Source organism: Balaenoptera physalus (assembly GCF_965194825.1).
Source record: "Balaenoptera physalus genome assembly, chromosome: 2".
Taxonomy (NCBI): Eukaryota; Metazoa; Chordata; class Mammalia; order Artiodactyla; family Balaenopteridae; genus Balaenoptera; species Balaenoptera physalus.
In genome coordinates this window covers 88,280,776-88,561,075 of record NC_138883.1, presented here as the reverse complement: position 1 = coordinate 88,561,075, position 280,300 = coordinate 88,280,776, and the positions used below count along the sequence as shown (strand labels likewise).

The 280,300-nt window shown below is 41.0% G+C and overlaps 4 protein-coding genes, 4 long non-coding RNA genes and 1 pseudogene across 15 annotated transcripts; 4 read left to right on the top strand and 5 right to left on the bottom strand.

The window, feature by feature from the left end:
- Positions 1-20,231: 20,231 nt before the first annotated feature.
- Positions 20,232-35,708, bottom strand: LOC309655214. Its single transcript, XR_014260656.1, has 3 exons — positions 35,264-35,708; positions 34,826-35,013; positions 20,232-30,711 (listed from the first exon to the last, which is right to left on the bottom strand). It is a non-coding gene; the product is annotated as an uncharacterized lncRNA (long non-coding RNA).
- Positions 35,709-36,971: 1,263 nt separating this feature from the next.
- Positions 36,972-46,763, top strand: LOC309655192 (large ribosomal subunit protein uL22 pseudogene; annotated as a pseudogene). The gene has a single exon. The product of its transcript is annotated as a large ribosomal subunit protein uL22 pseudogene (transcript).
- A 75-nt stretch (positions 46,764-46,838) lies between these two features.
- On the bottom strand, positions 46,839-54,834 carry LOC309655201 (normal mucosa of esophagus-specific gene 1 protein). 2 transcript variants are annotated; one of them, XM_082450178.1, is made up of 5 exons: positions 53,281-54,834; positions 49,738-49,799; positions 49,208-49,293; positions 48,223-48,283; positions 46,839-47,232 (listed from the first exon to the last, which is right to left on the bottom strand). In XM_082450178.1, exons 2-5 carry the CDS (start codon positions 49,771-49,773, stop codon positions 47,164-47,166), a joined length of 252 nt encoding a protein of 83 aa, XP_082306304.1. In that variant the 5' UTR covers positions 49,774-49,799; positions 53,281-54,834; the 3' UTR covers positions 46,839-47,163. The 2 variants fall into 2 exon arrangements, with proteins under 2 accessions (XP_082306304.1, XP_082306303.1); XM_082450177.1 differs by lacking the exon at positions 53,281-54,834 and adding an exon at positions 49,940-50,065.
- LOC309655216 lies at positions 50,303-52,152 on the top strand. Its single transcript, XR_014260658.1, has 2 exons — positions 50,303-50,384; positions 50,478-52,152. It is a non-coding gene; the product is annotated as an uncharacterized lncRNA (long non-coding RNA).
- Positions 54,835-54,961: 127 nt separating the features above from the next.
- On the bottom strand, positions 54,962-72,520 carry AFG2B (AFG2 AAA ATPase homolog B). Of its 4 annotated transcripts, XM_082450087.1 has the most exons (8): positions 69,757-72,513; positions 68,569-68,754; positions 63,143-63,301; positions 59,942-60,151; positions 59,197-59,421; positions 57,714-57,848; positions 56,704-56,829; positions 54,962-55,245 (listed from the first exon to the last, which is right to left on the bottom strand). In XM_082450087.1, the coding sequence occupies exons 1-8, from the start codon at positions 70,849-70,851 to the stop codon at positions 55,078-55,080; spliced, it is 2,304 nt and encodes a 767-aa protein (XP_082306213.1). In that variant the 5' UTR covers positions 70,852-72,513; the 3' UTR covers positions 54,962-55,077. The 4 variants fall into 4 exon arrangements, 2 of the variants coding, with proteins under 2 accessions (XP_082306213.1, XP_082306214.1); XM_082450088.1 differs by lacking the exon at positions 57,714-57,848 and having other exon boundaries at positions 69,757-72,516; XR_014260639.1 differs by lacking the exon at positions 57,714-57,848 and having other exon boundaries at positions 55,110-55,245; positions 59,229-59,421; positions 69,757-72,519.
- A 4,510-nt stretch (positions 72,521-77,030) lies between these two features.
- LOC309655212 lies at positions 77,031-91,579 on the bottom strand. Its single transcript, XR_014260654.1, has 4 exons — positions 91,332-91,579; positions 89,284-89,335; positions 85,749-85,893; positions 77,031-81,237 (listed from the first exon to the last, which is right to left on the bottom strand). It is a non-coding gene; the product is annotated as an uncharacterized lncRNA (long non-coding RNA).
- Positions 91,580-91,636: 57 nt separating this feature from the next.
- GATM (glycine amidinotransferase) lies at positions 91,637-106,601 on the top strand. The gene is made up of 9 exons (XM_082450148.1): positions 91,637-91,806; positions 93,296-93,514; positions 99,301-99,496; positions 100,363-100,553; positions 101,532-101,669; positions 101,808-101,972; positions 103,259-103,322; positions 103,784-103,900; positions 105,864-106,601. Exons 1-9 carry the CDS (start codon positions 91,738-91,740, stop codon positions 105,974-105,976), a joined length of 1,272 nt encoding a protein of 423 aa, XP_082306274.1. The 5' UTR covers positions 91,637-91,737; the 3' UTR covers positions 105,977-106,601.
- Positions 106,602-127,618: 21,017 nt separating this feature from the next.
- On the top strand, positions 127,619-166,716 carry LOC309655218. The gene is made up of 4 exons (XR_014260660.1): positions 127,619-127,650; positions 157,917-161,014; positions 161,344-163,483; positions 163,807-166,716. It is a non-coding gene; the product is annotated as an uncharacterized lncRNA (long non-coding RNA).
- Positions 128,837-249,640, bottom strand: SLC28A2 (solute carrier family 28 member 2). 3 transcript variants are annotated; one of them, XM_082450089.1, is made up of 22 exons: positions 233,255-233,504; positions 230,843-230,928; positions 229,785-229,876; positions 229,562-229,650; positions 213,445-213,536; positions 212,176-212,359; positions 209,842-209,983; positions 209,098-209,211; positions 208,667-208,744; positions 208,156-208,236; positions 207,635-207,715; positions 205,821-205,946; positions 205,608-205,738; positions 205,008-205,176; positions 204,632-204,829; positions 203,962-204,043; positions 202,172-202,270; positions 201,894-202,005; positions 186,251-191,989; positions 156,438-156,522; positions 131,688-131,752; positions 128,837-129,429 (listed from the first exon to the last, which is right to left on the bottom strand). In XM_082450089.1, exons 1-19 carry the CDS (start codon positions 233,314-233,316, stop codon positions 191,872-191,874), a joined length of 2,136 nt encoding a protein of 711 aa, XP_082306215.1. In that variant the 5' UTR covers positions 233,317-233,504; the 3' UTR covers positions 128,837-129,429; positions 131,688-131,752; positions 156,438-156,522; positions 186,251-191,871. The 3 variants fall into 3 exon arrangements, with proteins under 3 accessions (XP_082306215.1, XP_082306216.1, XP_082306217.1); XM_082450090.1 differs by lacking the exons at positions 230,843-230,928; positions 233,255-233,504 and adding an exon at positions 249,565-249,640 and having other exon boundaries at positions 229,556-229,650; XM_082450091.1 differs by lacking the exon at positions 230,843-230,928 and having other exon boundaries at positions 229,556-229,650.
- Between the last annotated feature and the right edge of the window lie 30,660 nt (positions 249,641-280,300).

Below are 280,300 nucleotides of genomic sequence, written 5' to 3'. Positions count from 1 at the left end.
TAAACTTCTAGGTTTTTAAAATTGAATAAATAATCATAATAGGCCTTAAAAGATAATCTTCTTAGAAAGAAAAGCATTGGAAAATAGATTTTAAGCTATCTAGTTTTATTTATTTATTTTTAATTAATTAATTTAATTTATTTATTTTTTGGCTGCGTTGGGTCTTCATTGCTGCGTGTGGGCTTTCTCTAGTTGCGGCGAGTGGGGGCTACTCTTTGTTGCGGTGCGTGGGCTTCTCATTGCGGTGGCTTCTCTTGTTGCAGAGTATGGGCTCTAGGCACGTGGGCTTTAGTAGTTGTGGCATACGGGCTCAGTAGTTGTGGCTTACAGGCTCTAGAGTGCAGGCTCAGCAGTTGTGGCACACGAGCTTAGTTGCTCCACGGCATGTGGGATCTTCCCGGACCAGGGCTCGAACCCATGTCCCCTGCCTTGGCAGGTGGATTCTTAACCACTGCGCCACCAGGGAAGTCCCCCTATCTAGTTGCAGAATCTCTGATTGTAATGCCTTTTAGATGTTTAAGAAATAAACCTGAAAAAAAATCTTCCAGATAGGATAAAAGAGAGATTAAAAGAACCTTTACTTTTTATATCAGTCACTTTTAATGTCCCTGCAGCCCCAGCAACAGTGGCAGACAGGAAAGAAAGAGGCCCTAGCGGGAGTGAGTTTGGTGAGGACCATCGGGAAGTGTGAGCGTAGTGACCTGAGGAGCCTCCAACAGTGCAGACCAGGGGTCGTCGGCACGCCTCACGGGCCCGTCTGCCACAGCCTGTTTGTATGGCCCAAAGAGCTGAGGGCGGTTTTCTCATTTTTTTAATGGTTAAAAAATCAGAATAATAATATTTCATGAGGTGAAAATTATGTAAACTTTAAATTTCAGTGTCTGTAAATAAACTTACTGAACACATCCACACGCATTCAACCATGGCTGCTCTCTCATGCTGCAGTGGCAAAATTGAGTAGTTGTGACAAATATAAGATATTTACTATCTGTCCCTTTATGGAAAAAGTTTACTGGCCTCTGGTGTACCCTCTTGTACCATTTTAGGGACATAACAGCATAAATGGATGCAGCAAGCTCTTGTAGAGCCCCCTTGGAAGTTTCTGTGACTGGTTGATCTGACGGCTACCTGAGTCACCAAAAGGTCTTCTCCTCCCTTTACCTTTCTTCTTTTCTTTATCCACCTTGGAGTTTGGGGCCGCAATATAAGGAAAGAGTAGCAAGATTTCAAATATTATCTACGTACCATGTGTTCCATGTCATGTTCAGCAGCAAAGCCATTTTCTACCCAGAGCACCATGATCACCAGCATCATTTAAGAATATTCTTTGGGACTTCCCTGGTGGTCCAGTGGGCAAGACTCCGAGCTCCCAATGCACGGGGCCTAGGTTCGATCCCTGGTCGGGAAACTAGATCCCACATGCATGCCGCAACTAAGACCCCACGCAGCCTAAATAAATAAATAAGTAAAATATTTCTTAAAAAAATATTTTTGGGGGGCTTCCCTGGTGGCGCAGTGGTTGAGAATCTGCCTGCTAATGCAGGGGACACGGGTTCGAGCCCTGGGCTGGGAAGATCTCACATGCCGCGGAGCAACTAGGCCCGTGAGCCACAACTACTGAGCCTGCGCGTCTGGAGTCTGTGCTCCGCAACAAGAGAGGCCGCGATAGTGAGAGGCCCGCGCACCGCGATGAAGAGTGGCCCCCGCTTGCCGCAACTGGAGAAAGCCCTCGCACAGAAACGAAGACCCAACACAGCCAAAAATTAATTAATTAATTAATTAATTTTTTTTAAAAAAAACTCTTTTTCAACATAAAGCTTATTCACCTGAATTTTTTAATTTTTCACTTAAGTTATGACAAAAAAAATGAAGGAAATAAAAATGTATATATGTTGAATACCTTATGTAGTTGGTGCCAACTGGGAGTTCACAAACAAAAAATAACATTTTATCTGCTAAGTAAATTGAAAATTGGCTGTAAGTCTTTTAAAAGAGTATGTTCTTTAGAGTTTTCCAGTTACCTAGCTAGTAAAAGACAACTATTTTTGAAAACAGTAATAAATACAGTTTTAGATAAGTTATACTAGTAAATACTGATATGTTACACATTCTTTGTGATTATCTAGCTCTATTTCTGTTTTTGATGTGTTATATTTTGGAGTCCATGTCAGATGCTAAAACAAATCCTAATCTGGGCTACCAGCCATACAAACTCTTATTTATGCTAAATTTCAGCTTTATTTAATATATTAGAATAATATTTTTTGATTATAATTCAGTTCCAACTACGATCTATTATAATTGCTATAAGCTGTGAAATAAACTAAGCATAAATAGGAATTACAAAGCCTTACGACATCTCTATGTGAATCGTGTTTAAGATTAAGATGTTCTCCTAAGATTACAAGGTTCAGTGAAGTATCACCAAAGATGTCATTTTCAAGCAGCACTCTGGTTTAAGGCTCTCATGTGACTTTTACAGAACGTAAACTGTAAAGTTTGGCCTGTGGGTGTTACCCAATAAACATGAAGATGATACTTTGTAAGTTACCAAATAGCTTCGATGTCTCCTGTCCTGGACTTTTCAAAGACTTATTCTGGCTTGACTTTTAAATTCCTATTGTCTGTGTTTCACTTGCCCGTTTCTGCACATTGGTTTGTGGGTTGTTGTTGTGGGTTGTTTTTGTTTTTTCTTTTTTAATTTTATTATTATTTTTTAACATCTTTATTGGAGTATAATTGCTTTACATTGTTGCTGCTGTATAACAAAGTGAATCAGCTATACGTATACATATATCCCCATATCCCCTCCCTCTTGTGTCTTCCTCCCTCCCTCCCTATCCCACCCTTCTAGGTGGTCACAAAGCACCGAGCTGATCTCCCTGTGCTATGCGACTGCTTCCCACTAGCTATCTATTTCACATTTGGTAGTGTATATATATCCATGCCACTCTCTTACTTCGTCTCAGCTTACCCTACCCCTCCCCGTGTCCTCAAGTCCACTCTCTACGTCTATGTCTTTATTCCTGTCCTGCCCCTAGGTTCTTCAGAACCTTTTTTTTTTTAGATTCCATATATGTGTGTTAGCATACATTATTTGTTTTTCTCTTTCTGACTTACTTCACTCTGTATGACAGTCTCTAGGTCCATCCACCTCACTACAAATAACTCAATTTCATTTATTTTTATGGCTGAGTAATATTCCATTGTATATATGTGCCACATCTTTATCCATTAATCTGTCGATGGACACTTAGGTTGCTTCCATGTCCTGGCTGTTGTAAATAGTGCTGCAGTGAACATTGTGGTACAAGACTCTTTTTGAATTATGGTTTTCTCAGGGTATATGCCCAGTAGTGGGATTGCTGGGTCATATGGTAGTTCTATTTTTAGTTTTTTAAGGAACCTCCATACTGTTCTCCATAGTGGCTGTATCAATTTACATTCCCAACAATAGTTCAAGAGGGTTCCCTTTTCTCCACACCCTCTCCAGCATTTACTATTTGTAGATTTTTGATGATGGCCATTGTGACCGGTGTGAGGTGATACCTCATTGTAGTTTTGATTTGCATTTCTCTAATGATTAGTGATGTTGAGCATCCTTTCATGTGTTTGTTGGCAATCTGTATATTTTCTTTGGAGAAATGTCTATTTAGATCTTCTGGCCATTTTTGGATTGGATTGTTTGTTTTTTTTGATATTGAGCTGCATGAGATGCTTCTATATTTTGGAGATTAACCCTTTGTCAGTTGCTTCGTTTGCAAATATTTTCTCCTATTCTGAGGGTTGTCTTCTTGTCTTGTTTATTGTTTCCTTTGCTGTGCAAAAGCTTTTAAGTTTCATTAGGTCCCATTTGTTTTGTTTTGTTTTTAATTTCCATTTCTCTAGGAGGTGGGTCAAAAAGGATCTTGCTGCGATTTATGTCATAGAGTGTTCTGCCTATGTTTTTCTCTAAGAGTTTTATAGTGTCTGGCCTTACATTTAGGTCTTTATTCCATTTTGAGTTTATTTTTGTGTATGGGGTTAGGGAGTGTTCTAATTTCATTCTTTTACATGTAGCTGTCTAGTTTTCCCAGCACCACTTATTGAAGAGGCTGTCTTTTCTCCATTGTATATTCTTGCCTCCTTTATCAAAGGTAAGGTGACCATATGTGCATGAGTTTATCTCTGATTCCACCAGCTCCATTTTTCTTTCTCAAGATTGCTTTGGCTATTCGGGGTCTTTTGTGTTTCCATACAAATTGTGAAATTTTTGTTCTAATTCTGTGAAAATGCCATTGGTAGTTTGATAGGGATTGTATTGAATCTGTAGATTGCTTTGGGTAATATAGTCATTTTCACAATGTTGATTCTTCCAATCCAAGAACATGGTATATCTCGCCATCTGTTGGTATCATCTTTAATTGCTTTCATCAGTGTCATAGTTTTCTGCATACAGGTCTTTTGTCTCCTTAGGTAGGTTTATTCCTAGGTATTTTATTCTTTTTGTTGCAATGGTAAATGGGAGTGTTTCCTTAATTTCTCTTTCAGATTTTTCATCATTAGTGTATAGGAATGCAAGAGATTTCTGTGCATTAAATTTCTATCCTGCTACTTTACCAAATTCATTGATTAGCTCCAGTAGTTTTCTGGTAGCATCTTTAGGATTCTCTACGTATAGTATCATGTCATCTGCAAACTGACAGTTTTACTTCTTCTTTTCCAATTTGGATTCCTTTTATTTCTTTTTCGTCTCTGATTGCTATGGCCAAAACTTCCAAAACTGTGTTGAATAATAGTGGTGAGAGTGGGCAACCTTGTCTTGTTCCTGATCTTAGTGGAAATGGTTTCAATTTTTCACCATGGAGAACAATGTTGGCTGTGGGTTTGTCATATATGGCCTTTACTATGTTGAGGTAAGTTCCCTCTATGTCTACTCTCTGGAGAGTTTTTATCGTAAATGGGTGTTGAATTTTGTCAAAAGCTTTTTCTGCATCTACTGAGATTATCATATGGTTTTTATCCTTCAGTTTGTTAATATGGTATATCACATTCATTGATTTGCATATATTGAAGAATCCTTGCATTCCTGGGATAAACCCCACTTGATCATGATGTATGATCCTTTTAATGTGCTGCTGGATTCTGTTTGCTAGTATTTTGTTGAGGATTCTTGCATCTATGTTCATCAGTGATATTGGCCTATAGTTTTCTTTTTTTGTAACATCATTTTCTGGTTTTGGTATCAGGGTGATGGTGGCCTCATAGAATGAGTTTGGGAGTGTTCCTCCCTCTGCTATATTTTGGAAGAGTTTGAGAAGGATAGGTGTTGGCTCTTCTCTAAATGTTTGATAGAATTCGCCTGTGAAGCCATCTGGTCCTGGGCTTTTGTTTATTGGAAGATTTTTAATCACAGTCTCAATTTCAGTGCTTGTGATTGGTCTGTTCATATTTTCTATTTCTTCCTGCTTCAGTCTCGGAAGGTTGTGCTTTTCTAAGAATTTGTCCGTTTCTTCCAGGTTGTCCATTTTATTGGCATATGGTTGCTTGTAGTAATCTCTCATGATCCTTCGTATTTCTGCAGTGTCAGTTGTTACTTCTTTTTCATTTATAATTCTGTAGATTTGAGTTTTCTGCCTTTTTTTCTTGATGAGTCTGGCTAATGGTTTATCAATTTTGTTTATCTTCTCAAAGAACCAGCTTTTGGTTTTATTGATCTTCACTATCATTTCCTTCATTTCTTTTTCATTTCTTTCTGATCTGGTCTTTATGATTTCTTTCCTTCTGCTAACTTTGGGTTTTTTTGTTCTTTCTCTAATTGCTTTAGGTGTAAGGTTAGGTTGTTTATTTGAGATGTTTCTTGTTTCTTGAGGTAGGATTGTATTGCTATAAACTTCCCTCTTAGAGCTGCTTTTGCTGCATCCCATAGGTTTGGGGTCATCGTATTTTCATTGTCATTTGTTTCTATGAATTTTTTGATTTTGTCTTTGATTTCTTCAGTGATCTCTGGGTTATTTAGTAGTGTATTGTTTAGCCTCCATGTGTTTGTATTTTTTACAGATTTTTTTCCTGTAATTGATATCTAGTCTCATAGCATTGTGGTTGGAAAAGATACTTGATACAATTTCAATTTTCTTAAATTTACCAAGGCTTGATTTGTGACCCAAGATATGATCTATCCAGGAGAAGGTTCCATGAGTACTTGAGAAGAAAGTGTATTCTGTTGTTTTTGGATGGAATGTCCTATAAATATCAATTAAGTCCATCTTGTTTCATGTGTCATTTAAAGCTTGTGTTTCCTTATTTATTTTCATTTTGGATGATCTGTCCATTGGTGAAAGTGCGGTGTTAAAGTCCCCTACTATGATTGCGTTACTGTCGACTTCCCCTTTTATGGCTGTTAGCATTTGCCTTATGTATTGAGGTGCTCCTATGTTGGATGCATAAATATTTACAACTGTTATATCTTCTTCTTGGATTGATCTCTTGATCATTATGTAGTGTCCTTCTTTGTCTCTTGTAATAGTCTTTATTTTAAAGTCTATTTTGTCTGATATGAGAATTGCTACTCCAGCTTTCTTTTGATTTCCATTTGCATGGAATATCTTTTTCTATCCTCTCACTTTCAGTCTGTATGTTTCCTTAGGTCTGAAATGGGTCTCTTGTAGACAGCATATATATGGGTCTTGCTTTTGTATCCATTCAGCCAGTCTATATCTTTTGGGTGGAGCATTTAATCCATTTACATTTAAGGTAATTATCGATATGTATGTTCCTATTATCATTTTCTTCATTGTTTTGGGTTTGTTTTTGTAGGTCTTTTCCTTCTCTTGTGTTTCCTGCCTAGAGAAGTTCCTTTAGCATTTGTTGTAAAGCTGGTTTGGTGGTGCTGAATTCTCTTAACTTTTGCTTGTCTGTAAAGGTTTTAATTTCTCCATCGAATCTGAATGAGATCCTTGCTTGGTAGAGTAATCTTGGTTGTAGGTTTTTCCCTTTCGTCACTTTAAATATGTCCCGCCACTCCCTTCTGGCTTGCAGAATTTTTGCTGAAAGATCAGCTGTTAACCTTTATGGGATTCCCTTGTATGTTATTTGTTGATTTTCCCTTGCTGCTTTCAATATTTTTTCCTTGTATTTAATTTTTTATACTTTGATTAATATGTGTCTGGCGTGTTTCTCCTTTGATTTACCCTGTATGGGACTCTCTGTGCTTCCTGGACTTGATTGACTATTTCCTTTCCCATATTAGGGAAGTTTTCAACTATAATCTCTTCAAATATTTTCTCAGTCCCTTTCTTTTTCTCTTCTTTTTCTGGGACCCCTGTAATTTGAATGTTTGTGCATTTAATGTTGTCCCAGAGGTCTCTGAGACTTTCCTCAATTCTTTTCGTTCTTTTTTCTTTATTCTTCTCTGCGGTAGTTATTTCCACTATTTTATCTTCCAGGTCACTTATCCGTTCTTCTGCCTCAGTTATTCTGCTATTGATTCCTTCTAGAGAATTTTTAATTTCATTTATTGTGTTGTTCATCATTGTTTGTTTGCTCTTTAGTTCTTCTAGGTCCTTGTTAAACGTTTCTTGTATTTTCTCCATTCTATTTCCAAGATTTTGGATCATCTTTACTATCATTACTCTGAATTCTTTTTCAGGTAGACTGCCTATTTCCTCTTCATTTGTTAGGTCTGGTGAGTTTTTACCTTGTTCCTTCATCTGCTGAGTATTTCTCTGTCTTCTCATTTTGCTTAACTTACTGTGTTTGGAGTCTCCTTTTCACAGGTTGCAGGTTCATAGTTCCCGTTGTTTTTGGTGTCTACCCCCAGTGGGTAAGGTTGATTCAGTGGGTTGTGTAGGCTTCCTGGTGGAGGGGACTGATGCCTATGTTCTGGTGGATGAGGCTGGATCTTGTCTTTCTGGTGGGCAGGACCGCATCTGGTGGTGTGTTTTGGGGTGTCTGTGAACTTAGTATGGTTTTAGGCAGCCTCTCTGCTAATGGGTGGGGTTGTGTTCCTGTCTTGCTAGTTGTTTGGCATGGGGTGTCCAGCACTGTAGCTTGCTGGTTGTGGAGTGGAGCTGGGTCTTAGCATTAAGACGGAGATCTCTGGGAGAGCTTTTGCCAATTGATATTACGTGGGGCTGGGAGGTCTCTGTTGGTCCAGTGTCCTGAACTTGGCTCTCCCACCTCAGAGGCTCCGGCCTGACACCCGGCCGGAGCACCAAGACCCTGTCAGCCACACAGCAGTGAATGTGGTGTTCTCCATTATGAAGTCAGATTACGAGGGTCTACAATAGCTGTTCAGCTAGAACAGGCTGACTTGGTAGCACTTTGTCTACAAGGCTGTCTCCAGCAGCTGGTGGCTAAAAGCGTAGGTCTCCGCATGTGCAGCCAGAATCTTAAACGTTTATATAGAGGTCTTCACTGGGTTCAGTCACGGATTCGGTACAGATGGTGTCAAGAACACCTTACTCTCTCAAGGTTGTGTGCTTGAAACAGCTCCTAAGCCTGAGGGTCTACAAGCTGGAGCAAGATGAGACCACCCGGGACGGCCTGCAAGCCGTGATTCTTGCCACGAACCCTGCTGCTGCCATCGTGGAATCCGGCTTCCCCCGCCGCTCTGCAATGAGTTTTCAGTGAAGCTTTCTCTCTGTGCTGATGAGATTCATGCTACCTGAGTTGCCCAAAGCCACAGAGCACTTAAATGTTGGGGCGGGGGTACAAACCCAGCAAATCTGGCTCCAAGGTCGGTGTCACCTCACCCTGTCTGAAGCAAGGTCCTGGAGCAACACCCCACTGTGTGTGGCAGACAGCGGGCAGGACTGTTTTTTTTTTTTTTTTAACACTTTTGTTCACTTTAACAAAATGCTGACAGTATGGGTAGGTTTTTCTCCAAAATATATTGAGGTATTTCTTGTTAAGAGAGTAGGATTTTTTTAAATAGGAAACTTTTAGAGACCTCATGAAGCAAGGCTAGCCCTAGAGCAAGACAGACCACCTCTGTTCCCTTGACTTTCCTAGGATTGAAGCTCTGTCCCCACCTTCTTCTATCATCTTTCCCCTACTTCCTTTCCAGAAGAAACTTGCTAACAGCATAAAGGTAACAGCGATATTTACCTCTGAACAGTGATTACATTGAATGTTTGGCCTCAAACTTCAGAACTGGGGTGAAGATAAGAGTTTCCTGGACTTCCATTTACTAATTATCATATTCAACTGTGAAGGCTACAAGGCAAATCCTAGTTCCAACAGGAACATTCAACCTTACATAAGTTCATGCATGATTGGCAAAAAAAGGAGCCAAAAGTTTACTCTGTTTCTTGAGTTCTTGTTTTCTGAGGTACCAGAATGGCACTTAATCGGGTCCCAGCATGTTCCCTTCATTGGCCCTTCCTGTCCTTATTCTTCAGCCCTCACAGCCATGACTGGGGAGGGTTGGGATCCAAGCCACAGGGCTAGGACTCCTCCTGGCCTTCCCTCTGTAGCCAGCCACTCCTCTAAGGCCAGGACACTGCACTTCCCAGTCTACACCTGGTCTTGTTTGTGAGGGGGGTGGGGGCAATCCATGTTACAGTCAACATACCACGGCACCCACTGGTCACAGCAGCCCCCCAAATCTTAAGTCAATTCATGCATGGTTTGGGGGGAGGGAAGGAAGGCCAAATTAAGAAGGGGCTGTGCCCACCAGTCAGCCATCACCAAGACAGGACAGAGACAAACAGCTCAGAAATGCTGCATAGAGAATGTGAACCCATAGGAAACAAAACAAATGAAAACACAAGCCTCTGGTAAATTTCATAGAAAATTCCAGGAAGACAATGAACTTCCCACAAGTCATGGAATTATGGGTTAAAGTTGAACTCATCTTGGTTGGGAGTGCATAAAATCTAGTTGATATCTGGGTTAGTTACTAGGTAGCTCCAAACCAAATAGATGCTTTCATTGTGAGCTCACACAGAGGCAGGGACTCTGGCAGGCGGCCTAGGTTTCCATCCTCACTCTCTCACCCTAAGAATTGGGGAAAGTTACTAATCTTCTCCATGCCTCAGTTTCTCCATTTGCAAAATGGGGATAATAATTGTCTCTACCTAATGTGACTTTTACAAGGATTAAATGAACCACGTAAAGTATTAAGAATACACAAAGCTCAAATGTCAGCTATCGTCTACAAGTTAATTTCTTCACAAATGCACTTTTATTTATTTATTTTTTTAAAACACTAATTGAGCACTGCCAGTCTTGCAGCTCCCAGAACAAGACAAACTTTCTTATCCTCTGCTCCCTTGCCCCCTTCTTTATCTGAAAGATCTTTTCCCCAATTTCTTTACCTCACAGAAACCAACTCATCCTTAAAGACTCTCCTCAGGCATCACCTCCTCCAAGAAGCCTTCCTTGCCCTCCCTAAGTGAATTAGGAGCCCCTCCTCTGTGCTCACTTCCCTAATTCTGTCTCCGTCACCCTGGAGAGCCACCACTGTCTGATTACCCACAAGCCCCCTGGGGTGGAACCTAGGTCTGCTCTTTGAATTTCCAATGTTAGAGACACAGGAGGGCTGGGCGAATGTTCTCATGGTTGGAAACAATACAGTCATTAAATATCTATTTATACACAGAAAATTTTTAAGGAGCCCTAAGAACCCCCACTGTCAATGCTCTAACCTCTTCCCTGTAATGTAACAGAAACCCTATCGTAAAATTACTCTTCTGGAAAAATGTTCCAGATTGGCCATCTCCCAATGACAAATTGGTTTTTTCTACTTAGGATATGTGTAATTATACTGCAGCTATGCAAGTATTTATGGTTTTCTTTATCTTTTTAAGATTGCAACAGAAATTAGACACTTTTCTGAAACACCCAAGACAAGTATGCAATTAACTGCAACTAAATTGGTGTTAACAGCCAGCAGTTTTTATCACTTATAGGGCCTGATGATCTCTCTTGGAGCCCAGTGGTAGGACTGAGCTGGTTCCTATCAGTTCCAGTCTTCTTGATGACAGCTTCTTTGTTCTTATAAAAGACACTTTCTTTTTGAAAGATGAATTAATAAAGTGATTATTTTCAGCATGGGGGAACAGCTCAGGCTACTTTCAAAGTATCGATGGATTTTAAATCAATAATCTTAGTGTTAAAGCGTGTAGCCAAGTATACACAAGTGCTCTGGATTAAGAGGCAGGAGAACGAGTTCTGATCCCAGCTTTGCTATGTGTGTCTCATCGGACAAGTTACTCTGTTTTGCTGGGCTACAGTCTGGCTGTCTGAATAATAATAATAATAATAATAGGGACTTCCCTGGTGATCCAGTGGTTGGGACTCCCCGCTCCCACTGCAGGGGACGGGAGTTTGATCCCTGGCTGGGGAACTAAGATCCCACATGCCACGTGGCATAGCCAGTAATAATAATAACAATACTTATTATTATTAATACTTAATAATACTTATTATTAATAATAATAATTAATACTTATTATTATATTATACTTAATAATAATACTTATTATTTTAAAAACATTGATTGAGTTCTTAGCGCTGTACACACCAGGCATTGTTCTAAAAGATTTTTCATTTGGAGTAATTAACTGTTCTAAAAGCTTTTCAGGTTTTTGAGAATCCTACCAAATAGCTCTATGAGTTATCATAACCCCAGTTTTACAGGTGAGGAAGCTGAGGCAGAGAGAGGTTAGGAAACTCGCCTAAGGTTGACTAGTAACCTTGAGCTGGGATTCAAATCCAGGTGGTCAGGCTCCAGTGTCCATGCTGTTACCCTTTATGATGTGATTAGAGCTGTGACTGGCCTCATGGGTTATCTAGTGCAGTATTGTGCTATGCTCTCTGAGGGCCCAGGGTAGCTGCCCTGGGCCACAGCAAGAACCTGCCTCTGTGGGTGGCTGTGTGGGTGGGATGGATGTGGGTGAAGAGGGGCACAGCAGGAACGTGCCTGCTTCATCAGTGATTGTCCAACTGGATGGGCAGGTTACCTTAACTCTGCCCCCATGTCTCCCAGGACTGCCTGAGGCTTTCTAACACGTTTTGCAAATAAAGAGCCCGAGGGGCTATGCTCTTACTGCCTCTTCTCTTGTATACTTTGTTGGTGAGACACTAAGGAGAGACAGCATGGTGCAGTGGAAAGGAGAGGGTTTGGATCCAGCCTGCAGTCAGTTCAAATTCAGCTCTGTGAACTTAATAGCTATGTGATCTTAGCAAGGGCCTAAAACTCTCAGCTGTGCAAGAGGATAACACCCTGGACCTCACAGGCTTGCTTTAGGGATGAACTAAAGCACTGTACATAAAACGTCTACATGGTGCTTGATGCTCAGTAAAATGCCATCTCTTTCTTCCACTCCCCACTCCGGGGTTGAGAAGTTGCAAGTGTCCCTGCTGGACACATATAATCAACTTAGTCTAACTCAGGCAGATTCTCTCATCAAGGGATCAATCTAAAGATGGAAAGAAACTAACTGTTATCAGAGGTTTTATGTCAGGTCATATCATACATACCAGCTTCTCCTAACTGGGGCAAAACTGACCCTGACTTTATATCCAGGTTCACTCAGTGTGACCTTAGGTAAATTATTTGACCTCTTCAGGCTCAGTTTTTTCATTGGTAAATTGGTGGTCATAATATTACCTGACCTCATAGGACTGTTGTGAGAATTAAATGAGATGATGCATGCAAATGCTTCGTGCTCACTCAGTGGAGGCTGCAGCTGTCATTATTCCTATTTTGGTTTCCCGAGCTTCCTTGGCCCAGTAGAAGCTTTCCTGACACCCTAAAAACAGGTTCAAAGTCACAGACTTAAATATACAATTAAGGTGCAGGATCTGCTTCACCAGGAAGTCACTCATAACCATCCCAGCACAGATCACACCATCAGGTCAAGGATGACATATCCCAGCCCCTTCCTCTTCCTTCCACCAAAATCCTGTGCTCAGGGCTGCTTCTGGGGGAAGTATCCACAGCAGACTCTGATGAGCCATGAGCACAAGGACCTGAAAGTTTTTAGGAAGCCTCTTGGTTCAATAAACACACACCATCTAACTCATGGACCAAAAATAGTTTTTCTCTAGAGGGAGACCCAAGCAGAGATGTGTGTATATCATGACATAGTGACAGAATGAGAGCTCAGATTATGGGGAGTCCCCCTACTGTGCCCCACCATGTCCCTCGGACAAGCACAATTAGTACTAGGACAGCATGTGTCCTCATCTCTCCCCTCAACAACACGTCCCCCTACCTGAAACATCAAGTTCGCCAACTACACCCCCATCCTCCAAACATACCATCTGTCCCTGTCCCTCGTTCTTATTTTCATAGTAGGACTTATTTCATCAGTAAGACAGGCAGGGCCTCCATCCCTCACCCTAACCCCACACCCTTCCTGGGGCCAAGTTAAGAGCATCTAAACAGACCTGAACTGCTCTACTTGATCATCACATTGGATTCTTCCTCCCCTTCCTCAGTGGACTTCAATGTTAAATACACCCATAGCCCAACCAAACTGAGTCCACTAGACTGTGAGTGCCTTGAGGACAGGGTCCACATCTATCTTGCCCCATCCCATCCTTAGTGTCCAGCACGATGAGTGGCACAAAGTGGACCTCAAAAGATCTTTGCTGAATAAATGATGAATGAATAAATTCAGATTTTAGAGAAGGAGCAGAAGTCTTGAAACCAAGCAGGACCCTGTGGGGCCCTCATGGGTACAGGTCCTTTCTATGTCTCCTGTTTCTTGTTTATAGGAAATAGGCTTCATTCAGCCTCCTTGATCTTTCCTGAGTTCCAAAGGGAAAATTCAAACAGTTGCTAATCAGGGAATGGAGGAGATGCAGACACAAAGGAGGAGCAATCAAGAAGTGTATCAACTATTCATACACACAACAACGTGGATGAGTCTCAAAATAATTACGCTGAGTAAAAGAAGTAGACAAAAATAAATATTGTATCATTCCATTTATATAAAATTTGAACTAATCTATACTGACAGAAAGTAGGTCAGTGGTTGCCTGGGGATGGGTGGGGACAGGGAAGCATGAAGGGGAGGGATTACAAAGGCACACAAGGAAACTTTTAGGGGTGATGGATATGTTTACCATCTTGATGGTGGTGATTGTTTCACAGGCATATACATATACAAATATTATAAAATTATACCCTTTAAATATGTGCAGGGTATTGTATGTCAAATGTATCTCAATCAAAAACAAGAGTAATGGCCCTGAACCAAGGTGGTGGAGTAGAAAGACGTGCTCTCACTCCCTCTTGCGAGAACACCAGAATAACAACCAGCTTCTGGACAATCATCGACAGGAAGACACTGGAACTCACCAAAAAAGATACCCCACATCCAAAGACAAAGGAGAAGCCACAATGAGACAGTAGGAGGGGCGCAATCACAGTAAAATCAAATCCCATAAGTGCTGGGTGGGTGACTCAGACTGGAGAACACTTATACCACAGAAGTCCACCCACTGGAGTGAAGGTTCTGAGCCCTATGTCAGGTTTCCCAACCTGGGGTCCGGCAACAGGAGGAGGAATTCCTAGAGAATCAGACTTTGAAGGCTAGTGGGATTTGATTGCAGGACTTCAACAGGACTGGGGGAAACAGAAACTCCACTCTTGGAGGGCACACACAAAGTAGTGTGTGCATCGGGACCCAGGGGAAGGAGCAGTGACCCCAGAGGAGACTGAACCAGACCTACCTGCTAGTGTTGGAGGGTCTCCTGCAGAGGCAGGGGGTGGCTGTGGCTCACCATGGGGACAAGAACACTGGCAGCAGAAGTTCTGGGAATTACTCCTTAGAGTGAGCCCTCCCAGAGTCTGCCATTAGCCCCACCAAAGAGCCCAGGTAGGCTCCAGTGTTGGGTTGCCTCAGGCCAAAAAACCAACAGGGAGGGTACCCAGCCCCACCCATTAACAGTCTAACGGATTAAAGTTTTACTGAGCTCTGCCCACCAAAGCAACAGTCAGCTCTACCCACCACCAGTCCCTCCCATCACGAAACTTGCAAAAGCCTCTTAGATAGCCTCATCCACCAGAGGGCAGACAGGAGAAGCAAGAAGAACTACAATCCTGCAGCCTGTGGAACAAAAACCACATTCACAGAAAGATAGACAAGATGAAAAGGCAGAGGGCTATGTACCAGATGAAGGAACAAGATAAAACCCCAGAAAAACAACTAAATGAAGTGGAGATAGGCAACCTTCCAGAAAAAGAATTCAGAATAATGATAGTGAAGATGATCCAGGACCTCGGAAAAAGAATGGAGGCAAAGATTGAGAAGATGCAAGAAATGTTTAACAAAGACTTAGAAGAATTAAAGAACAAACAAATAGAGATGAACAATACAATAACTGAAATGAAAACTACACTAGAAGGACTCAATAGCAGAATAACTGAGGCAGAAGAACGGATAAGTGACCTGGAAGACAGAATGGTGGAATTCACTGCTGCAGAACAGAATAAAGAAAAAAGAATGAAAAGAAATGAAGACAGCCTAACAGACCTCTGGGACAACATTAAACACAACAACATTCGCATTATAGGGGTCCCAGAAGGAGAAGAGAGAGAGAAAGGCCCCGAGAAAATATGTGAAGAGATTATAGTCAAAAAATTCCCTAACATGGGAAAGGAAATAGCCACCCAAGCCCAGGAAGCACAGAGAGTCCCATACAGGATAAACCCAAGGAGAAACACGCCAAGACACATAGTAATCAAATTGGAAAAAATCAAAGACAAAGAAAAATTATTGAAAGCAACAAGGGAAAAACGACAAATAGCATACAAGGGAACTCCCATAAGGTTAACAGCTGATTTCTCAGCAGAAACTCTAAAGCCAGAAGGGAGTGGCATGATATACTTAAAGTGATGAAAGGGAAGAACCTACAACCAAGATTACTCTACCCTGCAAGGATCTCAATTCAGATTCGATGGAGAAATCAAAAGCTTTACAGACAAGCAAAAGCTAAGAGAATTCAGCATCACAAAACCAGCTCTACAACAAATGCTAAAAGAACTTCTCTAAGTGGGAAACACAAGAGAAAAAAAGAACCTACAAAAACAAACCCAAAACAATTAAGAAAATGGTCATAGGAACATACATATCGATAATTACCTTAAACATGAATGGATTAAATGCTCCAACCAAAAGACACAGGCTTGCTGAATGGATACAAAAACAAGACCCATATATATTCTGTCTACAAGAGACCCACTTCAGACCTAGGGACACATATAGACTGAAAGTGAGGGGATGGAAAAAGATATTCCATGCAAATGGAAATCAAACGAAAGCTGGAGGAGCAATACTCATATCAGATAAAATAGACTTTAAAATAAAGAATGTTGCAAATGAAGCAACTGACAAAGGATTAATCTCCAAAATTTACAAGCAGCTCATGCAGCTCAATATCAAAAAAACGAACAACCCAATCCAAAAATGGGCAGAAGACCTAAATAGACATTTCTCCAAAGAAGATATACAGATTGCCAACAAACACATGAAAGAATGCTCAACATCATTAATCATTAGAGAAATGAAAATCAAAACTACAATGATATAACATCTCACACCGGTCAGAATGGCCATCATCAAAAAATCTAGAAACAATAAATGCTGGAGAGGGTGTGGAGAAAAGGGAACACTCTTGCACTGTTGGTGGGAATGTAAATTGATACAGCCACTATGGAGAACAGTATGGAGGTTCCTTAAAAAACTAAAAATAGAACTACCATATGACCCAGCAATCCCACTACTGGGCATATACCCTGAGAAAACCATAATTCAAAAAGAGTCATGTACCAAAATGTTCATTGCAGCTCTATTTACAATAGCCAGGACCTGGAAGCAACCTAAGTGTCCATCAACAGATGAATGGATAAAGAAGATGTGGCATATATATACAATGCAATATTACTCAGCAATAAAAAGAATCGAAATTGAGTTATTTGTAGTGAGGTGGATGGACCTAGAGTCTGTCATACAGAGTGAAGTAAGTCAGAAAGAGAAAAACAAATACCGTATACTAACACATATATATGGAATCTAAGGGGGAAAAAAAAGGTCATGAAGAACCTAGGGGCAAGACGGGAATAAAGACACAGACCTACTAGAGAATAGACTTGAGGATATGAGGAGGGGGAAGGGTAAGCTGTGACAAAATGAGAGAGTGGCATGGACATATATACACTACCAAATGTAAAATAGATAGCTAGTGGGAAGCAGCCACATAGCACAGGGAGATCAGCTCTGTGCTTTGTGACCACCTAGAGGGGTGGGATAGGGAGGGTGGGAGGCAGGGAGATGCAAGAGGGAAGAGATATGGGAACATATGTATATGTACAACTGATTCACTTTGTTATAAAGCAGAAACTAACACACCATTGTAAAGCAACTATACTCCAATAAAGATGTTAAAAAAATAAAATAAAATAATATAAAGAATGTTACAAGAGACAAGGAAGGACACTACATAATGATCAAGGGATCAATCCAAGAAGAAGGTATAACAATTATAAATATATATGCACCCAACATAGGAGCACCTCAATACATAAGGCAACTGCTAACAGCTATAAAAGAGGAAATCGACAGTAACACAATAATAGTGGGGGACTTTTACACCTCACTTACACCAATAGACAGATCATCCAAAATGAAAATAAATAAGGAAACAGAAGCTTTAAATGACACAATAGACCAGATAGATTTACTTGATATTTATAGGACATTCCATCCAAAAACAGCAGATTACACTTTCTTCTCAAGTGCGCACGGAACATTCTCCAGGATAGATCACATTGTGGGTCACAAATCAAGCCTCAGTAAATTTAAGAAAACTGAAGTCATATCAAGCATCTCTTCTGACCACAACACTATGAGATTAGAAATGAATTACAGGGGAAAAAATGTAAAAAACACAAACACATGGAGGCTAAACAATACGTTTCTAAATAACCAAGAGATCAATGAAGAAATCAAAGAGGAAATCAAAAAATACCTAGAGACAAATGACAATGAAAACACGACGATCCAAAACCTGTAGGATGCAGCAAAAGCAGTTCTAACAGGGAAGTTTATAGCTACAAGCCTACCTCAAGAAACAAGAAAAATCTCAAATAAACAATCTAACATTACACCTACAGGAACTAGAGAAAGAACAAACAAAACCCAAAGTTAGCAGAAGGAAAGAAATCACAAAGATCAGAGCAGAAATAAATGCCATAGAAACAAAGAAAACAATAGCAAAGATCAATAAAACTAAAAGCTATTTCTTTGAGAAGATAAACAAAACTGATAAACCACTAGCCACACTCATCAAGAAAAAGAGGGAGAGGACTCAAATCAATAAAATTAGAAATGAAAAAGGAGAAGTTACAACAGACACTGTAGAAATACAAAGCATCCTAAGAGACTACTACAAGCAACTCTATGCCAACAAAATGGACAACCTGGAAGAAATGGACAAATTCTTAGAAAGGTATAATCTTCCAAGACTGAACCAGGAAGAAACAGAAAATATGAACAGACCAATCACAAGTAATGAAATTGAAAGTGTGATTAAAAATCTTCCAACAAACAAAAGTCCAGGACCAGATGGCTTCACAGGTGAATTCTATCAAACATTTAGAGAAGAGCTAACACCCATCCTTCTCAAACTCTTCCAAAAAATTGCAGAGGAAGGAACATTCCCAAACTCATTCTATGAGGCCACCATCACCCTGATACCAAAACCAGACAAAGATACTACAAAAAAAGAAAATTACAAACCAATATCACTGATGAATATAGATGCAAAAATCCTCAACAAAATACTAGCAAACAGAATCCAGCAACACATTAAAAGGATCATACACCATGATCAAGTGGGATTTATCCCAGGGATGCAAGGATTCTTCAATATACGCAAATCAATCAATGTGATACACCATATTAACAAATTGAAGAATAAAAACCATATGATCATCCCAATAGATGCAGAAAAAGCTTTTGACAAAATTCAACACCCATTCCTGATAAAAACTCTCCAGAAAGTGGGCATAGAGGGAACCGACCTCAACATAATAAAGGCCATATATGACAAACCTACAGCAAACATCATTCTCAATGGTGAGAAACTGAAAGCATTTCCTCTAAGATCAGGAACAAGGCAAGGATGTCCACTCTCACCACTATTATTCAACATAGTTTTGGAAGTCCTAGCCTCTGCAATCAGAGAAGAAAAAGAAATAAAAGGAATACAAATTGGAAAAGAAGAAGTAAAACTGTCACTGTTTGCAGATGACATGATACTATACATAGAGAATCCTAAAGATGCCACCAGACAACTACTAGAGCTAATCAATGAATTTGGTAAAGTTGCAGGATACAAAATTAAGGCACAGAAATCTCTTGCATTCCTATACACTAATGATGAAAAATCTGAGAGAGAAATTAAGAAAACACTCCCATTTACCATTTCAACAAAAAGAATAAAATACCTAGGAATAAACCTACCTAGGGAGACAAAAGACCTGTATGCAGAAAACTATAAGACACTGATGAAAGCAATTAAAGATGATACCAACAGATGGAGAGATATACCATGTTCTTGGATTGGAAGAATCAATATTGTGAAAATGAGTATACTACCCAAAGCAATCTACAGATTCAATGCAATCCCTATCAAATTACCAATGGCATTTTTTAAGGAACTAGAACAAAAATCTTAAAATTTGTATGGAGACGCAAAAGACCCCGAATAGCCAAAGCTGTCTTGAGGGAAAAAAACAGAGCTGGAGGAATCAGACTCCCTGACTTCAGACTATACTACAAAGCTACAGTAATCAAGACAATATGGTACTGGCACAAAAACAGAAACATAGATCAATGGAACAAGATAGAAAGCCCAGAGATAAACCCACGAACCTATGGTCAACTAATCTATGACAAAGAAGGCAAGGATATACAATGGAGAAAACACAGTCTCTTCAATAAGTGGTGCTGGGGAAACTGGACAGCTACATGTAAAAGAATGAAATTAGAACACTCCCTGACACCATACACAAAAATAAACTCAAAATGGATTTGAGACCTAAATGTAAGGCCAGACACTATAAAACTCTTAGAGGAAAACATAGGAAGAACACTCTATGACATAAATCACGGCAAGATCTTTTTTGATCCACCTCCTAGAGTAATGGAAATAAAAACAAAAATAAACAAATGGGACCTAATGAAACTTCAAAGCTTTTGTACAGCAACGGGAACCATAAACAAGATGAAAAGACAACGCTCAGAATGGGAGAAAACATTTGCAAACGAATCAACGGACAAAGGATTAATCTCCAAAATATATAAACAGCTCATGCAGCTCAATATGAAAAATACAATCAATCCAAAAATGGGCAGAAGACCTAAATGGACATTTCTCCAAAGAAGACATACAGATGGCCAAGAAGCACATGAAAAGCTGCTCAACTAATTAATTAGAGAAATGCAAATCAAAACTACAATGAGGTATCACCTCATACCAGTTAGAATGGGCATCATCAGAAAATCTACAAACAACAAATGCTGGAGAGGGTGTGGAGAAAAGGGAACCCTCTTGCACTATTGGTGGGAATGTAAATTGATATAGCCACTATGGAGAACAGTATGGAGGTTCCTTAAAAAACTAAAAATAGAATTACCATATGATCCAGCAATCCCACTACTGGGCATATACCCAGAGAAAACCATAATTCAGAAAGACACATGCACCCCAATGTTCATTGCAGCACTATTTCCAATAGCCAGGTCATGGAAGCAACCTAAATGCCCATTGACAGACGAATGGATAATGAAGATGTGGTACATATATACAATGAATATTACTCAGCCATAAAAAGGAACGAAATTGGGTAAATTGTGGAGACGTGGATGGATTTAGAGACAGTCATACAGAGTGAAGTAAGTCAGAAAGAGAAAAACAAATATTGTATATTAATGCATATATGTGGAACCTAGAAAAATGGTACAGATGAACCGGTTTGCAGGGCAGAAATTGAGACACAGATGTAGAGAAAAAACGTATGGACACCAAGGGGGGAAAGCGGTGGGGGGTGGTGGTGGTGGGATGAATTGGGAGATTGGGATTGACATGTATACACTGATGTGTATAAAATGGATGACTAATAAGAACCTGCTGTATAAAAAAATAAATAAAATTTAAAAAAAAAAGAGTAAAAAAATTCAATGAAATTTAAAATTCAGTTCCTAAGTCATTCTGACCACATTGCAAGCACTCAGTAGCTTCATGAGGCTGCTGGCTGTCATATTGGACAGCAAAGATACAGAACTTTTCCATCGTGGTAGAAAGGCTATTGCACAGTGCTGCTCTAGAATAAGAAAAACCAGATTTTCAAGGGCCTCAGAAGGCATCTGCACAACTCTCCACCAAAGCATAAATTTGCTCCAAAAATCCTGGACTGCCCCTGTGGCCTCACATGCACACCAGCCTCATGCTGCACCATCCTTAGCCCCTGGGCAGGGTGTGAAACAAAGTAACTGAGTTCCCTGGCTGAGTTTATGATTAACCTCTTTTTTTTTTTTTTTTTTTTTGGCCATGCCAGGAAAGTCCCTATAATTAACTTCTCTGTCCAAAACTTTATTCCCTTTCTTGTCCCACCCTCTGCTGCCCTCAGGATTGAGGAGAATCAAAGAAAAGGGGGATTGTGGGAATTCCCTGATGGTCCAGTAGTTAGGACTCTGCGCTTCCACTGCAGGGGCTGCAGGTTCGATCTCTGGTCAGAGAACTAAGATCCCGCAAGCCAAGCAGCACAGGCAAAAAAAAAAAAAGAAAAGAAAAGGGGGGATTGTAACTGAGCAAGGTCCTGAGGGGGCCCTCCCGGCTACAAAAAAACCTCCATGTCCCCCTTTCCTCGTTTGTAGAAAAAGGCTTTAGCCTCCTAGACCTTCCCTGAGTCCCAAAGAGCAGATTCAAGCAGTTACTAATTAGGGGAGTGTGGGAATGCAGAAACAAAGTGAAAGCAGTCAAGAAACAATAGTGCAGCAATTAAACAGAGTCCTAGTTCCTCCTCAAGGGATACACATGACAATCTGATACATAGGTTTAAGTTGTTCTGCGAGAACTAAGGCCCCCACTCAGGTGGAGGGTGGTAACTACCAGCAGACCACAAGCACATAGACCCCAGACTGGCTGGAACCAGAAGGTTGATGACTGAAATTCCTGAAACACCTCCCTGTTACCTCACCACCAACCGATCAAAAGAAATCCACATACCCTCCAGCCCTCACCTCGAATTGTGCCTATTAACACTTCTTCCTGAAAACCAGGGTTTTTGAGCAGGAGCCATCCATTCTCCTCGCTTGGCCCTGAAATAAACCTTTCTCTGTTCCAAACTCCAAAGTTTTGGTTTGTTTGGCCTCACTGTGCACTGAGCACACAAACTTCTTTTAGGTAACACTAGGATGACTGACAGTGAAATTTAGACATTTGGGGCAGAAAATCCACCGCATATTACATGCAGGGTTTGCACATGTGACCCATGATGAGGCATGAAGGGCAGTCCAGCCTATGCAGAGAATTCTTGAAATTACACTTACTGAAACTTACACCTACATTCCACCAATCATCTCCAAAGCCTCTCTCCCTCTTGCCCCCTACTTCCAAGAGAAATACCCAACTCAAAAGCCAATTGGGAAGACAGATCTGAGCGTTGCCTCCTGTCTCCTTGCTTGGCTGCCCTACAATAAATGCTTTTACCCTCTGCAAAAACCATTGTCATGGTATTTGGTCTTCTCTGTTGTGCAGCAGGCAAACAGAGCCCACTTGCTCTGTTATACCATAAAACATCCTCTTTTGTCTTTAGCTGAGGATGGTATTTAAGGTGAAGGTTTCATCCACTTTGGCAAGTTATTCAGTTTTTCTGGGTCTCTTGCATATATACATGTAATTAAAGTTTTGTGTGATTTCCTCCTGTTAATCTGTCTCATGTCAATTTAATCCTTAGACCTGCCAGAAGAACCTAGAAGTATAGAGGGAAATTTCTTCTTCCCCCTGAGGCAGGAGACAGATGGGCCCCAGGCTGAGCAGCTGGAGTTTGTCCCCTGTGGACAGATACTCCAAGAGGAAGGTAATAGCAGGAGGATAATAGGAGAGGCTGAGCCCTGCCCAGATAAAAGATAGAGACCACATATTTCTCATTCTCGAGGTCAAGGAGACCTTCCCAACTATACATGTTCAGAAAGCCTCCTTAGAGGTCAAAAAAGGGAGTGATGTCAACCTACCCATAGGGCTCTTCACTGGAATCCATCTTGGCTAAGAGATGTGCATGCGTGCACACATGGGAGGACCTTGAGATAAACCAAATACGGACTCAGAACCAGGCAAAGCAAGATGATTGGCCAAAGGAAACCTGGAAGAAATGTCCCATATAAGTGATTCAAACTACCATGAGGGCACAACTCTCTCTGAGTCCACCCATATATCTATCCACACATACTTTTTTTAAAATTATTTATTTATTTATTTTGGTTACGCCGGGTCTTAGTGTGACATGCAGGATATTTAGTTGCAGCGTGTGGACGTCTTAGTTGTGGCACGCAGACTTCTTAGTTGCGGCATGTGGATTTTTTTTTTTTTTGGCTGCACCTTATGACATGTGGAACTTCCCCCACCAGGGATCAAACCTGCGCCCCCTGCAGTGGAAACATGGAATCTCAACCACTGGACCACCAGGGAAGTCTGCATGCGGACTTCTTAGTTACGGCATGTGGACTTCTTAGTTGCGGCATGCAGACTCTTAGTTGCAGCATGCCAACTCTTAGTTGCAGCCCACGCGCGGGATCTAGTTCCCCAACCAGAGATCGAACCCGGGCCCCCCTGCACTGGGAGCATGGAGTCTTATCCACTGGACCACCACGGAAGTCCCTATCCACATGTACTCTTTTTTCTCCTAATAAACATTTTACTTGTTTCACTACTTTCCATCTCTTTGTGGGAATTCATTTTTACAAAGCTGACAGGCCACAGGCCTTGTCACTGGCCACTGGTTTAGTGGCCAGGACTCAGCGTTCTCACTGCCGTGGCCTGACTCCAATCTCCAGCCGGGGAACTGAAATCCTGCTTCAAGCTGCTGCAGGAGAGATCACCACCCCTCTCCATTTCTTTCCCTCCCCCTGTGTTATACGCACTGTGTGCTAGGCCAATTTGCTCTGCTTGTTATCGAACCAAGTCTGTGTGCCTGCGCACCGTGAGGCCAAACAAGCTGAAACGTGAGTTTGGAGCAGAGAAAGGTTTATAGCAGGGTCAAGCAAGGAGAATGTGTGGCTCATGCTCAAAAGCCCAGAACTCCTTGTTGACTTTCAGGGAAGGGTTTTTAAAGGCAACATTTAGGGTGAGGGCTGAAGGGTGCATGACTTTCTTCTGATTGGTTGGTGGTGAGGTAACAGGGTGGTATTCCAGGAATCTTAATTATCAACCTTCTGGTTCCCACCAGTCTAAGGTCTCAACATGTAGTTACCACCCTCCACCTAGGTGGGGCCTTAGTTCCAGCAGAACAACTCAGACCTATGTATCAGATTGTTGTGTGTATCCCTTGAGGGGGAACTAGGACTCTGTTTAATTGCTGCACTATTGTTTCTTGACCGCTTTTCCTTTGTTTCTGCATTCCCTCACTTCTCTAATTATTAAGTCCTTGAATCTGCCCTTTGGAACTCAGGGAAGGTCTAGGAGGCTGAAGCCTTTATCTACAAACAGGAAGGGGGTTGGGGATGTGGCATCGAGGGGACTTTGTATCTGGGAGGGCACCGCAGGGTCCTGCTTGGTTTCAAAGCCCCCTTTTCTCTGATACTCCTCAATCCTCAGGGGACAGGTGTGAGACAAGAAAAGGAATAAAGTTTTGGATGGAGAGGTTAACCGTAACTTGGCTGGAGTATTTGGTTTTAGGGGGCCTCAGTTTCATACTCATCTAGGAATGTTACCTTAGTGATCTTTCATGCCAGTACTTGGAACTCTTGTTTAGCTGAGTTCTTCCTGGATCTGCAAGGTTGGGGTTTTTTTAAGGTTTAATTTTTTTAGAGAAGTTTTAGTTTTGCAGCAAAATTGACAGGAAGCTACAGAGATTTCCCATCTACCTCTTGCCCCTACACATGCAGGGTCTCCCCCACTATCAACATCCCCTCATCCCAGAAAACAGCCTCTTAGTAGCTCTGAGGGGACTGCTTCAAAGAGGTAAGGGAAGAGCCAGTACATATGTGAATTTGTTGGCTGGGAAATACATGTCTCTAGCATACATTTTGGTAAAACATTACTGCTAATCGCAGAGAACAGACATCTCGAGTTAACGATTTTAGTGCTTTTCTATGTATGAGAGGATGCAAGAATCTGGGGTCACTGAAATTCTTCCTTCGCTATGCATCTTAACTATCTAGGGGCTGGTGTATCCAAAGCACAGAATGTGTTTGTCCCATCCTGAATTTCCCTCAGGGCGCATTGTCAGTGGAATTAACCCGCATAACTGGATTATTAGTGACATTCTTTGTTCTTTTTTTTTTTACAGCTTGATGAACCTACATCGACACATCATTATCACCCAAAGTCCATAGTTTAGGGTTCACTCTTGATGTTGTACATTCTATGGGTTTTGACAAATTTATAGTGACATGTATTCACCATTATAGTACCATACAGAGTATTTTCACTGCCCTAAAAATCTGTGCTCCACCTATTCTTCCCTCCTCTGACCCAAACCTAGGCAAACACTGATTTTTTTTACTGTCTCCATTGTTTTGCCTTTTCCAGAATGTCATATGGTTGGAATCATACAATACGCAGCATTTTCAGGTTGGCATCTTTCACTTAGTAATATGCATTTCAGTTTCCTCCAGGTTTTTTCATGACTTAATAGCTCCTTTCTTTTTAGCTCTGAATAATGTGCCATTGTCTGGATGTACCACCGTTTATTTATCCATTCACCTACTCAAGGACATCTTGATTGCTTCCAAGTTTTGACAATTATGAATAAAACTGCTATAAACATCCAAGGGCAGGTTTTTGTTTGGCCATAGTTTTCAGCTCCTTTGGGTAGACTCCAAGGACTGTGATTTGCTGGATTATATGATAAGAGTAGATCATAAGTTTTTTTTGTGTGTTTTTTTTTTAATTTTTATTTATTTATTTATTTATTATTTTTGGCTGTGTTGGGTCTTCGTTTCTGTGCGAGGGCTTTCTCTAGTTGTGGCAAGCGGGGGCCACTCTTCATCGCGGTGCGCGGGCCTCTCACTATCGCGGCCTCTCTTGTTGCGGAGCACAGGCTCCAGACGCGCAGGCTCAGTAGTTGTGGCTCACGGGCCCAGTTGCTCCGCGGCATGTGGGATCTTCCCAGACCAGGGCTCGAACCCGTGTCCCCTGCATTGGCAGGCAGATTCTCAACCACTGCGCCACCAGGGAAGCCCGATCATAAGTTTTTACCCTGTTGACCAACTCACCTCCTTCGGTCTGTGCCTGCATTCTCTCCTGGTTCTCCTTTCACCTCTCTGATGCTTCCTCTGGCTTCCTCACCTCCTCCTTAAATATTCCTTAAATGCAATGTGACTGGCACATAGGAAGCACTCAATAACTAACAATTTCTCCTCCACTCCTCACCCCCTCCAACCCCCAAACACTCCTCCAACCAAGGCCAGCCGTCCTGGTGGCCAGATGGGCTGGGGAGGCTCCAGGAACTTTATAACCCTCTGCTCTCATGCTTCTGCTGAGAGATGCCAGGCTCTTGCTGGCAGATGCCTAGGGAAACTGAGGCTCCAGGGCACCACTTCATCTTAGCAACAATTAAAGGTGGGAAAAGTGACAGTTCTCCTTTTTGGGATACAGTTAGTTCCTTCATCATAAATACACAGTTCAGAAATATGAACCAATGAAACAAAATAATTATGCCACAATCCCAAAATTAGGGGAAACTTATAATCAATGAGTGGACAATAAAACCACACAAAGAAGAACCGCATTTAACAAATTCTGCTAAGTCATGTGGATGAATCTCTTAGGAAAAATGAAAGTTGATTCATGTCTTTCATTTCATGCCACAAAAATTCTAGATCAGGATATTCCGTGGAATCATGTAAAAGATTAATAGGCGATTTAAGAAAGAGTGTTGCTCAAATGCATTGGAGAAAATCTGTCTACTGTGTCCTTCTCCTGGAAATACACAACATACGTTTGTCTCTTTGTTCACTGCTGTATTCCCAGCCTCTAGAGTGCCTCATAATAGGCGCTCAACAAATATTTTGCTCAATGAATAAAGTACCATACTTATGATCTGATAAGTACTATAATAACGGAGCTGTTTAGTTTTTGTCTAATTCATTATTTTCCAGTTTTATTTGACTATAGAACCCCTTGAGAAAATGCATTAACACCCAAAGAGATAAGAGGAAACTGGCGTGGGAAACACTGCTTAGAAGAAATTTATCTTAATTTAGGAAGAAATATATATATGTTAGGTAGTCAGACATGAGCAGGTCCACACCCCATCCTGGAAGGGGTCATCTTTCCCTCCCCTACCTGGACACTGGTATCAGAACACACCCAGAGATCCTCCCTCTTGTCGCCAAGGACCACTGCTAGGTTTCCAGTTATATCAGGACCAAACAAGATAAAAACTGCCAGCACAGGTTGATGCAGGTGCACCAAGACCTAAAAGGTGGCTCAAGGTAACCCAGGGTTCATTATGCCGTATTTGTAATAAATTAGCATTTCGGTTTTTGCCCCTCCACCCACCATGGGTTTCGAGCGGGTGCTTATGGGTAAGCACCTGCACACCCGGAGAAAAGTTATATAACCTAAAGCTGTCAATCAACTTGTCAGTCAAATGATGCAGGACACAGGGAGGAACCACCACTCTAAAAAACCCAACTCTACCCCATTGCAGTGCTGCTTCTGGTTTCCAGACAGCACGCTATCATCCTTTCTTAAGAGCATACTTCCACTTTTGCTAAATAAAACTCTTAAAACTCCTTACAGCTCCTGTGTGTCTCTCAACTGAATTCTTTCCCTTGAGAGGGCAAGAACCGAGGAAATCGCCCTTCCACTGGTGACATATTTATTACTTACTATTGAGGTAATAAAAAAAAATATTGAGGAAAAAATGGAAAGGTGTAACCACAGGAGCATTCAAGTAAATATTCATTATTTTCTTTTGTTTAAGAGTAACCATTAGAATTGGAGAAATTGTGACAACTATGACAGATAAAAATTTGCTAATAAAACATAAAAAAGATTAAATACAGACCCATAAAGAATATAAACTCCTAAATAGGCAGAGAACACATTGACCAGGCAGTGTGTATAAGAGGGAATTATTGTCAGCATTTTAAAGGAAAATGTTTAGTTTCGCTAATAATTAAGGAAATGTAAATTAGTCCACTTCCGTACCATTTTTTAAAAAAATAAATTTATTTGTTTGTTTATTTCCGGCTGTGTTGGGTCTTCATTGCTGAGCGCGGGCTTTCTCTAGTTGTGGCGAGTGGGGGCTACTCTTGGTTACAGTGCAGGGGCTTCTCATCGCGGAGCCTTCTCTTTGTTTCGGAGCACAGGCTCTAGGACCGCGGGCTTCAGTAGTTGTGGCACGTGGGCTTCAGCAGTTGTGGCACGTGGGCTTCAGTAGTTATGGTGCAGGGGCTTCAGTAGTTGTGGCTCATGGGCTCTAGAGTGCCGGCTCAGTAGTTGTGGTGCATGGGCTTAGTTGCTGCGTGGCACGTGGGATCTTCCTGGACCAGGGCTTGAACCCGTGTCCCCTGCATAGGCAGGCGGATTCTTAATCACTGCGCCACCAGGGAAGCCCCCATACCATTTTGCAAATGTTAAATCAATAAGCTCTTAAAACCCTGTTTTAGAAAACACACACTTTGAAGCATTCTTGAGTTGCTATGGGTTGGAACAGTCTTTCTGGAGGACAATCTGGCAAAGTTTATAAAACAAGGCATTAAAATAGCTGTACCCTTTGACCAAATTATTCTACTCGTGGAAATTTTCCCTCTGGAAATAATTCAAGAGAAAAAAAAAGCCCAAACAAAATGTTTGCATAGGGCAAGAATTCTCAGGGGGGAAGACAGAGAGGCAGACCCCCTAGTGGGAAGAATCTGAATTACCTGGAATTTTTTGTAGTCAGCACCTGCTTTTCCCCTTTCCTGAGTTTCTTATACCTTCCTTCCACACTCTTGCCTATATTCTCCTGGTTAGGAATCCCACTCTACCCTTCCACTTTTCACTTTTTTAATTTATTTTTATAACTGAAGTGTTAAGTGCGTTTTTAAGTGCTCAAATCAAAGATAAATGATCACAATGTGAACACACCCATATAACCACCAGGTCAAGAAATATACTATCATCAGCCCCAGCCCAGTCCCAATCTCTGCCTGCGTCCTCCACACCATCATCCTGACACCTAACACTATAAAATGATTTGCCTGTTTGACTTTTATATAATCATTATCACATAGTAGGCATTGTTTTATGTCTAACTTCTTTTACTCAACATAATGTTTGTAAAATTCATCTATGTTGTTACTGTGTGTAGCTGCATTTTTTGTTTGCTTTTGTTTGTTTTGCTGTTAGATATTCCATTGCATTAATATACTACGATTTATTTATCCAGCCTATTTTCATGGACATTTGCACTGTTTCCAGTTCTTGGCTATTACCAATTATGCTGTTAACAATCCTGTATACCTCTTAGTGTACGTGCGCACACATTTTTTGTGGTGTATACCAAGGAGTCAGGTTGCTAGGTTACAGAGTAAGCCATTGTTCAACTTTTTTTAGATAATGCAGAACAATTTTTCAAAATTGTATCGGTTTGCACTCCCCATAGCAGTGTATGAGAATACCCATTGCCCCACATTTTTGCCAGCTTGGGGTTGTTAGTCTTTTAATTTTAGCCATTCTGGAGGGTAAACGGTGATGATACCTCATTGTGGTTTCAATTTGCATTTCCCTGATACAAATTAAGTGAAAGTACTCCCCCTAGTGGTTGAAATCTGAACTACCTGAGAAGTTGGGGGGGGTTTTGTCTGTTTTAAGTATTCAGGCTTCCCCTATATCTAGGCCCTCCTTCACCTCTCTTCCTCTTCCAAGAGTCTCCAAGAATGAAAAGTCGACCATCTTTCATAAATTCATCGTGCACTGGATATCCTCTTTTATGAAGTGCCCCTTTAAGTCTTATGCTCATTTTTCTATTGAGGTTTTTTATATTAACTTGTAAGAGTTCTTTACAGATTCTGGCACAAACTCTTTCTTATTTGCATGTGTTGTTGCACACATCTTTTCCATTTTAAACCTTTAAATCAACTCATTTCCAACACAACATTGTAAATCAACTATACTTCAATTTAAAAAATAAAATAAAAAATAACATTTTCACCTGTGCAAGAGGCTCAATGCAAGTTCCATTTTGTCATACTTAGAAGTTACCAGTAGATGGCGCCCTAGTCTTGCTCCTGAGCCTTCCACCAGCTGTGCCTGACTTTCAACTAAATTTCCCAAAATTTAGCAAGTATTAAAGAATGAGAAATCAAACATTAAACCATCATACAGCTAGATGGAATACAGCTGGAACTGGGTCTTTTGGTGGGAACAACACATTAATGTTTTTTGCTCCGAATAAAGGAATAAAAAGGTCTTTACCACAAGACAGGAAAGACTGGCGAGGCTGTCCTGTGATGGGCGGGGCACCAAGTGGAATCCATGGAAACACCTTCTGAGAGTAACCTGCAGGTGGAAGAAAACGAATAACTGCCACGCCTAGCATTTAGACACAGTTTTACTGTTTACAAAAGGCAGGTACCCACAAGCACAAGTTCTGAGAGGAGAGGGGAACAGGGGTTTGGTCTCAGTTCCTGCCTCCCTCTGCCCCTCCTTCCGCCTCCACTCAGGGTGCAGGCTTCCCTGAGCTGCGCCCCACTCAGAGGTGGACAGACCTTCCATCCTCCTCCCTCCTCCCTATCCCCGCTCCCCACTGAATGAAGGAATGAACGAGTGAGTGAATGACAAGGTCCTGGCTTTCCTGAGCTTAGAAATCAGAGCACATAAACCTACACTCAAAGGAAGACCCCAAGGGAGAATGTGGAAATGCTACAAATAGAGGTGCAACTCCAAGAGCTGGAGGGGGTGGGTGCAATGGGTTGGCTTGTGGTGGGCTGTGATTATGAGCAAGGGGAAGGCACCTTTAGTTACGGGAAGACATAAACCGAGGACCGAGGCATATTTGGGGTGTGGTGAGAAGGTGACCCCTTTTCTCCAACTCTCACAATGGTGATTGGCAAGAACACAGGAACATCAAACCAGAGATTCAGCTTACTTCCTGGAGTAGCCAAGACAAGGTTTCCACCACAGTGGGTCACCACGTCTGATGTCCCCACAAAGGGGGACAAAGACTGGCCCATTTAGAACATGTCTCTGGTGGTTTTCATTCTCACTGTTCAGAAATGCCCGAAGGTTGAGTTGCACCCCCGAAGCTCTCTCTGTCCCACATCTGTTCAGACCCAGCATGACCTGCCTTGCAGCCCACAGATATAAAGAGAGGCTCAGAAAGAGAGGCTTTGTCTTCTTTTGTTTTCTTCATTGCAGGTGATCGGGCAAGCTTGCTTTCTGAGAAATATGGAAGTGCCAATCCTCACAGGATTTCACACTTTTGAGAGTGAAGGAAATTGCGCCACTCGAACTTCCTGGCTCTGGGGGCTGCCAGGGTGGGTGTCCAGAGGCTGGGGCCTGGGTGAGCGCAGAAAGCACACATCTGTGGGTGGGAGAGGTGCCCAGGGCCCAGCTCTGCTCCTCCTGGGTCTGACTCTAAATGGGGATTCAGAGGCTTGCTACCTGTCACATGCCACCCACACTGACACCCACACGACCTGGGCAGGGAGAGGATGCCAGGCGAGCGTGCACTGAAGTTTGGGGCTTGGACTCGCCCCCTTTTCTCCTGGCCCAGGTGGCACTCAGTGGTTTGCTGGAGCTGGTTTGTACTGCTTGCAAGAGCCAATTGTTAAGTTTTCAGGAATCTTGCAAAGCAGTTGTTAAAACAGCCATTATTTTAACAATTAAATTACAAAATCTTACAAGAGAATAAGTTATATTTTTAAGAAGCAGCAAATACTCAAAACTTCCTATTTTGTAATTGTATTTGCTTTTGAGGCTGTCTATGTCTATTGTGTTTGCTTGCTGGAAATATTATGTGACAGTGTACTACTGTCCATCTCTTCCCAATTCTGCATTCAGTGACATCCTGTTGGTAGCTTGAAATCGGTCGCGGTGGGAATATTTACACTGTGGAAATCAGGAAGTGCGACCCATCAGGGCTTTCCGCCCCCAGTGCTTGTTATAGGTTGGCCAGAGCACCGCTGCAGCTGGGGGACCTGGATGTGCAGTGGCTGGGAGGGCAGCTGGCCCTGGGCTTTCCACCCCCTGCTGCCAGTGCGGGACCTTTTCTCAGGCAGATGAGGGAGGAGGGAAGGGGAGGACGTGGATAGAAACTGGGAAACGCCCTTGGTTCCCCCAGGACACGGCAGGGGAGAGCCTGGCTCCCTGGGGGGTGGGCAGGACTATCCGGAGGAACTCAGGGGAGAAGAGCCAGGAGCATGAGGAGGGTGACAAGCAGAAATGAAATAAGCGACTGAGTGGAGGCAAGTGTAATGTCCAGGAGGTGGGCCTTGTGAAGACAAAGGGGAAACACAGAATGTGGCATTCTTGTGACCACAAAAGGGAAGTGAGCGCAGAACACACAGAAGTTGAGCCCCATGGAGTTGGGTTTCACCGAAGGCTCTGCAGTGCTGGTGCCTGTCCGGGGCTGTTATAATGGGATCGTAATGGGGAGGCTGGAGGGCACAGAGAAGTCACAGGCTCACAGTCCTGAGGTAGGAGCTCCTGGTGCTTCTCCATCCCCCATGACTCCCTCAGTCCTTGGCCCCCTACTTAAAAGTTCTCTCCAGGGCATCCCAGCCCTCCTCCCCATATCCTGCCATATGCTCACCCCTAAGGCTTCCAGAATCTTCTGTTGCTGGAGACACCCCAATCTGGAGCTGGATGTCCCACAGGCACCCAACTTTTCACCTAGTCCTCCAAACCTGCTGCTCCCCACAGGCACCCATCTCAGGGAGATGCCAAACCTAGAAGGCCTCATAGGTCCAACTACTGTCACTGCTCAGAGGAGCCCCTCCATTACCCCACACCCCTCCTCCTCCCCCATCCTGCCTCCCAGACCTCTGACCACTGCTTCCCAAACTTAAATGACTTTTTCTTTTATGTTCCCCATGTTTTGAAAGTTGCCTATGACATTGCATGTATTAAACAACATCACCTACCCTTAAAGTTGCATAAGCAACTTCCAATCAGAATTTCACCCATTGAACACCCACTGAACAGTTACCACATGCCGTGCTGGCCAGTGTACTGGGCACGGGGATGCAGAGGTGAACAGGGCCCGGCCCCGGCCCTCCAGGGCTCACGGCTTACTTAGGGGAGAGTCACATAAAGAAGTAATAAAATCATAACAATGCCCCGAGGTAAGGACAATGTCTCTGCCAGCTGGACTCTGCCTCCAGCCGTTCTCCAGACCAAAGCCAAAAAGGGATTCCTGGGACACAAAGCCGAACAAGTCATTCCCTTATGTAAAACTTTTAATGGATCCCTATTGCCCTTAGGATAGCATCCAAACTCTAGTTATTAGCTTGGCTTCTCAGCCCTTACTGACCCAACCCACATTAACATGAGAATTCTCATTTACTCGGTCACCTAACACCAATTTAATTGAACACTTACTATGTGTCAGGCATTGTGCTGGGCACCAGAATCCTGAGAAAATATAATGTACACCATTTCCTCTCCTGGAGCTTGTAACCTAGCAGGGGATACAGATCTCAAGCAGATACTTATACAAATAATTGATTATAACTGTGATGAGGGCAGGAAAAGGAACATTTCCTCCTCAGCTCCCTGCTTTGACCACGACTCCTCGCGGTGCCTGCCTGCCGGCCTTGCCTACGCCATTCCCTCTTCTGAGATGCCCTCTCTCCTTCAATTGGCCAGATCTCTGTAACCCCCCAGGTCTCGGGTCAAGGTTCCCACCTCTTGGGCGTCTTCCCTGAACCCCCTGTGGTTCCGTGGTGGGTCTCACCTCTGTGAGGACGCTGAGTACAGGCCTGTGTCCCCCAGGCCCAGCACAGGGCTCCTGCGAATGACCGCTAGGTCCCTCTTGATCCACGTGTGAATGTTTGCATGAAAAATTTTTTTCATTATAAAATTATTTACATCGATTTCGCACATTTATGAAGGCTGGAGCTGAGTGCAAATGAAGAAAACAGAAATGTTTTTTTAAAACAAGGATGCTTGTGAAGATGAGAGCTTTCAGGTGGCTGTGAGAGAGTGAGAGGGGTGGGCTGCGGAGGAGGCGGGGCGGCGTGGTGAGGGCGGCTGTAGGGCGAGGGGCGCCCTCGGTCAGGCTGGCTTTTCTGGGGTGGGGGGAGGGGGCGTCACCATCTTTCCCTCGGGCTCTTGGCCCCGAAGCCCCTGCTGACTTCCTGCTATCACCCACCATCCTGCCCCGGAGCCCGGTGTCTGCCCCTGGGCTTAGCTCCTGTGGGCTACTCATTGCCCCGGGGACAGAGGGGCACCGGGAAAGGAGGGGAACCCCAAGGGGGCTGGAGCAGCTGGACCCTCTTGCATCCTAGCGCTCTTGCACCCCGGGGCAGCCTGGCCGAGCCGGCTGGACTCCCATCTGCCGGGTCTTGGGGAGGAACTCCACCCCCACCGCCGAAGTCCCGCCGAAGTCCCGTGGTGGCAGCCGGTCCAGGAGCAGCCGAGGTAGGGTAGGGAGGCGAGCCCTGTCACTCACCCGCTTGCAAAACCCGCCTGTCCCTCTAGAAGAGGCTTTGTTCTGCCTGGGAGTCGCCCACCTCCAGCAGCTCATGCGCAGAGTCCCACGCTGCTCCCGCAGCTTCCTCCTCCCTCGGAATCACAGAGCTGGAAGATCACCTGGTCGGCCCCCTTCCCCTTCGCTTAACAGCTGAGGAAGCTGAGCTCCTGAGAGGGAATTAGTGACCAAGGTACCACAGCCGGTAAGGGCAGTCGTGCTTTAAAACAAACAAATAAGAAAGGCAGTCTCCTGGCCCTCACTCAGCCCGGGGCCCCTTTGCTAAGCCCCGCTGCCCACCTGTTTGGGATAGGCTGCCGCAGCTTCTCCAGCTGGTTTGAACCTGACAGTTATGCCTCCAGTGAATGAAACTCACAAGCCTCATGGCCACCGCCCCCTGCACCTTCCTCCACACACAACCTGTTCATCTGCCCCTCTGACCAGGAGGTGGGGCAGAGCTGGACCCAACCTGACAGGCTCTCCCAGGCAGGGACCGAGAGCAGGGGCTACACAGTGACTCTGAGGCAGGACTCACCTGGACGGGGAGTAGCTGCCTTACCGCCTTAAGGAAGGAAACCAAGCACAGGTGTGCCCTGTTTGCTTTCCTGGCTCACAAACGTGATGGGTCTCTACCCGCCTGACAGGATAAAGCTCCAACGTCTTAGCCCAGCCCTCAAGCCCTTCCCAGTCGGGCTACAACCTGCCTGTCCAGCCTCATCTCCCACCACCGTGGACCCCACGCTCCTTCCTGTGTTGTCACACCGTCCTCAGATGGCACCACACCCTCCAGCCCTCTTTGGCTTTATAGGTGCTGTTCCCTCTGCCTTGAACACCCTTCCCTGCTTCTCCACATAACCAGCTCCTTATTGTTAAGACCCGCCTCAGAGGTCATCTCCCATCCTCTGTGCAGATGCTTTCCTTCTCTTCCTCTTCCCCCTCCTCCCCCTCCCTCCTCCCCTCCTCCCCCCTTCCCTCCTCCTCCCCCCCTCCTCCCTCCCCCTCCTCCCCCTCCCTCCTCCCCACCCTTCCTCCTCCTCATGCCTGGAGTGCTTCTGTGCTAACTTTATAGATAATAAAGAAAATACAAGGTCATGAATCTGTGTCCCCACCAGACTCTCAACTCCTCAGTGTCAGCAATTATGTTTTTATCTTCAAATTCGCAGAGCCCTGCAAATAGTAGACACTCAAAAAAGCCATAAATTGCTAAACAAAATCAGTATATGGACTCTGGATTTACTCCAGAGCTAAATTAGGAAACAAGTCTTAACATTGCCCAAGGATCCCCTTCCAACTCCTTTATTTAACAAATATTTATTGAGTATGGCTATGTGCAAAGCACTGGTTTGTGTCTGGGGGTCCAGGGTGAGCAGACCTGTGGGCCATCTCTGAAGTCTCTCCCAGTGCCCAACTTCCTGCCTCTCTAATCCTAGATCTAGATGATTCATGGACTGTCTGACCATGCAAGACCCTCACTTAGGATGGCCACATCTGTTCCTCTAATTTGGGGGGCTAGGATGTGCTCTGTGACTACCCGCCCCCACCGTGACCAGGTGGGAAAGAGCTTCCTCCGCAAGGAGAACAACAGGGTAAGACACCAGAGCAGCCACAGTGGAGGGTGGGCCTTACCCCCAGCCTGTGCTTATTTTTAAGGGCAGAGCCCCTGTTTTCTTAACCTTTGTATAAGCCCTCTCCCCGTATCACCTAGCATGGTACATGGCATGTGACGGACGCTCCTTAAATGTTTTCTGGATGATTCAACCCAGTGATGAATCCTTTCACAAAGACTCATGCCGTTACTGAACTCTGGCATACTTTTACCAACAAATAGATATGATGAGTGCCTACTACACGCCAGGCACACACCAACGGTTAGTGATCCAATGATGAGTGAAAAATCCGGATGGCGCTCCAGATTTGTGTGGGAAGAAATTAATTTCTCAAATGTGCATAGAATGACATCGTGAAAAAGTTATTAAAGGAGAGGGTCACAGGACTATGGAAGTGCAGGCAAGAGGGCCTGTCCGGGGGTCCGGGAAGGCTCCTTTGAGGAAGAGGTTTGCACATCAATCCACCCACCCACCCACCCACCCACCCATACATTATGGACCACGTTCCAGGGTTTGCTTACCAAGGTGCCAGCACATACTGACTGCTCGCAGATCATTTCCCCAAGGTCCTTCAGAGCAAGAGGAAATCCACATCTCCTGGCTGCATAAGCCTCAGCCAACAACATGCTCAAGTTTTTAAGTGTAAGTTTTCTGGTCAAGAGGAAAAAGAATTTTTTTGTGTGCGTGTGTGCGAAGCAGCTTAAACTGAAGCTGACCTCACCATGGGTGTCTCAGGCTGTTTTTGGTGAAGGTAATGAGCCAACTTTCCAGGAACCTCAGGACACACCCAGATTGCCCAACACTGCAGGGCAGTGCAGCCCAGACACCTCCCAGCCCCTTCCCCTCCTTAGTGCCAGCTCCGCTGTAGCCAGAGATCCGCAGGGGACCACCCCAAATGAACCTTCTCCAGGGTCTGCTTGGGAACCCAAATGAACCTTCTCCAGGGTCTGCTCGGGGCAGGGTCAAGGGCAGGCTTGAAGGAGGGACCCTCAGACCAGTTGGATGAGGCACAGACCAAACTGTCTGCCCACGATCAGGAGATGGCTTGATGACTGTGCCCTCTGATGCTTTGCCTCTGAGCTGCCCCCACCCCTTCCCAGGGCTCTGAGCTCATAAGAGTAATCCTACTGGCTCTGGACACCAGCTGTCGCCCACACCTCGGCTTCTTCCTGGCTTTCTGCTCTGGTCCCCTTTCTCTCTCCCGACTAACTTCTTTCCATCTCTACTCCCTCAGTAACTTGGGGTGCAAGTGGCCCTATGACGGCCCTGACTTTTCTCCTGGCTGTCGCCCTTGTCTCTTACTTTAAGCTTCTGAGAGAGTCTGACCGACATAATAAGCCTTTTCAAGCTGGGGTCTCGTGGGGTCACTCAGAAGAGGACTGAAAACCCTGTAGATCCTTTAAGATCTAATCTCAGCCCTTTCTCATCCTCTCTCCTTCCTGCTGATCAAACTGGTTTTCCTTTTGGATGTAAAGAGGGCTACTACGCCATCATGAAATCTTCCGGATACCGTGGCTTAGAACATAACTGCTGGGCTCAGTTTCCCGAGCTTTGTCCTCCAAACAAAACCCTTTCTCTCCCAACTTGCCACACATATATGCATACTGGCTTTTGGGAAGGCTGTGGTCTCAGCTATGGATTTTGAAGCCTCTACATTAATATTTATTTGCTCTAGACCAGAGCTTCTCAAACCTTAGCCATGCAATCACCTGAAAAGTCTGTGTATTGAAACTCAGAATCCTGGGCCTCCCTGCCAGAGATTCAGATTCAGCAGGTCTGGGGTGCAGACCCAGGTGATGCGGATTCTGCCAGCCCACCCAGCTGCACTTGGAGGAGGACTGCCCAGTCCTGACCCTGAAGCAGATGTCACTCCGGCTAAACACTGGAGGGAAGAAGAGCAATGAGGAAATAGTGCAGGGTTGAGATATCTCAGTGAAGACATTTCTAAATATTGACCTACCTCACTGGTTTACCCCTGAGATGAATCCCCCTTTGCCAAGCAAGGTTTTGAGAAGTTAGGAAACCCACCCAGGTCACCCAGCTCTTGACTTGCAGAGCCTAGAGCCAGGTGCTGACCTGTCTGCTTGCTCCCCTGCCCACTGTGCCCACCATGAAGCTGAATTAATGTCAGATTTGATTGTTACCGGCAGGACCACTGCCACCTGTCCCGACGTGGGCGGTCAGTAGCGTCTTCTCTGCAGAGAAATGAAGACGTTCACAAATGCATCCGCATCTACTCCCACTGGTACCTGTTAGACCCACCACTCCTCAGGTTAGGGTGCCGGGATCAATGCAACTGAACAGGCAGTCGGGGCAGCCTGGCCAGGAGAGGCACTCCCACCCTTCGAGTGTCCCATGCCTGGCCTGACCCTGCTCTCCTGAGAGCAAGAGTTCAACTGACATCTCAAGGCTGGTCTAGGGTATTATTACCAACTGGGTGAAATTCCCCACTAATTACCAAATGTTGTAGGAGCGGTTTCAGCACAGTACTTCTCAAAGTGTGGTCCCCGGACCAGAAGCATCAGATTCACCTGGAAACTCATTAGAAACCCAAATACTTAGATCCCACCCCAGAACTACTGAAGCAGAATCTTTGCGTTTGGGGTCCAGCAATCCACGTCTTAACATGCCTTTCAGGAGAGTCTGCTGCACAGCTAAAGTCTGCGAACAGCCGTTTTTTACTGAAAGAATGAGCCAGATTCCTAGTGCGGCTGGGAGGATTTGGTTTGGTGACATAGAGGGTTCCCTGCTCTCTGGGCAAGCTCTGACACACACGGTGATAGAAGAGTTGGTGAAGCATATACTAATCCAGTTGTGAAGTCAACTGTAACTTCTCTTGCTTAGCTTGGTTACAGCCTGGCCCTGGAGAGGATTTATTGCCGGGACAGTCTTTTTTTTTTTTTTTTTAACATCTTTATTGGAGTATAATTGCTTTACAATGGTGTGCCAGTTTCTGCTGTACAACAAAGTGAATCAGCTATACATATACATATATCCCCATATCTCCTCCCTCTTGCGTCTCCCTCCCACCCTCCCTATCCCACCCCTCTAGGTGGTCACAAAGCACTGAGCTGATCTCCCTGTGCTATGCGGCTGCTTCCCACTAGCTATCTATTTTACATTTGGTAGTGTATATATGTCCATGCCACTCTCTCACTTCGTCCCAGCTTACCCTTCCCCCTCCCCGTGTCCTCAAGTCTATTCTCTACGTCTTTATTCCGCTACAGTAACTCTTGTACTCTGCCTGGGCCCTTACTCTGTGGGTGGAAATATTTACAAATTGAGACACAAGGTAAACCCAGTGTCCGAACTCTGCTTCCGGGTCTCTCCACACCAGAGCCCAGGGAAACCTATTTGTTGTCACTGCAGGGACAGCCTAAACTACAAGCCCTGGCCCAGCTGGTCTTGTTGATGTGCTTCTTACAATCTTCAGTAACCTCCAATTTCCTGTTTTCGAAAAAGAAAGCAAATAAAACGTAATATATGGGGGCGGGGGCTGGGACGGATTACTACATATGGCGGAAACCTCTGTTAGTTCTTGAGGTGAGATAGCAAGTAAATGTGGAGCAGATTTTTTTTGATAATGTAATTCACATACCATAAAATTCACCCTTTTAAAGTGTACAATTTAGTGGGTTTTAATTTAAAAAGTAAATTGTGCCACAAGAACTTTCTCGGGTAATAGGAATGTTCAATAGCATGTTTTGCATGATGCTTTCATGGGTGCATATAATTTTCAAAACTCCTCTAACTGAACCATTAAGACCTGTTCATTTTATTCTGTCTAAACTATACCTCAATTTAAAAAATAATTTAAAAAGTATAATAAATGGTGCAGTTTCCCAGTAAGCAGCCCAAGGTGGCCTCTGAAAATGGTTCGCTATTCTCTTGACCCAGAAAACCCACAAAAATCATGCAAATCAAGAGGTTCAAATCTTCATGCCATTAAGGGTATGCAGATCCAAAAATCCACCAAGTATCTGAAGGATATCACTTTACAGAAGTAACGTGTGCCATTCTGTCGTTACAATGGTGGAGTTTGTAGGTGTGCCCAGGCCAAACAGTGGGGCTGGACGCAGGGTCAATGGCCCCAAAAGAGTGCTGAATTTTTACTGCACATGCTCAAAAATGCAGAGGGTAATGCTGAACTGAAGGGCTTAGGTGTAGATCCTCTGGTCATTGAACACATCCAGGTGAACACAGCCCCCAAGATGCAGTGCAGGACTTAGAGAGCTCATGGTGGGATCAACCCGTACATGAGCTCTCCCTGCCACATTGAGATGATCCTTACTGAAAAAGAGCAGATTGTTCCGAAACCAGAAGAGGAGGTTGCATAGAAGAAAAAGATATCCCATAAGAAACTGAAGAAGCAAAAACTATGGCCTGGGAATAAATTCAGTAAAAAAAAAAAAAAAAAAGTCAAATAAAAGTAAAATAAATAAATAAATGGTGCTACTTCAAAAAATAATCTGAAACAAAATTTGAGAAGTGTCCAGAGGTTTACTCAATGAACTTGTCTAGAAAATAACAAGCAAACAATAGGTCACATTTGCCTTGCAATATGAATCCATTTCTCATCAATGTTGATAAGGAGAATTCAGATAAGCAAAGGAATTATAAAATAAAATAATCAGGTTAACTTGCCCGAGGCAACATAACCTGAACAACATAACCTTTAGAACATGAACAGTATCGACTTCATGATTCCACACAACCAAGTAAAGGAAAAATCATATATATTACTTGATGTAAATACAAAAAAGTGGAGTTTAATTTTTTACATAGTATGCCCACTCTCCAAATAAACAATATTTTATTATATATGTATCATAAGTCATAGCAAGTGAATGAGCAAGTTGCTTTTAGCATGTCATCAAGAGTTATCAAATTTAGTGTTTTCCTTAATTTTATTCGTTTTCATTTTAAAACTAAGTAGTATGCACACAAGCAAATAAAACACTACCAAAACCAAGCCTTAGTTTCTAGGGAGAAAATACATAATTACCTGATGCAACTTTCTAAGCATGAGGAAAAGATATTATGAGGGATAATTACCAGAAAAACTAATTCAATTCCTATTGCTCTCACTTAACCTCTCCAAGCCTTAGTTTCTCCTTCTGTAAAATGGGAGTGGTAAAAGCTACCTCTGGGGTTTGTTGAGAGGATTAAAAGAGGCAATCCTTGCTAAAGAGCTAATGCCAGGCTCGTAGTTAGTGCTCCATAAATAGAGATATTGTTAATCAATAGTGGAGCTTGCGTTTCCCTTCTATCAAGTTTACATTTTAAAAAAATTGATACCCTAAACAGGTATCTCAAGGGTTCCTCATCTTTTTCACTCAGGTGAAAAAGATCTCTTGAACTAAATTTGCAACAGCCTAAAGCTATATTTTAGGAAGGGAAACAATTTATCATGAATGTGTGAAACTACTGTTCAGCCATTGAAACAACCAACTAATAAGAAACCCTTGGAATTACAGAAGATACTTTTTTTTATGCCAGGAAAACTTCCTTACTATTTTAATCCTAAAAATAAATAAATAAAAATTTAAAAATTCCTATTGCTCTCTTAGGTACATATACTCAACTTCACCCCCCTTCCTTATTCAAACCACATACCATCATTTTTTAAAAAATAAATTTATTTATTTTTGGCTGCATTAGTTCCTCGTTGCTGCAGATGGGCTTTCTTTAGTTGCGCCGAGCGGAGGCTACTCTTGGTTGCGGTGCGCGGGCTTCTCATTGCGGTGGCTTCTCTTGTCGCGGAGCAAGGGCTCTAGGCTCGCGGGCTGCAGTAGTTGTGGCGCACGGGCTTAGGAGTTGCAGTAGTTGTGACGCACCGGCTTATTAGTGTCTCCGCAGCATGTGGGATCTTGCCAGGCCAGGGCTCGAACCCGTGTTCCCTGTACTGGCAGACGGATTCTTAACCACCGCGCCACCAGGGAAGCCCCATACCATCATCTTTGAATGTAAGAATATGTGTAGTGTGCTTGTGGAATATAGTGATTACTAAAATGTAGACAGTGGTTGCTAGGGACAAATTTTTATATTATACACATAAAAATAATTATTTTTGCTACTATGTCTTTTCTAGATGTGAGGCCATCTAGGTGGGCACATATGCGGGGGTTCTTATTTCTAGCTAGGTGTCTGTGTAGGTGAGAGTAAAGGTGAGATGTGTTTATCTTCGGGTGTGTTCGTGCTCTGGCAAATGTTTATAACTGGGGCGCTATGAACCAAAGGTGGACCAGTTACCAGAAGTAGGTGCGTGTGAATCTCAAACAGGCAATGTTGTCACTCATGGAAGAATATAATTTTATAAACATTAAGAGCTTTCTCTTTTTTTTTTTCCAGTTAGATGCAAATATAGATCATGACAAAGCAAATTTATGAAGGGATATGCTAGATCATTCATACCCTTAAACACAATTAATATAATGGGCTGACTTTCTGAATACTCCTTTCAATGCAGAGGAAAAGAACAGACATTGCTCTAGCACAGAGTCAAAGCCGAGGGAACTATAAAGCACACTTGGGTGTTCACTGTGCAAAGAGCTTTCTCTTTTATAGTGATAATCATTTTTTAAAAAGCAAAAAGGGAATACTTATTGAACAACTAGTGTATGTTAAACACCATGTCAGAAACTTCTATTACCTCACATAATCTTCACAATTAACCCAAGCAAGTAACAGATTAATCCAATTTCATAGACCAGGAATCTGAGGTACAAAGTAACATGGGTAGTAAAGTGGCAAAGTGGTCTGATTTCAGAGCCTGTAGTTTCATTCTCCCACAAAGTCTCAACTAAAATGTGAGAGAATTTCCCCAAGAAAATTAAAAATGATGATGAATGAGTACTTAATTAGACCTCACTCGTTTTTAGTGATACGGTGTGTGACTTTAACTTTTTTATTCAGAAAGCGTACTTCACATCTTCTTTTTATATGAGAGAATTATAGGTGTTTGCTTAAGGCTCAAGGCCATAAAGCTGAAGGACTCTGGGCTTTGGTTTAATTGCAAACTGAAACCAACAGTGGAAGAGCCTTCCTTCTTCTCTGAGCTCCATGATGCATCTCCTGGTTCTCCTTCCTCATTTCTCTCAGTCCCCATCAGGGACCAAATGCTCTCCCCTGCCCACGTCCTTCATGATGACATTCCTCTCTGTTCAGTCTTCATATCACTTTAGAACTGCCTCTGTAGGCAGGTTTACCCACGCCCTGGCTTTTACCACCCCTTGAACTGTCTCCAAGTCCCACCTCTTGGCAGTTCTCGAGAAGTAATTTACCTAGATAGCTTACTGGGCTCTCCAACATTCAGTTCCAAAGCCTAACTAACTCATTCCTCATCTACGCTTCCCTTGAACATTCCATTTTATTTTCCTCCTGTATTCTCTGTCTTGGCACCACTGCGCACCCAGCTACTCGGGTGAGAAATCTGGGAGTCATTTTGGACATCTCCCAGCCACATCCAATAAGCCTTGAGGTCTTCTCTTCAATCACGTTCAAACGCATCCTCCTTTTTCCATTCCCTCTGCCACTGCCTTGGTTAGTTATGGCCCTCCAGTGCACATCACCCACCTCTAGATGATATAGCCAACAGTCCCTTGAGAAAACTGTATTATCTCCTTCCCCATCTTAAAATCCTATTCTGGTTCCTTTGTGCTTGCAGGATAATAGCATAAAAGGCCCTATGCATTTCACCTATCCCACTCTACACTCCAATATTAAATTTCATGTACTAAATTGCTCCAAGTTTCTGAAGAGATGCTGTCTTAGCTCTCTATGGCTAGGTAAATACATGCCTCTACTTCAATTGCCTTTCTGACGTCTAATTAATGGCTTTTTTTTAACATCTTTATTGGAGTATAATTGCTTTACAATGGTGTGTTAGTTTCTGCTGTATAACAAAGGGAATCAGCTATACATATACATATATCCCCATATCCCCTCCCACTTGTGTCTCCCTCCCACCCTCCCTATCTTACCCTAATTAATGGTTTTTGAAGAAACTAGGCTTTCAGGGACCCATCTTCTTCGGAACCTTCCTTTGTACCATGTGCTTGTTTCTATCCATGCCTTACTGTCACTGTATTGCTTGGATTTGTTCACAGATGTATCTCCCTTTCCTATGTCAAATCCTTGAGGCCAGCACACCACCTACCACATAGTGAATGCTTAACAATTTTACAACTTCTTAAATATTTAAATTACTTGAAAATGTCTTTATTTTGTCTCAAATTTTAAAACTTCAAAGTCCACTAGCAAGAGAATCTTATCCAGATCAAACTCTGTAGAGAGAGTTCTATACAAGCCCCTTGGGAGTCACTTCCATGACCACATATCCATCAAGTACTCAGTACAATAACCTAACAACCAAATGCAACAAGTGAAACTTGGATTGGATTCTGGACTTAAAACTACAGTTATAAAGGACATTACAGTCAGAGGAAATGGAAATGGATTATATGTTAGGTGACAGCATTGAATTAATGGTAATTTTCTTAGGAATGATAATGGTATAACAGCTAGAATGTCCTTTCTCTCAGGCATGAATAGCTTTATGATGTCTGTAACTTATTTTCAGAGTTCATTTTAAAAGAGCATAATATACAGAGAGACACAGCAAATGTGGCAAAATATTAAGTGATAAAAAGTGTGAGTATTCTTTGTACTAGTTTTTCAACTTCTCTGAATATTTGAAAACTTTCAAAATAAAACATGTGTGGAAAATGCTAAGAATACTATCAAAAATAAAATCAATAAATCTTTTGAAATTTAAGTTTCAATATTGCTGTTGGCCTTTCTCCCTCCCAAACCTGCTGCATGGTACCTTCCACTGCCTTGTTCACCCCATAAAGCCACTGTATTTCAATCAGGTTTGTGTTTTAAAGTTGAAAGGCACAGTCCCCTCCCAAACACTACCAATTTGCTCTCCTAATTGGCCAAGCATCACAAGGCTGTTCATTTTTGTTTGCCTATATGGTACCACACTGCCCTTTAGAAGCTTAAGCAAATAAAATTGTACTTCCTAACTGGTACATGTAATTCCTTGAAATCAATAATCGGAGATTTTCATCTCGGAAAATTTGAGGTGATAAGGAAAGTAGAAGTTGCAGAAGTAGTCTTGCTTTAATCCCTTCAGAACTGCCGAGTCTCTAGAAAGATCTAGTTAATTCTTATTGCCGTGAAGGTGATTAGAATTTAGCCCTTCTCTTAAATTTCTATTACGTTCAGATGGAAATTAAGAAAAAGGGATTTATGATATTTATTTACAAGAGTTAATGAACCTAGGTATACACCCAAAAGAATTGAAAAGATATGGCTATACAAAAACTTATACATGGCTGTCCACAGCAGCATTATTCATAACAGCCAAATGGTAGAAACAATCCAAATGTCTGTCAACTGATGGATAAACAAAATATGGCATATCCATACAATGGAATATTAGTCATAAAGAGGAGAGAAATACTGATACGTGTTACAACACGGATGAATCATGATAACATTATGCTAAGTTAGAGCCAGGCACCAAGGCCACATAATGTGTGATCCCATTTATCTGAAATGCCCAGAAGAGGAAAATCCATAGAGATAAACTTTATTAGTGTTTCCCTAGGCTGGGGGCAGAGGGGTCAGAAATGGGGGAATGACTGCTAATGGGTACAGTGTTGTTTTGGGGTGATAAAAATGTTCTGGAATTAGATGGTAGAGATGGTTGTAAAACTTTGTGAATATACTAAAAACCACCGAATTGTGCACTTTAAATGGATGAATACTATGTTCTGTGAATTGTATCTCAATTTTTAAAAGAAGTTAATGAAAAACTATTTTCTATTTGGTCCCGCTTTCAAGAATAGGTAGGCAAGGGGGAGCCGAGGGGCACGCTGGGTTTGATCGTACCTTTGATCTCCAAGGGACCATTGGCCACAGTGAAGAGGAGCCCCAGACTGTGGGATGCTCTCCATCCTCCCCTCCCCACGCCTCACAGGAGCACCACTGTTAGCCTTGGCATCTGGAGGGCTACTCTCGTGTGCCCCACATTCCCATCACTGCCAGAATCCCAGTACTTCCTCCAAGACCAATCCCCATGCAAGTCTCATACCCCATCTTGTCTTCATTTTCCTCACTGTACTTACCATCTTTTATTCCTCTCCCTCCAAAATTTGGTTTTGTTCATTGCTTTATCTCAGCTGCACAAGAACAGTGCCTGGATAACGGTAGTTATTCAATAGATTTCTGATGAATGAGTGAACTTGGAAAAAAAGTTGATACAGAAATTTGCACTGGGTGTTATTTAAAAAGATGAAGTTCCATGCTTCAGAATGTGTTTATCTCCCATAAAAAGACTTTCTCCTCTATTTAAATATATACCTGAACTTTAAGAAATCTCACACAAATGGTATTTTATTGGAGACAATCAAATTTAACAAATCTTTATGCATTTTAAGTAGAACATTCAGGCATCATAAACACAAAAATTTCAATACGCAAAGCAAATTTACAACAAGAAAATAAACATAGAATCTTATTTTGGGACTATGTGGTTATTGTTGCACTACCTTTATAATTCTTTATCCAGAGTCTGAAAACGTAGGCAAGCCCTAAAAATGTAGCAGAAGCATTTCCGCACACTGGTATCCATAATCTAGTTTGTGCAGAAGTGTTTCCACTAGATTCATAGAGTACTCTTTGGAAGAAAATAGCGAAGACTGGTCACCTGGTTGCCTTTCGGACCTTCTGCAACTCTTCAATAGGCTTCCATTCTTGGTTGATTGTTATAAGCTTTAAAAAAAAGAATAAAAATGTTTTGTTAGGATCTGTCCATCCTCAGGTCCCCTTCTGGGATTTGTACACAGCTCTCTTTGGAAAAAGCATCACCATAACATTTGTAGTCAACGAATCACCTCTTCCCATCGCTAAAACAGTAATATGGGCTGGTTCTATCCCTCTATCCCTCTAAAGAGCCTTTGGGTTCCTGAGTGTTATAGGATCAGAGAGAAAGGTCATATCCATTTACCCTACTTTCACTTAACAGGTTCTAGATTTTTTAATTCCCTATGGTTTTATGTGAACTATAAGCTCAAAAAGTGTGTTTGCTCCGTGTGAGTGGAGGTATGATGCTCCCAGCACAGAGATAGGCACATAGTAGGCTCTTAAAATTTCCTCACTGTAATTACTCAACAAAGGTACAAATGATCCAAGTTATACAATAAGGGAAAAGGCACAGAGCTGTGGACAAGATAACTAATAAGCACAGGTAACTCTACTCGATATTCTGTAATAACCTATTTGGGAAAAGAACCTGAAAAAGAATGGATATATGTATATGTATAACTGATTCACTTTGCTGTACCCCTGAAACTAACACAACATTGTAAATCAACTATACTCCAATATAAAATTAAAAATTAAATTAAAAAAGGAGATGATGTGTTACAATAATGATAAAAGTTAATATTTGAGTGCTGACTATGGGCCAGGCACTGTGCTAAAGGACTCTATCTTATCTTCTTTAATCCTCTAAACTCTGAGGAAGAGCCCTATTATTGTGCCCATTTTATAGATTCTGAGAGCCTCAGAGAGGCCAAATTATCTAAAATCACCTGTGACTAATGAAGCAAGGATTTGAACTAAATCTCCATAACCCTACAGCACTCTCTTTGCACTACATATTAAATGGCACCCTAAAGGTGAAAAAGTATTACATCTATTTTGCTGACAAATGTGCTAAGGTTTCGGCTAAGTATAAATCACGTTTTAATGTAGCAATACCTTTCTAGGTGCAGTAGGATCCACAGTCTCCCAAGGTTCTGGATTTCTTTTTCGATCAATGCTAAAAATAAAAGAAAGCTGATTAAACATTAAAGTAAGTGCATTTAAACTAAGTCTGATATTGGGTTTATAAATACGCTTGGGACAGACTCAGAGTGCATACTTAGGCATTGAGTTAATTGAAATTGATGGAACATTCCTTTAAAAAGCTTCACAGTTTGGCTCAAACATCAAGGATCAATTCCTCTGCAGGGTAGGAGGTCTATATTCCCTTTACTGGGCTAGACTGGAGAATGTTCTCATAAGCTGAAGAGCAATTAGGGTGGAAGTGCCAGGCTAAGAGCAAGCAAATATGCTCTTACCCCAGTTTCTGGAAGAGGCAGAAGGGCTGGGCTTGAAACCTGTAGGTGATGAACTGCCAGAGCCTAGCATTAAGGCTCTACGGAGCCCTGCACCCGGTCAATATCAGTTTCAGTTTTTTCTCTTCCTCATATTCCAGGATACATGGTATTTTACCTTATATCCAGGGCTAAGATTAGATTCATTGTAGACAACTGAATCTATAAACTCTACCACATTAGGAAAGACCTTTCTAATGAACTGACATTTTAAAATGTTATTAAAATGATTAAGATTGATGATGTATATCCCAAAAGACCGTCTAAGAACTTTAAATTTCAAAACTTAAGTTTAAAAAAAAAAACCAACAAGCTTTATTTTGCTGCAGGAGACGAGGAGGAGGGCCAGTGGATGAAAGGGTATTTAGATACAAGGAACTTATATTAGTAAACTTATTTTATCACTAATCATCATTTGATAGTCTTCTGATACCTGGATGCTTTCTGGCCCTGACTCCAACCAAGTTCACAATTCGACATTCTCATCCTGGGGGGAAAACCAGGAAACTGATACCATGCATTTCATAAACTGAAGGTCAACCTAACACGGCTAAAAACGTTTTTATAAATGATGAATGCCTACTTACATCACATCGGGTTTTCGAAGGGAATACAGAGCAAAAGACAAAGCTCCAGTCGCTGCCACGGTCGTGAAAAGCACCAAAGGAATAAGCTAACAGAGAACAAAATACTCCGACGTTTCAATATGAAACACTTGAAATATAACAGAATAGCTCTATATCATTTTATACGTTCTTCAACATCTTTAAAAGTTAATATTTTTAGTCAGATTTTCAGGTGCTTTAAAAATTTACTTTTTTTCTTTTGGACTTCCCTGGTGGCGCAGTGGTTAAGAATCCGCCTGCCAATGCAGGGGATACGGGTTCAAGCCCTGGTCTGGAAGGTCCCACATGCCGCAGAGCAACTACGCCCCTGCGCCACAGCTACTAAAGCCTGCGCTCTAGAGCCCATGCTCCGCAAGAGAAGCCACAGCACTGAGAAGCCCGTGCACCGCAACAAAGAGTAGCCCCAGCTCACCGCAACTAGAGAAAGCCCACCCGCAGCAACGAAGACCCAACGCAGCCATAAATAAACAAACAAATAAATAAAACCTTACTTCCTTTCTTTTCATCAGGAGTTGGAAAAAGCTCATGATGACTTCAGTGTAGAGTGCCAAATCTAGAAGAAAAAAAAAAAATCCAAGATATTGATCAAAACTCAGCTACTAGGACTCAGCCTGGTGGGCTCCAAACCGGCCAACGTATCCCAAAGCCAGCCTCGAGCCGGCTCACCAGAGCCTCCGCCCGAGGGCAGCTCACCTGGGAGACCTGGCAGGGCGCCGCGAGCGGACGATGCTAACGCCCAGAACCGAATGCCGACCCCGACCTCCGCGCATTATATACCAACCCCACCCTCTCCGGAAGGCCGGCCGGTGCGTTCTGGTCACGCGGGCCGCGCAGGGGGCGTGCGGGGCTTGACTCGCTTCCCATGCCGGGCGCCCGGCAACCGGGCGCCCCCTGCTGGACGCCGGGCCTTCAAACGCCGCGCAGCCGGACGCTAGCGCTCCCTGCCGCCTGCCGCGGTTCTTACCCGCCGCTCGGAGCGAGCGCAGGCTGGGCGTTGGCGCGTCTGCAAGGGGGTGGAACTAAGAACAAGGGGCGCTTGGATGGCCAAGAACAGGTGAAAAACAGCCCCTCTAAAAGGAGGTCCGGAAAAGGAGCCGCAGATCCCGGGGTCCCATGGGAGGCTCCTTGGTGCAGGCAGGTAAACTAAAATTAATCCAAGTCACATTAAAAGCTCCAAAAATGTGATGTGGCGCACTTATGGAGATAATTTAAGTTGTAAATTTCCTTTCAGAATAATTCCTTGTTGTCCTGATTTTCTCCATTAAAAAAAAAAAAAAAAAAAAGAATCAGGAGATGAGAAGAAACACAAAGAATCAACTGGAGAGGTTTCCAAGAGAAGATCTCTGAGACGACCGTGAAGGAACTCGCCCCTAAGCTAACAGCCTAGCCTTGCACGGAGCATGAAGGCGGCTGCAGAACCACGGGAATAATAATTAAATCAGGATCTGTGTGCCAGGCACTGTACTGGAATCTTCTCGACATTTTTGCAAGGTATGTTATTTAGGCTCAGAGATGCTCTAGGCACATAGCCAGTAAGCGGCGGAGATGTAATCAGAAGCCGGGTCTGTCTGGCAATCAGGCAGCACTGTTCTTTCTGCACCCTGCTCTTAGCAACTGCGATTAAGTCAAGAGTGCAAGCTCAGTTATCTAAAAATAGTTATTTTAAAACAATTATTTTAAAACTGTTTGAAGTTCAAGCTATGAGTTAGCATAAAAACGAAAACATCTTAATGTTTTCTGAACGGCCAGACCCAGCTCTGTTTCAGCCCCATTTTATTTCTAGTCATGGGCTTTGCATTCAAACTGACCTGAGTTCAGAACCCACCCCTGCCATACTTTATTAGCTGACTGACTTCGAGGAAACTACTTAACCTTCATGACTCTCAGTTTATATATCTGTAAAATGGGGACAAACCTACTTCGGCAGGGAGTTGGAAAAAATGTTAGAATGTATGCAAAGCATGTAGCAGTCTGCCTTGCCTGTAGTAGGCATTCAATAAATAGTAATTATTATTTGCAAAGATTTGTTTTATATAAGGCAGATCATAAATATAACTTCTCACCCAGTTACTGACAAGGGTTCTTACTGTGTAACTCGAGCTGTAGCTGGAGACGTTTGTTGATTACTTCAAAGAAAATTCAACATTTTCCGTGGTTTGTATTGAATAGAATCAAAGAAGCCTTTTAATGCTCCTTCTGCAGAATCTCTAAAGCTTCTTTTGTCAGAAGGTTCTAAGAAAAGCCTCAGTTTGTTAATTAAAGATAAATTTTTTTCTAGGATAGAAGCAGGAGAAAAAGGAAATCTTATAGGAATATATCATGGCCCACAAATTAAAATTAAAATGTGTAGCCCTTGGGAATTCCCTGGCGGTCCAGTAGTTAGGGCTCCGTGATTCCACTGCTGGGGGCCCGGGTTCCATCCCTGGTGGGGGAAGTAAGATCCTGCAAGCCGCGTGGCGTGCCCCGGGGCGGGGTGGGGGGGGAAAGTGTAGCCCATGCTTAGTAATGACCTTAAACTTAGAGCCCTACTTTGCCAATGTCATTTCTTTTCAAAATGCAGTTTTGTAATAGCCTAGGCATTATTCTCGGAATGGGGCATGGTAAATTAAAAAGAATAAAACACAAGTCCCTTACTTCATGTTTCTTACAATTTAGTGCCTGTAAGTAACTCTAACACGCTCTGTCATGATCTGGTGCCAAAGACCGATGATAAATTCTGACTAATGGGCTCTGAGAAATCTTACCAAAGGTGAGGATATTTATTTGAACATAGAAATAGACAAACCAACTGTAAAGACATTTTGGGGGCAACTAGAGAAACTTAAATACAGACCAGATATGAAATGATATTAAAGGGAGTACTGTTGATTTTTTCAGGTGTGATAATGGTATTATGGTTATGTTTTTTTTTTTAAAAAAAACACATTTTAAAAGAGATTATATGTGGAAATAATTAAGAAATATCATGATGTTTGGGATTTACCTGAAAATACTTCAGTTAGAAAACGAAGCAAATTGAGCAAAATACTAATTCTTCAATCTAGGTGACAGATATGTGGCGGTTTGTTATATTATTAAATGTGTGTGAAAATGTTCAGAATAAAATGTTTTAAAAATTTATAAACTGTATATAGTGTCAAAAAACAGAATTCAACCGAGTCAATTTGAAGAGCTAATTGGCTTCATTCAATGGTTCATGAACTAGAAGGATGCTCCAAGGGATAGTACAAACAGAAGGCTTTTATAAAGGCAGGAGGGTGGGGCAAGAAGTAGTAGCAAAAGAAAATGCTTGTTTCAAGCCAGACTGTCTTCTTTTGGGGGCCAGGAGGGGGCGGGAGGAGGGGGGAGCGGGAAGGAACCCGAGGGGTCTTTATCATGCAGATTACCTCGCTAGTGTTGATCAGGAAATTTCAGACTGGCTGTTTTAAAGCTCACAATGAGAACTAGACCCTGAAAGCCGTACTTTCCCTCTTTTGGTTAAGGCCCGGGTTTATTGAGCTTGTGTTTAGTCTTTCCCAGAATGACTAACTAGCAGGCACAGTTCTCACCCTTCAAATCTTGGCAGCGCCCCAAAGGAACCCACTCAGCATACTCACCAGCATTACCCTCTGTGGCTGCTCCAAAGCCCAAAATCCCTTGGGGGAGCTTCCCCTCCCCACCCCAATTGCCAGAAACTTCTAGAACCTTCTCTAGCTGCTGCAACCGGGGCTTGCAGGAGCATGGAACCACAGCTACTTGGTTCCCACGCTAGGAATTTAAACTTAGATTTTAATCAGCCCAGCTCAGGCTTTATAAGAAAACTAGAATATCCTTTCATTAAATATTTTTTGTTGGAATTCTTTCTGCCCATCCTTCAGTGGCTGCCTAGTTAGCAGGTTTAGCGAATATGGATTTGCTAAATTTCAGATGGCCTGGGAGTGTACTATTGATACATTGTTTAATGCTGTAATGTGGCTCAGAAAGGAGTTTGAGCTTAATGTAAAGCTGTTCACACTTCCCAGGTATAATACTTGGAAGCTGAAGTGTTTTCTCACCGATTACGAACACAGCTTTTGGAAATTTCCCAGAGCCATCCTCTAATCACACTGAAGCTGAGTCAAAGAAATCCTTGATCTGACTTCATCATTTATTGATTTATTTCAATGAGAGAAGAGTTTTTGTCCTCAGGAGGCTTCCAAAGTTCTGCTGCGAAGTTATAGTTACAGTTTAAAAAGACATTTTCAAATAAAAACTCAACCTCTAACCAAAGTGTGGGTACTAAATTTCTAGGCTGACCACTAGAAACTTTCTCTAGGAAAAAACAAGGGGCATACAGCTAGAATCTGAGTTAAGGGGTTCAGGCCTAGGGATGACAAAGGCCTAATGGCTGCCTTTTCCTGTAAAATCAATAACGGACAGAACATGAATGAAAATATTCAGAAATCTAATAAAGTTTCTAGGTATTTTCCCTACTACTCAAAAGCAAGAGTCAGGTTGTTAGAATAATTTTAACTGAATTATATTTTATACCTATAAATAAGACAGGCCTTTTCCTTAACCGTTCCCCAATAGTGAGGTTTTGCTTAATAATAGTACTGGCTCCTGTCAGAAACAGAAAACTTTCCAACTGCTTAACATTTATGACTTCATATAGTTCACGCACCATGTTCTGACTGTACCTATACTTCTTTTGAAGCTCGTCTCCTGTGTTTTATTCACTGCATGATTTGTTGGAGGTGCCCGCTCCCAGCTGCCCTATCAGTGCCATGTCTGTCTCCTTCACTTACACTCCTGCACCCTGTATGGCACCTTGTGAGTGAAGAAAGGCTCAGTAAGATGCTTACCAGATACTGTTAGGCGAGAAAAACAAGAGCTACACAGTACCATGCTTTTGGTTTTAAAAAGTTATCTATACGTGTGTAATGGACTGGAAAGTTAAATACCCACGTTTTCTTCATGTTTATATTTTCTAGCATTATTACTTTTTTAATAGAGGAAAATAAAAACTTATATATAACCTATCTCCTTAAAAAATACAATTACAAAAGGAAAACTAGTAGCTATACAGTGGAGAAGATGGACAAGATCATAAACAAGTGATCAAAATTAACATCACCAATAATTTGCAGATGTCATGTGCCTCCAGCTGTGATCTGAGGACATGACAGCACATACATATGCTCCACTGGCGATGCATAACCTGAACCTATCATGATGCACATCAGACAAACACAAATTAGGAACCAACTGTTCTATAAAATACTTAGCCTGTACTCTTCAGAAGTGTCAAGGTCAAGAAAGACTGAGGAACTGTTTCAGATTAAAAAAGGCAAAGAGGCTAAAGAGACATGACAACTAAGTGCAGTGTATGATCCTAGACTGGATCTTGTAATGGGAAAAAAATTACTATTGGAACAAGGGATGAAGTTCATCATCAATAGATTAAAATGTATCAATGTTAAATTTCTTGAATTTGATAACTGCACTGTGGTCATATAAGAAAATAACCTCACATATAAGAAATGTACACTGAAATATTAAAGGGATAAAGGGGCATGATGTGTAAAATCTACTTTTAAATAGTTCAGAAAAATACTGTGGTGGGGAGGAGGGAGAGGGAGAGAGAGAAAGGAGACAAATGTAGGAAAATGTTAAAAATTGGTGAATCTGGGTTAAGAGTATATAAGAGTTCTTTGTATTATTCTTTTAACTTTTCTGTAAGTATGAAATCTTAGCTTATTAGGCACAAGTTTTTTTATTTATAGGAAATAACACACACAAAGTGTGAAGTTGCAAATTATAGTGCACGTTCACATTTCAGTTAATCCTTAAGCAGGTATGTAAAATAATTTTTAAATATCTTCTAAGTTAGAAAATCCTTGTTTCTGAAATAAGTTTTTATATAAAGTCAAATCCTTGTGACTTAAGGATGGTTTTACAGTCTTAAGTGATTCTAGAAAGTGCTCTTGTTTCACTGTGGTCGCTTCCAGCCCATTTTCTTGCAGAGCCAGCAAGGCTGCCTATAAGAGACAAACAACAGGAAATAATAAATATGCTTCATTGTTGTTTTACAATATATGGTAATACTTTAAAATCTGAACACAAAAATCTCAGTCTCACTTCATAGAATTTCAATATTCATGATGCTAGAAACATTAAGGTAAAAAGTTAAAGTGATTAGAAGTCCTCTCAGTAGACCATCTTTTCTTCTACATTAAATTCTAGCCTTAAATGGGTGGGGGGCTGGGGGGAAAGCAGACTGCAGAATAACGTAGACATTGTGAGTGCATATATTTTAAAGATGAGATCAACTATACTCCAGTATAAAATAAAAATTTTTTAAATCAACTATACGCCAATAAAAAAAACTAAATTAAAAAAAATGAGAGACTATATTCCTGACCTCAGAGTAGTTTTTAAACAGGAAACAGCACTGATCATAAAGGAACAGATCAACACATACTCGATGACCCACCAATTCTCTTTGTATACGAAACAGACATACACACACACGTATACCAATAGACACGTACAAGACTGTTCACAGCAGCATAATTCATAATAGCAAAAAAGTAGTAACACAAATGTTCAAAGATCAAATGCATATATAAATGCGGCACATTCATATACTAGAATATTATAAGCAATAGAAATGAACAAACTACTGCTACACACAAAACAACGGATGAACTTCACAGACATAATCTTGAGTTAAAGAAGCAGACAGAAAAGCATACCATATGGTTCCATCTATATAAAGTGCAAAAGCAGGCAAAACTAATCTCCCCAGTGCTGGAAGTCAGGAGAGTGGTTCTCTTTTGGGATAGAGTGGGAAGGCCCACGGGAAGCTTCTGGAGAGATGGTCATACAAGTGTGTTCACTTGTTAATTCAGTGCACTATATCCTTCTGATCTGTGCATTTAATGTTATATTTAACACAAGTTTATAGAAAGGAAAAACCCACAGTGGCTGCCTTTTTTGGCAGCCAACATAAAGTCTAAATGCCTTAAAGTGACTTACAAGAACCTGTGTGATCTGGCCACTGTCCACTCCACCTCTTCAATAATGTCATTTCTCACCTCCAATTGCTACACATTTTATTCCTTCTGCCTCAAACACTCCGCTTCTCTCCCTTAGCCTAGCTAACTCCCTAATCATCCTTCCAGTTTCAATGTACACACACCCTCTCTCAGATAGCCTTCTCTGATGCCCCCAGGTCTGGACTGGTGTCCTTCCTACGTACTCCCACAGGACCCTGAACTTCCCTGACTCACAACATGTTTTAATTCAGTATTACCTCTCTGCACCTCCCCCACTGCCCCATCAACCTGTAAGCTCTGAAGAGAAGGGACGGGACCACAGTGGTCTGTTTCACCTCACATGGTGCCTCCCTTTCAGTAAATACTGCCAAGTGAATGAAGTTCTGAATAAATGAAGAAATGTTTTGAACTATAGGTTTTCTTCACTAATTAACTTACTTCTTTGCAGAGGTTTCCAAGATCAGCTCCAGAGAAAAAACAGGTATCTGCTGCTACGTCTTCTAAGGAAATATCAGGCCCCATTGGCATGTTTTTTGTACAGACTTTCAGAATAGAAAGCCTGCCCTGGAACAAAATAAAAAATATGTTTATAACCTTACAACATTTATGTCTGACACAATGCTGTATTAAAACATTTCAAGTTAGAGTTTTCTATCATATTACAGAGAAAGTATATATATTTCAGAAACAAACAATAAGAATCACTTCTCAAGAAGTAAGAAAGTAAATGTGACATCATGATACATTTTAATATTTTTATAATTAATTAAAAAAATAGCCAGCCACAGATATAATCTTTAAGAGACTTGATGAATCTCTCTTTTGGGTACAAACAGTCCCATCAGACATGGTTCAAAAGCAAATACATAAATTGTCAGACACAGTTTAAAAATAAAATAGATATAATTTTTTTCCCATCCCTTCAAAATCTGATAAAAGCCTAAGGAAGGAAAAAAATTCATTTTCTGTGTCTTTCACCACTCACTGCCAGTGGCTCTGGATGTGAAGGGCAACGGATTTACTGATTCTTTGGCTGTGGATACATTGTATAATCTTTGTAACCTCAGATTTCTCCACTGAAGAATAAGAATGCTGACCCAGATAACCTCCAAAACCCTTTTAACACTTTAGGATTCCTCCATTCTAGTTGCAAAATAATGTTGAGTAGACTCAATAAACTCAGTATTTTGAGTCTTCCACAAAAAGGAAATTACTACCTTGCTTTTAGGCTTATGTTTCTCTGAAAACAGGACCAGAGTACCCAGCAAAAGCAGATGAAAATGATGATTTATGACGGGCCCAGGTAAGGAAAAATGTGGAATCCAATACAGGACACACACCACGTATACCTACACCAGTAAGGGATTCAATTCTGCCGTCTTCTTAGAGCTCAGACACTGATGTGTTGTTAGAAATGCTCACACAGAGTAAATGTGCACAATGATTACCTTTTCATCTGGAGGTGGAATATAAATAATCTTATCTAATCTTCCAGGCCGTAACAAGGCATCATCTAACACATCAGGTCTATTTGTTGCTGCAACAATCATGACATTGCTATTAAAAACTTCCTGAAACTCTAGCTGAGGGAAAACATACAACACAAAGTAATGTCAATAAGTTGTTAACTATTAAATGTATTTTTTTTTTAAATTACAAATCAGAAGGTCCATTTGTTTCTAAATAGGGGGGTATTTTTTTCTTGGGACTAGAATGCTTACATTTCCTTTCCAGACCACCTTCTCAATATCAAGGTACCCCAGAAACAAATTATTATCAAAGAGCTACTCTGTGTACACATTGAAGGGAGTGATCAATCCTGACGGGGCATCTCTCAGTGTGAGAACTGATGAAAAGCTTTACACCACAGCAGAGAACATCTATCTGTTGACCTAAATGCACCTGAGCCCCAGTGAATGATTACAACTTAAATGGACAACTTGAAAAGACAGAAGCATCTGATTAACACATGTATAGCTCTGAAAAGTCTTCGCTCTCATGTTCTTGAAGAGGGAGATTTATTTTACCTCTTTGTTTTCCTTCCACAGGTAGAAATATGACAATTAACATAAGCTGCATTTATATAAATCCTGAAGATAAGAAATATCTAAGAGCAACCAGAGCAAGGCCTTACACATGCTAAGCATTCAAAATTGTTGCACTTAATTATCATAGCAGTTCTCTAGTGACGTGATCTCTCAAAGCAATGAGCTCCCTATATCTGCAAGGATTTTAGCAGAGGCTGGGTAAACACCTGTCAGAGGCTATAGAAGGAAATCCTGCATGATGAGGAGATCTGATTAGAAAACCTGATGGGTCCCGTCAAATTCTAGTGGCATATGTTCCTAAGGAGCTGTAAGACTGTCTTTCCATGAAACAATTAAAAAAATGGGAAACAAGTAAGAACAAGAAAAAAATAAAAGAAAAAAAATTATCTGTCAGGAATTACTTAAGGATACCAAACTCTATATGGAGAAGGCTCAGAAGAGAGGAAGAGGATTTCCAAGGTCACTTTAACTTTGTCATAACCAAGGAAACCCATTCCTCAAGAAAACTGAAAATTTTCAATTACTGATCATTGGAAATAATAGTCTGTTTTGTTTCATTTCACATAAACAATTTTAGAAAGGGATGAACACTAGTTTTTCAGGGTATAAAAATAAGAAGAAAGTCCCTTCTCCACTAGCAATATGTAGTTTTGTTTCTAATCTTAGGAAAAAATTCACATTCATATATATCTAAGATACTTTATTATAAAATTTGCCTCACCTTTCCCAGGTAAGTCACTATTTTACCAGCTCTGTAAAAGTCCTAAGAGTCACACTGAAATTATATAATTCTATGAAATGAATCCAGCATAGGAAAAGCTAGTGTAGATGCATTCTACTTAATGTTGGCCTGGATTTTTGGTGTATTCTGGCTAATAAATACCTCTTCGTTTTTTTCCAGCTCGTTGTATTTACCATGTTGATCTGATTTACTTCCTCTTCTCTCTATAGTCTTCAATCCAACACCATCTAATTCATTTAGGAGAACAGAAAGAACACGCTCTTGAACATTACATCCTGTTCTGCTGATTGATCGAGAGCCCAAGATTGAATCAATTTCATCCAAAAACACAATTGCTGGAGTATTTGCTCTTGCTTGTCGAAATACCTTTTGTTCGAAAAATGGAAATATTTAAAAGCTATACATCATGCCTTATTCATAGGAATGTATGTTTTCTGCATTACTCTGTATTTATAATTTTTTAAGTATAAAAAGAAGAGAAAGATTCTAAATGTCTAAGAACTAGGGAATGAATAAATAAGGAATAACAGTATTATATAGGGGTTAAAATCATATTTTCAAAGAATATTTAATATTATTGAATTTTAAGAGTGATAATATTAAGTTAAAAAAATCACAGATATATATTACATCCACCCATTCCCTGCCCAAGGAAACAGAAAGACAAAGGAAATTCACCAAAATGTTAACGGTAGGTAGAGGAATTATGGAGGATTTCTTATTTACACTTTTCTATATTTTCTAAATTTTCTATACACAATCAGGTATAACTTTCCTAATAGGAAAAAAAGCCAGTTATATTTTAAAAAATAAGGTTTATCCTTAAGGCATGAAACAGAAATTCAAAAGTAAACTTAACTGCATGAGGGAAAATAAAAAAACAAACCTGAGACAAGATTTTTTCTGAATCTCCAACAAAAGGTGAAAAGAGATCAGCTCCGCTCACTGAAACAAAAGAGCAACGACAGCTCGTGGCCAGGGCCCTCACCAGGGTGGTTTTAGCACACCCAGGGGGACCATACAGGAGAACTCCCTTTGGTTCTGTCAGGCCCATCCTAACAAATTCCCGAGGGAATTTCAGAGGCCATTCAATGCTCTAAAAGTACACAAAAAGAGACAGGACACAAAAAGAGAGAGTTGTTTTAGAATAATGATGAACATCAAAAAATTCAGTAAATTCATGCATTCAACAATCCTCAGGTACCTGCTATGAGCTGGAAATGTGGTCTGATCGCCACACAGCAGCCAGTGATCTTATGGCCTGAGTGAGGTCACATCACTTCCTGCTTAAAATCTTTCAATGACTTCTCATCAGAATTAGAATAAAATCCAAATCCAAACTCCTAACTTACCACTGCTTACAAGGCCTCACACAACCCATCGCCCAAACACCCCAGTTTGTTCCCATCTCACGGCCTTTACCTGCTAGTCTCTCTCTGCCTGAACACTCCCTTAAGATCTTTGTGTGCTATCCCTCATCATACATGTCTCCACTCATATGTCATTTCCTTGGAGAGGTCTTCCCTAACCACTATAGTTAAAGCAGATCCTCCTCCTAGGCAGTCTACGCTACTACCCATCTTCTACTTTTGGAGCACTTATTCATTTGCTATCTGAAACTACTATTTTTCCATGTTGAGTCTGTCATTCTGCTCCTGCTAGAATGTAAGTGAAGTTCACCTCTAAATCCCCATCACCTAGAATGACACCTTCACAAAGTAGGCACTCATAATAGTAAGTAAATCCTCACTACCTCTGAAGTAGATGGTTTTGTTATCATAATAACTTCACAGATGCAGAAACTCGGGCTTAAAAAGTGAAGTAACCCGCCCAGATCTTATTATCTTATTGCTAGCGAGGCAGCAGAACTAAGACTAACCCCAGACAGTGTAGATCAAGAGCACAAGCTCTTAACTACTGATATATTGCCTCTACAGAAAAGGATTGACAAGATCCCTGTACCTAGAAACTCCTATTTTAGTTGGGGAGACAGGCTTATAAACTAACAAGCAGACCAGAGAAGGGCATTCCACAGACAAGGAACAGTATATACAGAGACACATGAAAGCATCCAATTCATCTCCCAACAGTAAGCAGGAACAGAGGGGAGGATGAGGGAGGCAAGATGCGATAGAGCTGAAGTGGAAGTAGGGTTCAGATCACATTGGGCCTTCACAGTTTTAGTCAACAATGAGGAAGCCGTATAGAGAATGGATAGAAGGAAATGAAACTAGAGGGAGGGAGACCACTTAGCAGTCTCTTGCAAGGATTGAGACTACAAAAATAATAAGGCTTGATGTGTCACAGGCAGCGGAGGTGGTGTGGGAGGGATGTATATGAAACATAAAATGTAACTGTATTTTACGCAGGGGAAATCCAGAGGGGAAGTTACGTGACGCATGACATGACTCCATGCATTTAGAAGACAGGTTTCTGACTGAGGGGATGGGGTGACCGGCTGTATTCACTGAGGGAGGGAATCCAGGTGTAGAGGTGGAACTGATTAGCTGAACTTTGGTCATGCTGAGTTTGAGATCCCTGGAAGTTATCCAGTAGGCAGGCATTAAGTAGTTCTAATGATCAAAAGAACTATCTGTGCTGGATATAAAGATTTCTGAGTTAGCAGTTTTCAGGGGACAGCTGAGGCCTGGGACATTGAGGAGATCAAAGGCTCACTCAGAAAATACAAAAAGAAAACTCTCAGGAGCTTGGAGAACTAACATTTAAGGTAGGGGACAGGAGTGCTCAGAAAGGCAGGAAAGCTTAATATTCAACGCTAAAGAAACAGTGTTTCTAACAGCAAGGTGTTACTCATCTCCCGCATGTATTTTGTGAAGATTAAATGAGACAAAGCATGTAAAAAATTAGGGGGGCTTCCCTGGTGGCGCAGTGGATAGGAGTCTGCCTGCCAACGCAGGGGACACAGGTTCGATCCCTGGTCAGGGAAGATCCCACATGCTGCGGAGCAACTAGGCCCGTGCGCCACAACTACTGAGCCTGTGCTCTAGAGCCCACAAGCCACTACTACTGAGCCCGTGTGCCACAACTGCTGAGGCCTGCATGCCTGGAGCCCGTGCTCCACAACAAGAGAGGCCACCACAGTGAGAAGCCTGCACACCGCAATGAAGAGTGGCCCCCGCTCGCTGCAACGAGAGAAAGCCCATGTGCAGCAACCAAGACCCAACGCAGCCAAAAATAAATAAATAAAATTAAAAAATAAAAAATTAGGGCATATTATAAACGTGCTTATCCAAGGACACAAGGATTCCAGGGTTCACTGTAGATATAGCTTCCAGTTAAGACAAATAAATTATAATTGATACTTATAAATCAGTCTTGTGTGTGTGCAATTAGAGAAACCTACTTCCTTATGGCAGGATCACCCAAAGGGGTATTGGCAAAATCAACTGCTGAACCTGCAATGCAGGTAAGAAGGGCTGAAGAGAGCTGTGTCCCTCCACAGCCACTGTGAGAACCAGTATCAGGTAGCCACCCAGGCCATACTGACTTGTTTATTATAATTTTGTGTTTTTACCAGTCCCAGGGCAAACTCAGGCCTATGAACAGAGAATCTGTATTTGTACAGCCCATGAACTAATAAGAATCATTTTTACATCTCCAAATGCTCAAAAAAAAAAATCAAAAGAATACTATTTTGTGACGTGAAAATTATATGACTTAAGTGTCCATAAATAAAGTTCCATCAGAACACAGATACTCATTACATACTGTCTACGACTGTTTTCGTGCTACAATGGCAGGGTTGAGTGGTTGCAACAGAGACCACAAAGCCTAAAATATTTACGCTCTGGCCCTCTACAGAAAAGAGTTTACTGACCCCGGTCTAAATTATAAACTCTTTAGAGCAAAAAGCAAACAAAAAGAGGGTGAGGCAGGAAAGTATGAAAAATAATATTTGATGCCTATAGGGTCCAGTTAAATAAGGACTGAAAATCGACCATTAGATTTAGATGTTAGGATCGCATTAGTGATGACGGCAAGAAGTTTCAGTGCAGCCTGTTTTCACCATAAAGCATTACACTTAGACTGTCATATTCTACTGGCTTAAGCAGATTCTCTGTCTCACCTGTTTTAACTTCAGTTTTACGTCTTCAAGGCCACCAATCTGCTCCCAGCCAACAGGCTTGATGTCCATCAGTCCAATGACACTTCGAAATGAAGAGGGCTGGATCTTTTTAAAAGCTTCAAGGAAGTCTGTTTCATCAATCATTGGATTGTCCTGGTTCTGAAGAAATCCACCCCAAAAAGCAAAATCAAACCAAAAATCAGGTGGGCCTTTTTTGTGGTACACAAACACAATTACTTTTTAATTTTAAATCCTCTTTTGAATTTATACATCTATTTTGTTATGACTATAAAGAAATTTGTAACACATGGTATAAAAAAATTAAATGTCTCCCCCTCAACTCCACCAATATTCATCCCCAGAGAATGTCAACAGTCTCCTGTGTATTCTTCCAGTATGTTTTATGACATATGTATGTGCTTTCAAAGAGATACACAAATGCGACCATACCATACATATTAATTTGTACTTTTTCATTTATCTTAGAAATCTTTTCATGTCACCTAATACAGCTCTACCTCATTCTTTTTGACAACTGCATATTGTATGAGTATTTTAACGACATCCTTCTGTTGAACGTAGGTTGTTTCCAGTCTTTTGTTATTAAAAACAAAGCTGCAACTGAAAGTCCTTGTGCACATGCTCAAGTATTTTATATAATAATTTCCTCAAAGTAGAATTATTGTGCTTAAGAGTATGCACACTTACAATTTTCACAGCTACTACTAAACTGTCCTCAAAGCTGCACCAATATATGAAGCTGTTCTCCCCACACCTCTCCAACAATGGACATTACAAAACCTTAAATTTCTGCCAGTGTGACAGAGGAAATGGTGCTCACTATTGTGTTAATTAAATTTCTTTAATCAAGAGTGAGGTAGAGGAAATAATGGAATTAGAAAATCAGTTTTGCAACCATCGCAGTAAAGGCTGTTTAGGGCAAGAATCAATGGATGCTAATCTAGGGGAAGGAAAGTTTGATGAGGAACAGGATATCTTCATTGTCTGAGGGTTTCCTCACAGATTTCTTATTAGTTGCAAAGGGAAAAATAGCAGCTATACAGTAGATAAACTGGACAAAACCTTGACTGATTGATCACATCAGTCACCATTAGGGACACCACCAATGAGGGGCAGGTGGACGTATTGTGCCTCCACATGTGACATCATAAGAAGGACACACTATCACTTATGTAGTATCCCCAATGGGCATGCATAACCTGAATCTGACTATGAAGAAACAGACAAACCCAAACTGACAGAAGTCCTATGAAATCACTGACCTGCATCCTTGAAAAATGTCAATGTCAAATGTCGCACACATACCAAAAAAGTGCTAAGGAAGCGTTCAAGATAAAAAGAAACAACAAACTAAACACAATACGTTATCCTGGACTAGATCCTGTACTGGAGGAAAAGAATGTTACAAAAATTGATACAGTTAGCAAAATTAGAATAGGAACTGTAAATCTGACAACATTTTGATCAATGTTAAATTTCCTGAATATAATGAGATTATACATACTTGTTCATAGGAAATGGACATCAAAATATTAAGGGATAATGGGTTAAGATGCATGCAACCCCTTCTCAAATGATTCAGAAAAAAACAATGTGTATACCTAGGCAGTTGACCCTTGAACAACATGGGAGTTAATCCTCGTTTAAGTAGAGGTGGCCCCCCATATCTGCCGTTCCCCACGTCTGTGTGGATTCAACCAACCCCAGACCGTGCAGTACTTATAGTATTTACTATTGAAAAATATCCATGTATAAGTGGACTGGTGCAGTTCAAACCTGTGTTGTTCAAAGGTCAACTGTACAGAGAGAAGAAGAGAAAAGAGAGAATGATAAAGCTAATTTGGCAAAATGTTAAAAACTGGTGAATTTGGATAAAGGATTTAGCAGGAGTTCTCTATATCATAACTCTCCCTGAAGTTTTAATTATTTCAAAATAATAAGTTTTTAAAAAAGAAGAAGAATCAAAAGACTAACTTTTAAAGAAAGTTGAGGATTTTTCATGTGTATAAGCCATTTATAATCCTTTTACTGTCAACTATCAGTTCATATCTTACTACCCATTTTCTCTTGGATTGTTGGTCTTTTCTTATTGCTTTGTGAGAGTTCTTTCTACACCAAGGAAATTGGTCTTTTGTCATGGGCTGAAAGTATTTTTCCCAGTCTGTCTCATGTCTTGCCTTTGCTTATAGTATTGTTTGTTTGTTTGTTTTGCTTTTGAACTTGTCATCTTTCTTTCTTTTTTTTTTTTTTTTAATAGCATTGTTCTGCCATTCTAAAATGGTCAAATCAGTAAATCATTTCCTTTCTGGTTATTAAAAACTTATATTTCTATTTGTAATATCTGTATTATATTTAAGTATTTGCCCTCTTGCATCAAATTCTGAACATTTAGTTATCCCAAAATTCCCATTTTCAATAACAAACTATTTTATCCCATTTATGAAAGATTAAATAAGTGAATATGTATACGTGGAGCTTTTCTGAACAGTGTTCCTAAAAAATGTCAATAATTATAATCTCTGGGAGGTGAGATTTCAGACAATTTTTACTTTCTTTATAATTTTTATCTTGTTTAATTTCTCACAAAGAATGCTATTAAATAGTTTTCTGAAATAGTGCTTTTTTTTTTTTTTAACTAGCTAGCAGTATTAGATATTGGGTAACTGAATACTAATTAATTTTTAGGTAACACCAACTAACATTTGAAAATCCCATTTACACTTGCAGATTACTTGTGTGTACTATTACTTGTGTACACTATTCACTTGATTTTCATAATCCTTTCAGGCAGATAAAAATCCTTTCCCCTCTATGTGTATATGTGTGTGTGTTAAACTGTCTTTCTAACCCTTTAATAGGCATACTTGACAAAAAGCTGAACAAACTGTGATGTGCCCTTGCCTGCCCTGGCACAGACAGAGGCGGCAGCAGCCCTCAGCTGCCTGGGGAGGGAAAGAAGAAAAAGATGGAGCCAGTACCTTCCCAGATGCCTCTGTCCCTTCTTCCTTTTTTGCCTTTCTTTCTTCCACTTCCCCTGGTTGTTTATGAACTGAGCCATCACCTGTGGTAACTATGCCTGGGCAGGCCCCTCCTGAAGTAGCAGTGGGCTCCACCCTAGGACGGCTGCAGCTGGATGGTCCACCTAAGCCAACGTGCTTAAGGTCAAACCTGGAACTTCAAAGCAGAGGGAATTCTAAATGTCAACCTCCTTTCCCACACCCTGGTATTCTTGTCCTCCCCTCAAGAGGCATATATCCTCAAATCTTCACACATGGGACTTGTCATTAAACCTTCAAGCAGTTTTGGTTCTAAACCGAAAAGATGAGGACTTACAAGTTCACATAACTCCTTCCCCACCTTTGGTGTAAGAGTAAAAATAAAGGAAGGGAAAATGAGGAAGGATATAAATGACCTAGGTAAAAAGGTTTTCAAAATTTAGGATGATAAATCATCCTTTTATAGCTTAAACAAACTCAGAATTAGGTTTTAAAAAATTATAATTTTAGGGCTTCCCTGGTGGTGCAGTGGTTGAGAGTCTGCCTGCCAATGCAGGGGACACGGGTTCGAGCCCTGGTCTGGGAGGATCCCACATGCCGCGGAGCGACTAAGCCCGTGAGCCACAATTGCTGAGCCTGCGCGTCTGGAGCCTGTGCTCCGCAACAAGAGAGGCCGCGATAGTGAGAGGCCCGTGCAGCGCGATGAAGAGTGGCCCCCGCTTGCCGCAACTAGAGAAAGCCCTCGCACAGAAACGAAGACCCAACACAGCCATAAATAAATAAATAAACAAATAAAAAAAAAAAAAAAAAGAAAAGCAGTCATGAATTAAGGATTTGAATGTCCAAGATGAATTTAAATAAAATTCCAGGCACCTAATCGTCTCCTGAGTTAGAAAAGCTTATTTTCCCTTCAAGATGCTTATTAACAACAAAGGGAAAAATAGTATCTTGACAATGGAGAATTCTCAGAGATACCACCTTATCCGAGAAATCAAAGTTAATTTCACCAGTAATAGGACAAAGGTATATCATTTCCTACCTAACAGATGCAATGAGAAGAACACAGTATCATTTCTGTGATATTTCTGCCAAAAATGCAAAACCTGAATCAAATCATGAGAAAACATCAGTCAAACCCAAACTGAGGAATATTCTACAGAATAACTGAACTGTACTTTTAAAAAATTAAAGTCGTAAAAGAAAGACTGAAGAATGTTTCTCGATTAAAGATTAAGCAACCATGACAGCTAAATACAATGTGTAATCCTGGATTAAAAAATATTTTTTTCTTTTTTCCTTTTAAAATTTTTGCTACAAAGGAAATTAGTGGGACAAATGGTGAGATTTGGTTAAGGTCTATATAGATTAGGTAGAAGTATCATGTCAGTGTTAATTTCCTCATCTTGATAATTGTACTGTGGTTTTAAAGTCCTTGTTTTTAGGAAATACACACTTAAATTTTCAATGCTAAAGGGGCATCATGGCTGCATTTGAGAGTATGAGTATATATATATATACACACACACACACATAAACATTCATACACATGAAGAGAGTATGATAAAGCTAAAGTGGTAAAATGTTACATTTGACGAATCTGTGTGAAGGATATACAAAAATTCTTTGTACTATTTTTGCAACTTTTCTCTAAGTCTGAAATAGATTCAAAATAAAACAAAAATTAAAAAGAAATAGGTTTGCTTCTTCTGGGGCCACACTCTTTTTTTCCTGACTGCTCTGGGCTTCAGCACTAAAGAGTTACTATGGGAGTGGGGGAAAACGCTCTGGGCAAACCTGAAGAACTCAGCTCTCTGTCCCTACTTTCAGTCATATACTATTTATATGGAGTTTAGATGTAAAAATATATGTAAGAGGACTTCCCTGGTGGCGCAGTGGTTAAGAATGTGCCTGCCAACGCAGGGGACACAGGTTCGAGCCCTGGTCTGGGAAGATCCCACATGCTGCGGAGCAACTAAGCCCGTGCACCACAACTACTGAGCCTGAGCTCTAGAGCCCACGAGCCACAACTACTGAGTCCGCATGCCACAACTACTGAGCCCATGAGCCACAACTACTGAGCCCATGCGCCACAACTACTGAAGCCTGCATGCCTGGGAGCCCATGCTCTGCAACAAAAGAAGCCACCACAGTGAGAACCCCACGCACCGCCACGAAGAGTAGCCCCCGCTCACCACAACTAGAGAAAGCTCGCGCGCAGCAACGAAGACCCAACGCAGCCAAAAATAAATAAATAAATAAATTTGTTTTTTAAAAAATATGTTAAGAAACAGCTGTCGATGGTATCAAAAGTTTGAAGAAAATGTACTTACCACTTTTTTTAATCTCCAAATTAACTTGTTACATTAATAAAAGGGTTCACATAGAAGGTCATAAATCAATCCTTCTTACCTTCTCACTATGAAGCAGAGCGTGCATGGCAGCCTCCCTACAGAGTGCGGTCAGGTCTGCGCCAACATAGCCAACCGTCATTTCTGCAAGGAGGCTCAAATCGACTTGACTGGAGATGGGCATCTTTGAGGTAATCACTTGTAGAATCGCCTTTCTTTGTCTAAGTGTGGGAGTTCCAATGACAACCTATGTGCAAAGCAAGGAAAGAAAAAGTTTACAGCTTAAAATATTATTTTTTTAATCCTCACAAACATGTATAATAATTTAGCGAACAAATTTGGAACTATTACTGTGTACTCTTAAGCACACCTTAGATTCTGAATACATGAAAATCCTTATCTTCCAGAGGAGTAACACTGGCTAGAAAGTTGCACAGTTAAAATTACATCTGTCATTTAATAAGTTTTTGTTATTTTTGAGAACCTACCACGTTCTAGGAGCCAGTAAACTAGATAGTCTATGTCCCTGCCCTTATGGAGCTTATTCAGGAGACAGGTACTACATGGTGCCAGGAAGAAATCCACTCAAGTTCTAAACAGATTATGCTCAAGTGGGCAATTATCACCTGTCTCTTTAGAATCCTACCACAAAGTTCAAACATCATTTAAATAATCACTATTCAAAATATTTAGTAGAAATCAAGAATGAATTTAGGATTGAAGTTTATAAAATAGGACAGCTTTGAATAGTCAACCTTCCTGGCAACTCAGGGAGCAATTGTGGGATAGGAGGCTGGCGTTCGGACAAGGAATGAATAAATCTAGAAGAGTTAAATGTCTGCGCTGATTTAGTCCTTCCCTGCCTTCCCCCTTATTTCAATACATTTGTTTCTTGAGGCTATCCTACTTTAAATTCTCATTCCAGATCCGTAAGAGTTTAATATGCTTGTAGCAGTCCTAGTTCCCTTAAAAACTAACACTACTGATTATAGTACTCCCCATTCTCAGGACCTGCACAACTCATCCCTAATGGCCCCCTTGCTTCTCAGAACAATTTGACTCTGGAGGGGGAAAGGGTCCTGGCTCGCAGATCATTTGTGGAGCAGAGAATGGGTTCTCTGCTTTACAGAGCCCCACTCCAGCTTCACTGACTTCCAAACCTAAGTGTCAAACGCCTCGGGGCAGCCAACCAGGGCCAGAAGAGGCCGGGGTTCCAGGGGCAATGGGCTAGCTGGCTGAGCCTATTTACCTCTCGGTCGAATCTCCCAGGTCTGCGCAGCGCTGGGTCTAGCGCGTCCGGCCGGTTGGTGGATCCCACAACCACCACCTCCCGGCCCTCACTGATGCCGTCTAGCAGCGTCAACACCTGGGCCACCACGCGGCTCTCGGGGGCTTGGTGTGGGTCGCCCCGCCGGGGACACAGGGCGTCCACCTCGTCCAGGAAAAGAAGGGTGGGCCTGCGGCTGGCCAACTCCCGGGCGTGCTGGAAGACCCGCCGCACGTTCTCCTCGGTCTCCCCGGGCCGGGAGCCCTGCAGCGTGGGGGCACTCACGGCCACCAGCTCCGCGCCCGCCTGTCGGGCCACGGCCCGCACTAGCTGGGTCTTGCCCACTCCGGGGGGGCCGGCCAGGAGCACCCCGCGTGGCACTTCTAGCCCCAGCGAGGCCAAGGCGCGGGGGTAGCGGAGCGGCAGGTGGAGGAGCTCCCGCAGCGAGTCGGCCGCCTCGGAAAGGCCCCCCAGGGGCACCTCGGGCTGCGGCTCCGCTTCCGACGGAGGGAGCCCGCTCAGACTGATGTGGGTGCGAGGGGTGACCAGCCCGGCCGGATTCGGGTTGGGTGCCCCGCTGACGATGTGCAGGGCGGCCACCGGGCCGGGAGCGCCCGGAGGAGCGGCCACCACGTGGCCCAGAGAGACCGGACGGTTCCTCAGCAGCTCCTGCGCCGCCTCCAGCACCGCAGCTGGATTTGGGGCACCGGGCACGCCCGCCAGCTCCCGCAACACCGGCCACACGGCGAGATGCCGAAGGGGTGGGCAGGGCACTAACCGGAGTCGGCTCAGGTTGAGACTCCCCCGGGACCCCGGCCCCCCTACTGCCGCCCCCGGGCTCGCGCACTGCGGATCCAGTTGCACAAAGCCGTCCGCTCCATCCCGCCGCGGCCAGGCGGTGCAGAGGCAGGAGCCGCCGTCAGGCAGCGAGATCTCCACCGCCGAGCCCAGGTGGGCGCCTAAGGCGCGGAGGGCCGCCGGGCCCAGGCGACAGCGCTGGGTGCCCCGGTCCCTAGCGTCGACGGGTAGCAGCTTTAAGAGCGGCCCTTCGGAAAAGGGACCTGAGTCCGGAGCCATTGCTCACAGAAGACGCAAGGCCCAGGAAAGGGGGGTAGGAATTCCACCCGGGCCAGAAAGACCGGTACACAGAGCTCCTCTGCCGGAACCATGTGATGCGCATGCGCCAGGGATCAGTTGCCGTTCCCTTACAGGAGGCAGAAAGGACCAATCGGAAAGTTAGACGAAGTTAAACAACGCTCGGATCCTCGGGGCTAGTTTGCTGTGGTGCTGGGATTGATGAACTCCAGTCGTCCTTTCCATAGCTTTACGGACAAGGCCTTCGTCACGGGTGTCTGGGAGGCAGCGTAAGCTACCTTCACTAGGTCATTAAGCATGTACCTTGGTGGTTTGGGGAGTCGCCACATAGCATTCTCTTTCCCTGGCTCCCGGACTCGAGCATCACCATCTGCGCTTTTGGAGTATCAGCCTAGAGACTGCTATTTTGTGAAAAAACCTCGACAGTCCTCAGGGGCACAGTATTTTGGAGTGCTCTGACGCTAATGTCTTAGGTGACTTGGAGTGGATGAGGAATACAGCCTTGGCACCTTCAATAACCTGGGTTCCAACCTGTTTGTAAAGTCCATGCATGTCCTTCGTATACAAAAGCACCAGCCAAGCAAAAGAGAATCACAGTGTAGCATTTTAAATCCCTTGAAGAAGGGAAAGAAGGAAAACCAGGCCATCTGACTTAGTTGTGGCACACCAGTACATTCTGTTCATATTCCTGACTTCTCCTTTGGATGTTCTTTGACAACAACTTTATCATAACCTCTTCTGTTCATGTGATTAAGTCCTTATTGTCTATCGGGCACAACAGTACTAAGTCCTGTATTAGAGGCAATGCCTGTCTACATTATTAAGACCTCCACCTAATATTCTCTTTCCACCTCTCCTCTCCCCTCCCCACCGGGAATTACTCTTTCCTCCTATCCTTTTAAATTCTGCTCATCAAAAAGAGCTACAGATATTCAAAGTCAAGATAATATGCCTTGTTTTTTATCCTACTCACATCTTTCTACCTCTGTTTTTCCCACTTTCACTGAAACCCAAATTTATGTGATTACAAAATTGAGATTGCAGATGGAATGCTTAAGTCACTGGGGTTTGAGTGCTTTTTCTTCCTACTTATGCAAATAATCAGCTGCAGACTCTATAGTGGTCTCTTCTCAGTGGAAAGTACTGTCAGATCTGGGATCTTACGACTAATGCCCATTCCTGGCCTCACTCTATCCAAACCTCAGGGCAGACACTATGACTAACTTCTGGAGTCCACAGTCACCTATCAGATCTCTGCTGTATGTTTCCAACTACTGTGCTGGAACAACTTAAAAGGAATTAGAAAATAGCATAATAAGAGGAGGTCCTGAAATGGGTAAATCACCCATTACATCCTGTTTGCTTCTTTCTCTTAATCGTATTGCCTTCTATTCTCTTTGGAGAACAAAGACTCTAAACTCAGACTTTTCAAGAACAGCTTTGTATTTTCCGAAATAAAAAGCCAATTTTTTTTTTTTTTGCAGCAACACGGATGGACCTAGAGATTATCATACTAAATCAGAGAGAGAAAGATAAATATCATATGATATCTCTTTTACATGGAATCTAAAAAAAGGGTACAAATGAACTTATTTACAAAACAGAAATAGAGTCCCAGTTGGAGAAAACAAACTTACGGTCACCAAAGGTGAAGGCGGGGGGGGGGGGAGGGGGAATAAATTAGGAGATTGTGATTAGCATATACACACTACTATATATAAAATAGATATCTAATAAGGACCTACTGTACAGCACAAGGAACTCTACTCAATATTCTGTAATAACCTATATGGGAAAAGAATCTAAGAAAGAATGGATATGTGTGTATGCACAACTGATTCACTTTGCTGTACACCTGAAACTAACACAACATTGTAAATCAACTATAGTCCAATAAAAAATTTTTTAAAAAGCCAATGTTTTTACCTCTGAAGATGTGAACAAAATGCCCATTAAGTTATTCAATTATGATACCTCTACCTCACAGAGGTTCTTTTATTCTGGTTCCAAGAAGCTTTGGGGATCCAAAAAAGGGAAAGAAGACAGGACATGATAACTGTCCTAAATATGCAAAGGGCCGTCATACTAAAGAGTTGGCAGATTTATGTATATCTATAATGCAGAACTGGCCAGGAAGTGAAAGTTTAATGGAGTGAACACAAGACTCTGCCTCCTCATGTGGTCATGTGCAAGAAGTAGGAGACATAGCCAAGGGGCATAACCAAAGCCAATATAGGGAAGCAAATAAAGTTAAATCACTCTTAGAATTTTCTGAATTTGGTTTAAAACAGATGTATAGGCTGCAGTATTAGGGATATGATATGAAGGAAACCACATGTTGCTTTGGATTGGTCTGAAAGGTTGACTTTATACAAGGTTAAGCTAGAATTCTCTGACCTTGTAGGACCCATATACCCAGAAAATAGTCACTTCTCTCTATCCCTAAAAGGTTGAATTCTCACCTTAGGTTGCAAACAAAAGCAAACAGAAATCCTGTTCCTGGACCTTCAGCTATTATCCACACATTCTCAGCAGAACTATAATTGGCTTTTCTAGTCAGCCAGTGAAATTCACTGTGTCCCTTTAGGTCAGACCATTTGCAACACTATTATTTCAACTACCTTAATAGCCACATTATCATACCAGTCAATCACACAGTTTTCTTCTTGTGGGAAACCACTCTAATAGGAGTTGTGTGGTCCTTTTGCTTGTTTTTAATATGACCCAAAATTTGATGATTCTACGAACTGAAGAGTAGCAATTAAAGCACCAAAGGTTGAACCACTAGAGGGAGTCCAGAACCAAATAAGCCCTAAGGCTGTAAAATTTGAGTTTGAAGTGTTCTCAACTGTGGTTCTAGGTTTTCCCAAGATTCACACCCAGGTGTATGAAACAATCTGTTGACTATATAGTTACTTATTTTCACATAATTTCTACATGCCTCAGGCCATGTATAACTCACTTCCCACATTGTTCACATTATCCTCGGTACTGAATACTTCATTTGTCCTTTGAAATGAAGGTCACTGTTTCCCTCCCACGTCCAAAAAATGTGTGGGAGTAGTCATGAATGCTTAGGCATTTTTCAAAATTTTCTTTGGGAAACTTCTTTCCATGTTTCTCTCCTACTCCCAGACCCTCAAACTTTTCTGACTTCAAGCAGACTCAATATGTTTCATTGTCGTGAAACAGTGTCTGACCTGCTTTGGTGCCACTGGGATGGATTCTAGGCAAACATACCACTTCCAAACAGAATTCATCAATTCTTCCTTTGGCTTTCCTCAGCATGTCACCTGCACCCCTTTTGGTACATGGCTTCATTATGCCTTGAATGAGCTAGTTGTTTTCCTACCTGCCTTCCCTCTACTCCCTTCTTATTTTAAGAGTTGGCACTGTGTGTTATCTTTAATCTTTCATTCTACCTTTTCTCAACAGGGCCTAACTACTTGCTGTATGATCCTTAGCAATCCATTTAACCTTTCTGAGCCTGATTCTTGTAATCTATAAAATGGATTATTGTTGAGGATTAAGTGAGATAATATTATTTTTTAAATTGAAGTATAGTTGATTTAGACTATTATATTAGTTCAGGTGTACAACACAGTGATTCAATATTTTTATAGATTATATTCCATGAGGTTCTATTATCTTCATTGTAATGATTATTGTCCACCTTATAAGGACGTTATGAGATTATGTATAAAAATTTCTTTTGAAAAGTAGAAAACTCTATTGGTATGTAATATAAGGCTCTACTAAACAGTAATAGCTATATTTAGAGGGTGCCAGTCACAATTCTAAGTGCTTTACATGTGTGATCTCATTTAATCCTCCCAATAACCTTGGGAGGTTGGGATGATTATTTCTAATTTACAGATGAAGGAACTGAGGCACAGAAAGGCTAAGTAACTTCCCCAAGGTCACACAGTAAGTGGCAGAGCTAGGATTCAAAACTAGCTCTGTGGTTCCCACTCTGAACCACTACACTGTGTTATGCTACAATCAAATTTCGGTTTACCAGCTAGGTTTACTTGTTACTTCTTAGTTATGTGACCTTAGGCAAAGCTTAAACTTCTAAACCTAATTTTCATCATTCGTAACATTGATAAAAGTAATTCCTATCTCACAGATTTATTTACTCAACAAATATCTATTAAACTCCTCCTGTTTGCTATATGCTGGGCATATTGCAATATCACGTTGATTATAGTCACATAAAACACTTGGCATACTGCCAGGCACATGGTAAGTGGCCAATGTTAATTATTGTTTTAATTAATAACAATAAGCCAATAACTTCTCTGACACATGTTTCCTATTACTCAGCTAGCGATTATGTTCTGATCATCACCATATTGTCATTTCTACTGGTCCCTTAATTCTATTTGAAATATTTTTGTGGCACTGTTCTATAGGATATTGCCTTGCTATCATAGCAAAAACAAACAAAACAAAACAGCAATACAAGCATCTCTCAGGGCTAAACAGAGAAAGTGCTTTAAATGGCTACTTTCTGATACATAGCTAAGGCTGGGTGAGGCATGCAAAATATGCTTACTACCAAGGAACATGAAGTATTGGGTTGGCCAAAAAGTTCGTTCTGTAACATCTTACAGAAAAACCCGCACAAACTTTTTGGCCAACCCAATATATTTGATGAATGTGAAGCAAATATAATGCTTTCAGGAAATGTACAATAAGGTCATCTTGGGAAAGAAAATAGCCCCACATCACATCTCCAGTGACATATAAAGAGCCCAGCAACACTTCTGGTAATCCAGACAGGAAGGGATGGCCTGCTATGCTCTACTGTGCTCTCCTGCACTGTACTTTGGTGCCCTGAGGGTCCATCCTGTGCTTGCCTTACCCACATACTGTGAGAGTCAGCAGTATTTGCTAGATTGCATAAGAGATTTTACCTCCCTAGATTGCTGATAATCAAATGAAATGATATATAGGAAATCACTTTGAAATATTACACACACACACAAACACACATGCAAATAGTGAAGAGTTATATACAAAAGTGTTGTAGTCATGTCCAGAGAATACCTGATGTAGGAAGCAGATGTGGAGAGTATTATCTTCCCCATTTCTGAACTTGCTCTCAGCATCTTTTTCTTAATGTGGCCACGCTTGCCTTCCTGTCTTGACTAGTTCCCCTTCTCCCCATTTCAGTTCCTGTTTTTAAAAATAAATTTATTTTATTTATTTATTTTTGGCTGCGCTGTGTCTTCGTTGCTGCTCACAGGCTTTCTCTAATTGTGGTAAGAGGGGGCTACTCTTCGTTGAGGTGCACGTGCTTCTCATTGCGGTGGCTTTTCTTGTTGCGGAGCGCGGACTCTAGGCGTGCGGGCTTCAGTAGCTGTGGCACACGGCCTTAGTTGCTCCGTGGCATGTGGGATCTTCCCGGACCAGGACTCGAACCCATGTTCCTTGCATTGGCAGGTGGATTCTTTTTTTTTTTTTTTTCTCACACACACACTGTATTTTATTTTTACAAGAGATAAATAGACTGACACCAAGCATTGTACATGGATGACCACAACAAAAGCAACAATGATTGCAATTACCAAACATGAAACACACTCATACTATGTCATAATATTGACATTCAGTCCAGTAATCCTCCACTGTAACAGCTCCTTTACTTTGGCAGGTGGATTCTTAACCACTGCGCTACCAGGGAAGTCCCCCAGTTCCTATGAATAATAATAACAATAGTGAACGTGTAGTGAGTGGTGCTTTACATATATTATTTAATCATCATAACAACTCTGTGAGTTATGTACTAGTATTATTCCTGATACATTCAAGAAAGCTGAGATCCAGAGGGTTTAAACAACTTCACAAGGTCATACAGCCAACAAGTGGTAGAGTCAGACTTCACACCTGGAAGTACAGCTCTAGAGCCCATGTTCCCACTACTATGCTGACTGCATCTCACCCTGCCATAGTGCCTGCCACTGTCTTAGATATATATTTACCAAGCTAAATTTTTTCAAGCAGCAGTCAACATTTTTCTTCTTTACCTTTTATAATTCAGTCAATGATACCAGAGTCATTTTTTCATCTAAAATCAACCCTGGGGACGTCCCTGGTGGTCCAGTGGTTAAGACTCCGTGCTTCCACTGCAGCGGGTGCGGGTTGGAACCCTGGTTGGGGAAGTAAGATACCACATGCCTCACAGTGCAGCCAAAAAATTAAAAATATATAAATAAATTAATTAATTACTTAAATCAACTCATATAATATTTGTTACCCAGTATGATAAATTCAGAATCTTATCAACTGGTAATAATTCATGCTATAAACTTTGATTTTTAGTCATTATCTGGGGAAAAGAAGAGTTTAGCAATAACTCTGTATAATATTAACTAAACCACTAGCTTAGCTAGCTGACAACCACAAACATATCTACTCGGGAAATGAGGTCAAATCTCAGCTATTTTTCCTCTGATGATTACTTGATATAACATTAAAGCTGCAACTTGCTCAAGGGTTAGGCACAAGTTGGCAGAATCAGCTTTATTAATGACATTGTAAACAGGGATAAGCATTTTGAAATGTATGCAAAATATCTTTCTGAGCTATGGGAATGGAGTGGTGAAAGACTAGGGCTTGAAAGAAACCCTGAAATCATTTAGTTTGTACAGTTAAGCCTGGAGAGGTTAAGTGACTTGCCCAAGTAGTTAATGTTATCCAAATGGTTACTGGTTGAATGGGGGCTAGAATTCAGGTCTCCAGATTAGCCTGCACAGTGTTCTTTCCTCAGTACTGCATTTCTGACTAGAACTATCTCAGACAGGCTGCTGTAATGCATACGATGATGTGAAAGATTTTTCACAGTCAAGAAACCCTTCATTAGTTGCCATAATAAAGACACTACATTACACTCAGGAATCATAATTTCATTGTACAGTCTGCCCTCTGTATCCCCAGCTTCTGTATCTGTGGATTCAACCAACTGCGGGTCAAAAATACTTGGAAAAAATTTTTCAGCAAGTTTCAGAAAGCGAAAGTTGAATTCGCTGCACTCTGGCAACTATTCACACGGTTTTAACATTGTATTTACAACTATTTACATAGCGTGTACATTGTGGTAGGTATTATAAGTAACCTAGAGATGTTTTAAAATATACAGGAGGGTGTGTGTAGTTTATATGCAAACATGTTATATAAGGGACTTGAGCATCCATGGATTTTGGAATCCACAGGGGTCCTGAAGCCAATCCCCCTTGGATAGGAATGACTTTAGATTTAAATAAGTAGATTCCATATGTCATATTAGCTTAATTTGAAAGCAGCTAAGGGTTTGGCTGCTGTGGCTAGATCTTGAAGGACAGACAAACCCACCTTGTGTTTGTGAGAAAATAGAAGCAATCATATAAAATGTACATTAGTGTCATCCTAAAATCCTCAAGTGTAATTTTAGGATAAGAAGCCTCAAGTTCTAGAAGTGGACCTCTCTCCACAAAACTGATCTTTATGTAAAACTAGCTTATTGTCCTTTTGATGTAGTCTGGGTGCTTCTTTTCAACATCAAAGGAACCAGAAAGTCCAAGAACTGTTTGCCTCTAAAGTAGTTCTCTTAAGGAAGAGAATTCTCTTTCCCTCTTTGGGCTTATTTTAGAAGAATGAGTTATTTATTCTTGTCACCTAGCTCCTTCTTTTTCTAAGCTCTGACTGTACTTTGTGAAAGATCCATGTCTATTCAAAGCTCTTTGCAGCATGAGAGAAAAGTTCTGCCCTGTCCCAGGAACTTCCTGGCCTCCTAAAGCCTTGCCAACAGCCAGACTACAAAGTTGGGTATGTAGGGTTCCCTGGGTCCTTGTCACTCAAAGAATGATCTATGGACCACCAGCACTGGCATCACCTGGGAGGTTGTTAGAGATGCAGAATCTCAGGCCTGAATCAGAATCTGGCTTTTAACAACCTCCCCCGCATGATTTGTATGAGCCGTCCTGCCTGCTCTTGTGTGAACACCTGTTGCTTCTCTCTGGTCTAGAAGTAAGGCTGAGACCACTGTACTCCAGCCCAAAGTAAAAACCTTAGGTTTAAAATAAGAAGTCTTTGGTTATTTGGGGACGTAACTTCATTAATCTTGTCTGATAGTTGTTAAACTTGGATCGGAAAAAACTTCAGAGGTCATCAAGTTTAACCATCATCATTGCTGTGAATTTCAGTATCATGATCAATTTTTGTAAAAAGGCTAAATTTTTGTTCAGGATATTCTGTTCAAGAAGATAAAAGCATACGATATACCGTAGAAAGGCAGCCAGAAGAATGGGAGAAATTTATATATTAAAAAAAAAAAAGCTCTTGGTGATTGAAGGAATACATTTCAGTAATCTGGAAAGTTTATTGATGTGAACTCTCTCAGCCATGGTGGTGTCCCCCAAAGAGGTGTTTATCTCTTAAATTCATATTCTAACACCGTATGCTTACTTTATATCTGCCCAAACTTACAGTCTTATACAGTTATAATTTTAGTTTAACTTCCCACAAATTCAAGGAATTGCTATTATCTACTAAACTAAAATCTCCATAAATAAAGGGAAGATAAGAGATAAATCTCCCTAATGAAAGAATTCCAAATACTATATGAAGATAAACCTCTCTTCCTTTCCAGGCTGGTCCTAGTGACTCACTTGTAAAGAATAGAGAATGGAAAGGAAAAATACTAACTTTACAGTGAAGAAACCTGGCACATACCACCTTCACCAAGTGATCAGGGTTAACCTCACCAGTGATAGCATGGGGATATCATTTACCTCCTGATGTAATGTGATGAGAAGGGCACTTGGCATTTGTGGTATGCTTTCCAAAAACACATAACCCCAGTCTAATCATGAGGAAAACATAAGACCAAACCAATTTGAGGGACAATCTACAAAATACCCAACCAGTACTCTTCAAAACTATCATGGTAGCCATAAAAAAGAACAAAATAATGTCATTTGCAGCAACATGGATGGACCTAGAGATTGAGTGAAGTAAGTCTGAGAAAGACAAATATATGATATCGCTTATATATGGAATCTAAAAAAAGGGTACAAATGAACTTATTTACAAAACAGAAATGGAGTCACAGATGTAGAAAATAAACTTATACTTACCAGGGGGTAAGGGGGGGAGGGATAAATTGGGAGATTGGGATTGACATATACACACTACTATATATAAAATAGATAACTAATAAGGACCTATTATATAGCATAGGGAACTCTGCTCAGTACCCTGTAATGGCCTATATGGGAAAAGAATCTAAAAAAGAATGGATATATGTATATGTATAACTGATTCACTTTGCTGTATACCTGAAATGAACACAGCATTGTAAATCAACTATACTCCAATAAAAACTAAAAACAATTAAACTGCCATAGAGCAAAGACTAAGAAACTGTCACAGACCAGAGAAGACCAGAGAAGACACGACAACTAAACATAATGTGGTATCCTGGATGGGATCCTGGAATGGAAAAAGGACATTGGTGGGAAAACTGGTGAAATCTGAATAAAGTCTGGAGTTTCATTAATAGGAATACACAGTGTTAGTTCCTTAGTTTTGACAAATGTACCGCGGTAATGTAAGATGACAGCATTAGGGGGAACTGACACTGGGTGACAGGTATATAGGAACTCTGTACTACCTTTGTAACTTTTCTATAAATCTAAAACCTGTAATGGAAAATAAAATGTCCCACAAACTCATGAGAATAGTTTTAACACATTAAAGTAAGATTTCTCTTGATACGTATCTTCTGCAAGTTTAGAGGGCAGACTTGGGCCAAATGCCGACCTATACTATCCACCTTTAAAATACTTCTTGAGGCCTGTTAGCACCATTTTGCTAAGCCTGGAAGTTAAAGTTTTACCGATTTGAATTCCCAGAACGTAAAATAAAAGTCCATTTTCCTAAAGCTCATTTAACTCTCGCAAAGAGAATGGCACTGATCTCAGCAACGTTTGATGGATTCGTACGGGTCATTGGGCTTTTCTGAGCCGTGGTTATCCCATCGACAAAGTAAGGTCCCTCCCGGTTCTAAAATTCTATAAATATGCCTCTCTCAAATACGTTAAACATTGTTTAAAGTGCGGTATTGATTCTGAGAGGGGAAAACAATGAACATTTTGATTAGGCAATTAATTCCACAGACATTTATTAAGCGGCAATCACTGTGCTCTGGTACGGGACCTATAGCCCTTGCTCTCCAGAGGTCTCAGTCTGGTGATAGAGACAGATCTGGAAACAAGCTGTTACAGGCATGTAATAAGTGCTGTAAAAGAGGTATTAACAAGGTGCACTGGTACTCAGGGAGGAATTGCTTCGCTCTGCCTGTGGAGGCTAGAGACGGCTTTGGACCTGAGAAACAAGGACAGCAATGAAACATTACAAGTTGATCTAACCAGAGTCAGTGAAGAATCTGTCCTATAGTAGTAGACATTTATTTTAATTGGCTGTGTATGAGAATTTGGGATTACTGGATTTTCCCAGCCATACATTGCTTGTTGAGTCAGTAATTCGGCTGCTACAGAGCTGGGCCGGAAAAGTACACCGTCTCACGTGGCAGATGCGCTCTCTGGCGAATGTTGATATGCGTCAACATTCACATGAACAAGATAACTTTCTAGAAAAGGCCATGTGTGGGCAACATATTCTGTCATTTCTAAATCAGGCCTCATTAAACATTCATGCCTCTCAGATCATTTCATTACCATCTTACGGCTGAACATCTGTGGTTCAGGCCCTACAATCCTCAGTCTTAGTATATAGCTTTGCTTTTAAATTCTGAACAGCCTGGCAGAAATGGAAATGTAGGATTCCTAAGCAAAAATTCAAAATTGGCTCCTACCTGGACCCTAAGCTTGCAAATTCTGAATAATTCTATTTAGGCAGGACTTTCTTTAGTGAGAACATGACATGACTGTGGGGGGGAGCTTTGCCACTTAAATGATCTTGATGGGGGTGGGGATAAGTGCTTTCTCCTGGGATGTTGCCCAAGCCAACCCGAGAGAGGGGTACAGAAAACTGGCAAATGTTACGTCTCCATTTCCCAAGGCCTAGTTAGAGAAATGCCTTCTGCTGGGAGTGATAATTTGGGGAGATTCCTCACCAGCAACAAGCGAGACAGATGGGAGTGAAACAGCAAGCACAGATCTGAGAGAGCTGGGCAAAGTGCACAACAGACAGACGTGCCTTCCCATGCTAATCCCCGCGTCCTGCCAGATCATCACTTGTGTGGACACAGAGAAGCCAGGTGGCCATGGGAGGTGTTCTCCCAGAGCAGGGTTTACAGTTTTCCTGGGGCTGTGAGGGAAAACATCTGGGACACTAAGAGAGTTCTTTGCAGTATACACAGAATCCTTTTCTTCTAAAGAAAAAATTGACATTTATGGGGTTTTTTTCCTGATTATAAATGTAAGAATGGCTCATAGAGAAAACTGCACAAGTTGCTGAAAAGCAGAAAGAAGAATATAAAGAACACCCATTATAGCTCTATCCAAGGATAGTAACTATTAAAATTTTAGTGAATTTCTTTCCAGGATTTTACATGCATAGGTATTCATCACGGTTGAGAGCATGTTATATGTATAATTTCATATTCTGTTCTTTTTCTCTTAATATCATGATAGAAGAATTGCCCTAGGTTATTAAAATTCTCTGTAAACATTCTTCTTAGTGGCTGCATGTTTTATCCTATGATGAAATTTATTTACTCTAAATCCGAAATTTATTCATTCATTTAAGAAATATTCATTAAAATTTTTTATTTTTTCACTTAAGAGCCCAATGCTGAATGTGTTTTAATTTCCTTACCCATCTGCTAGTTGTTGATCACTCAATCCCTTTCTTCTTTTTTTTTTTTTTTTTTTGAGGATCTAGGCCAGACGTGAAAATAGGGAGTCAGAGTTAAGAAGAAGGTTGAAAAAATACTGGGAGAGGAGTTTAGGCTGAATGAATGAGACGAGGGAGAGGGTCCAGTGAAAGCTGCTCTCCCACCACTAAGGCATCCAAGGATATTTCCTGCAAAATCAGGAATTGTTCATGGGCAAAGAAATCTTTGTGGCACTGACATTATATAACTGAATGATGGTGATTCAGTAACTTCTCCACCATTTCTGGAATTGGCCAAATGCCTTCCTCACTCTTGGGTGCTGACTAGATGTGGCCCACCCCTGGCCAGCACCACCAGTGCTGGCGGCTGTTGGGTTAGGAAAGGGAAGTGCCAACTCAGGGGGAAATGTGAGGCACCTTTTTCAGCAGGGTGAGTGGAGCTATTTTAGCCCCTGCGTAAAGTCTTAAGGGTGGACTCAAGTGGGGATGAATATGTAGTCTATTTCCAGAACCATCCCCACGGGATAGACCCTTGTGGCGCATCCATCCCCTTCCTGATGTTCTCCCCTCTTTGACTGAAGTGCAGGGGCAACAGCTACACCTACGCTAAAATACCTTCTCTTGCCTCTGTAGAGTTCTCAGTAAAACACCTAAGCCATTCCTGTGCTTGTTTATTTATTTATTTTTTTAAATGAAAGCTTCTTTCTTTCTTTCTTTCTTTCTTTTTGGCTATGTTGGGTCTTCGTTTCTGTGCGAGGGCTTTCTCCAGTTGTGGCAAGCGGGGGCCACTCTTCATCGCGGTGCGCGGGCCTCTCACTGTCGCGGCCTCTCTTGTTGCGGAGCACAGGCTCCAGACGCGCAGGCTCAGCAGTTGTGGCTCACGGGCCTAGTTGCTCCGCGGCATGTGGGATCCTCCCAGACCAGGGCTCGAACCCGTGTCCCCTGCACTGGCAGGCAGACTCTCAACCACTGCGCCACCAGGGAAGCCCCTGTGCTTGTTTAGAGTGCTCATACTATATGCTTTCCTTTGCTGTGCAAAGCTTTTAAGTTTCATTAGGTCCCATTTGTTTATCCTTGTTTTTATTTTCATTACTCTAGGAGGTGGATCAGAAAAGATCTTGCTGCGATTTATGTCAGAGAGTGTTCTGCCTATGCTTTCCTCTAAGAGTTTTATAGTATCCGGTCTTACATTTAGGTCTTTAATCCATTTTGAGTTTATTTTTGTATATGGTGTTAGAGAATGTTCTAATTTCGTTCTTTTACATAAAAATATGGAACGCTTCATGAATTTGCATGTCATCCTTGTGCAGGGGCCATGCTAATCTCTGTATTGTTCCAATTTTAGTATACATGCTGCCCAAGCGAGCACTGGAGGGCTCATACTATGTTCTGGTCTTTCCCTGTCTTTGGCATTCAGCTATAGCTGACCTGTACAAGTTCAATTTGTCAAAGGCTCTACCATGCAATCTTTATAGGTACAGTGTTATCCTAAGAAGGGCAGTTATCTGATAAATAACTCCCAGAAAAAACACTCAGAGATAACCTGAAGGCTAAATGGAAGCATGTGACACAACATGAAGCTTACAGGAGACTATCTGATATTGCAGGTAGTTGGATTACACATATACCTTGTGTTGCAATACGTATTTCCCTGAGAATTTGGAGAAAATCAAGAGGTATGAAAGGTAAGGGCACAGGCTTTGAAGTCTGTGCCTGCGTTTGAATTTGCCTCTGTCAGTCACTCGGCAGCTGTTTGACGTTGGGCAATTTATTTAACCTCCCTAAGGCTTAATTTCTTCATCTACATGAGATTTGAGATTATTTTAAGAATACCTCCTCAGGACTTCCCTGGTGGCGCAGTGGTTAAGAATCCGCCTGCCAACGCAGGGGACACATCCCTGGTCCGGGAAGATCCCACATGCCCGAAGCAACTAAGCCCGTGCACCACAAATACTGAGCCTGCACTCTACAGCCCGTGAGCCACAACTACTGAGCCCACGTGCTGCAACTACTGAAGCCCGTGCGCCTAGAGCCCGTGCTCCGCAACAAGAGAAGCCACAGCAATAAGAAGCCCGCACACCGCAACGAAGTGTAGCCCCTGCTCACCACAACTAGAGAAAGCCCGCGCACAGCAGCGAAGACCCAACGCAGCCAAAAATCAATCAATCAATCAATAAAATTAAAAAATAAATGAATAAATAAAATTTGTCCTTATTTTAAAAAAAAAGAATACTTCCTCATAGATGAGTGAAGAAGATAACATACATGAAGCTCTTAATCTGGCACATTTAAGCACTCAGTAAATAGTAGCTATTATTAAGTAGAGTGGACCTTATTTTCAAATTAATTCAGTCAACAAATATTAATTGAGCACTGTCAGGGGCAGGGCTGTGTGACAGCCCCCCTCCCCTTATACTTTATCTTTCATGTGAACTGAGTTTTTCTCTGTGGGTTCATTTATATTAAAATGATAACTTTATCTTTTTCGAAACAGTAGATTTGTTACATTATCTACTAAGTCCTAAGCAAGTCTCAGAGGCTCCTCCAAAAGATAGGAATATTGGTGGTAATGTCTCTTACAAGCCCATTGTTTAATTCTTGATGTGAGCAGTAGTTACTATTTATTTTTGTGCTCTAAAAGAGAAATTTCCTTAGCTTTCCTTAAGAGAAATCACTTAGCTTTGAGGTTAACTTTTGTAACTTTTTAAAGATAAAAGTGTGTTTTTAACCCCAGAGTCCTATGCTATATAGTTAAAGACGTATTCCCCCTTTGCATTTTTAAACAACTATTAATTTGGCCTCACTTGAAAGAATTCTGTTGGTTCCTATAAACGGGCATCAGTTCCTCTCTAAATAAAGGTATTTTAATTTTTATCTGTCCTAAGACTGAGGTGACCCAAAGATGATGTACAAATGGCCAATATGCACATGTAAAGACCATCAACATCATTAGTCACTGGGGAAATGCAAATTAAAACCACAGTGAGACACCATGTCACACCCACTAGGATGCATATGATCAAAAACAATGGACTTACAAGTGTTGATGAGGATGTGAAGAAACTGGAACCCTCACACATTGCTGGTGGGAATGTAAGACTCATGCAGCCACTTTGGAAAACAGTTTGCCAGTTCCTCAGAGTGTTAACCATGGAGTTAACATATGATACAGTGATTCCACTCCTAGATATACATCCATGATCAATGAAAAATACATTCACAAAAAAACTTGTACATAAATGTTCATAACAGCATTATTCATAATAGCCCAAAATGAAAACTATACACGTCCATCAACTGAAGAATAGGTAAATATAATGTGGTAAATCTATCTATGGATAGAATAGATATGGAATATTATTTGGCCTTAAAAGGGAATAGTAAAATAGATAGCTAGTGGGAAGCAGCTGCATAGCACAGGGAGATACGCTCGGTGCTTTGTGACCACCTAGAGGGGTGGGATAGGGAGGGTGGGAGGGAGCCTCAAGAGGGAGGGGATATGGGGATATATGTATATGTACAGCTGATTCACTTTGTTATAAAGCAGAAACTAACACACCATTGTAAAGTAATTATACTCCAATAAAGATGTTAAAAAGAAAAAAAAAAGGAATGAAGTACTGATACATGCTACAATATGGATTAACCTTAAAAACATTATGCTAATTGAAAGAAGCCAGACACGAAAGACCACATATTGCATGGCTCCATTTACATGAAATGCCCAGAATAGGTAAATCAATAGATAAAAAGTAGATTAGTGGTTGCCAGGGGCTGGGAGGAGGTGGAAGGGGAGTGTCTGCTAATGAGTACAGGAGATTTCTTTTGGGGATGATGAAAATGTACTGGAATTAGTGATGACAGATGGCCAACGCTGTGACTATACTAAAAACCGCCAACTTGTACTCCTTAAAAGAGTGAATGTTATGCTATGTGAATTTATATCTCAATAAAGCTGCTGTTTAAAAGTAAAAGACTGGGCTGGAACAGGTGCAGTTGTTTTTCCATTAACAAAAATTGCCTGCCATATATTCATGTATCAAGACATTATCACATATTATCATTATGACCTTTGCCTTTTAGTTTAAGTTTACTTAGGACCTGAAAGAGTAGAAGAGTGCTTACTGCTTTTAAATTCCAGAGGGTAACTAAAGACTGAAGTGAAAGAAATTAGAAGATTCCTTGAAGCAGACGCTACATGTTTCTTCCTTAATTTTCTTAAAGCCAGGTCAGTTTGAATGCCGATTTAAGCCAAGATTATTTTAAATACTTGGAGAAAGTTGGGTTTAACTTAGTTGGAGTTACGGTTTGCAGTGGTCATCTGATGAAAGACTCCACCACATTGAGAAATGCTGGGCAGTAATAACCCTGCTGTTGACAACTAATAAAAATCCTAAAAAGATGTGTAAGAGGACAGTGTTTCAGAGGCTGCTCTCATAAAATTTTGCAACTCATTGGATATGGAGGACTAGATTAGGAGGAGGAGGCAAAAATGCCCAGAGAGTTTCAAGCCAAAATGACTAAAATATGACGGAGCCATTGATAAGAGTTAGCAGGAAGGGCTGGTGTGAGTTCCCCTGCAGGCACACTGAGTTTGAGGTGCTGCTGACAAAACACCAGTGTAGAAGTATAGCATTTTTAGAGCTGGAAGCGACCGTATTGATTATCTAGTGACTAGTGCCTTTATTTTCAATGAGAAACCTCAGGCTGAGTGAAGGCGAGCGACTTGCCCAAGGTATAGCTGAAAATTGGTATCAGAGCTACTAGGCTAACATTCTGAGCTGCAAGTAGTTGGAAATGCAGATCAGACACTCAGGAGAGAAAGCGCTGCTACTTGGAAAGAACAACTCGGAAGTCAGCTGAATAGTGGGGATAGCTGAAGTTATGTGAGAGGATTTCTAGAGACATAAAGGATGTTGAAATCAATGACTGCAATGACTCAAAGAGGGAGGTCCGGTGATCCTAGCCTGGGCTTTCAGAGCAGCACCTCCCTTCACTGGACGATTGATGGAGGGCCTATGTTTTGTCAGGCGCTGTGCTCGGGATACAGTGGCAGATAAAAGAGGCTCCCTGCCCTTTTGGAGCCAACGGCCCAGTGAGAGAGAGATCAGCAGGCAATTCCCGTGCAGTGTGACAGATGCTGTGAGGTAAGAGAATGGGGTGCGGTGGGGGCCAAGCTGGTCCCCCAGCATTTCAGGTCCAGAAACTGAATTTTATCAGTTTACTCAGAATTGACTAGGCAGGCAGGAAAGGGAGAACATTAAGAAGGAGAACATACTTTGACAACAAGGACTGAGCTACACTAACCACACTCACCACACTGTGAAGGATAAGCTAGACAAAGGATTTAATACTTGACGATGAAGGTTCTGTCTTTCCAGCCTTATCTTTCACTTGTGCTCATCCTGCAGGGTAACCCCCTCCCCATGTCCCCATTCCCAGGAATTGGAAGCTTGCTTGGTAAACTCAGAATCTGAAGGAGGTGAATATTCTTAAAGGATATTTCATCAAAACCCATGAAATCATTCTTGTCCTCAATAGATATCACCTTTCCAGACACCAGAATATTCTGATTCCATCCTTAGCTAGAGCTGGATGAATAGACTCTGATAGATGGTACACTCTGGCTTCCTTTGTAAAAACTCCATTTTGGCAATCATACCTCTATAAATGCAGTCCTTTACATATTTATTTGTTTATTAGGTAATTCATTCACATGTTCAAATGTAAAAGTACAATAGGGTATACAGTGAAAAATCTCCCTCTTGCCCTGTCCCCTAGTCACCCAGGTCCCTGTCCCAGGGCCAACTTAAGTTATCCGTGTCTTGTGTACCCTTCCAGAGATATTTTATTAATGCAGTCCAAATAATATTTTTAAAAATTGCATCTTCCTTTAATTACATTCTAGTCATGAGAATATATTTAAGTCACCTTGTTTGAATTTGAGTAATCCCACTTTTTTGATTTCATTTGAGAGATATCCTGTCTCTTAAACTATAGGTACAAATGTCTCTTAGAGTGGGTAACTTCTGCCGATAGCCAATCTCATCCATGTGTGTACGTGTGTGTGTGTATGTGTGTGTGTGTGTGTGTGTGTGAGCGTGAGCTTCACAGAGTATCTGTATCTCTAAGTTCTAGGAACACATTATGATTGCTTCCTATGTACAGATTCTGATGTCAGTCATGATAGTGAAATAATGATTTCTTACAATAAGCTCTTTTGTTATTTATTTTCTGGACCCTATAACTATACTAGCTTTTTGTTTTAATCTCAGGACACGTTTCAAAAACTCTGTACTTTGTTGGTTGGAACCAGGTAGAGTTGGGCATATCCCCAAAGCAACAGTAATGAGGGAGATATTGGAAAGCAGAATTTGCCATGCTTCTGATGTGTTTTCTATTCCTTGTCCTCTTACCTGCCCCCCCCATCTGCCACATTACCCTAAATTATGCCTCTAGATTAACCTACAAGAGTATACTACTATTAGACATGAATATGCATAACCATTAGCTACGAGACCACCAAGATCCTACAGGTACTGGCTCAGTCAAAGTTATTGGTGTCATACTAACCTATTGCCAATGAGGGAAAAGACGGTAGAGTTCACAGTGTATTCCATTTCTTCTGAAAAAAGCAGCAACCAAAGACCAAGGTGTTAACAGGTATCACCATCGAATACTTTGCAGAGTTGGCTCAGCAGTACACAAACAAACCAGTGTGGAAGACGTGTGCTTCCAACTGATAAGGTCAATCTAAAAATTGTTACGGAACTTTTTCAAGAGCAAAAAACAAATGAATAATAAATTAATAAGGGGCTTCCCTGATGGCGCAGTGGTTGAGAATCTGCCTGCCAATGCAGGGGACACGGGTTCGAGCCCTGGTCTGGGAAGATCCCACATGCCGCAGAGCAACTAGGCCCGTGAGCCACAACTACTGAGCCTGCACGTCTGGAGCCTGTGCTCCGCAACAAGAGAGGCCGCAATAGTGAGAGGCCCGCGCACCGTGATGAAGAGTGGCCCCCGCTTGCCACAACTAGAGAAAGCCCTCGCACAGAAATGAAGACCCAACACAGACAAAAATAAAATAAAAATAATAAATAAATAAATTTTTAAAAATAAAAAATTAATTAATTAATTAATTAATTAATTAATAGGAAAGGAAAATTAGGGGGTGAGGAAAGTGCTTTGATTTGCTTTTACAGTGGTAGGACTGGTCTGGGTGGCTCTATCCATACACTTTCCTCTGGATTCCAGGAGATAAAGGTATGTTCTATGACTATAATGAGGTTTTTTTTTTGTAATGTAAAACTTAATAACCTCCTGGCCTTATTATTTCCAGACACTCCCAATTCTTACATCTACAGAATCAAAATAGTGCCTTTAATGAGTGACATGAGGATGTCCTCAGATCTCAGACAGAAATGGAACAAGTAATGTCAATACCACTTGCTGTGTATATTTACTGTCCCCTTACATTCCGTTATTGAAGAGCAGCACATCTCTGGCCACGCTAAGTACACTGAGAGAATTAGAACTTAGAGGTGGCTGCATTTAATTGCTGGGAGAAGGCACTCTGTAAAGTTTGAGAAATGTTAGAGATTTCCCAAAGCCTTTACTAGAAGTGTGACACCTTCATGAGAAACAGGAAAGAATTTGATTCCAGGTCACACAGCAAGTTAGTAGCAAAGCTAAGACAAGAACCTAGATTTATTGACTCCTTTCACCTGATTATCACATTTGGAGGCCTCCTTATTGTTAGGGCTGGTAAAATATTACCTCAAATTTGTATAGCTTTTAGTGCCACATTAAGTTCTACGTGTACGATCTCTCCTTTTGGCCCATTTGTGTGCTGGGGACAATAAATGCAATTGTTCTCCCTTTGAGGATAAGAAGATTGCAACTCAAGAAGACACAAGGTAGTCTATAACAGAGTCAAGACCAGAAACCAGTTCTCCCAATTCCCTCTCCATGGCTGTTTCCACCATGCTATCCTGCTTGTCTAGCGCCTGAACTGGAAAATGAGTGAAAGACACCACAGTTTAAAAGACAGCTCATTAAAAATAAATAATTATATATATTGTAGGCACAGACATGAAATACTCTCTGTCCCCTCTCCTTCTAACAACATAAATGTTAAACCGAGTTCTCTAGTTTTGCACAAATCCTCAGCAATTAAAACTTTGCACTGTTTGGGAGCTACTTTTCTAACAAATGTATCCTTATCAAATTGAAACAAAATTTTAAATACATGAAATAGAAGGGAAAAAACTCCCTGTAGTCCTCCCTTATTTCTGGCCCACATTTATCTCTATTTTCATGACTGAGTTTCTCAAGCCAGGGACCACGGCCGAAGACTATTTGAAACAACAAGTATTCCAAAGAACACGTAACAGGCTAGTGGGTGGAGCACACAGCACCCCGGGGAGCGGATGACCTGAGTTCCAGACTTGGTCCCCTCCAGGCTCCATCCCGGTGTTGCCCTAAGAAGCCACCTAAACTTCAGGTGGTTTTGTTCACTGCAAAATGAGGGGACTGGGTCAGTACACGGAGATGAATTTAAACGTGAGACTGTACTCACGCTTTGCATATTTAAATCTATAAATGTAAATTTAAAACCATACTTGTATATATCATTACGTTGACTCGTCAGAAATCGCGTCCTCCTCCCCGTCCCTGAGACAGGGGGCCTGGTTCGGCGGACCCGGGCGGGGCTGGCAGAGCTCGGCAGAAACCCGTGGGCGGACTGACAAGCTAACAGAGGGCCAGCCCGTGGGACTTGACCCCGCGTCCCCCGCGCTCCCTGCCCTTCCTAACTCCCGGGCGGCCCCGCGCGCCGCCGTGCGCTCCGCGGCCCCGCCACCTGCTCCCGGCAGCCAATGGGGCGCGCGGGGGGGCGGCCGGGGCGGGGCGAGGCTACAAAAGGCCGCGCACCGGGACACCCTGCTGCGGGCGCGCTCTCGGGGCACTCGGAAGGAGGTGGCCGAGCGCTGAGAACAGTCGACTTGTGGACCAAGCGGGCGCGAGGCGATGCTGCGGGTGCGGTGTCTGCGCGGCGGGAGCCGCGGCGCCGAAGCGGTGCACTACATCGGGTCTCGGGTGCGTGCGCCGCCGCCTCATCGGGCGGCCGCGTGCTCTCTTCCCCCTCTCCTTCCCTGGCTTTCCCCCGCCGGCCTTGCACGACCCTGTCCTTTCTGGGCCCCCTTGGAAGCTCGTCTTCAGGAGCCTTTGCCGGCTGCCGGAAGCTTGGCGGTGTCCCAGGGGAAGGGGGCGTGCGTTGGGGCCACACCCAGTGGGCACAGCTGCGGTCTGCGCGCCTCGGGCTGCGTTGGCCGTCAGCGCGGGGGGCGCCGCCCTCCCCAGCCGGAGGGGGCGAGGGCGACAAGCAACACCGATTAGTGAAAAAGGGCGGCCTTTTGGCGGCTCATCGCTATGGGTGGGCAGAGAGTTGGGCATGCGTGTACCGTGGATGGACTGGAGAAGGGGCGAAGTGGGACTCGGGGACGGAGGAGGAGCGAGCAGGCTCATTCCAAGTGTAACGTGGAGTCCTGAGTCGCGAGAGGAGTTGGAGCAAATTCGGTCTGTACCCAGATTTCTGCCCGGTCCTGCCCTCCGCTTCCCTGGTATGGAAGCACGCGCCTGCAGCAAACCCTCTCTAGCTCCTGGGACAGGAATAGCCAGGCAGTTTGGTTTCCCCCAGCAATTGGCTTCAGAACAGCTGTCACTCCCTCCTGCTTTTTAGTCTCCACCCTGGCTCCCCTCCTGCCTCCTTCCTAAGGCTTTTCACAGAACCGGATAGAGATTTGTGGGGTTGAGGTTTGCCCAGTGTATGCGGGACTCTCCCTGCTCTAGAGTTTATGGGCTCTACATTTTCAAAAGCCTTTCTTTGAAGTTCTTAGATCTCCTTCCTAGTTGTTTAAGTTTGTACCTGGGTTAGTTAATCCTTATCTTGGCTAGGGTACTGTGGACCATCTGTAAAATAAGCCCATGGCACTTGGTCACTCTCTCATAATTGCAGTGCCAAATAATGTGAAGTGTGTGTCAGTGAGGACGAATTGATGGTTTGAAGCTGATTATTCTGAAAGATAAAGTCATTTAAAATGCTTCTATATTTTCATTTGCGTGGGGGCGGGGGGAGAGGATCCTAACACTAGTAACCTTTGGTACTGAAAGGGACAGGAGGCTCCCTCCCCCAGCTGGACTTGGCAGGGAGATCCGGAGCCACTGTCTGTAGTTTTCTGGGAAGAAGGGTGACCCATCATCTGCAGAAAACTTGCTTAAGGCTTGATTGCAGAAAACCATTCCGAGATATAAATGGGGGTGTATGGTCTTTGGGGACAAAATCTTCTGAGAAGTTTTAAAGAGTTATACCAATTAACATAATAGATAAAAAGATAATGTATAAACAAACACAAAAGTAAAATCTGTAACCCCACTACCCACCTATCCACTAACATCTCGGTTTACATTCTCCTAAAAGATTTTAAATGCCTGGCTGTGTTATCCTGGGTTTTCATCCCACCTCTACTTCCCCCTCCCCCAAGTACTGTGCAGGACCACACAATAATCTTTTCTTTGTTCTTGGAAGCTTGGAAGAACTGTAACAGGATGGGTGCAGCGAACTTTCCAGAGCACCCAGGCAGCTACGGCTTCCTCCCGGAATTCCTGTGCAGCTGATGACAAGGCCACTGATCCTCTGCCCAAGGACTGCCCTGTCTCCTCTTACAACGAATGGGACCCCTTAGAGGAAGTGATAGTGGGCAGAGCAGAAAATGCCTGTGTTCCACCATTCACTGTGGAGGTGAAGGTAAAGCCGGGGTTTCACATGTCTGAGCGGGTTCATTCCTCATGGTCTGCAGTCTGGCTTCTGCTCCCACTCTCCTCTGTAACTGCGTTCACTTTAGCTTACCCAAGACCACCCAGATCCAGTGGCTGATGATATCTTACTTGGCATCTCTGCAGTATTTGACACTATCTACACCAATGATTACTCCCTCCTTCAGGTTTGGGAAGACTGTTTCGGGGGATGGGGGGGATATTAGTTCTTTCACTATTCCTCACATCTTCCTTTACGGTCTGTAATGTTGGGCTGAACAGAATTTCACTGTAGCTGTTCTCATAGTTTCCTCCCACCCCTCCACTCTGGTCCAGATCTCTCTCCTGAATTCTGTCCATATGAACACGTTAAATTCCTTGCTGGATATTGCCACTGGACCTCAGACATGGCACATTTGAGTTCAGCTGCGAGCCACTCTGCAAAACTGGGACGTTCTTCATTCCTTCCTTTCAGTTTTTGGCATTCCTATTTATTCAAGCTAAAACTTTTATTTATTTCTTCTTCAGTCACATCCTCCACATCCATTCTCCAAGATCGAACAAGTCTTTTATCAAAATGAACCTTACCTCCATCCCTCTGCTACTGCCTTAGGTCAGGATCTCATCTACTGCCTGGACTATTGCAGTTAACTCCTAACTGGTCTCCCCTATTTGCTGTACTCTCTAAACCACCTCTAGCTTCTAACAGAGTAATTTTTTAAAACCCAAATTCAATATTGTTACTCATCTGCTCCTATCAATCCTCTATTTTGCTAGCCTCTCTCCTCTAATAATTTCACCCAGGTTTCAGCAGACTTTATAAGATAACCATATAAACAGCCAAATTAGACTACTACCAAACAAGCCTCAGGCCTTTGCTCCCACCTAGAAGTCTCCCACCTACCCTCCTGCACCTTTTGTCTGCAGTTTAAACCTCCCCCTCTTCCTACCACCTAGTTCCAGTGGCACCTCCCACAAAGCCTTCCAGGACTTCCCTGGTAACAAGTAATATCTTCCTTTTTTTAAACTCTTAGTGCTCTTTATCTGCAATATTTTTATGACCAGAGTCTCTGTGGGCTGGTATTCCGGTTATATACTGCATAAGGGTTCCATCCACACTTCAGATGCAGCTTAAGCTTCCATTAATAATGGGTTACAAATATATCTTCAGTGTACTTAAATTCTTCCTGAATATTAACATTTTTATTTGTAATGTGGGTTGAGGAAATAAGTTCTGTTACATCACTGTCATCATCATCAGAAATGTTGCCTACCTTGTATCAGGGCTCCAGAGTTATTAGCACAAAAGAACTTGCTTTCCATCTGGAGAGGTATGATGTTTATTATATAGAAATGAAGACTAATACTAAGTATCTTATGGCAACTAGCGTAAGGCAGTTGAATTTAAATACCAGGAGAGCTCAGGGAAAAGCAATGACCAAATGCTGGATAGTTAGGAAGTCTTCTTCCTAAATGAAGAAAATAATTCTTGAGTTAGACCTTGAAGAGACGGTAATAGAAAAAGTCATAACTTCTTCTAGTTGTTCTGAAACTACCTTTGGTTTTGATATTTGAAATTTGATGAACAGATTAATTTATGTATCATCCACATGTTTTAAAAAGGCACGATCTTTTAAGTCTTTTCTTGAAAGGAAGTCCCATCCCCTAACCACTTTAATTGGGTGGAATTAAATTTCAAATTCAGGCAATAGTTTATCCTTCTATTTGTCTTTAGAATAACTGACTTTTATATCATGTGATCTTACGGAATCAGAATTCTAAGACATTATTTTGAGTTCTTTGTCACTTGATCTATGATTTTAGATTTTGAAATTTCATGGACTTTTGGAAGGTGCCAGGCTGAAGTCAGGAGATCAGGATTGAATTAGGTATTTGATAAAAGCTTATTAGCTAATCTCAGTTAATCAGCTATTTGACCTTGTGATCTTGATGCCACAAATTTCTGGGCCTCACTAAAATGAAGATATTAAGAGGGTTGCTATCTACCTAATGAGATTAACTAGGAAGGTAAAAGGTTACATGTTACTTATTTTTAAAGGACAAAACTACAACTCATTATAGTTGTACGGATGCAATTTGCCAAGTGTGTTGAGGGTATAATGATTGTAGATAATAGTAGCTTTAGCAGTATTGATTTCATTCATTTGTCTGGTTATTTCTGCTTTATGACACATAAGAAACTAGGTATCGAGGGAGAGGAAATTAAATCTAAGACATGCATGGCCAACTAGAAGGTCTTACCTTCTAGTTGGAGAAGAATGACACATATATTAATCAGTTTGGGACCAATGAAATATAAAATAACGTAGTAAACCATTTATAGGCAGTTAGAGCATACGATATGTTGGAAGATGTAAGTGCTAGAAAAATTTTATGGGAATGAGGAACATAGTTGTCAGGAAGCACAATTTTTGAAAGCTATGTGGCTTTTTATTCTGCAAACATAGTGAATACTTTCCATCAAATATCTGCTTTTTGTTTTGCTTTTGTCTTTTTTTTCTAAAGCCCTTGATAAAAGGACCTTTTAAAAATACAAAGTCGATTGGGATGAATTGGGAGATTGGGATTGACATATACACACTACTATATATAAAATAGATAACTAATGAGAATCTACTGTATAGCACAGGGAATTCTACTCAGTGCTCCGTGGTGATCTAAATGGGAAGGAAATCCAAAAAAGAGGGGATATATGTATACGTATAGCTGATTCACTTTGCTGTACAGCAGAAACTAACACAACATTGTAAAGCAACTATACTCCGATAAAAATTAATAAAAAAAATACAAAGTCGATCAAGGTTAATGTAATATAAGTTTGCAGCTGGATAAATAATGTTTCTATTGAGATTTCCTAGCCTTCCAAAGACAGTATTTAAAATTCATTTGGCAAACACCCCTAAAGGATTTTAGGCTCTGAAAGACTATCAAGTTTCTAGGAATGCAGCTACGTGTCTGCAACAGATTATTAAAAACATCACATGCTAAGCATTTAATATAGTGTTTTCTTATCTTGCAGACACTTGGTAAATGATTGCTAACTTATTTAGCAGGGTTATAAAGGAAGTGTAAATAATTTCCAACTATCTCTTGGAAAATGTAGCCTGGCCTGATCATTCAGACTTTGTCCAACCTTAGCCAGAGTATGAACTATACAAGAGAATTCACACTTGTTCAAATAACTTTTTTCTCCCAGGAAAGTTTACTTTATATTTATCAAGCAAGCTTCACTCTGCACAAATAGTCACATGGGATACTTTGGAATGTGTCCAGCAAGAAAACATGGCTGCACAGCAGAAACTATTTAACCCAGTGTTAAATTTTCAAAGACTTCTTGTCCCCTCGTGGGCTGTAAGAGATGTGCCTGGCATGAGAAGGAGGAAGTGGTGAATGGATGAGTAGTACCAGGATGTCTGAGGGGAATATAAAGAGTCGTTATTATCCTCTCCTCTGGTTGCTACTGCAGGACCTCCTAGGAGTACAAAACAATAGAGTGCTCTTGTTTTGTTTTGTTTTTTAAAAGAGTGGATTGATCTTAACAAGCAATCAAATTTTTAATTGATAACATTTTTCATGGGCCAGAAACTGAGCTTATTGTTTACCTATAGATCTTCAAAAATAAAGCAACTAACTGATCATTTAGACAGGGTTTGGCAAGGTTTTTCTTTACTGGGCCCGATAATAAATGTTTCAGGCTTTGCAGACCATAGGTCTCTGTCACAACTACTCCACTCTCAGCTCTGCCACTGTAGTGCAAAACCACCACAGGCAATATGTAAATGAGTATTTCTATGTTCCATAAAACTTTATTTGCAAAAACAGGCAGCAGTCCAGATTTGGCCCGTGGACTTTAGTTTGCCAGCCCCTGTTTTAGAGCTTCACTGGCATCTCCCTGTTTGCTGAAGACCTGTTTTTCAGATTCTTATTCCCTCCCCAGCAGGCTCAGCTGCAACCTAATTGATGTGAACCTAGGTACTGAACTAACAAGAGGCAGGTCTGCTTCCATATGTTTGATATTTATCAAATAAATAAATATTGAGGTGAAAGTGGAAGTAGAGACATATAATCTGGAAAAGACATGGTCTTTGACATTAAAGAGCTAGACATCTAGATAGTCTATCTCATTACCCAGTTTCCCCTTCTTTATGGCACTTATCACTGTCTGAAGTTATCTGATTTATAATAATGGAAACCTTATCGGACATGATTAGGACTAGTGGTTGGTTAATCAATGATATAAGGAAACATTTTAAAAACACCTGCTTTAACACAGACCTACTAGAGAATGGACCTGAGGATACAGGGAGGGGGAAGGGTAAGCTGGGACAAAGTGAGAGAGTGGCATGGACACGTATACACTACCAAACGTAAAATAGATAGCTAGTGGGAAGCAGCCGCATAGCACAGGGAGCTCAGCTCAGTGCTTTGTGACCACCTAGAGGGGTGGGATAGGGAGGGTGGGAGGGACGGAGATGCAAGAGGGGAGAGATATGGGAACATATGTATATGTATAACTGATTCACTTTGTTATAAAGCAGAAACTAACACACCACTGTAAAGCAATTATACTCCAATAAAGATGTTAAAAAAAAAAAACTTAAAACATATAAATGTACGTTGCTTTGCCAATCTTTTGATGAAGGTCCAAGGCTTTTTCTTAGCATTTGGATCTTCTGATTGGAATTCTGCTTTATGTGTCTTGATAAATTATATCCATGTGCGTCTCCTACATTTCCCAACGTAGTTTTTAATTTGACTGAGAACTTTGCACATGGAAAACAATCTGAATGAAGAATCCTTCCAGACTTTTCCACTTTTGAAAACCAGTCTTTTATAGTTGTTGTACCTACCCTAATTCAACAGTAATTTTTAGCAAATTGATTGAGCCTTTTTAAAGCATTCAACTGCTTTCCATTCAGTTGTCTTTTAAAATGCGTATAACCCTTGGACACTTTCTAAATGTTAAGTTTTTTTTCAGCTACTTAAAAATTTGGGGATTTGCTTATCAAATCACTTCTTTTTATGGTGAAAGGACCTGAAGCACTATGAGAGCTTAGACGGATTGGGGAGAAGAGAGGTTGGTGGGGAGAGACACTTTGGCAGGGAAGTGTAGGAAGCACTAAAGGTAGACTTGCACCGCTGCACAGGTTTGCCAAGTGGTGATTCTGCTGAATGAGAAAATAATCAGTAATGGCTTTTTAAGAGAAACAAAGCATAGTTGAGAGTATGTCCCTAACCTTTAAGGGAGCAGTGTCCTATTTTCCTACAAAGTATCTTGAAGTGCTGTTTTTTAGACAGAATTCTGGGATGCCTGGGTAGCCCATGGTTTTATCTTCGTATAGGTGTGCTTTTATTCTCTTAAGCTATTTTGTTTGTTCTCTTATTTGATTTCATTGAGACTGTCTAATGGGAGCGTCCATGTCCTATTTTGTCTATGAAGCATGTAAAAACTGGCCCAAGAGCATTCCAAGTCCATGTGAGGGCAGACATGCTGTGTGTGGTAAGGCACATGGTAAGATCTCAGGCAGAAGGAACAAAAGGTCTCAAAACATCCAGAGAATTTAGAGATCTTCATTCAACAAATACTGAGTGTCTTCCCACAGTCAGTGTGCTTGGTTCTGGGGATGAACACTGCACCAGGTGTGGTCTCAGTCTCAATTCCATTAAGTTATACAAGTAATTGTTCACAACCTATGAATCTATCTTGAGCTGTAATTTTTTCCTGTAAGTATTTCACTTACTTTCTTCTGGTTCTAGGCCAACACATATGAAAAGTACTGGACTTTTTACCAAAAGTATGGGGGCCATCATTTTCCCAAAGATCATTTGAAAAAGGCTGTTGCCGAAATTGAAGAAATGTGCAATATTTTAAAAATGGAAGGAGTGACAGTGAGGAGGCCTGACACCATTGACTGGTCCTTGAAGTATAAAACTCCTGATTTTGAGTCTACGGGTAAGTGATGTTGGATACTTAAACTGCTAGAGTCTTAATTTTTTTATTTCTCTCCATATGTAAGGAGAAAGCTCTGATTTTTTCTCAGAGATCCCTTTGTTTTAATAATCCTTCAAAACTTTAAAGATTATTTAGGAAGTTTGGTTCTTTTTTGGTAAGACTTAGATGTACACATTCTAAACTCCATTGTAAATCTAGAATTTCCTTGAAAGAAGCAGTTTTTCTAAACTTCATGAGCATTTCCTTACATAAGACCAGTGGATTCCATTTAATTTTCCTCAAGAACAGAAATTAAAAGGGGAACAGAAACATTCCCATCTTATTTTTAACTGACACTGCTGCAGGATTGTTTTTGTGCCTGAGTTCAGTGTGTTCTTTTTTTTTTTTTTTAATATTTATTTATTTATTTATTTGGTTGTGCTGGGTCTTAGTTGTGGCAGGTGGGCTCCTTAGTTGCGGAGTTCGGTGTGTTCTAATTTACAGTTGTAAGTGATCCTTGGCCCAATTTTCATCTTGTGGTACTGATATTCCCTGAAAAACTCTGTTAGGAGTTACAAAAGGGGAAAACTTGGTGGTTCAAGATCTCTTTGAACAAGAGATGCTTCTTTTTCTCTTTTCTTCTTCCTTTCTTTTCTTTTTTTTTTTTCTGTTTGGCCTGGCTTCACCATCCCCACACAGAATTCATGTTAACAGTCTAGCATGTATCATTTAATATTTTTTCATTTGCGTATAATGATATACATATACACATATAGGTTTTCTGTAATTTTTATTTTTTTACCAAAGAATGAAATCACATTATATAGACTCTTCTGTCTTGGAAGTTAGCATCACTGAAGTTGCTCTGGAACCTTCTGGCCTGACAGGTTTATATGGTGCAATGCCTCGAGACATCCTGATAGTTGTGGGAAATGAGATTATCGAGGCTCCCATGGCCTGGCGCGCTCGCTTCTTTGAGTACCGCGCATACAGAGCAATTATCAAAGACTACTTCCGCCGCGGGGCCAAGTGGACAACAGCTCCTAAGCCCACAATGGCTGATGAGCTTTATGACCAGGTAAGTCCCCAATTATGGGAGAGCTTATTAGTAACTTTTCTAAATAATCCACAGAGACTGAGAGAGTCTCTGATACCTTGTATTTATTATGTATTTCAGAAGCTGAGATCACCTACTTTTCGAAAACTGATTGTTTTATGATGAAAATAAGAGTAAATGATAAGTGATAATAACAGTAATAATAATAGCTAACACTTATTGGTGTTTACCATGTGCCAGATCTTGAACTAAGTACTTTATTTACATCCTCAGTCCTGTTTATTTTTCACAACAACCCCATGAGGGAGTAGTTTCATTCCATTACAGGGAGGAAAACTTGTCTAAAGGTGCACAGCTATTCATTGGTGGAGACAGAACAGTCACTAGGCTGAACTCCAGCCTCTTCTAGAAAAAGAATTTGGTCTGTAGGCCATATTCACAGTGAAAGGAAGTATATGTCTCTTATTAGATCACTTACTATTTGATCACTTATAGAAAGAATCAAAAAATGAAAATTTCTTTAAACCCTTTATGGGTTTAAAGACAGAAGTAAGTAATGAATCTATTACCCAACCGCACACCCAATCAAATTTGGTAGGGGATGCATGGCATCGCATTTTATGGTATGAGTTAGGCTCAGGGCCAACTTCCTTTTTCAAATGAACAGAATGACTTCATCTTGCAGATTTTCAATACTGTAGATAGGCACATAAATCATTGTATGGGTCATGGAATGTTTTCAGTTTCATTACTGCCTCTGTACCACTTGCTTCCAAGTATGAGGAACTTGTCATGCCTAGTTTTTTTTTGTTGGTGGTTTGGTTTATTTTGGTTTGCTTAGCATGGGCCTACATCTTCCCATGCATGTTTCAGTCTAGAACAGGGCAGTAGTATTTCAGGAAATGATGATGTTGAACTAATTTTCTTAGTAATGAAGGCCCTATCAGTCATCTCCTCATGAACCAAGGCATTGTGTGTGTTCATTCTTGTTCCAATTAGGATTACCCCATCCATTCTGTAGAAGACAGACACAAATTGGCTGCTCAGGGAAAATTTGTGACGACTGAGTTCGAGCCATGCTTTGATGCTGCTGACTTCATTCGAGCTGGAAGAGACATCTTTGCACAGAGAAGCCAGGTTGATAAAGGCTACCTGGGAAATTTCTCACTTTATTATATTTTAAATTTCTGAAATTAAAATATTTTCATCCTATTTTTAGTTATCTGAACATACAACCAAATCTTTATAGGTTTATGTCTCCTTTTTTATTTTCAGGTGACAAACTACATGGGCATTGAATGGATGCGTAAGCATCTCGCTCCAGACTACAGAGTACATATCATCTCCTTTAAAGACCCCAATCCAATGCACATTGATGCCACCTTCAATATCATTGGGCCCGGTCTTGTGCTTTCCAATCCTGACCGACCATGTCACCAGGTAGGGGAGTTCTTAGGACTCTGGAAAATCAATAGAGTTCGGCAACTGAAGGAATTGCCACTATTATTTTAAGCACTTCCGTGATTCCTAATGGTTCTAAATGACAGATTCAGCAATGCTCACGTTATTATGATCAAACATTGGATTGCTTATGTTATATTTACTACAAGATGTCCAACACTCAGAAATATACACTATAGCCGTGATAATTAGTGTAGTGCCATCAGACTGACTTTGGCTGCTTGCTGCTGTCAGAGCCTCAAGTTTGTGCGTATGTGTGTGTTTTTATTGAACAGAGTGGTATTATCTCATAACTTGCAGCCGAGGTTCCTCAGCAGATGAATTGCAAACAAAATGCTCTCTGCATGTCTGGGGTAACACCACTAGGTAGTGGGTGTCTTCTTCCCTCTCCAGTGGGGCCCCCTTCAGCCAGGCCCACCCTGCAGGGGAGGGGCAGAACCACTGCACTGCAGCAGGTCTATCCCCCCTGCAGCCTCCTACTTCTGCCCGCTGCCCCCTACTTCCAGTTGGGCGGTGAGTGATTTTGTGTTATTTGCTGGGCTGCAGTGCGCCGTTGCAAAATTCACTATTTTACCACATCACTGTTCATTTCTAGTCTATATATTTAGACCCAATGACCAAGATTCCTTATTCACTTAATTTTAATTTATTTATATATAATTTATATAAATCAATTATATATATTATTAAATATTTATTTAATACCATTTATTGATATACTAAGTGGGTATGTGAACTAGGGATGGTTGGGTTATAATAGGTCACTAGGGACAGTTATGGTTCTTTGGGAGGATATTCCTAACATCTGTCTTTATACCATGGTCACAGACGCAAAGTGACAGACTATGAAGTGGATGGACTATGGGATTGACATAGTCGTATTTTGTTTTCTTATAACTAAGTAATAGGAAATATTTTCATTTTCTTTAATGAGAATTTCTCAAGGAAAATATCTTTGTGGTCTTTTAAAATCTCTGAAACCTGTGAAAAGCACAAGAATAGTTTTAAAAGCTTTAACATTTCTGTTACTTTTTAACTTTAATCTGGCAATCTGAGGATTTTGTGTACATTTTAACTACGATTCAGACAAAATCATCCAAATGTTTTGAAATTTTAATTTTTTAATTTTGGCAGTTGAGAAGACAGCTTCTCAAAAAGAATTATTAATCATAAGGGCTATCAGAGACCAAGAATGATAAGAATAGTATCTATAGATTTAAGCCTCTTTGGGTTTGGGGGGTTTTTTTTTTATTTTGGTCTTGCAGATTGATCTTTTCAAGAAAGCAGGATGGACCATAGTTACTCCTCCAATACCAGTCATCCCAGATGGTACGTTTACTTTTGTATACTCATAGCCTAAAATAATTACTTCAGTGGCCAAGAATCTTTCACCTATAGACAGCAGCCTGCATATTAGCAATTTAGAATATTTCCCTGGTAAGCAGTAAACTGGTGCTTGGCACTACGGGTACTAGAACAAGGCTGGACTTGTGTTCACAACCTCTCCTTCCATAGAAAATGAAAATGAAAGTACAGGAAAAATCAGTATAAAACAATATCACAGAAAGCAAGAAATGGCTTTTTAAAGACAACAAGATGAAATTCAAATGTGTAATGAGTATGGATTGATTCATAACATTTACAGATAGTCTTAAGATTAAAATAAATTTTCACAGGGAAACTGAACTATTGAAAGAATTGAGCTGTCACTTGAATATTCTTCACTTCTGAATCCTTGCTTTAACCAAGAATAACAGCAGACATGATTTAACGGTTATTGCTATTTTTAGATCACCCACTCTGGATGTCATCCAAATGGCTTTCCATGAATGTCTTAATGCTAGATGAAAAGCGTGTTATGGTGGATGCCAACGAAGTCCCGATTCAAAAGATGTTTGAAAAGCTGGGTATGTACAATAAATGAAACATGTTCATATTCAAAAATATTAAATGAGAAGAAATGACATGCTAGGTCTGATGTATGATTTATCTAATTAAATTTCTGTTCCTTTTAGAAGCACCAAGTTATTATTTCATAGATGGACAATATATTTGTTTTCAACAATCACAACCTCAAAAGGTTGGAGATGCATCCCAGGCTCCTTAGACACCCCCTTAGCAATAAGTTTATCAATCTTCTGTGACTTATCTAACTTCCTGGTGCCCAAGTGTGGAGAACTACCCCTTTGCAGATGAGCATATAGATGATTTGGCCCTTCGCCAAATAAGAAATTGTTGGGGTCCTTTAAAAGTAATTTAATTGTCATTACATATTTTAAAGGACGTATAAGGATACAGATATAGAAGTGACATATGTGTGATAAGCACTGTGAACAAAGTAATGAAATACAATAGAGGATGTCAGTAAATCATTTCAGCTTCCAACTAAAAAGCAGAACTGGTTATTACTTGGGTGGGAATTTGCTTATCGTGGTATTCAAAATTTAGACCAGTTATTCTATACTGAGAAAAGCGTTGAAAGAATTTTCATACGGCTATTATTAGGGTGCAGAAGTGTGTGTTTATCACTATCATTCTACTTGACATATCCTAAGTGTCAAAGCCAGGCGGTACACTTGTTGAAATCAAGTCATGTTTTGATTTATGTCTTATGTTTCAGGTGTACTACTCAGAAGATATTGTTTGCCCCTTTGAAACATCCCTCTTTAATGAAGTATCAGTTTAAAAAGATTAGCCCATTAGTTTTAGATTGAGCCCAATCTAATGATTTCACCCCTAATGCTATCCCACTTTTTTTTTCGTGGCTTTTGTTAAATAAGCCAATTGCTTGGGTTCAGTTTCCTTGTCCATTAAGATTTTATTGTTTCTCAACTTAAAATATTATTAAGTACCAAATATTTGATTTATAATTTTGTTTTTAATAAAGTCTTTTTGAACATAGGAACTTGTTAAAACAAATTAAATTCTCTCCAATTCAGGGTTAATATGGCTCTAGCCATCTGACTAAGATAGATATGTCTTTCTATCAGGAAACCCATGCTCATGGTTAAAAGCCCACTTCTTATCCCAAGCCCACTCCTGAACCCATGTCCAAACCCTATTTTTACTCTTCAAAGCCCTGCTCAGTCTTACTTTCTCATGAAAGGCTTTCCAGATGACTCATGCTGCCTTTCTAACTATACCAATGGACCCTTTAGCAACTCTGTAGCTTAGCTTTCCTCTCAAAATAATGGATTCCTCGAGAGAGGAGAATAGATTTTCTTTTTAAAACCCCATTATGCCAAACACAACAGATTCTTCCAAAATACCATTGGTTGACTGGGCCATGTACAGCATAACCATATTAATACAAATGGTGCTGGATTAAACTAATTGCCTGAGTAGCTTTGATACCTGTATGACCATACAACCCAGATGAGCTCTGTTCCATTGTTTCCTTAAGGTGGGCTGGTCAAGCTAATTGTGTTAGATAAACTCTGCTTATACGTGGGTAGGTAAAGTCAACTTTTCAGGTTGGCTAAATTATACTTTTCTTACTAAATTGACGTGGTAAATTAGAAACAGTCTGACAAAGTAGTTAAAGCATAATTCTAAAAGGCCTTGAAATTTTACTGTTTGGATTGTTTCTGAACGTTTGTCAGATATATCCGCTCATGAAACCTGTTGACTTGTGAATAGTCAATAGAACAAAATAGACTTCAGAGTCTCTGCTGACTTTCTGGTGAAGGTTTTATATTAGCAGTGGAATAGATTAGATGAAATATAATTGATGAATAAAACTGAAAGACTATCCTGGGGTGGACTTAAGGGTTAGAACCACAGGGTTCCTACCCATTTTTAGGCTCATTTCTATAGAAGAATCTTCATGTGAGTCCATCTAACTGGCCACGTCTCTCTCTTTCCATGCAGGTATCAGTACCATTAAGGTTAACATTCGTAATGCCAATTCCCTGGGAGGAGGCTTCCACTGCTGGACCTGCGATGTCCGGCGCCGAGGCACCCTACAGTCCTACTTTGACTGACCAGGCCTGCTGGGGCTTGGGGCTTGGCCTCAAATAAACCTAGGAAGCTTAGGGATAAGGTTCATTCTCCTGCTTTAAAAAGTGCATGAACTGTAGTGCTTTATACAATCATATCCATAACAGGGGTCTTAAGCCTGGTTTATTTTTGTTACTTTTCTTTGATAAAAGGAAAATAACCTGTGCTAGATCTTACTCTCTTCTCCTAAATTTTTTACTGTTTGGCTTCAAGCATAAAAATTTGGTGAATGTCTACCAAAACAAAAAATTAGTCATTTGAGTAACTTGGCTACTAATACATTTAACCATCTACCTCTGTTTTTAATTTTCTTTCCAAAAGGCAGCTTGAAATGTTAGTCCTAATAGTCACTTTTTTTTCCTTTTTGCTAAACTTGTGAATGTTTGTATCACTTCTTTTTTCTAAATAAAAGACTCAGTATGTACACAGATGTTATAGAACCAGTAATTGTCTCTTTTTCTAATAAGGAATTTTGGTAATTTTTAATTTTTTGTTTTAAAAAATAACCTAGACTATGCAAACATTTAAGTGACTTTTCCATGAATATTTTTAATATTCTCATCTCAACATTGGTGATATTTGCTATTAAAAACCTTTTCATACAACTTACCTCATTTCAAGTGATTTATTTTAATCTCTTTTTTCTTCTCTGTCCAGAATTCTAGAGGAATATTTAGTGCAATAGGATATAACTATCAGTTCCAATTCCTAAATTTTGATGTTCAGTATCTAATGGATACATTGCATCTTTGGTAATCTAAGATTTGTTTACAGATGTGCAAATTATTTGAAGCACAGACTTTAAAAGCATTAAAAAAAAAACTAATGGAGGTAAAACCTACATGCGATGTGAAATAATTTTAATGTCGGATACGGTACATATATTTTTATTCTAATAAACTTTTGTGTTACAGAATGGGTTTTATTAGAGTTTGGCATCAGTCTAATCATTTTAAGCATAAGTAAATTATGGGAATATAGCTCTTGGAACAGTGTTCTAATGCTTTGAATTAATCAATATATTCACCTCCAGTAGATAAAAATTTAAACCTAATGCTTGTGTTCAGAAATGTTTAGCAGAGTCAGATTTTATTTATTAATTAATCCAATCAGTCAACAATATCTGAATGTCTTCTGAATATAAGGGACTAATCCTAGGCCCCAGAAGAGGAAAAAAGTCTCCATTCTCTAGATACTCAGTATTTTGACCCATGAAAAATCTGTGGGGTGGGGATGGGGGGAGGTGTGCTTTGAAGTGGTCATGGGTTTCGACCATGCCTTTGTAGCCTAGTGTCTTTTTTCACACACCACAGAAATACCTGCCCATTCTACGCTCGACTGAATCCTGCTTAAGAAACCTTACAATCATGTGGATTGGTGCACACTTAGGGGATATATTCCCGGGTCTAAATACTACTCTGCAATTCTATTACACACCCCTCCACATTCTCCTCAGTCTGAGGCTATTCCAAACCTTCACTTTGTTCTCTTATCTGATCATATTGTTTCATTTTTCACAGAGAAAATAAGAGGCCGTCAGGTGTCAGTTCCGTCAGCTTTTCTGCTCCAATTCTCTATAGATTTACCTGCATTTGCATTCCCTGGTTAAATTCTCTCTCCTTGCCTGTACCAGCTAAGCTTCTAAAGAGAAAAGTCGGGTCTTCCTCTCATCACTCAACTGTACTTGTCAACGCTCTACAAAGACACTTCTCTCACTGCTGCAGAGAAAGAGGTGAACCTTTTGACCAGGTCTAATCCACACAACTGTCCTTAGATTCTAATCTTTCTCTCCTCTTTCAGGAACTGGCTTCATCAGTTATCATCTTTCTTATAACTCCAGCCTCTGTGTGTGTGTGTTTTCCCTCAGCAAACAGTCATGTTCAAAATAATCTTCAAAACAAAAACTATCCCTCTGGCAATGTCACTGTCCTTTAGAGCTCAGTTTCCAGAAAGAATACATCTACTGATATGTCCACTTTTTCACCTTTTATTTACTCCTCAATCTCTTGCTATCTGATTTGTACCTTATTGCTTCAGTGTACTGCTGAGAACCCTGACCCAAGTGTCATTTCCAGTGGACACAATTCAGGCCTTAACGACCATTCCTTTGAATGTCTCTCCTTTTTTGGGTTTCTGAGATACCGCTTTCTCCCATCTCTTTTTGATTTTCAACCTGCTCCACTGGATTGTCTTCTTCCTCTGTTAAGGGTGGATGTCCACAGGGTGCTTCCCTGGGGCCTATTCTTCTCTCCTGGATCCTACCGGGTTATCTCGCCTGTGCACAGGTCTTCCCCTCTGCATATCCACCAGTAATTCCCAGAGGCTACGTGGGAGGGGAGGCCCTAAGCCTGGACCTTCTAGTCTAGGCCTGGCCCTGAGCCCCAGGTCCTGTTCCCAACTGTCTGTGGACATTATCTGGATGTGCAAAGGCATCGCAGGCTCAACACTATCACAACTGACTCAGTTGGCCAAGCCATCCTGGACTCTTCCCTCTTCCTCATCTCATCGTGTCTCTTCCATTGGCCTTTTGCATGGTTATTAAATAAGACAATTACTTCAACAAAGATAGCTCAACTGAATGATTTAATAAAGTCTCTGTTTTTAGATCCTTGGCACTGCTTGTGGGTGTCCCCTCTTGTCAAAGTTGTGGAGGAAAACAGAAGCAGCCTGGTGTCCACCACACAACTGCTATCAGGTTTCTTTTCGTCATCCACCAGTCCTGCAACCTGGTGGTTTCTCTGGTGTCTGTAGCAGGCAGAAGGCCCACCATTTGCCGCTTTAGAGTCATGGTTTCCAGATCACTTGCCAACAACTGCAGATTGCCATTCTTCCTAGGGAACACCAAGCCTTTTGTAACTCGATGTCTAAGGAAACAGCTGTGCATATTAGGACGAACCTACTGTCATAAAAAATGAACTAAATTTAAATAAAAATATCTAATATTGCCAGGGCAGGTCTAGTTCCTAGTAAAAAGCAAGGTATTCCTTTCAGGAATAGCCTTTTAAAAATAAAGTTCAGGACTTCCCTGTTAGCGCAGTGGTTAAGAATCCGCCTGCCAATGCAGGAGACATGGGTTTGAGCCCTGGTCCGGGAAGACCCCACATGCCACGGAGCAGCTAAGCCCGTGCGCCCAACTATTGATCCAGCGCTCTAGAGCCCGTGAGCCACAATTACTGAGCCTGTTTGCCACAACTGCTGAAGCCCGTGCGCCTAGAGCCCATGCTCCGCAACAAGAGAAGCCACTACAATGAGAAACCTGCTCACTGCAACGAAGAGTGTCCCCCGCTCGCCGCAACTGGAGAAAGCCCGTGTGCAGCAACGAAGACCCAATGCAGCCACAAATAAATTAATTAATAAATTAATTTTAAAAAAATAAATAAACAAAAATAAAGTTCATGGATCTGACCACTCTAGTGTGTTAACTTGCAACTACATAGGAATACCACCCAATAGTTCAGAAGAATGTAAAAATACACTACCTCAGATTTTTTTTGGTCAACTTTTTGGATGTAGAGGATCTTTTTTTTTGAGAAATTAGAAGAATATGAAAAACACTTAGATTCCCATCACAGTGCACTAACAGTAACAGTTAAACGAGGTTTGACTGCTAAAGTCTCATAGGACTTAAAATGACAGTGCTTATAAATCTATAGTTTATTGCAGGAAAAGGACACAATATAGCAATAGTATTAAAGTAAGGATATGCATCACAGCCAAAGGCCATCTCACAGCAAAGAGTCCAGGGCAGCCAAGCCTGAGCTGCATTTGTTAGCCCTCTGTAAGGGCTGTCTAGACACACTTTCTCAGATCTGGAACCACCAGTATGAGCATGGACCATCTCAGAACCAAGGAGCCCAAGACAGAGTCTCAACCAGGGTTTCTCATCCCCTGTTGGTCACGTGGGCATATACTTGCTATGTAACCAGTTCCAATGACAGAACCCACTGGGTGTCTCAGACCAGGTGCAAGTCAATTTCACTGTTATCAATAAACAATGTCAACAGCTTGCCCTGAAACTCCTCCCACCCATGGTTACAAAACAGCACTAATAATCAGTAGACGTTATGCCTGGACCAGAGGTCAGTGTCAGGTGGGTACATTTCTTATTTTAGTAAAACAGTTCGGGCCAATTTCAGGTCTGCAGGAATTAACCCTCATAGCACGGTCTATCCCCCTCATCCATGGTCAAGTCCATTTTAGGACAAAATGGTCACTGTTGGTTTGAGAGCCATTACTTGCTTGATGATATATAATCAAGTAGACGATCAAAATGTACATGAAAATTCCATGCATTTGTAATAATCCGTGGGCAGCTGGTATGGATTTAAACAAATAGCTGAAAATTCCAGCATAAACTTTGTCGTACTTCTGAACTAACTTTACAATTTGTCTACTTCTTCTACAGCCATTGTATTTATGGTATGTATCTGCTGAGGGATTCAGGGACTGTAGTCGACCTACCATTGCTCAGGTCAAAATTTTCTTCATGCCGGTTCTTCTCCACAGGGATAATATCCTAAAGGGGTTTAGTTCAGTCTCCCAACATTCACATTTGATTGTCAATATCAGTATTATCATACATTTTATTAGCTTCTACAATATTAGTTTTACCCAATTATCTAATGTAATTCTACCTTTAATCCTCCTCAGGTCAAGTTATAAGACATAGTCCTATAATTTTGTGGAACGGCCCTTCAATCACTTGTTTTCCCTCAGTTTAAAAAGCATATGTTTTGTTTATCCCCATTTTCTATTAACCCATTACTCTGAGAGTGACAAGTAATATGCTAAGCCTACTGAATATGTTTCTTTGCCTACCGTTTCACTGTATATATAGGCAGTGAAGTGTCTTGATCTGATCTGATGAAATGTAACTAGGAGAGCCAAACAGGAAGGTGATATATGTGTGTGTGTGGTTGTTGCAGTCCTTTGACAGAATTTGCAACACTGACTTTAGCCATTGCTATGTGAAACCAAACACTTAAGGCCAATATTTAAGTTGCCAAACAATAGGTAAAGGGACAATGTAATCTATTTGCCAACTATATGATGGACCTTTTCCCCTGGGAATACTTCCCCAGAGGAACCGAAAATTCTGCCTTTCCTGTTGGCAAATAGGGCAATTTTTATTAAGAGTTTGAGGCTCAGTAGGGGCCAAATAACAGCTGGCCAATCCTCTTCAGGAGGCTCTATAGTCAGTCCTAGGGGAAAAGAGGCTACTTGCTTGTGACTACAGTGAGTTCCTCCCATGGAAACTCCCAGGAACATGCTCCCATTGTGCACCAAATCCATTTTAGGATGGAACTTGTTTGGGCATTGTCCTTCTTGTTGGAATGCTTTTCTAACATCACCCATGACATGCTGGTATTTCAGGTCTTAATATAATCTTATATCCTTCTGTTATTGGAGCTGTTCCATAAATGCTCAATAACAAGCCTGTAACTGTCTTCAAAAGGAATATACTAGAGAGTAGCATTTGGTACTTTTCTAGTTCAAAAGTCCAGTTCACCATTGAGCAATAGATATTGCCTTTGGCCAGAGACTCCAGTTAGCATGAGTGCAGGCAGCCAACACTTCTAATTTTATTTCATCATTAGGATCATAAGGTCCTAATGGGATAATTTGGGCTACAGCCCTCTGCGGTTTTAAGAAGCCTTGCTGCTATTCAGCTCCTCAGTCAAATATAGCCCTTTTCTGGGTAATCTTATGAACTGAAACTAATGGTATCCCGAAGTGAGGGATACAATTTTTCCAAAAGCCAAACAGGCCCACTAGGTGTTGAGTCCCTATAGCCTGAGAGGTGGGAAGCAATAATTTATTACTCATTGTCTACAGTATGCAGTCCCCCCAAATTTCACAGTCTGTGTACAGCCCTGGATTTTTTTGGAGTTAATCAATTATCCCCAATTAGTTATATGATTTATGACCTCAGTAAGGTCTCTTTTAGCTTGATCCTCAGATTTTGAGAGAACCATAATATCACCAATATAGCATATTCGAACATTGTCCAGTTGTATTAGATCTAGGGCCCACCTGACCAGACTGTGAAAATACATGGGCACGTTCAAATATCCTTGATGTGATACAGTAATTGTGTATTACAGACCATAACACGTCAATGCAAGTTGTGGTTGCCTCCCCCTGTCGACTGATAATGGGAACAGCACATTTTCTGTGGGATTCTGTGGTGAACTGGCCCACATTGGTCTCTGCTTCCTTTACCCTGCTATCTGGATTAGGTATCACTCCTCCATCAGCTGTCCTGTCTTCCAAAAATTTATAGGCAGCTCTCATCCCCTGTTCTCTCTTTTATCTTAGTCCTTGTGGGTTTTTACCGTGTTATTCCATTACTATCATTTTAGGGCAGTTTCAGGGGAAAGTGAAGATAAATGTTTATTTTTAATCCAATTCAGTCCCTAATCATGGGTTAGTCTTTAGACAGTTAATTCTAAATAGCATGATAAAGGAAGAAATTGAGGGAATTTCCCCCAAATCGCACAACCTGGTTGCACACCAGGAATTAAGGTGAAATGGAAGTGAACCAGTCCTTGCACCGTCTGCAGCTCAGCTTCACATCATTTGAGTAGCCCAGAAAATCTCTAGCTTGGAATTGGATTAAAGTGATACTTGATTGCTGGCACTCCCAGGTGCCTGAAAAAAGTAATCAGAATTCTTCTTTGAGGGAATGTAACATCTGTCTAGGCTTCAGATTGTTTCTAAAAATAAGATTTCATATACAAAGTCCCATACACAACCAAAGATAGACAGATGCACGAAGAGTAAAGACCCTTTCAGCAAAACATTCAACAGAAATATATCCACAGAGACTCCAGATATCAGATTATCAGACAACAGACTATAAAGTACCCTCCCACTAAGAAGCCCCATATCCATTAGCAGTCATTCTCCATTTCTCTTCTAAGCCCTAGGCTATTACTAATCTACTTTCTGTCTCTATAGATTGATCTATTCTGCAAATTTAATAAATGGAATCATACAAAATGTGGTCTTTTGTGATGGGATTTTTTCACTTAGCAAAATGTTTTCAAGTTTTATCCATTTTGTAGCTCATATCAGCACTTTATTCTTTTTTTATGGCTGAACAAAATTCCATTATATGGATATTCCACATTTTATCTGTCCATTCATCAGTTGGTGAATAGTTATGTTATATCCATTTTGGGGCAATTATGAATAGTGCTGCTGTGAACATTTGTGTACAAGTTTTTGTGTGGACCCAGCAATACCAGAGTGGAATTGGAATTGCTTCGTCATATGGTAACTCCACGTACTACTTACAGAAAGAAAAAAAAAAGTTACATTAAAAAAAAAACTAGTAAGGGTTCTTCGAGAAGATAAACAAAATTGATAAACCATTAGCCAGACTCATCAAGAAAAAGAGGGAGAGGACTCAAATCAATAAAATTAGAAATGAAAATGGAGTACAACAGACACCGCAGAAATACAAAGCATCCTAAGAGACTACTACAAGCAACTCTATGCCAATAAAATGGACAACCTGGAAGAAATGGACAAATTCTTAGAAAGGTATAATCTTCCAAGACTGAACCAGGAAGAAACAGAAAATATGAACAGACCAATCACAAGTAATGAAATTGAAACTGTGATTTAAAATCTTCCAGCAAACAAAAGTCCAGGACCAGATGGTTTCACAGGTGAATTCTATCAAACATTTAGAGAAGAGCTAACACCCATCCTTCTTAAACTCTTCCAAAAAATTGCGGAGGAAGGAACACTCCCAAACTCATTCTATGAGGCCACCATCACCCTGATACCAAAACCAGACAAAGATACTACAAAAAAAGAAAATTACAGACCAATATCACTGATGTATATAGATGCAACAATCCTCAACAAAATACGAGCAAACAGAATCCAACAACACATTAAAAGGATCATACACCACGATCAAGTGGGATTTATCCCAGGGATGCAAGGATTCTTCAATATACGTAAATCAATCAATGTGATAAACCATACTAACAAATTGAAGAATAAAAACCATATGATCATCTCAATAGATGCAGAAAAAGCTTCTGACAAAATTCAACACCCATTTATGATAAAAACTCTCCAGAAAGTGGGCATAGAGGGAACCGACCTCAACATAATAAAGGTCATATACAACAAACCCACAGCAAACATCATTCTCAATGGTGAAAAACTGAAAGCATTTCCTCTAAGATCAGGAACAAGACAAGGATGTCCACTCTCACCACTATTATTCAACATAGTCTTGGAAGTCCTAGCCACGGCAATCAGAGAAGAAAAAGAAATAAAAGGAATACAAATTGGAAAAGAAGAAGTAAAACTGTCACTGTTTGCAGATGACATGATACTATACATAGAGAATCCTAAAGATGCCACCAGAAAACTACTAGAGCTAATCAATGAATTTGGTAAACTTGCAGGATACAAAATTAATGCACAGAAATCTCTTGCATTCCTATACACTAATGATGAAAAATCTGAAAGAGAAATTAAGGAAACACTCCCATTTACCATTGCAACAAAAAGAATAAAATACCTAGGAATAAAGCTACCTAGGGAGACAAAAGACCTGTATGCAGAAAACTATAAGACACTGATGAAAGAAATTAAAGATGATACCAACAGATGGAGAGATATACCATGTTCTTGGATTGGAAGAATCAATATGGTGAAAATGACTATACTACCCAAAGCAATCTACAGATTCAATGCAATCCCTATCAAATTACCAATGGCATTTTTTTACAGAACTAGAACAAAAAATCTTAAAATTTGTATGAAGACACAAAAGACCCCGAATAGCCAAAGCAGTCTTGAGGGAAAAAAACGGAGCTGGAGGAATCAGACTCCCTGACTTTAGACTATACTACAAAGCTACAGTAATCAAGACAATATGGTACTGGCACAAAAACAGAAACATAGATCAATGGAACAAGATAGAAAGCCCAGAGATAAACCCACGCAACTATGGTCAATTAATCTATGACAAAGGAGGCAAGGATATACAATGGAGAAGAGACATCCTCTTCAATAAGTGGTGCTGGGAAAACTAGACAGCTACATGTAAAAGAATGAAATTAGAACACTCCTTAACACCATACAGAAAAATAAACTCAAAATGGATTCAAGACCTAAATATAAGACTGGACACTATAAAACTCTTAGAGGAAAACATAGGAAGAACACTCTTTGACATAAATCACAGCAAGATCTTTTTTGACCCATTTCCTAGAGTAATGGAAATAAAAACAAACAAATGGGACCTAATGAAACTTCAAAGCTTTTGCACAGCAAAGGAAACCATAAACAAGACGAAAAGACAACCCTCAGAATGGGAGAAAATATTTGCAAACGAATCAACGGAGAAAGGATTAATCTCCAAAATATATAAACAGCTCATGCAGCTCAATATTAAAAAAAAAACAACCCAATCCAAAACTGGGCAGAAGACCTAAATAGACATTTCTCCAAAGAAGACATACAGATGGCCAAGAAGCACATGAAAAGCTCCTCAACATCACTAATTATTAGAGAAATGCAAATCAAAACTACAATGAGGTATCACCTCACACCGGTCACAATGGCCATCATCAGAAAATCTACAAACAACAAATGCTGGAGAGGGTGTGGAGAAAAGGGAACCCTCTTGCACTGTTGGTGGGAATGTAAATTGATACAGCCACTATGGAGAACAGTATGGAGGTTCCTTAAAAAACTAAAAATAGAACTACCATATGACCCAGTAATCCCACTATTGGGCATATACCCAGAGAAAACCATAATTCAAAAAGACACATGCACCCCAATGTTCATTGCTGCACTACTTACAATATCCAGGTCATGGAAGCAACAACCTAAATGCCCATCGACAGACAAATGGATAAAGAAGATGTGGTAACTATATGCAATGGAATATTACCCAGCCATAAAAAGGAACGAAATTGGGTCATTTGTAGAGATGTGGGTGGATCTAGAGACTGTCATACAGAGTGAAGTAAGTCAGAAAGAGAAAAACAAATATCGTATATTAACACATATATGTGGAACCTAGAAAAATGGTACAGATGAACCGGTTTGCAGGGCAGAAATTGAGACACAGATGTAGAGGACAAACGTATGGACACCAAGGGGGGAAAGCGGCAGGGGGTGGGGGTGGTGGTGTGATGAATTGGGCGATTGGGACTGACATGTATACACTGATGTGTATAAAATTGATGACTAATAAGGACCTGCTGTATAAAAAAATAAATAAAATTAAATTTAAAAAAAATTTACATTTCCCCCCCCAAAAAAACTAGTAAGAATAAAAATAAACCTACTAATATACCAAATCAGTGTATGATTTGTGTGATTCATTTGTATAATAGTTGGTATGACTGTATTACGGCTTGAAAAAGACGATGAAAAGGATCTGAAGGGCAAAGTGGCTCTCATGTGAAGATAGACAAAACTCACTGAACTCAGTCTAGAAGAAGGAAAGCTGAGGAAGTTACAAAATCAAAATTACTGAAGTTACAAAATCTTGACTAACTGGTCAACTTCCAATTTATTTAACCATTTTCAAAACATCTCAGTAAGAGTACAGTCTTGATTTTAAATAAGATAGTTTAGGAACCTAATAGCAAAGTAATCTGGGAAGCATAGACTCTGTTGGGTTTTTTTACCAAAAAAAAATAATGAACATATATGAATATTAATATATGAGTTATTGAGAATCTACCATAAGCTAGGCATCATCTTGAGTACAAAACATGCTTTATCTCATTTGACCTTTCTAAAAAACTTCAAGATAGGTATTATTTTTCTTATTAAAAAAGGAAGAGAAGGCTTCCCTGGTGGCGCAGTGGTTGAGAATCTGCCTGCCAATGCAGGGGACACGGGTTCGAGTCCTGGTCTGGGAAGATCCCACATGCCGCGGAGTGGCTGGGCCCGTGAACCACAATTACTGAGCCTGCGCGTCTGGAGCCTGTGCCCCGCAACAAGAGAGGCCGCGATAGTGAGAGGCCCGCGCACCGCGATGAAGAGTGGCCCCCGCTTGCCGCAACTGGAGAAAAGCCCTCGCACAGAAACGAAGACCCAACACAACCAAAAATAAATAAATAAATAAAAATTAAAAAAAAAAAAGGAAGAGAAAATAAAGGTTAAGTGCTCATGTCCAAATCTCTCCTATTTTAACAACAACAACAATTTTCTCTTAAATCACATCATCCCCCAGCTATCTCTCATTTCCTTCCCCCCATGCAGAGGGAAATTTCATGAAAGGATTGCTTGTATTTCCCATAATCATTTTCTTACCATCCACTTATACCTGAAGTTTGCCCCACGACATTGTCAGAAACTGCCTCCTCCGAGTTCAGCACAGAAGTGAGAGTTCCAGTGCCATTTTCCAGACTTTCTCTTAAAAACCTCTTCCCTTGGCTCATCCTCTAGAGCAGGATTCAGCAAATGTTTTCAACATCCTTGGAGCTAAAAATAGCCCTTGTATTCTTCAATAGTTGAAAAAAGTCAAAAGAAGAAGATTTCACGACATGTGAAAGATTACATGAAATTCTCATTTCAGCGTCCATAAATAACGCTTATGGGACACAGACACGTGTATTCGCTTCTGTATTGTCTATGGTTGCTTCGGTGCCACAATGGCAGAGTTGAGTAAGTTGGGACAGAGGCCTTACGTGCTGCTATCACTGCTTCGCAATGCCACTCGCGGCCTATGAATCACACTGACACACTTAGAACTTGACAGATCCCACTGACACAGTTAGAACTTGACAGATCCCACTGACACAGTTAGAACTTGACAGATCCCACTGACACAGTTAGAACTTGACATATCCCACTGACACAGTTAGAACTTGACAGATCCCACTGACACAGTTAGAACTTGACAGTGTTTCAAGTGCCTTATGTATCACTGTGTCCGTGACATTTTATTTTTTTCACTGCCACTGCATACCCAGCATGTCAAAACAAAAAAAGTGGACTTCAAATGTCATGCCTCTAAGGCACAGTGGAATGGGGGTTATTTTGATCAAATTAGATGGCAAAGCATTGTGTTCATTCTACAATGACATTAAGGCTGTGCTGACATTACCAGACTAAGCCTGATCACAATATTCCCACCTCACAGGAGAGGAACAGTCAGATAAATTGGAAAATCTTAAATGGAATATCTCATCACCGAAAAATTTCTTCACAAAAATAAAAAATGAAGATCAGGCTGCAACAAAAGCCAGTTTCCTACTGGCTCATTTGTTAGCCAAGCGAGGAAAGCCATTTACTGCTGGTAAGTTCACTAGATCATGTTGGATTGCAGCAGCTGACGGAATCTGTCCAGAAAACACACACTTGCTTAAAACTATTAGCCATTTGGTGTGAAGCGTTGCTCCAAGAGTTGAGGACATTGGGAGCAACATCAATAATCAATTAAACAAGAAGGCAAATGATTTCGAGTGGTTTTCCTTGGCTCTTGATGTGTCCGCAGATATTATCGATACTGTATCTGCTAACACGAAGAGGGATCAACTTGAAGTCTTAACACACATCATGCCCTAGAGCATTTTTCATCTTTCCTTCTCTAGCCAGCTTTCACACATACCACAAAGGTTTCAGATTCGTTCTCTTCTCAAGCAGGGGCATATTTATTCTTGCAGGATTCTAACTGCAGTTCTCAAAGCTCTAGGATAACTATGGTACATTTTCAGAGAGTGTCAATTTTATTCCAGGATTTGGAGAAAAACTGTTTAAAATGTTTGCCCCTTAAAAGGGTTTTGTGACACATGTACAAGTAAAATTAGCAAAATTCTGCTTTTCCATGTCAGTCAAACTTGTGTTTTTCTTGAATGCATACTGTAGAGTAGAAAATTTTTTATGTGTAGAGAGTGATTGAAAACTCTGGCATTTTTTGGTGTAATCGGGGAACCCATTGATATTAGCTCTGGAGTCTCCTTAAGTGAATGCAAGACGCTACAAGAGGCAAGAACAAATTTTGTGGGTATCTGTGGCCCACATGGTTTATACTTTGACCACAGTAGACAAACTTGAACGTGTGACTTCTCAGTGAGTCCAAGAAGGCTGAGATATCTATTGTACAATAGATATTTATCTACCTTATAAGTTTCTCACCTCGTAAATCACTGTTACTACTTGGATTATACACAAAACCATTGGCTCCTGCAAATCAGCTCCATTTCCTGATATAACTGCCCTCAAATGTTTTGGTATATTGAAATATTTCTGGATAAAATCATATGATATTTAGGATTTGGTTCAAAATAATATGGGATGGGGGAAGTACACTGGAGTAAGGTTTCAAACTCAAGGTCGACTTGTTTTCATTAGGCAAGAAAAGAGAGGTGATGACCAAAGACAAAAACCTGGATAATTTGACTAACTTGTTCATCGTGGTGATAAAGTCTCACTCAATTTTCTTATTTAATAGCTTTTGGCTTATTTGTTTGAAGTCTAAATAATTTCAGATAACAACTGCAAAGCAAAACTGTTAATGTTTTTTTTGTGAACATCAATAAAATTGCTATAATAATAAAGATTGAGAGTTAGATGGAAATCATAAGTACTATATCATTGAGATTCTCGGTTCATTTAAGCATAGTGAAAGTTTTGGCTTTAGTGAAATAGAAAACATCATTACTCATCTTTCTTCAACATAAAAGTGTTTTGACAAGAATTCTGTGGAAATAGTAAAAAAGGCTGACTGGGTCAGAGAGCAGATCATATGACACTGGTTACTTGGCCTGTGAGCAGGATGTTGCAACTCTCAGAATTGTTTATCACAGGAACCTGAAAATATTGCACCATCACTCTCTCTCCAGCAGCATCCTACAAATATTTTTTCAGCATTTACCCTTTTATAGCCCATAAAGCAGTGAACAACTGTTTGCCGTTTTTTTGTGGGTGTGGGTTCTAGAGACACTGGGACTCCAAAATAGAGAAGAGACATTGTCGAGATGATGAATCTGATATTGGTGTCAGCTGCCTTCGGGGCAGCCCAGTTTTCTGACATGGACAGAATCCAAGAAAAGCAGCCTCTTCATTGAACCAATGATACAAGCAGAACATTTCTTTTTCCCTGAATGATAATTTAAAACATTTTAATATATTTTAAAATATGGTGTTATTATAGTATAAAATGAAATATTTGATTTTAATATTTCAAAAGAGACTTCAAAGAAACTTAATGATTTTATTGGCTACTTTGGCCATACCCCCGTACTCTCCAGAGTATGATCTGTTCTCCTCTGCTAGGAGGGGTAACTGGTGGAAAATACTGAAAAGTCCTGATTGAACTGGTTTTCTTTTTTTTAAGGAAAGCGTAGGAAGGTATCAATTATTTAAAACTTCTCTAAACCATACCTGTGAAGAGAAATTCTTCTCAGTTATTTAAAAATCAGGCTAACAAAATATTTTTACATAAACAGTAGTTTTATTATTTTCTAATACTCTAGTGTATTCAAAGTAGGCTAAGAAAGCATTGCCTAATAGAGAATCGGTGAAATGGGGGAAAAAATGAATTGATTTAAGAAACCATGGGCTTACCACAAATCAATTCCTAAACTGAAATTTATTATTTGCATAGACATTGAAGATAATGCCTGAAACCTTTTAAAAAACTAAGTAAAATTTCCTGTATAATTCTGTAGACAGCCTAAATTTTCTATGGGAACAATTATCTCTAAGGTAAAAGGGGAAACTTTGAGTTTGTCCCTTCAACTGATCACAAATGGTCAAATCTGTTTTAGGAAGGTTTTATTATAACCTACATCGCACAGAAAGGATGCTTGGGTGGTATTTGTGGGGATGCCCAGAAAAAAATGTATCGTCTGGTCAAAGCTGAGACATCGAGGCCAGCATTTTTATCCCATCCTGTCCTTGGGCTCCAGGATGCAGCGATTGTGGCTTTCAAGTGAGCGCCACAAGTCTTTCCACTCTGTCCCTACAGAAACTATTTCCTTAACCAGAATTGCTGGCGCTTATTGTGCACAGAGTGGGAACAAACTCCTGGCACAAGGTTAGAATGTGTTCAGCGTTCTGAGAATTGCTTTAGCAATTCTCCCTCTATAATGCATCCATATTTTTTTCTCTCCACTAGACATTTCCACTAGTATACAAATATAGTACTATTTCTTCCACTTAAAAAACAAACAAACAACCACTCCTGACCTCATTCCCCCATCTAGCTGACTGCTCTATTTCTGTTCCTGCCACAATAAAACTCCTCAAAATAATCATCTACCCCCCTTGTCTGCAATTCCTCTCCCCTTCTCTTCTGAGCCCACTCACTCAGGCCTCTACCCCGACCTCTTCACATCAGTTGCCCTTGTTAGGGCTATTAATGTCTCCCAAGTTGTAAAATCTAAGGCACTTCTTCTTTATCCTTACTTGACCCATCAGCAGTGTCCTCGACAATCGATCACTTTATTTTTCTCCCTTGTAACATTTTCTGCCTCTGGTTTTCAGGACACCCCTCCCTCCTGGCTCTCCTCTCTCCTCAGTGGCTGCTACTCCGTCTCCCTGGTTCCTCCTGTCTCTCTGACTTGAAACGCAGGACTGCTCCAGGGCTCAGTTTTGGCTCTTTGTCTTAGACTACAATTTCTCCTGGGGAATCTCATTCAGTCTCATGCATGTAGATGACATCCAAATGCACATTTCCAGCCCTGACCTGTCCACACGCATATGTTCACCTGCCTGCCCCACACTTCTACTTGTATGTCTAATAGGCGTCTCAATTTTCATGTCCCAAACTGAACTCCTGATCTTTCCCCCCAAACCTGCTTCTCCCTGAGTCTGCCTCTGCTTATTTAGTTAAAGTAATTCCATCCTTCCAGTGGCTCAGGCTACAAACTTTGGACTCATTGTCCTTCACTCCTCTCTTTCTCTTGAATAAAATGCTGAAAGAAAACGAAGTCTGCTCAACATAATGCTTAAAGACAAAGGGCTAGAATTCTTACCACTGCCTAAAAGTTGCAAAAGGGCTACTGACACCTCTTTCTCTCTAGAAATGCCAAGCTTCCAACCATCAACTATAATCACCCTCTGGAGAGACCAGGAAGCTTCTGTTCAGACCTGTAACTTCTACTAACTGGGTAACAATTGTTCAAACTGGTTCCAGGAAGGAAGGAAAAACACAAGGTTGGACATCACATTCCCTTTATACACACCACTTATATACGCCAAATATTTTCACACACGTTTCTTTTATTCTCTACTCTCAAGTGGTCAACTTTCCCACCAAGTGCTAAAGGGGAGCTCTGTGGCCCTGGAGACACCAAGTGCTGGAAAAGTTCTTTGCAGAGCACGTAGGTGCCATAGTTGCTGCTGGGCACTTGTATTGGAGAAACAGAGCTGGCCTCACCTCCTTTGGGGGCATATCAATACAGAGAGGATTCCCAAGTAGTGGGGAAACATGCTCCCACGGGTAGAATGTAGAATTCAAATCTCTCTGGGAGTTTTTAAACAGTAAAGTATGTCTTCTGCTTTTTTGAAAATCAGCCCATCTGTAATTTCTTTGAAGATAAGAGATCTGTTTTCTACTTTTTTTGTACCACTCCCAAGAGCCTGAGTGAGGTGCTTTGTATGTGATGGGTACTCAAAAAAAATGTTGCTGATTGTTCTGAACTTTATCCTCTCCCTTGGGAACTGGGTGGGTTCCTTTATCCTTTAAGGACTAAATCATATTTCTATGTGTTTCTATCTCCAAGACCCAAAGAAGCACCTACTTGCCACACAAACAGGTAAAGATACATAAGCCCCAGTGAAGAAGGCACTCATGCAGTCTTGGAAAGTTGCTCTTCTGGTGGGACATCACTGAGGCTTCAGGCAACAGGGGAGATGAGGAGAAAGGAACCTAAGGTAGCCAAGTGTTCTGTATGCTACCAGGTTATTAGGAGAAATTCGGATAGGATTCTTAGTTTATCACTACTAACAGCTCTGCCTTCTCCTTTGCAAATTGGCATTTGTATTCTGTCATCATTTTTACTATCAACCTTGCAGTCTTTAGTGTCTTAAATTAATTTAAATACATTTCTTCTTCCCTACCCACAATCCAACATACATAAGTGATTCTGACAAAAAAGAAATGGGACATTATCTGATAGACATCCTCAAAGACTTAAAATATTTTTAAGAGCTCCATCTGAAAAAATTGTGACAAAGGAGTATGAAAAAATCACTTAGTATTTATGTTTTAACTTTACTTTCTGTTAAATGTAATTTTGAAATGTTCTTTCCTAGAAAAGATACATGAATGATAAGGTTCTTTAAAAAAAAGAAGCTGCACAATAGAAACCTGTTAGAGCTATTACTAAAGAAACCCAAGAACCCATGAAGAAATGCCTGTAAATAAGTGCAAGTGACTGATGCAGATTAGAAGCTCAATTCTGGTTTCAAAGAAAAAAATGCTAAAAGCAAAGATAGAGGAATAACTTTCTTTTTTCCCCAAGTTTTACTGAGGTGTAACTGATGTATAACATGGTATTAATTTAAGGTGTCCAACCTAATGACTTGATTTATGTAAACATTGCAAAACGATTACAATAGTCTAGTTAACATCCATCATCTCATATAGTCATATGTTTTTTTCTTGTGGTTAGAATTTTAAGATCTACTCTCTTAGCAACTTTCAAATATACAATATAGTATTGTTAACTATAGTCATCATGCTGTACATTGCACCCCCAGAACTTATTTCTTATAACTGGAAGTTTGTATCTTTTGACCCCCTTCACCCATCCCCTCCATCCCCCACCTCTGGCAACCACCAATCTGTTCTGTTTCTACGAGGTCATTTTTTTTAGATTCCAAATATGTAATACTATATGGTATTTGTCTTTCTCTGTCTGACTTATTTCACTAGAAATAACTTTCTTATTAGAAAGGTTGTATTAGTCAGAGTTCTCCAGAGATACAAAACCAATAGGAGAGAGAGAGAGAGAGAGACAGAGAGAGAAGAGAGAAGAGAGACTTATTTTAAGGATTGGCTCATGGAATTTTAGACTAGAGAGTCTGCAGTCTTTAGGGCAGGCAGGCAGAGTTTCTCTATTGCAGTCTTGAGGAGAATTCCTTCTGCTTTAGGAAACCTCAGTCTTTGATTTTAAGACTTTCAACTGATTAGATGAGGCTTACTTACACCATGGAAGGTAAACTGCTTTATTCAAAGTCTACTGATTTAATGTTAATCATATCTAAAAATACCTTCACAGCAACATCTAGACTGGTGTTTGACCAAACAACTGGGCCAGGTTGACACACAGAGTTAACCATCACAGAGGAAGTCAAGAAGGCGTGTTCTCCCTCTAGCTCTTCTTCAGCTGAGGAAGGAAACAGCTCTGAGTACTCAGGGATGTGGGGCACTGGGCAAAGTCACCTAAGCTTGCTCAAGACTAGCAGACACCAGCTTAAGCTTAAGATAAAGCCTCAGCGGAAGAAGTAAGAGGTTTTGGTAGTTGACAAAGCTGCTGAAGGTCCCAGAACTGTGACTAGGGCCCTTGGAAGACCAAATTCAAGAAGAGTTCAAGGTGAATTTGAAAATTCTGTTCTTCTTAAGGCTTAGATAAAATGAAGCAAGATAATACTAGAATAAGCAATAATCAATAACATCGAAATTAGTATTGGATAAAATTAATTATACCTAGGTATTTTTTGAAACTGCTTCCAATTGTGTATAATGCTTTACACTTAAGGAGAATTCTAGGAATTATTTATGTCTAGGTCCTTTATGAGAGTACTATTTCTTTTAAAAAATCAAAAGCCCATCAGTCTTTGACCCTCTTAACCACTGTCTGTGAGAATGGCACCTAGTGGTAGCTTAATTAATACCTAAGTAGAAATAAAACAACTTCTGGAACGCTAACTTTGCAAATCTAAGCCAAAACCTATCATGTGAGAGCAAAAGTCCAAACTGTTGCTTTAAAATATTCCTTCTAAACATCTAACTCTTGGCTCTTCCCCCCTTATTCCTCTTCTTTGAATTTTAGCGAAGAACAACACGCATTCTTAAGAAACATCCTTTTGTTATGCCTTCCATTACTAATCCTGTGTTCATCTACTTCGCAAGGGCATAGGGAACTGACACCATTTCTATTCTCCTGGTTCCTGATCATTTTAATAAATTCAGTATTCATGCTTTACATTGTATAGAAACAAATCTTCCACCAGGGCCTTCACTTTGGCCCTAATGAAATATACCCATTTCTAAAATTGTCTGTAATATTCCAGAGGTTTAATAGGTTTAATAGGAGGAAAAGGAAGTGGGGAGTTCCTACTGTGCCCACTCAGGTTTTCTCACATGACCCCTACCGGGGCCCAGGTTGGCAAATCCACAAAGAACAAGCTCTATACTAAGAAAGAGAAAGTAGATGTGAGAAGTTCTGTTTCTCCTGCCAAAAGGCTTTCCATCATCCCAATTATATGAAAATAAAACTTAAGAAAAACGCAGATTAAGGGATGCGAAACTGTCAGAGATTAGAATAGTGACTCTATCCTTCATTGACAGGCTAGGGAAGCTGGCCTTCTTTACACTATGGATTTGAAAACTATTATATGATATTGTTGGGGCCAGTGATATCGCTCACTCTCTGGGAATGGGGTGGATTAACTAGGAAAGGAATGTATTATCACTTCCAAAGGGCTGGCTATTAAGTCTGTGGCTCTTCCTTTTTTCTTTCTCTTTGCTCTCTAGTTATTTACAGAACTTTTAGTGCTCATTAGCACCTTCAGCCCGGGCTGAAACATGGAAAAGAATTAAAATTCAAATTATCATTTCCCGTAGATCTGTCTTCATTTCTAGGCACCAACCCTGCGTTGGTTTCCGTACTACATTGGAGGGGATTATATTGTTCTCTTCCACATTTTATTGTTAACACAAGCCGGTATGGATGTGACTGTATACTTCTGTGCGTAGGCTACGTATAGAAATGTACCGTTATTCATTCCCTGCCCATTCTTCTATTCCAGAGAGACATTTATTCCTATGCTGGAACAACTACTGACAGGCCACAAACTTATTCAGAGAAATCTAATCCACAGCATCTCAGCGGCTACGGGATGGGCTGATGCTCCACTGGTAGCAGCTGCCAAGAGGTTCTGTGCCTCCTTGTTGTGTTAGAAATTATTTTTATGGCACATTTTCTGAAAACCGTTAAGATTTTATGGGCCGGGCTTCCCTGGTGGTGCAGTGGTTGAGAATCTGCCTGCCAATGCAGGAGACACGGGTTCGAGCCCTGGTCTGGGAAGATCCCACATGCCGCGGAGCAACTGGGCCCGTGAGCCACAACTACTGAGCCTGCGTGTCTGGAGCCTGTGCTCCGCAACAAGAGAGGCCGCGATAGCGAGAGGCCCGCACACCGCGATGAAGAGTGGCCCCTGCTTGCCACAACTAGAGAAAGCCCTCGCACAGAAATGAAGACCCAACACCGCCATAAATAAATAAATAAATAATTTAAAAAAAAAAGATTTTATGGGCCTATAAACAACTCAGCGAGAGAAAACTGCTATACTTTACACAAGGAAATTTGGGGGAAAAGCAGTAGAATTCAGGGCCAAGTGTCTGTCCATAGTGTCTGACAAGAAAGATTCTTCTAGAAATAATGAGAAAGAGAGTAAACTCTGCCCAAAGATGAGTATGGTAAAATGTCAGAGAGGCTGTGTTAAGAAAGAGCATTTTTATTATAATGGGATATCAATGTGCAGCGGAATGTAGAAGCTACTCATTTTCTTCCTGTACCATTTGTCTACTTTTTATCCTGGATTTGGACTCTTCCACTGCCAGACAGATCAGTTTCAATACGGCAAAGCCTCCGGGGGCAGCCATTTCAGAGGCAGCAAGCAAAGATGAAGAGTCAGTTTGCAAGGTCAGTGTAACAGAGACTGCTTTCTTATCCTGAAATTCCTGGTTGATGGGAATGCTCTGCCACCCACTACTGGATGGCATCTAGGATGACTTCTGATTCTTCCAAGGAACTCAGTTTAGAGAATGAGTTAACACCCCCATCTTTCTTTCACTCTCTAGAAGGCTTGCTGTAGACTAATAATTTCCTGTCATAGTTATAGAGCAAAGAGGCTTGGCTTTCATTACAATAGGGGCATAAAAATACTAATTTAGAAAAAAAAAATGAATTCAGCTACTATGGTTGGATAAAAAGCCAATATGATGAGATTAGTTGAGTTCATAAATGACCTCAGGGCGGTAATCTGCAAATGGGAAACTGAGTCAACTCTGTGTTAATAGCAATGAAGCAGTTTCCCCTGTGCTTGTTCAAGTAGCCATCCTTACACTGGGGAACCTTAGGAAGAACCTGGGAAGTATTGGTTTGGCCAAAAAGTTTGTTTGGGTTTTTCCGTAAACTCTTATGGAAAAACCCAAAAGAAATTTTTGGCCAACCCAATATACTCCATATAAAGTAAATTCCAGGGGCATTCACTGAAGCCAAAGCAGAACTAGTGTCCAGACCAGAAAACCGACCCATATCATACCAGTATTTAGTTCTGGGGATTAATGGAAGTAGGAAGGAGAATACATTTTTATTGTTTACTTTGCCATCTTGTTTGCAGATTGCCTGGTTAATGTAGGTTACTTCGGGCATAGCAGCCACAGAAACTCTGAGGGCAGCGGGAAACAATTCTTGTGGGTATGGTAAGTAGCATGTATCTTTTTCATTAGGTAATCTCAGATATTTTTATAAACACATCTCAGAGTCCCCAGAGCTCTGCTGGGTATAGAAGGTTTTTCAATAACTTTTTTTGTAGGAACTTTCCACAATGATAGAAACTCATCCCTGCCGTTCAGTTAACTTGAGGTTTTCCTAATGGTTGACTACTTAATTCTCCGAATTCAGGTTCCCACAGTAAAATAACTTGCTCCTTCTACTTCTGGGGTTGTTTCGTGAGCAGAATAGCTGGTGTTCTTTCATCTGTGGCTGCCCACATCCAATCCTGATTATCGTTCTAGTTTGCATACAGCGGCACTTCTAATTTGTCCGTGCATTGCAGGCTATTGCTCTCTGAAATCCATGCCTTGATGACTGGTGACTTTGCTACCACTGCAAGGAGTGTGATGGATGTCTACATGTCTTTTGTTAAGCTTCTGGCAAAAGCCAGAGCACCAGACACTGAGGAATGTAAGCTTCTAATATAGCATATCAGGCATGTAATATGGTCATTCAACTGCCCCTTCTAGAGTATGGATCCTGACCATGTATGTAGGCATTTCCTTACTGGTTTTAACGAGTGCTTTGGTTCTTTAGGGAAGGCAAAGGTAAAAGAATGAGGACCCCAGGGGAATTTTCCACTCAATTCCTAGAACACAAGTACCCTAAATGCAGTATTCTTTGGTTTAGTCTAATTTATCCCTAGGAACACTGTCTGAATATCAATAACTATTTTCAAGGTAGCCTAACTTTCCAGTAGTGTGTTCCAGAAGCCACTATCATAAGGAATCCCTTTGGTGTACTTGTCCTGCATCCAGTCATGAACCTGTGGGGAGATTGGGGATTTCTAGTTTGTCTACAAACTGTAGGGTGGCTAAGGGACCTCTTACCTTCAGGGTAGACCCAGAAGATAAGCCTTTGGGGAAGAGGTTTTGTTTAGTCTTGTGTCAGCTGTTAAGGAGAATTCCAATGGGAGAGGTCTGCTCATCTGAGCATTTCTTTTCCCTTTGAAGAATTCCAGGGCATTCCAGTTTGGCTCAGAATATGTGGCGAACTGAAGTAAAAGCAGACCTTTCTTGGAGTAGCTGTGAGCTACAATAGTTTCACATCATCGCCACCCAGGAATGATATGACAGAACTCCATGGTTGTAGGAAATACTTCAAGAAAATATATTGAGATAATATCTTTTAAAGTTTATGAATTTCTTTCTCTTCTAGTATTTATTGAGCTCAATCTCAGCTTATACTCAGACATTCTGATTTAATTATCTAGGATGGGGACCAGGGATCCTGATGATATGAATATGCAGCCTGCGTTGAGAGCCACCAACTACCCAACCCCCTCATTCTACAGATGAGGAAATTGGGGGGTTAATTAAAATGGCACCAATACAGCATATTTAAGTAAAAAAATTTTTCATAAATATGTAGTTAATAATTTTTAAAACCTGAAACTTCTTGACCAAGGGAGACTTAACTGTCTGGACAACTGTTTACCATTTCCACTTTTTTGGGGGGGTGGGAGAGGACTAAAGGTCTTCCTTATCTCTGATATTAACTCTGTGAACATGGATTAACCTTTCTAACCTTTCTCTGAAAGAATTACCAGCCAAATATTTACCCACAGGAGCTGACACAAGCAAGTTTAAAAAGAAAAAAGAGGGACTTCCCTGCTGGTTCAGTGGTTAAGACTCTGCGCTCCCAATGCAGGGGGCACGGGTTCAATCCCTGGTTGGGTAACTATTCCACATGCTGCATGGCACGGCCTAAAAAAAAAATAAACAAAGAAAAGAAAAAAAGAATAAAAGTTGAAGTAACATAGTTGACTCTCACTTTTTAACTTTCTCTAACAGAACTTTAGTATACAAATAGAAGAGCTATTTTAAATAGCTTATAAAATTAAAAACCAAACAAGGATTAAAATCTGAGAGGCAAACAGGTGCCATGGTGATTTTTTTTAAATGGCTGTACCTTCTTTGACACACACCCCCCTCCAAGAGTGGGGTTTGTTTCCTCCCCTTGACACAGAATAGCTAGTGACTGCTTTAACCAATAGGGCAGGGCTCATCAAACCTTTTCTGTAAAGGACCACATAGTAAATATTTTAGGCTTTGCAGACCATATGGTCTCTGTTGCAACTACTCAACTCTGCATCAGAGCACGAAAGGAGACACAGAAGATACATAAACGAACGGACATGGCTAGGTTCCAATAACACTTTCTTTACAAAGTCAGGTGGCAGGATGGATTAGGCATCAGGCCACTGTTTGCTGACCCCTGCAATAGAGTGTGGAAGAAGTGATGCTCTGTGACTGCTGAAGTGAGGTCACAAAAGGCCACAGAGCTCCCGCCTGGGTCTCCTGGAACACTCATGCTCAGGAAGGTTCCTCTTGGAACTTGGCCACCATCCTGGGAGAAGCCCACACCAGAGAGAGGCCCCACATAGGTGCTCTTCTCAACAGCCCCAGCCAGCCCAGCCTTCATGTCATCCCAGCCCAGGTGCCAGCATGGAGTGAGGAAGCCTCCATGTGATTCCAGTTTCCAGCCTTTCAAATCACCCCTCAGCCTTTGAGTCTTCCCTGCTGAGGCCCTGGACATCGTGGAGCAGAGATAAAACGTCCCCACCATGCCCTATCTGAATTCCATTAGGATAACAAAACTTTTGTTTTTATGTTGCTAGGTTTGGAAGTGGTTTGGTGTGCAGCAATAAATAATTAGAACAGACACTGAATGAACAAAATGCAAGAGCACATGTGGAAGGCTAAAAATCTCAGGAAAGAGAGTTTCTGTATGTGTAGAACATTCAATGCTTGACATTGCTGTGGTTTCAGATACTTTGTAGGTAATACTAAAACAAAATTTATGATGCTAGTCTATACTGGAAAAGCTTTCAAACTTTAAGTAGTATGAACTATGCTAGTAGTCACATTTAAATTACAATGAACTAACTTCATCAGAACAAGCAAGAGAGAATGCAAGCATGACCAAGTCAGTCTTTTGTAACCTAATCTTGGAAGTGATATCCATCATTTTTGCCATGTTCTATTTATTAGAAGCAAACCATTAGGTCCAGCCCACACACAGAGGCAAAATAACTGGGGGGCAGTTTAGAAGCGTGCCTACCCCAAATGCAAGAGAGGTAAATTTTGGGGGGAATGTTTGCATACCTAAAATAGTCTTTTTCTACTCTCATATTTAATTGATAGTTTGGGCACAGAATTCTAGGTTGGCAGAGTTAGGCTGGTTCTCCTCCCTAACCTTGCCTGAGGGTGGGATGCCCTGAGGAGACAGGAAGGGGGAAGCAAGACTTGAGAGATGAGGACGCTTAACTCCTTCACGGCCCCCACTGCACAAGGAAGAGTCAGAGCTGGTCTTTAAGTTCCCTGGAGGACCTGGCCAGATGCAGAGCAGGTGAAGAAGCATAGCAAAGCAGACTTAAAAATATAAAACTTAGAAGATAAAACATTATTGGTGATGTGCCAAACACTTTGAGACCTCTATGATCTGTAGAAATAGTCATTATAGTACACTTTTTTATCTCACCAGTCATCTGAACAATCTGCCTAATAGACAGAAAACAAAAGAATTGAGTGAAGGTGAAATCATGACACTGAAACATAAAAACCAAAACCAAAATCAACAAAACTTCTGAACAGGAACAAAAATATAAGGATACAAAGTGATGCTCAGACCCCCGGTGCAGAAGAAGGAGGTGAAAAACTGGATGAAGACATTTTATCTTTAACTCTTGAAGAGAATGGAAACAATACCTAAAAACCTTTATTTGAAATTTCCTTAAAAGAACTTTTTTTTTTAGATTTAAGTATAGTTGATTTACAATATTATATTAGTTTCAGGTGTACAACATAGTGGTTCAATACTTTTATAGAGTATACTCCATTTAAAGTTATTACAACATAATGGCTATATTTCCCTGTGCTGTACAGTATGTCCTTGTTTACTATTTATTTTATACATAGTAGTTTGTATTGAAATTTCAATTCTTATGTAAAACAAAACCTACCTCTGGATGGACATGAGGCTGATGAACTCCCGTAAATTCTCTTGACTTCTGATAACTCTGAAGCACTGTAGAAATGCAAGAAAAATTCTGGTGAAGAGGTCCTGAGAAGGCATTTTGAGACAACAACAGTTAACATACTCTGTTGGCAAACAGCAGAATCAGCTGCTAGAGATCCGTGAGAGCCTCATTCAGGAAGAAACCCTCAGGGAAGTAAGGGACTCATGATCATGACGATGTGTGAACATAGCTAGGGAAGAACACCAGACCGTCCTGGTGAGGTTTGCTGATGAATTTCATACTCAAGAGAAGAATTTGTAGGCTTCCTTCCTCATCAAGTTGATACAGAAATTCTGGTTGTGTAATTTCACACTGGGACTAAATATGGAGCACTGTCATGGCCAGGCAGACGTTGTATCCAGTAGATTTTCTTCAAAAATAAAAGTTGTTGCTTTAAGACTCGTAGGGAAGTATCCCTAAGCTGTCTACACACTCTGTTCTTCCTGTGCCTTACATATGTGGTTGGCAAAATCAGTGCCTGTTAGGGGCGTACCTGTTGCATTGGGAACAACTGAGGAAGGTTGTTCTTTTATCCATCAATTACCATGGCTCTTTTAGAACTTGACAATGTAATTTCTGTCTCTTCTCAGAATAATGAAAAGGGTAATGACCTGAAGGACATTTATCATTCTCAGTGGACAGACAAGAATGATGCTTTTGAAATTTAAATAGATCTCCTGCAAGCACTTACTTTATGTTTAGATGAAATAACCGTCTAGCTGGCTGAGCATTTGTCCTCTGCAGTGTATCAACAGATTTTTATTTCATTTTTGTCACTGTTGTCCTTTAAAGTGTCCTATCTTAACCTCTTTAAAAAGTCCTATCTTTTTCAAGAGTCTTTGGAGAAAATCTCCAGGGGGCAAATCTTTGACGTTTTCTTTGCAGTCAGTAGAATGACTGCAGCGTTGCATTCACTAATGAGGTGATGGAAAATATTAAAACTTACCATGGATTTTGGTTTGAGGAAGCCATAAGTTTGATAACCAAACCTGATATTCAAATGAAACTCCCTGGGAAATTCCACAGAGTTCAGCAAGGTAACCTGGAATCTCAATTAACCTCTGAGACTTACTCTGAAGAATCCCTAAGTGTTCCAACAGTGGAGCACATTACTCGGGAACTTAAAGATACAGCTGACCCCTGAACAACACAGGTTTGAACTGCACGGGCCCACTTATATGGGATTTTTGCAATAATAAATACCACAGTACTACGTGATCCACAGTTGGGCAAATCCATGGATAGGGAGGAACTGTGGTTAGGGAGAGCTGACTGTAAGTTACATGCAGATCGACTGCAGGCAATGTTGGTGCCCCTAACCCCCAAGCTGTTCAAGTATCAACTGTATATACTCAGAACAACACCCCAAAGCCTGTAAATGCTTATCTCTGGTACCATCGGTCACAGCACAGCTCAAATTCAACACGTCAGAGGAACAGCATGCTGACGTGTACACAAGTGACTTAGCCAACCCTGACACACTCTCAGCCCAGCTCCACAATTGGAGAATCAAGCAGAAGCACAGAAGGACAGAGGTAGAGCTTCCATCCACCCCTTATGAAGCCCTCCACCTGCCTGGCCTCAAGTTTTTTCCTAATGTTTATGCATTGCTGAAGGGCCTTTGCATTCTTCCTGTGATGGAGGTTGAGAATGAGCCTCATGAAAATGGAGGAAAGCATCTCAAAGCACACCTGAGGAACACTTTGACAGACCTAAGCTCAAGTAACTTGGTTTTGCTCAAAATGAATTTTTATATAAAACATGACCTGGATTTCATGGTAGACACATAATATATCAAACTATACAACTATGCTTCCTACAGATAATTCATAAACCATCAAAATACCTAAAAGAATGTTTAAAAATAGGTTTTCTCCTATATTTAATATTTGAAGGAAAAGCTGTAAGGCGCACGTAGGCACCTTAATCTTTGAATATTTTTGCCTACAGGGCTCTGACTAAATACATTAGCCATTGATAATCTACCTGTTTAAACAACCACCGTTTTGTTTGTTTGTTTGTCTGTTTTATTTATTTATTTATTTTTGGCTGTGTTGGGTCTTCGTCTCTGTGCGAGGGCTTTCTCTAGTTGCGGTGAGCAGGGGCCACTCTTCATCGCGGTGCGCGGGCCTCTCACTATCGCGGCCTCTCTTGTTGCGGAGCACAGGCTCCAGACGCGCAGGCTCAGTATTTGTGGCTCACGGGCCCAGTTGCTCTGCGGCATGTGGGATCCTCCCAGACCAGGGCTCGAACCCGTGTCCCCTGCATTGGCAGGCAGATTCTCAACCACTGCGCCACCAGGGAAGCCCCAACCACCGTTTTAACGCTCACACTTTGAAAACTTATCTGGTTTTCCAGAAGATAGTACTGAAAGCGCCACATTTCATTTCTGCGTGATCTCTGGTACCGGCACTCTGGAATTGTTCAAAGTCATTTCAATATAGCATTTGTTATCATTGTGGACCCTACTGTATTTAGTTATCAGTTCTTTGAAGGAATAAATTTTGGGGAGGTGTGGGAGGAAGGAATACATTTTATAAAATATTACAACGAATCTCACAACTGACTTTTGACTAGTTGAAGGTTTAAGTATATTGTTAAACATTTGTAATGTACAGTGAAGGGAATTACCAGAGAGAGAGAGAGAGAGAGAGAGAGGGAGAGAGAAACTGTGAGCTGGTTAAACAGTGTAGTTTTGTCTTTATAAAGTGAACCTAAAGGAACAAGTTACAATTGAAGTTCAAATGAAGAGCCCACCACTGTTGTTCCACATCTGGTTGCTGCTATTTACGTTACTTTGTGGAGCCTACACCTTCTTCTATCCTAACCTTTTTATCAGGTATATGTTAAACACTTCTGCATCATGCTCAAGACAGAATTAGAGGCAATGGGTACAACTGATTTACTGTTTTCTTCTGCTTTTTCTCTGACTACACTTACTTCATCTTGAGCTGGAAAACTTGCAAAGATAAATATTTGGTGGTTCATTTAGGAATAAAACAGTCTTTAGTAAGGAAAATAAATTTTATTTTAATCTAAATGAATTTTTATTTCATCTTATTTCAACGAAATAAGCTTATTTCAATATAAATAAAATATGGATTTGGCTTTTCAATAAATTTGTTTTAAAATTTCATTTTGAAAACATTGTGCCTAGATGAGTTTGCTGGTGAATTCTTCCAAACTTTTAATACGGATAAAATTACACCAATTCTCTATAATCACTTTCAGAAGACAGAAGCAGAGGAAATACCTCCTAACTGATTTTATGAGGCCAGAATTACCATGATATCAAAACTAGACAAAGACATTATAAGAAAAGGAAACAACAGACTGATCTCTCTCATGAACATATATGCAAAAATATTTAGCAAAATATTAGCAAACCAAATCCAATAATGTATAAAAAGTATTATACACCATGACCAAGTGGGATTTATCCCAGGTATGCAAGATTGGTTCAACATTCAAAACTCAACTAATGTAATGCATCACATCAACAGGCTAAAGAAAATCACATGATCATATCAATAAATGCAGGAAAAACATTTGACAAAATCCAACACCCATTCCTAATAAAATCTATCAGAAAACTAGGAATAGAGGGAAATATCCTCAACTTCATAAAGAACACCTACAGAATACAACTAAAATACTTAATGGTGAGAAGGTAATTGTCTGTGTAGAAAATGTGAAAGAATCAACCAAAAAAATCCTGGAACTAATAAGCAATTATAGCAAGGTTGCAGGATACAAAGTTAATATACAAAAGCCAATCATTTTCTTATGTACCAGCAATGAAGAAGTGGAATCTAAAATGAAAAACAAACTACCATTTACATTAGCGCTTAAAAAATCTAATACTGAGGAATAAATCTAACAAAATATATGCAAGGTCTATACAAGGAAAACTACAGAACTCTGATGAACAAAATCAGAGAAGAGCTAAATAAATGGAGAGATATTCCATGTTCACAGACAGGAAGACTCAATATTGTCAAGATATCAGTTCTTCCCAACTTGCTCTATAGATTCAACACAATCACAATAAAAATCCCAGGAAGTTATTTTTGTAGATGTTGACAAACTGATTCTAAAGTTTCTATGAAGAGGCCAAAGACCCAGAATAGCCAACACAACATTGAAGGAGAAGAACAAAACTGGAAGACTGATACCACCAGACTTCAGGATTTACTATAAAGCTACAGTAATCAAAACAGAGTGGTATGGGCATAAGAATAAAGAAATAGATCAAGGGAACAGAGTACAGAGCCCAGAAACTGACCCACATAAATACAGTCAACTGATCTTCAATGAAGGAGCAAAGGTAATATAATAGAGCAAAGACAGTCTTCTCAACAAATGGTACTGGAACAACTGGACATACACATGCAAAAAAAAAAAAAAAAAAGGAATCTAGACACAGACCTCATACCTTTCACCAAAACTAAATCAAAATGGATCACAGGCCTAAATGTAAATGCAAAAATATAAAACTCCTAGAAGATAACATAGGCAAAAATCCTAGTTGACCTTAGATATAGGGGTAACTTTTTAGATACACAAAAGGCATGATCCATGAAAGAGATAATTGATAACCTAGACTTCATCAAGATTAAAAACTTCTGCTCTGTGGAAGACAACGTCAAGAGAATGAGAAGACAAGCCACAGACAGACATATTTGCAAAAGACACATCTGATAAAGGACTGTTGCCCAAAATATACAAAGAACTCTTAAAACGCAACAATAAGAAAACAAATAACCCAACTGAAAAATGGGCCAAAGACCTTAACAGACACCTCATCAAAAAAGATGTACAGAAGGAAAATAAGCATATGAAAAGATGCCATCACATTATATGTCTTCAGGGATATGCAAATTAAAACAACAGTGAGATCGCCACAACTACCAGAATGGCCGAAATCCAGAACACTGACAACACTAAATGCTGGCAAATACATAGAACAACAGGAACTCTCATACATTGCAAAATGGTACAACTGCTTTGGAAGACAGTTTGACAGTTACTTACAAAACTTAAAAAAAAAAATACTTAAAAAAATCAGCTTTATATTGAAGTATAATTGACATATAAAATTGTAACATACTTAAAGTATACACTGTGGTGATTTGATACACGTATACTTTGTGAAAGGATTCTCCATCTAGTTAATTAACACATCCTCTTACCATATAATCCAGCAATCACACTCTCTGGTATTTACTCAAAAGAGTTTAAACACTTATATGTATATAAAAACGTGCACACAGATGTTTATAGCAGCTTTATTCATAGTTGCCAAAAGTTGGAGCAATCAAATGTCCTTCGGCAGGCAAATCAATAAACTGTGGTACATTTTAGTTATTTATTTTTGGCCATGCCACGTGGCATGTGGGATCTTTGTTCCCTGACCAGGGATTGAACCCGCACCCCCTTCATTGGAAGCGTGGAGTCTTAACCACTGGGCAGCCAGGGAAGTCCCAATCTGTGGTACATTCAGACAATGGAATATTATTCAGTGTTAAAAAGAAATGAGCTATGAAAAGACACAGAGGAAACTTAAGTACATGTTACTAAGTAAAAAAAGCCAATCTGTAAAAGCTACATACTCTATGATTCCAACAACATGACATTCTGGAAAAGGCAAAACTATGGAGATAGTAAAAAGATCAGTGATTGCCAGGGTTAGGGTGGAAGGAGGGACCAAGAGGTGGAGTACAAAAGACTTTTAGTGCAGTGACAATACTCCATATGCTATAATGGTGGATACACGTCATTATACATTTGTCAAACCTATAGAACGTACAACTCTAAAGAGGGAAAGTTAATGCACGCTGTGGACTCTGGGTGATTATTATACGTCAATGAGGTTCAATGATTGTAACAAATGTACCACTCTGGTGGGGGGATGTTGATAGTGGAGGAGGTTGTGGGTGGGCAGGAAGGAAGAATATGGTAAATCTTGCCTTTTCTGCTCAATTTTGCTGTGAATCTGAAACTGCTGTAAAAAAATAAAGTCTATTTTTTAAAAATTTAACTAATTCACAGAGTGATTTTTTAAAAATATTTATTTATTTATTTGGCTGAGCTGGGTCTTAGTTGCCACACAATCTTCGTTGCCGCGTGTGGGATCTTTTAGTTGCAGCATGTGAACTCTTAGTTGCAGCACGTGGGCTCTAGCTCCCTGACCAGGGATCAAACCCGGGCCCCCTGCACTGGGAGCACAGAGTCTTAGCCACTGGACCACCAGGGAAGTCCCTCACAGAGTGATTTTAACAGAGTTTATGTGATGAATAAAGAGCACTCCAAATATCTAAGCACATTTTTTTTTCTCTTTTGTAAAACTTCTCAGTGGCCTCACTGAAGGCAGAGAAACTAGTTATGAGTCTATTAGAAATGATCATACCGAAAAGCAGATTTCTTCAATCAGTATGTCTCCAAAGACAAATCTAGAACCAACTATGGTATTGTTCAGGAAAATCTGGGTGGGGGGCAGGGAAGAGCTATAGTTAATACACAATCTCTCTAACCTCTAGATGAGGGTTCTCAACAGGGGACCATGGACTCCTGTGACATCCATAGATCAAGGCAATCCTTGAACTCTATGAAACTTTGTAACATTTTCATGTATGTGCATTTTCATGGTTTTTTAAAAATCAAATTCTAAAAGGATTCCACGACACAAAAAAGGATAAGAACTACTAGCTAAGTTATGTTCTTTTTACTCACGTTTAATCTGCTTTTTTAAAAGTAGACCTAAGTAACTCTTTGGAGAATGAAAAAAAACTACCACAACAGGAATACTGGGCACCCGAAATTGTGGAAAAACTGCTAGGTACAGCATGTTTAATTGGATGAACCTAACAATCATGCGGGAAATCAAAAAAATCTGGTCCTACTCAACTAGGTGCTGACGATAGGAAAAAAACTCAAAACTTTTCTTTTTTTTTCTCTTTATGCCTTTTGTCATCCTGTAAGGATCATGGGACCTTCCTTAGCAGAGGAATATCTCCTACATCAAATCAGAACTATTGGGACTTCCCTGGTGGCACAGTGGTTAAGAATCCGCCTGCCAATGCAGGGGACACGGGTTCGAGCCCTGGCATGGGCAGATCCCACATGCCGCGGAGCAACTAAGCCCGTGTGCCACAACTACTGAGCCTGCACTCTAGAGCCCACGAGACACAACTACTGAGCCTGCGTGCCACAACTACTGAAGCCCATGTGCCTAGAGCCCGTGCTCCACAACAAGAGAAGCCACTTCAATGAGAAGCCCGCACACTGCAACAAAGAGTAGCCCCCGCTCGCCGTAACTAGAGAAAGCCCGCACACAGCAACGAAAACCCAATGCAGTCAAATAAATAAATGAATGAATGAATGAATTTTTAAAAAAATCAGAACCATTATCGGGTAATGTTGGTATTTGGATTAAATGAATACATTGGCTCAAGGCCTGGAAATATTAGGGATGGATAAGCCAGCAGCTGATGGGTGTGACAATATCATGCCATATTGATATGGCCTACTCATAATTCCATAAATGCCTCACTCTGAACCCTTCAGCATTAGAACATATAATTCTCCTTTGTGTTGAATGGGAAGACTATGTTTTTACCATGAAGTTCAAGTCATTTTTAGGATATCATCTTCCACACCACAACTCTTGCCTAATATCATTTCCTTTAAAGTGTGACTGAAGTGAGTATTTTTTGTACAGAGTTCACTAAAATCCTGATGCAGTTACCTTTTGTTAATTTATTAGAAGCATAATCCATAGTAATTTATGCCTTTCTGTTATATAAAATCATATCTACCCCAAACGATTCATTGGTAATTTGACATGAATTATATTATTTTTCACTTTCCAAACATCTTGCTTAGGCCAATATTAAAGTAGCTTAAAGGCCCAAAGCATACAGCAAAATGGGAATATGACCCTGAAGAACTTTAAATACCAAGATGAAACTAAATTAGAATAATGGGCTGTGGGTTATAATACATTATTACATTACAATAATGTAATATTAGTAAATATAATCATAGTAAGCTTAAGAGAAGGAATTTTATTTATTGATCTTCATACTCTACAGAACTTAGCACAGTGTCTAGAACAAAGTAGATTCCAGAAGAGTCTGATAAATAATCTCTTAAATATTTATTTTCTTTGCTTGCCTGTATTTATGTTAACAGAAAAACTCTGAAATGTTGGGCCCCAAATTCAGTTGAGGTATCACTAGCTTAGCCCTATATTTTCTATAGCCATCTTTATATTGTGTTGTAGTAAGAGCCTTAAGAATTTCACTTCTGTATATTATCATGGGGACATAATCTGAAAGTCAACAAAACTGTATGCACAATGATATCTGTAAAATCCTTAATTATAAAAGCAAACACTGAAAACAACTTAAGTGTCAACAATGGGAAAATGGTTAACTAGTTACAATGGAATGCTTAAAGTAAGTTTTATTTAATTAAATAAATTACATTAAGAATATAATTAATTTTAACAACATTAAGGTAATGTTTATATGATAATATTAAGTAAAAAAAAGAACAGGCTACAAAAATGTATATACATTTTACATATCAACTATGTAAAAAATATACAAAGGAAAAAAGTTGGAAAGAAAACATAATTCATCAATTTTAAGGTATATTCTCGGGCTTCCCTGGTGGCACAGTGGCTGAGAATCTGCCTGCCAATGCAGGGAACGCGGGTTCGAGCCCTGGTCTGGGAAGATCCCACATGCCGCGGAGCGGCTGGGCCCGTGAGCCACAATTACTGAGCCTGCACGTCTGGAGCCTGTGCTCCGCAACAAGAGAGGCCGCAATAGTGAGAGGCCCGCGCACCGCGATGAAGAGTGGCCCCCACTTGCCGCAACTAGAGAAAGCCCTCGCACAGAAACGAAGACCCAACACAGCCATAAATAAATAATTAAAAAAATAATAATAATAAGCAGGACTACTAGTGACTTCCTTATTAAAAAAAAAAAAAGATATATTCTCTACCACACACATTTTCTAAAACTGGGATTCATTGTATCACCAAGTATATATTAACTGTAGTATCCTTGTTTTTCTAAAAGGTTGTTGGAATATTTGAATTTCCTTTCATGCCTTACTTTTTTAATGTCAATTGGTTATCTGGGTAGTGGGCCATTTTGTGGGTAATGGGTCATTTTGTGCTTTCCTGTATTTAAAAAAAAAAAACCCTATATTTAAATTTTTTTAGAAAATTAATGTTATGGGAAATTCTAGCCAAAGTCTCTAACACTATGATGTATATATTTTTTTCATTTTTCTTCTGGAAAGAAGATGAAGCTAACAAATTATGATCATGAAGTAATTTTTACCAGGATTTGTGTGACCTTTCCAAGAAAGTAAATACATATATATCAATAAGGAAAAAGTACATGCAGTTTTGCAGAATGTCCATGAGAAGTCATACATCTTTCTTTGTTAATGCTTACTTGCTATTTAATGTTTCTATTAGAAAGTTGAGAGAGACTTGCCCCTTAGTACTTTGAATGAGGCTACAAAGTTGTGTGAATGTCAATGTTGAAACTGCCTCAAGTGAGGAATAAGAGTTAAGTACACACTGTCACCAAGCGCCCACAGTATTTGCTTGGTGGGGGTATTAAAGGGATTAGAACCCATTGCCCTCTTCCTTGAAGCTGTCACTCAATACTGCCCAGGAAGTTGGGCTGTAGGTTGTCCAGCAAATGCTGTCCAGCTCTAGGACCACGCAAGCCATGTCAGCTTGGGTGGCCCTGGACTGCACAAATACTTGAGATAGTCTCACCTTTGGCAGGAGACTAAATGCAATGCAAATAACACAAAAATTTTGCTTAGAAATGTCTTAGAGAATAAAGGAAAAATTTTAAAAATGTTTGAATGTTTTTTGCTTTTTTGTATCCTAAAATTTCCATTTCATTTCATTTAAAAGCCTTGTCCAGGGAATTCCCTGGTGGCACAGTGGTTAAGACTCTGTGCTCCCAATGCAAGGGGCCCAGGTTCGCTCCCTGGCCAGGGAACTAGATCCCACATGCATACCGCAACTAAGAGTTCGCATGCCACAACTAAAGAGCCCACGAGCCGCAACTAAGGATCCCACCTGCCTGAAATAAGACCCAGCACAACCAAATAAATAAATATTTTTAAAAATAATAATAATATAAAAAATAAAAGCCTTGTCCAGAGACAGGAGATCATCTTTATTTTTGGCAAGGTTCTAAATGGCTAGGCAACCATCCTAACATAATTTATTTACTAATTAATCTTTTCCACAATTGATGTGAAATAATGCCTGTATCATTTACAAAATTCCCATATACACATTCTATTTTTAGACTCCCAATACTATTCCACTGAAGTGCAGATTTCTTGACATAACATACCAAATTGTTTCAAGCATTATAGCTTCATGATTAAATATCCAGTTGGGTCAGTGTATTAGTTATCTACTGCTGCATAACAAGTAACCCCTGAAATTCAGCATCATAAAACAACATTACCTCACACAATTGTAAGGAATCTGGGGGCAGCTTAGCTGGGTGGTTCTGCCTCAGAGTCTCACAAGGTGGCTATCCAGGTGTAGGATGGGGCTGAAGTCATCTCAAGGCTTGAAAGGGCTGAAGGAGCCACTTCTAAGTTCACCCACATTGTTGTTGTTGACAGGGATTGGTTCCTCACTTGATGCTGGCCAAAGGTTTTAGTTCCTTGCCACGTAGGTCTTTCCACAGGGCTGCTCACAATATGGCAGCTTGCATCCTCCAGGGTGAGAGACCAGGGGATGGGGGGATGTCCAAGGCAGAAGTCTGTCTTTTATAACCTAATCTTGAAGCTGACATATCCTTACCTGTGTCATATGTTACAGGTCACACAGACCAATGAATTTGTAAATCAATAGTGTTCCAGATTTAACAAAGAAAAGTATAGCATTCTCAGTTAAATATAATTTTCAGATAAACATCAAAATTTAGTATATTGCAATAAAGTTGAGTCACATGAATTTTTGGTTTCCTAGTGCACGTAAAAGTTATGTTTAAGCTATAATGTAGTCTAGTAAGTGTGCAATAGCATTATGTCTGAAAAAACAATGCACATATCTTAATTAAAAAATACTTTATCACTAAAATATGTTACCCACCATCCGAGCCTTCAGTGAGTGGTAAGTTTCTTTGCTGGTGAGGGTCCTGCCTCGGTGTTGATGGCTGCTGACTGATCAGGGTGGTGGTTGCTGAAGGCTGGGGTGGCTATGGCAGTTTCTTAGAATAAGACAACCACGAAGCTTGCCACATCGACTGACTCTTCCTTTCACGAATGATTCCTCTGTAGCCTGCAATGCTGTTGGATAGCATTTTACCCACAGAACTTCTTTCAAAACTGGAGTCAATCCTCTTAAACACTGGCACTGCTTTATCAACTAAATTTATGTAATGCAGTAAGTCCCCTACATACGAATGAGTTCTGTTCCGAGAGCGCGTTCGTAAGTCCAATTTGTTCGTTAAGTCCAACAAAGTTAGCCCAGATACCCAACTAACACAATTGGCTATATAGTACTGGACTGTAATAGGTTTATAATACTTTTCACACAAATAATACATAAAAAACAAACACGAAAAATACAGAAAACATTTTTAATCTTACAGTACAGTACCTTGAAAAGTACAGTAGTATAGTACAACAGCTGGCATACAGGGGCTGGCATCGAGTGAACAGGTGAGAAGAGTTACTGACTGGAGGAGGGAGAGGTGGTGGGAACACCAGCAATAGGAGACGGAGGGCAAGCTGCAATTTCACTCACGCCTGACACCGTCAGCACAGATTCTGGTTCCTTGCTGGATTCAATTCTATCTATCCTCTTGAAAAAACGATCCAGTGATGTCTGAGTAGTAGCTCTTTTTTTCTTGTCAGAAATGACATGGTAGCATTGGATTGCATTCTGAACGGCTGCTGCAACCTTTGTGTACCATTCTATGTTCGGGTCCTGTGCCTCAAAAACTAACAGTGCCTCCTCAAATAAAGAAAATCCCCTTGCCATTTCCTGCGTCATGAATCTCTTCGGTTCTTCAATTACTTCTTCTTCCTCTTGTCTCTCTTCGTCCTTTCTCTGGGCCTCCAATTCCACCAGGTCTTCACTAGTAAGCTCTTCGTGTTGCACAGCCAGGAGTTCAATGAAGTCGTCCTCTTGCAGATCTAGCTCCGCCTTCTCTCTGAGGGTCACTAAGTTGCTGAAGAGCTCTTTGGACTCCTCATCCACCTTCTCAAATACACGAAAATCATGAACAAAGGTTCTTCCAAACCCCGTTCATGGTGACGGCCATAACCTCACACCAAGCAAAATCAATGGTTTTTATGGCTTGTAGATGTTATAGTCCTTCCAAAATTGTCGCAAGATTGTTTCTGATTCGTCACTTGCCTTTGCTGCCTGACAAAAAGTGTGACGTAAATAATATTTCCTGAAAGTCACTATAACTCCCTGGTCCATAGGTTGGATGAGTGACATAGTATTCGATGGCAGATGCACTACTTTGACGTTGGGATGAAAGTCATTCACGAATGGGGGTAGCCCAGAGCACGGTTGAGCAGCAAAAGAATGTTGAATGGGACGTCCTTCTCCAAGCAATATTTCTCTACCTCTGGGATAAAGTGGTGGAAAAACCAGTGCTAGAAAATGGCCTGTGTAATCCAGGCTTTGGGGTTACTCTTCCACACAACAGGAAGAGAGCCCTTGACTATATTTTTAAGGGCTCTTGGGTTCTGTGAATGATAAACTAAGAGAGGCTTCAGCATTGCCACCAAACAACAGAGTTAGCCTATCCTTTGCTGCTTTATAGCCTGGCAACCACTTTTCCTCCTTACTGATATAACTTTGGTCTGGCATCCTCTTCCAGTACAGCCCTGTCTCATCCACATTGAAAACCTGTGCCTTCATCAATAATTTCTCAAAATGTTTCCGGAAATTCCTGGGCAGCTACCATACCTGCATTTACTACTTAACCACATACTTTTTTTTTTTAATTGGAGTAAAATTGCTTTACAATGTTGTGTCAGTTTCTGCTGTATAACGAAGTGAATCAGCTATATGTATACATATATCCCCTCCCTCTTGGACCTCCCTCCCACACCCCCCCATCCCACCCAGCTAGGTCATCACAGAGCACCAAACTGAGCTCCCTGTGCTTTATAGCAGGTTCCCACTAGCTATCTATTTTACACACAGTAGTGTATTTATGTCAAACCTAATCTCCCAATTCATCCCACCTTCCCTTTCCCGCCCTGTGTCCACATGTCCTTTCTCTACATCTGCATCTATATTCCTGCCCTGGAAATAGGTTCATCTGTACTATTTTTCTGATCCCACATATATGCAGTAATATACGATATTTGTTTTTCTAGTTCTGATTTACTTCACTCTGTATGACAGATTCTACGTCCATCCACATCTCTACAAATGACCCAATTTCGTTCCTTTTTATGGCTGAGTAATATTCCATTGTATATACGTGCCACATCTTCTCTATCCATTCATCCGGTGATGGGCATTTAGGTTGCTTCCATGACCTGGCTATTGTAAATAGTGCTGCAATGAACACTGAGGTGCATGTGTCTTTTTGAATTATGGTGTTCTCTGGGTATATGCCCAGTAGTGGGACTGCTGAGTCATATGGTAATTCTATTTTTAGTTTTTTAAGGAACCTCCATACTGTTCTCCATAGTGGCTGTATCAATTTACATTCCCACCAACAGTGCAAGAGTGTTCCCTTTTCTCCACACTCTCTCCAGCATTTACTGTTTGTAGATTTTTGATGATAGCCATTCTGACCAGTGTGAGGTGATGCCTCATTGCAGTTTTGATTTGCATTTCTCTGATAATTAGTGATGCTGAGCAGCTTTTCATGTGCTTCCTGGCCATCTGTATGTCTTCTTTGGAGAAATGTCTATTTACGTCTTCTGCCCAGTTTTGGATTGGGTTGTTTGTTTCTTTGATATTGAACTGCATGAGCTGATAATATATTTTGGAGATTAATCCTCTGTCCATTGATTCATTTGCAAATATTTTCTCCCATTCTGAGGGTTGTCTTTTCGTCTTGTTTACAGTTTCCTTTGCTGTGCAAAAGGTTTTAAGTTTCATTAGGTCCCATTTGTTTATTTTTGTTTTTATTTCCATTTCTCTAGGAAATGGGTCAAAAAAGATCTTGCTGTGATTTATGTCAAAGAGTGTTCTTCCTCTGTTTTCCTCTAAGAGTTTTATAGTGTCCGGTCTTACATTTACGTCTTTAACCCATTTTGACTTTATTTTTGTGCATGGTGTTAGGGAGTGTTCTAATTTCATTCTTTTACATGTAGCTGTCGAGTTTTCCCAGCACCACTTATTGAAGAGGCTGTCTTTTCTCCATTGTATATCCTTGCCTCCTTTGTCATAGATTAGGTGACCATAGGCGCATGGGTTTATCTCTGGGCTTTCTATCCTGTTCCATTGATCTATATTTCTGTTTTTGTGCCAGTACCATGTTGTCTTGATTATTGTAGCTCTGTAGTATAGTGTGAAGTCAGGGAGTCTGATTCCTCCAGCTCTGTTTTTTTCCCTCAAGACCACTTTGGCTATTCGGGGTCTTTTGTGTCCCCATACAAATTTTAAGATTTTTTGTTCTAGTTCTGTAAAAAACGCCATTGGCAATTTGATAAGGATGGCATTGAATCTGTAGATTGCTTTGGGTAGCATAGTCATTTTCACAATATTGATTCTTCCAGTCCAAGAACATGGTATATCTCTCCATCTGTTGGTATCATCTTTAATTTCTTTCATCAATGTCTTATAGTTTTCTGCATACAGGTCTTTTGTCTCCCTAGGTAGGTTTATTCTTAGGTTTTTTATTCTTTTTGTTGCAATGGTAAATGGGAGTGTTTCCATAATTTCTCTTTCAGATTTTTCATCATTACTGTATAGGAATGCAAGAGATTTCTGTGCATTAATTTTGTATCCTGCAACTTTACCAAATTCATTGATTAGCTCTAGTAGTTTTCTGGTGGCATCTTTAGGATTCTCTATGTATAGTATCATGTCATCTGCAAACAGTGACAGTTTTACTTCTTCTTTTCCAATTTGGATTCCTTTTATTTCTTTTTCTTCTCTGATTGCCATGGCTAGGACTTCCAAAACTATGTTGAATTACAGTGGTGAGAGTGGACATCCTTGTCTTGCTTCTGATCTTAGAGGAAATGCTTTCAGTTTTTCACCATTGAGAATGATGTTTGCTATGGGTTTGTCGTATATGACCTTTATTACATTGAGGTAGGTTCCCTCTGTCCCACTTTCTGGAGAGTTTTTATCATAAATGGGTGTTGAATTTTGTCAAAAGCTTTTTCTGCATCTATTGAGATGATCATATGGTTTTTATTCTTCAGTTTGTTAGCATGGTGTATCACATTGATTGATTTGCGTATATTGAAGAATCTTTGCATCCCTGGGATAAATCCCACTTGATCATGATGTATGATCCTTTTAATATGTTGTTGGATTCTGTTTGCTAGTATTTTGTTGAGGATTTTTGCATCTATATTCATCAGTGATATTGGTCTGTAATTTTCTTTTTTTGTAGTATCTTTGTCTGGTTTTGGTATCAGGGTGATGGTGGCCTCATAGAATGAGTTTGGGAGTGTCCCTTCCTCTGCAATTTTTTGGAAGAGTTTGAGAAGGATGGGTGTTAGATCTTCTCTAAATGTTTGATAGAATTCACCTGTGAAGCCATGTGGTCCTGGACTTTTTCTTGTTGGAAGATTTTTAATCACAGTTTCAATTTCATTACTTGTGATTGGTCTGTTCATATTTTCTATTTCTTCCTGGTTCAGTCTTGGAAGGTTATACCTTTCTAAGAATTTGTCCATTTCTTCCAGGTTGTCCATTTTATTGGCATGGATTTGCTTCTAGTAGTCTCTTAGGATGCCTTGTATTTCTGCGGTGTCTGTTGTAACTTCTCCTTTTCCATTTCTAATTTTATTGATTTGAGTCCTCTCCCTCTTTTTCTTGATGAGTCTGGCTAATGGTTTATCAATTTTGTTTATCTTCTCAAAGAACCAGCTTTTAGTTTTATTGATCTTTGCTATTTTTTTTTGTTTTTATTTCATTTATTTCTACTCTGATCTTTATGATTTCTTTCCATCTGCTAACTTTGGGTTTTGTTTGTTCTTCTTTCTCTAATTCCTTTAGGTGTAAGGTTAGATTGTTTATTTGAGATTTTTCTTGTTTCTTGAGGTGAGATTGAATTGCTATAAACTTCCCTCTTAGAACTGCTTTTACTGCATCCCATAAGTTTTGGGTCATTGAGTTTTCATTTTCATGTGTTTCTATGTACTTTTTTAATTTCCTCTTTGATTTCTTCAGTGATCTCTTGGTTATTTAGCAGCGCACTGTTTATACTCCATGTATTTGTGTTTTTTACAGGTTTTTTCCTGTAATTGATTTCTTATTTCATAGCACTGTGGTCGGAAAAGATGCTTGACATGATTTCAGTTTTCTTAAATTTTCCAAGGCTTGATTTATGACCCAAGATGTGATCTATCCTGGAGAATGTTCTGTGTGCACTTGAGAAGAAACTGTATTCTGCTGCTTTTGGGTGGAATGTCCTGTAAATATCAGTTAAATCTATCTGGTCTATTGTGTCATTTAAAGCTTGTGTTTCCTTATTTATTTTCTGTCTGGATGATCTGTCCATTGGTGTAAGTGGGGTGTTAAAGTCCCCCACTATTATTGTGTTACTATTGATTTCCCCTTTTATGGCTGTTAGCATTTGCCTTATGTATTGAAGTGCTCCTATGTTGGGTGCATAAATATTTATAATTGTTATATCTTTTTCTTGGGTTGATCCCTTGATCATTATGTGGTGTCCTTTCTTATCTCTTGTAACAGTCTTTATTTTACAGTCTATTTTATCTGATATGAGTATTGCTACTCCAGCTTTTTTTTGATTTCCATTTGCATGGAATATCTTTTTCCATCCCCTCACTTTCAGTCTGTATGTGTCCCTAGGTCTGAAGTGGGTCTCTTGTAGACAGTATGTATATGGGTCTTGTTTTTGTATCCATTCAGCCAGTCTGTGTCTTTTGGTTGGAGCAGTCAACCCATTTACATTCGAGGTAATTATTGATATGTATGTTCCTATTACCATTTTCTTGTTTTGGGTTTGTTTTTGTGGGTCTTTTTTTTTTTAATATTATCTATCTATCTATATATTTATTTTATTTATCTGGCTGCATTGGGTCTTCAGTTGCGGCATGTAGGCTCTTCTTTGCAGTGTGCAGGCTTCTCTCTAGTTGTGGTGCACAGGCTCCAGAGCATGCTGGCTTAGTTGCCCTGCAGCCTGTGGGATCTTAGTTCCCCAACCAGGGCCCAAACCTGCATCCCCTGCATTGGAAGGCAGATTCTTAACAACTGGACCACCAGGGAAGTCCCTGCCTTTTTCTTCTCTTGTGTTTCCTGCTTAGAGAAGTTCCTTTAGCATTTGCTACAAAGCTGGTTTGGTGGTGCTGAATTCTCTTAGCTTTTGCTTGTCTGTAAAGCTTTGATTTCTCCATTGAATCTTAATGAGATCCTTGCTGGGTAGAGTAATCTTGGTTGTAGGTTTTTCCCTTTCATCACTTTAAATATATCCTGCCACTCCCTTCTGGCCTGCAGAGTCTCTGTTGAAAAATCAGCAATAACCTATGGGGATTCCCTTGTAGGTTATTTGTTGTTTTTCCCTTGCTGCTTTTAATTTTTTTCTTTGAATTTAATTTTTGTTAGTTTGATTAATATGTGTCTTGGTGTGTTTCTCCTAGGGTTTATCCTGCATGGGACTCTCTGTGCTTCCTGGACTTGGGTGGCTATTTCCTTTCCCATGTTAGGGAAGTTTTTGACTATAATCTCTTCAAATATTTTTTCAGACCCTTTCTCTTTCTCTTCTTCTTCTGGGACCCCTATAATTCAAATGTTGGTGCATTTAATGTTGTCCCAGAGTGAGACTGTCCTCAATTCTTTCCATTCTTTTTTCTTCATTCTGCTCCTCAGCAGTTATTTCCACCATTCTATCTTCCAGCTCACTTATTCGTTGTTCTGCCTCAGTTATTCTCCTATTGATTCCTTCTAGAGTATTTTTCATTTCAGTTATTGTGTTGTTCATCACTGTTTGTTCTTTAGTTCTTCTAGGTCTTTGTTAAACATTTCTTGTATTTTCTCAATCCGTGCCTCCATTCTATTTCCGAGATTTTGGATCACCTTTACTATCATTACTCTGAATTCTTTTTCAGGTAGGTTGCCTATTTCCTCTTCATTTATTTGGTCTTCTAGGTTTTCACCTTGCTCCTTCATCTGTAACATATATTTTTGTCACCTCATTTTTTTTTTTTGATGGGTGGGGCTGTGTTCCTGTCTTAGTGACTGTTTGGCCTGAGGCATCCAGCATTGGGGTTTGCAGGCAGTTGGGTAGAGCCGGGTCTTGGTTCTAAGATGAGGACCTCCAGGAGACCTCACCCCGATTAATATTCCCTGGGGTCTGAAGTTCTCTGTTAGTCCAGTGGTTTGGACTCGGCCCTCCCACCACAGGAGCTCAGGCCCAACCCCCAGTCTGGGAGCCAAGATCCTGCAAGCTGCTTGGCTCGACCAAAACAAAAGGGGGGGGGCAGAACAATAACAAAGGATAAAAAATAAAATAAAATTAGAAAAATAAAAAAATTTATTAGAAAAAATAAAAATATAAGTGAAACAACAACAGCAAGGTAAAATAGAACCACAATAGCAAAAAAAAAAACAACAAAAAAAAAACAAACAGAAAAGGCCTTGGCCGTGGGGGGGCAGGGCTTTGGCATGGGGTGCAGCCAGAGGGGGCCTCAGAGGGCAGAAGATCAGGACCTCAGCAGGCTCCCTGGGGCCCAAATGGGTGGGGGAAACACTGGCCCATTCCCTCCTATCCCTCAGGGGTCTCTTTCCATTCCCACTGATCGCACCGTGGGTGGGCCCCTCCCGAGCGTGGGAATCCCTCCCCTCCCCCAGCCGCCCCTCAGGGGCACCGGTCCTGTCCCGCCTCCACTTCTCCTCCCCACTTCTCCCCCCCCACATCCTACCTGGTTGTTCGGGGGTTCCTCCCGTCCCCTTAGGTGTCCGAGGTCCCCCACCAGTACCTGGTAGGTGCCCTAGTTGTGAGGAGACGCAAACTCCATGTCCTCCTACTCCTCCATCTTGACCTCCCCAGTTTCTCGGCATTTACCTTTACATTGTGAAGGTTGGCTCTAGCTTTGAACCAATGAAACCTGCTATGGCTGGCATGAAAAGATGCGCCCTCTGATTATTTGCTGTGCTTCTTCTTTAAGTCTTCACAAAGGCTTTTAGCTTTCTCTTGAATCAGCATTAAGCTGAGCAGGACTCGAGGCTAATGCTGATCCTGCATCCACACACTGAGAAGCTTCTCCATCTCCTCCATCACTTGTCCACACTTCTTCAATATTATTGTCAACATCACTGGCAGAGCAGACTTCACATGTTCCATGATCTTGTCCTTGTTCTTTAGAATTGTGCCAACGGTGGAACGATTCATGTTATAATAATGAGTGACAGCTACCATCTTTTTGCCTCTCTCCACTCTCTCAATTATTTTCAGTTTGTTTACATCGTTATCGCTTGATGCTTCTTAGCAGTACCAGCTACATCACCACTGCTTTTACGCTTGTTTCCGGACATCCTCAGCTTGAAATAAAGATACTGTACTACTGTACTCTATACAGTACTGTAAAGTACACAAAAGCACAACCACTTGTAGAGGATGCATGCACGTGACAATGTACGCCAGACACGTGAATTTACATGATTGGACATGCAAATTCACGTTCGCATCTTTGAAAGTTCGCAACTTGAAGGTTCATACTTAGGGGACTTACTGTATTCTAAATCCTCTGTGGTCATTTCAACAATCTTCACAGCATCTTCACCAGGAGTAGATTCCATTTCAAGAAATCACTTTCTTTGTTCATCCATAAGAAACAACTCTTCATCCATTCAAGTTTTATCATGAGATGGCAGCAAGTCAGTCACATCTTCAGGCTCCACTTCTAATTCTAGTTCTCTTGCTATTTCTTGCTACCACATCTATTGAAGCCTTTAACTCCTCAAAGTCATCCATGAGGGTTGGAATCAACTTCTTCCAAACTCCTATGGATACTGATATAGTGAACTCTTCCCATGAATCACGAAAGTTCTTTTTTTTTTTTTTTTCCTTTCAGGAGGAGGAAAGATTGATTTATTACTTGCAGCTGGTAAGGAGAACACCCGGGGATCTTTCCCAAAGCAGTGTCTCCACAAATGTTCTTAATGGCATCTAGAATGGTGACTCCCTTCCAGAAAGCTTTCTATTTAGTTTACCCAGATCCATCAGAGGAATCACTATCTATGGGAGCTATAACCTTACAAAATGTGTTTCTTAAATAATAAGACTTGAAACTGTTAATTACTCCTTGATCCATGGGCAGCAGAATGGATGTTATGCTAGCAGGCATGAAAACAACATGAGGGACTTCCCTCGTGGTCCAGTGGTTAAGACTCAGTGCTCCCAATACAGAGGGCACGGGTTTGATCTCTGGTCAGGGAACTAAGATCTCACATGCCACTCGGTGCAGCCAAAACAAAAACCAAAAAAAACACATGAATCTTGTTGTACATCTCCATCAGAGCTCTTGGCTGACTGGGTCCATTGTCAATAAAAGTAATATTTTGAAATGAATCTTTTGTTCTGAGCAGTAGGTCTCAACAGTGGGCTCAAAATATTCAGTAAAACATGTGGTCAACTGATGTGATGCCATCCAGGCTTTGTTGTTCCATTTACACAGCACAGGCAGAGTAGATTTAGCATAATTCTTAAGGGCCCTAAGATTTTCAGAATGGTAAATGAGTATTAGCTTTAACTTAAAGTCACCAGCTGCATTAGCCCCTAACAAGAGAATCAGCTTGTCCTTTGAATCTTTGAAGCCAGATATTGACTTCTCCTCTCTAGCTATGAAAGTCATAGAGAGCATCTTCTTCCAATATAAAGCTGTTTCATCTACATTGAACTCTGTTGCTTAGTGTAGCCACCTTCATTAGTTAGCTTAGCTAGATCTTCTGAATAACTTGCTGCAGCTTCTACATCAGCCCTTGCTGCTTTACCTTGCACTTTTATGTTATGGAGATAGCTTCTTTCCTTAAACCTCATGAACCAACCTTGACTGGCTTCAAACTTTTCTTCTGTAGCTTCCTCACTCTCTCAGCCTTCACAGAATTGAACAGTGTTAGGGCCTTGCTCTGGATTAGGCTTTGGCTGAAGGGAATGTTGGGGCTGGTTTGATCTTCTATCTGGACCAATAAAACTTTCTCTCTATCATCAGTAAGGCTGTTTTGCTTTCTTATCATTTGTGTATTCACTACAGTAACACTTTTAATTTCCTTCAAGAACTTTTCCTTTGCATTCATAACTTAGCTAACTGTTTGGTGCAAGAGGCCTAGCTTTCAAGTCTATCTGGGCTTTTGACTGCCTTCCTCACTAAGCTCAATCATTTCCAGCCTTTGATTTAAAGTGAGAGATGTGCAACTCTTCCTTTCACTTGAACACTCAGAGGCCACTGTAGGGTTATTGATTGGCCTAATCTCAATATTGTTGTGTCTCAGGGAATAGGGAGGCCCAAGGAGACAGAGAGAGAGATGGGGGAACAGCCGCTGGGTAGAGCAGTCAGAACACACACATTTATCAACTAAGTTTGCCATCTTATATAAGTGCAGCTTGTGGCGCCCCAGAACAATTATAATAGTAACATCAAAGATCACTGATCACAGATCACCATAACAGGTATAATAAAAATGAAAAAGTTTGAAATACTGTGAGAATTACCAAAATGTGACACAGAGACACAATATGAGCAAATGCTCTTGGAAAAATGGCACCAACAGGACTGTTCAACACAGGGTTATCACAAACCTTTAATTAGTAAAAAACACAGTATCTGTGAAGTACAATAAAGCAAAGCACAATAAAATAAGGTATGCCTATGTAAGTATGCCCTGTGCAACATTTTAAAATTATGCATTGTTTGTCTGAAGTTCAAATTTAACTGAGAATTCTATATTTTATCTGGCAGCCCTACCCTGGTACAATATAGGAGGGGAATACACAAGGGTATGAAAGCCAAGAGGCAGACAGTGATCACTGGGGTCTGTCTTATAGGTTGGCTACCAGAGCTAAGTCTTCCCATACAACACTTTTTTTTTTGGCTGATCAATTTCACAGTCACTGTTTCAGTGAAACTGAAAATCAAGTCACATTCCAAAAAAAGAAATCAGTTATAGTTTTTGTTGAGATTTCATTAAATCTACACATGAATGCAAGGGAAATGGATATATTTATAGTATGGAGTGTTCTCAGTAAGCTTTTTTTTTTTTTTTTTTAATTTTTATTTATTTATTTATGGCTGTGTTGGGTCTTCGTTTCTGTGCGAGGGCTTTCTCCAGTTGTGGCAAGCGGGGGCCACTCTTCATCGCGGTGCGCGGGCCTCTCATTATCGCGGCCTCTCTTGTTGCAGAGCACAAGCTCCAGACGCGCAGGCTCAGTAATTGTGGCTCACGGGCCTAGTTGCTCCGCGGCATGTGGGATCTTCCCAGACCAGGGCTCGAACCCGTGTCCCGTGCATTGGCAGGCAAATTCTCAACCACTGCGCCACCAGGGAAGCCCAGTAAGCTTTTTTATATCCTCTATTAAGTTTTATATTTTTCTTCATCTAGGTCATGCGTACTTTCTGTTAGGAGTTTGCTGTTATTATAGTTTTGATTTGTGATTATAATTTTACCTATGATAGTTTTGAGTTGGTTTTTGTTGGAATATAAGACTATTATTGATTTTTGTACATTTATTTTGTAATGGCTACCTTATTGAATGTTCCTATTATTTCTAATAACTTTTAAGTTGATTCCCTTAGGTTTTCCAGGTACATTATAATGTCATCGGCAACTAATGATAATTTTGCCACCTCCTTTTCAATATTTAAACCTCTAATTTCGTTTTTTTGACTGATTATACTGTCTATCAAGCAGTTATCATTTTTATGAAAAAAACCTGAGCCTCGGAATAGTCTTCTGAATTGGGAGAAAATAATATATAGGAAAACTACTTTACACATTTTATTATTTAGATTGAGGTGTAACTGTAAGTATGATGTTTCCAGACTACCCTCCCCAAATCTGCTACACAAAAAGCTTCCCAGAATTTCACTTTGTTTAAATATCCCACATCTGTGTTGCTTTGAAAGAACTTATAACAAAGTCTGCCTTCCAGAAACAGCAGAACTTTTTCCTTACCATTTCAGGCAGACATTCAAGGGGAATTTTCACAGGACTTTAGACATGTCACTTCCCCCAAAAGTGTATTACATAAAAAGCTTTGGATCAGGAAAACAAGAATCACACACATACAGATAAATAAGGACTCCTGAAAATCCAAAATACAGTCCACAGCAGAAAAACAACATAACCTAATGGGAGAGGGAGAAGAAAAGCCCAGAGAGAGAGACAGCTCACAGGGGAATGCTCTGCTGGGCATTGGCTCCCTCTCTTAAACAACAGCTGTTAATAAATCTCTTGAGCAGTGGGAGTGTCAGATTTTTTAGCTGGGAAACAGGGGTAGCTATCTGGCCGGAAGGGAAGTTGGAGGACTTGTCTTAACTGAGTGCTGCTTTTGGGTAGTTAGCGCACTCTTTTTACCTCCAATGCATATTACACAACAATAAAAATAACGTGTTTTCTAAAGATGCTCTTATTTATAATTTACAAACGTTTTTCTTCTTACATATGAATTCTCATTCTGGAGGGCAGTTGTGGGTTTTATACAAATCGGTGGGGGAAGCTAAAGCTCTCCTAGGCCACTCCTTCACACCCACAAGTCTACAAAGCACTGTTCTAAATTGTATGAAAGCATAAAGCTTAAAAAGATACGATTCTACCTACATGGGAATAGAATCTAGAAAAGAGTGGATAGATGTATAACTGATTCACTTCGCCATACAGCAGAAACTAACACAACATTGTAAATCAACTACACTCCAATAAAAATTAATTAAAAAATAAAAATATAAAAATAAAATATACAATTCTTACCCTCAGAAAAGCACAATCCAAAGGTGTAAAGAGAATGTAAGGAGGGAATCAAAGAAGGTGACTGAGGTAACTAACTGTTGACTATGGGCACAGTACAGAACTACTCAACCTCCAGGTTACAAATGATAACACAGATGTTCAGGGCTAAGTTGATTTTAAAATTCTGCCTTAACACTGTGTTGATGATGGCAAAATATTCCCATGGAGGGGGGTTATAGGAACAAGGAAGGAGATGTGTCTTTTCCTAACACACCGGGTGATGTGGTCCTAAGCCATGATGAGTCTGGAGAGGCACCTCCTCCCATGTAACAGCTTTTTGGGAAACAGGTAATATGAGCTATTTCAAGTCCTATGGAGAGTTTAACTTGGGTCTGGAGGCTTCGAAAAAAAATCCAGATGGAGTGGCTTCAATTCAATACATATTTACTGGGTACATTTGTATCAGGCACTACGCTGGGGACAAAGTAAGACAAAGGTCTCTATCCTCAGAGTCAATGGAAGACGTTTTCATCTCTGACATCTCAGAATCACACTCAGGATCTTACCTGTACATACTAACGCAAGGATCCACCAACACAACTGGTCTTGCATTTTCTAGAAGCTTCTTGTCTTTGAGATTGTGTGCCATTTCTGAACAGAGTACAAAAAATAAAATGTAAAAGGTGCTCTGGCATGCTCTTTAACTCTCAAATGCAGACCTCAGGGAAAAAAACCCAGCAAATTTCAGCTGATTTTGCTCTTGCTCCGTGGGAGACTGAGTTAAAGCAAATTTTAACTTAATGAACACTAACTGTGAGCCAATTTAAAACAAATATGCCAGACCAAGCCATCCTATTTGGGCAGTAATCAAAGCAAACCCCATCTTAGCCTGGATCAGTGACATCTACCAGAACGTGAATGCCTGGGGAGAAAGACTAACTTAATTAATATTCCTCACTGAATTCTTGATTCTAACCACCATCCCCTCCTCCAAAACCTCTTTCTCTCCACGCTTTCTGCACCTGAGAAAATGGCAACCCATCCTCCCAGCCACTTGCTCTATCTGGACACTTTAACACATCTGCTCTAGACAATGACCAAGTCCAGACCATGACCAAGTCCTGTCAACTCTACCCTCCAGTCCATCTTGAATTTGCTTACTTCTCTCTCCCCTACCAGTACTGTAACCCAAGTCATGCATATCTCCCACGCAGACAACTGCATTAGCTTCCAAGCTGGTGTGCTTGCTTCTACCCTGACCTCTATCAAATTCCTCAGATACATATGTGATTTAACTTGTTTATTGGCTATTTCTCCCCTCAGAATGTAAGCTCCGTGAAGACAAAGACCCCTTCTGATTTTTTTTTACTGGGGTATTCCTGGTGCCTAGCACAGTACCTGGCATACAGTAGGCATCAATAAGACTTGAGAGGATAAATGAATGATAGAAGTCCTCCTGTCCACACAGACAAGTAAGGTTCAGAGTCCATTCTCTTAAGAGTCTTTTTTCCCTCAGAGCCACATGAGCCATTCCTCAAAGAGAACTGTCTTTTTACTTCCTTCCTTCATTGTACGGTGATCTTTTAGCAGAGTCTTTTAGGAAAAAATCAGAGTGAGCTCTGAAAGAATCCAGACAGAGCCTGCCTCTTCCTAATGCTTTGGAAAGAGATGACATTTTATAAAGAAAACAAAACAAAACAATCTTAGACCTTTTGAGGCATTACTGCCATCTGGGGGCAATAATATTAATCTGCAGGCAACCAAGAACTTTTCCCTCTGCCTACTAATTGTCTCAATTTTTCTGAAATTTAACAATGATTTTAACCTTGGTATGAGTCTCTTTTTATCCATCATGCCTTCTATTCTGGAAACATATGTCCTTCAGTTCTAGGGCATTTTCTTGAATTATTTCATTGATATTTTTCTCCCCATTTTCTCTTTTGGGAATTCTTATAATTTGGATGTTAGATCTCCTGAATTGGCTTTTAACTTTCTTATCCTTTTTCTCCCATGTTCCTCCTCTCTTTTTTGTACTACTTTTATAGAGACGATATTTCTGGCTCCACCAACATATCTCCAAAACAACCTTTGGCAAAACAAAGCTGAGGGACTTCCCTGGTGGCGCAGTACTTAAGAATCCGCCTGCCAATGCAGGGGACACGGGTTCGAGCCCTGGTCTGGGAAGATTCCACATGTCATGGAGCAACTAAGCCCGTGCGCCACAACTACTGAGCCTGCGCTCTAGAGCCCGCGAGCCACAACTACTGAGTCCATGTGCCACAACTACTGAAGCCCGTGAGACTAGAGCCCGTGCTCCGCAACGAGAAGCCACCACAATGAGAAGCCTGCGCACCGCAACGAAGAGTAGTCCCCACTCGACGCAACTAGAGAAAGCCTGCGCACAGCAACAAAGACCCAACGCAGCCAAATACTAAAAAATAAAAATAAATAAATTTTTTTAAAAACAATAAAGCGGAGTTTATTCTTACTGAAGGAAGGGACAGCACTAACTTGACGGAGCCTTAGCCTCTTGGAGGGGGGAGGGCAAAGCTTAGTTATTTCTGAGGTTTTGCAACCTGGTTTAGGGCAGGTCTTTCAATGCTAGGGCTTGATTAGGATTGGACAAGAATAATAGTTTAGTGTTGGTGGTCCCAGCAAGGAAGGATTTTGAGACGCAGATTCAAAGAGTCTAGGGGAGTAAACTGTTCCTTGATGCTATCTATCGGTAAGCTCAGCATTTAAATGGGTTTGGGGGAAGGACATTCCCAGAATAAACAAAATTATTTACATCTGTCATTGCCTTGGGAAAAAGTTCCCTGTAATAATAAAGTTACACTTGAGATGAGTGGAATAGTAAGTCTTGTAAATGCAAACAATAAGCTGTGTGGGTACAGATGGTTTCAGTTCTCAGGGGTCTCCTCACCTTATTTTCCTTCCTTTCTGTTGAATTTTTCACTTCTACTATAGTATCTTCAATTTATGAGTCTTTTTTCTTCTGAAAGCTCCTTTTTAAAGCCTTCTTTCTTTGGGGGGACAAGGGTATCAACAAGGACAGAAAATAGAATTTTTTAAAACAAGTTTCCCTGCCAGCTTCATTGCCTCAATGTCCTCTGAGTTCCTTTTGGTGTCTGTCTTTCATGCTGGGGCTTTCCTGGATTGTCTGAGGGTGAGCCTTGGCTGTCCGTGAGGAGCAATGAGACCAAAAGCAGGGGTGAGGCAGGGTAGAAGGCCGGGCCGGTCAGTGCAGGGTGATCGTATGAGGACTGCAGGGTTTTACCCCTCTTGGGCTGGAAAGTTTTCCCACTGAGGAATTATCCAATTGCCTGTGGGTCAAGGAAGGCATGGAACAAGCCTGGTTGCCCGCGTTCTCAGAGCTGTGTTGCAGAAGGGGGCTGAGATATCACCATCCAATACTGAGATTTACTTGATTCTAATTTTCATTACAGTACGTCTGTCCTCAGCTATGCCTCTTATTTTTTTGTCTCGCTCACACTCCCCCTTTCAGAGACATCTAGTATCTCCACCACCTAATCTTTCCTGGGGGTTCTAAAAATTGTCTTGTTATGGCTTCCCCACTAATAGCTTAGTGAATTACTACTCTGCTAAGTCAGTTTCCACTCTTCCAAAATGTGGTTGCTGTCATCTGCTCACCCAGGTTCTTTGTCTTGTGGGTTTATGCATTTTGAACTTATTCCTTTAGAAGACTTTGGATAGGCAGCAGAGATAAATGAATGTGTTCATTCAACCACTTTTAACTAGGAGTCTGCATTATATTCCTAAGGTTCCCTCCAACACTAAATACTGTGATTTTAAGTGCATTTTTGTTAAGGCAAGAGTGAACATAGTTGGGAATGATACTGGAGCAAGTACAACTTAGGAATCTCATGTCCAAATGCATTAGGAGAAGAGAGGTAATTAGCTTTTTTTCCTCCCAATAATCAGTCTGGGAAGGCTTTATGGAAAAAGCAAAATTTGAGGAACTATTTATATGATAAGAAATACTCATTTTGACACAGAGTAGATGAAAAAATATTTTAATAACTAAACCTGAGGACTTATTTATTTATACATTTTAAAAAGCAGCAGGAGTGGAATAAAAGAGAAGTTGAGGGAGCCTACAGCAAACTTATTCTTGATCCAGAATGCAACAGGGACCTACCATCAGGCTTTAGGTACTGAAATGGTATCAGAAAGGCGTGAAAAGAAAGATAACGTAGGAAACTTTGGTATCAATTATAAGGATAAACTGAGGGAGGAAGAGACAATACTAAAAAAGAAGAAGAAGAAGTTTTTTAAAGAAATGGAAAAGCCAATCTTCTAAAATTCATAGCGAAATGCAAAGGACCTTGATCAGCCAAAACAATACTGAGAAAGAAGAACAAAGTTGGAGGACTCCCTCTCCAATTTCCAAACTTACTATATGGCTATGGTAACCTAGAACAGTGTGGTACTGGCATAGGATAGACATATAGACCAATGGAATATAACTGAGAGTCCAGAAATAAACCCATACATCTATGGCCAATTGATTTTCAACAAGCATGCCAAGACTATTTGACAAGGAAAGAATAGTCTCTTCCATAAATGGTGCTGGGACAACTGGATACCCACACTCCTACTTCATATGATATATCAAAATTAACTCAAAATGGATCAACAGCCTAAATATAAGAGATAAAACTATAAAACTCTTAGAAGGATACATGTGGGTAAATCTTCAGGACCTTGGAATCAGAATGGATTCTTAGATATGACACAAAAAGCACAAGCAACAAAAGAAAAATGAATAAATTAGACTTTATCAAGATTGAAAACTTGTTCATCAAAGGACATTATCAGGAAAATGAGAAAGACAACCCATAGAATAAGAGAAAATATTTGCAAATCACATGACTAATATAGAGTCTAGGGGCTTCCCTGGTGGTACAGTGGTTAAGACTCCACACTCCCAATGCAGGGGGCCTGGGTTCAGTCCCTGGTCAGGGAACTAGATCCCACATGCATGTCGCAAATAAGAGTTCTCCTGCCACAACTAAGGAGCCCGCATGCTGCAACTAAGGAGCCCTTGAGTCGTGACTAAGGAGCCCACCTGCTGCAACTAAGACCCGACACAACCAAATAAATAAATATTAAAAAAAAAAGAGTCGGGCTTCCCTGGTGGCGCAGTGGTTGAGAATCTGCCTGCTAATGCAGGGGACACGGGTTCGAGCCCTGGTCTGGGAAGATCCCACATGCCGCGGAGCAACTAGGCCCGTGAGCCACAACTACTGAGCCTGCGCGTCTGGAGCCTGTGCTCCGCAACAAGAGAGGCCGCGATAGTGAGAGGCCCGCGCACCGCGATGAAGAGTGGCCCCCGCTCGCCGCAACTGGAGAAAGCCCTCGCACAGAAACGAAGACCCAACACAGCCAAAAATAAATAAATAAATAAATAATTAAATAATTAAAAATGAATATAAAAAAAAAAAAAAAGAGTCTAGTATTCAGAATGTATAAAGAACTCTTACAACTCAACGACAAAAAGATAAACAACCCGAAGTAAAAATGGGCAAATAACTTGAATAGACATGTCTTCAAACAAATTATACTGGGATTTCCCTGGTGACGCAGTGGTTAAGAATCCGCCTGCTAATGCAGGGGACACGAATTCGAGCCCTGGTCTGGGAAGATCCCACATGCTGTGGAGCAACTAAGCCCGTGGGGCACAACTACTGAGCCTGCGCTCTAGAGCCTGCGAGCCACAACTACTGAGTCCGCGTGCCACAGCTACTGAAGCCCGCACGCCTAGAGCCCATGCTCCTCAACAAAGACAAGCCACCCCAATGAGAAGCCCGCACACTGCAACGAAGAGTAGCCCCTACTCGCCACAAAGAGAGAAAGCCCGCACGCAGTAATGAAGATCCAACGCAGCAAAAATAAATAAATTAATTAATTTAAAAAAATTAACCAATGGACAACAGGCACATGAAAAGGTGCTCAGTATCATTAATCATTAAGGAAATGCAAATCAAAACCACGAGATAACACTTTAAGTCCATTAGGATGACTATATTTGAAAAGTGGAAATAAGTGTTGGAAAGGATTGGAGAAATTGGAACCCTTGTGCGTTGCTGACGGAAATGTAAAATGGTGCACCTGCCACAAAAAACAATTTGGTGGTTCCTCAAAAAGTTAAACATAGGATTACCATACGACCCAGCTATTCTACCCCTAGGTATACTGTATACAGAGGAATTGAAAACAGGGACTCAAGCAAGTACATGTAAATGAATGTTCACAGCAGCATTATTCACAAAGCTGAACGGTGGAAACAGTCCAAATGTCCGTCAACAGATGAATGGATAAACAAGTTATGGTACACACATACGCACAATGGAATTTTATTCAGCCATAAAGAGAAATGAAGCACTGATACATGATACAACGTGGAGGAACCTCGAAAACATTATGCTTAGTTTAAGCCAGACAAAAAAGATCACATGATTTTACTTCTGTGAAATACCCATAATAAGTAAATCCATAGAGACAGAAAACAGTCTGGAGTTGTCAGGAACTTGGAGGAAGAAAGAGTGAAGAATGACTGCTTAATGCGTATGGGGTTATCTGTTTGGGGTGGGTTAATGAAAACGTTTTGGAACTTGATGGAAGTGGTGACTGAATGATATTGTGAATGTTCTAAATGTCACTGATTTGTATACTTTAAACTGGTTAATTTTATTATGTGAATTTCACCTCAATTAAAAAAAGGGGGAGATGCTGAAAGACCCACCAAAAAGGCCTTAGGAGTAAGATAGGAAAAAGCATAGTGACACAAATACAAAGAAAATCAAAACAAGGAATTATAAATCTGAGAATTTCACCCTGGAAACAATGATGGATATGAACATTCTTAGCTCAAAAAAAGGGAGCAGAGTGTACATAATCACCAAAAAAGCAAATGCAAGGATTTTCTCATTGGCAGAGCTCTGGGAATGCTGGTGGAATAGGTGAGACGAGTGATTATCATAAGACTCACTAAGATACTGAAGGGCAAGAAACCTAGAGGGAATAGAGATAGGGAAGAACCCTGCATTTCTGAGAACAAGGGAATTTGACAGAGATATCTCAGAATGGTTTAAAAGTGGATACAGGGAAGACTAGAAAAGAAAAACTATTACCCTGAGGATCAGGACCTATGGTCAGGATATCGTAATAAAAGATAAGAAGACACTGAATACCTAACAGAGACTATTCAAGCTTTAAAACCTACATCTATCTAAGTAATTTGTGAGGAAACCTTGATTATATTACAACTACACATTGTGTATATACTGTACAGTATATACACATACTACAGTACATATGCATTGGAGCTCTGTGAGTTGAACTACAGTGGACAGACTGGAAGATGTGAGGATTCACAAAGCAGTAATCTAACATTTTAATTCTCAGAAAATAGTGTTGAAAGGTTAACCTAATGAGTGTATAAAGGTATGCATACAAAGGTTTATTGCAGCGCTGATTCTTTTAGCAAAAGAAAAAAATTGAATCAAAGTGAATATCTACCAGAATGGAAAAGGATAATTTACGGTACTTCCATACAATGAGATATTATGAAGACATTTAAAAGGGTGAGGTAGGGCTTCCCTGGTGGTGCAGTGGTTGAGAATCTGCCTGCTAATGCAGGGGACACGGGTTCGAGCCCTGGTCTGGGAAGATCCCACATGCCGCGAAGCAACTAGGCCCGTGAGCCACAACTATTGAGCCTGCGCGTCTGGAGCCCGTGCTCCGCAACAAGAGAGGCCGCGATAGTGAGAGGCCCGCACACCGCGATGAAGAGTGGCCCCCGATTGCCACAACTAGAGAAAGCCCTCGCACAGAAACGAAGACCCAACACAGCCAAAAATAAATTAATTAATTAATTTAAAAAAATTTTAAATAAATAAATAAAAGGGTGAGGCAGATTTTTACATATTGGCTTTGAAAGAGGTCCAAAACATAACTAAGTGGGGAAAAAAGCATAATGTAGAACAATATATGCACAAGAGTTACCATTTTTGTAAAACCAAAGCAAACGAAAAGTCCCAAGGAACAAGTTCTATAAATACATATGTTTGTGTTAGCCTAGAATAAAGTCTAGAAGACCACACACACAACTGTCAACAGCGGTTACCTCACGTGGTAATGATTGACAGACTGTGCTTAAGTTAATATGCCCGCAGAATAGTGCCTGGCACATAGTTAATGCTCATTACATGTTAACCACTATCATTTTCACTTTATATACTTTGACACTGAATTATTATAAAAATTATTCTGTAATTTAAAAAAACAATGCTTGCAGAATGAGAAAAACAAATGGCCAAAAACATATGAAAAGATGCTTAATCTCATTAAGAATCAAGAAAATACAAATTAAAACAACAACATCATTTCTACCCATTAGATTGGCAAAAAATAAAACATTTATGATATCCATTTTGTTAAAAGTTTGACTGAAGCAGCATTATCATGCACAACTGGTGAAAAATCAATTTGTATTATATTTATAAAGGTTTAAACATGTATATCCTTGATCCAGCAATTCCACTTCTAGAAACTAATCCTAAAGATATAGTTGCCACATACACAAAGTGATGTGTATAAGAATGCTCACCCAGCAGTGAAAAACTGAAAATAACCCAAATATCTATCAAGGAATGAAATTAAGTCACATGGAATATTATGTAATCATTAAAAAGAATAAGATACAGCTGTATATATCAAATGGAGAATTCTCTAAGATGTTAAGTGAAAAAAAGTAAGTTGTGAATCTGTGCCAGGTAGTTTATTGCTCCTTAGCTCCAAATCTACCCTTCTTTGCCCGTTTTGTGATCCTGGACTTTGTAAGCATTTTTCCTTTGCCCTCTGATATGATTTTAACCTCTACCAGTAGAGGGCGCCGGAGGAACTCTGATGAGGAACGGGTAGGCTTCTCCGTGCCTGGGTGCTTGCCTACCATCAAGTTTCAACAGCACCCCTGTGGGTGTCTTCCCACTGAGTTCCCTCAGCATCCCTGTGAGCAGCTTCCCAGAATCGTGATGGCTTCCTGGAGAGTTTCATCAGCCCTCCAACTCGGCATTCCAGCACATCCAGTTTCCTGCATGCCAGCCCTTCAGTGGGCAGCAACTAAGCAAACTTTGTCATCCAGTGACATAAACCGTCCCATACTCTCCCATACAGTCCAATTATCAGTCTTGGAGGAAAAGAGGGCCTCTTCCAAATTCCTTCCTTCCTTGAATGCTTTGCCTCAACCCTGGAGGAAGTGGCTGCTCCCTTTATCGGCTATCGAATTCTTTGAGTTCTCTTCACCCCTTAGTAGTTAATTCCCTATTACTAGTTAATAATTCTCTATGTCAAACTTACTCTATTTGATGTGTGGTTTCTGTCTCTTGACTGAGACCCTAGCTGGATACAGTGTCTCATTTATGTTTTTTAAAAACCTCTGTGTGTATGTGTATGCACATACCCACCCCCCCACACCTGTGTAAATGTACAGACGATATGGAATACACCAAATTATTAACAGTGATTATTTCAGGAAAATAAGTGGGATACAAGGATAGGGTAAAAAAAAGGATTTTCTCATTTACTCTATATACATCTCTTGTTTTAATTTTTTACAATAAACATTAATTCAGGTATTATATAATTATAACACATATATAATATTTAAATATATAATATTAATATATATTAATATATAATATTAATATTTTTTAAAATATGGTATATATATGGTAATTACGTATAAAATGCCAATTTCTGGGACTTAAATTATATAAAAATTATATAATTTAAAACAAATATATATTTTTAATATATATAGAGAAGGTATATATTTTTTATCTATATGGCATATATATGGACATATATATATATATATATCTCATGCCAATTTCTGGGAATTAAAATGGTGGATGGCTGTTTCATGACTGATGTTTGCTCCTGAAAAAATAAGCTATCTAATTATAAATAGAAAAAAGAACAAATAATAAAAAGGCAATGAATAGTACGAAAAGGACAAATTCTAGGTGATAAGGATTTGAGATTATTCCATGATATCAAGAGATGCCAGAAATCATGGCACTGCTCATCACGTCAAGAGTTGCACATGCAGGAAAAAATGGTAATAGGAAGATGGACAACTCCAGCTTCATGATATTCAATTTAAATAGAAGTTAGTAGCTACAGTATAAGAGGACACTTATACATTTAAAGCCTGCCTAAGCCATTCCTAAAACCTGACGGCCTTGAGTAGAAGGGAACCTAATAGATTAAACCCTGAAGTGCCAGCAATTGTCATTCCAATAATTTCCAGCTTTATTTCTCAACTTTCACCCTTGCCTAATTGCCTATTCCACAGCAGCCATAGCAAAATCTACTGCTACAGTCAGAACTGTAAAGTCAGCATTCCCTAACTCCTAATTTAGCAGGGAAGCCTAAAATATAAAATTTTCTTGAAACTAAAGTGTTTTATGACCAAATGGAGGAACTGAACTTGAGGTAGCAAAGTAGATACATGGGCCATTTATATATAGTATAGATAACTGAACTTGTGATAAGTATGAAGAGCCTTAGACTTAAGACATGGAAACTTTGGTGTGGTTAAAAAAAAAAAAAAATCACGGCCCTGCCACTATCTAGTAATTCTTTTTTTTTGTACTTAATCAGTTAGGCAGGCAGGTTTTAGAGTCAGATCTCCTGGGATCAAATCCCAGCTATACCACATATTAGCAAGTTAATCACTCAGCCTGTTTCCTTATTTGTAAAAAGGGAACAATAGTACCTACAGCCCAGGTTTTTGAAGAATACATATAAGACATGCACAGCACCTGGTGCTTACTAAGGTCGCAATACATGTCACGTTCACCTTTCCGAGTCTCTGTTATTTTTGTTTTCTGGGGGTTTTGTTTTTGTTTTGTTTTGTTTTTACCTAAAAAATGAGGGGTCCCCACTTGATTATCTCAAAAGTCCCAAACCTGCCGTACCAGTCTGTAAGTCTACACGATCAGGGTGGGTTTCTTAGGCGGCGGCGGGCTGGGAGGATGTACAGAAAATAGTCTAACATAAAAGTCAACGAAAGAAAAATTTTCAGAAAGGTGGCAGATAAATCAGTAGAAACTGTCTTCCGGGAGTATACGTTAGACAATGTGTCGGAGGAGTCAAAGTGTCAGGTATCCTGTAAAGGAAGAGGTAAGAAAAGATGCTCCTTTCTCAAAACTAGAGGATGTGAGGGGTAATCTTGCAGTGACTTAGAGGTCGAATCTGTTGATCTGTTAGTCCAATGCTTTGAGTAGAATGGCAGTCCCAGTCAAAGGAACCTAGGAAAAGTCCCATTATCAGCCTCGTCTTAAAAGGCCAGACAGCACTTCTGCACTCACCGGGTAATTTGCATGCCGAGTGCGGCAGAAAGTGTGGCTAGGTTGGTGATCATATGACAGCTCTCTTCCAGGCTTTGCTTTACTGCCTCACTCGGAATGAACTCCTAGGGCATTCCGTAAGGTGGGTTATCCTACTCTTCCCATTCCCCTTTCAACGCCCCGTCTGCACTCTCCCTTCCGCGTCCAGGTGGTCTCACCACGCCGCCCGGTCCCCATCCCTCCCTCACTCCCTCCCTCTCCCCATTTCTCCGGACCCTCCCAAACTCCCACCCTCTTTTTCTTTCCCATCGTTTCCTATTTCCCATTTTCTACGGTCGTAGCCTCCCCCTCTTTCCTTTACCACCCGTACACGCTGCTTTCCCGCGCTCACCTTGCTGCAGCCGACCGCGACCCGCCGACCCACGGAGGATTGAAGGCAGAATTGCGAGCGCCACAGAGGCCCCGCCCAACGCGCGTGGACGTCCCGATTCTCCCGCCCCCTGAAGGCGCAGTCCGAGAGCGATTGGTCCCCAGGGTGCGCCTCCCAGGACTGGCAGCTCTTTCCACCCAACCGACGTGTCCAGCCTGCCAAGGTCCGGACAAGGCTCGTTGTTCCTCTTCCAACCTTTCAGTCTGTTCTACCGGGGGTGTTTTTAGTAAGGTCCTGTTTCCTTGCGAGGAGAGCTGCACCCAGATTTGCTTTACACAGGAGACGAGTCAGAATTAGAAAGCCTGCCCTTCCTCTCCAAATTGTCTCCATGTTCGTGTGTGTTGGCCCAACTTTTAAAGAAGTCCAACAAACTGATTCATAGCCATGGACTGAGCTCCATGATGATAATAGTAGCTAACACTCCAAACTTACTGTGCCACAGACACTATTATAGACGCTTTATAAGAATTAGCTAATTTCTCTGTAAGGTAGATGCATATTATCTCCATTTTACAAATGAGGAAACTAAGTTACAGGGAGGTTAAGTATCTTGCCCATGATCAGCTTAATAAGTGAACTAAAACTAGAACACAGGTGGTCAGATTTCCAGCTTTATTTCTCAACTTTCACCCTTGCCTAATTGCCTATTCCACAGTAGCCATAGCAAAATCTACTGCTACAGTCAGAACTGTAAAGTCAGCATTCCCTAACTCCTAATTTAGCAGGGAAGTCTAAAATATAAAATTTTCTTGAAACTAAAGTGTTTTATGACCAAATGGAGGAGCTGAACTTGAGGTAGAGAAGTAGATACATGCGCTATTTATATACAGTATAGATAACTGAACTTGTGATAAGTATGAAGAGGCTTAGACTTAAGACATGGAAACTTTGGTGTGGTTAAAAAAAAAAAAAAATCATGGCCCTGCCACTATCTAGTAATTCTTTTTTTTGTACTTAATCAGTTAGGCAGGCAGGTTTTAGAGTCAGATCTCCTGGGATCAAATCCCAGCTATACCACATATTAGCAAGTTAATCACTCAGCCTGTTTCCTTATTTGTAAAAAGGGAACAATAGTACCTACAGCCCAGGTTTTTGAAGAATACATATAAGACATGCACAGCACCTGGTGCTTACTAAGGTCGCAATACATGGTCTCGTTCACCATGATTCCATTACTCACCATAACACATGTATACCACATTACGTCATATAATTTATAGACTGACTACCTGGAACAAAAATGTTAAGAATTTATTTGATTGAATTTATTATCATATTATGGTAATATTTATTATTTCAAATCTAAGTTCAGGTAAGGTCCATGGTCAATTTCTAATATTGTTCAGTAAGTTTTCATTTTTAGGATACAGTGAACAGACTAAATTTAAGATTTTCTATTAAAGATCTTGGTAAGTTGATTGTAGAGCAGGAACTCAACTAACTTTGCCAACAAAAAGGTAATTTGAATAAGGAATAGTAAAGAAATGAACCAGTCTCACAGTGGCCTATTTAAACCCTAAACTCTTTTTCACTTAGGGACTGGAAAGTGATGGTCCCTTCAGAGAAGTGCTCATATGAAAAGGCAAAGGAATACATAGTGGTTCAGATTACCACAGAGCAACGAGACTGTATCAATATGTTATGCTAAGTAGCTGGAGGTGAGGACTTCAGCAGTGAATAAGTGAATAAAAAATGTATTTTCTCTTTCATACTTCAAATTATACCAGTAAGGAACTCTATAGGATGTGTTAGGAGAACTATTTCCTTCCTTTCTTCTCCCATGCTTCATACTTAACTCTGCCCCTGTTGGGAAACTTACTTCCCAACCTTTGCTGCAACTAGTTCATGCTTTACCAAGTAATTTCTTTGGTGGCCTCCATCCTAAAAGCTGAGTTAGGTATCCTCAGGGCTCTTTACTTTTGGGGCAGAGAGGATAGAATTCAGGCTTAATGTCTAGTATAATTGATTGGGTAAAAATTGTCCTTCCTTCAGATTCTGGATGCTAATGGCCTTCATTATGGAGCTTTAGCAAACAGTCAATTCTGGCTCTGAAAGAAGAGAATAAGAAACACTCTTGTATTTTTTTCATTTTTTCATTTTTTTTTCTTTTTTTTCATTTTTCACTCGTATTTTTTTTTCATTTTGGCATAATATATATAAGTGATGTGACTACAACTCGTGAACAAAAGTCGGTTATTTTTATATTATTCTTTACTACATTTGGCCTTAATGATGACACAGAGCCACAATAGGAACAAAAGAATTTTTTAAAAAAAAAGGCCAGGTCCAGATTGTACAGCTCAGAATTCTCACAATGGACCAAAAGGACTAAATTGGAGAACTAGATTGCCTTCCCTGATGTTAACCTACAGATTCAACAGGAGAGCATCTTGTAACTTTCCCTGCATGGAGCCAGGATTGAGAACATAATACCTCTATTGTTACTGTCACTTATTTGCTGTTGGTTCCAAATCTATGTCTCCAACTCTGATTTGCTATCCTGAACTTTAAACTCCAGCTGCCTTCTTCATCTCTACCTGGATGCCCGGGGTATCCCACAGCATCTCCAACCCAGAGTGTCCAAAATGGGGGAATTCCCTGGTGGTCCAGTGGTTAGGACTCTGTGCTTCTGGGGGTGCAGGGGGTGCAGGTGGAACTAAGATCCCACATGCCATACAGCGCGACCAAAAAAAAACCAAACAAAGACAAAACGGAATTAGCCTATCTCCTCCCTTACCCCCACCCCAGAACTATTTCAGTAAATGAATAGCAGCCCCCCCTTAAGACTCAAGCCAGATTTAGAGAACATTCCAGTTCCCTTCCTCTCCTCATCTTCCCTTCTCACTCCTCTAATTAGCAGTAGCCAATCTCTTGTTTCCACCCTCTGTCATTGACTACAGGTAGTGGTTAAGTGGGGGCATCGTAACTTCCTGGGTGAGGTGGCTGCAGTCAGTGGTGGGTAATTCTCTGGAGAAAGAGGCAGCTGTGAGCCATCAGCATCCACAGTCACTGCCGGGGCTGGGGGCTCCAGCCCGGTGCAAGGAGATCTGGGCAGGGCACCCCAGTGTCTACCACACCAGCCCTCGTCACCACTTGAACTACTGCAGTAGCCTTCTCGTTAGAAACTCTACCTCTAGACTCAACCATCTCTTCTTATTCAGCATCCACATGGCAACCAAGAACGATCTTTCCAAAAAGAAACTCTGATCATGCAACTATTCAAAATTACAGAGGAAAAAGCTAAACTCCTTAACTTTTCACATCAACCCTTCATGATAAGACCTTACACCACCTTCCTGGCTTTATTTCCATGAAATCTTTTCACCCACCTACACTTCATGACGATCTCACACTCACACACACATACACACGCGCAAGTTTCACACTGAACTCTGCTCTAGCAATATCAAACACAAACCCTTCAAACTCTCTCATGTTGCCATGCTTTTACACTGCTGCTCAATCTGCCTACAATGTCTTTCTTACTCCCTGTTCCCACTCGTCTACCTGAGAAATTCCTGTTCCTTCAACTGTAAGTGCAGCATCACCTATAAAGCCTTCCCTGGTTTCTTTAGACCTACTCAACACTCTCATGGTACCAAATGACAGCACATGGCACATTGCGTTGTAATTGTGTACTTAAGCACATGTCTCTCCAATTAAACACTAAGCTGCTCATTTAGTCTCCTGGAACCAGCGTGGAGTTAATGCTCAATAAATGTCAGCTGTTGATCTTCCAGCTTTATCACCTGTGGAATAACAGGTTCCACTACTTTACCACTCACCGTTTCATGTGATCCTCTCTTACACGCCCCCAAAATGTCTTTTTGAAGCTCCACCACATATTCCCTTCCTTTAATATTGTAGAACTGGGTAAACAAGTCCGTGTTCACTTGTGATTTTATTAAGTTCAGCATTATTCCTCCTGAGTCTTCTGCAGTTCTAACTAATCTGATAATTTATATTTGAGCTGAGTAAGCTTTAAAAGCTGAGTAAGATTTCTATAAATGGGGAATGAGACAGTGTCCTTCCAGACTTAGGAAATAGCATGGATGTGGGTAGAAGAATGAACGCACCAGTGAGAGCACTAACCAGCAGTCTCAGGAGGACAGAGGGATGTGGTGGGAGAAGAGACAGGAGACCAGTGAATGTGGAACCTTGAAGGCCTCGCTGATTGAGATGGAGGGCACACCTGTGGAGTTAGAGTGTGTGTAAGTCCTGGCTCTACCACATCCCAGCTGGGTGATCTTAGGTAAGCATCTTAACCTCTCTGAGCATCACTTTCCTCATTTGTAAAATGAGAATGCTATGAAACTTAAAAAAAAGAAAAAAAAAAGACCCCTTAAAATGTGCTGACTGGACGCTAGTGGGGAGATGGCTGGCAGAACAGAAGGGGAAGAAAACCATTTCTAAGGAAGGGGGAGGCCCGGATGGGGTCTGGGAGGACTCCCATCCCAGACCTTGGTGGCCCAGCATATGCAGATGGAAAAAGAAAGATGGAAGTGACTTCCTGGTCAGACTGAAACATCCCAAAACGACTCAGGAGGCGCAGTAGACAGGCTCAGCTATTGCCCAAGCCAGTTAACTTCCTGGGAGAGGGTGCCCAAGTGGGCTGAGAAACAGGAAAATAGTAGGTCTTCCTGGGGTGAGAATTGGGTTGGGGGAGACCACCAAGGGGTTCTGACTCCACACCTGGCACAGAGTCACTTGCCTGAGAGTTGACAGCACGTGCAGATAGCAGAGAAGCAGCACCAGCTGCAAGAGCATTCACACCCGTGCTGAGATCAACACACTTGGTCTCAGTGGGTGGTGAGACTGGAGCAGAGGAATTTCTGGGCAACTGCAGGGTTCATGCCCCCCAAGGTAATCGAGGAGCCCACGGGGCAACCCACCAACACCTGAAAAACAGGAGGCTCCTCAAAACAAGGCTGTTGAGGAATAACACTTATGTTCAATCTTTGTGTTTCCAAGTAGAGAGACGTCAGCTAAATGAGGTTCCCTCCCTCACTCCTCCTTGGGTATTTGTGTTCGGGGATGTGCTGGGAGGAGACTTGTGTGAGTGGTGAGTTTGGGAGAAGGGACACAGCATATGAGGTTCAGCCTCTCACTTCCTCCTCTTTGGGACCCAGCCTAATCTCGGGATGCAGATATTTTAGTCTGTAGAGTAAAGAGACTGTTCCTGCAGAGCAAGGCCTGAGGTTGTCCTTGGCTATTTGTCCTGGGTGGAAAAGGGCTGTGCATTCTTCAACTTAGCTTTCATCAGTCAAAAAAGGAAAAGAAAAAAAGCTGACATTCTCTTTTAATTAACTTAAAGATTTTTTTTTGAAATTGATAAATTACTAACTTTATTTTATTTATCGAAAATAAATATAAATTTATTTTCAAACTTTCAGAAAAATTGCAAGTACAGTACAAAGAATATCCACATCCCCCTCACCCAGGGGGTGTTACATTTGATCACATTTGCTCCTTCTGTATGTGTATTGTATGTATATATATAATTAGTTGTTTTCTGAGCCTTTTGAGAACAAGTTACATCCATGATACCCCAACACCCCTAAATACTTCAGTGTGTATTTCCCCAAATTAAGGACCCTTTGCTACTCAACTACCATAAAACCCTCCCAGTTAGGAAATCAACATTGATACAACACCATCATTTAGTTCACAGACTCCCACCCCCATCCTGTCCCAACTCACATTTCCCCACCTCTCCCAATAATGCCTCTTCCTCCTTTCTGGCAACTATCCCTCACAGGAAAACACACTGCCACTGGGGTCACGTCTCTTCTGTCTCCTCTGGCCAGAAACTGTTCTCCCTTTTTCCCTGCCTTTCACACCCTCAACAGTTTTACCTCATGTCTGTGACACTTTTAAGGGATACAGACCTTACACTCTGGAGAAATGATCCTTAATCTAAGTTTGGTGTTTCCTCTTGACCACGCCGGAGGTGTGCTTTCTCGTCAGGGATTCCTCAGAAATGATGCTGGGCACTTTCTAGGGTAGAGATGGGGCCTGCGTTGTCAATCCACCCCCCGACTGGTGATGTTAACCTTAGTCACCTGGTGGTGTTGACGTCTGCAGTTTTCTCTCCTGTGAGGTCCCCATTCACCTTTGTAAATGTTGATTAGTATTTCCTGCAGATGTGCTGCCAAATTATGCCATCAACCTCCAGTTATAGCCCTAGCCTTCACTGACAACTTTACCTCAATAAACCACTACTATGAACGTTGCCAAATGGTGATTTCCTACTTCCAGCATTCCTGCTACATTTAGTACTTGATATTCTACTGTAAAGAAGATCTTTCCCTCCTCCCTATTTATTTACTCTTTATTTATTTATATTAGTATGGACTCATGAATTCCTATTCATTTATTCATTCATTATCGTAAGTTACTATCATTATTTTCATGCTTAAATTGATCCAGGTTTGGCCAATGGGAGTTCCATCAAGGGGCTTCTAAGATCTTTTGACATGTCCCCATCATTCTGTAAATATTTTCTTGCTTTCTGGAACAAGATATTCCAGGATCACCATTTTTTCAAGGAGTCCTGGCATTTTAGAGAAGGGTGGTATTTGGAAACCAAGATCTGGCTACTAGATGTGCTCACTGCTTCCAGAGTGTCATTGCTTCCAGACTTTTTTCAGTGGACAGAGCTAGGAGGTCTATGTACATAAGTAGGCATGTATGTATATACATATCCATGAATTTGTACCAGTACTTCTAAAACCACTACAACACCTCTGGGTTCTTTTGAACTTTGCCTCTTTCCATGTTTCCCTTCTCCAATGGTGAGAAACCTGGCTCTCTAATCCCAAATATATTTAATTATTTGCTCAATGAATTTTCTTATTTGCTCAATGGAAACAGCCTCCCAGCCCTACTGTTGTTTGTCTCCTCACCTCGCTCTTGGGCACCAGTGGGCACAACACCAACATGCTCTGCACAGGGCCTTCCTTTCCCCTTCAGTGTGTGTGTCCTGGGGTTCAGGTGGGCAGCTGCCACACCACCTCACGCAGCTCACCCCCGCCCCCGTCCCCAGCTCACTGCCTTCGTGCCCAGGAGGAAAGAAAACGAAAGGGAAGACAAGACTGGGTTGGGGGAGGCGGGGGACAGGGAATGGGATTTAAAAAGAATGGCAGATGTTTTCTCATATAAAAAATATCCAGCTAACCAACTCCTTTGTCATTCAGTTGATCCTGAACTTGGGCCGGTAAGGAAGGTGTTTTTTTGTTTGTTTGTTTTTACTGCCAGTTTTCCTTCACTGCATGCAGAACTTCAACAATGGAATTTTATTTCCTGGGAGGCAAAGATTTCTTTCTTTTATATTTGGCTATCCCCCCAGAGAGACCTGCTACATTTTCACAAACTGTTTGAAATTCAAACGGTGTAAAATTTCTTTGTTCTGCTGCTGGCTGTAGTTCACTTCCTCATCTTGGAAAGCACAATCTATCCTTATCAAACTACTAGCCAGATGGTGTCCTAATGACCTGGGAGAGCCCTTGGGGAAATATCTTGAAGTGAGAAAATTGTTGAAATTACTTTGCTGTGGCATCATATTCGTCTGAGGGATATTCTTTTGAGCCCAGATTGTATCAAAGAGTTTGGTGTTCTACCTCCTGAGAAGAGTATAAAGGAGGAGGGCATTTAAAAGTCAGCCCAGGGACTTCCCTGGTGGCACAGTGGTTAAGAATCCGCCTGCCAATGCAGGGGACACGGGTTCGAGCCCTGGTCCGGGAAGATTCCACATGTCGCAGAGCAACTAAGCCCGTGCACCACAACTACTGAGCCTGCGCTCTAGAGCCCATGAGCCACAACTATTGAGCCTTCGTGCCACAACTACTGAGCCCGTGTGCTACAGCTACTGAAGCCTGGGCACCTAGAGCCCGAGCTCCGCAACAAGAGAAGCCACTGCGATGAGAAGCCTGTGCGCCACAACAAAGAGTAGCCCCTGCTCTCTGCAACTAGAGAAAGCCCGCGCGCAGCAACAAAGACCCAACACAACCAAAAATAAATAAATAAATAATTTTTTAAAAAAATCAGCCCATAGTGCTGCCTCTTTAGCCATACATTTTTTAAAGTGCTTGAGCTGAAGCGTCATCCCTTACAGAAAGGATTGGGTTGGTCCAAAGGCCAAATGGGAGTTGGGAAACAAGAGAAGGCAGGGGAGAGGCATAGAGGGTGGGCGTGGGCAAAGAGCAGATGGTCTGGGACTGAATCTGGAGGCGAGGCTGGGCGCAACTGGAGGTAGTGAGTACTGAGGTCACCAGCCAAGGCTGTGAGTGAGGAGGAAGCCTAAGCCACACGGCCATGATGCTCTGTAAAAGGACCCCCAGACCTCTACGCACACAGCGCTCAGTCTCTGTTTACTGCTTGCAAGCCAGTCCTTGCAAGCTAGCAGTGGAGCACAGTGTCAGAGGTCCACAGAGGCCAGAGGTGCTCCTGGTGCTGGGCCTCTCAGCAGCCCCGCCACCCCGACCCGCCTCACCTCCTCTCTGCCAGAACAGCGCTGCCCTTGCCTCGCCAGGTCAGGGAGTGACGGTGGAGGCAGTCAGGCAGTCTTAGATGAGTCGTCCTCCCTCGTGAAGGAGGGTGGCGCTCAGCCCTCACTGGCTCTTTGTTTTAATTTTTTTTTTAATTTTTGGCTGTGTTGGGTCTTCGTTGCTGCGCGCGGGCTTTCTCTAGTTGCGGCGAGCGGGGGCTACTCTTCATTGCGGTGCGCGGGCTTCTCATTGCGGTGGCTTCTCTTGTTGTGGAGCTCGGGCTCTAGGTGCCCAGGCTTCAGTAGCTGTAGCACACGGGCTCAGCAGTTGTGGCACGAAGGCTCAATAGTTGTGGCTCACAGGCTCTAGAGCGCAGGCTCAGTAGTTGTGGCACACGGGCTTAGTTGCCCCACGGCACGTGGGATCTTCCCGGACCAGGGCTCGAACCCATGTCCCCTGCATTGGCAGGCGGATTCTTAACCACTGAGCCACCAGGGAAGCCCTCAATGGCTCTTTTTAATCCAAGCCCATCATTATTGCTAGAAGAAATGCCTCCAGATTTTTAGTTTATAGATGATTCCAACCTTAGTTTTCAGTAGTGATAAATTATTTCCCCCTGTCTCCCTGCTCTATTGATTATTTCAGTGGACTTGGGGGAGGGAGATGCTAGGCTTGCATACTCTACTACCATCCTGCTCGGAAGAGTCATACATAAGGAGCAGGCAGAAGAGACTTAGAAGGAGCCATCGGAGAAGTAGGAGGAGAACCAGAAGAGGTCAGTGCCACGGAGGTCACAGGAAGATGAGTGGTCAGCGGTTCCAAATACAGGAGTAAAGAATAGACCAAATTTGGCAATGAGGAGGTGACTGGAGAGGGTTGAAAGCACTGTTGCAAAGGAGTTACTGGGGTGTCAACTGAGCTTCATATGTAGAAACGGAAAACAGCAAGTGCAAGAACCTTTAAAAGACGTTCGGCGATAAACAGACAAGGAGAGTGATGGGATACAGGTTGAGAGGGAGTAAGGTGAGGAGAGAAGGTTTTGTGGGGTAGAGGAGTGGGAGGGGAGGGGAGTGGCTCCCTGTCCCCAGGTCCCCCCTGCTGCACAGCTTGCTTCAGTCCCACTGCTGGGCTCAGAGTATGATGTGGGAAGGCAAGTGTGCCCGGGAGAGATCACTCTGACATCCACTCCAGCCTCTGTAACTTCCAAATGTGACCTAGACCCCACTGCTTCTTGCAAATCATGGCCAGCAGTACAACTGAGGACCTGAAGAGCTAAGTTCTGCTCTTACAGAAATCCTAGCAACAACAGCAATGAACTAACATGCTGAATACATACAGTAGACCCCACAATTCCAGGTTTTACACAGCTCGTCTGATCCTCACAATCACTCCCTCATGTGTCAATATTAGGGCTCATATTTTGTAATGAGAAATCTGAGGTTCGGGAGGTTAAATTAGTTGCCAAAGTCATAGGGTTGGTAAGTAAGAAAGCAGAGGTTCCAAATCAGATCTTTCTGATTCTCCTTGGGCACCTGAGGCCAAAATACAAGCCATGAGCAACATGAAACCTGAGGACAGACCACGAGTAGCCTAGATTCATGGAGAGTATTGAGATATAGGACCAAAGAGAGAAAAGTTAGGGCCAAGTGGGTTTGCCTGATAAAATATATGATGCCCAGTTAAATTTGAATTTCAGATGAACAACAAAAAATTTACTACTATAAATACATCGCAAATATTGCATGTGACATACTTTTACCAAAAAAATTGGTTGTTTATCTACAATTCAAAATTAACTGGGCTCCATGTATTTTTATTTGCTAAATCTGGCAACCATATGGCCAGATTATGGAAGGTTTTCATATATACTAAGGAACTGAGACTTTATTCCATAGCTAATAAGGATCCATGGAAGATTTTGGCACAAAGGAGTGACATTGGTGAAGTGGTATCTGAGACCAGCCAGAAGACAATGGCAATTGTCCAGGTAGGGAATTCCGAAGTATAAGACAAGGATGCTAGAAGAAGGAAAGAAAAAGGGCAGGATCTTGTGGCTGGTTAAAAATAGGCAGATAAAGAATGAGGAGAAGTCCAATATGACAGGTTTTCAGCCTGGCTGGCTGGAAGAATGACAGAGCTACTAAAGAAAAGACAGGTCTGGGGGAGTAATTGCTTTGGAAAGAAAAATAGACTTTGAGATGACACTTGTATTTCTAAGTGAATTTTAAAACAGGAAAAATAAGTTACCTCTTCTTCAGCACCTCCTCCCAGGTTCCGCACAGATGGGATGTTACTCATCCTCACAGCCACCCTGCCGGTACATATTATTACTGCAGTTTTCTAATGAGCAAAATCGACGTCACCAGTAGGTGGCAGAGCCAGGTTTTAAAGTCCCAGGCTACCTGACTAAAGTCTGGTCTTATTTCCTCTACTCCACACTGCCTGGGATTAGAGAAATAGAAGCAGAACTTCAGAGTAGTTGTGTCTTGAGTTCTCTGGCTCCATCTACCTTGTTTAGAGGCTTGGCTATCTAATGCCTCTATTGATGCATGAGGCTTGCCAAAGTTGTCCTGTAAACTGCCAACTTCTGAATACATTCGGAGGTCAGTTAAGACACCCATCTACAGAATGATGGAATTAATGAAATGTTACAGATTTAAACACAGTTTAGGTGGGGATTCACTCCTGGGTTATTTTCCTACAACCTTCATTTTCCAAGAGAAAATGACATCAGAGATTATCTTGATCTTTTATTCTACCTAGAACTAAAGTCTTTTCAAATTCGGCTCTGCATGACTTTTGTCAAGTTCCTTCCTATATTATTCTGATCCTCACATATTCTCAGGTTCTATAATTCTTTTAGAATGTAGGCGAATTCCTTCTGGAGCAGGACTTGTACTTCCCTGGTTAGGGTGTGCAGAGCTCTGACACTGGTTATCAGACTGGAAGCAAAAAAGGGCAATGGAGGAAAACAAGAGTCATCCTGCAATGAATCTATTAATATTTCATTCATGTACAGTCTCCAGGTAAAGGGAGACTGTTTTCTTCAGTCAAGAGGAAATGGACTGCTTCTCCAGGCCAAGAAGATTTAGGGACAATTGGGAGGTCAAGGTTCTGAGGCTCTCATCCACCCAAATATTTCTTGTCCAGGTCTTAAGGTCTCACATTTTTCCTATCTGGAAAAGTCTTTGACCTGTTGAAGCTATGCATTCAATCTCTTTTGCAGCTCTGCCACTCTGGATCCTGAACCTAATTTTCTACAGTGCCTCACTTGCTCTGCAAGAGGTCAGAGTCTCCTTTGTGGCTGCCAGAGAAGTCCTCTGGCTTCCATAGTGTTCTTACCTCGGCAATTAGCTGCTTCAAACTATTGTTTTCTTTTTGCAAGGCTTCCAGTGCTGTCAAAAGCAACCAGTCTCGGTAGTTTGGGGTTGGTAGATGCAAACTATTACATTTAGAATGGATAAACAACAAGGTCCTACTATATAGCACAGGGAACTGTATCCAGTCTCCTGGGATAAACCATAGTGGAAAAGAGTATATATATATAAAAAGAATGTCTCTATGTGTATAACTGAGTCACTTTGCTGTACAGCAGAGACTGGCACAACATTGAAAATCAACTATACTTCAAAAAAAAAGGAGCCAATCTCTTCCCCAATCCTTATCATTATCTTTTCTCCCGTATCGATCAAGTACAGCATCCACTTGGTATCCCAGTGCTTTATCTTCCACCTGCACCTCATCCCACTTAACTATAGATGAAAGCTTTAGTAACTGTGATGCCATGCTACTTCATAGCAGGAATTATTATCCCACTTACTATCAGGAAAACCATTCCTATTGCCTTCAGATAGGTGGGCTATTCAACTCCAAAATCTCATTTTGAGGGTCTGTTCTTAAAGACCACTCCTGGTACCAGTGCTTTTTAACAGAGAGTCCTAAGAAAACAAAACTTGAAGCAGAAGATAATGTACTAATGCTTTGTTGATGGGTGAAATTCCAGGGAAGAAAGTGTGAGAGAAAAAGGAAGTGAGGTAGGGAAAAAGGGAAAACAAACGTAACGAATGTGTTACCAAGATGGCCACAGCTTCATTGCAAACAAAGCTGGCTGCTTGATCATCCAGGGCAGCTCCAGGAAGTACTTATGAAGCTACTACTTCTCAGAACCGCCCTTCACACAGGACAAAGAGTGAGCAATGCTGGCTTCTTTCTGTCTCCTGTCTCTCATGGGTTAAGTTTTATCTACTCCCAGACTTAACTCCCCTACACTTCTGGATTGTTTTACCCAGCCCTACCCCTCCCCACCCAGGTAGTTTCTTGAGAAGCTAAAGCCTTGGCAGTTCATTCTGGCCAATTTTCAGGTGCTTCAGTTCTTCCTCCCAGTCAGTACTGTCTGTGGAGGACCCTCAGTTTGTGGGGGCCAGATAGCACCAGGGGCTATAACTTCACGGCTATAGGCTACCTCATAGTGTTTTTGTGAGGACTCGGTCAAGTAACACCCAGTGCCGGGCATTTAGTATGCACTCAGCAAATGTTAGCTATTAGTATTAATAGTAATTAAGTGAAAATTTTGTGTGTGATTGTTATGTGATATGACTGTTATGAGCATCCTCCTCCCCCCTCCCCCCCCACAAGCCTTTGTTAGGCACCACTGGACCCAATCATCACTCTGATACAGAGCCAGACTCATCTGAGTGGTTCAGCAATGCCATAGGCAGTGGTCCACAACAGCGGGGGATAGCCAAGCAGCCAAATGGATGTGCAACAAATTCACAAGAGTGGTGGCCACTGGCCAGGCAGCATACAGCTGTGCGATGGAGCTGAGTATCTTCCCTTTATCAAATATGACTAGCGATACTGCCTTTCATTGTTTAGCCACCTTAAAAAATTGTTTTAAACATTTAACTTGTCTCTGAAATCCACTAAGGAAATAAATTGGTATTGTTTTTTGTTCTATAAATCATAGCCATGTAGCTGAAGGCTAATTTGCCCTTTCACAGAGTCATAGATTTGCTTCTGAAACCATGAACACAGGAGCCCTCAAATGTCAAATACCTGAAGGATAATATTTTCTTTGGGAAATTTCCTAAATCATCCTCTGAGTTTGGTTAATCACAGATAAATATCCTTTACTTAATGAATAATTCAAACCTTAGTCTTGTCACCATGGAAAAGAGGGCTCCCTCCTCCATTTTTTCTGTATGAGACACTCAGTGCCACAGACATAATGTGTACTTCCCTTGAGGGAACAACAGCCCTTGACAAGTGGAAATATGATTTCAGCAAAGAAATTGCTGTTCTACGTGTTAAAAATGGCTTCAATATTCTGTTTTGATTCCTGCTTAAAATATACAGAAAGGATTTTTATAGTCAAGGTAAATCTATGTGATAAATGTGATAGACATGAGCCTTGAAACTGAAAAGTGCATTTGGGGTTTTCAAAAAATATGCTTTTCTTTTCTGGATGTAAGAGTTGAGTTTTTAAAAATAAAAACTGGTAAAAGTTATTATCTAATGAAAAATATAAGCTGTTAACACGGGTGGTTTCTAATAAATTTCATAAATCGTGCTTGTCTTGTTGATGACAAGTGTTTGTCATGAGTATCTGGTACTTGTTTGAAACCCTTTGATGACCTAGTCACCCCTGTTCCCAGATCTACATCACCTCCATTCCCTGAGAAAAGATTTGGCTCCATCAAGTCTGATCTTTGGTCTTGTGACTTAAACGTGGCATGGGGTTCCTGTTGGAGTGCCTCAGGCCACCCTCAGCAACTACCAGCCAGATCTAACCCAGCACTTTGCCCCATCCTTCTGAGACTACCTTTGGCCCCAGGGGAGGAGTTGGGACATGCACAGGACATGAAGCCAGGTGCCATCGAAGTTGCAGAGAAATATAAGAAATATTTGGTAGAGTTATGCAGAAAGTATTGAACTTTAAGTTGAAAGATATGAAGAAGAAAGTAAGCCAAGGAATCAAGGAGAGAACATTCCTTAAGCATTTCTGTGTTCCAAGCATCTTAGAGTTAAAAAATTTAACCTCCACAACAACCCTTTAATGAAGCCATTATTATCTTTGTTAGTATAACTGTGAGAATAGAGGCTCTCGGAGGTTAGGTACTTTTTCAAAGTCACTGAGGTGTAGATTTCTTAGGGAAAGTCGGTAGATCTCTGTGGTGATTGTGTACATGGATGGGTAGCATGAGATAGTGGTAAGAAAGAGACTGGATGAACTACTACTCAGCTATAAAGAAAAAAAAGAATGAAATTTTGCCATGTGCAACAACATGGCTGGACCTGGAGGGTATCATGCTTAGTGAAATAAGTCAGACACAGAAAGACAAATACTGTATATTATCACTTACATATGGAATCTAAAAAATAAAACAAACTAGTGAATATAACAAGAAGAAAAAGACTCACAGATACAGAGAATAAACTAGTGGGGGAGAGAGAGGGGGAGAGGCAAGATAGGGATGGGGATTAGGAGGTACAAACTACTATGTATAAAGTGAATAAGCTACAAGGATATATTGTACAGCACAAGGAATATAGCCAATATTTTATAATAACTATAAATGGAGTAAAAAGTGTAAAAATTTTGAATCACTATGTTGTACACCTGAAACTAATATAATATTGTAAATCAACTATATCTCAATTTTTAAAAAAGAGAAGAAAAAATAAAAGAAAGCGATTGGAAAGCTAGATTTCACCCATATAGTGAAAAGCCTTATTAAACTATATCCTTTTCACTATACCATGCTGGCTTAGGTCCTTGCTAGCTCTGTAACCAAGGGCAGGTGTACTTAAACTCTCTGTGCATGAATTGCCTTGTTTTTAAAACAGAGGGGAGAAAAGTGATGACATCATACATACCACAAACAGTTTTGTTAGTTCCAATGAACTCATGTTAAAAAAAAAGAAATTCATACATAGAAAAATGCCATACAAACTCAACTCATTTCTCATCATTTCAAGTTGCAAAATTTTACAATCCAGCTGAGAGGACATGACATAAACATAACTTACGGAGAATAACCACAGCAGTGTAACTCAAGATTTAGCTGTCATGATATCTCAAAAGTCCTCCTGCCTACTGGAGAATTCCCTATCCTTTACAATTTAATGGAAATGGTCTTGAGCCCCCATCCTATATAAAATGAGAAAAACCAGCATTGTTCCCAATGTTTCTGAGGTTTCTTGGACACCTTACTTCTCTCCTTATAATTTATGGCTCTATTTTACTCCTGTTGACTGGAGTGCCTATACCATACTATCTGTACTGGATACCACCTGGATTCTTGAATTCATCAAAATACCACTGGCACCAGATCATATAGAGAGCAGACTTTTACTGAAGATTTGAGGGCAAAGTTGGTGGGGTTAAATATTAAGTATCCCTATTCTTAAATGCTCTTTGCCCATTTCTGTCTGAAAAGTCCTCACTGGCCATCTATTCACAAACTAGCCCAGCATCATTTTGCTCTATTTTTTCTTTCTTTCGCCTTCCCATTTTCTACCTGCTACCCATACCCTCCCCAAACCTATTATACATATGTAGCAATAATAACTAATACTGATTAAAAGCTTACTTTGTACCAGGCCTATGTTCTTTCATATAGCAGACATTTTCTCTCGCTTTGTTTTGCCCCCAGGTGTCTAGGACAAAACTCTTGGAGTTTCCTCTTTTTTGTTTCTCAACAACATTAAATGCATTTTTTGCTTGCAGGTTTGTTTTGTTTTGCTAGGCACAGTGCTAGCTCCTAGAGCTTTGGTAATAAATAAAACAGACTTGGTTTCTGCCCTCATGGAGCTCCATATTCAAAGACCTGATAAAAGTAACTTGTTAAATAAAGACAATTCTGTCTTTGAGGTACTTGCCAGTTTTTATAACAATCATTTTTCTACTTACTGCAATAGAAGACAACAATAAGACAAACTGCAAAATAAGACAAAAATACAAAAGATGCCACACAGCAGGACATGATTGGCACACAAGTCGTTCACAAATAATAAATACTTTAGAAGCTGATGAGATCACTTGGGTTAAACGGGTCAGCCTTGAGGCACTGGATTAGAGAAGGAAAGAAGGCAGGGAGGGCTGGGATAGAAGGAGAACAGACATAGTGGTTAAGAGGCTTTTGGAGTTAGACACTCCCTGGGCTCAAATCATGGTTCTGTCACTTACTATGTGACTCTAGGGAGCAACTTAATCTCTCTAAGCCTATCTTTCCTCCTGTGGAAAACTGGGATAATAACAGTACCTTTCTTAAAGGATGGTTGTACAGATTAAATTGGGGCAGGGGACACGCAAATCTCATTAAGCAACTGCAAGGAACTTGATAAGTGCCAAGCAAATGTTCATGTATAAAGGAACAAATGCTCTCTATTTAAGATCCTTACACCTTGGGACTTCCCTGGTGGTCCAGCAGTTAAGACTCCATGCTCCTAATGCAGGGGGTCCGGGTTGGATCACTAGTCGGGGAACTAAGACCCTGCATGCCGCACAGCACAGCCCAAAGGGAAAAAAAAATCCGTACACTTTAACTACTTGTGAAAAGAATAGCTTTGGCACACCTTACCATTTACATAATGTACTTTTTTCATATATATTATTAAGTCAAATTTTCTAGCAACTTATAAGGTAGATATAAGGTAGATATAATTATCATCATCTTCATTATTATAATTATCAGCAGAAGTGGAAATTGAGCTTTCGAATTATTAAGAACTTTCATGTGGCTTGAAAGGGACTCAGGACAGGACTTTGAATCCAGATCTCCCGGCTCCTAATCTTTTTATTCCTATCTTGAAAGTCAATTATTCCTGCAGATAGGATAACCTTTTAAATGTCTGACAACCAATAGCTTAGCCAAAGAATTTCACCAAGAGTAGTTCAGGCATCTAAAGGAGAGTCAGAAGTGGGAGTCCCGCGATGAAGAGTGGCCCCCGCTTGCCGCAACTAGAGAAAGCCCTCGCACAGAAACGAAGACCCAACACAGCCAAAAATAAATCAATCAATAAATAAAATTTAAAAAAAGAAAAAAGAAGTGGGAGTCAAACACAAACTGTTTACATGTACCGATCTAGAAAGATGCCCACACACATAAGCAAAAATTGCAGGTTGTGGAATAATATACACAAAAGAGGCTTTATGGTGTAATGTTTGCAAGAACAGACTGTACCCATTCAGTGATCCAGTCGGCCACTCTACTTTCTTCATTTCCACAGTCTCCCTTCCATTAGGGGAAACACTGACTGAAACCGCCCGCCCTGGCCAGGCAAAGACAGTAACAATTTGCATGAGTTAGTTTACGACAGGAGATCCTGGTAAGGACCACGGAACTAACAAGCTACCACCAACCAGAAGAATACGGGAAAGGTCAAAAGGAGAGAGGAGAAGCCAGTCCACAGGTCCTACCAACCTCCCAGAATCCTCGCCGGAATCCATCTTGGCTGAGCGGTTGTGCGCCACCAGCAAGGACCCTGAGTCAGAATGACTGGCCAGAGACAACCCGGAAACTAATCCCATCACCATAAAGCCCGAGACTGCGAGCCACGTGGCAGAGCAGTCCTTCCTGGGTTCCCTTACCCTCCTGCTCTCCACCTGGGTGCCCCTTCCCAATAAAGTCTCCCGCTTTGTCAGCACGTGTGTCTCCTCCGACAATTCATTTCCGAGTGTTACACAAGAGCCCACTCTCGGGCCCTGGAAGGGGTCCCCCCTCCTGCAACATTTCCCACTACTGCTCCCACATCCCAACACAGCCCCCTTCCTAGTCCTCCAGTCTTTTCTCTTGGCCGCTCTTCCTCAGGCTCCTCTCTTCTCTCTGCCTAAGACTCCTTTATCAGGCATGGAAACAGGGAGACTTGTTTGTGGAAGTCAAGTGCGTGCGCCATGGAGTCTCCAAGAACTGGGCATCTGCATGTTTGCCCCGCCCCCAGGACGGAGCCCGAGGGCCATTGGTCCCTGTCTTGCGCCTCCCCTCCGGGTTGACCAGGCACTTGGAACTCTACCCGGGCCCGCCCAGCCCAGCCCAGCCCAGCCCAGCCCAGCCCACTTCCACCCTGGTCTCTGCTGTGCTCACCTGCGAGTGCCTCTTGGCCCCAGGAGGCAGCATTGTGTTTGCCCATATCACGCTCAGCTTTCCCTGTTCGTTCCTCCCGCTTGTGAGGCTGTTCTGCTGGTGATGGTGTTGTCACGCTTCCGGCTGTTACAGGGCGGCCCTCTAAGTGTGAGAGTTTAGACCAGATTTGCTTGAAATAGGAGACCGAGTTAGAAAGCCAGCCCATTCCCCTGAAAGGAGATAAGAAGATCCCTCCGCCCCATACCCTTCCTCGTGTGAACTAAATTTCATACATAACTCAATAAATTGATGGTTATGAACTCAGCTCCTTAAATGGTAATAATAGTAGCTAACCCTTACATTGGGCTTACAGTGAGCGGACACATTCTTGATCCCTTTACAACCTCACAACCGTTAACTATAAGGTAGGTCCCATTAACCCCATTTTACAGACAAGGATACCAAGGCACAGAGACGTTAAGGAACTTGCCCAAGATCCTCTGGGATAAGTGGCAGAGCTCAAAGCAGAACCCAAGTAATCTGGCCTACTGTCCAGTACCACCAACCACTGCATTCAGCTGCCTCTCAGAAAGAAACTAGGCTGGGGTAAAAATCAGCATGCAGGACAAGAAGCATGCTTCTTTATTGAGGCTTCGTTTTCTTTTACCTCAAGTTTGGAAAATAAGGGAGAGAAGTTGGGACAGGAGACTGGAAGGAAGACCAAGAGGTTCTTTTTTTAATAAAGTTATTTATTTATTTATTTTATTTTATTTTTTATACAGCAGGTTCTTATTAGTTATCCACAAGATAACTATACGGATAGTCAATCCCAATCTCCCAATTCATCACACCACCACCCCCTCGCCACTTAAAGTTATATATTTATTTATTTAATAAACTTTAATAAAGTTTATAAACTTTATTTAAAGGTATTTATTTATATATTTATTTATTAAAGTATAAAGATATTTATTTATTTATCTTTGGCTGCGTTGGGTCTTCATTGCTGTGCACGGCTTTCTCTAGTTGTGGCGAGCAGGGGCTCCTCTTCTCTGTGGTGTGTGGGCTTATTGCAGTGGCTTCTCTTGTTGCAGAGCACGGGCTCTAGGTGCACAGGCTTCAGTAGTTGTGGCACATGGGCTTCAGTAGTTGTGGCTCGCGGGCTCTAGAGCGCAGGCTCAGTAGTTGTGGTGCACGGGCTTGGTTGCTCTGCGGCATGTAGGATTTTCCCGGACCAGTGATCAAACCCGTGTCCCCTGCATTGGCAGGCAGATTCTTAACCACTGTGCCACCAGGGAAGCCCAGACCAAGAGGTTCTGAGCTCAGATAATTGTGAAATGGAAGAAGGTAGATTAGCTAAGGGAACATACAAATAGTCTATATACATAAAATTATATATATATTTATTTATATATATAAATTTTACATATATATAAAATTTACTGAGGTGAAATTCACATAAAACTAACCATTTGAAAGTGAACAAATCAGTGACATTTAGTACATTCACAATGTTGTGTAACCACCATTTCTATCTAGTTCCAAAACATTTCCATCATCCCACAGTAAAACTGCATACTCATTAAGTAGTAATTCCCTATTCCCCCTCCCCCCCTCCCCTTGGCAACCACCAATCTGTATTCTGTCTCTATGGATTTATCTATGCTGAATATTTCATATAAAGGGAATCATACAAAATAGAATCATACAATAATAAGCCTTTGTGTCTGGCTTTTTGTCTTAGTGTAATGTTTTCTAGGTTCTTCTGTGTAGGATATATCAGTACTTCATGCTTTTTATGGCTGAATAGAATTCCACTGTATGTACATAACACAGTTTGTTTATCCGTTCAGCCGCTGATGAACATTTGGACTGTTTCCACCTTCTGACTACCGTGAATAGTGCTGCCATGGTCATGCGTGTACATGTACTCGTTGGCATACCTGTTTTCAGTTCTTTTGGGTATACCAAGGAATAGAATTATGGGGCCAGGGGGTAATTTTAACTTTTTGAGGAACTCCTACATCCTTTTGAAACTCTTCCTTAAGGCTATAATATTAATATTATAAATAATATTAGATATTAAGAAATATGTTAAATATTTTCTATCAGAGTATCTCAGCCTTAGCACCGCTGACATTTGGGGCCACAGAATTCTTTGTTGTGGAGGCTAACTCGTGCATTGTAGAATGTTTAGCAGCAGTTCTGGCCTCTACTCCGTCGAAGATGTCAGTAGCATTCCCCCAGTTGTGACAACTAATTATATCTCAAGACATTGTCCTCTGGGAGGAAAAACTGTCCCCCCTCCCTGCCGAAAATCACATTTTTAAAAGAGTCATTGTAAACTTGAAGCAAATATGGCACTAAAGCAGAATACTAAAATGAAGTAAGGGCCTCTAAGAAACTCTAAGAAACGGATATTCCTTATAAGTTTGCATATAGGAAAAACTGTTTACTGTGTAATGATGTTAAAGAGTTTTCAGGTTTATGAATGTGTGGCAACAAGAAAAATCTTATCATGAAATATTCATGGAACTTTCTTATGTACCTTTAGTACCATAAACCCAGCTCAACCACAGAACTCCAAGAAATACAGCTTTTCACCTCAGTACACATTACATACCAAATCCCATTTATAGCACACCAACATCACATAATTTTTTAAAAATTTTGTCAATTATATATTTTATCCAAGTGTTTAAATTGTCCAAATGCCCATTGTGATACATTGTTTTCATACAAAAAGAAAAATGAAATGAAACCCAATAAGCTATAAGTAAAGGGCATTAAACTGCAACTTTCATTCTCAGATGGGTACCTCTAACAGCATCCTTCCCAAAGTATTCAGATAACATCCAAGGTCTACTTCAGGGCAACTCCAGCCAACATAAAGTGAAGCATTTGTCAATTATATGTTAATTATATATTACAATAACTTTTATAGTAATGATTCCACATACAGAGTCATGAAACACTTTTTCTTTGTATTTATTTACTTATTTATTATTATTTTTTAACATCTTTATTGGAGTATAATTGCTTTACAATGGTGTGTTAGTTTCTGCTTTATAACAAAGTGAATCAGTTATACATATACATATGTCCCCATACCTCTTCCCTCTCGCATCTCCCTCCCTCCCACCCTCCCTATCCCACCCCTCTAGGTGGTCACAAAGCACCGAGCTGATCTCCCTGTGCTATGCGGCTGCTTCCCACTAGCTATCTATTTTACGTTTGGTAGTGTATATATGTCCATGCCACTCTCTCACTTTGTCCCAGCTTACCCTTCCCCCTCCCCGTATCCTCAAGTCCATTCTCTAGTAGGTCTGCATCTTTATTCCCGTCTTGCCCCTAGGTTCTTCATGACCTTTTTTTTTTTTTTTTAGACTCCATATATATGTGTTAGCATACGGTATTTGTTTTTCTCTTTCTGACTTACTTCACTCTGTATGACAGTCTCTAGGTCCATCCACCTCACTACAAATAACTCAGTTTCGTTCCTTTTTATGGCTGAGTAATATTCCATTGTATATATGTGCCACATCTTCTTTATCCATTCATCTGTTGATGGACACTTACGTTGCTTCCATGTCCTGGCTATTGTAAATAGAGCTGCAATGAACATTTTGGTACATGACTCTTTTTGACCTATGGTTTTCTCAGGGTATATGCCCAGTAGTGGGATTGCTGGGTCGTATGGTAGTTCTATTTGTAGTTTTTTAAGGAACCTCCATACTGTTCTCCATAGTGGCTGTATCAATTTACATTCCCACCAACAGTGCAAGAAGTTTCCCTCTTCTCCACACCCTCTCCAGCATTTATTGTTTGTAGATTTTTTGATGATGGCCATTCTGACCGGTATGTGATGATATCTCATTGTAGTTTTGATTTGCATTTCTCTAATGATTAATGATGTTGAGCATTCTTTCATGTGTCTGTTGGCAATCTGTATATCTTCTTTGGAGAAATGTCTATTTAGGTCTTCTGGCCATTTTTGGATTGGGTTGTTTGTTTTTTTCATATTGAGCTGCATGAGCTGCTTATAAATTTTGGAGATTAATCCTTTGTCAGTTGCTTCATTTGCAAATATTTTCTCCCATTCTGAGGGTTGTCTTTTCATCTTGTTTATGGTTTCCTTTGCTGTGCAAAAGCTTTTACGTTTCATTAGGTCCCATTTCTTTATTTTTGTTTTTATTTCCATTTCTCTAGGAGGTGGGTCAAAAAGCATCTTGCTGTGATTTATGTCATAGAGTGTTCTGCCTATGTTTTCCTCCAAGAGTTTGATCGTGTCTGGCCTTACATTTAGGTCTTTAATCCATTTTGAGTTTATTTTTGTGTATGGTGTTATGGAGTGTTCTAATTTCATTCTTTTACATGTAGCTTTCCAGTTTTCCCAGCACCACTTACTGAAGAGGCTGTCTTTTCTCCACTGTATATGCTTGCCTCCTTTATCAAAGATAAGGTGACCATATGTGCGTGGGTTTATCTCTGGGCTTTCTATCCTGTTCCATTGATCTATATTTCTGTTTCTGTGCTAGTACCATACTGTCTTGATTACTGTAGCTTTGTAGTATAGTCTGAAGTCAGGGAGCCTGATTCCTCCAGCTCCGTTTTTCTTTCTCAAGATTGCTTTGGCTATTCGGGGTCTTTTGTGTTTCCATACAAATTGTGAAATTTTTTGTTCTAGTTCTGTGAAAAATGCCAGTGGTAGTTTGATAGGGATTGCATTGAATCTGTAGATTGCTTTGGGTAGTAGAGTCATTTTCACAATGTTGATTCTTCCAATGCAAGAACATGGTATATCTCTCCATCTATTTGTATCATCTTTAATTTCTTTCATCAGTGTCTTATGATTTTCTGCATACAGGTCTTTTGTCTCCTTAGGTAGGTTTATTCCTAGATATTTTATTCTTTTTGTTGCAATGGTAAATGGGAGTGTTTTCTTAATTTCACTGTCAGATTTTTCATCATTAGTGTATAGGAATGCAAGAGAATTCTGTGCATTAATTTTGTATCCTGCTACTTTACCAAATTCATTGATTAGCTCTAGTAGTTTTCTGGTAGCATCTTTAGGACAGAGTCATGAAACACACTTTACATCTTCCAAGAACTTCCACACACTGCTTTGATTATTATAATCTTGAAGTGAACAGGGCAAACATCATTCTTCCCAGTTTACGATAAGAAAACTGGTACAAGATTTTTAATAACTTGCCTGCATACGTCTTCTTTCAGTAAGGGGCAGAGAGGAATGACACTCATCAAACTCCAAGGCAGACTGTGCCTGCCTCCCATATTTGTTTTACCAGAACATATATAGAAGAGTTCTGGCACACATCACATAATTTTTAAGATGGCAACTAGAAGCAAGGTTTGCAAGACATTTTTTGACATGGTAATATTTATTATTTCAACTCTAAGCTCAGACAGAGCCCATAAGGAATTTCTTATTTGGTTTGGCCAAATAATGGAAAAACGAGGGCTAATTTTCATTACTGACATACAGTGAACCAAAATGAATATTTTACATTTACTATTAAAGTTCAAGGTGAGTTAGCTGTAGAATGAGAACTCTGAGTACGAAAATAACTTTGCCATCAAAAAGCCATCCAGATCAGGACTGTTACGGAAATGGACCAGCTTTAGGCACAGACAGCATTGGTGTAGAGGTCACAGCATTTAGCAAGGGCTATGGCACTGACCTCTTTATCTTCCCAGGGACCAGGAAAAGAAGGAGGGTTGGTTCCATTCAGAGAGGTACTGAAATGAAAAGCCAGAGAGATACATAGTGGGTCAGATAAAAACAATGCAACAAGATGTATCATTAAGTTCTACCAAGCAGGTGAAAACAAAAACAGAAACTTATTAATGAATCCAATCACAATGACGTAATATTGGGCTGGCCAAAATGTTCATTCGGTTTTTTCCATAAGATGGCTCTAGTAGCACTTAGTTGTCTTTAACTTCATTCGAAACAATTGTATTAGACTGTATTGTGACAGCTGTCATATCAGCATGCAATTAAAAAAAAGAACTTATCAAAATTGGTGAATTTTTGTGTAGCCATTTTAATACTGAAGATGGAAGAAAAAAGCAACATTTCAGCATATTATGCTTTATTATTTCAAGAAAGGTAAATGCAACTGAAATGCGAAAAAAACGATTTGTGCAGTGTATGGAGAAGGTGCTGTGACTGATCAAACGTGTCAAAAGTGGTTTGCGATGTTCCATGCTGGAGATTTCTCGCTGGATGATGCGCCACGGTTGGGTAGACCAGTTGAAGTTGATAGTGATGAAATCGAGATATTGAGAACAATCAACGCTATACCACGCGGGAGATAGCTGACATACTCAAAATATCCGAATCAAGCGTTGAAAATCATTTGCCCCAGCTTGGTTATGTTAATTGCTTTGATGTTTGGGTTCCACATAAGTTAAGCGAAAAAAAACCTTCTTTACCATATTTCTGCATGCAATTCTCTAATTAAATGTAATGAAAACGTTCTGTTTTTAAAACAAATTGTGACAGGTGATGAAAAGTGGATACTGTACAGTAATGTGGAACGGAAGAGATTGTGGGGCAAGCGAAATGAACCACTACCAACCACATCAAAGGCTGGTCTTCATCCACAGAAGGTGATGTTGTGTATATGGTGGGATTGGAAGGGAGTCCTGTATTATGAGCTCCTTCTGGAAAACCAAACAATTAATTGCAACAAGTACTGCTCCCAATTAGACCAATTGAAAGCAGCACTCGATGAAAAGCATCCAGAATTAGTCAGCAGAAAATGCGTAATCTTCCATTAGGGTACGGCAAGACCACATGTTTCTTTGATGACCAGGCAAAAACTGTTACAGCTTGGCTGGGAAGTTCTGATTCATCCGCCGTATTCACCAGACAATTGCACCTTTGGATTTCCATTCATTTCAGTCTTTACAAAATTCTCTTAATGGAAAAAATTTCAATTCCCTGGAAGACTATAAAAGGCACCTGGGACCATTCTTTGCTCAAAAAGATTAAAAGTTTTGGGAATACGGAATTATGAAGCTGCCTGAAAAATGGCAGAAGGCAGTGGAACAAAACGGTGAATACGTTGTTCAAATAAAGTTCTTGGTGAAAATGGAAAATGTGTCTTTTATTTTTACTTCAAAACTGAAGGAACTTTTTGGCCAACCAATAAATAGGACAGAATTAAGCATATTTTCTCATTCATGCCCAAGATAGTACTAGCAAGAAATCCTATACAATGTGTCTGCTTCTCTGTCCAGTTCATAACCATAGTCCTTTGGGGAACTGCCTGTCCAAACATCACTGAAGCAAGATTTATGCCTTGTAATGATTTAGAATTGAATTTATTCTAAATAGTGAGATGGTACTCCAAAGCCACATTCCTCTTGAGAAAGGAAAACAGCTCAGGCTTGGTGTGTATGTATATATGTATGTGTGTTTCAGTTTTATGGAGGTATAATTGACAAACAAAATTGTAATATATAGAGAGTGTACAACGTGATGATTTGACATATGCATATACTGTGAAAGGATTCCCAACATTGAGTTAACACATCCACCACCTCACATATTTACTTCTTTTTTTTTTTTTTTTTTTGGTGAGAACACTTAAGTTCTATTCTCTTAGCAAATCTCAATTATATAATACAGTATTATCAACTATATCCACCATGTTATACATTAGGGCCTCAAACCTATTGATCTTATATCTGAAAGTTTGTACTATTATACCAGCTTCTCCCTATTCCCCTATTTCCCAGCCCTAGGCAACCACCATTCTATGAGTTCCTTTTTGTTGTTGTTTTTTTTTTGGATTCTGCATATAAGTGAGACCATGCAGTATTTGCCTTTGTCTGGCTTATTTCACTTAGTGTAATTGTTCATCCACATTGTTGCAAATAGCAGGATTTCCTTCTTTTGTAAGGATGACTAACATTCCATTGTATACATACACAACATTTTCTTTATCCATTCATCTGCTAGTGGGCACATAGGTTGTTTGCATACCATGGCTACTGTTAATAATGCTGCAGTGAACATGGGAGTACAGATAGTGACTTTGTTTCCTTTGGATATATACCCAGAAGTAAGATTGCTGGATCATATGGTAGTAGTTCTATTTTTAATTTCTTCAGGAAACTCCATAGTGACTGTACCATTTCCATTTCCACTAAGAGTGTGTAAAGGTTTCCTTTTCTGCACATCGTTGCCAGCATTTGCTATCTCTTGTGTTTTTTATGACAGCCATCCTAACAGGTGTAAGGTGATACCTCATTGAGGTTTTTATTTGTATTTCCTTGCTAGTTAGTGATATTGAGCACCTTTTCATGTACCTGTTGGTCATTTGGTTGAGTTCTTTGGAAAAATGTCTATTCAAACCCTCTGCTCATTTTTAAATTGGATTACTTGGATTTTTTGCTATTGAGCTGTATAAGTTCCTTGTATATTTTGGATATTAATTCCTTACCGGATATATGGTTTGCAAATATTTTCTCCCATTCTGTAGGTTGACTTTTCATTTTGTTGATGGTTTCTTTTGCTGTGCAGAAGCTTTTTAGTTTGACGAAGTCCCAATTGTTTTTTGTTTTTTGCTTTTTAAAATTTTTATTATTTTTTGGCTGTGTTCGTTCTTCGTTGCTGTGCGCAGGCTTTCTCTAGCTGCAGCAAGCAGGGGCTACTCTTTGTTGTGGCGCATGGGCTTCTCACTGCGGTGGCTTCTCCTGCCGCGGAGCATGGGCTCGAGGCGCGCGGGCTTCAGTAGTTGCGACGTGTGGGCTCAGTAGTTGCGGCTCGAGGGCTCTAGAGTGCAGGCTCAGCAGCTGTGGCTCACGGGCCTAGTTGCTCCACAGCATGTGGGATCTTCCTGGACCAGGGATCGAACCCATGTCCCCTGCATTGGCAGGAGGATTCTTAACCACTGTGTCACCAGAGAAGTCCCCCAATTGTTTATTTTTGTTTTTGTTGTCTTTGCTTTTGGTTTCAAGCCCAAAAAATCGTTGCCAAGACCAATGTCAAGGAGCTTACTCCCTACATTTTCTTCAAGGATTTTCAAGGTTTCAGGTCTTATGTTAAAGTCTTTAATCCGTTTTGAGTTGATTTTTGTATATGGTGTAAGGCAGGAGTCCAGTTTCATTCTCCTACAGGTGGATATACAGTTTTGCTAATACCATTTATTGAAAAGACTACCCTTTCCCCCACTGTATATTCTTGGCTCCTTTGTTGAAAACATGGGTTTATTTCTGGACTCTCTATTCTGTTTGATTGATCTGTGTGTTTATTTTTAAGTCAGTACCATACTGTTTTGATTACTACAGCTTTGTAATATAGTTTAAAATCAAGACGTGTGATGCCTTTAGCTTTGTTCTTCTTTCTCAAAATTGCTTTGGCTATTCAGGGTCTTTTGTGGTTCCATATGAATTTTAGAATTGTTTTTTCTATTTCTATGAAAAATGCCATTGGAATTTTAATAGGGATTGCATTGAATCTGTAGATCACCTTAGGTAGTATGAACACTTTAATAATATTCATTCTTCTAATCCATAAACGTGGAGCATATTTCCATTTATTTATCCCTTCCACTTTTTCATCAATTTTTTTATAGTTTTCAGTGTACAGATCTTTTCTTTCCTTGATTACATTTATTCCTAAGTATTTTATTCTTTTTGATGCTATTGTAAATGGGATTGTTTCATTAATTTCTCTTTCCAATAGTTCATTGTTATTGTATAGAAACACAAATGATTTTTGTATGTTTATTTTGTATCCTGCAACTTACTGAATTTGTTTATCAGTGCTAACAGTTTCTTGGTGGAGCCTTTAGGATTTTCTATGTATAAGATCATGTCATCTGCAGACACAGACAGTTTTACTTCTTTTCTGATTTGGGTGCCTTTTATTTCTTTTTCTTGGCTAATTGCTCTGTCTATGATTTCCGATACTATGTTGATTAAAAGTGGTGAGTGTGGTAATTCTTGTCTTATTCCTGATCTTAGAGGAAAAGTGTTCAGCTTTTCACGATTCAGTATGATGTTAGCTGTGGGCTTGTCATATATGGCCTTTATTATGTTGAGATACATTCCTTCTACATCCAATTTGTTGAGAGTTTTATCATGTAAGGATGTTGAATTTTGTCAGATGCTTTTTCTGCATCTATTGAAATGATTATATGGTTTTTATCTTTCATTTTGTTACAGTGGTATATCACATTTATTGATTTGTGTATGTTGAGCCATCCTTGCATCCCAGGAATAAATCTCACTTGATCATGGTGTATGATCTTTTTAATGTACTGTTGAATTTGGTTTGCTAATTTTTGTTGAGGATTTTTGCATCTATGTTCATCAGGAATACTGGCCTGTAATTTTTTCTTATAGTGTCCCTGTCTGGCTTTGGCAACAGGTAATTCTGGCCTCATAAAATGAATTTGGAAGTGTTCACTCCTTTTATGTTTTTTTGAAAAGTTTGAGAAGATTGGTATTAATTATTCTTTAACTGTTTGGAAGAATTCACCAGTGAACCTGTCTAGTCCTGGGCTTTTTTTGTTGGGAGGTTTTTGATTACTGATTCAATCTCCTTACTAGTAATCATTCTGTTCAGATTTTCTATTTCTTCATGATTCAGTCTTAGTCAGTTGTATATTTCTAGGAATTTATCCATTTCTTCTATGTTATCTAATTTGTTGGGATATAATTTTCCATAGCAGTTTCTCAAAATCCTTAGTATTTCTGTGTTATTAATTGTAATACCTCCTTTTTCATTTCTTTGAGTCTCCTCTCTCTTCTTCTTAGCTTAGCTAAACATATGTCTATTTTGTCTGTCTTTTAAGACAAATGGCTCTTAGTTTCATTGAACTTTTCTGTTGTCTTTTTTTGTCTCTGTTTCATTAGTTCCTGCTCTGATCTTTGTTATTTCCCTTCTTCTATAACTTTGGACTTAGTTTGTTTTTCTTTTTCTTGAGGTGTTAAATTAGGTTGTTTGAGATCTTTCTTTTTTTCTTAATTTAGGTGTTTGTCACTATAAACTCCCCTCTTTGAACTGCTTTTGCTGCATCTCTTAAGTTTTGGTATATTGTGTTTCCATTTTCATTTGTCTCAAGATATTTTTTCAAGTTTTTCCCCCAGTTTTATTGAGATATTATTGACATATAACATTGTATAAGGTGTACAATATAATGACTTGATATAGGTATATACTGTGAGATGATTACCACAATAAGTTTAGTTAACATCCATCAACTCACACAGTTACAGATTTTTCCTTGTGGTGAGTAAAGATATTTTATTTCTCTTTTGATTTCATTTTTGACCCATTGTTCAGGAGCATGTTGTTTAATGTCCACATATATGTGAATTTACCAGGTTTTTTCTTGTTACTGATTTCTAGTTTCATACTATTGTGGTCAGAAAAGACATTTGATATAATTTCAGTCTTCTTAAATATATTAAGACTTGCTTTGTAGCCTAACATATAATCTATCAGATAATTTCCATGTGTACTTGAGAAGAATGTGTATTCTGCTGTTGCTGGATGGACTGTTCTGTAAATGTTGTCAGGTCCATCTGGTCTAACATGTAGTTTAAGTCCAATGTTTCCTTATTGATTTTCTGCCTGGATGATCTATCTGTTGTTGAAAGTGGAATGCTGAAGTCCTCTACAATTATTGTATTGTTGTCTCTTCAGATCTGTTAATATTTGCTTTATATATTTAGGTGCTCCATATAGGGTGCATAAAAATTTACAGTTATTACATCCTCTTGATGAATTGACCCCTTTATCACTATATAATGACCTTCTTTGTTTCTCATTACTGTTTTGGCTTAAATTCTATTTTGTCTGATATAAGTATAGCTACCTCTGCTTGTCTGAAAAACTCTCTCTCCTTCAATTCTGAAGGACAACTTTGCCAGGTAAAGCATTACCAAGCATTGGTTGGTAGTTTTTTTCTTTTTAATATATCATCCCACTTTTTTTCTGGACTGTAAGGTTTCTGCAGAAAAATCTGCTGATAGTCTTATGGGAGCTCCCTTGTATATAACAAGTTGCTTTTCTCTTGCTGCCTTTATCTATGCTTTGTTTGTCTTAGTTTTGACAGTTTAATTATAATGTGTCTCAGTGTGGGTCTCTTTAGTGTCCCAAAGAGGAGAATTGCAGCCAGCACCTAGATGCAGGCTGATTAGAAGCTGGACCCTCAGGCACCAGCTGGAAAGTATGCAGTCAAACCCTTTCCAGGGAAAGAGTGGGAGATGGACATTTTTGACTGCTTCCTCTATACTGAGCCTTGTGGGGCAGGCGGGGGGTGGTGGGGAGGTAGGCACAGTTCCGTCTTAAAAATTGGGGCTCTAGATGTTCAGTCTAAACCCTTCACTGCTTAGGGATAAGCTTAGAGTTGGGAGTTCCCTTCCATTATATGGTGCTGTGCCAGGGGTGGGTTTTATGATGAGACTGTTTCTCAGTCTTTCCTACCCAATTCAATGTGGGTATTTTCTCAGTTGTAGGAGTCATTCAGCTAGTTTCTGGATTTTGCTTAGAGGGAATTACTCCATGTATAGCTGTACATTTGGTGCATCCATAGGAAGAGGGAAATTTAAGCCTCCTTTGTTGTTATCTTGGTCTGGAGTCACTCCAAATATATTTAGCATGAATGAATTGGACAAAAACATTATATCTTTCAGATTCTAGATACTAATGATGCTTAGTATGTGACTTTAGGCAAAAAGTCAGTTTCCGTTTTGAAGGCAGAAATGACCAGGAAAGAGTATTCTACTAATTTTTTAGTGATGTTCAGTGATGTAAAGACAACTCATCATTAAACACAAATTAGCAATTTTCACTTCACCCATTTACTTTAGACTATGCTTACAATGACATCCATTGAACTTCCCCAAGAACATAGGAGTCATAACTATGCCAGACCAATGATCTATCCAGTTTATAATTCATCTTTAATAGTACAGCAAAAGGATTATTTTTTCAGAGGATGTTGGTTGCTTTCTCTGGTGAAAACCTCCAAACACAGGAGGGTAATGTCTGTTAACTTGCCATAGTAACCTGTTAAGGAGCTGGTACCCAAACATCTACCTATATACTGAACAGATCATTTACTTAATGACAACTTCCAAATCTATCTCCAGTTCTTTTTTCTCTCCTGAACTTCAGACCCAAGTTGGTTTGTGAGTTGCTTAACATGATGGTCCCACAGGTACCTCCAAGTCAACATATCCACCTGAATTAAGCCATAATCTCTCCCCTTTACTCTCATTCCTGGAACTAGTCCTCTTCCTGTCAGTGAATGAATGGCATCCCTCAGACCCACTTACCCAAGCCGGAAAGGGTACAGTCATCCTTACCCTGCCCTTCACTTCAATAACCAATCCTATTGATTCTCCTTGTTCTAGTGCATCTTCATTCTCACAACTACTTAGTATCAGCTCTCATCATCTCTTACTTGGGAGTATTACAGCAATGTGTTTATTGATCTCCCTGACATCCAAATGGCTACCAGCATGATCTTTTGAAAAAACATACCAGTGTTAAGAATTTTATAAGTCAAAGTCTAAATTCCTTATCATTTCATACAAGGCCTTATAAGATCTTTCAGCCTCATCTCTCAGAACTCTCTTCATTCACCCATATATCACTACTAATACACACATCTTTTGCTTTTGAAGCACCAAACATTCTAGTTCCTCAAATCTTTCATTTTGTGTGTCCTGTAAATAGTTCTTTCAGCTTAATGATATACTCTCTTTTTTTTCAACTGACTTCTTTCAGTATTTTTTCTTTATCTTTGATTTTCTATAATTTCAAAATATGCTTAAGTATAGTCTTCTTGGCATTTATGCTGCTCGGTGTTCTCTGAGCTTCCTGGATCTGTGGTTTGGTGTCTGACACTAATTTGGAGAAATTCTCAGTCATAATTGTTTCAAATATTTCTTCTGTTCTTCTCTTGGTATTCACATTATGTGTATGTTACACCTTTTGTATTTGTCCCACAATCCTTGGATGCTCCATTCTGGTTTTTTTTTTTTTTCAGTCTTTGTTCTCTTTCCTTTTCAGTTTTGAAGACTTCTATTGATATATCTTCAAGCTAGGAGTTCTTTCCTCAGATGTGTTTAGTCTACTAGTAAGCCATCAAAGACATTCTTTATTTCTGTTACAGTGTTTTGTGATCTGTAGCATTTCTTTTTGGTTCTTTCTTGGGATTCCTATATCTCTGTACTTACATTGCCCATCTGTTCTTGCTTGCTGTCTACTTTATCCATTAGAGCCCTTAGCACATAAATCATAGTTGCTTGAAATTCCCACTCTGATAAATCGAAATCTTTGCCATGTCTGGTTTTGATGCTTGCTCTATCTCCTCAAATTGTGTTTTTTGCCTTTTAGCGGGCCTTGTACTTTCTTCTTGATAACTGGACATGATGTACCCAAAAAAGGAACTGCTGTAAATAGGCCTTAGTAATGTGGTGGTGAAGTGTGGGGGAGGGGAAGCATTCTGTAGTCCTATGATTAGGTCTCAGGCTTTTAGCGAGCCTGTGCCTCTGCACTGTGAACTTCACAAGTGTTTCTCAGTTTTTCCTCCCCCTTTAAGGGGGATAGGATGGCTAGAGTGAGCTTTAGTTGGGTATTTCCCTTCTTCCAGGTCAGGTAGGCTCTGATACTACCCCAGCTGGTTAGGCTCTGGTTAACTAGTTTCTCCTGACAGCAGGCCTTGTTTAAAAAAACAGAGTGCTCTGGTATATTTCAAAATGGCTCCTTTTCCCCTCCCCCTGCCAGAAGAATGAGGCGGTTTTTGTCTGATATTTACTGTGAGAACTTGGTCTAGCTCCTGGAGGTAAAACTCCCCAAAGTGTAGGGTTGCCCCCTATAACTGGGTCCCCCCGGAGTTTTTAACATCCAGACCTGTCCTCACTGAGGCTCCAGCAATTAGTTTCAGGTTTTCCTGCCCCAGCACAGGATTCTGTGGCAGTTTCCGCTCATGAGTCTGCTCCAGTAAGCTATGTGTTTGCCTGTCTGTCTCTCCAGTCTTCAGGTCAGCAGTTTGCCCTGTGTCTCTTACAGATCCAAGAAGAGTTATTGATTTTTCAGACTGTTCAGTTTTTTTTTTCTTGTTGTTAGGATGGAGTGGTGACTTCTGAGCTCCTTACATGCAGAATCAGAAAACTATTCTAATAATATCCCAGAAATTGGTAAACAAGTTCATTTTTACACTATCCGAATGCATCATGATTTTATCAATTCAACTTTATCCACTCTCAGTCTTCATTTCTGTCTGAAGAAGGCTATAAGTTTTTAGCCACTTAGGACCATTGCCATGTCTTCACCTACAACTTATCTATGTTCCAATTACAATAAAAACATCACTTCTGATCAGGGAAACCACCCTCCCTTACTTCCCCTCACCCTCCACTTCTCAGTGCCCCATCAATACAGGTAAAATCTGTCACTTGTCCATGCTAGAGCTAATAGTGAGTATGCATCTAATAAGAGAAAAAAACGGAGATCTAGGCCACCACAAATACCTGTCTCCCTTCTTATATGCTCTCTTCAGCAACCGTGTGATTACCCTCAAGACCTTGCTTCTCCCCACTCCCAGAAGATTCCTGAGTGGAGGAGAGCATAAAGGAGAAGGGGGCAGGGATCCCAGTGCTCACTCACCTCCGAAAGAGCTCTCTGCAGCACACATAGATCTCATAGGTTCGATTGGTGAAACTTGTGTTTAGGAAGGAGACACAGTCAGTTTCAGCTCCCCTGGGGACATAGAGGATTCCTGGGTAAAGGAGACAGAGATGCTAAGGGGAAGATTTTACACATGTTCCTTAAGGCTCTTAATTCTTTGGGTATAAATTGAGAACACTGTAGATTTGGTGCCTTTTCTATGCATATGTGAGATGGAGAGTTAAAACAATATTCTGAGACTAAGCTGAGACACTTACCTGCCACACAGGCGCTGATAAGGGATACACAGGCCCCTGTGAAGAGGGCACTGACCACAACCTTGGACAAGTCACTCTTCCGGTGGGGTACCATTGATGCTGCGGACAACACAACAAAATAATTCAATCTCTTCCCCACAAGGCAATTAGGCATACCCCATGAAACCCCATTAGAAGAATGCTGAGGATCAAAATGCAGCAGATGAATAGCATTCTTACCACCAACCACCAGAGGCTGGACAGTGGTACCCTAAGAAGTGTGTATATTCATTAGTCCTATGGGGTCACTAACTTAGACATTCCCCAGGTCAAGGATTGTGTGAAGGATTGTGTGAAGTGTGTGAACCACTAACTATTTAGTGGTTTTGTGAACATTCCCAAGATGTATCTGAATTAAGCAAAGCCCTGGGTTGCTCCAGACAGGTGCAAATGCCTTGGGTGTTCACTAACTGAAATCTGCATTCTTAACCTGGACAGAATTAGATGGGCTATTTTGTGCCAGAGAAATAAGGAGGGCAACATTCACCTAAACCTTAGTCACATGATGCATATCCCATTACTGGATGACAAGCTCACAATCAGATTGTAATCAGGCATCAGAATTAGAATACAGGGACTTCCCTGGTGGCGCAGTGGTTAAGAATCCGCCTGCCAATGTAGGGGACACGGGTTCGAGCCCTGGTCCGGGAAGATCCCACATGTCACAGAGCAACTAAGCCTGTGCACCACAACTACTGAACCTGCGCTCTAGAGCCCGGGAGCCACAACTACTGACGCCCGGGCGCCTACAGCCCATGCTCCGCAACAAAGAGAAGCCACCAAAAGGAGAAGCCCGCGCACCACAACGAAGAGTAGCCCCTGCTCACTGCAACTAGGGAAAGCCCATATGCGGCAACGAAGACCCAACACAGCCAAAAATAAATAAATAAATATTTTTTAAAAAAGAATTAGAATACAGACAAGTGTTTAACAGAAGGGAAAAAGATAAACTGAAAGGAAATTGTTTCACCTTTAAATTGTTCGATCAGCTACCAAGTAAATCAACTTAATGATTCTAGCCCAGAATATGAGTGCCATAAAAAACGGACACACTGAGCTGTATTTTTCTTACACTTTATTTCTCACTTGGATCTTCCAAACTCTTGGAATCCCCTGCCTTCAAGGACAATTCCATTTTCCTCATATTGTTTCCTCCAGCCATCACCATTCAGCAAGATTTTCAGCAATCTAATTGTATCTATGTATGCTTCACATACTCACTCCTCCCACACCTGGTGACTTGTAGCTTTTAATCCAACACTTCACACCACTTGCTCTAATTATCTATCTGCCTTATGTGTCTGCTGCTTTTATTTGGCCTTTGATTCCGTGTGCAATGCCTAATTCTGTGAAGTCAACTGGTGAGCAGCGTAATTTCGGAAAGTACCTTCACTACTGAATAAAAAACAAAATACCTTTACTTTTATATGCACTATGTCCATTTAATGGCAAAATAAAAATAATATCATTATAGTCTTCCTCATAGGGAAAATAAAAATAAAATTGGTCTTTTGGGCCTCCATTTGAAAGGGAAAAAAATGACAGAAGTTGAGATTGCAAACCCAGCCTGGGCTTCATGCATAGCCAGGTAGCATGATTACCTTAACTCCAAATTAACTGCCACCTGAGAGGCCCATTTCACATCAGCTTCTCTATCTGGTCTCAACTCATACTGAAGCACCAGGACTGCCCACTACAGATGCTGGGAACTGGCTGGCATATTGGGTAGCTGGGAAAATGAATTAACTCACTCAAGCCTCCCAGTGTGATTCCTATGGAACTAAGATTGGCAAATCCACAGAGTGAAAATGTTGTAATGATTTCAGCTCTCACCTAGGGAAAACAAAAATAAATAAGTAAACTCAGTCCTATGTGCACAGTCGTATAATCATGAGAGACGTTCCAGAGTACTTAGAACCCCCAATCTTGTGTGTGCTACTCTAAGGAATATGGAAAGGATGCTCAGAAAATAATCGCTTCATGAGTTATTATAGGGATAATGATATGGAACCACCATGGCCTCTTTACCCAATGCTCTTCTTGTTGAAGCTTATGAATTAGGAGAAGGCCTAGGAATGAGGATGATTGAGAGAAAAGAGAGGGAGAGAAAAAAGGAGCTCAGTTTATAGCAATTTAAACTTATAAATGAAGAAGGAGACCTTAGACTATCAGAAATAGTATCCTCCTTGGACTGCCCCAACTGTAAAGGCTCAGTAATTACATTCTAGAGAGAAGTTGGGTCAGAGTGTAGGGGACTAGCACACAGACCTCAGGGCAGCTCAGGCACCGAAGCCAAGCATACTGTTACTCTTGCTTTGTGGTCAGGCCTGGGATCCTGGAAAGGGATCTGTGCGTGTTAAACTTTAGTGTAACACTTTTTGTCTGCCTGGACTGTTTATGCTTTTCTAGATTGTCACTTACAGAAATCCACTGTTTCTCGCCTCCAATCCACTCTTCCACTCCAGAGAGACGTTTGTTTTTGTACTGAGACAGTTGCTGATAGGCCACAAACTCATTCGTGAAGAACTTGATCCCCACCATCTCAGCCACCATCGGACAGTCTGCCCACTCGACACCCATCATGAAAACCACGGGCCTTAGGATATAGGAGCAGATGACCTGGGTGAGAGAAAGAGACAGTCAGGAGACAAAGACTTCTCTGGAGCCTTGACTCAGTCTCCTCCACCCTTCTCCTCTCCACGCTCCCTCAGTGCACTGTGGGTCAGGAGGACATGCACAATTCAAGGACTACTTAAACACACCCTAGAGGGACAGCCCAACAAATGGAATCCTTTACCTGAAAAGTGAGCCCCTGTATGTCTACCAGTTCCCCTAGCCAGGAGAGGGCAGCGTTGATGAAGGCCAACACGGCCAAAAAGGCAATCAGGTTGGCTGCTATGTTAGCAGCAAGGCCTATGGCATCTGTGGCTCCATTGCTGGCAGCTTCCAGAACACTCTTCTCCTTCCTGTGGTTATTGGGCATAGGGGAAGAATACGGTGTCTAGAGTAATCGCGGCTCCTCAGAGAAGAGCTGTCCCAGTGTCCCAGCAGTGCAGGAGTGCAACAGGAGAGTGCAAGAACAGCTTGAGGGGTGATGGGGGTTCCTAGTGACCCTTTTTGTGGAAATTACACTGAAGCAGTATCAGATTTAATCGCCATGAAATGGTACTGACACAAAGGACAGAGGATAATGGCATGCAGAAGAGAGAGGCAGGTGGGAGGGTTAAACAAAAGAAAAAAATCAACATGATTATCTAAAGGCAGAGGTAGACAAGAGGGGATATGGAATCATATTATTTCTTCTCCAGAAGACTTGAAGCCTCTGCCACCATAGCACCACTCTTGACTCTGCACCTGACCTCACCATCTCCCAAATTATATGCCTCATTGGACTCACCCACGGGGCAATTTTACCCCCTCCTTATTCTTGAACTTGGACTCCTCCACTTCTGGATATACCAGCTTTGACAAAGCAAGAGCAGAAGGGGCAGCCATCACAGAGGCAGAAATCAAGGATGACGCGTCAATCTGTAAGGCCAGACTTAGGAATGAGCATCTACAGAACCCAGACTTGGGCTCACCCAGGAGTGATCAAACAGACTATGCTTACCCCAAAGGATATGAAGGCTCCCAAGACAGTGCCTGAGATGGTGGCAAACCCTCCAGTCATCACTGCATGGACTTCTGAAAGCGTCATGTCTGCAAGGTATGGACGGATGAGCAGAGGTGCCTCTGTCTATAAAAAAGGAGAAGAGAGTCAGAATCAAGAAGGTGCAGCTCCCCATCCCAGAGTGTCCGCCCCAGCTCCGGGCACACATCCCTCCAGTGTGGGTGCTCTTCCAAAACTAAGCTCTGCTCTTAGGCTCTCCCAGTGTCTGGCTCACCCACTCTGGCACCTAATCATATCCCGGCTAGCACTCTTCTCATGTGTTTTCATATCAGTTTGTCTCATCTATTTAAAATTTAGAATGCTATAGAAGACAAACGGTATATTTCTTTTGTATGTTCTCAATGTCTAAAACTATATACTTGGGAATTCCCTGGTGGTACAGTGGTTGGGACTCCGCGCTTTCACTGCCAAGGTCCGGGATTCGATCCTTGGTTGGGGAACTAGGATCCCACAAGCCATGTGGTGTGGCCCAAACAAACAAACAAAAACTATATACTTAGTGAATGACTTTAGTATAGTGTACTTACTGAGTACATATTAATTGCTTAAAAGTTACTCATTAAATGAATTGCAAATAGATGACTGAAGCCCAATGTTGATGAAAGAATCCAAAGAAATAATGTTTGTGAAAATGGTATGAAATTATGAAGACCCAATTATGTAAAATATATCTAGCATTGGGGCTTCCCTGGTGGCGCAGTGGTTGAGAATCTGCCTGCCAATGCAGGGGACACAGGTTCGAGCCCTGGTCTGGGAAGATCCCACATGCCGCAGAGCAACTAGGCCCGTGAGCCACAACTACTGAGCCTGCACGTCTGGAGCCTGTGCTCCGCAACAAGAGAGGCCGCGATAGTGGGAGGCCCATGCACCGCGATGAAGGGTGGCCCCCGCTTGCCACAACTAGAGAAAACCCTCGCACAGAAACGAAGACCCAACACAGCCAAAAATAAATAAATAAATTAATTAATTAAAAAAATATATATCTAGCATTGACCTAAGAAATACTTATTATTTAATGAGTGACAACTATGTGCCTAGTGCTATATGATATGCTAGGGACATTCCTATGAATAAGGCAAAGTTCCTACTCTTTGGACTTTATAGTCTAGCAGAGGAAACTAAGCTGATTATGGAGAAATTCAGCAAAATGCATCATGCTATGGTAGAAGTGTACAGAAGTATTCTGAGAACACTTCAAATACCATTAATCAGCCTAGGGCCTTAGGAGAGAAAGACCTCAATACTAATTCCTTGTCAGTTTGACAAGCCATTGTCCCTAACATTGAGTTGATCAGTCAGTAGCATATATTGAACACCTATTCCATACAGACAAATGCATCAAACAAGTATTATGGGGACAAGCTTTGGTGTTAGCCCTGAGCAAGGCAAGCTATTGTCTCCTTAGAGACCCTGGAAAACAAAGGTCACAGGAAGAAACCAGAATATGGAGGAAACATCTTTCATAGCCCCTGAAGGGGGATGACTTGGACCAGGCCATTTCCCTAAATTCCTGTGTAAGAAGTTGGATCTGTGGTTAAGTATGTCCCCATTACATACACCCAAATAAGTATTATTAGGTATGAAAGGTGAAAGCAATGAGCTGAGTTCCAAGTTTTCTTTCATCAGAGTGACTGGCTGCCCATGCAGTCTTCATCTATTTGACTTTTCAAAAGGAAAGCATACATTTCTCAAACTGTTCTCTGCCATACTCTCTGTTCCCCAGAGAAAAGATCAGAAGGCCTCAGGGTGCTTACCATACCCACAAAGATGTTTCCTGCCACAGCCAGGGTCTCTGTGGCAGTGGTGCCCATGGTGATTTGCAAAAACCAGGCAATCTAAAGGGATACAAAGATCCAAACCATTAACATTAGCAGAAATCTTGGGGTGTATCCATCAAAACCCCTCCTCCATTATGTTGGTAAGGAAACTAAGGCCTAGAGAAGAAGAGGGACAAGGCCGAGACCACAAACCAAGTTACTAACAGAGCCTGGACCAGAACTCAGGACTCTTGGCTTCCAGAAAAAGTAGATTAAAACTCAGTATGAAATGGCAGTTCAGCCCATTTTTTCTCCCTGCTCTGTCCCTCAGCCTGCCTAGGGTCTGGTCCTGACCATCTGATATCAGGCACGCTTGAAAGAGTTTGCTTTTCACATTGGTTCTAATGCTCTAGATCTGACATATGATCATTTTTTCCCAAAGTAAGTGCCATCTTCATGCCTCTTGATAGATCACAAGACAAAGGCCCACCTCCTGACCATGCAGGAGAATGACTCACCTTCTGAACTACCCACTGCACAAAGCCCAGGTAGTAAAGAATGGACATCACACATCCAAAGAAAAGGATGATCGGTAAGGCCTATAATGAGAATGATGGGGCAACCAGTGAGATACTACACTGAATGTGCAACTGTGTGCCATAAGAAGACAGTGTTTCAGGTCTCTAAGTTAAGTTCTTAGCATCCCAAGCACAGCTGATACAGTATAGATACTCTGGATATTTAAACACAAGCTAGTCTAGGAATAAATTTTAAATGTATTGCAAATCTATTATTTGCAATAATAGAGCCTTCTTCTCCCACCCCTATTTCATTCCAATTTCAGTATGACAATGATCAAAGGGCAAGAGATTAATGCTGCTTCCTATATGGATAAGATCAAATCCTCTTCTTAGGGTCAAATTGGTATACAGACTGGCTGATCTCTTGGACACACATCTTCATCATCTCGCTTTATCCCCCTCACCCTCACTGCCATTGACGCTCATTCTTGCTCATGAAACACATGACCTGAAAAGCGAAGATATCCTTGACCAGCATATCCCCAAAAACAAAACTGGAGCCAGCCACAGTATAGTTGAGGAAAATCTGAAAGAAAAAAAAGAGAGACAGAACAAGAGTGAAGCCAGAAAGGACACAGGGAAGATAGGATCAGCCTCATGTATGATGAGGACCTACTGCTGCTACTGAGGTTGGCCTCCCTTTGACAGCATGGGAAGCAGCCTAAGTCACTATGAGCTACTCATTGAATGACAGAGGACTCAGCAGTTCCGTTCTCTTTATTTGTATGCTTAGTTGTACCCCAGTATACTCTCTCCTTTCCCACCAGATCACCCACCACCATCACTAACAAGACACAGCCTGATCTCCTCATGCTTTCCCCCAGTCTCCTTTCTCTAGGGTTCTAAAAGACCAGAGCTCTCATATTCAATTTCTCATACCTGAATCTGGTTTCCCAGCCATTGAAATGCATTAAATCCAGGATCAGTTCTGATGACCAAGATCCCAAAGACAAACTGAAGACCTAGGCCCCAAAGCACTGTCCTCCAGGACACCTGGGACCAATAAAAACGTTATTCTAATGTGAGCTCTAAACCCGACTTGTTCATTACCTGGCTGGGGTTTTAAACATGGGTACGTGTACTCTGGAACCAACCTATCATGTTAACAGTAAATCTGGGGTAAGATGGAACAGGGAGCAGGGGGAAATAGGGCAGTAGTATATAAAGAGCCACATATGTCTATGTGGTTTTCAAAACTATGTCTACAGGTTAGACCTCACACACAGACACACGCACACAAATATATAAAAGCATCATAAACAAATACTTTAATATTACTATGTACAATGCAAGCTGATTCTCTATTGTATTCTATTTTCTTTCTTTCCTTCTTTATTTTTTGTTTTGTTTGTTTTTTCTTTAACACTGGCCTGGATCCACAAAACTGATATCAAGGCTTACTAACGGGTCACAACCTACAGTTTGAAAATAAATGGTCTAGGGCCTGTGAGAACTTTAAACTTCACTTAGGAGCAAAATTGTCAAAGGGGCAAATTCCAGAGATTGTTAAGAACTTAGTTCTATGCCTTTGTAATCAATACTTGGCTCATGCACTTTGTAATTAGTAACACATGGTCCTTGGCTAGGTATTACTATGCCCACCCTGCAATACCCAAAACTCACTGCACTGTGGTGTTTGGAGCAGGCAAAGAGGATGAGGGTGAACATGCAGATTCCTGTGAAGGAGATCAGCTGCTCTGGCCTTTGGGCTGTGTCTAGAACCAGCCACAGGATAAGGCCAACCAAGAAGACTCCCACGAACACACTGGAGAGGGAATTTCAAGACCATGTCATCAAATCAGTGAGTGAATAAGAAATCATTAACTTTACCTCTAAAAAATAGAAATTCACCACAAGGATAAATGAAACAACTCAACAGATTAGACACAGAGACATATCTTTAGAATCATTCATCTGGTGGTTTCCCAGTTACCACCTCTTCCCTCCCCTCAACTCTTTTACTCACAGAATGAAGCTGAAAGAGTCCAATCTGAGGACATAAATCTCATGACCTCCTTTTCTTCAAGTTATCATACCAGTAAGATGTGATATAAAGACTTATCCTTTAAGAATGTTCTAATGCATAACCAAAATATTTTAAAAAGAAGGAGGAAAAGTCCTCCCATGGATCTCCACCCAATTTCCAACCACTCCAAGGGCAAGAGTAAACGCTAAGCCACAAATCAACTACTTAGTGCCCTGTGGTCCCTTGATGTACCAAACATGCTTGATCAATACATAAACTAGTCTCCTCATGTCTGAGTGTTGGAGTCATTTCAATTCAAGGGAGAAGAATTAGAAGATGAATCACATATGAAAAGAAAAGAAAACAAAAAGAGCACATTGTCCGTTGAGATGCCGTATGAACAACGATGACGACGACAGAAGGGATCACAGGTCAGGGTTGAATTTTGGAGCTGTTCTCACTGTGAACTCAAAGTGAATTAAATCTGGCTTCCATGGATAACGAATAAGAACGTGCTGTATAAAAAATTTAAAAATAAAATTAAAAAAATAAAGTAACATAAAAAATAAATAAATAAATAAATAAATCTGGCTTCCAGAATCCATCCTGTTAATGAAGAAAGTCCTTTCGCTCTATCTCTCCAATGTCAAATAAATCAATGATCCAAAATTTAGGCTGTAGTCTGGTGTGTTTCTCCAAATGATCGCTGTTGCAAACATCGTGAACAGCTATTTTCCGTGCATCCATTGGACAAAAGGCATAAAAGTGGAACATATAGAGAGTCTGCAAGTTATCCTCTCACCCCAGGCGTGTGATCAAAGGACACGTGCATGCCACAGTTAGTTAGATGAGGTGCGGCTGCTGTAGCATCCAGCTCAGTATACACTGAACAGTGAGTTTGCTCCTTAAACTCTAGGGAATTATAAGACACCAGTGGGTGCAGGAAGTCTGGAGGACTAAAGGGAAAAAAAGCACAAAAAGTATCTGGGAACTAAGGGAGAAACACATGACCACCAAATCAATTTGATAGTTTAATGCTGCTATAAGCCTCTTTGCCTTGATTTCTTCATTGAAGAGGAGTATGGTTTTTCTCATTTCTGATACCAGCCCTGACAATAAACAGACTGAAACTCTTCTCTGAAATGGAACCCCTCTGGCCCCCTAGCAATATTGAGACATGAGGCTATAAGAAACTGGACTAAGTTCAGTGCTCAGACGCCCACTGCTATTTGCTCGCTGAGCCTTGGTTTTTTTTGTTTTTTTTTTTAACATCTTTATTGGAGTATAATTGCTTTACAATGGTGTGTTAGTTTCTGCTTTATAACAAAGTGAATCAGTTATACATATACATATATCCCCATATCTCTTCCCTCTTGCGTCTCCCTCCCTCCCACCCTCCCTATCCCACCCCTCTAGGTGCTCACAAAGCACCGAGCTGATCTCCCTGTGCTATGCGGCTGCTTCCCACTAGCTATCTATTTTACATTTGGTAGTGTATATATGCCCATGCCACTCTCTCACTTTGTCCCAGCTTACCCTTCCCCCTCCCCGTGTCCTCAAGTCCATTCTCTAGTAGGTCTGCGTCTTTATTCCCGTCTTGCCCCTAGGTTCTTCATGACCATTATTTTTTTTTATTTTTTATTTTTTAGATTCCAGCTCTATTTACAATAGCCAGGACATGGAAGCAACCTAAGTGTCCATCAACAGATGAATGGATAAAGAAGATGTGGCACATATATACAATGGAATATTACTCAGCCATAAAAAGAAACGAAATTGAGTTATTTGTAGTGAGGTGGATGGACCTAGAGTCTGTCATACAGAGTGAAGTAAGTCAGAAAGCGAAAAACAAATACCGTATGAGCCTTGGTTTTGTAAAGTATAGGGGAGGGTCTGAGAGACAGCTCAGGAACCGTCAAAGGAGGAAAAGGGTAATGGACTGGGATTTAAGACAAGTTGTGGGATGAGGGATATTGAGATTCTTATCTTACCATTTCATCCAAAGCTTCAGGCAGGAGTTTTCAAGGGGCTTCAGACATCTCGTTAATTTTTCACCAAAGAACCTTTTCAGAAAGCGGTGAACCAGGACTAAAAGCACCAAACAGGTGAGGACAAACAAGGCCAGTGCCCTATGGAAATTCAAGATGCAAGCTGCCAGGAAGTAGGCAGCATAAGCTAAAAAGAGAAAGTACAGAGTAAGGATCAGCAAGGCAGAGCCCCCTAGGACCAAATGAAGATTTAGTCATGAATGTCTGGGACTTAAGGCAGGTAAAACCCTCCAGCGACCTTACCACCCAGCCCTGTCAGACTGAGCTGCAATTCTCAAGGCCAGGATAGATGGCTAACTGTTTTCTTGGGGGATCCCAAGGAGGAAACAACTTAGTTTGAATGTTGCATATTTTCACTTGTCCCTGATAAAATCTCATTCCCTTCTATTTTATCTGATATTCTCTTTCTATCCCTGGAAGTGGATTTGATCAGCACCCACCTTTATACTCTTAAAAAGTCATCCTTTCTCAAAACTTTATAACCCCAGTCATTTTAACCTTTCCTCTTCAGCAGAGCCATGTAAACAAGGCTACTACTAGGAGGTACAGCCATATGGTTCTCATTCCATGGCCCCTTGACTCACCCCAAAATATAATTTTTGTTCTCACTACCCCAGCTGCCTCTAATATTCACATCAAAGTCCCATACGTCACTGACGGTATATTTTAAATAAACATTTGCTATCTATTTTTTTTTGGTCATGCCCCGCGGCTTGCAGGATCTTAGTTCCCCAATCAGGGATCGAACCCGGGCCCCAACATTGAAAGCACTGAGTCCTAACCACTGGACCGCCAGGGAATTCCCACGAGGTTTGCTATCTTTTAAAAATATTTTATATCATTGATCTCACCAGTAAACCAGCAAATAAGTAACATACTATAGGCTTCTTTCACAGACTTCAAGAACCATGCCCCTCATCTAATCAAGATACTAAAAAAGAGACAAGCCCAGATTCTCTGACATATTTAAGTCTATCAAATAGTACATTTTGAAAAATAGCTTAGTCTCAGAAGTGCAACTTACTTACTTAGTCCTAGAAGTGAAACTCTATAAATTACAGCTCACCTACAAGTAATTAAGATCTTCACATCACATAGCCCTTTAGATCAACTTGTGAGTAAAGCTGCTTTCCATCTAGTAATAGTCTTGACACAAGGTCACATTTCTAAAACGACTGTGTCTCTCACTTCCCTGGATCCTCAATACCTTACCCAAACACAACAGGCTCAGCAGGATCTTCTTGAACAAGCCAGCATGTGTCTTACAGAAACTTCTTGTCCTGGTGAAAGGCTGTAGGTTCCTCCTGATGAGAATCCAAAAGTTAAGATCCAAAAATTATTCCATCCCGTTTATATCAATTCCCAGAACTTAGATTGCCTGGCCAGAGGAAGAGTTTTCTCTTAATGAAATTCATCCTGGGGAAGTTCGGTAGTGTTCTAGCGATGCCAAAAAGGCAAGGTCAACCTTGCCAATGGGCAGCAGGTCAGAACACTCCTACCCAACCTGGACTAGCAATATCCTCAGTAATTTCCTACCACAGAAGGGAACACTGGTCACATCAGGGAGAGACTACCGGGACCTACTCCTTCCTGTTCCCTAGGGACGAGGGATTGCTCAGCTTCCAGATGCAGAAAAGGGCCTATTCTTCTGAGAGAAAATAAAAATCACATAAACCCATAACCCTGAACAGTCAATCAGATATGCATTGACAGACTGGATGGAAAACACTACCACCCTCAAGAATCCCTGGGTGAGAGGGCCTGAGAGAAGGTACCCAGCAAGTAGAACTTTTCAAGTTTAATTTATCAAACATTTATCTAGTGCTTTCTATGTGCTGAACTCTTTCTAAAAAGTTTAAAAGTACGAACTCATTGACTCCTAATAAGAACTCTTGAGATGGCTACTATTATCATTCCCATTTTACAGATGTGGAAACTGGAAAACAGAGAAGTACCTTTCCCAAGGTCATGGAAGTTGTAAGGAGCATAGACAGAATGTAAACTCAGGCAGTCTGGCTTCAGAATCTGAGCTCTTAACCATCTTCCTTTGCTGCATCTTACCTAGGCCCCAGGCTCACCTGTCTCTGCCACTTTTAAATGTCCTCAGCACACTGAAGTCATATGAACAAAAAGCTCTAATTTCCAAACTCTTAGACGCTCCAAAGAAGATGAGCCCAGCAAGAAGGTCCCAGTTGGCCATCATGCTGAGGCAAGACAGCTTAGCCAGGGCTGGGACCAACCACTAGCTCCAAATGCCCTGGGGACTTAGCTCACAGATTTCCATGGCTCTTTCTCCATTGCTACCTCTCCCATCTAACACACTCCCTCTTCTTTATACAAAGCCTTCCTTTTCACTCCTCTCTCCTTCCCCTTATTTCTTCTTTCTTCAGGGAGTCCAATCCTGTGTTAGTTGAGTAGAGTGTGTATTATCAGATATAGGTGATCTGAGAAAGGAGAAAACATTCTTTATCACCACCTGACTTATCAATTCAAGAGGACACTTTAGGATCTCAAGAACTCTGCTACCTTTCCATGCTTAATAGAGAAAGTAGTGAGTAAAAAGCGTTGCTTAGAGGTGTCAGTGTACCTGAAGGATGTCAATATCTTTGGAATATCATTTGCAAAGTATATCAAGGAACTAATGTAATTTCAATCCTAGACTTCCCATGTGTGCCAGATATCTTTGGTTTGCTCCTCCAGATCCACTCTCCATCTTGCTCTGTGCCCTGGGATTCTAACCCATGTGGACTGCATCAGTGGGATTACATAACCCTCTGGATTATCTAGTTGGGTTCTACCAAGAGGACCCAAAAGGAGATCAGAGTGTATGAAAAGACTGAGGTCAGCATATTGAAGTCTTTATCTGACTCTCCTTCTGGTTTCTCTTATATCTTGTCCCTTTGGGCCTAGGAATAGTAACTGTTCATTGCTTCTAGCCTCAGGTTCTTGCACTATTGTTCCCTGTGATTCCACTACATCTTGCACACATCCCTGTAATGGTCTCTCTGTAAATAAACCCCCTCTGTAAATAAACCCTTCTCTAATTATTCTAATTTAAGTATTATGTCTGTTCCTGTTCGGACCCAAACGGATCTATTAGGTGAAGCTGATTTAAAATCATACCTAATCAAATGCCAGTTCAGCAAAGCCATTGCAAAATTAGAGGGGACACTCACTAGTCTAGGATAAATATAAACCACATACCTAGAAAAGATTTCTGCCACTACCTCATGACCACATTCAACCATTCCCTGGGAACTAAAGATCAGTGGGTACTACCAGAAGTCTGAAGAACACTCATTTCTGTAAAACCCATGAACAACCTGATCCTAGCATACCAATTTACAACTGGACATCTGTTTTAAAAAATTAAAATAAAAAAAAATCACACAGGACATTCCAAGGAAAAGAGAATATATGTTCTCAGACCCTTTTAAACCAACTGAGAAGCAGTGCATAGAGGTATGTGCACGGGTGTTCATGATCCTGGCATCCTGCTTGGCCTAGGATCTTGCTAATGCAACCAAGCTCTTTACATAATGGTTCAGTTTGAGAGTTAGTAACTGTGTTATACTCAGAAGCTGAATTGAGAAAAAAAAATCTGTCTGGTAGATGGTGACACTTGATATCTTGTCCATAACTTGCTGTGATGTCTGTACCCACTCATAAATTCTCCAGGTATGTGTGTGGAAGCCTTTGCAGATATGGGCTAATAGTAACGCTCTCACATGCTTACTGCCTGCAGCCTCAAGTGACAGCATGGGAAAGAGTAGGGTAAGGATGATAGGTTGTGCTAGCTGAACATAGCATTAGTGGTCACTATAGGTCAGGCCCAGCAGCAAGGGTGTTCGTGCATTTTCTCAGTGACCCTTTCCACAAGTTGTGGAAACTCCCCCAACTAAGGGAGACAAAGCTATGGAAATTCCCAGGGTCTGGGGTACTATCTTTTACCAGTTAGAATGGAAGGCGTAGATAGCTTTCAAAAAATCCATCTCCTGTGACTGTTGACAGTGGGGCCCTGGGTGAATCCTTGCTCGCCCTGGCTTGAAGTAAGAACTAGAAGAAAGAAAATGAGTCAACCCAGTACCAAATGATGGTCTGAGTAAAGGGCAAGGGCCTCCAGGTAGAAGTGACCAGAATCTTTTCAAGGTGTCCAAAGTTTTCATTTGATGATAGAATAAGAAGAACTGGTCAGTGGGTACTGTACTGGGTACCACTTTGCCAGATTCAAAGGTGTGTATAAAGCTGGTTTAAAACTGGATGGGCAAGGGTTGCTGGATAGTGTTGTAGAGGAGCTCAAGAACAGTTACAAAAAGTGTTCAAGGGAGAATGGTGATTGAGAAGCAAAAAGCTTATTAATAAACCAAAGTGGAAAGCCAAAAAGGAGTTGGAAAACCAGGGAAGGCAAGAGAAAAGTCTATCAGATGGTGGCCAGCAAACCTACATTGGAGTCAGAGGCTCTGTGCACCGAGGGATGACCAGTTCTGAGAACCATCAGCCCAGGTAGAGTGAGAAGGGAACCTAAACCAGAACACAGCCGGCTGCTTAACTGCTGAATTGTGATGGATGTGTTGCTTTGGAAAAGAACCCTCTCTCCACACAGGACCCAAATCTCTGCTTGACGTGCAATAAAAAGTCAGATCTTCTTCACACTAAAAGTAGAGATTCAAAGATCCACAAAAACAAGAGGCATCTAGTTAGTGGGTTTTCCAACCGGCCCTTCTACCCAGCCTCAACTTCTTCCTTCCACAACTCTTAATCCTTCAGGTTAGAGGTAGCGGGGATTCTGAAAAACAGTAGAGTCTCCCTAGGTAAGGCTCCCTCTCATTAGGGAGAGTCATGACTCTTTCCCCAATGGCCTTTGCAGGCCAGCCCTTTAGTTCCATTTTTAGCAAAACTTTCTCTAGTTTCTAGTATATGATTAATGCTCATCATGTAGCTCCTATGCTGACACAATTTGTCCCTATTTACATCTTCTTTTAACGATTTCAATAGGAATTTGAGGACAAAGGAGCTCTGGCTCATTTAGCTGTTGAATTCAGGCTGAGGCCCTAAAGAGAAAAAAAAACAAAAACAAAAACTGGAGGGGTTGGGGGGAGGAGTTCCCAGCAAGGATGGGCTGCCTAAAGTTCTTCACTCAAGATGTGCACTGACATGCAACTTAGTCCAGCCCAAGATGCCCTTCCAGACCTCCCTCCCAGTAACTTGTGCAGTTCACACCCACCCACCTATCTTGCCATCCCCATCTGTCCCTGCCAGGCTTACCATCATCCTCCCAGGAAATTAGAACTGTTGCTCTGATAGGGCAGCTAGAAGAAACAACAGACTTAGTAGGAGCAGTTGGAGAGCTAGGAGGAAAAGCGAAAAAGAGAAATGATCTTTAAGAACGAGAGGGCTTCCCTGGTGGCGCAGTGGTTAAGAATCCGCCTGCCGATGCAGGGGACATGGGTTCGAGCCCTGGTCCAGGAAGATCCCACATGCCGCGGAGCAACTAAGCCCATGTGCCACAACTACTGAAGCCTGTGTGCCTAGATCCCATGCTCCACAGCAAGAGAAGCCACCACAATGAGAAGCCCACACACCGCAACGAAGAGTAGCCCCCGCTCGCCATAACTAGAGAAAGCCTGTGCGCAGCAACGAAGACCCAATGTAGCCAAAAATAAATAAATTTTTTAAAAAATAATAATAATTAAAAAAAAAAAAGGAGGAGAGGTCAACAACATTCAGTGATGTGTAAGATCAGGTAGCATAGCAAATGAGAAGATGGCCGTGAACAGGTGACTGGTTCTGTTTGAAAGAGCCATTTACAGGAGAGTGACTGGATGAAAATGGAATTGCAGGGGATTGAGTGAGTGTGAGTATATATGGACCACTTTTTCAAAAAATTGCCTCTAAAGGAAAGAAAAACCAGATACTATTTAGTAAGCACTTTTTACCAGGTACTGCAAGACCTCATCAATCATCCTCCTCCAAAACCACAGGGTTAATATTATATTCACAGGCAAGGAAAGTGAGCCTGCTGGCAAAGTTAGGATTTAAACCCCAGATCTTTCCATTACTCCATGTGGCTTCTAATTAGACATGAAAGACTGGAATTCCACAGGGAACATTCCAGAATTCCAAAGTTATAATTGCGAAGAGAGTAGAGGAGAAGGAGCAGGTAACCGTGCCTGTGAATGTCAAAGAAGCTTTCACAAAGAAGAGGACAGATGAACTGATCCTAAAGGGAAAGGGGAAGGCATTTGCCAAGGGGATGTGTTTCAAGGAGTTAGAAGAGAGGGCTGGGCTACCACTAGAGGAGGAAAAGCATACTTGAGTGAGCCAAGCATTTTGAAAGAACAGTATGATTTACTGTCGCTGAGAAGCAGGGAGCATGTCGATGGATGGTGGGAAGAAAGCATGCAAAGAAGACAGAAGCCAGGTCATTTAGACTATATATCATGCTTAGGAATTTCAGTTTTATCTTGTAGAAAGCAGAGACCCATTGAGGAATTTAAGCAAGGTAATAACATAAGTAAAATATGTATTTTTTAGAAAGATCACTCTGGAGGCAGGTGGTGAGGGATGGGCTAGGGGCCAGTATGGAAGTAACTGAAGGTGCAGGGGAGGACTGATAGGAGGTGAATGGCATAGGTGTTTGTTTGTTTGTTTGTTGTTTAATTTTCAATTTAATCACAGTATGACACTAATTCCTTAATATCAGTTATCTAGTCAGAGTTCAGATTCCCCTGATTTTCTCATAAGTGTTGTTAGTTTTGTTCTTACAGTTTGGGTTTTGAATCTGGATCTTTTTAAGGTCCATATGTTGCAGCTGGATGAAGCTTCTTTCAAGTGTCTTTCCATCTGAATGTCCTGCCATCTTTTATTTGTTGAGGAAAGTAGGTTGTTTGTTCTGTAGGTTTCCCCCAGGCTGCATTTTGATGATTGCATCCTTGCGGTACAATTGAACCTGTTACTCCTTCCCCCTGTATTTCCTATAAATTGTAGGTAGAGTTAGAGACCTGATCAGATTTCATTTTCGGGGGGGGAGGCGGGTGTGCAGGACTGTGTCAGAGACATTGCATGCTTTTATCAGGAGGCACAGGCTGTCTCTATTTTTGAGATGTTAGCATTGACGACTGTTGCCAGGATCTCTTAATTCATTAGGAAATTCATGTTTTTATTATAAACATTTTATTCAGAATCATATGAACCTTGCTGAATTTTGCTCATGAAATTGTATCTCCATTAGGCCACTTTAATTCATTAATCAGTTTTTCATTAAGGCATTGAATTATTTTAAATTATTTTCCATTTCCACTTTAGAAGATTTTAAAAATCTCTTCTTTTAAAACTTTGTAACAAAGGCATAGGTGTTTGAGAAAGAGGATCAACATCAAGGGGAGGGAAACTGGGATGACAAATGAGGTTCCTTCAGTGAGTGACTCAGTCAGGGTGATAACATGAACCAAAATAGAAAAGACAGGAGGAGGAACAGACCTGAGGAGGAAATGTGAGTTTATTTATCTTTGTGTGCCTACAGCCCAGCCTGACTAGGGCCTGACTGAGTAGAAAAGTATCAAACCCATGCTGACAGAAATTTGGTTTTAATGTTTAATTTGAAGTGTGTATGTCACACCTAGATGAAGGTGTTTGGTAAGTGGTTAGATATATAGGCCAGAAGCTTCAAACAAAGATTCAGGCTTCAGATGTGGCTTTAGGAATCAAGACATTAAGTGTAAGAGTGAGAAGAGAAGACAAATGACAAGCTCTGGAAAACAACAGACAAGAAAGAACATCCAGAGAGGTAGAAGAATGAGGAGGGGATAGTGCCATTAAAATCAATAAGTGAGTTTCCAGAAAGAAAGGGTCAGAAGGGTCATGCTGCAGATGCCCAGTGAAAGTGTGTGTACATTGGACTTGGTAAGTACGTTTTCATTGCTCACTTGAGTAAAAGATTTTCAGCAGAGCAGTGATGGTGAAAACTAGATTGTACTGGGCTGAAAATTGAATGGGGAGGTGAGAAAAATGGAAAGAGCAAGGAAATCCCGCGTTTCCAAGAAACTTGGCCATGAAGGAAAAAGATTACACAAGTTTGAGATAAGGTTGATTTTTGAGGAAAGAAACTTGAGTATATTTATAGATTGAGGGAAAGGATAATTGAAGAGGTAGGGGAAAGAGGCCCTGTTGAAGGGGATGGAGAAGGGTGGCGTTAAGAAGATGGATAAAGAGGTTGGCCTCAAACTCAGGCAGAGTAGGCCTTCTGATAAGGAGGGGAAAAGATAAGGATTCATGCAGGTGCAGGTATATTTAAGTTGGAACATATGGGAAGATAACTTTAATGTTTAAACAAAAATAATAATATTGTAGTATGGGGTTTATAACATATGTGAAAGTAAAATGTATAAACATAAACAAGAGTAATATAAAGGCCGGAAGAGGACATACAGAAGTATACTATTATAAGGTTCTTATACTATATGCCAAGTATACTATTATAAGTTTCTTATACTATATGCCAAGGGGTATAATATCACTTGAAGGTAGACTTGATAAGTTGAAAATATACACTACACGGGACTTGCCTGGTGCTCCAGTGGTTAAGACTCCATGGTTCCACTACAGGGGGCACCAGTTCCATCCCTGGTGAGGGAACTAAGATTCCACATGCCGCATAGGAAGGAAAGAAAGAAAGAAGGAAGGAAGGAAGGAAAGAGAGAGAGAGAAAGAAAGAAAGAAAATATACACTACAAACTCTAAACCAACCACTAATATAGCAAAACAAAGAGTTATATACCTAATAAGCCAATAAAGGAGGTAAAATGGAATCATTTAAAAATATTCAGGGAGTTCCCTGGTGGTCCAGTGGTTAGGACTGCATGCTTTTACTGCCAAGGGCCCGGGTTCAATTCCTGGTTGGGGAACTGAGATCCTGCAAGCTGTGCAGCACAGCCAAAAAAAATTTTTTTTCAATTAATCTGAAAGAAGGCATAAAAAGAGGAAAGGGTATTAAAGAGGAAAGGCATTTTAAAAAAAAAAAGAACAATGGAAGACATCTGTGTTTATGGATCAGAAAAATTAATATTGTTAAAATGTCCATACAAACCAAAGCCATCTATAGATTCAATACAATCCCCATCAAAACTCCAATGGGGGCTTCCCTGGTGGCGCAGTGGTTGGGAGTCCGCCTGCCAATGCAGGGGACACGGGTTCGTGCCCCGGTCCGGGAGGATCCCGCGTGCCGCGGAGCAACTAGGCCCGTGAGCCACAATTGCTGAGCCTGCGCGTCTGGAGCCTGTGCTCCGCAACGGGAGAGGCCGTGACGGTGAGAGGCCCGCGCACCGCGATGAAGAGTGGCCCCGCTCTCCGCAACTGGAGAAAGCCCTTGCACAGAAGCTAGGACCCAACACATCCAAAAATGAATAAATAAATAAATTTATAAAACTAACGCAACATTGTAAAGCAACTATACTCCAATAAAAATTATTAAAAAAAAAAAAAAAAAAAAACTCCAATGGCATTCTTCACAGAAATAGAAAAAACAATCCGAAAATTTGTATGGAACCACAAAAGACCTCAAATAGCTGAAGCAATCCTGAAGAAAAAGAACAAATCCAGAGGTATCAAATATCCTGATTTCAAACTATACTACAAAGCTATAGTAATAAAAACAGTATGGTACAGGCATAAAAAGACACATAGACCAATGGAATAGAATAGACAGCCCAGACTTAAAGTCCCACATATACAGTCAGGTACTATTTGACAAGGGAGCCAAGAACACCCAATGGGGAAAAGATAGTCTCTTTAAACAAATGGTGTTGGGAAAACTCGATAAACCCATAAAGAACAATGAAACTGGACCCCTATTTTATACCAATCACAAAAATTAACTCAAAATGAATCAAAAACGTAAACATAAGACCTGATACCATAAAACTCCTAGAAGAAAACACAGGGAGGAAGCTCCTTGACATTGGTCTTGGCAATAATCTTATGGATAGGAAACTGAAAGCAGAAACAACAAAAGCAAAAGTCAACAAGTGGGACTATATCAAACCTAAAAGCGGGACTTCCCTGGTGGTTCAGTGGTTAAGAATCCGCCTGCCAATGCAGGGGACATGGGTTCCAGCCCTGGTCTGGGAAGATCCCACATGCCGCGGAGCAACTAAGCCCGTGCGCCACAACTACTGAGCCTGAGCTCTAGAGCCCGTGAGCCACAACTACTGAGTCCACGTGCCACAACTACTGAAGCCCGTGCACCTAGAGCCTGTGCTCCGCAACAAGAGAAGCCACTGCAGTGAGAAGCCCGCGTACCGCAACGAAGAGTAGCCCCTGCTCACCACAACTAGAGGAAGCCTGCGTGCAGCAACAAAGACACAATGCAGCCAAAATTAAAATAATTAATTAATTAATTAATTTTTTAAAAAAACAAAAGCTTCTGTACAACAAAAGAAACAATTAATGAAATAAAAGGCAACCTATGTAATGGGAGAAAATTTTTGCAAACCATATACTGGATAAGGGGTTAATATCCAAAATACATAAAGAACTCATACAACTCAATAACAACAATGACAACAAAAGATACAATTTAAAAATGGACAGAGGAACTGAAAAGACATTTTTTCCGAAGAAGATATCCAAAAGGCCAATGAGTACATGAAAAGATGCTCAACATCACTAATCATTAGGGAAATAAAAACCAAAACCACAATGAGATATCACCTCACACCTGTTTGAATGGCTATCATCAAGAGACAAGAGATAACAAGTGTTGGCCAGGATGTGGAGAAAAGGAAACACTTATACACTGTTGGTGGGAATATAAATTGGTTCAACCACTATAGAAAACAATATGGTGTTTCCTCAAAAAATTAAAAATAGATCTACCATATGACCCAGCATTTCCACTTCTGGTATATGCCCAAAGGAAAAGAAAACAGGGTATCAAAGAGATATAAGCACTCTCATGTTTACTGCAGCATTATTCACAATAGCCAAGATATGGAAACAATCTAAGTGCCCATCAATGGGTGAATATATAAAGAAGATGTGGCATATATATATATGCAATGGAATATTATTCAGCCATGAGAAAAAAGGACATCCTGCTATTTTCGACAACATGGATGGACCTTGAGAATATCATGCTAAATGAGGTAAGTCAGAGAAAGAAAGACAAGTACTGTATGATCTCACTTATATGTGGAATCTATAAAAAAGCCAAACTCGGGAATTCCCTGGTGGTCCAGTGGTTAGGATTTGGCACTTTCACTGCCGGGGCTCTGGTTCAATCCCTGGTTGGGGAACTAAGATCCTGCAAGGCTTGTGGCATGGCCAAAAATATAATAATAATAAAATAAATTAAAAATAAAAAAGCCAAACATTAAAAAACAGAAAGTAAATGGTTGTTACCAAGGAATGGGGTGGTGAGGGGATAGGACAGATGGTGTTAAGGGTACAAACTTTCAACAAGTAGTAAATAAGCCCTAGAGAACTGATACACAGTATAGTCAATATAGATAACAGTATTGTATTATAATCATCAATCTTGCTAAGAGGCTAGAACTTGAGTCCAACTACTAAAAAGAAATGATCATTATGTAACATGATAAAGGTGCTAGCTATTGCTACAGTGGCAATCATATTACAAACATAAGTATATCAAATTAACATGTTGTACACCTTATCTTTGCAGAATGTTATATGTCAAACATATTTCAACTTTAAAAATTACATTTAGTTGCAATCCAGAGATGAGAGGAAGGATCTGGGTAAACAGTTGAGCTAAATTCTCATTGATTGTGAATTGGGCCTTTACTTTTTATTTTGTCTAGTTTTGTTTTGTGGAGCCAAGAGTGACAAATGAAATTATAAATGCTTCCCAAATCCTAAATTTTATCATTAAGAAAACTTTCATAAAATCAGTGGCATGGGGTGACTTTAATTGATGAGAGGAATGTAATATTGGGTAACTAGTGAAAAGACAATCTATTCTTAATGGATGACTGGGAAAGTTAACAGTGGAAGAAATAAATTTGATATGTTGAGAAAAGAAAAGAGCAGTGGAGCCAAATAAAAACAAATAAATAGCTGGGACTTCCCTGGCAGTCCAGTGGTTAAGACTCCATGCTTCCACTGCAGGGGGCGTGGGTTCGATCCCTGGTCAGGGAACTAAGATCTACATGCCACACGGTGCAGCAAAACAAAACAAAACAAAAACATACACACACACACACACACACACACACACACATAGATAGCAAGATGGTAGATTTAAATCTTTAAATGTAAATGGCCTAAAAATGCCAATTAAAAAGCAGAGACTGGAAGGTTAGCTTTAAAAAGCAAGAGGGAGACTGCTCTTTTTCTGAGAGAATGGAAAAAAAAAAGAGGACAAAGACAAAGAAAATTATAAGTGATGAATGGGGGTCTTAGTAACAAAAATACTTAGTCTTCTTAGAAAGGAATGATATTGGATTATATACAGTGGAGACTGTATAGCTATTATATAGCAGTGGAGATGGGAATGGGTAAGAAAAAATGGGGTTGAGAATTTGTAAAGAATAGAAGTTTTAAAACAACTACTAAAGGTAAATAAGCAGGTGAGTCCACATGTAACAAAGTGAAGTGCCAAACCACTGAAGACGGCTCAGGCAGTCCAGTTTGGCACCAAAGTTCCACTTAATTGTTTTAAGTTGTGATGACTTTACTGGGCTCCACGTGAAGACTAGGCCTGTCTGAACAGAATTTATAGCTGAAATTCAGCAAGATTTAAAGCAATATTAATGTGGTACATGATCATTATCCTTTTTTTCCTGGTAATTGGCTTGAATGAAAAAACCATTCACGTAAAAGAAAATTTTAATGATCCAACTCTTCATTTCTGGAATCAAGAACCAGAAGAGCTAGTATTTAGAAGACAAGCTAGAAAAAGTACATGACTCTTTTCCTCTAGGGCAGAAGAGCCCTTCTCAGGTCTACTGGCCCTTCCGTCAGCCAGACCTAAACTTAGGACAGGATGCTTCCCTGCTAAGCCAGCCCCAGGACCCTAGCATCACTGTGGGGGTGGTGGTGGGGGCATAAGGGCATATGGCTGAGGGTCTGTGGGACTGAGGGAGAGAGGGATGCTCTTATGAAGCCTAGTTTCCTTTGCTTTCAGCAGGTATACCCTCTATTTTACCGAAATTCAGTCTCTCTCGCCCTAGATCCTTTAGCACATCTCTGATCCAATAGCTTCTGAGCCTCCTTTCTAAAATCTTAGGGAAAACTGGCCTTCCCGCTTACCAAAGCAAATCCTCCAACTCTTGATCTCAATTCCACCTCCTTGCAACTCCTAAGGGCTTATCTGACAATTATTTATCTCACTATCTCCATCCTCTTCTATTGTCCATTCCTTTTCTTTCTTTGACTCTCCCGGCTCCTTCTTTCAGCCATCAGATGTGCTCAAGCTCACTAGTTCTTTAAAACAAACACCCCTCACCACCACCGTACATTTTTGAATTCTAACAACAACAGAAAGAACCTTCTTTAAAATGTTTATGCTTTGCTAAATTGCTTTATAGAAATGGCTAAATTCAGAAAGAGTAATGAAAAGAAAGAGAAGCTAAAATAGTTTGCACTGAAGAATCAGATTAAGGATATCCTGAGGAACCAAGAACAGAAGAAAGGATAAAGACAGGGGTACGAGTATGTGTCCTGAGAATGGCTGGCCTTAATCAGTCATCAAATCTTGTCAATTCTACTTCAAAAGTGTATCTATTGAACTCTGAATATTTTGAATTTTTGAGTATATACTATGGGTAAAGCATTGTACCAGGTGCTATAGGAGATAAAAGGATGAAATAGACATGGATCCTGCCCTCAATGTATTTACAGTCCAGTTTAGGGGATGCAATATACATATAAATCTGTAACACAGTGTCAAAACTTTTAAGTGTTATTAGAGAAGATCAAATAGAAATGTTATGGGAGTTTTGAGGAAGAACGGGCCTCTTTGGACTACGGCCAGTGAGGTTGAGGAGGAGGAAGACCATTTGTGATAATATCATGGACATGATTGCTCTTGAGTTGGGCCTTAAAAGATATGTTGTATCTGGGCAGAAAGATGTAAAATGAAAAGATATTTCACTCAGAGGGAATGATGGAAAACATGACACAGAGGCAGGAAATGAAAGGTTATATTTAAGGAACAATTGAGGGTTAATTCTAATGCATAGAGGAGCATTAGAAAGGGAATTGTAAGAGTTAATTTTGGAAAGTCAAGTTAGGTACAAACCATGGTTGGAGAGCAGGAGGAGTGGGGAAGACTTGAATGCCAACCAGTGGGGAATGATAGAGGTTTTTGAACAAGGCAGTTCAGAGTCATGCTTTAGGCAGTTCTGGTAGAATCTATATAAGATAGGTGTGTAGCAAGTGGGAAGGACTGGAAACAAGAATCTTTATGGGTGCTATTTGAATAGTTCAGCAGAAACGAAATGAGTTTCAAAATCCAGATTCTACTATAGGTGGTAAAAGAAGGAAAGCAAACCACACACAGAAATACAGAAAGTAAACTAAATGGGGAAAATGTATAGCTTTACTAGGATTCAAAGAAATGCAAGTTATAACTTTAAAGCATGATTTAACATCTATGTAACAAATTTTTCATCTGAGAAAACATAAAGTTGATGAGATTTGAGGGAACTGGACACAATTATACATCAGAGCAGTTTAAGATACCAACAGCAACCTGACAAAATGTAGGAAGGTCCACAGACTTCCCTAGTGGTCCAGTGGTTAAGACTCCACCCTTCCACTACAGGGTACACGGGTTCCATCCCTGGTTGGGGAACTAAGATCCCGCATGCTGTGCAATGCAGCTAGAAAAAAATAAAATAGAATAAGAATTCAAGCCCAACATTGTAAATCAACTACACTTCAATTTTTTAAAACGAAATTTAAAAAAAATTTAAGCCCAGTATTAGAAGAGTCAAGAGCTGATCAACAGCTTCATGGAACCCACTCCCTAACTTGGGCGGGGCACTTTAAGATGGATCTATACTCTGTCTTTTCTATGCCCAGCACAGTCACTGGGCTAAATATAAACCAATTATCAAACAATCTTCTAAAGGCTCCACATAAGTCAGAAGGTTTAAGTTTAATAGAGAAAGACACAGCCCTGTGTTTAAATAGGCTTTAATCTATAGGTAGCCTGACCACTGTCTCAACAACCACCAGGCACACCAGGACACGTCACTGGAAGCTGAGCCACAGCATGGCAGGTGCAAAGCAGGAGGCCCTGATGCTACTGGAAGAGGCAGAGGCTGACTAATATGCCATAACTATGACACCAAGCTTCTGGTTTATAACAAGACCGGTCATAAATCTCAGGACAACTCCTAATTATTTTGCTACACTTTACTGTTACCTAAGCTCTTAAGGGTCTCTCTTCTGTGTGTATGGTGGAAATCTTATGTAATGATGTGCCATTGCCCATCTCTTCCCAACTCCTCATTCAATGACATCCCATTGGTAGCTTGAAATAAGCCATGTTGAGAGTATTTATACTACAGGCAAATGCTACAAATCAAAGGTTGATTTATTATTTTGTCTAGATCAAGAAGCGGCAAACTATGGTCTGTGGGCCAGTCCATCCTTGTTTTTATAAATAAAGTTTTAAGAACACAGCCATGCCCATTTGTTTAGTATCATCTGTGGCTGCTTTCCCACTAAAATGGTACAGTTGAGTAGCTGTGGCAGAGACCCTATGGCCTGAAAAGCCTAAAATATTTACTATCAGGCCCTTTACAGAAAAAGTTTGCCAACCCAGGGTCTTACTCACTAAGGCGAGCAAAAATATGAACCAATATTCATGGCAAAACTACTCTTGGAGAGCCAATTCTTAAACATTTACCAGCACATCACTGGGTAGAGTTCATATATAGACCTAAGCAGTCTGATTCTAGAATTCACATTAACCACTATATTGCTAAACAAAGTATGAAATATTATGTAAGCATGAAAAATTTATAGAAAGCTTGCTGTCAGTTCATAGAAATGTGATGTATAAAATAAGTGGAAAAACAAAAATATAAAGTAGTAATGTCCACATTGATATATATCAATTTGTATACAGACGTGAAATTCTGGAGAAGAAAACAGAATTTAAAAAGTTAAGCTTGTTTTCTCTATGAAGTCACTTAGTTAATTCCTAAAAATAAAGAGAAGAAAACGCATATCCAGGACTACCCTGGTGGCGCAGTGGTTAAGAATCCACCTACCCATGCAGGGGACACAGGTTCGAGCCCTGGTGCGGGAAGATCCCTCATGCCGTGGAGCAACTAAGCCCGTGTGCCACAACTACTGAAGCCTACATGCCACAACTACTGAGGCCCGCGCACCTAGAGCCCATGCTCCGCAACAAGAGAAGCCACCACAATGAGAAACCTGCGCACCACAACGAAGAGTAGTGCCCGCTCGCTGCAACTAGAGAAAGCCCACGTGCAGCAATGAAGACACCACACAGCCAAAAAGAAAAAAAAACACAGATCCATATATCCATATATTCCCTTTAGAAACTATCCAATATCCTCTTCTAAGCTTCTCAACGTATGACTTCTGCACTTTTTTATAAATACCCAGACTCTTTTCCACACCGTGGAACACGGCTTCCATCGGACCTATTTTACCCCAACAACTTCTACAGACATTACTTCTGCGACTATAACCATGACCAAATTCAGAGATTTTTTCTCCTTGTCTCCTGATACACAGAACATTGTGGATTGATTGTACCTTCATTCTTGAAACTTTCTTCTCTTTTGACTTTCAAGACTGTACTTTTTACCTTTCTCTATTATCTCTTTTGGTGGGTCCTTCTCCATCTTTTTAAATTTCTTATTTCTCTTTCTCCTCATCCCCAAATCTGAGTATTCCAAAAGAGCTATTTAAAAAAAATTATATGGGTAAGTTAATATCTAAGCCTCAATTTTCTAATTGAAAAAGGGGACTAAAATTAGTACCCACCTGTTGGCATGAAAATTAAATGAATTAATTTCATAAAGCATTCTGCACAATAGCAAGTACTCAATAAATGTTAGTTGTTGTTATTCTCATTTTTGTTCTTTTGTTGCCAGTCCAACCAACACTGATATCGCTGAACTCATTACTTATGGCACAGATTTATGTAACAATTAATTACATAAAAATGTATATGTGCACTTGGTAACAGCAGGTGGCTGTGAGTCTTATTTCGACAACAAGATCATAAGCTCCTGAGAACAGGGCAAGTTTGACCTCTTCTGAGTCCACCAACCATACTAGCCAACCCTAGGCTTTAACTGAATCAATGCCAGAACACCTGTACCTCTGTTGAGTGGGAGGTTCCAATCCATCCCCAAGGCTGTGTCCTTGCTCTTCAGTCTTCCTGGGTTCCTCAGGATTTATTCCTTCTTCCTGTAAGCACAGGTAGAGTTGAGGTCAGTCATAAGGCCCTGCCAGGGGTGATAGGGATTGCGAGCAACCAAAGACCCTACATGAGGCCATGCATCGGCCCACAGAGATGTGCAGAAACTAAACTGGTGAGTTACCGTAAGCTCCAGCCCTGGGTTCTCTATGCCAGTCTCCACTGTGGACAGAGCAATGCCCTCTCTCCCATTTGTTTTCTCCATCTCCTGTTCTCCTGAAAAACAAATTCAGACCCAAGGCTGAAAGATTAGTTGTTCTATAATATGGGGCCAGATAGAACTTTTAGGGCCAGTTACCCACAGGAAAACAAAACTAAAAATATTTAGAAAAAAAAAAATTTAGAGATTTAGTTGATTTGTTTAAGAACTGAGAATTGAGAAAATTGGAAACATAATTCTAAAATAAAAAACAATGAAATACAGACTTCTACTTCCTATTGTGAATAGCAAAGGAAGGAGAAATAAGATAGGAAAAGAGAAATGAAGGGCAAGGGAACTGAAATGAATCAGTGGCTCACCCAGGGCTCCAGGACCTGGACTAAAAAGGACCCTCTTCAGTCCCCTTAAGGAATGGTTAGAGGGCAACTACTCCCGTTAGCCTCCAGGTGGCCCCACTGAGCTGTGCTGAGTGAGAAGAAAACAAGAAGGCAGAGGGCTGGGAAGACCACAGCCCCCAACCTATTACTGAGAAACCAAGATTAACAGACTTTCCAGTTCCTGACTATAATGTAGCATGAGAATTGGTTCTGGAGCATCTAAGAGAGTACCTCATGAGATAAATAAAAGAAACCTACACGTAGAATAATCAGTATGAATGTTCATTATCTCCAGTAAAGAAAGTTTTAAAACAAAATGAGAGAATAAAGAAACAAACACTTGAGCCTCACTATAAGCAACCTTAATAGATAAACATTCAAAGTTATAATATAGGTTCATCTGAGATTTTTTTTACTTTGTAGAAATTTCCCTTCAATTTTATGGAATTGTTTTTGTTTTTGTTTTTTACTGTGATCTCTTCAACCATTTAAATATTTTATTAAACATACATAAACAAACAACTTTTGTTTTTTAAATTAGGGCTTTCCTGTATAGGCACAGAACTAACTGAATTTGGTCTAAATATGATCAATTAAGAAATCTAGCAAATCAGGTTCCTGCCCTCCTCCAAGACCATTACTTACTCCAGTTTGTAGGATTCCTCTGGTGCCTCAGTGAAGGACAGAAAGAAAAACTCAGCTCCACGAGACCTTGACTCTGAAGGGATGGGCTGGAGATGAGAGAGAGGGATTTCCTGATTGGCCCATTTTGCCCTGGGCCCTCCTTTGCTGTGCCTGCCCTTCTCTGTAGAGGAGGAGTGCAACTCTCAAGTTAAATATTTATATGTTCTAAAGACTATTTTGCAGGGTCAGGTCTAAGAATTCTGCAGGAATTCCTAACAGGCACATCAGCAGGAGCGTTGCCCAGCACAGAACTAGGCACGGGGTAGTATGGAGAAGAAAAATAAGAGAAGGATCTCTGTACTCAGAAAACTTAGCATCATTTTGTACGGGAACGACAGTTGCTAGAAAACAAAAGAATGAAGGACTGTACATGATTCAATTCTAAATGACTGCTAGGAAGTCTTTTACTAACTAATCCATTTAACAAATATTTGTTAAGTATTCACCATCACCCAGGCACAGTTTTGGGTGCTGAGGACACAAAGATGAATGGGATATTGCCTCTGCCATGAAGGAATTACAAATCAGTGAGGAAAGACATGTGTCAAGAAAGGCTTTACAGAGTTGGTAACATTGGCCCTGAGTCTGGAAAGTTTTGAAAGGTAAGTAGGGAATCACTGATGGAGAAGGGGAAAGATATACCACCAGAGGGAGAAACTGAAACAAAGGCACAGAGGTGAAGACTTCCCTGACACACTAAGGAGGCTGTAAAAAATAGCTAAAGATGCAGACCTACTAGAGAATGGACTTGAGGACACGGGGAGGGGGAAGGGTAAGCTGGGACAAAGTGAGAGAGTGGTATGTACATGTATACACTACCAAATGTAAAATAGATAGCTAGTGGGAAGCAGCCGCATAGCACGGGGAGATCAGCTCGGTGCTTTGTGACCACCTAGATGGGTGGGATAGGGAGGGTGGGAGGGAGGGAGATGCAAGAGGGAAGAGACATGGGGATATATGTATATCTGATTCACTTTGTTATAAAGCAGAAACTAACACACCATTGTAAAGCAATTATACTCCAATAAAGATGTTAAAAAAAATAGCTAAAGAACAGAGGGAAATTTATGAGAAACTAACGAAGGAGGGACAAAATAAAGTAAGAAATTAGTTAAGGAAGGAAGGGGGGAAATGTGAATGAGACGGTGGTAGTTTATCAAGAAATAAGTCTGGAGATGCAGTCAAGTGCCAGATGGAGATGGGCTCTGTAAGCCAGGCTAAAAGTTTGGGCTTATTTGGAACCAACTGCGGAGGCAAGAGGAGAATGGATTGGAAGGATGCACACTGGGGACAGGGAGACCAGTCAGGAGACAAAAGCAATAGTCCAGGTCAGACATGGCGAGGCTCTCTAACCAAAGCAGCAGATGGAGAGAAGGAAACAAATCTACAGGATGTGGTGACTAATTGGGCATAAGGGAGTAAATGAAAGGGGGAAGTTAATTCTTCAAAATTGTTCAAAATGATCTACTTTCTTCCTGCTCTTGCCTGCCAGTAATACTGAGCTGTGTGTTGTTCCCTAAACACGTTATGTTCCCTTGTGCCTGTGTGACTGTTTGTGGATGCTGTTCCTTCTGCCTCCAACACCCTGCTCCTATTTACTTACCTGGCAAATTCCTACACCACCTTCAAGTCTCTGTTGCAAGGCTACTCTCTTCAATGAAGTTTTCCATGATTCCCTCCAGATGAGACTTAAGACCCCTTTCCCCACACCCCTACTGCAACATGCTCTTGCAGAAGTCTACAGAGCATTTAGTGCTCTAAATGCTTACTTGTCTCCCAGTAGACCATGATCTCATCAAGCACAGGCTCTTTGTCTTGTTCACCACTGTATCCCCAGGCTCAAGGCCTGCCACAATATTAGGCAGTCAACAAAGACTTGTAAAATAAGTGAAACAAACAAATACAGATTTCTGGCTTAGATTATTGGGTATGTAGATGATGATAACAATCACCAAAATAGGAAAACATATCTCTATTCCCCTAGCTCCATGCGCACACGTGCGCCACACACACACACACACACACACACACGCACACACAAACATAAAAGCCCTACCAGAGTAAATGTGTGTTATATTCTGCAACCTAGAGCAACTCATTTTGCCTCTCTGGGCCCCTTCTGTTATTCCTGCCCTGCCTAATTGCCCAATGCCATTTGACAAGATGATTAGGAAAATTAAGTAATTTAATACAGAAAAAGAATTTGAAAAACAGTAGGTAAACTTGCAGTTGGAGTATACTATTGTACATTCTTATAGAAACTCAGGAAAATTAAAGATATTTTCAAGCTGACATCTGATTACAATCTCAGTATGACTGTGAAGTCTCTCTGACTCATCCTAGCTCACACTTCATCTCTGTTTTCATTTTTACCTTAGAAAATTGCCAGTTCTGGGGTCAAGCCCAGGTATAGTTATAGGCACAGAGCCTAGCATTCAGTCCAGGTGAAATGATGCCAGTGATCACATCTGTCTTCTCTTGCCCTTCCTCTTCCCTCTTTCTTTTTCCTCTAGAAGGTGTGAAAAATCCAGGTTCATCTTCTAAATGCAGCCTACAGCACTCATCTCACTTTTCCAGCAGATCCAAGTTTCTTTTAAAGGCAGGTACAGTTGATAACACCCAACTGTGGAGAGGAAGAGAATTAATTTGGCTGATACCTCCCCTTGAGTAACTGCTGGCTCACAGGCTTGGGCTTCATTGTTTAAATGTTTTCTTTTTCTCTTATCATTTACAGTTTGATAAACTCTCTCAAAGTACAGATCAGGAAGAATGAAATGATTTACCCAGGGTCAACAGCTAGTTAGTGGCTAAGCCAAACCAATATCCTGGGATCCTCACTCCTGGTTCTGTGCTATTTCTGGGCTGTAGGGTGAAACATAAGAGATGCTTCTGTCTCTGCAGCCTTTTACAGCTTTTCAAAAGATTTTCCTGTACTTTCAATGCTCATCCTCATAATATTCCTGTAAGCAAGTCAACTACTAATCCTATTTTAGGTACAGAGAAAATTATATTCAAAGAAAACGAGCAATTTGTCTAAGGTCATACAGCTGGTTAGGGCAGAGTCAGGACAGGAGGCTAGCTATGGTCATTTCCATGGAAGCTTGGCCTTAGAGCTCTCCTAAAGTCTAGGGGTTGATCCTGGAAAACCAGGTGGCCTGCCACAAACCCATCTGGGAAATAAGTAGGGTATAAATAATAAATGATTTTATCCTTCCTGCTTTGACCTCTCCTTGATTACTAGTACAAACAAGGGGAACTAGAGACCATATAGAAACTTACAATTTTGGTCTTAATGAAGTAACTTACATTTAACTAACCCTCCTGCTGAGAACAACTAAAAAGGCTAGACAAATATATAAATCAACAGATGAAAGCACTGCAGAGCAACCAATGGAAGCAGGACTTGAAGGTTTTTGATCCTTGAGAGAAGGGACGCATACCAGTTGAGTTCCACATTCATCCTAGCTCTTTTTCTGAGGGCATTTTATTTTTCAAATCACAATGCAGAGAAATAGTGCTCAAGCAGTCTTTTTGGAGGAAAAAAATCATTAAAAGAGAACAATGAAGAAGGAGCCTAAAAACCTGCAACCAATTTCAAAGTCATTGGCCAACTCAAAAATTTTAGATGCTCAGAACAAGACACCAAGAAACTCAGTGAAAAACAGTATTTGGAGTGCTGAAAGACCTGAGCAGACGGACTTCCCTGGTGGCGCAGTGGTTAAGAATCTGCCTGCCAATGCAGGGGACATGAGTTTGAGCCCTGGTCAGGGAAGATCCCACATGCCGCGGAGCAACTAAGCCCATGCGCCACCACTACTGAGCCTGCGCTCTAGAGCCTGCGAGCCACAACTACTGAGCCCACGTGCCACAACTACTGAAGCCCGTGCCCCTAGAGCCTGTGCTCCCCAACAAAGAGAAGCCAGCTCAATGAGAAGCCTGGGCACCACAACGAAGAGTAGCCCCCGCTCACTGCAACTAGAGAAAGCCCACGCGCAGCAATGAAGACCAAACACAGCCGAAAATAAATAAATAAAATAAATATATTAAAAAAAAAAAAAAAAAGACATGAGCAGAGATTTCAGCAACTGTGTGGTACTGGAGAGACAAGTGTTTGTTTTGACCTTGATAAACACATCAGGCTTTCTATTGAGACCATAAAGGGGCCATAGCCTAGTAATAAGAAACATGCCTTAAGAATAAACACTATGCCCTAGGGGAAAGACAAAGCCGAAATGACAAACATAAAACAAAGGCTCAACAGAATCAAGTCAGTCTATTTCTACCCTATCTTCCTGACAAAAGAAATGCTAACCTTCTTTAAGCATATATAACATATCATCCAGAGCCTCTACAAATGTTCAATTATAATGTCCAGCATCTAATTTAAAAGAACAAGACATTCTTAAAAAAAAAAAAAACATAATAGAAACAAATCCGTAAATGACTCAAATATTAAAAATATCAAACAGGGACTTTAAAATAACTATGATTAATCTTTTCAAGAAAATAACGGGAAAGGTGGAGAAATAGATGAAAAGATGGAGATTTAGAAAAGACAATTAAAATTTGTAAAAAATAAATGCACATTCTAGGGATTAAAATTAAGAACTAACTGGGCTTCCCTGGTGGCGCAGTGGTTAAGAATCCGCCTGCCACTGCAGGGGACAAGGGTTCGAGCCCTGGTCCAGGAAGATCCCACATGCCGCAGAGCAACTAAGCCTGTGCGCCACAACTACTAAGCCTGCACTCTAGAGCCCACGAGCCACAACTACTGAGCCCGCGTGCCACAACTACGGAAGCCCACATGCCTAGAGCCCGTGCTCCACAACAAGAGAAGCCACTGCAATGAGAAGCCCGCGCACCGCAACAAAGAGTAGCCCCCACTTGCCGCAACAAGAGAAAGCCTGCACACAGCAACGAAGACCCAATGCAGCCAAAAATAAAAAAATAAATTAAAAAAAAAGAACTAACTAAAATGGTTTAACAAACTGGATAAAACAGAAGACAGGGTGAGTGAACTCAAGGAGTGGTCAAGAGAAAATATCTGAACAGCACAGAGAGAAAAATTTAGGGGTAAAAAGCAGAATAAAACTTCTATCTTCCGTTTAGGATGTAGAAAGCTGGAAAAGTCTTGCTCCCATCTTCATAACAACAATTTTAAAAATTCAGATAATCTGAAAATTTTTCTTTAACCCATCGGTGACCTGAGGTTGCAGGGCAACAAATTATCCCCAAATCTAGGGAAAGACAAGTCGACTGAAAAAAAAAAAAATACACAACCTAAAAGTTGAAAATTATGTTTTATTTGGTGGGCTTACTGAGGACTTAAGTCCAGGATACAGCCTCTCAGATAACTCTGAGGGTCTGTTCCAAAGAGGTAAGGGAGGTGCCAGGATATAGAGGAGTTTTTGCAAAAAAACAAACACAAACAAAGAGATAGTCAGAACATCAAAAGATTACTGCTAATTAAAGAAAACCAGGCATTGCAAGTTAATGAATTTAGCCTTTTTCTGTGAATAGGAAGAGACAAGAGTCTGGGTTTATTGAAATTATTCCTTTGATATGAACCTTAACAATCTAGGGTCAGTAACCTGTTTTTTTCTACATCCTGAATTCCCTCCAGGTGCGCCATCAGGAGCAGCTGCAGTGGCTGATGGCTTGATGGCCTCAACATTCTTTATTTACTATAATAAAATGGCTTGTGACATTCTTTGTCCACAGCACCCTCTCTTGGACATAAATTTGACCAATATTTGGTAGGCATTTCATGACCAATTTTGTCCCACTACCCTAGGAAGGCTCATTGCTGGATCAGGTGAAGATTCTGTTGATAGGCCACTCAATGTGCTGGGGTTTTTTTTGGATTAGGCCCTGTTGATAATCTGAAATTCTCTGGCTCTCTTTTCTTACTAGTCTATTATAATCCAGGAAGTATTTTCCCTTGTTGCTTCTTCCCATATCTAGAGTTGCTCTATTATAATTATTCTATGTAGAGATAAGTATATGATCAACTGCCTCAAGATGTTTAGCCAGTATATTTCAGAAAAAAGTCATAACATTATAAACCATATTTATCAGTTCATTCAGCCCCAGGTAATTAATTCCTATTGATCTGGATGAAGTCATCATGTTTTTCATTAGAGTTTTGTAATTTCTTACCTAGTTCAGTGGTATTGTAAGCAGATAGGGGAGGGGGTCCCCGGAGAAAGAGAACCAGGTATGGCTTTCCTGACATAAGAGAAGCCATTGTGGGCCTAAGTCAGTTTGTGGTCTAAGCCTGGCCACAGTGCTTGCCCTTAATCATGTCTCAGTAATTAATGATCTTAAGGGAAGCGAGAGAATACAGGAACAAAGGAAAAACAGTCAAGAAACAATAGTTCAGGGATAAAATAGATCCTGGTTCCTTCTCAAGGGATGTACATAACAATCTGATACATATCTTTGAACACTGCAGGAACTAAGGACCCCACCCAGGTAGAGGATGGAATGATGATGTTGACCTTTTCTGACTTCAATCAACTGAAGCTTGGACTCTGTTGACCTTTGCCCCAATTCTATGCTGAATTCTCCTCTGCTCAAGCTCCTTCATGAATACGCATACACCACCCAAGCCCCTTCGTGAATATGCATGTACCCTTAGCTAAAAACTTCCCCAGTTTTGCTGTTTGGGGAGACAGTGCTTTGGGAAAGATCCCTGATGTTCTCCCTACTTGCTGCAAGTAATAAATCCTTCCTTCTCCCAGTCTTTGGCTTGGCTGTATCTTTTGGCTCAAGAGGCAAACACAGTTTTTTGAGTAACAGTATGATCTAAAAGTTATCAGAGGGACTTCCCTGGTGGCGCAGTGGTTAAGAATCTGCCTGCCAATGCAGGGGACACGGGTTCGAAGATCTCATGTGCCACGGAGCAACTAAGCCCGTGCGCCACAACTACTGAGCCTGCATGCCACAACTACTGAAGCCCTCATGATCTAGGGCCTGTGTGCTGCAACAACTGAAGCCCACGCGCCTAGAGCCCATGCTCTGCAACAAGAGAAGGCACCATCTCGCCTGCTCACTGCAACGAAGAGTAGCCCCCACTCGCTGCAACTAGAGAAAGCCTGCGTGCAGCAACGAACACCCAACACAGCCAAAAAAGAAAAAAAAAGTCTGGAGAAACTATTTTAGATAGACACACCCAAAACGTAATTATTCCTAAAGACTGCACATGCAAATTCTTACCTCATTTATCTTTATTTTATAACTTATGAAAATATCATCATACCAAGTTAATTTTTTTCTTTTTCTTTTCTTTTTTTTGCTGATAAACTCTGCAATAGAAATAACATGAACTTACTGACCTTCAGTATACCTAGGTACAATAAAAGTAAGACATGTCTATATTGATTAAATCAACAAGCTTAAGCTAGCTTTAATACCAGATATTAATTTAATATTAATATTTCCTAGATTACGTGAACCTGAAAGTCATTCTGGCCTGCTTCCTTTATATTTAGAAACATTTAATTTGTAAGCACTTACTTTTAAGTCAGTTAGATAGAACTCTTTTATAAATTTAGTTTTCATAATATTTTCTGGAGGTTAGAGACATTTCATATGTATAATGTACATACAGACATATAAACAGACAAAACTAGAGATCTCATAGCTTCACTTTAACACTTAGTTATTAATCAGGTATTACAATATAAACTTACTAGTTTATAAATAACAGTTGAAATAAGTTAAATTTGTTTACTCAGATGACTAAGGCTTTACTATTTGTGGAAAAGACTTTTAAGATTTGTATTTGTCCTTGATAAACCCTTAAGGAGGCTATGAATCAGATTTGGGCTGGGGGAGCCTTTCCAGTGGTTTGAGTTTAAAAAGGCCTTATTTCCCTTTTTTGTTCTCCCTTGGTTTCAGGTTCTACCTGATTGAGTGAATTAGGCTCAGTCTCAGGTCACTGTGGACTGTATTTACATTTCTGATTTGTAGAGATTTGCAAGACAAAGACAGTTACTTTTAATTCTCCAAAAAACTGGTCTGCCACCTAAATGATATTAAAAGATTGACTTGCCCAGCTATATTTTCTTTAATTTGCCTTTTTGTATCAGTGAGATGATCTCCAACTAAGCTGAAAATTAAGAGTTCTGGGAATTCCCTGTTTAGAATCCCAGTCTATTCAACTGACTGCCAAATGTTTCTGAAGAGTTGTTTTATCAAGTCGGCTTTCTCTAACTTAACAGCAAACACAATAAAGAGCTCCATCTTAGTCATTTACAGGGTGAGATTTCCTTTAATTCCCAATTAAGTAAGTGCTTGTAAGTATAAGTTTTGTACGTACATAAACCTGGTTGGGATGTTAGTTGGAGGCTGACAATCTGTCGCTCCTTTTTCTTTGGGTTTGAAAGCTTTGTTCCCCATTCCAAAGTTGGTCTGTTGAGACAAAATCACTAGTGAAGATCCTGCGGTTTGTGAGCTTAACTCCTCTAGGTTTCACTCTAGAGTCCTTTCAGCCTGCCATTTCAGTAAACAAAGGATGTTGAGGCCATCAAGCCATCAGCCCCTGCAGCCACCCCAGCGGTGCACCCTGAGGGGATTCAAGACAGAGAAAGAACAGGATACTGGCGCTAGATAGTTACGGTGCATATCAAAGGAATAATTTCAATAAGCCCAGACTCTTGCATCTTCCCATACATAGAAAAGTGCTAAATTCAAAGTCTGGCTTTCTTTAATTAGCAGTAATCTTTTGATGTTCTGACTACCTGTTTTTTCTTTTTTTTTTTTCTTTTTCAAAAACTCCTATACATCCTGGCTCTTCCCTTACCTCTTCGGAACAATCCCTCAAAGCTATCTGAGAAGCTGTATTATCCTGGGCTTATATCCTCAGTAAGTCTAGCGAATAAATCATAATTTTCAACTTTTGGGTTGTGCATTTTTTTTTCAGTCAACACATGTCAATCGTTATATAAATAGTTTAAACATACCAAAAAATACAGAGATTGTCGGATTGGATTTAAAAAAAAAAAAAAAGCAAGACCCAACTATATGCTGTCTATAGGAATCCATTTTAAATATAAAAACACAAAATAAAAGTAAAAGGATGGGAAAAGACATATCATGTTAACACCAAAAAAAAAAAGGCTGGAATGTCTATATTAATATTAGAAAGGTAGACTTCAGAACAAAGAATATTGCCAGAGATAAAAAGAAACATTACATTAATGGAAAGGAGTCAGTTCACCAAGACTATATCACAATCCTAAATGTGTATGTGAAACCACACAACTCAGATGGGGACTTGAACACACTGTCTTTTAATTGAGGTCACAAAACTGGTCTCAGGACTTAACGAAGCTCAGGTTCTTTATGTCTCATCACACAAGGAATTCAGTGAGAGACAAAGTGGTAAGTAAGAAGTGGATTTATTTAGAGAGATACACATTCCATAGACAGAATACAGTCCCTCTCAAAAGGCAAGAATGGCTTTGGGAGAAACACACTCCACAGAGTGTGGGTCATCTCAGAAGGCGAGAGGCCCCAAAATATGGGGTGGTTAGTTTTTATGGGCTGGGTAATTTCATAGGCTAATGAGTGGGAGGATTATTCCAACTATTTTGGGGAAGGGGAGGATATTTCCAGGAATTGAGCCACCACCCACTTTTCGACCTTTTATGGTCAGCCTTGGAACTGTCTTGGTGCTGGTAGGTGTGTCATTTAGCATGTTAATGTATTACAATGAGTGTATAATGAGGCTCAAGGTCCACTGGAAGTTGAATCTTCCACCGTCTTGGACCTAGTTGGTTCTAACCAGTTTACGTCACATCTTCAACAGCTATGTCATTCTTTTAAAGGTTGTGCCCTGCCCCCTTCCCTCCTGTTTCATATGGACTAAATAATGTAGCTTCAAAGGATACAAGGCAAAAATGGATAAAAGTGAAAGGAGAAATAGGCAAGTACAAAACTATGGCTGGAGAGTTTAATACTCTTCCCTCAATAATTGATAGCATAAATAGAAAAAAATATGAGAAAACAGAAGATCTAAACAACATCATTAAGTTACTTGACCTGACATATTTAAACATTTCACCTGACAAGTGCAGAATATACATTGACTTTAGGAGTATACAGAATATTCACCAAGGCAGACCATATTCTAGGGGGAAAAAAAAACCTTGGAATATTTAAAATAATTGAAATCATACAAAATATGTTCTAAGGCAATTAAGGAGTTAAACTAGGAATGTTTAACAAAAAGATACGTTGAAAGTCCCCAAATATTTGGAAATTAGACAAGATAGTTGTAAATAACCCATGACTCAAAGAAGAAGTCACAAGGGAAATCAGAAACATTTTAATTGATCAAAATTTTAAAATATCAAAATCCGGGACTTCCCTGGTGGGGCAGTGATTAAGACTCCGTGCTCCTGATGCAGTGGGCCTCGGTTCGATCCCTAGTCAGGAAACGAGATCCCACATGCATGCCACAACTAAGAGTTCACATGACGAAACTAAGGAGTCCTCATGCCACAACAAAGGAGCCCACTTGCCGCAACTAAGACCCAGCACAACCAAATAAATAAATTTTAAAATAAATAAATAAATAAATAAATAAAATAAAAATCTATGGGGGGGTACTTCCCTGGCAGTCCAGTGGTTAAGACTTTGCCTTCCAATGCAGGGGGTGCAGGTTTGATCCCTTGTCGGGGAGCTAGGACCCCACATGCCTCACAGCCAAAAAACCAAAACATAAAACAGAAGCAATATTGTAACAAATTCAATAAACACTTTAAAAATGGTCCACATCAAAAAAAAAAAAATCTTAAATCAAAATCTATGGGATGCAACTGAAGCAGTACTTATACTAGAAAACAAACCCACAACAAGGTCTAAAATCAATTATCTAAAACGTCACCTTAAGAAACTGGAAATAGAAGAGTAAATCAAACCCGACACAGACTGAAGGAAATAATTAAGAGCAGAAAACAAGAAAAGTGAGACCAGGAGAAAAAAAATATAAAGAAGATCAATGAAATGAAAAGCTTGATTCTTTGAAAAGTACAATTAAATTGATAAGTATCTAGCTAGAATGGTGAAGGAAAAAAAGAGAAGAAACAAGTTACAAATATCAGGAGTAAGAGGGGACACCACTATAGTTCCTACATACATTAAAAAGATAATAAGGGAATAATAAAAACAACTCTATGCTCACAAATTCAAATATTTAAATGAAACAAATTCCATGAGACTCAAAACTGCCAAAGCTCACTTCAGAAGAAGTAGATTATCAGCATAGTCTTATATCTATTAAAGAATGTACACTTAAAAACCTTCCAACACAGAAAACTTAGGCCCAGATGTCTTCAAATATTAAAATTCTACCAAATATCTAAGTGAGAAATAAAATATTGCCTGCCATACCTGTAAACAAAGGAATGCACAGTCATCAGCGATTGCAGCCACCTCCAAAGATGAGCTGGTGAGCCCTGAGGGAACTCAGGATGAGAACATACAGGATACTGGCCCCAGACAGCTGAGGTGCATATCAAAGGAATGATTTCAGAGAGCCAGGACTCTTGCATATTCCCATAGAAAAGCGCTAAATTCCTTAACTTGAGATATCTGGTTTTCTTTAATTAACAATAATCTTTTGACTTCCGACTACCTGCCCTTTGTTGCAAAACTCCTACATATCTGAGCTCCCCCCTCACCCTCTCGGAGCAGTTTCTCAGAGTTAATTGAGATCCTGCCTCCTGGGCTTGAAGTCCTAAGAATGTCCGCTGAACAAAACATAACTCTCAACTTTTAGGTTGTGCATTTTTTTTCAGAGGACATAAGGAAGAAATAATACCAGTTTTCATAAACTCTTCCAGACTGTAAAAGAGGAGGGAACACTGATGACTCATTTAGGAGGCCAGCAATACCCTGATACAAAAACCAGATGGTAACATAAAAAAAAACTACAGACCAACATTCCACATGAACATAACATGAAAAAAATCCTCAACAAAACACTAGTAAATCAAATCCAGCAATACATAAAAAGAATAATGTATAATAACAAAGTGGGGGCTTCCCTGGTGGCGCAGTGGTTGAGAATCTGCCTGCCAATGCAGGGGACGCGGGTTCGAGCCCTGGTCTGGGAAGATCCCACATGCCGCGGAGCGGCTGGGCCCGTGAGCCACAATTACTGAGCCTGCGCGTCTGGAGCCTGTGCTCCGCAACGGGAGAGGCCGCGATAGTGAGAGGCCCGCGCATCGCGATGAAGAGTGGCCTCCGCTTGCCACAACTAGAGAAAGCCCTCGCACAGAAACGAAGACCCAACACAGCCATAAATAAATTAATTAATTAAAAAAAAAAAGGGGGGGACTCCTGATATTCATCCCACTTAAAAAAAAAAAAACAAAGTGGAATTTATCCCAGGAATGAAAGGCTATTCAACATTTGAAAATCAATCTAATTTACCACATCAACAGACTAAAAATGAAAAGCCACATTATTACCCCGTAGATGCAGAAAAAGGATTTAACAAAGTTCTATATTTGTTTATGATAAAAACTTATAGCAAGCTAGGAATAGAGGCAACTTTTTCAATCTGATAAAGAAGGTAAACAAAAAACCCTACAACTAGCATCATTTTTGATCATGAAAAACTAAATAAACGTTTTCTCCCTAAGATCAGGAACAAGAATGCTCTCACCACTGCCATTTAACAGCATACTGGAGGTCTAGAGAGTACAATAAGACAAGAAAAGACCTAAAAGACATATGGATTGGAAAGAAGAAAGAAAATTACCTCTACTCACGGACAATATACTTTTCTACATAGAAAATCTCAAAATATCTACAAACAAAACAAAAACAACCAGCACTTATAAGCGAGTTTAATTAGGCTACAGGATGCAAGATCAATAAATAAAATCTACTGTATTTCTACATTCCAGCAATGAACAATTGGAAACTGAATTTTAAAAAGAGTACCATTTACAAGAGCACCAAAAAACGTGAAATACTTAGGTTTATTTTATTTTATTTTACTTTATTTTTATTTATTTATATTTTTATTGGAGTAAAATTGCTTTACAATGTTGTGTTAGTTTCTGCTGTACAATGAAGTGAATCAGCTATATGTATACCTATATCCCCTCCCTCTTGGACCTCCCTCCCACCCCCACCCCCATCCTGTATGCTGAAAACTATAGAAGCCTGGTGAACGAAATCAAAGAAAACAAATAATTGGAGACATATTCCATGTTCATGAATTAAAAGACTCAATACTGTTAAAATGTCAATTCTTCCCAAAGATTTTAAATAAAAATTGACAAACTGATTTTAAAAGTTATATGGAGAGTCAAAGGAACTAGCATAGTCAACACAATTTTGAAAAAGAAGAACAAGATAGGAAGATTCATAGTACTTGTTTTCAAGGTTGTTATGGATTGATTGTGCCCCTCCAAAATTCATATGTCAAAACCATAAGTTCCAATGTGATGGTATTTGGAAACGGGGCCTTGGTGAAGTAGTTAGGGTTAATTAGGTCATGAGAATGCTGTCTTCATGATGGGATTAGTGGTCTTATAAAAGGAGGAAAAAAGAGAAGTATCTCTTTCTGTGTAAGCACAAAGGCCATGTGAGGATGCAGTAAGAACACGGCTGATTGCAAGCCAGGTAGAAAACTCTCACCATAACCTGATCATGCTAGCATCCTGATCTCAAACTTCTAGCCTCCAGAACTATGAGAATATAAATTTCTTGTTTAAGCCACCCAGTCTATGGCATTTTGTTATGGCAGCCTGAGAAGATTAAGGCAAAGGCTCATTATAAATAGACAGTAATTAAGACAGTGTGGTATCAGAGAAAGCACTGACACATAGTTCAATGGAATAAAGAGTCCAGAAATAGACCCACAAATATATGGTGAATTGATTTTCCACAATGTTGTAAAGGCAACGCAATGTAAAAAGGATAATGTTTTCAACAAATGGCACCAGGACAATTAGGTATCCATATGCAAAAAAGAAAAATTAATGTCAATTCATAACTTGTGCCCTATTTTAAAAGCAACTCAAAATGGATCATAGACCGAAATCCAAAATCAGAAACTATAAAGCTTCTAGGAAAAAAAAATAAGAGCAAACCATTGTGATCTTGGATTAGGCAAAAAATGTTTACATATAATGTCAAAAGCACAATCCATAAAAGAAAAATTAATAAGGTGGATTTCATCAAAATTAAGAACCTCTGGGGCTTCCCTGGTGGCACAGTGGTTGAGAATCTGCCTGCCAATGCAGGGGACACGGGTTCGAGCCCTGGGCTGGGAGGATCCCACATGCCGCGGAGCGGTGGGCCCGTGAGCCACAATTACTGAGCCTGCGCGTCTGGAGCCTGTGCTCCACAACAAGAGAGGCCGCGATGGTGAGAGGCCCGCGCACCGCGATGAAGAGTGGCCCCCGCTTGCCGCAACTAGAGAAAGCCCTCGCACAGAAACGGAGACCCAACACAGCCATTAATAGATAAATAAATAAATAAGACTTTCTCTCTCTAAAAAAAAAAAAAAAAGAACCTCTGTTCTTCAAAAGACACTATAAAGAGAATGAAAAGATACACCACAAATAGGTAGAAAACATTTGCAAATTCCATATCTGATAATGAACTTATATCCAGCATATATTTAAAACTCTCAAAACTGAATATTAAGAAAAAAACAACCAAACAACTTGATAAATGGGCAAAAGACTTAGATATTTCACCAAAGAAAATATCAGATGGCAAAAAAGCATATGGAAAGATGCTACATCATCAGTCACCAGGAAAAGGCAAATTAAAACCACAATGAGATACAACTATACACCCATTAGAATGGCTAAAACTAAAAAAAAAAGAGAGAGAGAGAAGAAAAGGAAAAGAAAGAAAGTAAAGAAAAAAATGGGGCTTCCCTGGTGTCGCAGTGGTTAAGAATCTGCCTGCCAATAAAGGGGACACGGGTTCGAGCCCTGGTCTGGGATGATCCCACATGCCACAGAGCAACTAAGCCCGTGTGCCACAACTACTGAGCCTGCGCTCTAGAACCCGCAAGCCACAACTACTGAAGCCTGTGCACCTAGAGCCCGTGCTCCGCAAAAAGAGAAGCCACCGCAATGAAAAGCCCACATACTGCAACAAAGAGTAGCCCTGGCTCACCACAACTAGAGAAAGCCCGTGCGCAGCTACGAAGACCCAACGCAGCCAAAAATAAAATAAATAAATTTTTTTAAAAAAGAAAAAAATGACAATACCAAGTACTGATGAGTTTGCAGAGCAACTGGAATTCTCATACACTGCTGGTGGGAATGATCTCTACAAGAGTATGCAAAAACAAAATACAAAAATCAACTATATTTCTATGTACCAAAAAAATGAATTTTAATGAAAGATACTTTACCATACAATTTTTAAAATAGTGTACCTTCAAATACTTTTCTGTCTCCACCATCTATTCTCTCTTTCTGGGACTCCAATTAGATATACATCAGGCCCTTGAAGATATTCCACAGATCTCTAATACAGTGTTCTCTCTCTCTCTCTCCTCTATGTTTCATTTCAGATAGTTTCTATTGCTATGTCTTCAAGTTCACTAATCTTTTCATCCTCAGTGTGTAAACTGCTATTAATCCCATCCAGTGTACTTTTCATTTCAGATAGTGTACTTTTTATCTCTAGAAGTTTAATTTCAAACATATCTATTTTATAATTTCTTTTTTTTTAATATCTTCTATTTCTCTCCTCATTAAGCTCATTACTTTCTCTACCTTCTTGAACATATTTTAATACATATGGGATGTATTAAAATACTTGTTTTAATGATTTTGTTCTCTAAATCTATCATGGGTCATTGCTGTGTTTTTTCTATTGATTGATTTTCCCCCTTGTTATGAGCCTTATTTTTATGCTTTATTACATAAAGTAAATTAAAATTTTTTTAAAGTAAGATGGTACTTTAAAGTCAGATGACAGTTAATATGAGTTTTACATAGTTGGGTGTTATATTTTCTGTATTCCTTTAAATATTTTTGGACTTCATTCTAGGATGTAGCTAAGTTATTACTTGGAAACAGATTGAATCTAGCAAGTCTTGTTTTTTTCTGGGTTGTTATATAGGTCCAAAACAGCTTTTAAAGGGACTTCTCTGGCAGTTAAGACTCTGCATGTCCACTGCAGGGGGTGTGGGCTCGATCCCTGGTCAGGGAACTAAGATCCCACGTGGAACTAAGATCCCACATGCCGCGTGGCCAAAACAAAAACAAAACAGCCTTTAAACTAGGACTAATTTGGCTCTATGAGGCAGTCCTTTTCTGAGAACTCTACTCACTGCCCCAAGGATTAGGAGGTCTTTCCACTTGGGTTAATAGTTTCCCAGTTCTACGTGAGCTCTGAGGATTTTTCTGCCTGCTCTTTTCCAGTTCATCTTTCTCAGGCCTCATTGGTTTCCTCACATGCATGTCCTCATCAGCTTTCTATTACTCTCTCCTCCTCAGTACTCTGCCCTGTGAATTCCAGCCACCTTGAACTGAACTCTGAACTCCACGAGATCACTGGGCCCTTTCGCACTTCTCTGAGCTACGGCCTGGAAACTCTCTCCAGGCAGTAAGCTGAGACAATCATAGGGTTCGTTTTATCACCCTTCTTTCAAGGATCACCATCCTGTGCTGCCTGTTGTCCAACATCTGAAAATCATTGTTCCATATATTTGGTCAGGACTTTTTAGTTGTTTAGAATGAGACAGTAAGTCTGGTCCCTGTTACTCCATCTTGGCCAGAAGTGGAACTCTCTAAGTAATATCTGAGTGCCTACTAATTGTGCTGGATGCAGCCTTAGATGCTGAGCATACAGTTGTGACCCACACAGACAAGGGTCCTGTCCTCTGGGAAGAGGTATTTTAACAAAGGCCTGTGAAGACAAGTATTGGGTTCTATAGCAGGAATGGATACAATTAAAAAGTCTTCACTTCTACCTTCCAGGACTTCCAGATCTAAAGCGGTAGCTGCAAACAATAGCAGATTACACTGGAGGGCTGAGCGGAGGGGTAGAGGTGGAGCAGACATCTATATAAAAAAATGTTGCCTGTCATTTTGTAAATAGAATGGTAGTTGGCTGTAACAAAATAGCATTAGTTTAAGAGCTAACATGGGTAACTATAGTGCCCGTTCAATAGAATCCTAAATTGAGTTAAGTCATGTGAAGTACTTACTTAGCTCAATGCTCGATGGGGACTGCTTTTCTTCTCACTTCAATTCAATCTGGCAAATAATTATGGACAAACCTACAGCTCAGAGTAGTGTTTGGTGCCTTTTCTCCCACTCCTATGCAACTTCTATTATTATTCCTATAGTCTTCTGTCCCCAGATGCAGAATTCTCTCCAGAAGAATCTCTCTTATTCAAGACCAGCTACATAATTTGTGGGGCCCAGTGTTCAATGAAAATGTGGCCCTCCTTGTTCAAAAATATTAAGAATATCCAGATTTTGACAGCAGAGTATTAAACCAAGCACAGGACCCTTCTGAGAGTGGGCCTTGTGTGACTGCCTAGGTCACACACCCATGAAACCATTCCTGCTCCTGTCTCACCTCCAGACAAATTCCAGTCTCCTCTGTGATGCCCTCAACCATCTGTTAGACAGACAGAAAGGCTCTCCAGCAGCCCAGTAACACAGTTAGCACAAACAAGCAAACCAATCAAAACACGCATCACTCCCAGCTCAAATGCATAGTGCTTCTCCTAGTGTTGTGACACAGCAGGCATTTAATAAACACTGTTGGATAATAAATAATGAAGAAGATGGAAGAAATCATGCCCTAAGGAAAGGAGCTAGAAAAGCTTTGATCACCAGGATTTTTCCGGCACCCATGCAATCTTCCCACGTGGGTTATCCCTTCTTGAGCTCTAAGGATAGATCTGCCAGGGTTCATACTGTGCTAATGTCATTTAGCAACCTTTGGAGAAAATGCAGAAAATTTGTTTAAAATGAAGAAATTATATTTAGAGGAAAGGCAGAGAACCAACAAACTGAAAATTCAACTTTCTAATCATTGGCTGAGCTAGTGTTAAGTGGATATAGTATTATATTATCTTGTTACCACCTAATGAAGAGAACAGATTTGGAAATTATCCTGCTTTCAAGAGGGTGATTGAAGAAATCAAAGTTCCAAGGAGAAGAACTTCTAGGCCCTCCCATTCCTCCCTTGCTCAATGCCATCTGGCCTTGGTGCCAGCCAGGGTCATAAAATAGCTGCTGTCTGGAGGGGTGGAGCAGGTTATCTTGTAGAATCTTATAGATTTTTAGAGCAAAATGAACCTTTAAGATCTTCCTATTAACCACAACTGAACTGACTGTGGGTAATGCCAGTCATCAAGCTGCAAGCAGCTGCCTGGTGAGCATGGTGTAAGGACCCTGTGCTCTGCTGGTGGTGCACTCAGGCCCTCAGTGAACCCGACAGCCTATTACACACCTTCCACTTCATGAAGATGACATCCAGTCCCTCTCTCTAACGGTGACCTTAAGAAGTCTCCCCTCATTCTCCTGTCTTCCCAAAAACCTTTCCACTTAAGATCCACTGATGTCTCAGCACTAATTGTTCTAAACACAAAATTACAGTTATCTTCTCAGATGCCATCTCCTCCCAAATCCCCTCTGTTACCCACTAGGTAAAGCATTCCTTTTACTTACTTTTCTCCTTCTGTCCCCCCAGTGGTGCTTTCCTCACTTGGCTCTGTGTAGAAGTAGGCATGTGTTAGAGCCAGGTATAGAGCTTGAGTTAGAGCTAGGGCCTTTGTTCCCTCTCACCAGAGAGAAGACCTTGTGAAGGAGAAAACAAGACATGGAGTAGGGGGCAAAGGAAAGCATTTAAAGATCCACTTCTTCAATGTCACAAGTTTTAAAAGGGTTGACCCTGAACACCAGGCCATGTGAATTACTGGGGACAGTTAAAATGGCAGGTTTAGGGACTTCCCTAGCAGTCCAGTGGTTAATACTCCACGCTTCCAATGCAGGGCACATGGGGTTTGATCCCTGGTTGGGGAACTAAGATCCCACATGCCCTGCGGTATGGCCAAAATAAAAAGTCAGGTTTAGGGACTTCCCTGGCGGTCCAGTGGTTAAGACTCCACGCTCCCAGTGCAGGGGGTGTGGGTTTAATCCCTGGTTGGGTAACTAAGATCCCGCAGGCCGCACAGTGTGACCAAAGGAAAAAAAAAAAAAAAAAAGATCTTATTGGGACTTCCCTGGTGCCTGGTGGTCCAGTGGTTAAGACTCCGTGCTTCCATTGCAGAGGGTAGGGGTTCAATCCTCGGTCAGGGAACTAAGATCCTGCATGCTGTGTGGCATGGCCAAAAAAAAAAGTTGCTTTCAACAAGGACCTACTGTATAGCACAGGGAACTCTGCTCAATGTTACATGGCAGCCTGGATGGGAGGGGAGGCTGGATGGGACTCCCTGGTTGGGAGTTTGGGGGAGAATGGATACATGTATATGTATGGCTGAGTCACTTTGCTGTGTACCTGAAACTATCACAACATTGTTAATCGGCTATACCCCAATATAAAATTAAAAGTTAAAAAACAAAGGCAAGTTTAAAGGGGTGGTGATGACTAGTGTTTTCCAAGCACCCCCTTATTTATTTATTTATTTTTAATTTATTTATTATTGGCTGTGTTGGGTCTTCGTTTCTGTGCGTGGGCTTTCTCTAGTTGCGGCAAGCGCGGGCCACTCTTCATCACAATGCGTGGGCCTCTCACTATCACGGCCTCTCTTGTTGTGGAGCACAGGCTCCAGACGCGCAGGCTCAGTAGTTGTGGCTCACGGGCCCAGTTGCTCCGTGGCATGTGGGATCTTCCCAGACCAGGGCACGAACCCATGTCCCCTGCATTGGCAGGCAGATTCTCAACCACTGCACCACCAGGGAAGCCCACCCCCTTATTTTTTAATGTCTTATACATCCAACTATGATTTATTTTTTGAAATGTTTGCCATTTTTCATGGAATTCTGCTGCTTTTTAAAATTTTGCCTATGAGAAATTTAAGGTCTTTTTCTCTGTAGCTTTGTCTCCCACACGGGTTCCTTTCAGAGTAGTGAGACACTGAATGTGTGGAGGGCGTGGAAATAGAGGATGGAGATGATAAATACCCTTCCGTTCCGCAGCACTAGTCTTGGCGAATTGAATGACCAAGTGCTGGATAACCTGTTTTTTCAGTAAAGAGTTTCTAGAAATACCTAATTGAAAGATCAACCACATGTTATCTCACTACAGAAAGCAGAGTGAAAATATGGTTAAATCCTAAGGAATTGTAACCTCTCCGCCCTGGTGTTAAGGAATTCTATTCCTAAAGATTCTTTCCCGACATCCTGTTTGTAATTTCTCTATCTCTCTGACTCTACCTCCCTTCCTCTTTCCTCTCTCTCTCTCTCTCAAACCCCTTCCTCTCTGTTTCCCACCTCTCCTACTTATACCTTGCAGTGCTTTGCCTGAGAAAGCTGTGATAGAGAGAACTCAAACAGCCTCGGGAATGCCTGTGGGGGCCTCCTCAGTCCTTGCAGAGTGGAGCTGGCGACTGAGGCAGACAGTGCTCAGGGCGTGTTTGTCACGGAGCAGGTAGATGAGCAGCCAAGGCTTTATGATGCGAATGGATGATGCTTGTGGAGAACCCAGCGAGGCCCTGTGAGCACGCTCATGTGTTCCAGAGATTCAGCGTTAACAACTACCTCCCACAATTAGTCTTACAGGACTATGACTAGAACCTTTATTCTCTATTTGCTGAACTTCTTGGGAGACTTTTAGCTTGGGTTTTGATTAGAAAAGTCTGACCTCTAGTATCCCTTATTGATTTATAGTTGGCCAATTATTTTCCATGGCTAAATTGTGAGGTGGACAAAGTCTAGGAAAGTTGGTGTTGGTTTCTCACTCCTGACCCTCCCCCTAGATGCTCTAACTATATCCCATTGGTAAAAGTCTATCCTTGTTTGGAAAACAAGTAATAAGAAAGTAATCCTTGGCCAAACTATTTGTTATTAACCACTTCAGGGTTTGTCTCTTTGGGTTTTTGTGTGTGTGGTTTTTGGTTTTTGGTTTTTTGGTGGGTGGGTTTTTGTTTGTTTTGTTTTGTTTTACTTTTAAGGCAGGATTAGAAAGATTTGGAGTCAGAAGCTCCATGAGCAAAGTGACCTCATGCCTTTGGGGAAAGTATTTAACTTTCTTGAATCTTGATTTCCACTTCTGCAAAATGGAAGTGATGATAAGTATATCTGCCTACAAGATTTGGAATCTGCCTACTAAATGAGAACAAAAGTAAAAGGAAAAAAACATTTGTATAAATGGTATGATGTTCCCAAAATTTTAATAGCTGAAGTATAAAGATCCTATTATAGATCCTTTGCTTGTTTTTTAAAGCTATTTTGTTCACTTATCATATTTCAGGCATTACTCCAAGCCTGAAATGCATTTCATGCATTTTCTCATTTAATCGTGACCACACACCTTTGAGGAAAGTACTGTTGCTATCCCAGTTTTCCAGATGAGGAAACTCAGGCTTAGAGAGATGAAACAATCTGCCAAAGTCCCAAAGTAAGCTAATGACAGAGCTGAGTTTGAGCCCAGAGTCCTTGCTCTTAAACATGCCTCTCTACTGCTCATCCTGCCCTAGCCTCCCATGTCTTCCTCCTCTCTTCCTATTTTCTTTTTTTTTGGCCTCACCGCACGGTGTGTGGGATTTTAATTCCCCAACCAGGGATTGAACCCGCGTCCCCTGCATTGGAAGTGCAGAGTCTTAGCCACTGGACCGCCAGGGAAGTCCTTCTCTTCCTATTTTCATGCCACTCATCCTTTAAGATCCAACATAGATGACTCCCCCTTTTCCTGAAAGTCTTTGGACTCTATTTCAGTCCCCAGTGAATTCACTGTCCTCTTTTATTGCCTGAGCTACTCATGTGTCAATCACGTGGCATCATTTATATTTTTCTCTAATATTGCTGTTTGTTATAATGTTGTCTTAAATTATAGTCCAGAGGGAAAAAAGTTTGTATAAAAGTAGCAGTAGAATTCCTCATTGAGAATTGTGGGGTTTTTTTGGGGGGGTCTTTTGTTTTTTTTTTTTAGCAAATTATCTTGATTGGCTCTTTGGCTATGAAGCTCTGTTACAGCAAAGATCCCAGCACCTAGCACATAAAAGTTGTGTAAAATTTATTTATTGAAAAAAATAGAAGCTCCTAGGATATGTGCCTGGATTGTCTGGAGCAAAGGAAAGTGAGAATGCGTGTTATTTGAGAAATGTAAAAGCACTTAGCACAGTGCCTGGTACAAAGTAAGCATTCAATAGATGGTGTGTCTGTTTTGTCCTACATAAGTAATATAGCATGAATTATTGGACCAACCTAGGAGGAGCAGGTAGAAGACAGCAGGAGAAGAAGGAAATGGAGCAATAGGGTGGTTGCTGGGTCTCTACGTAAGAAGTGGGCCAGTGAGGTCTTTTCAGGGGCAATTAGGGAAAGGGACATTTAACATTTGCTGTACTGAGCTAGAACTTCACCTTCCTTCCCTCAAGTCTTCAGTAAAATCTGTTACACATACAGCTCGGTGCCAGTGATGCTTGGAGAATTCAGGAAGCCAGACGGTGTTCAGGGCTGCTGGGGTGGAGGTGGGGGCAGGGATATGATATTGAAAAAAAAAAGGCAGCCCATCCAGCAAAGTTAGAAAATTCAGCAGAAGTGTTCAAACAGAGCCAGAGACAAGGAGAGGGGCCCCAAGAATTCTCAGAAAGATTGGGAATGATGGTGATTATTCTCACTCTACAGGAGATGCGGGTTCAAGACAATTTTATTTAAATATTAAAGGATGGGGGTTCCCAGTAGGCCAGAGGACTTTGGGGACATCCAAGTGGCTAACACTTCAGTCACACGTATACTGTTATCACTTGGTTTAAGTTATATCCCCTTAGCTGTATTGTAACCTCTTTGGGATAGGAACTATGACAAGGTGTTGCACTGAATCTGTATGGCTTTTTTTCCTTGCATGAATTACATTCCTGTACATTGACACACTGGATCCTGGCAATAACTCTTTGAAATAGTATGGCAAGAATCAGTGTATATCCCTTATCTTCATAATAGGAGAATGCAGCCTTAGTGGTGACTGCCTGGGAGGTCTTGCTTAAGCTTGGCACCCAGGCACCACGGGCCCAGTCCAGACACTGATGAGGTTTTGTCAAGCTCCATGTCAGAGCACTGAATGAGCTCAGTGGAACCTGACAGAGGCCTTTAGGGGGAGAGAGAAAAGGCTCACACAAAGCACATCCTCATGTGATTACCAAAAACTCAGTTATTATTAATAAAAATAGTTAACCTTTATGGAGAGCTTACTTGGTTCCAAGCTCTGAGCCAAGGGCCTTTCATGCATTATCTCACTGAATCCTCCCAACCCCCTCCAAGATAATTACTGCCTTTTTTTAAAAAAATAAATTTACTTATTTATTTTTGGCTGCGTTGGGTCTTCGTTGCTGCACGTGGGCTTTCTCCAGTTGCCGTGAGCTGGGGGGGCTACTCTTCGTTGCAGTGCGCGGGCTTCTCATTGTGGTGGCTTCTCTTGTTGTGGAGCACGGGCTCTAGGCACGCGGGCTTCAGTAGTTGTGGCACGCAGGCTCAGTAGTTGTGGCACGCAGGCTCAGTAGTTGTGGCACACAGGCTCAGTAGTTGTGGCACACAGGCTTAGTTGCTCCGTGGCATGAGGGATCTTCCCGGACCAGGGCTTGAACCTGTGTCCCCTGCATTGGCAGGCAGATTCTTAACCACTGTGCCACCAGGGAAGTCTGATAGTTACTGCTTTTTAAAACCCCTATTTTATAAAAATTAGGACTTAGAGAGGTTAAGCAACTTGCCCAACTTCTGTTAAGTGGAAATCTTAGTTTTGAATCCAGACAGTTGGGTATTTCTCAAGGAGAATCACAAACTCCTAATCGGTAGGTTCCAAAATTGCCTTGTCTACCCTAATCAGAGGGTGCTGATAGGGGCATTGTAGCTGGAGCACTGATTCAGCACCTCAGTTCACATCTCCTCAGGAAGCTGCTCCAGTTACTGATAAAGCCTTCCACAAGCAGTGTTGCAATGAAGATAAGTATAATGGCATTCTCCTTAAGGGAATTAAGGCAATTCTGACAGTAGGGAAGGGCAGCTGGACTGCGCTAGCTTTGAAGTCTGCAAACTCCGCCTGTGATTCAGTCTATACGTCAAGTTCTCAAGAACTTTTCCAGTCCTGTTGACTCCATGGCCTAAAAGAGTGGGACCTGCCTGTGAGAAAGATGGAACAGAGTGGTTGCTACCATCTCCTCGCTTCACTCCTCTCCTCTCCACCTCCACAAGCCTTTCCAAGGAAACCATTGTCCATATCACCTGAGAGGAGAGGGAAATGGGGTCCAACCTGGGTCAGACGGGGGCGTAGAGAGGAGGGGCCATGTCTGAGACATGCACTAAGGACAGCACAGATAAACAGGAAGTCAGCAAAGAGAGTCTTTGGAGGTAAAGCCCCCTCTCTCTTTTTCCTTTTCTCCATCCTCTGTTTTCCTCCTCTGAAGCCTGATCAAAATCTGTCCTCAGGAAAAGATCTGAGATTGGCTGCTTCCCTGGGAACCAAAGTCAGGAAGTAACCATGTAGTTTCTGTGCTCTGTAAAGGGCTTTGAAGAATTGGTGAGCAAATGAGGGAGGCAGACTTTGTCTGATTCAGGATTATTTCCCCTGTGCTCGCTTCGGCAGCACATATACTAAAATAGGATTATTTCCCCAGTGCCTAGATCATTGCCTGGCTCTTTAGTTGTTGACTAAATGAATATTGGAGGCCAGGGAGTCCTTCTCAAGACACTAAAATTGAACACCTATTGGCCCCAGGCTGTGGACCTGTGGGCCACAGGTGTTAGAGCTTCTGAGCAAACGAACTTCTGATGCTGAGAGATAGGCAGCAGAATGTGTGAAGCGAACACTAAATACTGTATCACTACATGTACCCAGGGTGCCCTTCAGCTCCTAGCAGAGATTTATAAGCCTCACCCCTGCCTCTAATCCCTGCTTCCAAAATAGTAGAATGCTGGCTCTACCATTGGAGGACATGCCCCCAAATTTCTGGGCACAGAGCAAGGGGTCTGGATTAAGCCTTCCCTGCTGCTAATGTGCTGAACTGTGTCCCTCCCCCACACCCCCCACCAAATCCATATGTTGAACCCCTAAACCTTAATGTGACTATATTTATAGTAAGGAAGTAATTAAGGTTTAATGAGGTCATAAGGGCAGGGCCCTAATCCAACAGGATTAGCGTTCTTATAAGAAGAGACACCAGAGTGGTCACTCTCTCTCCACCATGTGAGGACAAAGCAAAAAGGTGGCCATCTGCAAGTCAGGAACAGAGTCCTCGCCAGAAAATAAATTGGCCAGCACAAATAAATTTCTGTTGTTTAGCCACCCAGTCTATGGTATTTTGTTATGACAACCTGAGCAGAACAAGACACCTGCTTCCTCTATAATGCTTCAAGATTTATGCTCAGAGAGGTTCCAGTGAGCAGACATACCTTCTAGGCCCACTCTTACCCAAGCCAAATTTCTTCCTGTTATACATCTTTTATTCCACATAAATGGACACAACACTGCTTTTTCTCACACTCCATTTCTCCTTCGCCACATCTTAAATATTAAGTCACAAATGAGGCAGATTCTGCAGGACAAGAATGCTTTGAAGATCCAGGAATACTATGAAGCCCTGGTGGTACAGAGAGTCTTCTCTCTTAGTCTGTCTTGGTCTCAGGGTCTGAGCATCAAGGAGGTGGGCTGGGCTTAAGATGTCTCCATTAATTCTGGAGCTATACTTCCTGGTTTCAAACCCAGGCTCTGCTACTTACTGGCAATGAGGCACAGAGCATGTTTGAAATAAGGATGTTAACAGTACCTATCTGAAAGGGGTTTTGTGAGGATTAAATCTAAAAAGAAGAAAAAAAAAGATGTCTCCATTAAAATGATCATGTTACTTTGGGGTAGGAGGATAATATTTTTAACACCCTTCAACAACTTAGTAGGTCAGCTGGCTCCTTCTGAAGGGAACTGGATAAAGAGATATATCTAATTGGAGGAAAGAAGGTTCAAGAGCCCTGGGAGGGAAAGCTTAGGAACCAGAGCTGGTGTCTACAAGAATGTGAAGCTAAAATCAGCAAACCAGGTTTGCTTACTTGATAGTTTTTCCCCTATTTCCCAGAAGATAGAAAACTACAATAAAGCACTTGAGGCTGGCAAAGCATAATCCTCAGCAAAGGTTAATAAACAATTATAAAGCATTTAAGATAAGACCTTAAATGATTAACTGATTATCTTGGAAATTAAAGAACAGGGCCCCAGGGTATGGGACCTGATTAGAAAGTTATACATATATATGTGAGGGGGGGGCCAGGGTAGGAAGAGGGTAGCAGGAGGGCACTCTATTAGAACAGGCTGAAGGGGAAGGGGAGGAGTATGTAAGTTGGCCAGAGACAGGAGGTGGGAGAACTCTGTTGACTGACAACTGTACCTATATCACTGCCATGTCTTGGGGTAGCCATAATCCTGGACATTAATCACAAAGACTACTGCCCTTTCCAAACTGATACACAACCAACTGCTTAGGAGGGGAGCTAAAAAGAGACCATTGGAAACATAAGGGTTTTGCTATGAAATTGTTAAGAAGTATTATCAGACTTATTTTCTGCATATTTTCCAATCCCAACCTTCTGCCTCATTAAAATGTTGGGCCTTTGCAACCCTGGAAATGTCTTAGGGTGAGTCACCAGCTGTTCTGTAGAATTTCAAGATACTCTGTTGTCGGGAGGAACCAAGATGGCAAAGTAGAAGGACGTGCTCTCACTCCCTCTTGTGAGAACACCAGAATCACAACTATCTGCTGGACAATCATCGACAGGAAGACACTGGTACTCACCAAAAAAGATACCCCACATCCAAAGACAAAGGAGAAGCCACAATGAGACACTAGGAGGGGCGCAATCACAGTAAAATCAAATCCCATAACTGCTGCGTGGGTGACTCACACACTGGAGAACACTTATACCACAGAAGTCCACCCACTGTAGTGAAGGTTCTGAGCCCCACGTCAGGCTTCCCAGCCTGGGGGTCTGGCAACTGGAGGAGGAATTCCTAGAGAATCAGACTTTGAAGGCTAGTGGGATTTGACTGCAGGACTTCGACAGGACCGGGGGAAACAGAGACTCCACTCTTGGAGGGCACACACAAAGTAGTGTGTGCATCGGGACCCAGGGGAAGGAGCAGTGACCCCAGAGGAGACTGAACCAGACCTACCTGCTAATGTTGGAAGGTCTCCTGCAGAGGCGGGGGGTGGCTGTGGCTCACCGTGGGGACAAGGACACTGGCAGCAGAAGTTCTGGGAAGTACTCCTTGGCGTGAGCCTTCCCAGAGTCTCTCATTAGCCTCACCAAAGAGCCCAGGTAGGCTTCAGTGTTGGGTTGCCTCAGGCCAAAAAACCAACAGGGAAGGAACCCAGCCCCACCCATCAACAGTCAAGTGGATTAAAGTTTTACTGAGCTCTGCCCACCAGAGCAACAGTCAGCTCTACCCACCACCAGTCCCTCCCATCAGGAAACTTGCACAAGCCTCTTAGATAGCCTCATCCACCAGAGGGCAGACAGCAGAAGCAAGAAGAACTACATTCCTGCAGCCTGTGGAAAAAAAACCACATTCACAGAAAGATAGACAGGATGAAAAGGCAGTGGGCTATGTACCAGATGAAGGAACAAGATAAAACCCCAGAAAAACAACTAAATGAAGTGGAGATAGGCAACCTTCCAGAAAAAGAATTCAGAATAATGATAGTGAAGATGATCCAGGACCTCAGAATAAGAATGGAGGCAAAGATTGAGAAGATGCAAGAAATGTTTAACAAAGACCTAGAAGAATTAAAGAACAAATAAACAGAGATGAACAATACAATAACTGAAATGAAAACTACACTAGAAGGAATCAATAGCAGAATAACTGAGGCAGGAGAACGGATAAGTGACCTGGAAGACAAAATGGTGGGATTCACTGCTGCAGAACAGAATAAAGAAAAAAGAAAGAAAAGAAATGAAGACAGCCTTAGACACCTCTGGGACAACATTAAACTCAACAACATTTGCATTATAGGGGTCCCAGAAGGAGAAGAGAGAGAGAGAGGACCAGAGAAAATATTTGAAGAGATTATAGTCGAAAACTTCCCTAACATGGGAAAGGAAATAGCCACCCAAGTCCAGGAAGCGCAGAGAGTCCCATACAGGATAAACCCAAGGAGAAACACGCCAAGACACATAGTAATCAAATGGCAAAAATTAAAGACGAAGAAAAATTATCGAAAGCAGCAAGGGAAAAACAACAAATAACATACAAGGGAACGCCCATAAGGTTAACAGCTGATTTCTCAGCAGAAACTCTACAAGCCACAAGGAAGTGGCATGATATACTTAAAGTGATGAAAGGGAAGAACCTACAACCAAGATTACTCTAACGAGCAAGGATCTCATTCAGATTCGATGGAGAAATCAAAAGCTTTACAGAGAAGCAAAAGCTAAGAGAATTCAGCACCACCAAACTAGCTCTACAACAAATGCTAAAGGAACTTCTCTAAGTGGGAAACACGAGAAGAAAAGGACCTACAAAAGCAAACCCAAAACAATTAAGAAAATGGTCATAGGAACATATATATCAATAATTACCTTAAACGTGAATGGATTAAATGCTCCAACCAAAAGACACATGCGTGCTGAATGGATACAAAAACAAGACCCATATATATGCTGTCTACAAGAGACCCACTTCAGACCTAGGGACACACACAGACTGAAAGTGGGGGGATAGAAAAAGATATTCCGTGCAAATGGAAATCAAAACAAAGCTGGAGTAGCAATACTCATATCAGATAAAACAGACTTTAAAATAAAGAATGTTACAAGACACAAGGAAGGACACTACACAATGATCAAGGGATCAATCCAAGAAGAAGATATAACAATTATAAATACATACGCACCCAACATAGGAGCACCTCAATACATAAGGCAACTGCTAACAGCTATAAGAGCGGAAATCAACAGTAACACAATCATAGTGGGGGACTTTAACACCTCACTTACACCAATGGACAGATCATCCAAAATGAAAATAAATAAGGAAACAGAAGCTTTAAATGACACAATAGACCAGATAGATTTAATTATATTTATAGGACATTCCATCCAAAAACAGCAGATTACACTTTCTTCTCAAGTGCGTACGGAACATTCTCCAGGATAGATCACACCTTGGGTCACAAATCAAGCCTCAGTAAATTTAAGAAAACTGAAATCATATCAAGCATCTTTTCTGACCACAATGCTATGAGATTAGAAATGAATTACAGGGAAAAAAACGTAAAAAACACAAACACATGGAGGCTATACAATACGTTACTAAATAACCAAGAGATCACTGAAGAAATCAAAGAGGAAATCAAAAAATACCTAGAGACAAATGACAATGAAAACACGACAATCCAAAAACTATGGGATGCAGCAAAAGCAGTTCTAAGAGGGAAGTTTATAGCTATACAAGTCTACCTCAAGAAACAAGAAAAACCTCAAATAAACAATCTAACCTTACACCTAAAGGAACGAGAGAAAGAAGAACAAACAAAACCCAAAGTTAGCAGATGGAAAGAAATCATAAAGATCAGAGTAGAAATAAACGAAATAGAAACAAACAAAACAATAGCAAAGATCAATAAAACTAAAAGCTGGTTCTTTGAGAAGATAAACAAAATTGATAAACCATTAGCCAGACTCATCAAGAAAAAGAGGGAGAGGACTCAAACCAATAAAATTAGAAATGAAAAAGGAGAAGTTAAAACAGACACGGCAGAAATACAAAGCATCCTAAGAGACTACTGCAAGTAACTCTATGCCAACAAAATGGACAACCTGGAAGAAATGGACAAATTCTTAGAAAGGTATAGCCTTCTAAGACTGAACCAGGAAGAAATAGAAAATATGAACAGACCAATCACAAGCAATGAAATTCAAACTGTGATTAAGAATCTTCCAACAAACAAAAGTCCAGAACCAGATGGCTTCACAGGTGAATTCCATCAAACATTTAGAGAAGACTTAACACCCATCCTTCTCAAACTCTTCCAAAAAACTGCAGAGGAAGGAACACTCCCAAACTCATTCTATGAGGCCACCATCACCCTGATACCAAAACCAGACAAAGACACTACAAAAAAAGAAAATTACAGACCAATATCACTGATGAATATAGATGCAAAAATCCTCAACAAAATACTAGCAAACAGAATCCAACAACACATTAAAAGGATCATACACCATGATCAAGTGGGATTTATCCCAGGGATGCAAGGAATCTTCAATATACGCAAATCAATCAATGTGATACACCATATTAACAAACTGAAGAATAAAAACCATATGATCATCTCAATAGATGCAGAAAAAGCTTCTGACAAAATTCAACACCCATTTATGATAAAAACTCTCCAGAAAGTGGGCACAGAGGGAACCTACCTCAACATAATAAAGGCCATATACGACAAACCCACAGCAAACATCATTCTCAATGGTGAAAAACTGAAAGCATTTCCTCTAAGATCAGGAACAAGACAAGGATGTCCACTCTCACCACTATTATTCAACATTGTTTTGGAAGTCCTAGACACAGCAATCAGAGAAGAAAAAGAAATAAAAGGAATCCAAATTGGAAAAGAAGAAGTAAAGCTGTCACTGTTTGCAGATGACATGATACTATGCATAGAGAATCCTAAAAATGCCACCAGAAAACTACTAGAGCTAATCAATGAATTTGGTAAAGTTGCAGGATACAAAATTAATGCACAGAAATCTCTTGCATTCCCATACACTAATGATGAAAAATCTGAAAGAGAAATTAAGGAAACACTCCCATTTACCATTGCAACAAAAAGAATAAAATACCTAGGAATAAACCTACCTAGGGAGACAAAAGACCTGTATGCAGAAAACTATAAGATACTGATGAAAGAAATTAAAGATGATACCAACAGATGGGGAGATATACCATGTTCTTGGATTGGAAGAATCAGTATTGTGAAAATGACTATACTACCCAAAGCAATCTACAGATTCAATGCAATCCCTATCAAATTACCAATGGCATTTTTTATGGAACTAGAACAAAAAATCTTAAAATTTGTATGGAGACACAAAAGACCCCGAATAGCCAAAGCAGTCTTGAGGGAAAAAAACGGAGCTGGAGGAATCAGACTCCCTGACTTCAGACTATACTACAAAGCTGCAGTTATCAAGACAATATGGTACTGGCACAAAAATAGAAACACAGATCAATGGAACAGTATAGAAAGCCCAGAGATAAACCCACGTACCTATGGTCAACTAATCTATGACAAAGGAGGCAAGGATATACAATGGAGAAAAGACAGTCTCTTCAATAAGTGGTGCTGGGAAATAAAATACAGTGTGTGTGTGTGAAAAAAAAAAAAAAGAAAAAAAAGAAATGTCAGTAGATATGGTCCAGAACAAGAGAAACTTGAATTCTTCCAATAGAATTCCCAATTGGCCTGCAGTGGTAATACTTATGAGATCAAAATTGTGCATGTGGTAATGTCTAAGACTTTGGAAAAAACCTTTTAAATATTAGCCAGACTCTTTGAAGTGAATTCAAATTACTGAAAAATAATTTACAAAGAATGTCCTTTTGGAAGTAGGGGTTTAGACAAGGGCAGGAATGGCTTTCATTTTCATGATGGTTTTTGGAGGTAAATAAGCATATTTTTAAATAAAATATGAAAAGATAAAAAAAAAAAAAAATAAGTGGTGCTGGGAAAACTCGACAGCTACATGTAAAAGGATGAAATTAGAACACTCCCTAACACCATACACAAAAATAAACTCAAAATGGATTCGAGACCTAAACGTAAGACTGAACACTGTAAAACTCTTAGAGGAAAACATAGGAAGAACACTCTTTGGCATAAATCACAGCAAGATCTTTTTTGATCCACCTCCTGGAGTAATGGAAATAAAAACAAAAATAAACAAATGGGACCTAATGAAACTTCAAAGCTTTTGCACAGCAAAGGAAACCATAAGCAAGACGAAAAGACAACCCTCAGAATGGGAGAAAATATTTGCAAACGAATCAACAGACAAAGGATTAATCTCCAAAATATATAAACAGCTCATTCAGCTCAATATTAAAGAAACAAACACCCCAATCCAAAAATGGGCAGAAGATCTAAATAGACATTTCTCCAAAGAAGACATACAGACGGCCACGAAGCACATGAAAAGATGCTCAACATCACTAATTATTAGAGAAATGAAAATCAAAACTACAATGAGGTATCACCTCACACCAGTTAGAATGGGCATCATCAGAAAATCTACAAACAACAAATGCTGGAGAGGGTGTGGAGAAAAGGGAACCCTCTTGCACTGTTGGTGGGAATGTAAATTGATACAGCCACTATGGAGAACAATATGGAGGTTCCTTAAAAAACTAAAAATAGAATTACCATATGACCCAGCAATCCCACTACTGGGCATATACCCAGAGAAAACCATAATTCAAAATGACACATGCACCCGAATGTTCATTGCAGCACTATTTACAATAGCCAGGTCATGGAAGCAACCTAAATGCCCATCAACAGACGAATGGATAAAGAAGTTGTGGTACATATATACAATGGAATATTACTCAGCCATAAAAAGGAACGAAATTGGGTCATTTGTTGAGATGTGGATGGATCTAGAGACTGTCATACAGAGTGAAGTAAGTCAGAAAGAGACAAACAAATATCGTATATTAACGCATGTATGTGGAACCTAGAAAAATGGTACAGATGAGCCAGTTTGCAGGGCAGAAGTTGAGACACAGATGTAGAGAATGGACATATGGACACCAAGGGGGGAAAACTGCGGTGAGGTGGGGATGGTGGTGTGCTGAATTGGGCGATTGGGAATGACTTGTAAACACTGATGTGTATAAAATTGATGACTGATAAGAACCTGCAGTATAAAAAAACAAACAAAACAACTAATACTAAACTTTCATTGGGTTATTTGTATGGAAATATGTTAATATAAATGTTTCAGACATTACATGAAATTTCTAAAAATCTTATATGTTCTGGTATAATGTTATAAGTCATAATCCTAGTTATTACTTTAAAATGTATATCTCAGAAATAACTAATTTTCCTGTCAACTGCATTATTATGAACTTTCATCAAATCTTTAACCGTGGTCATTTTTAAGTCTTCTGTCATTTACAGACAGTTCTGGGTGTACTCTTGATGCTTTTGCAAATATGTTCCTATAAAAGGGTTTCATCTTCAAGAAATTCATGGAAAAGACTCTGACAAGTACAGGTTTCTGGTAACTGAGTGTACTGCTGAAATGAATGAATAAGCATTTTCAGAACTCTAATGAAAAACTGATGAACTCATAAAAGTGCTAACAAAATATCAAGATGAAAAAAAAAATTAATTACATGGGACTGAGTGAACTGATGAGGATGAGTATAATTTTTGAGACTTTCTGTTTGAATTAAAAAAAAAATCACACAAGGACTTAGAGGCAAAGAATAAACAAATCAATTTTCACTGCAAAGTAAAGGAGCTGTTACAGTGGAGGATTACTGGACTGAATGTCAATATTATGACATAGTATGAGTGTGTTTCATGTTAGGTAATTGCAATCATTGTTGCTTTTGTTGTGGTCATCCATGTACAATGCTTGGTGTCAGTCTATTTATCTCTTGTAAAAATAAAATACAGTGTGTGTGTGTGAAAAAAAAAAAGTGATGTTAAAACAAAACAAAACAAAAAGATACTCTGTTGTCTAGTGGCTGAGCATTCATTGCCTTGCTGGTTTCCAGGAAAGCAGGCCCCTAAATCACTCAGCACAGACCCAACAATTTTTTTTTTAGGGCCCATTAAAAATTGCTGGGGTTTCCGCTGCCAAAATAGCCATTCATATATATCTGAATAACTTATGAATACAATTTATATATAAATAAAGCATTCCAACAATTTTCTTTTCAAGAGTCATGAAATCTGTACTACGGCCTTCTGAGACCCAAGCAAATTAAAGATGATAGGATTGTTAGGGAACCATTGGCTGAAACTGCCCACCCTGGCCAGGCACAACAATAACAGATTTGCTTAAGTCTCCCACCTCAGGACGCTTCAAAAGAACACACAACCCGTGAAGGGTCCAAAAGCAACCCAGGGAAAACCCACGAGGGGTCAAGAAGGGGAGGAGACACCAGTCCATAATACGTCTCGCCAACCTCCCAGAAACCCTCACGATGAAAACCATTGTGACTGAGAGATGTGCGCACCACCCGGAAGGGCCCTGATTGGACCAAATGAAGGCACAAGCAAGATGATTGGCCAGAAACGACCTGGAAAGCTAACCCCACCACCATAAAACCTGAGACTGCAAGCCACAAGGCAGAGCAGTTCTCTTGGGTTCCCTTACCCTGCTGCTCTCCACTTGAGTGCCCTTTTTCAATAAAATCTTTTGCTTTGTCAGTACGTGTGTCTCCTCGGACAATTCATTTCCGAGTGTTGCACAAGAGCCCACTCTTGGGCCCTTGAAGGGGTCCCATCCAGTGACAGGATGACACTAACAATATATACAAGGACAGAGATTTGTAAAATTCAGTGGTAAGAAGAAAAACAATTTTATTCTGGACAACCTTTTAGTTAAATCACTGAGGTGAAGAACGAATATAAAGAACCTTCTTCTCTGGACCAGCCTTTGTTAAAGAATCAGAAACCCCTACTCCTTTTGGGGCATGTGGTTGTGAGCTGTTGAAGCAACCTGTTAAAGGCAGAGCCAGCTTCAGTTTCCTGAGATTAAACCAGGCTGAAACTAGGTTTACAGACAGCACAAAAGTCAGGTGCAGGGCCTCTTGTCTCTGTTGTGGAGCTATGCCTTGGGGAATTATGCCTTGGGTCAGTTATTAGCTGTCTCCTGTAACTACTTTGTTTAGGGTAATATTATTTATAGAACCTTGATTAGATAAAGATTAAGAGAATTATAAAATATTTAGGTATTCATCCAGCCCAACTCGTTCATTTTACAGATGGGGAAACTGAGGAAGACAGTCTCTTCAAGGCTATTTGGACTTATACTAACACTCTCCTCAAAGTTTTTCCAGTGTCTGCCGAGTTCTAAAGCCACTTTCACATTCTGCGTTTTTGTTATGGCAGCGCCCCACCTCTGGTAACAAAATCTGTATTCATTATCAATCACAGTGTAACAACTACCCGAAAATTTAGCAGCTTAAAATGACAGGGCTTCCCTGGTGGCGCAGTGGTTGAGAATCTGCCTGCTAATGCAGGGGACACAGGTTTGAGCCCTAGTCTGGGAAGATCCCACATGCCGCGGAGCAACTAGGCCCGTGAGCCATAACTACTGAGCCTGCGCGTCTGGAGCCTGTGCTCCGCAACAAGAGAGGCCACGATAGTGAGAGGCCTGCGCACCGCAATGAAGAGTGGCCCCCGCTCGCCGCAACTAGAGAAAGCCTCACAGAAACAAAGACCCAACACAGCCAAAAAATAAATAAATTTTTTAAAAAATGATAAACATTGGTTATCTCACAGTTTCTTAACTCAGGAATTTGGAAATGACTTAGATGAGTGGTTTGGTTCAGGGTTTCTCAAGAAATTGCAGTCAAGATGTCAGCCAGGGCTGCAGTCATCTGAAGGTCTGGCTGAGGCTGGAGGATCTGCTTTCAAGGTGGCTCACTCACATGGCTATTGGCCAAAAATCTCATTTCTTTGATGCCTGTTGTGGCAGAAGGCCTCAGTTCCTCACCTCATGGGTCTCTCCATGGGACTGCTTGAGTGTCCTCTTGACATGGCGACTGGCTTCCTTCAGGGCTAGTGATCTGAGAGAGAGCAAAAAGGAAGCAACATGCACTTTATGACCTCATCTAGGAAGTGAAACACCATCACTTCTACTTCATTCTATTCGTTTGAAGGAGTCACTAAGTCCAGCCCTCAGTCCAGGGAGGGAAATAAAGCTCTACCTCTGGAAGAGAGGAGTATCAAAGAATTTGTGAACATATTTTAAAACCACCACAAGTTCTCTCAGAGCATTTGATCTAAAGAGAATTAAGTGGAAAAGGAGTTCTTAGTAGCTTTGATGATATGGTAAGAAAGGAATTCATCTAGACTCAGTCTGAGGCTACTGAACCAAAGAGTAGTCATGACACAGAAGTAGTTTGACTGAAATTTACGAGGAAGTTGGGAAAAGTAAGGGTCAAGTCAGTTTGTTGCAACCTGTGCATGTGTCTCTCCCTCTTATAGTTACATTTGAATTTGCATATCCACATCTCAATACTAACAATATAGTATATATACATAAGGGTAACACGGATACATCTATTTTCATACTATTTGACTACTGTGATTCTAGAAAATATTCCACCCTTGATATTAGACCTTCTCTCAAGCTTCACATTCATTCCCTTCATCCAACATGTCCATCCCCTCTACCTCTGCGCTCAAGAGGAAACACCTATGGGTGTGATGTGAGGGAAGAGCCTCTTCCCCTAGATTAGTCCCCAAGCCCCAACCTCAACCACCAGACCAGGGGGCTGAAATCCTCTTCTATCTCTCCTTTGAATTAAGACTTTTGTCAATAATTACCCATTTACACCTCACCTTTCTAAAAGGAAGATGCGATTATGTCCCTCTTCTGCTTAAAACTGGAGACGTAAATGGTCCCACAATGCTTATAAGAGAGCCTCTGTGCATAGAGCTATATCCTGTCTCCTGGGATAAACCATAACGGAAAAGAATATTTTAAAAAAAGCATGTCTCTATGTGTGTAACTGAGTCACTCTGTGGGACAGCAGAGACTGCCACAACGTTGTAAATCAACTATGCTTCAATTAAAAAAAAAAAAAAGCCTCTGTGAATTCCTGACATTCTATCATAGCTGCACTATTTTGGAGAACAAGCCTATAACTTTCAAGGGATCCCCAAAGCAATAAGTTACCACAAAATGTCAAGATCCACCAGCCTCCAGGATAAAGTCCTGTCTCAATAAGGGGCAAGAGATTCATCAATTTGGCTCCACCCTTGCTCTCTATTAAGAAAAAAAAATGTTGCCTGCCGTTCCAGTTCTACAAGGATCAGGCCATCAGCCACTGCAGTTGCCCACTGACAGTGTCAGTGTGCCCTTAGGGGAATTCAGGATGAAGAAACAAAGGAAACATTCTATGCTTTGGGTACAATGGCCTTTAGATAGTTAAGATGCATATCTAAGAAAAATTTTCAAATGAATTCAGATGCTTGCATTTTCCCAGACACAGAAAAGCACTAAAATCGCTAACTTGAGATACCTGTTTGTTGTAATTAGCAGTAATCTTTTGATGCTTGACTACGTTTTCCCAGCAAAAAAGCTTATATATATCCTGGCTCCTCCCTTACCTCTTTGGAGCAGTTCCTCAGAGCTATCTGAAAGGCTGTTTCCTGGGCTATAGTCCTCAGTAAAGTCCTCAGATAAAACTTAACTCACAACTTACATTGTGTGTTTTTCTCTCAGTCCACATCTCCATCCACTCTCCCCTCCATATCTTACGTCACAGCTTTATCTTTCCCTATGCTGTTTGTTCACACTTCCTGGCCTTTGTTTCTGCCTTTCTCTCTGCCTAGAATACCCTTTCACCTTCTCTGCCAGGAAAACTACTCTGCATGCCTTGGAACCCAGCTCAAATGTCATATCCTGGAGGAATGAATGATTTAAGTTCCAATATACTTTGTATGTATATAGCTGTAATTACTTCTTCACTCATCTGATTAACCCTGCACTGACATGATCTCTGAGTAAGAATGTTTTATTTGAATTTGTAACATGATCTCTGAGTAAGAATGTTTTATTCGAATTTGTATCTCCAAGGCCTAGCACAGATCATACTAGGGACTACTATTTGTTAGGTGGGTGGATAGGGGTTAGCCTGGACCATTGCCTGACAGAACAGGGACCCCTCTCCCTCTGAGCATTTCTCTGCAGACCCGCTACAAACTGAGGACCATCTCTTCTCAGTCTGATGCTTTGCTCTCTGGGCTCTGTAGTGAGCTTTGTACTTTTAGATTTCACTGACCAGTAAAATTTCAAAAGTAATTTTGGAGACCAAAATAAGATTGGCAATTTTTAATTTTTCCAAATTTAAAGACTTTAAAAAAATTATCACCTACTTTTTAAAAAGTCACTGTAACACCTCCAAAGTAGGAAGACCATAACTTAGCCTAGACAACAGTTCTTTGAATTAAACACGTTTAGCCTTTTGAAAAGCCTACCACATCAACCTTATTTTTCCTCATTCCATGATGAAAAATTCATCCCTGTTTATGAGCTCTAGAATAATGTTTGGAAACCACTGATTTTGACCTTTGCTTCTGAGATGTGGCTCCTGCAATCTTCTTGACTCAAGAATGAGTTTTAGGCCTCATGACAGGAATAGTCCTGTAGGATCTTCCCATGGCTTTTTTTTTTGTGGGTGTAGACAGAAGTACCTGGGAACAAGAGACCAACTAATGTATATTGAGCACCTCTATGCTAGTCACTTGGCACGTATATGAGGTGCACATCTCAGTTGACAAACTCAAGAATGCAAAAAAAAATGCAATTTTACTTCTTTGCTTACCAAATTTATTATCTATCCAAGTATGTTCAACCTAGTGACAGAAATACAATGTTAATTCAGGGCCCCTCCTCCTTTTCTTTCCCTAGGGGTTGCATCTCTGATCCAGGGGACTGATTTAGGGTGTCAACGGGGCTGGATTAAACCTCCCAAGGTCTTAAGCACTGAAAAAATTATGTTGCCTCATATGTAACTGGAAGTTTTTTAAATAATTATTTTATAGTTTATTTTTCCCAACAAAGTTCTGGTGGGTTTTTTTCGTCCTGAAATTGATCACTTCACTGCTTTTTATTCTTTCAAAAAATTTTCTTACTTTCTGGGTGGATGTTTTGTTTTCCTTGTGTCCTTGGCAACTTCTTGACCTACGTATAGGGTCATCTGGTCCTGCTCACTGGCCCTCAGCATCCACCTGCTTGTACTGGATTATATCGCAGGTCCACGCAGGTTGCCACGGAGTCCTCCTCACGCTGTCCACACAAGACTGCCTCACATCTGAAGGCTCTTTATGACACATGTGGGCCACTCTGGGTTAGAGTTTATCTTTTTAGTGTAAAACTTCCATCCCTATTAAAAGGCAACACTTACTATTATCAGTCATCTTACTTTGTACAGACAAAGGAGCTGAGGGGGTACATGGGTGGATAATAGGCAGGGAACAGGAGGATACTATATCACGTTATTTTCCATTGGTACACATTCTTTTTTTTTTTTTTAATTTTATTTATTTATTATTTATGGCTGTGTTGGGTCTTCGTTTCTGCGCGAGGGCTTTCTCCAGTTGCGGCAAGCGGGGGCCACTCTTCATCGCGGTGCGCGGGCCTCTCACTATTGCGGCCTCTCCTGTTGCGGAGCACAGGCTCCAGACGCGCAGGCTCAGTAGTTGTGGCTCACGGGCCCAGTCGCTCCGCGGCATGTGGGATCCTCCCAGACCAGGGCTCGAACCCGTGTCCCCTGCATTGGCAGGCAGATTCCCAACCACTAGCGCCACCAGGGAAGCCCCGGCACACATTCTTTTGTTTATTTTTTATTTAACATTCCTTTCTGATTCCTGCACTAGACTATAGGTCTATGAGAACAACCCATCTGTCTTATTCATTACTATAACCCCAGAATCTAGAACAGTGCCTAGCACATAGTAGGCTGTTAGTAAATACAGTTGATCAAATGAACGACAATGAATGAGATAAGGACAACACAAAGAGGTAGAAGGGGATCAGAATGAGGGTGCCGGAAGTGCTGAAAATAAACTTCAATTATTTACAATTCTGGAAGTTTATGTTAGCTCTTCCTTGGAGAGTTTCCTTCCATTGCATCAAGAGATGTCTCTTCTACAGCATTCCTTGTGTTGTTTTCTGACTGTTGCCTGTGGACTAGCATTTTCTTTCAGCTGGAAAATAAACTATTTTGGGCAAGAAGGATCATATACAGCTTTGCAGCTCCCCATGAGGTACTGCACTTTAAGAGCTAAAATATGCTAGTTTACTGAATGAATGAATGACTGGAACTTGAGTCCTAAATATCCAGAGAATCCCTGAGGAATGGGCTCAGTGTTATAGGGGCTAAATCCAAAGTGGTATCTTCTAGGCTAAGTTTTATCCAGCCTCAGCATTCTACATCCACTTCCTGGGGTGCAGTACCTCCTAGTGGAAGTCCAGGGCTGCTTCCTCCTTCCTAGATGCTCCCAAACATGGGCCCTCGGTGACTCCCTCCCAGAACTCCATCTTCTCCTCCTCAAAACCTCAATAGGGCTTCCCTGGTGGCGCAGTGGTTAAGAATTCGCCCGCCAGTGCAGGGGACACGGGTTCGAGCCCTGGTCCGGGAAGATCTCACATGCCGCGGAGCAACTAAGCCCGTGCGCCACAACTACTGAGCCTGCGCTCTAGAGCCGTGAGTCACAACTACTGAAGCCTGCACGCCTAGAGCCCGTGCTCTGCAACAAGAGAAGCCACTGCAATGAGAAGCCCATGCACTGCAACGAAGAGTAGCCCCCGCTCATCGCAACTAGAGGAAACCCGTGTGCAGCAACGAAGACCCAACGCAGCCAAAAAAAAATAAATTAAAAAAAAAAAAAAACTTCAATGTCACCCTCATCAATGAAGCCCAGTAGACGATGAGGCCCAGCAGACTCAGGCAGGTCCTTTCTAGTAACCCCAAGTACTCACAAGGTAAATAATGAAGGGCTGCATCAGAGCCAGGTAGTCCTCTAGAGCAGACCAGCACCTCAAACTTTAAGGTGCAAATGAATAATCTGGAGAGAATCTTGTTAAAATGAAGGTTCTGAGGCAGTAGTTCTGGGTTGTGGACCAACTAGCTTCCAGGTGACACCAAAGGATGCTGGTCCAGTCTGTACTGCACCCCTGTGGTGACTGGCAGTTACAGCAGTAGCAGCTCCCAGATGTACCAAGTCTGACCAGCAAGCCATGGGGTTGATCATTTACATAAACACTCTGAAGCTTATGAAGTACATTTCTCCCCTTCAAGGTTTGTCCCTTTAAGGTTTGCCTGCCTCTTTCCTGGTGCTGAGACCCTAGAGAAAAGCTCCGACCTCCAGCTGGAAGGGGTACGGGAAAGGACACATTCCCAGAATCAGAAACTGCAAAAGGCGGTTTAAATCAAGAGGTCAAGGGGAGGGAACTGACTGACTGCTCAGAGGGTGTCCCAGAGCAGCAGTCTCTCATCCCAGGCCAGAGTCTCTAGCTCTCAGCTTTGCCAGCCTGGAAACTCCATTTTGTCAGTACACCCAGAGATAAGCAGACTCAAGGGAAATGAATCATACCAGCCAGACCCATAAAAGTCTAAACCAAATGCCAACAGTAAGAAGAACAAACGCCAACTAATCAGAAACTTGTTCAGAGCAATACTTTCCCTGCAGGAATGTCTACGTGGGCTGGCAAATCATTATCAAAAATCTGTTTGGGGGCCTGAAATCAGAGCAGGGGGAATCGAGTGAGCGACCTCAGAAGAGGATATTATGACATTTTGATAGCTGGATGCACCCATCTCCATGGGTAATTGCATACCTGCCAAGAAGGTCAGCAGTCAGAAGTTAGGAGAGCACCTTCCCCTTCTGTTACTCTTCCTGCAACTGGGAACTTTCTGTTCAGATTTCTTTAGTGCATTCCTGCCCTCAAATACACTTCAGTTGCCTTGGATGGATGTGAATGGCTAGAGTGGGTTACCTCCATTGATGTATGTTTGTAGTTTTCATTTTCTTGGTTGGCTGTTTTTACTCAAAATACTCTCAGGAAGTGACTGCCCCAGAATTTCTCCCCAGATTCTGAGAGCAGCTCATTGCCCAGCACTGAAGCACCAGCAGGAGAGGAATGGGGGTTGGAGGGAGGGCCATCAGAGAAAAAGCTGGATCCTTTCCTTGCTTCCCACCCTGACATCTTATTCCAGGCTGAAGATTTAAAAAACCTTCAGTACAGTTATTTGGTAAGTGGTCAGAGGAACAGAAGTTGTCACATTTCTGTTGGCTGGTTCTTTTTTTGCTGGTGATGTTGATTTTCTATACGTATAACACTTAAATCAGTGTCCAAAGCCTGGCAAGTTCTCAGGCTCACCTTCCCTCATTCTATTCTCTCGTGGTCTGAGCTGTCCTGTTGTGTGGCTTTAAAGTCATCAAACTTACGGAAGTGGGAGTGGGGAGACCCGGAAAATTACAGCCCTCCACAGTTTCTTGCTTTTACAGGCTGTTCAGTAAGCCTTTGTTGACAGACTGTCAGTAAACGGAGCACAACCCCACTGCAATGTCCATCTCTCCCAGGAATGCTTCCTGACTTGCTCTGCCACCCCCAGGTTCCCTGGGAGAAGCTGGAGAGGCTCATTGCTCACTGAGTCCTATCTCATTCCTTCCTTGACAGTGACACAGCCGCTGCCAGCCACCTGAGAGCCAAATCCAAAACATATTTCCATTTTCGCCTAATGCCTAAATGACAGACCTAAATTTGTTGAGTCTGGATTTTTTAAGTGCTCATAAAACAAAGTAACAAATAAAATCTGCTTTAAACCTGAGGCAGATTAGGAAAAATCCTCAACGAGAATATCCCTCTCACCCAGGAGGCTGTGGAGATGGAGGCCACAAAGTCCTCTTTCGCACCCTCATAGTGGCTACGGGAACCAGCACCTCCAGAGCAGTCAGATTTTTCACTCGTCACACTGTATTGTCTACTCTGCACTCTTCTAACGCTTAATAAATGTTTGCACAGTATTCCTATAATCCCTGCACTCCAAAGTACTGAAGTTTTAGCGAGTGTGAGGGCTTTTTAGAAAACCCAATAGATGACTTCACCACTGACAGGGGCCAAATGAGGAAAGATAATGAGTACAACACGGAATAACCTCCCCCAGATTAAACAATCATATAGGAAGGAAGATGACGATTGGCTGATTCACTGAAGTCCCCGCGTTCACCCTTTGCCGCGTTATACTTTCGGCCCTGACCTAACGTCAAGCAGCAGCTGGGGCCTAACCGCCGAAGAATGTGGCTTCCGGAATCTAAAAAGGCGCCCCTGCCGTGCCATTGTTCCCACAATGCCGTGACTCGGATTCGAACCGAGGTTGCTGCGGCCACAACGCAGAGTACTAACCACTATACGATCACGGCGAGCTACTGAGACGCCGCGAGGGGCGCGTCATTGAGTGTCGTCCTCGTCTAGGTGGCTGCCGCTCTCGCCTTCCCAAGCTGCTCACTGTCGACCAGGCCCCTCTGGCCCTGGCACCCAGCCCGAAGTGGAGTAGGGGCGCCGTGGACTCCCGGCCGAAGTCTCTGCTGGTCGTCCGCACGGCCCGTGAAAGTGAGGATATGAAAGTCCTCTGCAAACTAAAGGACTCCTAGGAGGCCAGGCCTACGACCGGGACTCTCCCGCAGCCTGTACGAATGTGAGGCCCCGGGGTTGTACGAATGTGAGGCCCCGGGGTCGTCCGAATGGCGGCGCTGGGTACCTCTAACACCCACCGTGTCCTGGCGCTCACGCTATCTGAATGGGCTCTTGCTAGGAATGGGGCCGTCTCTTAAATCCCACAAGAAGTAAAATCAGTTCGGACCCAGCCGCACAACTTCCTTCGAGATGCGGAGTAAGGAAAACTCGCAGAAAACCCGCACCTCGGTAATGAAGCGGTGGGATCTCGCGGGCGGGCGAGAGCGGACGAATATCTAGAAAGCAAGTGTGCAGTGCGCCTGCGTTCCCTCAGGGAGAGGCGAGGTTAGAGATGGGCGGAAACCAGCAGTGACACGGCAAAGGGGCGGAGCCTTAAACAGAGAAGAGCTTAGGCGAGAAAAAAAAACTCACAGGTCCCCAGTAGCTCGCCGTGATCGTATAGTGGTTAGTACTCTGCGTTGTGGCCGCAGCAACCTCGGTTCGAATCCGAGTCACGGCATTGCGAGAGCAGTGACACGGCAAGGGGGCTCCTCCGTTTTTATCTATAGTTTGTAATAACTTTCTTGAAAATGGATCCCAATCCCCTTGTGACAGTTGGAAACGATGCTTATGCCAGGTCTCGCTGAATTGAACTTCGGGAGCATATAGGCTTCCGCTTACCCTGGGCCACGCACGTTATCATGCCCAGCCCAGACAAAGCACAGAACACTCATAAGGCCAATAAGTGTTATAATTGACATATGTACCGATGTCCATGGCAGCACTGAAAAGGGGCTCCCAATAATAGGAAGAGAACGCTTCGCAGAGGAGGTGACCTTTGAAGTAGCTCTTAAAGGCAGAAAGGGAATTTGTCAAGCAGCCAGGATTATCTCGTGTGCTAAGGGCTCCAAAAGGAACAATCATAATTCCTCTTTGTAAATCTTCTCTCTTCCCCACCCCCACTACGCTCACAGGCCCTGGTCTGACAGGTAGCAGGCGCCTCTCAAGGACCTGTTGACTGAATGAAAGCAAGTAACTAGGGAATGGGAAACGACACTGAGGGAAGGCCACAGGATGAGCTGGAAAAGGTAGACAAATTTCCCGCAGTCTCGGGGGTAGTGATGAGAGGTGGAGGAGGGAGAGGATTCTATTCGTGTTTAGCAAGATCCCTCTGGCGGCTCTGAAGGGGGCCAGTAATTAGAGCAGACGACACTGAAGAGACCGGTGGTCTCTCTGGATTCACTCGTTAGAACCAGGGGTATGTTCTCATTTTAGCAAAAAGCCACTGCCTACTGTGGACTCGCCCTGGTTCTAGGCGCCATGGAGACGAGAGCACTGATGTACAAGAAGGAAAATCAGACCCAGTCCCTGCTGCGCCCAGCGACGCAACAGAGGAGGGCACCGGGTCCGGCGGGAGCCCTGCGGACGGACGAGTCAGGGCCGTAGCGGGGATAAGAGAAACAAGGAAGCGGGTGCTGGAGGGGAGGGGAACGGCAGGGTGTGTTCATTGAGTCCCTTCTAAGTGGACAGCCCAGTTCTGCGGGCATCCACATTATCCATAGAGGCTGCCGTTAGATCACTCCTGGGGGAATCAACAGGGAGGAGAAGCCCTGAGGAGCGCCCCCTGGCAGGTTTGGGGTCGCTGGAAGGGTCTCGGGGCAGAGGAGATGGGCGTCCTCCAAGGAATGAGAGTTACACAGCTTGTGAACACTCAGCTCCGGCCAGTCCCGTCTCTGGATGCCCAAGTGGTACCCCCTAAACTCTTATATGGAACCCACCCTTTCCCACTGCCTCATCCCCACCTCCCGTGGCTAATGGGCCAAAACAGGAGAAAACCAGACCAACTGGCAAGAGGGCAATGCGCCTGCGCATTCTCAGACCCGGCCTTAGGCCGGAACCCGCCCCGTAGGTGGACCCTTTGGTGACGTGCAGAAAGGGAAGGCCTTTAACTGTTGAAGAAGACAATCAGAATGGGCTGCTGACAGGTCCCCGGTAGCTCGCCGTGATCGTATAGTGGTTAGTACTCTGCGTTGTGGCCGCAGCAACCTCGGTTCGAATCCGAGTCACGGCATTGTGGGAACAATGGCACGGCAAGGGGCTTGTCCTTTTTAATTCCTTTTTTTCCCCCCAACCCATAACACTTTGTATAAATCGTAAGTCAGTCGTAAGTCATTTTTTAAAAATGAAACGCTGCATCTCTCTACTCTGAAAACTGAAACACCTCTATGATCAGTTGTAACCCCTTACCTCCTGAAAAACATGGAAAATCAGTGTCTAAATAATTCTCCTACACCAACAAAACAGCGCCCCTGTGGCCTTGCTGTTTTTTTCCTTTTCATACATTTATTTAAAAAAATGGTTTATTCATTATCAAATAGAGAATACATATGCACAAGCCCAGTGAAAAGTGTCTCCCTCTCATTGTTCACCCTATCTACCAATTATTGCCAGTTTCCAATATGTTTTTCTGTGGCAGTCTTTGTATAAATAAATATTTATATATGTATATATGTATGCAAATATATTCCCCCCTTGCTTCTTGCATAATACAGGTGACCTCTTCCCTTCCTCCTCCTCACCCCCAGAAGTCAGACCTGAAGTGTTAGATTTGCATTGGTAGGCAATCTCCCTTTACAGGAAAGAGTATACATACCCAGGGGAATCTCCACCTGATCCAGTCCTTTTTCTCCCCAGGCACTGGCTCGCAGCTAGGGAGGGTGGGACACTATTTGGGGTGATAAGATAAGGGAAAGGAATTCCTTACTGTGCTTGTAAAAAACTTTTGGGAGCCTGGGCTCTGCTGGGAATCAGCCCTATTTTTATTTCAGGTTGGAAAGTCAGGGAAGCCTCCTGGGTTTGGAGTTGGGAAGAGGGACTAGACTTGATACTTCATTTGGAGACCCTCCACTTCCATCTCTTATCTTATTGTCAGGATCCAGCTTAAATCACAAACCACTAAAGTTAGAAAATTCAAGTTCATTGAAGGCAGAACTGAATCCTACTATATTTGTGTTCCAAGAATACAGCCTCTCCATAAATATTTGAAAAGAGTTTGCTTGAGTCCATAAATGAGAGAAGTCGCCCGGTTTTCTTTATGGTTGCATCTTAAGTTGTATTCTTGCAACACAGAACCATGTTTGTTTTTTGTTTTGTTTTGTTTTTTCTTTTTTTATAAATTTATTTATTTATTTTTGGCTGCGTTGGGTCTTTGTTGCTGCGCGTGGGCTTTCTCTAGTTGCGGCGAACGGGGGCTACTCTTCGTTGCAGTGCGCAGGCTTCTCATTGCAGTGGCTTCTCTTGCTGCGGAGCATGGGCCTAGGCGTGCGGGCTTCAGTAGTTGTGGCTCGCAGGCTCAGTAGTTGTGGCTTACGGGCTTAGTTGCTCCGCGGCATGTGGGATCTTCCCGGACCAGGGCTCGAACCTGTGTGCCCTGCATTGGCAGGCGGATTCTTAACCACTGCGCCACCAGGGAAGTCCCCCATGTTATTTTTATATCAGACAAATAGAAAACACGGCCCAAATGAAGCTCCATCTACATGCAGAATCTCTAAGAACAGAGTGCATATATGAGTATACTGGGATATGTTTGTCCTCTCAAGGTTGTGGACAGAGATGGACCCAAGGCAAGGCTGGAGAGCAAAGCCAAGGGCCAGACTTAGAAGACAAAACCAGAAGGAATGGGAGCTCAGGATGGGACTGGGCATTCAAAGTCAAACAAATAGAAGGGAGGACACCCCACTTAGTACCCAGTAAGAAAAGTGAGCTCTAAGGTCTAGGTGTTGGAACATGTGAACATTTAGGAGGTTAAGGGAGGAAGAGAGGATTTGCCTTGAGAGAAAGGAGAACAGTGTCATTTTACAGAAAGTTTGGGAGAAGACAGTTGCAAGCACAGAGGAGGTCAGCAGACTCAGGTGCTGCAAAGGAGAAAGAGGAATGAGACAAAATAACTGGGCTTAACATTTAGAAGTCGTTGTTGACTTTTAAGACTTTCTATGAGAGCAGATGGATAATGTGTATCAAGAGTAAGAAAAAAATGTACACTCCCTGCCCCAACAACTCCATTTTTGGGAATATTGTCAAAGGAAATAATCCTAAACTTGGAAAAGTTATCCGCATAAAGATGTTTGTTACAGTTATTTAGAAGGGAGGAGAATGGAAATAGCCTAAATGCTAAACAAATAAAGTGATGAGCTAAACTGAGGTAGGCTCATTTGATGAGATATTAAATTGCCATTTTTAAAGTACAAAGTCAATTTTAAAATACCATTTCCAACTAAAAGGAGTAAGACTCCCTTGAAAAAACGACTGGTTACATTTTGCAGCAGGGTAAGTACAAGTTGAGTCTGGAACATCTTGTGTGAGAACGCAAGTAAGTGTTTAAAGATTGGTGAGACCAAGTCAAAAGAATGCAGAAGCCTCTTGAAAGGGCTCCTGCTGGCCCAATTTGGGACAGTTTTGAGCATCAAACAGAATGATGATGGTAATGGATTATATCACATTGAATTTTTAAAAAAAGAGTTTTTGAGACCATGGGGATGGGGGGGGCGGGTGGGGAGGAGGAGGGGGGGGGAGGAGGAGGGGGAGGGAGGAGGAGGGGGAGAAACTCTTCTTTACAGAAATGAATGTCAGATAACAAATGCAGGGACTTCCCTAGTGGCTCCGTGGTTAAGAATCCGCCTGCCAGTGTAGGGAACCACGGGTTCAAGCCCTGGTCCATGAAGATCCCACATGCTGCAGAGCAACTAAGCCTGTGCACCACAACTACTGAGCCTGTGCTCTAGAGCCCATGAGCCACAACTACTGAGCCCGTGTGCCACAACTACTGAAGCCTGTGCGCCTAGAGCCTGTGCTCCGCAACAAGAGAAGCCACCACAAAGCCACCGCAATGAGAAGCCTGTGCACCGCAAGGAAGAGTAGCCCCCGCTCCCCACAACTAGATAAAACCCGCGCGCAGCAACAAAGACCCAACACAGCCAAAAATAAATAAATAAATAAATAAAATTTAAAAAAAAAACCAAATACAGAATGACAATTAGAGTCATCATTTTGCAATCCCCAGTGTAATAACAAATGTAAGCATAGATCATCAATGGAAGCTAAAACTACTGGGTAAAACATGTTGGGAGCTAATAGTCTTAGGTTATCACACCACAACTTACTTTGTGAAATTGTGAAATGGAGAGATCTGATGGACTCCAACTTAACCAAGTGATCAAGCCTAGCGTCACCAATGAAGGACAAATGTGCACTATTGGCTGGCCTGCCAGTGTAACACACTAGAAAGTCCACAACATCCCTCATGTAATGGTCTTTTTAAAAATGTCTAACCTGAATCTAATCATGAGGAAACTATGGAAAAATCCAAAATGTGCGACATTCTACATGACAACTGCCCTGGACATTTCAGAATGATCAATGTCATGAAAAACAAACTAGCAAGAAAAAAATGGGGAACAGTTCAAGATTTAAAGAGATTAAAGAAACAAACGAGTGCAACAGGGGAACCTTGATAAATCCTGAATCAGGACAAAAAACAAACAAACAAAAAAAACCCCAACTATATATATATATGACATTTGGGGGGGAAATGGAAAAAAATTAATATAGACTGTATAATAGACAATACTATTATGGTAATGGTCTTAATGGCCCCATGCAAGAATTCTTTATTCCTAGGGAATGGCTGCTGAAGTATTTAGAGCTGAAGTATCATGATACCTGAAACTTGCATCAAATGGTTCAGGAAAAAAAAGGGTGGGGGGATAGAACAAATGTGGCAAAGTGTTAAAAAGTAGTGAATCTAGGTGAAGGCTATACAGATTTCCAC

Coding starts and splice junctions, on each gene's coding strand:
- LOC309655201 (XM_082450178.1), bottom strand. CDS start 49,773: ATGAGCTTTTTCCAACTCCTGATGAAAAGAAAGGAA. Junction 49,294..49,737: donor TCCTGATGAAAAGAAAGGAA/GTAAGGTTTTAT, acceptor GTTCTCTGTTAG/CTTATTCCTTTGGTGCTTTT. Junction 48,284..49,207: donor CTTCGAAAACCCGATGTGAT/GTAAGTAGGCAT, acceptor TTTTATTTTTAG/CATTGATCGAAAAAGAAATC.
- AFG2B (XM_082450087.1), bottom strand. CDS start 70,851: ATGGCTCCGGACTCAGGTCCCTTTTCCGAAGGGCCGCTCTTAAAGCTG. Junction 60,152..63,142: donor TAAAACTGAAGTTAAAACAG/GTGAGACAGAGA, acceptor GTGTACTTTTAG/AGCATTGAATGGCCTCTGAA. Junction 57,849..59,196: donor AGCTGGAAAAAAACGAAGAG/GTATTTATTAGC, acceptor GTTTTCCCTCAG/CTAGAGTTTCAGGAAGTTTT.
- GATM (XM_082450148.1), top strand. CDS start 91,738: ATGCTGCGGGTGCGGTGTCTGCGCGGCGGGAGCCGCGGCGCCGAAGCG. Junction 99,497..100,362: donor TCCTGATTTTGAGTCTACGG/GTAAGTGATGTT, acceptor CTGGCCTGACAG/GTTTATATGGTGCAATGCCT. Junction 101,973..103,258: donor CTGACCGACCATGTCACCAG/GTAGGGGAGTTC, acceptor TTGGTCTTGCAG/ATTGATCTTTTCAAGAAAGC.
- SLC28A2 (XM_082450089.1), bottom strand. CDS start 233,316: ATGCTAGGCTCTGTGCCTATAACTATACCTGGGCTTGACCCCAGAACT. Junction 209,984..212,175: donor CTGAAGCTTTGGATGAAATG/GTAAGATAAGAA, acceptor TTCCCTCTCCAG/TGTGTTCGTGGGAGTCTTCT. Junction 205,947..207,634: donor GAAACATCTTTGTGGGTATG/GTAAGCACCCTG, acceptor CCTTTTTTATAG/ACAGAGGCACCTCTGCTCAT.